The 288,358-nt window shown below is 34.8% G+C and overlaps 2 protein-coding genes and 2 pseudogenes across 9 annotated transcripts; all 4 read left to right on the top strand.

Moving 5' to 3' along the window:
* The first annotated feature begins 110,228 nt into the window (after positions 1 to 110,228).
* On the top strand, positions 110,229 to 212,393 carry Cnot2 (CCR4-NOT transcription complex subunit 2). Of its 8 annotated transcripts, XM_026386629.2 has the most exons (17): positions 110,827 to 110,874; positions 143,561 to 143,703; positions 157,117 to 157,174; positions 166,763 to 166,885; positions 178,373 to 178,439; positions 188,332 to 188,479; positions 189,208 to 189,390; positions 191,687 to 191,766; positions 194,315 to 194,440; positions 196,191 to 196,315; positions 197,183 to 197,303; positions 197,391 to 197,547; positions 200,588 to 200,649; positions 200,739 to 200,788; positions 202,558 to 202,658; positions 204,098 to 204,242; positions 209,604 to 212,393. In XM_026386629.2, the coding sequence occupies exons 3-17, from the start codon at positions 157,154 to 157,156 to the stop codon at positions 209,688 to 209,690; spliced, it is 1,596 nt and encodes a 531-aa protein (XP_026242414.2). In that variant the 5' UTR covers positions 110,827 to 110,874; positions 143,561 to 143,703; positions 157,117 to 157,153; the 3' UTR covers positions 209,691 to 212,393. The 8 variants fall into 8 exon arrangements, with proteins under 8 accessions (XP_026242412.2, XP_026242416.2, XP_077654733.1 ...); XM_026386627.2 differs by lacking the exon at positions 157,117 to 157,174 and having other exon boundaries at positions 110,229 to 110,874; positions 143,631 to 143,703; XM_026386626.2 differs by lacking the exon at positions 157,117 to 157,174.
* On the top strand, positions 138,645 to 139,579 carry LOC113181190 (large ribosomal subunit protein uL10 pseudogene; annotated as a pseudogene).
* A 10,230-nt stretch (positions 212,394 to 222,623) lies between the features above and the next one.
* Positions 222,624 to 284,710, top strand: Kcnmb4 (potassium calcium-activated channel subfamily M regulatory beta subunit 4). The gene is made up of 3 exons (XM_026386675.2): positions 222,624 to 223,032; positions 253,628 to 253,755; positions 283,768 to 284,710. Exons 1-3 carry the CDS (start codon positions 222,697 to 222,699, stop codon positions 283,934 to 283,936), a joined length of 633 nt encoding a protein of 210 aa, XP_026242460.1. The 5' UTR covers positions 222,624 to 222,696; the 3' UTR covers positions 283,937 to 284,710.
* Positions 253,087 to 253,370, top strand: LOC113181210 (reactive oxygen species modulator 1 pseudogene; annotated as a pseudogene).
* Positions 284,711 to 288,358: the final 3,648 nt, after the last annotated feature.

Below are 288,358 nucleotides of genomic sequence, written 5' to 3'. Positions count from 1 at the left end.
TGTCTGGGAGTTCTCAGGAGGCCTGATTGTATAGACTTCTTTCCTGTTCTCTTGAGGCCCGGCTGTACTTCTAGAATCCCCTGTGCCCTTCTAATCAGCTCGCAACTTGAGCTAATTGGAGTAGTATTTGTGTTTGTGGGGTTATTTTGCTGGGCGTTTTTTACTTTCAACTTAAAAAATCCCCGAGAAAGCCAGGAAGGTGTAATAAACCACTACTATGACAACCCAAAAGATTGGGTTGCAGTTTCTTAATCTTTCCTGCCGGTGGTAAAATACTTAACACGGCTGGGAACACAGGTAGCAATCAAGTGACCAAGACAGAGCAGACAAAAAGGTTCAGTAGAAGTCCCTTTGTTGTTGTAATGCAGACCAATAGCTGGTCAGTTAAGGGAAAGAGAGGATGAGGTAGAGAAGCATAAAAAATAAGACATGTTAAATAGTTTATAAATTTTAAATATTTACCTGGATATTTGCACACCAAATTTTGTAGAATAGGTCTGAGTCTTTTTTGTATTAGAACATTAAATAGAATTCAGAACAATTTTCTTCCATTTTCCACATATAATACAGCATCTATAATTTCCAGTTCTAATTTGTGTAAATTGTGCCAAGAACTTAAGGATTGTTACAAATTTAAATGAATACATTTTTTTTCAGATCTCATTTATCAATCTTTTATTATTGTTTCATTAACAATAAATTTTGACAGCAATTTTGAGTGACATTTTGAGTCTTTTCAACTATGTAACATTTTTAAAGAAATAATTTACATAAAGTTAATTTTTTCAGTTTTAAGAGGAAAACTCAATGAACCTTGATGAACTCATGTACCTATTTAACCACTACTACAGTCAAGGCATAGAGCATTTCCATTACCCCCAGTATTTCCCTTGTATTCATTATAGTCAACTTCCTCCTCCATCCTCCAGTCTTTGGAAACTACTGGTTTGTTTCTATCACTCAAGTTTTGTCTTACAGAATTACCTACTAGTGGAACCATATGGAATGGAGTCTTGTACTTGATTTTTTCACTTAGCATAATGTTTTTCAGAGTTATCTATGTTGTTGTATGTGTTAGTAACTCATACCTTTTTTATTATTATTGAGTAGTATTCCAGTGTGAAAATTTAGAATAATTCTTTTATGAAATTCACTTGTTGATGAACATTTGGATTGTTCTTAATTTTTGGCTACTATGAATACTTATGAGCAAATCCTTATATGAACATATACTTTCATATCTTTAAGAGTAAAGTGGGCAGGATGAGGTGGTAGATTTTTTTATCATTTAATAAACTGCCAAAATATTTTTCAGAGTTGATTGTGCTGTTTTTCATTCCTACCAGCAATGAATAACAGTTCCTGATGCTCCTATTCTCAACAATGCTTACCAATGGGTCTTAATTTTAGCCATTTCAGTGAAGGTAGGGTATCTTACATGATTTTAATCTGCACTTCTTTGATGTCTGGTGATATTATGTATTTTTTCATATGGCTCTTCTTTGACATCTGTATATATTCTTTGATGAAGTATCTGTTCAAATATTTTGAAATTGTTTATAATGGTGATGGATTTACTGTATTATTGGAGAAATGGGTTTAAATATAGCCTAGACCTCTGAGAGAGACCATCTTGGCTTACGAGAAAGGACCTGACTTGATTTAGTTCCACAATTCCTATTGTAGTTCTGCTACATATGGGCTTGTGTGTCTTTGGGCAAGTTATTCAGTCTCTTTGAGGATGCCATACTCCAGGATCTATAAGATGGGCTAAATAATTGTACTGTTCTAATTCAGATATTTCAAGGATTAAATTGGACAGCTGATACACAACATAGAGCACTGCTATTGAGATGGACTTTGGTAAATAATGGTATTTGTAATTATGATGACAATTCATGGGAAACCTACCTGTCCAAATCAGCAGGCTTTCTGTAGCAGGCAAGAAGCAGGCAGCTCTAGCTAGTGGTCTGCTCACTTTTCCTGAGTAGATGGGAGATGCAAACCATATCTTGTACAGGATCCTGTCTGGTACAGTAGAGATGAAATCTTTGTAATCCCAGTAGCTTGGGAGGCTGAGACAGGAGGATCAGGAGTTCAAGGCCAGCCTCAGCAACAGTGAGGCACTAAGCAACTCAGTGAGACCCTGTCTCTAATATAATACAAAAATGGGCTAGGGATGTGCCCCAATGGTTAAGTGCTACTGGGTTCATTTCCTATTATGTCTAATTACTAGAGATATTGAACATTTTTCTTCATATATTTGTTGATTGATTGTATATCAGCTTTTGAAAAGTGTCTGTTCAGTTCCCTGGCCCATTTACTGAATGGGTTATTTGTCTTTTTGGCGTTAAGTTTTTGGAGTTCTTTATATATATTGGAGATTAGTTCTCTATCTGATATGCTCAAAATGACCATAATACCAAAAGCACTATACATATTTAATGCAATACAAATCAAAATCCCAATGACATTCCTCATAGAAATAGAAAAAAGTAATTATGAAATTCATATGGAAAAATAAGAGACCCAGAATAGACAAAGCAAACCTTATCAAGAAGAGTGAAGAAGGTAGCATCACTATACAAGGTCTTAAACCATACTACAGAGCAATAGTAACAACAATAGCATGGTATTGGCACCAAAATAGACTTATAAACCAATGGTACAGAGTAGAGGACACAGAGACAAACCAACATAAATACAGTTATCTCATACTAGACAAAGGTGTTAAAAAAAACACATATTGGAGAAAAGATAGCCTCTTCAAAAAATGGTGCTGAGAAAACTGGAAATCCATATGCAGCAAAATGAAATTAAGCCCCTCTCACCATGCACAAAACTCAACTCAAAGTGGATCAAGGACCTAGGAATTAACCAGAGACCCTGCGCCTATAAGAAGAAAAAGTAGGCCCTAATTTTCATCATGTGGGATTAGGCCCTGACTTCCTTAATTAGACTCCTGTAGTGCAAGAAATAAAATCCAGAATCAATAAATGAGATAGATTCAAACTGAAAAGCTTCTTCTCAACAAAAGACACAATTAGTGAGGTGAATAGAGAGCCTACAGAATGGGAGCAAATCTTTACCACATGCAGTTCAACAGATCTTTAGAGACATGACAAGGAAAAGGATGTTGAGTATCTAGGTATAGCAATGTTTAGAAAAGCAAATACTTGGCATTGACAGGTTAGTAAAGTTAGCTAATGTAGATTCCTCTGGTACCACCTGCGGACTTACAAGATCTAAGTTGTCTTCAGTGTTAACCTTTGTTTCTGCTGGAAGTGGGGTGGAAAAGATAACCTTTGTCTTCATGAATTCTATGTTCTGCTTTTAGGAAGGCAGAGAGCTTCCATGTGTCTGCTTCTTAATTACCTTCAGCTGAATAACCCTTCATATTTTGGAGTGGCAAACTCTGGTTGTCCCTATACATCAATACTCAAATGAAAGAAGTTGTTGTTCCTTTGTTTTATTTTCCCCCATTTTTTTTTTTTCTTTCTTGAGGACTCTATAGCTTATAAGAAAGAAAGATCAAACATCATGGTTGAAAGGTCCTCACAGAGAAAACCAATCAAATGTGACTATACTGGATGTGTGGAAGACAGTGTTTGTTTCCAAACCAAAAACTATTTCCTCGTTTCTTGCTAACAGAACTCTTTTTCTGAGTAGCAGTGTAGCCAATATAGTAGACACTAACATAGTGGCAAGGGGTATCCAGCTGCATAGACCAGTTCTCAGTACCCATCCTGCTTGATTCCATTTCAAGACAATCTGGTCTCAAGGCATTTCTCTAAGTTTCCACTTCTTTCTTATTTGGCATTTGTAGCAGCCAAGGAAAGAAAGTTGAAAGGTAAATGAGTAAATGGTGACAAGATGTGTGAAACCCTAAGGAGGTCCTGATTCACTTTAGTTCTTTTAGGTTGATTTATGAATAGCCTTGCCAGATTGATTCACATTTACATTTCTCAGGAAAATCACTTTCTCTACTTTCCTTGGGAAAAAAAATCATCAGCCCCATCAGTTTTAATATCAGGATGTAATGCATTTAGCTCCCTTAAGCAGCATTTCTCTCTGTAAAAATGAATTTTGAATATTGCCTTATCTCAACTTTAAAATATTTTTAAGCTTGAGTGATGATGTCTTATTGTAAGAAAAATCTTATTTAGTCTAATTTAATTAAATCAGAAATTTTATTCTATGATTTAAATATACATAGTCTTATAGTGTAATTATTCTGGTTTATTGTTAATGTAGGTCATATTGAGAAAATAATTTTTGTCATTAAATAACCTGCCTCATGTATTCTCTAAGCTAATACATTTAATTACAAGTTTCTTTAAATTGCCTTGGGAAACATTATTTCAAGCATCAAATCATAAAAGCCAGGACTGATTTTTTCCTAACCTAAACTAGAATGATCAGTAGGTGTAAAATAAAGAACAGTTTAAAATGCTATTCCAGAAAAATTTGAGAAGACATAAAAATGTTATAAAAAGTAATGTAAAAAAGTGCATATTTCAGCTCCATCATTGGAAGCATGGCTGGAACAGGAATCAGCTATATCACAAATAGAAACATGAACACCATTTACTCTTAAACATTATCACAGAAGGGGAGATTAGAGCTCAGAGAGGCTGAAGGGTTAATGATTAAGATGTGAACTGCAAAATAATGTTTCTTTAGATTTCCAAAGCCCAGAACATCTGGTAACCCTTGGATAACATCAGAATATTTCTTTTAGTCCTGTGCATCAACTAACACAAGCATGTAAACTACCACGGGGGTTAACTTGCAGAAAAAAATTTGTCTAAATAATTATATGAACTAGGGATAAGGATAAGGATAAGTTGTAGAGCACTTGCCTAGCATAGATGAGGCCCTGGGTTCAAGCCTCAGTACTGAGAAAAATAGAAGGAGGAGAAGGGGAAGAAGGAGGTAGAAGAATTATAGGAAGTAGACCCAGTAAAGGTAATTTTAATGTAGCCAGAGGGAAATGGAAGGAGACATCTTGGATGATGAAAATCTCACACAGCAGGTAGCCTTCCTGCCCACTGTTGCACTCTCGTTCCTTTCCCACTCTATAAAAGCCCTTGCATGTACATGAGTTACCCAAGATGGTCTTTTGGGGGAGGATGGTAGCACCTCACCCATTCTTCTCAGGGTAAGAATCCTTGAATATACATGATTTCCTGCCCCCCAACCCTTGACTCCTGAGTATTGGCTTTAAATTGGTGAGCATATGGACTTGAGTCAGGAACAAACACTACAATTTCATTCACTTCAAAAAAAAATTTTTTTTTTTTATGTGTTCATTCACTTCTGATGAATGAACTTCAAACTTGTCACAATTGCCCCGACTTTAAACTTGGCTGTGAAGGAGAAGTACAACAACGTTTCCAGTTTTCCATTTCTATCCTGGGAGAAAAGAATGAATAGATCTTAATCTAATTGTATAAGTTAATCAAGGAATGAGCAAATCTCACATTTGTAAAGTACCTTACAGATGACAAAGCCCTTTGTATATATTTAGATATTATAAAATATCTTTCTTGTTCTTCAGATGGGAAAAATGAACCATTAAATTGTGTTTTGAAGTCAAATTAGAAACCAGTTCTGCGTCTAAATCCTGTGCTCTTTCAATGTTTTCCCTTCTGTAAAGGGTTAGAGTTAGGGTTAGGGTTAGGGTTAGGGTTCTGTAAATCACTTAAGAAATTATTGATCTTCTACTCTAATGGACATAATTAAAATGAAAGCCAAATATTTTTCTTATCTAGTATTGTTCCAATACTTTAAAAAAACTGAAGAAGGAAGGATAAACATGTATACTATTAATTCAAACGTACTGAGTACTTGCTATGCAGTACACATTGTTAGGTGTAAAGGGAAAATTCTATTGTAAGAGTAATTTATAAATCGTAAACACTAATATAGAGTGTTAGTATTTTAAGAGAAAACTCACAAATTAAAGCCTATAAATATCTGGATATCATTAGACTAAATTTCAGGCTCAAAAAATCTGGGTAGGGATATAACTCAGCAGTAGAGTGAGTGCATGCTGGGTTTGATCCACACCAGCACACAATAAATACATAAATAAGAACGAAAGAAGAGAAAGGAAAAAAAAAAGACTAAAGTACTTAGTTACAAGGAATCTTTCTTATCGCTTACTTCTATACCCACCTCTTCAAGATAAGGAAACCTAGAAGGGAGAGATTATCTGGCTTGTCAAATTTCACTCCATTAGCCAATGCCTGATAAAATTCCAAAAATTATTTTAGAAAAGATTAAAGTGTCAGAACACAATGAGAGACTTGAGACATTCTTTTTTAAGGGGAATGCTTTATTAAGAAAAACTTGTTTAAAAGGGGGTGGGTTGCTGCAGTAATGAAATAAAGACATTGCAATAAAAAGCAGGGGTGGGGGAAGGGCAGTAGGTTTAAGATGGGGAAAATAGAGAAGGTTGCCTTCCTAGCTGCCCAGTGGTGTGAAACCAAGAAATTAGGCAGCTTCTCAGCAAGGTGGGAAATTAAAAAAAAAAAAAAAAAATGGGGGGCCTTAACTGGAATTTAATACTGGACACTCAAAGCAGATCAGGGACTTGGGAGGTTGGGTATAATAAAATAAGGAAGAAATGTCCAGTGTCACAGCTGTTGCCACGGCAGGAGGCTCCAGCCAGAGAAGTCCCTCCATGAGCACAGGGGATTAAAGGAACCCACATTTTTAGGGCGCCTGAGGTGTCTGAGTACTCCAGTGTATAGAAAGAACTCAAAAAACTTAACACCAAAAAAACAAATAACCCAAACAATAAACAAGCACTACATAGAAGAAATATGATCAGTCAACAAATATATGAAAAATGTTCAACATCACTAGCAATTAGAGAAATGCAAATCAAAACTACACTGAGATTTCATCTCACTCCAGCGAGAATGACAATTACTAAGAATACAAGTAACAATAAATGTTGGTGAGGATGTAGGGGAAAAAGGTAAACTAATATATTACTGGTGGGACTGTAAATTTTGCAACCACTCTGGAAAGCAGTATGGAGATTCCTTAGAAAATCTGGAATGAAACAATTTGACCCAGTTATCCCATTCCTTGGCATATCCCAAAGGTCTTAAAATAAGAATATTTTTGTGACGTGACCATCTCAATGTTTATAGCAGCTCAATTCACAATAGCTAAATTATGGAACCAACCTAAGTGCCCTTCAACAGATGAATGAATAAAGAAAATGTGGGATGTATACACAATGGAAGAATGAAAATATGGCTTTTGCTGGTAAATGGATAGAACTGGAGCCTATCTTGCTAAGTGAAATAAACCAATCCAAAAAACCCCCTAATGTTCTCTCTGATATGTGGCTGCTGACTCCCAGGATGGCGGGGGAGTGCCAAAGGAGGTGTGGAGGTTCACTGGATTGGACAGCGGGTACTGGGAAAAAGTGGTGTAGGAATGGGAAAGACAGTAGACATAATTTTCCTATGTTCATATATAAATATATGACCAATGTAACTCTACATCATGTATACCCACAGAAATGGGAAGTTATATTCCATGGATATATGTCAAAATATATTCTGCTGTCACATAAATTTTTTTACAAAAAAAGTAAAAAAAAATATTTGTTAAAAAGTTAATGTTATCAGAGATTATTATATCCAATTTAGGGACATTCAATTGTACACATTCCTGCCTTACTCTTAACATATTTAACTTTTTTTTCTGGACAGGAAGATAGGTCTATATGGAAAAAGGTCTTATTTCATCTTTAAAACAATTGTGTGAAGCACATATGATTATTATTGTTTTTATTTACAAATAAAGGAATAAACCCAGAGGTCAAATGTATCAGACCTGCATTGTGTTATTGTTTATTTTTTGTTTGTGTTTGTTGTTTTGTTGGTACTTATTTATGTGATATTTCAATACATGTATACGCTGAATGATGATCAAATCATGGTAATTAGTTGAGACTTTTGGGGGACTAAAATATCCAAGGACCTAAGATGGTTTGATTTACCTATAGTCAAGTAAAGGTGAAAGCAAAGAAAACCACTAATTTCTTTTTCAGTATGGCAATCTCCTACTTCCTCCCCCACCATACACTTCTATTACTGATATCAAATATATCTGCTACAGAAAGACATCTAATGGATTTATATGTATTCAATATCAGTAATAATAGGTACATGATATTATACACTGATTAGGCAAAGTTGGAGCATATATTTCAATTACTTATTAATAAATATTCATAAATTAATTGCAACAAGTTTTAATTAATAAATATTCATTTATTACAAAGTGAAAGGTACTGATGGGTTGAAGGGTTGATATAACCCCCCGGTAAAGCTCAAGTTCTCATTTTCAACTGTTTGAGCTGGGAATTTCACAAAGTTTTGTTTCCACAGCACATGAGTATAATAAATAGAAAATAGCTATTAACAGTTAATTTTCCTTGTGCACCACCTTATGTAGAATTAATGAAATGTAAACCTGTGAGATGTGATCAATAAGTGAACACTTTGCTGTATTCACTTTACCAAAGAGTTTCCTCATAATTCAAAACAATCTCAGCAATCTCAACTATCATTAACTCCTTTTTTTTTTTTTTGTGAGATGGAAGTCTCCCCGTGTTGCTCAATCTGGCCTTGAGCTCTTGGGTTCAAGTAATTCTCCTGCCTCTATTTCCTGAGTAGCTGGGACTATAGGCATGCCACTGCACCCAGCTTTTGTTAATTTCTATTTTAAGAAATTTGAATAACTCATTAATGAACACTGCTTGTCACATGGGGATCAGTGGAACAACATTGTCAGGCATAGAACTCACACATACATGATGTTATTAGCAACTGGGTATCCATTCACCTTAGTGAATGACAAAGAACAAAGGCAAGCAGATAGATATAAAGTACTAGCCCACGCAACTGCTCTTTAAAAAACTTGTCTCAAAAAAAAAAAAAAAAAACCCTGTAAAGTTCATACAGAATTCTCTTTTGAGAATGAGGAAAAGACAGAAATCAGACATTGAAAGATCTATGATGATGTCAGCTCCATTCAGCTATGGCAATTGGCACCTGCCATAGTAAATTGGCCTTTGCTTACATTGTGCATTCTGGGCATTAGGGTCCTGACTGCAAATGTTAATTTGGCATACAAATTTGAGTATTTCACCTAATTAAAACTTTTGAGGATTTGTTTGCAAAAGCACCAATCTGAAAGAATAAAACCTCCTCTGTGAAGGTTAAACTCACTAACTATATATCATAAATTATAAACCAAATAATTGGAATAAATTACAAATAACATATAAATAACAATTTATTTTATATAAATAACATATAAATAACAAATTACAAATAACATATAAATAACAATTCTGGGCACCCATTAAAAAATAAAACTGAGTGGTAAAAAATAGGCTTTTTATTCTCCTTAAAGTATAATTTTCAAAAGTTAAAATCAGATTCCTAAGTAAATAAAAAATTAACACATACACAAAATTGTATTGAACAATGAGAAAAGCAGTTAAGATGTTATGACGAGTTCTAAGAGCAGTTAACAAGCTGGGGCACTTACAGGAAATTTAATAAAGAAATGTTAGGATAAGATTACTGGGTTAATATAAATGAGTGATGACCAATATGCCATAAGTCTCTGGAATTAAATGTTCTAGCAAGAGATACCACTATCTTTATCTGAGAGTCTCTGGAGTTACCAAGTGACTTACTATTTGGGCTTTTAACCATAGCATCTTTGAGAAGGACTAAGTACCTTCCCCCTACATCACTTGGATGGCCTTTATTACCATTTCATATTAAAAGTCATGCTGCTACCCATCATTTTATTTTGTTTTGGGTCTTATTTTCAAGTCTCAGGTAATTTTTCTGATATGTTCTTTCATTACTTAGCTTCTATAGGATAATATCAAAGTGAGTCCAAATCAGTCCATGGAACAAGATGAATATTCTAATTGGCCAAGGGTTTATGTTTTTTCTGCCTGTTTTATTTAATAGTTAGTCATTAAAAGAATGGTAACTTTCAAACCCAGCTACTTGATTTCATCAAATACACTTTTTACTGCTCTAGGTTTTTGGTTTCTATTTTGCACAAATCTATGGAAGCAAAGAAATGTCGGAAATGGGCTCATTATATACAAATACACTTTGTTAAAGCTTCCTGAAAAAAGTCTGAGAGTGCCTTCTTTAATTATATTTGTGATAACCCTATGCTTTCACTAGGTTTAGGTAGTGGAGAGAAAATATCTTTCAGACTAACATATAACTGAAAGATTTTCTTCCATTACTCAAAACCCATCTATTATAAGATTTTTTTTTTTTTTTTTTTGCTTTTTCTCTATATATGTTCCTTTCCCTGTCTATTTCTTGGCCTTTTTCTACATACAATCTGATAAAACCTAGTTGCTTTTCAAGAATCTTGATGGTTACCTGTTTTATAGCCTCTAATATATGTCATTAAAATAGAAAACAAGGAGTACTACTAAATGAAACTATAAACTCAATGTGGAGTCCTGCTCAACCTCCAAATAAGACTAGTGAAAAATTTAAAACAATGAATTAAGAGAAACGTCTGTTACACAAATTTGTGTTGGTATTTATGATTACTTCTTTATGATTTTTTTCTAGAAATGGAATTACTGCATCAAAATAAATGAACTCTGGAGTCACACCCAGGATTTTGTCTCTCAGCCCTCATTCTTTACTTACTTGGTGACATTGGCAACTACTCCCTTCCTTGGTTTTCTCATCTGTAAGGTGGGCATCATATTATAGAGTTGTTGAATACTATATGAAAATAATTTGGCTCAAGCTTATGGCTCAGTAAATGATAAACAACCAAGAACACCATTCCACCCCTTTCGTCCTTTATTGTGCATTACATTTAAATGTCATCTCTTGTTAGACTCCTTCCTTGACTATCTCCTTTGCCCCAGATATTCTCTATCAGAGTTCTCTGTTTCTTTTCCATAACTTTCACAACTCACAATTATTTATTTATCTTATCTGTCTTGCTCATGGGACTGGAAGCTCCAAGAAGCAAGGGTAATATATACCTTACTCTGTTATACATTATATATCCAGAACCTAGTCTAGTGCTTGGTAGACATTTAGTAAATATTTGACAATAAACAAATCGAAGCCCCATATAGGACAAAATAGTCTACATAAAAGAAGAGGACCTCTCATAGAAAATGTGGAAACCACCATTTTTTTCCTTCAGCTTTTACCACTCAAGGAATTGACAAGATTTATTTGCATAAGTGCTGTTAATTTTCCTTGTGCTATGTACAATAGGTATATTTTAATGATGTTTCTAAATACTGTGTACTTACTAAATATTATGTAGAACTGTTCTTATTGTATCACATAACTAAAATAAATGAAACTGATTTTATATAACTTGTGAGCATTCTTAAATAGAAGATATTTAATATATAAAATATTCTCTTTTTTTTTTATACTGGAGATTGAACTCAAGGGCACTTAACCACTGAGCCACATCCCTAGCCCTTTTTGTATTTTATTTAGAGACAAAGTCTCACTGAGCTGCTTAGGACCTTACTAAATTGCTGAGGCTGGCTTTGAACTCGCAATCCTCTTACCTCAGCCTCCCTAGTGGTTGGGATTACAGGTGTGCACCACAGGGCCTGGAAATATATAAGATATTCTTAAATATAATATAAATTCAAATATGGCCACTTATAAATTTTATAATATATGTTACAAATTTAAATATATCTTATAAATTTAAAATATCTTATCAATTTAAGAATTCTTTTTTTAGAGAGAGAGAGAGAGAGAGAATTTTTTAATATATATATATATTTTAGTTTTCGGTGGACACAACATCTTTATTTTATTTTTATGTGGTGCTGAGGATCGAACCCAGCGCCCCGCGCATGCCAGGCAAGTGCGCTACCACTTGAGCCACATCCCAAGCCCAAGAATTCTTAATGTAATATAAATATAAATATGACCACTTCTTAGTAATTTATTATGATTTTCTTCCAAAGGAATGACATATTAGATTCCTAGATATTTAAATTGTAAGTGTCCATAATCTCCATTTTTCACTCAGAATTTAGATGTCCTTCTCTGTATTTCATTTAACAAAACCCAAGCCTTCAGCAACTCAAAAAAAGCATATCAATATAGAAAGTCTGTATGTGCTCATTTGAAATACTCACTATGGTTAATGTACTGGGTGTGGTGCTGAAAGAGCTTAGTTTTGCAAGATATATACTTAGTCAAATGACATCCACAGAATTACTTCATGAATCCACAAATCTGATAACATCTGCCCTTTTCTCTATTCTTATTAAATCTTCTGGGAATTCCAGTTCATTTTATCAGAATTAAAACTAAATAGACAATCTCTTCTCATCATTTCTCTCCTAATGAGAATGTTCTTTTTTTGTTTCTGCATCTTAATTGTTTTAAGTAGCCAGACCCAGGGGCTCAAAATCAAATGTAAGGTCAAATCAAAGGAAAAGAAAAGCAGAGTCTCAAGGTAAACAGTCTTCTCTGCATTGCCCCAAGTTCTGTTTTCATGATGGAAAACTCAGAACGAACACTTCAAAGGTAAGCACATTTGAGAGCAAATCATAGGGATTCAAACAGATACAAACCTAAATGCATCTGGTTTGTCTGTTTATTTCCTAAAGTACTTGTACTACTAAAACTACATGAAGGAACGGTTTCACACTGTTGTTTCATTTGGTTACTTTTTGTGTTTGTCCTACTAGTTTTCCATTTTAAAAGTTAAAACAAGAAGATAAAAAGCACTCCAATGTGAAATCATTTCAGTGATAATTCCTGCCTTAAAAGTTACACATAAGTTACAAGAACACATAAGACAGATGATGCAGAAAAAGCTTTTTTATGTGAAGATCTTCAGGCTTAGGGATATGAATTGAATGAATCTCCAGTGATTCTGTTGATAAAGCATTAGAAATATGCAAAGCCTTAAAAATAAACATTAGTCACTATGTGATCCAGGCCTAAAAGAATTGAATCTTAAGAAAATCATCTAGCAGATATAAAATCAATACCCTTAAAGTCCATTCAAAATCATTTTGCTTCATCAGATTAATCTGCATTATGAAACAAAGAGGATCCAGTATAAATTGAAAGCTCTGGATAGAGAAAAATCAAAGAGATTTGAATTTTAGGCCATAGTCTATTATTGCCAAGAAACTGTAACCTTCTTACTCTGGGTTTCAAATTTTTTCTGTAATTTGAAGGAATTATATTAGCTCATACTAAGTATCCTACTAGCTGTAATGATCTGGACAGCAGTTTTCTCAGTGAACATCATAATGTTCAGAGGATGCTACTCACCTTAATTACAAAAAAGCCTTAATGGGTATTCTCCTTCTCATCAAATACTACTTTCAAAATGAGCTCCTATTTGTTAGGAATTGAGGGCACAATACACTGATTTTTGTCTTCTTCACAGTTTTGTTTAGGCATGCCAATAATTCTTCTTTCCCTTTATATGTTGCAATACATATTGGCTTTGGGATCAGGAAAACATAGCTGAAATGTTTGCTTTACCAGTATCTAGTTTATGACCACCTTGAGCAAGTCCACACTGCCCAGGCCTAATTTGACCCTTTTCCTACAGTGTCCCAATGGGCATGTTTGATGTATTAAAATAATCTTAGAGTTTTAGTTTATGAGGCAGCAACTTTGATGCTGCAGACTCAGAGGAGGGCTAATAATTCAATTATTTTCAGCAAAAAAGACAAAAATACAAAATAGCCATTAAATCTCTCTGAGATTCAGTTTCCTCATCAGTGAGGTAAACAGATTAATAGTATCTATTTCATATAGTTTTGTGACGATGACATATAAAAAGGCTTTGGTATGGTGCCTGCCACCTAGTAAGTGTTCAGGTATTATTATTGACTATCTCTTCCTGTCTTGATGTATGGTATGGATTTGTGTGGTTAGAAGAACTTTGGACCTCTATTTGAAGGTAAGCAGAGGCTGGGTAGTAAAGTGAATTGAAGGGAATAAGTGCCAAATTTGAGTTTCTAAAAGAAAATCTGCAGACCATAAGTTTGTCATGCTTCTGTTTGGCAAATTGATGACCAAATGTGCTTTTACAATTAGGAATTTCTGAGTGAAGTTAAAGAAATCCCAAATTTGGATTATTTCATTAAAAATCATCTTCTGAAAGTTAATATAAATACATCAAAATGTTTATAGTGACTATCTCTGGGTGGCAAGAGTATAAGTCAAATATATTTGCTCCTTTATATACAAGTCAGCTCTCCATATTCAGGAGTTCCTTATCCATGCGTTCAAGCATCTATAGTTCAAATATATTTTTAAAAATTGTATCTATATTGAACATGTAAACTTGGTTATTCTTGTCATTATTCCTTACACAATATAGTATAACAAGTATATGTACTGTGCATAGCATTTGTATTTATTAGGTATTATAAGTAATTTAGAAATGCTATAAAAATGAATGGGAGAATGTGTATAGGTTATATACAAATACTATGCAATTTTATATAAGGAACTTGAACATCTTCAGATTTGGGTATCCCTGAGGATTCTTGGAACCCTGCAGATATTGCAAGATGGCTGTATCATTCAGGTATTTCCAAAAAGTGTTAGCTTTATAATCAGAAAATGTCATAAATTATAACTGGAGGAAAGAAGACATATATATTTTTGGATCTATTTTGGAATTTCTTAAGTTCTTCAGTAGCTGGTTAGTATTTGCATTTTTATTATTATTTTTTGCTGTTAATAATATAATTATTTAATAATAATTAATAATATAATTATTTAGCCCTCCTCTAAGTTTGCAGAAGTTGCTGTCTCAAAGACTGAAATTCTATCATTTCAATATACCAAACATGCCCACTGGGACAGAGCAGAAAGATTCAAGTTAGGGGTGAGGAGTGAGAGGAGTCAAAGGAAACAAGATTATTTTTTAAAAAAATTATACATTTACTTTCTTATATAGACACATACATATATAAATAAACTCACATACACATACATATACACAGTGTCCCCATCTCATTTCCTGTTGCTTTTTATACTGCATAAGGTTTGATTATTGCTAATGATACGCAGCTGTGCCAATTCCTTGGGCTCTTTACCCATGTTTGCCTTTCTCAGATCTAATTTCTCTTGCCATTTAGTCTTTCAAAATGAGGCCATTCCAACAGACCTTGATCTAGCATATGGTTGGCAAATATCCAAAGAGTACAGACTGCATAGCCAGATTATTCAGATACCACAGATGTGGCCTCTGCTTAAATGACCTTAAATGGACCCCTGAGTCCAGAGGTTGAAGGCATGCTAAGAGACCAAATTATAAGTCAGAGTTAATGGGAAAGTACATTAGCCTCCAATTTATTCCTCTGGGAATAGTCATATGTTCAGAATTATTAGAGACTTCTAAGAAGGGCTAGCCTTATGAATGTCTTTTTAGAGACAGAAGAGAAATTCAAAACTGTATAGTTGAACCACATCCTTTTTCACATGTGAAAAAAATAGAGCCAGAGACACTAAGTATTTCACAGGAACCATTACATCTTTGGATATCTTGAATTTGAGGTGAGCCTGGTTGTAAGCAACAGGAGTTGTCCTGGCTAATCTAAGAAAAAAAAAAAGAATGTGCTGGAAAATTAGTGGGTGCTCACAGAGTTCAGTTATCAGAAGGGATGAAAACAAAGCAGGTTCTGTAGCCTCAGAAATAGGAACTGTTCAACATTTTGACAGCCATCCTGGAAAAAAAGGAGCCAACTTTCATTTTACCCTTATTCCCGTATTTTTACCTTTAAGAATCAAAGAACCAGGAAGAAAGAGAAAGGTTAACTGACTCTGGGTCATCTGTCCACTCCTAGACCAGTAGGGTGCATTTATTTAAATGTATCATATTTAATTCACTCTGTGTTTGGCTTCTTTTAGTGGGGGAAGGTAACATGCCTATTTTGTCTCCTTATATCACCGATGTCTAGTATGAAAATTGGTATATAGTAAGAGCTCAATAAATACTGGTTGAATGGCTGTGTTTGGTGTTATCATTCAAATATTCATTATCTCACGTATTTTTAAACTTTTATATTTCTTTCTAAAGTACAGTTTTCATTTTTAGTCTGTTTGCTAATTCATTTAGTTTTTTACACAAAGGAAGGTACACAATCAAATAATTTCAGGGTGCCATTTTAAAAGTCATTTTGTTGTAGTTGTATGCTACTATGCTGATGCTGCTAGGTGGGGGAACCTACTTTGAGAACCACTCTTATGGTGGATGCTGTTGGTGCCTCGCCCAGATCCTCTTTATGGGGACCAGAGGTTCACAGCTGCCTTTGTTACAGAGAATTGCCTCCTCCCCTTACAGTTTGCCTCTCACCACTCCTTCCAGGGCACCCAGAACAAATAACTGACTAGCATAGAGAATCAAGTCAGCCCCTTGGCTCAGTGTAAGATTAGTTCACTGTCAAGACTTGTGGGTAAGAATTTCCTTGTGGAATCAGGTACTGAGTCTGAAGCTAAGACCACATCATTGCTTAGCTTTTCCCTCTACCCTACATGTTCTCTATCCCACTGTCATTCTTTTTCCCCTGAAACAACTTTCTCAATAAAGGACTTGAACAAGAATCCCCTTCTCACAGCCAGGTGTGGTGGTGCATGCCTGCAATCCCAGCAGCTCAGAAGGCTGAGGCAGGAGAATAGTGAGTTCAAAGCCAGCCTCAGCAACTTAAAGAGGCCCTAACCAACTTAGTGAGACCCTATCTCAAAAAAATAAAAAGGACTGGGGATGTGGCTCAATAGTTAAGCACCTCTGGGTTCAATCTCTGGTACCAAAAAAGGGATTCCAGTATAAGGTATAAGAGTATAGGAAGACACAGAATAATGTGCATTAATATTTCTAATATCAATGTTTGATAAAAAGTGATCAGAGTCTGAGCCAGAAAATGACATTCTTTTTAAAAACTTTTATCCTTATTTTCAATACACTATCTACTTCTCCAGAATAACTTTTCAACATAAAGCATAATTATAGGAATAATTCTGAAGCATGCTTTTTAAGAGTCTTTGGGGACTGAGCTGAGTTTGAAACCCATGTTCAACATTTACTAGCTGTGTATTCATTGATGATGAGTTATGTCCTCATTGAAAAAATAGAATGATAAAACCTTCCTTGCTGGAATTTTTGAGCATTACATTTATTCTAGGCAAAATATGCAGACCCAAAGTATATTGATCATCAATGGTGTGCTGGAGCCAGCTCCTGGCAGTTCCCAAAAGCTCTTTCCAACTCCATGCCCAGTGATACTGAGCTGGTTTCTTGAAATTGGCTACAGACAAAGTATTTCCATTATAAAAATGTAGCAAATACTACAAATCAGGACTCCCTAAATAGCCCAGACCATTTACTACCACTGTCTCAGTCTATAATTCTAGACCAGATGTTTCTTTTTGCTTTATATTCACATTGCCTTGTAAAGTTCTTCTGAATCTCATAAAAATTTAAAAATCAGTGTGTCCCCAACTAAACTAATTGCCTCCACCTCTATGTTCTTCAATTCTGTTGGTGAAATAGCATCCTCTCCCATATGCAAATTAAAAGCCTAGGGTTGGGCTGGGGATGTGGCTCAATGGTAGCATATTCGCCTGGCATGCGATTGGCCCTGGTTCGATCCTCAGCACCACATACAAACAAAGATGTTGTGTCCGCCGAAGACTAAAAAATAAATATTAAAAATTCTCTCTTTCAAGAAAAAAAAAAAAAAACCTAGGGTTATTCCTTTACTATAACAAACCAATCTAAAACTCAAGCTAAAACCCTGGGAAGTTTATGTTGTGATAGTTTCTCCATCTGGATTCAAACTCAAATCCTTTTTTCAAGTATATTCTAGCATCCTTCTGATTATTCCCCTTGAAATTCATCCCCCACATCATCTCCAGGTTTAGCTTTATGAAATGTGAATCTGACTTTGCTATTCCTCTGCCTAAAAGTCTCTGAGATTCTACATTTGTCTACAGGATAAAATCCAAGCTCCATAACCTTGTCATCCCAGATCCATTGTCATCTTGCTTTAGACTGTCTTTTCGTCTTTATGACTTATCAGTCCCAGGTAACATTCTAGTCATTGACTACACACACTATTGTCTAATGCTTTGGGAATTATTTTTCTTCAGTATGTAGTAATAACCACATGTAGTAAGCAAATAAAGTAAACTATGAATACTCATTCTATTTTTTAAATAAAATATATTAAAATAATTAAATATATAATAAAATACATCAAAGCTATTAATTATACTCAATTCTGAAATGCATTTTAGTGTATATAGAAACTAAAATGCATTTCAGAATTGAGTATAATTCCAATAAGTGTCACTATTACAAATCTGAGTACATTACAAAAGTAGAAACAAATTCTTACTAGCCTTACATGCCATGCACATTTTTTTTTTTTTTTGCATTGTGATTTTAAAGCTTCTCCCAGTAAGTGGTGGTATTTGTTTCCCTACCCCTTGAAGTTAGGGTTGGTACACCTCACTTTGGCCAATGAGACAGTAAGTAGCAAGCAAGAATCAAGCAAAGGCTGGAAAATGCTGATGCATTTAGGACATGCTCTCAGGCTGATCTTAGGAACTCTGTAACCACCACTATGTGAACTAGCCTAGATTAATGCTGGATAATGAAAGTCATGTGGTCAAGTTCAGCCTTGCTGCCCCACCTGACATCTAGCCAACCACCAGACATGCTGTGGGGCTTTTCTACACCATTCAGCCGGATCCAAACCACCCACTGACCCTAGTGGTCAACTGAGCCAGCCTACATCAGAAGAAATCCTAGCCAACCCACAAAGTCATAAGAAATAATAAATATTATTTTAAATCACTAAATTCCAGAAGATTTGTTATGCAGCTAAATCTGATTTCTGAATACTGCTATCTTTTCCCTATAAAAGCCATCTTTATGTTTCATCAAAACATAAAGTGGCAGATGGGAATAGTACCAGAAATTTACTAATGTAATCCATTTTAAATAATAAAAATAAATTTACTCCATGTGTAAAATAATGTAAAATCCACTGATAAATGAAAAAGGAATTACATATACATGGATTTCTAATCAATAAACACCAACAGTCACAAATACTGTATTATCTGTCATTTATCAAATATTTAAGTGGTTTTTTCCATAACAAGCACAAAGTTAGGTCCTTTTACATACAAATATAAATATATTACTTAATATAAAGATCTATTTCCTAGATGAAATATGTATCTAAACAGATAAATGATTCTTAAAATAATTACTAATTATGTTTCATTATAAAATAAAAAACAATGATTTTAGAAAAATTTAAATAAAATAGGAAACTTATCATCCAGAGGTCAGTAAATTAATCATACATATATTAATTCTTTTAGTCCTTTTTCTATGCATTTATACATTTTAATGAGATTATTTATGTATACTATTTTATAATCTCCTACTATCAATATCTTCTCATGTCAGTAAGTATTAGTCTAAAAAATCATTTTCAAGAATACATAGTACTCCATTATATAAGTGTATACAATTTTATTTATATAATAAATTATTTATTATTGGATGCTAATTTTTTCCAGTTTTTCTTTCTTATTATGGTTGCTATAACAAGCCTATGCAACTAAACTCATGTGCCCATACATGGTTATTTGCCTGGGACAGATTTGTAAGGTGAATTTGGTGAGTGAAAGCAGTAAATTGATTTTTAAATGGGGTCTTGCTATGTTGCCCAGACTGGCCTTGAACTTTGGGACTTAAAAGATCCTCCTGCCTCAGCCTCCCAAGTGGCTGGTATTACAGACATGCATCACTGTACCCAGCTCTGTGTGTACTTTTAAAACTTTTGATAACTATTGCCAAATTGTGAGTATGTCCATTTCACCAAACCTTGGCCAATAATGACTGCAATTAAAGTATATATACATGAATATATATATATATATATATATATATATATACACACACACATGTATAAATATCATACATGTTATATGTATAAATATCATATGTTATATGTATATATTTTAAAACAATTTGATAAAAAATGGTGTCACAGCAAAGTTGCATTTCTATGCTTACCAGAACTTTCAACAGTTCATATACTGATTATGCATATTTTTTATATGAAATGTCTGCTCATGTATTTACCCATTTTTATGTGGAGTTTTTCTTTACTGTTGATTTTGCTACAGATCTTTGAAAATGAAGAATATGAATTCTATGTCATATACATTACAAATATTTTTGCAAATTTTTAAATTTTTAATAGATAATTTATAATATAATTTTATTTTTAAATAGAAATAATGATATTAGAGAACACAAAATATAAGACAAATTATTTCCATCAACAATATTTCCATAAAATAACTATGATACAGCAGATTGGCAAAGTCAACGTAACTGAGGCTCCACAATCAGTCATGAAAATAGCCAGAATAAACTATGCTCTATTAACCATGCTCTGGTTCCCTGACTGTTCCCATAGCACAGCCATGGCTTATAGGCAAGTTTATGTTTATATCATTTAATTGTCATGACATACAATAGTAAACAGAAAATAATGTAATGCTAAAATAACAACACTGGAACCTAAACAGGACACATTTCTGAAAATCATCCTAGTGCTGTACAAATTTTTTGCTATTTTAAAAATGGAATGAACACCCTCAAATCACAGTATTCCTCATTCTCAAATTGCTATTTGATAATTGTCATAACATCAAAGACCATAGCTAAGGATCAAAAAATAAGAACTGCAACCATCTTAGTGTTACTGCGAGTCCTTGCTTCCCCAATGTTGAAGTATAACACCAGAGAAGCACGCCGAGGCAAGGTCAGAGTGGAAAATAGAAGTTTATTAAAGGACAGCAGAAAAGACTTCTCCCGGAGGAAGAAGGGGACCCAAGATATGGAATCCTCCGTGGAAGTGCGGTTGTCTCTCCATTTTATAGTTTCTTTCAGTGATGGAATGTAGAAGGAAAGGCCGGAAGGGTTGGGACACAGGTGGGCCAAAGAAGTAATCTGGGCACTTCCAGGGTCAGCATCTTCAAGTTTGCTATGTTAATACATTTCTTTGGGATGGGCTATCTTTAAATCTGCTGGGGCTGTTCATTAACATTTCTTTGGGATGGACTTTGGCCTTGGGCTTTTTCCGGGAGAGTTGCTCAACTTTTCCGGGAATTCATTCTCAACATGGCCTCCATTTAGATTTCCCTGGATATTAGACCTGATGTACCTATCTACACTGACTACCTAACTTTAAATCTGGCTTCATTAGCTTACACATAAATTCAAGCTCATCCCAATTTTCATTAATCTTCCATCTCTCTTATATATCATATTAAAGTAGCCACAGTGATAAATGTCTTAGGCATCTAGTTATGAAACTCTGAGGAAAAGCCAAGGTTTCTTTGTGGACTTCATTTATTTTGTAAAAATGATTGTGTTAGTTGTAGACATTATTATTCTCCTTTATATAAAGTTCTGTAAGAAATAAAAGAACAATCCAAAAAAAAAATGGAAAAATTCAAGAATTAAAAGGGTCACTGTTTGCCCAAAGAGACCTTAAGTCTCACCCTTGGGCTTTTCTGGCAATAGTTCACTCTTGCTTCTGCCATCACAAAGAATTATACCATACATAATAGTCCAGCCAGTCTGATCAGCCCTTCTCTAAAGATTCCATGTTTGCTCATGCAGTTCCTCTCTTACCACAGTTTTTGCTCTTCGGTACAAATAACTACTTTGCAAAGTTCCTGTTGCTGCTCTTTCTATGATACCTTTGTAGAAGACCTCTACTTCTGCACTTACCATGTCATAATAATTTATTAATTTTTTTTTGTCTCAGGCTAAGGACATTTATCTTTATAATCTTAATATCTAGTAAAATGTCTGGTACAATGTAAGTGCTGAATAAATATTTTTCTGTTTATTTATGCCTTGTCTCCTTGCAAAAAGAATTGAATATGTCTTACAGCAATATACACAATGTGATGGGATTTAAAAAAAGAAAAAAGCAAAGGGAAAAATATTTAATTTAAAATTTAAATTGAACAAACACAGTGGCACGAATCTGTAATCCCAGTAATTTAAGAGGCTGAAGCAGGAGGATCAAAAGTTCAAGACCAGGTTGAGAAACTTAGTGAGATCCTGCCTCATATTCAAAAATAAAAATAGGTCTGAGGACATAGTTCAATAGTAAAGCACCCTGGATTCAATCCTCAAAACTGCAAAAGAAAAAAATAATAATAGTCTGAGTAACAACAGATCTGAAAAAAAAATAATTAGTGTTAAAAAATTGGGGGATTTCATACTATTCTAATTTGAGAAAAAATTAAGGAAAAAATTAAGAATTCCAAAAATATTTTAAGCCTGTATGACTTATGTGAAATATAAAAAGTTTGTTTAAACGTCAAATGAAGTAAATTCTTTGATTATTGTAAATGTTTGTTCTGTGTTTGAGCCACTGGTATCCATTTTTGCTATTTACACTTAAGCTTCAGCATTTTAATTAAGTGGTTATATTGTTGAATTACATGTCTATAATACCAAAAAAACGATTTTCTATACCCATGAACAAAGATCAGCATAGAGGGAAGTAGACACATTTTGTCTTGATATTCCCTCTTTCATACCATGGACTCTTCCAGGCCATCAGTAAATGAGCACAAATAATTTTCTAAGAGACAACTTAAAACAAAAGAAATTAAAAGCAAATACCAAAGAAAAAAGTAAGAAAAAAACAGATAACTATATGAGAAAAACTGATAGGTAGCAGACAGATATGAGTGGTGAGATAATTCTATGAATTGGACTACTGTGCTGACCTCCAACATGCTTTCTTTTAGAAATCAATTTACCTGAGGTCACTCTGGCCCTGTACTGGTTTAAATCAATAGGAAATGCTACATTCCTCAAGAAATTACCTATTATTTGCAGGAGAAATACAGGCCCAAATACTCCTCTTTGCATAGAAAAAGAACACAAGTTACCCTGGAGTGGGGACTTTTGTGACCTTTATACAGACCAGATTCCAAGACTTAAGAAGACAACAAATAAGTAGAAGCAAAACCCCCTAACCATAAAATCTGTCAGAAAAAGTTCCAATTAGAACTGGTCAGCATGGGCCAGAATGACCCAGAGTTGCCTTTAGATATTTGGCATGTCATTATAATAGTAAAATATCCCCTTCATGGGGTAATACCATGCATAGCAGAGACTTGAAAGTCAATGCAATCCTGCTGTCAGTCAAAAGTTGTAAGGTGGACTTGCGAAGGGTTCTCTTGAAACTTGCCTGGGCTCTCCAATGAAACTGGAGGGCAGGAGGGGCACACTGTCCTCTCCTCTCTGAGAGGACCCACTCTCTACTTTTCTACCCTGGGAATGTCCCTCTTTCCCTTTCTTTTGTCTTCTAATAAACTCTTGCTTACAACTATGTGCAGCTCACTTGAAATTCTTCAGGGAAGACTGAAGTGGTCTGAGAACCCCATGATTGCTTCAGCTCCATAGACAGATCTTGCTATGTAACAAACCAGCATCAGAGAGGCTACCACAATTGAATGTAAAACTAAGTACTGCCTGTCCTGGTTCATGACAAAAAAGAAAGGCAGATTGGGGCATATTAACCCTATAATATAATTAAAGAAAATATAAGGCCATAAAAATAAACACTTCCAGAGCTCTGAGAATTTACCTCTTCGTAAAATTGGTGATATTTTCCTTAGGGAAAAGAAAAACTTCAGAGATGCTTTCCTTTGCCTATTTCTTATGTCAGTTTAATTTCCCCTGTCAGATTCACACACTTTCCATATTTTTTTATAGCTGTTTGTACTTCATCTTTGCCTGGATTACTCCTTACTGACCCTAAGGTATTAATTGCTTGCAGTAAACCTTTCTTCACCTATTTTCCTCCCTGGTTGTTCACCAAAGTGCTAGGGTGTAACTCCATCCTGTAGTTTATGAACCAATAGGGGAAATTTAACTATTGTTTATGGCATTAGTCCTTGTCAGACTTTTCCTAATAGCCCTAAGTGTCTTTATTTTGACAATGAAGCTGATATCTTTCAATCATGATGTGATAATGGCTTATTGTTTTGCTTAGAAGATACAAGTTAATTGAAGTAGCTGTAAGGAAACTAAACAGAGAAAAGCCCGAAATAAGCATTCACCATGACCTATTTCATCTATAGCCACAGACAACTGGCCTCTTAACAAGATTTGGCAATGCTCTGAGATTGAGATTGTTAAAGTGGTTAGCACAGTGCTTGTTAGTTTTTTAAAGCTTTCTTAATCTCTGCATGGTAGAATCCACCCAGAGGTAAAGAATGAACATGGGATTAGAGGAAAGGTACAAAGAACTTCTAGGAAAGAGGAAAGACGTTAGGAGAAGTAAAAATTAAAAATACCGAAGTTATTATAATTGCTAGTAACATATTTGCACAGAGTACTTTAAAATAAATTATTGTTCTTTTGTTTTAATTGTGAATATGGCTATCTTGTAATCGTTAAATTCCTTGGTTATTTTTTTAAAGAACATTCCATTGACTTGTCAAAGAATAAATTGATAGATTACATATTTTATAAGGATATGTTCATTGTAGTGTCAAAGAATTAATGACTATGCTACACAACTTTCATAAGGATGATAATAATAAAAAGTCAAAGAAAACAACAAGATGTCATTATTTCTACTGTGCTGAAAACAAAAATATTTTTATTTTTTCTGAGCTTTAATTTAACCTTTTAGTTAGAGTAAATATAGAAAGCAATGATTCTCTATTGTAAGGGACCGGCGAAACGTCGGAGGAAGAGACCACAAGAGACCAGCTTCATGCAATATGCATAAGGGGATTTTTATTGAGAAGGATCCTAATTCAGCGCGCTGAGGCTCTAGGCTCACTCAGGAAGATAGAGTAGCCCAGAGCCCAGAGCAGTGGTTGAGCAATGCTTAAGTACACTTTTTTGGGGAGGGCGGAAGCTTTGCATACATCAAGACAAATCATCATGAGGCGCGGGAAAATCAAACAACAACTCTTAGACATGATTAGTACATTCATTGGCGGGAACAGGCTGGGCAGGGGTGATTGGTCACTTCTAAGCGGGGTACACATTCAAACTGATTGGTTTTGGGGCCTGGATGCCTGCGTGCCAGGCTACTCAGAGCCCTTAGTTATTAAACAGCCAGAGGATCAGGAGGAATATTTACTGGGCAGTTCGGGTATTGTCCTAACAAAGGAATTTAACAATACCTGGTCCTTCACTTTTTAACTCAGGCCCTGCAGCTTGGAAACTTTACAATGCCCGGTGGTTTACACTTTAACTTCAATTTCTTTTACTCTTACACTATGTCTTCTTTGTTAATTGATGCCTGTGTGTGTGTGTGTTTGGTACCTGGGATTGAAACCAGGGGTGCTGGAGGCTGAGGCAGGAGGATTACAAGTTCCATGTCTGTGTTTTTGTGGTAGCAAATTTTCTCATTTAGCTGCTATCTTTCATTCTTTATTTTTTTTCAAAAATAAAGTTTCAGATGGAAATTTTTATACTATCTTTTCAGTATTGGGTTTTTGGTCTTTTTTTATAATTATATATTTATAATAAATAGATAAATATTTACAACCGGCATTGATTTTAATTTACATGAAAATAGCACAGATTACTTAAATTCCATCATTAAGTCTATTTCAGTTGATAAAAGTAGATAGCATAAACAGGAGACATGCAAAATCTTGTTAAATGTAAGATCACAATTTTAAAAGACTAAGTTATTGCCAGTTGGCTTTAGATAACTTTTGGTAGTAAAACTAGAGAAATATTTGTTTAGGTTTAAATTTTTCTCTTTTCCATTGGGATATTTTAGTGATATTACAATGATTAATTAATTTGGCATATATAGTCTTGAAACATAATTTTAGAAATTTCATTAAAGTACATGCACATCCTAATGGAAGAAATAGAAAATTGATTATAGTTTTAAATGTGGTTTATTTATTCATGGAAAATACTCAATTATGAGAACATTTATCTAAGTCTAGCAAAGACAGGATAAACAGAACACAAATACGTTTATCTTTAATATTGAGCATTATAATCTTATTTAAAATATAAATACATAGTGAATAAGTTTTTAAAAAATTTATAGTCCAGAATTACACATTCGTTTTCAACTTAGCTGTTTGTACTTCATCTTTGCCTGGATTACTCCTTACTGACCCTAAGGTATTAATTGTTTGCAGTAAACCTTTCTTCACCTATTTTCCTCCCTGGTTGTTCACCAAAGTCCTGGGGTGTACCTCCATACTGTTCTAACATTTACAGATACTAAAAGGAGAAGTAGTTTATGAACCAACAGGGGAAATTTGACTATTCAAATCACAGCAATAATCTTATCTACAGATAAAATAATATTTTATAAAATGCAAACATAATACTTTGCCCAATCTTCTATTTTAACTCAGAAAAAGAAAGAAGATGGAATTCTATCTAGTGTAGGGACATGGCATTGTGGATCTTAAAGGAAACCACCTGAGTACATCTGGGCTCACACTGACCTTTGGGATGAGGAATTAGTCATCTGATCAGTGGGAAACTAACTTTCATGGACCATATTTTCTATAGATAGAGAAGTTTTGTTAAAGGCCAGTGTTCATGCATAGCATGCCATCATGGCCTTACTTCTACTTCCCATATCCATATTTTCTGATAAGAAAGGTAAAGCTTGGTCCTTTGCCCACATGTGGAAGGAGGTTTGTCCTTTGTTTTCTTTTCAACTGCAATAGTACAATGTATTAAAAGCTTTCTTGTATTCAAGATAAAATTTTGTTTCTTTATTTTCTAAATTAAGGTAGTTGTTTATGGATGAAGTAACATTTTAAAAACCATAAATATTAAATATGCTTATTTTGCTTTATCATTTAATTATGAGGTCATCTTTTATTATATTATGAGACAATGCATTGTTCACTATTGCTTTATTTTATTTTATTTTTTTAAATAACCAGATTTTCTTTCTTTTCTTTTTTTAGAGAGAGAGAGAGAGAGAGAATTTTTTAAATATTTATTTATTTATTTTTTAGTTTTCCGCAGACACAACATCTTTGTTTGTATGTGGTGCTGAGGATCGAACCCAGGCCACACGCATGCCAGGCGAATGAGCTACCACTTGAGCCACATCCCCAGCCCCTCACTATTGCTTTAAAAGTCTACGAGTTCTCATGGTAAAAGACTGAACTAAGGGGAAAAGGAGACTTACATACTTTTTCCAGAACCTTAGTGTTATCTCTTGTGCTGTAAAAATTGTTATATGATACTAAACTCCCACAAAAGTAAAATCTTCCTTCACTTGTAAACAAATATTTGTTGTATTTTTGAAAAATAAAGAATGCAGTTAACCAAAAATAATATTATTGTAGCTTCTTACTTTGATTAGTACAAAAAATACAAAAGTGTTTTATATTTTTTAGCTTATGTCACTTCCTCCCTAAGAGTCTTTTGAAACCAGAAATTGTATCTTTCTCATTTCTATCTCTAGTGCCAACCCCTGCATATTAAGTGTTTTCTGGATGAGTGGGTGGATAGATGGATGAATAGGATAGATAGAATAGATGGACAGGATAGATAGATGAAGAGAATAAATGGGATATTTGAATAGGTGTATGGTTTAAGGAAGAAATGGAAAATGAGTGGAGTAGACAGATGGATATCTAGAATGATTAGTTAGAATGGATAAATAAATTGATGGAATTAATGGGTAGCTGAAGAATTCAGAAGCTTGATTCAGGTGAGTCAAGGTATATAGATACTACAATGTGTTAGTGTGTTAGTTAACATATATTTACTACTCACCTCTAGATTCTGAAAATGTAATGGGTGGTGAAGTTCACAGTGGTACAGGGAACACAGATAAAAAAGATAAAAGTAATAATACAATGTAATAAGTACTAGGATGGAGGTTTCAAGTCTCATGGCATCACAGACGAATAGAAAGCACATTTTTTTTTTAAATGTAGTAATCAATCTGGGTCTTGGCAAAGGTAATTTTTAACAGTGTGACCTGAAATGTTACATGAGGAAATCATATGTAGAACTGTATGGGTTCATTAGAAAGAGCTTAGTTAGGTTGGCAAAAGTAGAAGAGAAAAGGTAATTCCAGGAAACTGTGCCAAAGTACAGATATAAAATTGCATATTATGGTCAAGAAATGGCAAATGATTTGGTTGGCTTGAACTTACAGCAAAAGAACCCACAGAGTTATTTATTTTGATGTTTCAGTTTTATTTAACTCTTAGAGTTTATCACAATGTATTTCCAATTCCTGCCACACAGCTTGCCTTTTTACTTATCCTATATTCCTTAGCTCTATATTGACTTCTTAATGTGTGGATGTTATCAATAGCCACTATAAGCAAGATATGGTTACCGATACCAATGTTCATATCTGGTTTATAGTTAAAGGTAAAAAGTCTTGATAAAAGACTTGGAACCATTTAAATTCTGAGTAGAATACTAGAAGTAGATAGTGCTATAGAATCAATCTTGAAGTATTTCCCTAAGATTTTATATATATATATTTTTTAACTTTATTTATTTATTTATTTATTTATTTATTTATTATGTGGTGCTGAGGATCAAACCCAAGGCCTTGCAGGTACAAGGCAAGCGTTCTACTGCTGAGCCATAACCCCAGCCCCAAGATTATATATTTTATCAAATCGACTCAAGTTAAAATATTTAGCATAGGGGCTGTAGCTTAGTGGTAGAGCTCTTGCCTCGCATGTGTGAGGCACTGGGTTCCATCCTCAGCATCACATAAAAATAAACAAATAAAATAAACATATTTTTAAAAATTAAAAAAAATATTTAGCATAAAAATAAGGTACTAGGAAAATAAGAAGAAACTATAAGAAATAAGGATTGATGGCCAAAATATATCTCATTTAATCTTTATAACTTTAAAAGATAGATACTCTTACCTTTATAATGAAAAAGTAAATTTTAGAGAGATTCAACAGTTTTCACACATTTGCTGATCTAATTATTGGTAGAAATGGGACTCAAATCCAGTCTGTCTGCTTTCAAACCTTTTAATGAAAATGCTCTAACACTATTTAAATTCAGAAGCTCAGATAATTATGTGAAAAGATTTACTTGAGAGGGATGGAGTAAAATAACTTGATTTAGACTAGCAAATCTAAAAAAAAAAAAGACCATCATATTAGGAACAATTTATATTTTAATTTTGCAAAGAAGTATATAAAATTGCACTATAGAATATATAGTTTAGTAATATAAAATGGTTAGGAATTTTATACAGCTATTCTGCTTCTTTTTTATGTCAATAGAGTTAATGATGAAAAGCAGGCCCAAGGAGAGTGGAAAGAAATATATTGATATTCAGGAAAAAATGTTCTGTGTTTTTAAAAACATTTATCTTTTTTTTAAAAAAAGTAAACAGTACTATAGCAAAAATCCTGTACTTATATGAATCTATGCTTTGTTCTTATTGTTGCTAATACAGGATGAATATCATCCCTTTACCCAAAATGCTTAGACCCAGAAGCTTTTAGGACTACAGTTTTTTTTTGTTTTTTTTTTTTGTTTTGTTTTTTTTTGCAGATTTTGGAATGTTTGATTATATAATAATAAGACATCAGGAGAACGGAACCCAAGCTTACATGTGAAATTCACTTACATTTCATATACACCTTACACACATACACTGAAGGTAATTTTATACAGTATTTTTAGTGTGTTTTAACTATGATCTGTGTCACATGAAGTCAGGTATGGAATGTTCTGTTGCAGCATCACATTGGTGTTCAAAAAGTTTCTGATTTTGGAACGTTTCATGTTTTGTATTTTTGGATTAGGGATGCTCAATTTATATTTTCTTTGGTATCCATTAGTATTTTTTCAACTATAGCTATTTTGAGACAAAATATTAAAGGTAGAAAAAAAGTGTATTCCAAAGGATCACTGTGTCGCAGGGTATAGTGGAAATTAGACTGAGAGATCCTAAAGGGAAAGTAAAATGTGGTTAAAAACAGAGTTAGGCTGGGAGCAGTGGCACATACCTGTAATCCCAGCAACTTGGGAAGGAGGCTGAGGTAGGAGGACTGCAAGTTTGTGGACAGCTTGGGCAATTTAGTGTGGCCTTGTGTCAAAATAAAAAATAAAAAGGGCTAGGGATATAGCTCAATGGTAGAGCACCCCTGAGTTTAATCCCCAGTACTTCAAATTTTAAATAATAATAATAAAACAAAGTCAGGGGGAAAAAAAACCCAAAAACTAAAACTTCATATTTAGTCTCTGGGGAAAAAGGAGAGCAAAGAGCAACCAAATTAGGTTTCCTGTTAATAAAAGGGGTTCAAAAGGAAGAGAATGTGGAGGGACAAAAATTTGCCTTGTCACTAACCAAGATGAATAGCTTTCTTACACATTACTGATAATGTTTTCTTACACATTACTGATAACATTTTGTTACAAATAATTTCTAATTTGGTCTTGAGGTCTCTTCCAGCCCTGCTCTGTGAGGACTCCAGGAGAGCTGATTGAGGGTGTTTACAGTGTACTTTTCAAGGGATTCTTCTTAATCCTGGTGAATGATCTAATGCCTAAGTATCTACATGTGAATAGGTGTCTCTCTCACAGGAAACTTATTCATACAAACATGATATATGTGTGGCTCTTGTCTGATCTAATCTATTTTATTCCTACCAAGATAGTCACTCTCTAGGACAACTCTTAGGAAAGAAGTCGGGTTCCAATGTGTTGGTCAGGTGAGACACACAGGAGGCAGTACAACATAACAAAACACAGGAAATAACAGAAAAGGTTTTATTACCTACAAATCTTAGAAGTCAGCATGCTTTGCAGGGCCTGTAGGGAGTCATCTAGGATCTGCACACTGAACCAGTGGGTGGAAAATGAGAGAGACAAAGGAACTTGTGGGACTAGAACTTTATTGGAGTCCAGAATGTCACTCAAGCATGTTCCATAGGGAATTCTAATGACAGATTAAAAGTAAGAGGACGTGAGTTCTGCGGGGTCACACTGACTGTGGAGCAGCCACTGTGACATATCTATACAGTCCACACAAGGTGTCGGGATCAGTGAGCTGAGTCAAGTAGCTTGTATCTAGCTGTCTTACAGGGAGTTGTCCATCAGGACACCATTGTTATGATTAATCTGGATTAACCTTAGCAAGAAACTGGGAGAGGGCCTGGGGTTATAGCTCAGCAGTAGAGCGCTTGCCTCGAACATGTGAGGCACTGGGTTCAATCCTCAGCACCACATAAAAATAAATTAAGTAAGGATATTGTGTCCATCTTTAAAAAAGAAAGAAAGAAATTGGGAGATTATACAATTTTGCAGTTGGAGTTGGTCTGTCAGAGCATGATCCCTGCTCTATGTATGCCTTGTCCAGTCACCTGCCAACTGCCACCTTGGATCTCTGGATGGCTCTGATGCTAAATACCCTTAACTGTCCATACCTCGCCTGATCAAGAACAAGAACTTTGGGTCACTTCCCCCTAGCTTCACCTACTCTTAGCAGGAAGTAGCTTGGAGATGTTATCGTCTATTTTTCCATAAAAATGGGATGTAGAAATTGACAGTGGGGAATGTAACAGTGGTCCACTTTAGGCTTTGAATACAGCCCTTGCTGCTCTGCTACTGTGACTTATTTTTAAAATGGACACATTTCTTTCTCTTCCTCCCTGCCTCCCCCTCCGTAATCTTTGCTTCCATAATCTTGGGAAACAGGATTACCTTTCTTCCCCATCCTAGGCAGAGTTACCTGTCCTTGAGCACACACCCACCAAAGGTGCAAAGTAATTGAGACACCAAAAGATCTCACTATCTCATGAATTAATAAGTGAATTACAGACAACAATGTAGCCTTCGAATCACCTCTTTAAAAAACTCCTAATGAGCAGAATCACAGTCTCTGGGACAAGAGTCCCCTGTGTTTCTCCTTTGCTAACAAATAGTCAAACTTCTTGTAACTTTTTCTTAAGAAAGAAAGAAAGTAAAAGAAGAAAGGAAGGAAGGAAAGAAGGAAGGAAGGAAGAAAAAAGAGAAAAGGAACTGGGAAAAAGTAGAGAACCAGAAATTGTGTCCAGCCTGGCTAAATTGTGCGTCTAGTATGAGAAAGTCCAGGTTATATTCAGAATGCATGCTGCGGAACACAAAAAATAAAGTAATTAAATTACATATGTCAAATTAAAGTAATTCATTACATATGTTTAAAATTAGTATAAATTAATATCACATTTACAGTAGCAATAAGAACCATAAAATTTTGAAGTTAAATAAATAAGAGCAAAACTTAACATAAAAAATTAGAGCTACGCATATATGAAAATTACCCAACAAATTGAGACATATCATATTCCTAGATACACAGACTCAATATTTTTTAATAGTTATTTTTTTAGTTGTAGCTGGACACAATATCTTTAATTAATTAATTAATTAATTTTTATGTTGTGCTGAGGATCAAACCCAGGGCCTCATCCGTGCTAGGTGAGCACTCTACTACTGAGCCACAACCCCAGCCCACCCCCCACAGACTCAATATCATAAAGCAAAGCAATTCTGATTCAAATCCCCTTTTTGTTTGGCAGGGGAGAGGTGTTTTGTTTTGCTTTTGTGTCCTCAGAATAGAACTTGTGGCCTTACATATGCTAGACAAGTGCTCTATTACTGAACTATATCCTAGCTCCAGAGCTTTTTAAAAATAGAACTTGATCAGCTTATTCTAAAAATTACATAGAATAAAAAAAATTATATTTATTCTACTAGAAATCAAAGCATATTATACAACTGGAATAAAACAGTATGATATTAATTAGCCTAGAACTAAACAAATAGATGAAGGAAAAGAATAAAGTATAGGGAAACAATTCTAAAGAACATTTCTACAATTCTACAGAATTCCTCAGAAGTTCCCCAGTATACTGAGCCTCAGTCATCTTCAGCAGCAACCCATTTATTAACATACCCTTTATTGGCTTTCCTCCCTTTTCCATTTCACTTTGTCTACTCTTCTTCTATTTCCTAGGATTATCTCCCAATTAGAATACCTATATGCAAGTTGTTTTCTCAGTCTGCTTTTGGGAGAACCCAAAATAAAACAATTAATTTAATGCTCTAAATGCTTCTGTATAATAGTAAAGATTCATAGTGATAATATATATATATATATATATATATATATATATATATATATATAGAACTTGTGTCATTCAAATAATATATTTAAAATTATTAGTTTGACCAAATCAAACCTGTGAATTTGGAATATCATTTTATGGTATGTTTATTTTACTAAGGGAAGTCTTTGTAAATAGTATTCAGTGTCTTCATACTTTTTCAAATTTCTCAAAATTTAGACTATAGAATTCTACAAACTCTAAGACTTATAACTCATTTTATGATTACACTTTTGCATTTGTGGATTTTTTTTCTTGCTAATAATTTAGTGGTTATTTTCTTTTTACAACACACAAACTTCAGATCACTGCTGATCATCTAGCACTCATATATTTTATCTCTTATTTTATTTAAATTAACATAATAATTGTATATACTTATGGGATAAAGTGATATATATACACACACACACACACACACACACACACACACATACACATACATATACATACATACATACACAATGCAGGCTGACCAAATCAGGATAATTAGCATTTCTATCTCTTTATCATTTCTTTATGTGTGGAGACTTTGAGCTCCTCTAGTTCTTCAGAAAATATATGATAGGTTCACAGTAACCTTTGCTAACAAATAGTCAAAGTTTGACTGGCTACCTACTGTTCTGCAGAATACTAGAACTTCCTCCTATCTAACTGTATATCAACCACCTTCTATCTCCCTCTCACTCCCCTTTCTAGCCTCTAGTAATCGCTATTCTATTCTTTTCTACTTAAACTATTTAGCTTTCACATAGGAAAGAAAATATGTTGTATTTGCCCTGCCTGGCTTATATTGCTTAACATAATGTCCTCCAGTTCCATCCATTTCACCACAAATGATAGGATTTCATTATTTTTTAATGTCTGAATAATATTCATTGTGTATATATGCCACATTTTCTTTATCCATTCATTTATCAATGTACATCTAGACTGATTCCATAGCTTGGCTACTGTGAATAGAGCTGCAATAAACATGGGGATTCAAAATTTTGAATTCATTTTCTTTAGATATATATACCTAGAAGTGGGAGCCCTTTAACATATAGAAATTAATACTATGGAATCATACAAAAAGATTCTTTTTTAAAAATTTTTTTTTTAATATTTATTTTTTAGTTTTCGGCGGGCACAACATCTTTGTTTGTATGTGGTGCTGAGGATCGAACCTGGGCCGCACGCATGCCAGGCGAGCGGGCTACCGCTTGAGCCACATCCCCAGCCCCAAAAAGATTCTTGAAATAAAATTTTAGATTTAAAAATCTACCATTTATAAATCTGCACTTAATGGAATTTATCTGTCCCACATATAAAAATACTTGAAGGTTTATGCCCTATGACACTCTAACTAAAGGATGTTTAGAAACATTATCTCTGAAGAACATGTGAGTGTGTTAGTCACCAAAAATAATATAGGGAAGTGTATAGATCTGGATATGTGATCTAGGGAATGACAGAAGAATGGCATCAACAATTGAACTCAGGAAATCCCATTTATTTTTACTCTAAACTGAAACCTGTTTGTCAAACAGGAAACAGGAAGTTTAGTGCCTAGGCTAAAAGGAAACACAACCTTAGAAGCAGAAAGAGGGTGGTCTAAAAGAGGTGTGACACTGTGTAGAAAAGCTGGAATTAAAAATCAAACAATAAAGATATTGACTAGACAATAGAGAAAATCATTTGAGAGACTACTGTAATTCACATATAAGTGCCATTACTCAGATAAACCACACAAATCTCCAGTGGGTCAGCAAATGGGTAGTTTTTACTACATATGATGATGGTGGGAGAATGGGAAAGGTATATCAATAAAATAATACACGGCATAACTGTAGAATGGTAGGATTATGAGTAAGATGAAGGGAGACTTGTCAGAAACTGATTTCTCATGAAACCCCATATATCCTTATAAAATTACGATAGTGGCCCTTCCAAAGAGAGAACTTACCTAAAATGAGCTATTATTGTAGGCATTCTCTGTAAATGAAGAGGAATTATGCAGCCTGAATCTGTTCAGTAGGAAAAAGAAATAGATCTTTCCAGGGCAATGGAAAATCATAAATAAATCATAATCAAATTATAAATATGTAAATGAAAAATCATAAACCAATGTCTTCATAGCCTTCTAAGTCTTTGTGGGAAGGAAAAAAATTAAGACCAGAGCTACATGGTACATTAGAATTATATATGATCCCTTCATTAATGTGTTCCATTGTTCTCAATTATATCTTCATAATGTTCCAAAACAACATTGTCATTTTGTTTACTATAAGCAGGTATTTAAACACCAGGAATTGATAGGTAAATAATAGTCAAGGTTCTGGTACTCAAGACACCAGATACCCATACTGGGTGAGTAGCACACAATTTAGATCATGTGCTAAAAAAAAAAAAAAAAAAAAAAGCAAATGCTTCAAAATAGTGAGAAAGGACTCTGAATCCATCTGCTCCCACTTAGCAATATCATATGCCTGTTAGGTCAGAACAATAAATGGAGAATTCTCTATCAGAGAGTAGAACCAGTCTTTTAATTCTGCTGATATATATTATCAGTGGCATAATTTGTAAATGAGTGTAAATGTAGTAAGTATATTATAGCACCTTTCAGGAGACCTCTTAAAGAATCATTTAGTTAGCAATTTCAAGAACAGAGCAAGAGTTCATAAAGCCCAAAAGGAAGACAAAAAGACTCAAAAGTCTGAAGGTTGGTGCTGGCTTTAGCTGGGCCTCTGTTTCCATGTAGTCAGTCATCCTCAAGGAGACTAACTGGGACTTATTCACATGGTGATGGCAGCATTCCAAGAGGACAAAAGCAAAAACTTCAAAGGCTTCCTAATGCCTGGGTTTAGAAGTCCGACAATGTTGTTTCCACTGAATTCTTTCGGTGAAAGAAGTAACAAGGTTAGCTCACATTTAAAGATGTGGAGAAAGAATTTCATCACTTGATGAGAGAAGTTGCAAAGAAACACTTGTACACGAATGGGAGAAATATCATAACTGTCACTGTAAACAGTCTACCATAGCTAGAGAAATGCCTTTCTCTAGGAGCTTGGACTGACACTGAAAGGCCATAGGAGGCCTCCACACAAGAAGCCACCCATTTTATTTACAGTGGGATCTTAGAATTGAGCTGCACCACTGAGTGCTTGAATACTAAAGGAGTTAAGGGAAACATTTACCAAGACAAATTGAAACTCTTTTCTTTCACCAAAATATGACCAATTCTGAACCAATCTAGGACTAGAAAACAGGACAACTGGAGGATATGGATAATAGCCCCAGGGAGGGAACTTCCCTTACTGTTCCCCCACTTGCCCTCTTGCCCTGCCCCAAATTAACCCCACTACCAAAACTCCCCTGGTAACCTGGCCTTGCCTGCCCAAAGGCCTGCCAAAAGTGGCTTTCTCCTCCCATGACCTGGCTCTGCTATAACCCTATAAAACCCAGACCCTCGTGGTGGCCCACCACCAATTTCCTGCAAAGGTGTGCCCCTCTGGTGCTGAATAAAGCATTGCTGGTCCATGAGGTCTGCCTCCATTTTCTTTTTCGTTTTGTATTCTCTTTCATGTGCTTTCAACAACCATTTTAACAATCAAATCATTTCCCAAATGTTCTCTTTGTCCAAAATGCTTCTCTGCCTGATCTTCAAAGAGCTGACTTTGTGTGTGTGTGTGTGTGTGTGTGTGTGTGTGTCACTAGTATTGAACCCAGGGTCTCACACATGCTAAGTAAGTAATCTACCACTAAGCTACATCTCCAGCCCTGTTTCAAATAGCTGTATTCTTCATAGTGTTTGAGGATAAGCTCAAATTTTGCTTCCTTGGGGGAAACCTCTGACCACCCAAATTAAAGTTAATCTCCCTCATTTCACATCACATTTTCTTTGTAGCACTATTATTACCTGAAATTACTTTTTGTCTACTTGTTTGTGACCTACTTCCATCACTAGCACACAAGCTTCATGAGATTTGAGATTCTATTCGTTTGTTTAGTATAATAATATCAGCTAATGATTAGTGCTTGAAAAAGTAGCAAGGCAAGGACAAGATTTTGTTAATTACTTTTCTACTAATATTCCAGGTTTGGCTTCAGTCTTACCTTCTATCATAAAGCCCCAAGCAGATGACAGCAACTCTTTTCTGGGCTTGGAGCTTACCATGCATTTCCTGTACAAACATGTCAGCTTGGAACTTCACGTTATGTTACAGATTAAAGTGTTTGGAATGCATCTAATTTACCTCAACCTCCTTCGTTTGCAAAACAGAAAGTATTCACCTCACTTACTATGTGAATTAAAGAAGATTCTGTGTGTAAAATTCCTACTAAAGTACCTAGTATAGGACAGGTACTCAATACATGGTAGATTCTGTGATTATTGTCCACAATTCAGTTGTAAATAATTGGGCTTACACATATCTCAAGCCCAATAAATATTCCATTAATTTTGCTTTAAGTTACCAACTCATTTCTTTTTCTCTAAATGATTTTCTAAATCCTTATATTATCCTAGAAAATATCGGATCATTGCTAATTACAATTTTCCAAACTTCAAACCAGAAGTTTCAAACAACCCTACTGGCATTCAGCATCAGAATATCACAGGGAACTTTAGATGTTTTATCTTTCACTGTTGGTGTTCTTATTTGCTGAGCAGCCTGTCAATTTTCTTAAACTTCTGACATTCTAGCTACTCCCTCTCCCTTCTTCACAAAATGATAGGCCCTCCTTTACTTATATTGCTCATCCAGGTGGTGATCTCCTGAATTTCTTTATTACAATTCCACATTACAGCAATGGGTAGAGCTGATCTTAGTAATGACACTTTTTAGACTATGGTGCTTCAGCTATTCTATCATATTCCTTTCATTAATGTTATTGTAATGATTTCTAGTCACATTTTATAGTCACAGCATGAAATCCTTTTCATTAAGCTAAATTTACATTAATGTAACAGCTGAAGCATTCTGAATCTGAAAAGCCTGCTGTGTTTGTCCTAGGAGGGTGTTTTCCCTAGATACCAGAACATTAGTTTGCTCAAATCTTAGGCTCCTTCTCAACCTCCTGTTCAAATACTTCCTGTTTATCCTTGTTGATATGTTAGATGCCATCTCACAGGTGAGGAAAGAATGTGACATGTACTTACCATCAGTTGGCCCCGTCCAGATCCCTAGAGCACCATCTTGGACTTATTGGTCACTTCACTGCATTTCTATCTTTTCTTTTTCTTTTTACACTTCTAAACTATTTTCCAATAATTTATTTTTTTACTTTGTCCCCATGAGGAGGCAAATAAACAATTAGGTTCAATGATGTCATAATTAGCATAACTCGCTGACATAAACTGCTAATGGCAGGTTTGATATAACAAGCCAAGATATCTTGATTCCCTCCATGGGGCTCAACAAATTCCCTCAGGGAAAGATATAAGACCTTATTGTCTATGTCACGGGAAAACACTATTAACCTAAGAAAAATGGGAAAATGGGATGTTACCAAAACAGTTTTTTTTTTTTTTCTCTTGGGAAAGAGGATTACTAAATCCAACATAGGGATTTTTAAGAATATGTGAGATAATATATTGTGACAGTTAATAAGAGATCCTTATCAATCATCACAATCTAAATTAACATCTTAACGAAAAATATGTTCTGCCTTGAAATTTTGGGGTATTTTTATAGATTATACAAAAGACATTTCAAATCTTTTGGATATTTTCATACATGGCAACACAAAAGGGTTTAAAAACTCAAGAGTATAAAAACCATATGATTGGTCCCCATGAGACAAAATTCATTTATTTTAGTAAAATACAGAGAAGTAGTGTCTAAATTTTTTTTCTTTTTAATATTTGTTTTATTTTTTGTAGTGCTGGGGATTGAACCCAGGTGCTGAAGACAAACCTAGCTCACACATGCTAGACAAGTACTCTACCACTGAGCTACTCCCCAGCCTTTTTAATTTTATTTTTAAATTTTGAGACAAGGTCTAACTAAGTTGCCAACACTGGCCTTGAATTTGCAACTCTCCTGCCTTAGCTCCCTTAGTAGCTGGAATTATAGGCATGTAACACAGCACTCAGGCTAAATTTTCTTCCAGCTTAGATAGTGAAAAACCAGCCTCTACCTCAGAGCAAAGCCTGTCCAAGGAAGGGACATCACCTTTGTCCTTGGAAAAACCCACAGAGCACTCCTAGGCACATTCCCACCCTGCTAAGTTGTTTATCTACAAATAACAGGAGAGATCTGCTGCACCAGGTGTCCCTGACTCAGTCGGGCTAGGTGGGGATCCACAGCAACCCCCTAGCAGCCACCAATCAGCATGAGACAGGGAAATACCTGGGATGCCAGATGACCCTCCCAGTAGTTTATGGTGGTTGATAACATGTTGATAAACCATGTAGTTCAGCAGGTACACCCCTCTTGGCTTAAACCAATCAGTTCAAATGAATCCCCCTTTTGTAGTAACCAATCACCCCTACCCAACTTGTTCCCGCCAGTGAATGTGCTAATCATGTTTTAGAGTTGTTATTCGATTTTCCCGCGGTGTGTGATGATTTGCTAAGAGATGCTATGATGTATGTGAAGTCTTTGCCTTCTCCAAAGAATGTATAAAACTGCTGCAAACCCTGGGCTTGGGGCCTCTCAGCGTCACCAGTTGTTATGTGCGAGCGCGCGGAGGACCGAGCTAGCTCGTAATAAACACCTCTTTGCGGCTTACATCGATCTTGGTCTCTGGTGGTCTTTTGGGGTCCCGAATTCGAGCATAACAATAGTAATATTTTGTCTAATGTCCATATTCTTTACAAGAAAAAATATTTTTTAATGATATCCCTGGGGGAAAAAATGAAGGCCAATTGTCCTGTTGAGCACTTTATTGGGTTTGGATAGGCCAAGATGTGAATTTGGCAGTTGGGGACATAGAATGCTAAATTACTCAGTCACTAAAGAGTGGGAAGAATTAAAGTTTTGCCCCTTAGAGGACAAAAAGTGAGAAGAATAAGAAAAGTAAAGGAATCCAGTTATTTTGTGTTACTGTGATATGATATGAATCCCTTTATAATACCAATCTTCAGCAAAGTTCTCTCTACAAAGATAGGGCTCTGTGAATATTTTTAATAGCCATTACGGGGAAAAAGTAAAATGCACAACTGGTTTAACATGATATAAAACACGGGCAATGTGAACAGGATGGTGCATGGTCTATAAATTAGACTACATAAATGGAAACAGGAATCCAGCATCAGAACTATGTGATCACAACCCTCAGGGAACTCACATAAATCTTAAGAAAGAGTTTGAACATCAGTATTACATAGGATCATTATGGGTTAAATCAACCTTATACACGTTTTAGGTGGGCTCAGAGAACAAAAATAATATCTCATTTACACAAGTTATGTTTGACCAGTTTTACTAAAGAAAAAAAATTCTGAATATTATAATCTAAAATTTTTAAATTGTTTGAAAATAATCAGATCAGACACATAAGAAATTGTCAATATAACTTTCACCCATCTTCTTTGTCTTTTGTTAATCACTGAAGAGAAATAACTTGGAAAAAATTTTAAAGTATGCCCAAGAAAATTAAAAAATACTAAGCAATTGGGCACATTAATGGATAATTTTATAAGTTGAATCTGAATCTTCAATGTTCCCTTCCCATCCTTTTAATTGTTCTTGGTAAATTTCTATTTCCAGTTCTTGCAACTGTTTTCAAATCTTTACTGTCTTCAAATTCCCTTCTTTGCTTCCCCACTACCCACTCTAACTTTTTGCAGATGACTTAGTTTCTTCTTGAAACTAGAAACTTAAATTCAATAGACATTATTTCCCTAAACTTCTTGCCCACCATTAAAAATATACCTTCATCTACCATCTACAAAAATCTAATTTAATCTCAGGATGAGATGTCTAACTCTTCTATCTGTGTCATTGACCCCAAACCTTCTCACCTCTTTAAGACCTTCTTATTGTCTCTCTTATACCGTGTGAAACTTTCCTTTTCTATTAGCAGCATGTTTTTAGACTATAATTTCTCTCATTTAAAAAATAAACTTTGGGGCTGGGGATGTGGCTCAAGCGGTAGGTAGCTCCTCGCCTGGCATGCGTGCGGCCGGGATTCCATCCTCAGCACCACATACAAACAAAGATGTTGTGTCCGCCGATAACTAAAAAATAATTATTAAAAATTTTCTCTCTCTCTCTTTAAAAAAATTTAAAAAAACCCCAACTTTAACCCACATTCCTCATAACACTACCCATTACTTTACTTCTTCTTACAGAGTTCTTTTAAGCATAGTTTACAATTTTTTTGTTTTTAGTTTCTCACATCACACTTATCCTCAATTCAATTAAACAAATATTTCTTTAGCAACTGCTGTGTATCACTGTGAAATGTGCAATCATTGCAAAATTCTCCCGCCCATACCTTCCATTGAAATTGTACTAGGAGATTACTGCAGATTTTATAATTTTCAAATATAAGAGATATATTGTCGGGGACTAGAAGGACATTCTCCTTCAAAGATTAGCCTGACAGCCCTCTGGGAGACATCCTGCCCGGAAGGCATCCTGCAGCTACCTATCTCCCTGGAACATTCTGCAGTTATCAGGATCATCAGACATCTTGCAGCTGGCAGTTTTACCACCCACATCCAGCAATTGCGGAGACCTTCCCCATCCCCAGCATATGAATACCCACCCAGCAATTGCTGATTAGAGAGCTTCCCCATCCCCAGCATATAAATACCCCTGTGTGAACAATAAAAGTTTGCAGCTTAATCAGAACTTTTGTCTTGCTGTCACCTTTCGAGTCTCTTGTCCCTTCATTCCTCCCCAACGTTGATGTGTCCTGCCAGAGGGGACAATATATTTTGATCCTTATGATTCTTGAACTCTCTGAAGCATCTGATGATTTTGTTCACTCTTGCCTTCTTGAAATTCTCTATTCTACTGTAATATTAAACAGTTCATTCCCTTCTTTTACTCTTTTGAAGTTCCTTCTTTATATTTTCTTATTGGAAAAGTCTTCAGAGAAGACAGTAGTGAAGATTACTATAATAGAAATTATTATGCCAAACTTTCCCTAGGAAAAAAGTGATAAGACCCTAATATTTATAGTCTATCAGGGACAGAAACTTAAATTCCAGCCAATATTTCTCTATTTTGAAAGTTTTTTGAGAGCAAATTCTTCAATGTCGTCACTACATTATTCCTAGAACTGAGAAGAATTTCGAGCACAGAATGGGTAGTCAATAAATATTTTTATAACAGCTTTATTGAGAAATAATTCACATTCATTTATTTTATTCTTTTAAAATATACAAATCATTCTTAGTATTCACAGAATTGTGCAACCATCACCATTATATAATTTTCTAACATTTTTATTATCTTAAAAAGAAACTCTTCACCCATTAGCAATCACATTCTGTTCTTTCCCTCTCCCAAGCCCCTGGTAACCACTAAATTATTTTCTATCTCTATGAGGTTACCTGTTCTGGATATTTTATATAAATAAAATCATATAATATGTGGCTCTTTGTTGTCTGGCTTCTTTTAACTAGCATAATGTTTTCAAGGTTCATCCATGTTGTAATATGTATCAGTTCTTCAGTCTTTATGGCTGAATAATATTTCATTAAATGAATATAGTGAATATTTGAGTTGTTTCTACTTTAGGGTTATTATGAAAATGCTAATGTGGACAATCATCTTTTTCATTGCTGTGACCAAATGCCTGATAAGAACAACTTAGAGGAGGAAAAGTTTATTTTGGCTCATGGTTTCAGAGGTTTAGTCCACAGTAAGCTGACTCTATGGCTCTGACCCTGAGGTGAGGTAGAACATCATGGCAGAAGGACATGGAAGAGGGAGGCAACTCAGGTCATGGCAACCGTGAAGCAGAGAGAGAGAGTTCTGCTCACCAGGGAAAAAATATAAACCCCAAAGGCACACTTCCAGTGACTTACTTTCTCTAGCCACACTTTACCTGCCTACAGAAAGCTCCCAATTAATTCATATTAGTGGATTAAGTCACTGATCAGGGGATACTTCACATAACCTAGTAATTTCATCTCTGAAAATCCTTTCATTGTCTCACACAAGATTTTGTGTGACACCTCCTGTCTAAAGCATAACTTCACTTCTAGCCCTGCAAAGCTCATTCCCATCTCACAATGCAAAATACATTTAACCTATTTATAAGAGTGTCTATATTCTTAACATTTCCAGCATTACCCAAAAGTTCAAGTCCAACATCTCATCTAAAATTCAAGACAAACTCTTAGCTGAGAGTAAGATCAAAAGCATATTATGAATATCCCATATATAATAGTACAGATCAAATATTTCCTTTCCAAAATATTAGGTATCTCCCAAAAGCTCATGTGTGAGACAGTGCAAGAAAGTTTAGAGGTGAAATTATTGGGTTACAAGAGCCTTGACCTAATCTGTGCATTAATCCCCTGATAGGGATTAACTGGGTGGTAACTATAGGTAGGTAGGGTGTGGCTGGAGGAAGTAGGTTCCTGGGGACATGCTTTTGGAGTATATATTTTTTCCTTGTTGAGTGGAGCACTCTCTCTGCTTCCTGGTGCAATATTCTGAGTTGCTTTCCTCTGCCACACTCTTCCACCATGATGTTCTACCTCACTTTGAGACATGAAGAATGGAGCTGTCTGTGAACTGAGACCTCTGAAATCATGAGCTTCAAAATAAATTCTTCTAATTGTTCTTGTCAGATCTTTTGGTCATCACAATGAAAAAACTGATAAAAACAGGGGCATAGAAAGAGACTGAAATCAGCTGGGCAAATAAGTCTACAGATCCATGTCCCACATCTGGGGCCTAGGGCATCATGAGTTCTTTAGGAAGGGCTGTGTATCCCTGCCCACATGGTATTGTTGATTGTTTTTCTTTTGGTTTGTTTCTGTTCGATTTCTGCATCTTCATCTTCTCATATCTTCATGTATTACCTTCCCAGAGGCTGCCTGCAGAAACTATGACTCTGCTACACTTTGCTTGGTTTCCCAAGCCTTCCGTTGACATCTCAGTGGAAGGCTCCAAGACTCCATAATCCCAGCATCCTGCATTTCTGCAGAACCAGCACCATGTGGTTGACACCAAGGTCTGCCACATCTTGAGCCAAGCCTCCTGGGACCAAAGCTGCAGCAGCCTCTGAGTAACTCAGTGACTAAGCACACTGAGTCAACTTCCTACGACACCCTGTGCAAGCAGAGTACCTTCATGTTTTTTTCTCACAGGAATTTTTACTTTTATACCCTTGAGCTTGTGATATATGTGGTCTTGCCAATTCCTGAGGTGCCCTCAAGCCATGTTTCCTATGTCTCTTTGTAAAGGCTTTGGAATCTCTTTAGGGATTGCTAGATAACAATGGTTTTGTCACCTAGCTGTTCACTCACTCCAATTTGATATACTTTAAGAACAATACTTCTTTAACAATCACAACTTCCTTAGTTCCAGTTTTATTCACAATTTCCTGGGCAAACTGCAAATTTTACAAATCTTTCTGCTTCTGATTATCATAATAAACTTGGTGAAAAGCCACTAACTATAGCCATTCCACTGCCTGAATGCTATGCTGCTTTAAAATTTCCTCCACCAGATTGATTAGCACTTCAGCTTTAAATTCAGCCTCACAAAAATTCTCAGGATATGAACAAAATGTAGACAAATTCTTTGCCAGAATGTGACAAGAATGGCCTATTGTCCAATTTCCAATAAAGTCCTCCTTCTCCGAAACCTCATGAGCCCAGTCATTACTGTCTATAGTCCTGCTCTTCTAAGCTCCCACCATAATTTCCCAATAAGCTCACTTATGACATTCTGAAGCTTTTTCAGCTTGTATCTCTAAACTTTTCATTTCCCCCCCTGCAAACAAGCTTCAAAGACATAGTCAGTAAACAAAACAAAACAAAAAAACAAACAAACATGTTTTATTGTAGCTGGAAGGTACCAGAAAATTTTAATCTTTTGAAAAGTCTTACATATTTGTTCATTATAAATGTTGTTTATATTGTTTTTTAATTAGCTATACATATTCTTGCTTATGAAACCATTTTGTTTTTGGAAGTTCTTAACCCCTACATAGCTAGTTTAGAAACTTTTTTTTTTTTTCTTGAGATCCAACCCAGGGTTCCACACAGGGAAGAAAAGAGTTTTATCACTGAGACACATGTCCAGCTCAGAACCTTTTTTTTTTTTTAATCATCTTGCTTTCCTAATTGGTCTGTTGCTTAAAAGAATGAATTGATATATAATACACCAGAGCTATTCCAAGTCTATAGAAAAATTATAATAGAAAAGTTTAGACTGCCTACTATCCACTGCCCCATCTGACAGTAATCTTATTTCCATTTTGAGAATAACTTCTAACTCTATCACAAAAATCCTGTGAGCCTGACATGCCTTTGATGACTATCCCTGTATCCCAAACTAGACATGTTGGAAACTCTTTGCCTGGAATACAATTTTTTAAAAGTGTTTCACCCTTTTTATTGTAAAATAAAACACAGACACAGAAAACCACATAAGACAAATATATGGTTTAGTGAATAATTATAAGGCAAACACCTCTATAACCCTTACCCACATTAAGAAAAAGAATTTTTTCAGCCCTTCAGTAGGCTTCAATTTGCTCATTTCCAAAGACTATTCCCTACTTACAAAAATAATAATCATACTAAGTTATTTTTTTCTAACAAAGACAATATTAACCATAGAGGGCTGGGGTTATAGCTCAGTGGTAGAGTGCTTGCCTTGCATGTGTGAGGCACTGGGTTTGATCCTCAGCACCACATAAAAATAAGTAAATAAACAGAATAAAGAATTTTTTTAAAGATTAATTCCTTCAAAATAATAATAACCATAGACCTATGTATATTGGTATTTTAGGATTTGGAGGGACAGCTTATATTCTAATTCTGTCATAAATGCTCTTCAGATAGTTTTATTACCTAGTACCCCTGGTACTTTCTTTCTAGAATTTGGGGTATTTGAATCTTGAGTAAACTAATAAAAGGTTTTGAAAACAGTTGAAATTTATTCACATCAGTGAAGATTTCCTAACTTAAATTTCACCAATAAAACTTTTTTTTATTAGGTGCTCAAAACATTACAATGATCTTGACATATCATACATTTGATTCAAATGGGGTACGAATTCTTATTTTTCCATGAGTACAAATTGCAGTATAAAACTTTATTATAGCTGGGCACGGTGGCACATACCTGTGATCCCAGCAGTTTGGGAGGCAGAGACAAAAGGATTGTGAGTTCAAAGCCAATCTCACCAACAGTGAGGTGCTATGCAACTCAGTGAAACCCTGTCTCTAAATAAAATACAAAATAAGGCTGGGGATGTGGCTTGGTAGTAAAATGCCCCTGAGATCAATCCCCATTACCAAAAAAAGAAAAACAAAAAACAAAAAAAAAACTTTATTATATATCTTATTTATTGATATCCAGAGCTGCCTTAGTTCTCAATGACGCTTTGACAAATATTGTTTTTACTTAAGTTAGCCAGAGTTAGTTTCTTTGGTTTTAAAACAAAGAAACAAACTGCAAGGAAAATTTAAAGTCAGTAGTGAAATTTATAGTTTCAGCTCCAACATTTAAAGAATTTGGAAGTTACTGCTAACATCCTTTTAACAAGAACAATTTGGACAAATTTAAAAATCAGTAACTTTTTTTGGACTCAGCAGAGAACTAAAACTTTGGAGTAAATCACTACCCTACAATCTGGAAAGATACATACTTTCAAAGAAATAGAGCAACGAATATCTACCTACTTGGAGTAGAAACCACTGGATACATAAAAGAGTAAGAATACTTAAACATGTAAATTTTGATAAATTGCTAGAGACTTGAGTATGGACTAATGTGAGAGTGAGAAACTCCAGGAGACGAAGTTTTAGGAGGCCCCCATACTTTCATGTGCTTTCTCTCTAGGAGTCCTACCAAGTTCTTATGGTGATCATCCTAAAAAAATTCCCTCTTGATTCTGGCAGTGAGAGGTAAAAAGTAATATTGCAAACCACATCTATACCTTGCTCCATAACAAATCTATTCTCCTGAAAAAGTCTTTGCCAGAGCATAATTCTGATAACATATTCCAGGTAGGAAAAGAAAATTCCTGCTCACTATAGTCTTCTGTCTCATATAAAGGCAGGGAGGGAGGAAAAGTCAATACAAAATAAGAGCTGGAAAATAGATTGAGAATACTGTAGTCAAAAAGAGTAGGGAAGATGGGATAAAGGCTTTATCAGTGAAGAAAAGACAGAAAAGCCATAGACCTAAGACATGATCTATGAAAGACTGAGACTCAGTCATAAGATTATAATACTTTTCCTCCTCTACACCCTACATCCATCTAAACCAGAAATGTTCTAGTATAATAGCAGTGGTTTATAGCTGAAGGAGTTACAAGACAGACTCTTTTGGACATTCTCTTGTCCTCAAAAGTGGAGGGAAAAGAAGAAAAGTAAAACAACAACAAAACAAAACAAGAACACTATAGAGAAATTTAAAGCCACTGATAGCTATTTAAAAAAAATCTTTACAAAGCATGCCTACTAGCAAGATTAACATTCATTCTCTCACTAAAGGCCCATTACTTAATACAATATGTCTAGTTTTCAACATGAAATTACCAGGCATGCTAAAAAAGCAAGAAAACACACAATCTTGAAGTATAAAGTAATCTTCAGAAATAGATTCAGATATGTCACAGATGTTGAAATTATAAGATAGGGGGTTTAAATATATGTTAAGAGTTCAAGTGTACCAAGTAACAAATGCAAGATTTTCTGGAATATAAGCAGAAAGATGGAAAAATCTCAGAAAGAATTGAAAGGAAATGCTAGAAATAAAATTAGAGAAATAGGAATAAAGAATGCCTTCAGTGGGTTCCACTGGCTTAGACTTAACATGGCTAAGGAAAGATTAGGCGAATTGGTAGACAACTCTATAGAAGCTTTTCAAATTGAAATGCAAAGAGGCAAAGAGTAAAAAGAAAGAAAAAAGAGCTTCCAAGAATTGAGGAACAAAAGCAAAAGGTTTGGCTATGTACAGATGTAATACAAAAGGAGGAAAAAGAAAACAGACCAGGAAAAATATATGAAGAAATAACAGCCAATAATTTTCCTCAGTTAATGACAGACACTAACCCAGAGATCCAGGAAACTCCAAGAATACCAACAGTATAAATAAAATAACAAAAGGTACCCACAACCAGGCACATATTCAAATTTTATAAAACTTAAGAAAAGCTTGAAAGAAGTCAGGGAAAAAACACGCCACCTCATTTATGCTGTAAAATGGATAAAAATTATAGCAAACTTCTCAATAGAAAGAACACAAGTAGTGAGCAGAGATGTAACTGAGTTACAGAGCACTTGCCTAGTAAGCCCTTGGGTTCGATATCTGAGAGAGAAAGAAAGGAGGGGAGAGGGAGGAAGAAAGAAGGAGGAGGAGAGAAGGAAGAAGAGGAAGAGGAGGAGGAGGAGGGAAGGAGGGAGTAAAGAAACCATGTAAGCGAGAAAAGAATCATGCAACATAAGTGTTGGAAGACAATAACCAAATTATGGAATTGACCCAGAAGGTTATCAACAGATAATTGGATCAATAAAATGTGGTTTATATACACAATGAAGCTCTACTTGGCCATGAAGAAGAATGAAATAATGGAATTTGCTGGTAAATGGATGGAAATGGAGAAAATCATACTAAGTGAAATAAGCCAGACTCAGAAAGTCAAGGGTTGAATATTTTCTCTCATATGTGGAAGCTAGATCAAAATGAGGAAAAGAGGGGATCAGATATCACAAAAATATAGGGAAAATCAATGGAAAATAAGAAAGAGAATAAGAAGGAGGAAGGAAGGTAAAGGGGAAGAAATATGGTATGAATTTAACAACATAATGTTATATAAAGGTATCAAAGGGAATTTCACTTTATGTATATGTAGAAAGTACCAATCAAAAATAAATAAATAAAGGAGAAAGGTAGATCAGCATAGTAAAGGAAGGAGAAGATGAAAGGGTGAGGAGAAGAAGTGGGCAAGAACAGGGATTGAAATCAAATTCTTTACATTTATGATTTTGTCAAAATAAACATAAATATTATGCACAATTATAATTCTCTAATTTTTTCATTTTTAAAAAATACTTTTTAGTTGTAGAAGGACACAATACCTTTATTTATTTATTTTATGTGGTGTTGAGGATCAAACCCAGTGCCTCAAACATGCTAGTAGGCAAGTTCTCTACCACTGAGCCATAACTCAGCCCTTAATGCTCTAATTTTTAAAAAATCAACTTAGAATTCTATATTCACTGAAATTATCCTCCAAAAGTTAAAAAGAAATGAACATATCAGTAGTATGGGAAATATGGTAGATAGATCCTAAAGCTTTCCCTCCAAAGCCTCCTATAATCTCAGGCAAAGGGTGAACTAGTAAAAAAGAAATTAGACTCTGTTGGTAACAAAATAGATGTTCTGCCTCAGTATTGGCTCTGGATAGATGTTAAAAAAAAATCTCCTAACAAAATTGTGACAACCATCTGACCTTTAGAAGAATTTGGAGCATAAATCTATATTAACAGAATGTTGAAATTTAAATGGAATTGCATGTGTTGTATATCTGGGCCCTTGGAAGAAGACAATACAAACTCTCTCCCTAAAAGAACAAACTCTTATGCTAGACACAAGGAATTCCTACAGTTAATTTCCAAGTATTTTTTAATAATAATTCTAAACTCACGAACACAAAAGAAAATAAATTATCAAATGCAAGAGTAAACCAATAGAACAGATGTTGACACACTTCAGATACTGGATATATAGATAAAAGTCTTTTTAAAACTATGTTTAATATGTTTCAGAAATATACATTGTGAACAATGAGAAAATATAATATTGTGAGCAATAAGAAAATGAAAACCAAAACTAATCAGGAAAATTTGAAAATTAACCATACTGAACTTTTATTTTTATTTTTTTTTATTGTTGGTTGTTCAAAACATTACATAGTTCTTGATATATCATATTTCACACTTTGATTCAAGTGGGTTATGAACTCCCATTTTTACCCCGTATACAGATTGCAGAATCACATCAGTTACACTTCCATTAATTTACATATTGACATACTCATGTCTGTTGTATTCTGCTGCCTTTCCTATCCTCTACTCCTCTCCCCTCCCCTCTTCCCTCTCTACCCCTCCTCTCCCCTCCCCTCTTCCCTCTCTACCCCCTCTACTGTAATTCATTCCTCCCCCTTGTATTATTTTTCCCTTTCCCCTCACTTCCTCTTGTATGTAATTTTGTATAACCCTGAGGTCTCCTTCCATGCAATTTCCCTTCTTTCTCCCTTTCCCTCCCACCTCTCATCCTTGTTTAATGTTGGTCTTCTTCTCGTGCTGTTCTTCCCTAGTCTGTTCTTAGTTACTCTCCTTATATCAAAGAAGACATTTGGCATTTGTTTTTTAGGGCTTGGCTAGCTTCACTTAGCATAATCTGCTCTAATGCCATCCATTTCCCTCCAAATTCTATGATTTTGTCATTTTTTAATGCAGAGTAATACTCCATTGTGTATAAATGCCACATTTTTTTTTTATCCATTCGTCTATTGAAGGGCATCTAGGTTGGTTCCACAGTCTTGCTATTGTGAATTGTGCTGAACTTTTAAAAGTGAAAATGTAATATAATTTAAAACTCAACCAAGTGTTAAAATTATATACAGCTGATTATAACTAATAAATGGATTATGAAACTGAAAAAGTATTCAGATTTCAGCTTAAAGAGATAAGTAAGTGTGAAACACTAAAGAAAAATTTAGACACATAAATAAGAAGGACTAATTAAGAGTTCCAAGAAGAGGTAATTTAAATAAGGACAGACAATATTTGGGGGGAAATATCATGGCTAAGAATGTTCTAAAGCTTATGAAAGACATCTTTTGTTACATTTAAGAAGCCAAATAAATCCCAATAGTAAAAATAAAACAAATCCTCACCTAGACATGTAAAGCAGAACAATAAAGACAAGAAGAAAATCTTAAAAGCAAATAGAAAGAAAAGTTATATTGCCCACAGGGGAGACACAAACATATAGCTAATTTCTTAGTAACAGAAATGGGAGTCAGATGGTAGTGCAATAATACACAATTGAGAGATCTTCTGAGAGGGAAAACATAATAAAGATATTAGAAGGAGAGGGAGAAGGAAGGAGAGTAAGGGGGGGGGGGGAAAGGGAAGGAAGGAAAATAAAATCCTAAATAGAGAGAATTTATCACCCAAGGCCTTCATAGAGGGAACACAAAAAGAATGTTTCAATAGTAAGTCAAGTGATTCTAGTTGGATGTGCTGAGATGCACTTCTCAAGAAGGAATATTGGAACTTTACTGAAACAGACACTAATGGTGACACACGCTTGGAACCCCAATGACTTGGAAGGCTAAGGCAGAAGGATCACAAGTTTGAGGTCAGCCTCAGCAACTCAAGAAGTTCTAGCTAAATTTAGCAAGATCCTGTCTCAAAATAAAAAATGGCTAGGCATATGAGAATGTAAGTAAAGCACCTTGGTACCCAGTACCATGCACCCCTCCCCACAAAACAAAACAAAACAGGAAACTAATGATTCTCTGGACTGTATATAATGAAAACTGTATTTCTTTCTTTCAAGCATAGCTTTAGATTTACATATATTTGATTTTCCCATCAGGTTCAAAAGCTTCTGTCAATAAGAATTTGATATACATGTACAAATTAAAATTTAAAGTTTTAAAAATATCACTAACTAGGTGAATATAGTAGAAGAATATTGTATATTTCTGTCATCCAAGAGACTTGCTTTTGGCTAACGAGTACATTTCTGGGACAGCTCTATGTGAATCAGAAAGCAGAGCAAAGAAGCAGTCAGATCAGCAGGAAGAACAAATGTTACAAATGAAAGAAAACATAGACAGATGGTTGAATCTGTGATAATCACACTGAACCATTGTGAAGGATGTTAGTTTGGAGCATATACGTAGTGAAATGAGGGAAAATTATTAAATATTTGCAATTGTATTTCCTGATAGTCTCTGCAAAAAGACTATTAATTTACCTACATGATGTTACCCTGGAAAAAATGAAGATTTGACATTTCTATCAAAACACATCTTAGTTTCATACTTCCAGAGAAAGGGTCTTCACAGAACTATTTATCCTCATTTCTTTTTTTATAAAAAGGACTTTACATTGGTTTAAAGGTGGTAAGTATTAAAAAAATTTGCTTACTATAAAGTCTGGTTGCACATCCTCATTATTTTAATTGTTACTAGATGTACTTCAACAATTGCTATAACAAATGTGACAACTTTTTGGTCAGTGACCATATTGTGAAGAACTCAATAGTTTTTCCCCATCATACCCTATATTTAAATATAACTTATCTTTTTTCAACATCTTCCCCAGGAATATTTGACCTCCAGAGCAAAATTATTGTTCTTAGCTACATTTATTTCATTTGTATATCAAGAAAACTCAATATAATCTAATTTACACTATAGTATTTTTCATTGGTATCCCTTCAAGGGTTGCATTTTAAAAAGAGTTTCTTCCTAACCAAAATGGAACATTAATTGGTAGAATATCCATCCAAGTTGGCTAATTTCTAAACATCTATTATATCAAGGTCGTATATCAACTCATTTAGGAAAAAGAAGTATTTTGGGGATAAATGGCTATTCATTTGGGGAGAGGAATGAAATGAAACCCCAACCTCAGATTATTGACATAATCATAAAAAACTTGAGATTAATTGTCATAAAGTTAAAAATAAAGGCATAAAAATTTCAAAAAATATAGTAGGAAATATTTTTATTATTCATCACCCTAAGCCTTTCTTAGTATGAAACAAAACTAAGTAAAATGAAGAAAAATGAAAGTTTCATTTTAAACCCCAAAGTTTCATCTGAATAAGAATCACAGTTAACTGTAACCCACCCTTAGAGATTCTGATTCAGTAAGTTGGGGCAGACTCCATGAATGTACATCTCTAAGAAGCTCACTGATGATGCCAATGCCACTGTTGTGGAGAGTAGAACTAAAGAGTTAGGAACAATTGAGTAGGAGATAACTGTTGTGGTTTAGATATGAGTTGTTCCCCAATAGCCCATGTGTGAGACAATGCAAGAGGTGAAATTATTAGATTATTAGAGAAACAAAATAATCAGTGGATTCATCCATTGATATGGATTAACTGGGTGGTAAATATAGGCAAGGAGGGTATGACTAGAAGAAATAAGTCACTGGACGCATCCCTTTGGGGGTTTATATTTTGTCCCTGGTGAATGAAACTATCTCTCTCTCTTTCTCTCTCTCTCTCTCTTTCTCCCCTTCCTAGGCATCATGTTCTGAGCTGCATCATGTTCTGACACACCCTTCAGTCATGATGTTTTGTGTCATCTCAGGACCAGAGCTATGGAGTCAGCTGACCTTAGGCTGAAACTCTGAAACCACAAGCCAAAATAAATTGTTCCCCCTCTAAGTTGTTCTTTTCAGGTATTTTGGTCACAGTAGCAAAAAAGTTAACTAAAATGACACCAACTTTTCATTATAATTATTTTAGCACAATGGTTCTCAAACTTGGCTATTTATTGGAATCACCTAAAAAGTTTGAAAAGTAGTGATTCCTGGACTCTATCCCCAGATGTTGTGATGTAATTGATGTGAGTTGCAGCCTGGTGTTGATAATTTTAATAGTTCTCCAGGTGATTTTAATGTATGTCTAAGATAGAAAATCACTTTTAAATTATGTGAATAAAATATGAATAAAAAATTTTTTAACATAACACTAACTATCTGTATAGATTGCATGGGAGTAAAAAGAACCCAAGAGTTGGAAAACTAGGATCATGTCTAATATGATCCTGTGCTATAAGCCAGCTCTGCAACCTTGGAAAAGTCATCAAATCTGGATTTCAGTTTCCTCATATGTAAAACTTGGATGTTGGGCCAAGTTATTCTCAAATGTTCTTTCTGACTTAACATTTTTATGGGTTAGAGATGTAATCCATACTATAGAAGTATACAGCAACAAAAATACTCCAAGTGATACTGAGATTATTATTATTATTTAGAAAACTATATTATAAAGACTTTTATTATTATTTATCATTATTATTATTATTATTATTTTGGTAGTGCTGGGGATTGAACCCAGGGCCTTGTGTGTGTGCAAGGCAAGCACTCTACCAACTGAGCTATATCCCCAACCCCAAGACTTTTATTATTTTTAACTAACTTTTTCACATATAATATGCCATTTTTTCCCCATTGCCTATTATTACACTTAGTAACAATTAATTCAACCTAGGAAGAAATAAAGATGAAAGAGTTAATTATACTCAATGGCAGAGATTATATCACTGCTATTTTGCCAAAACATCATTTGCTAAATCGTATCTAAGAAGATAATCAAAGAGCCCACCCTTGAGTTGTTGTCAATTATTTTCCTAATAGTGATGATGAGATGAGCAGTTTTTATCCTTCTACTAGATCCATACCTCTTTGTACAAGCAAAGTGCCTTTTTGCAAGATGTCTGCCCTTAGCTAATTTAAGAGGCAGTATGTCATAAGTTCAAGCAAACCAAAGTAATTTTTTAGAGTGGTGGTTAAGCTCCCTAGTGACTCCTCATTACTAAAAGTTTCTACTCTGATTATGCTGGAGGCCTATAATAATTGTGCTGTCAATTATCAATCATGAATACTAAACAAGGAAAGATTTGAGGAATGAGAATTGATATAAATCCAAGGGATTTTATATTAGATTTCAGAATGCACTGTTTATCTAGAACTTTCAATTTGCCTTCATAATGATATTTTTTTAGAATAATCAGTTTTTATTGAGTCAACAGAGATAATTGGCAACAAAAAACTCAGTTACCCATTATTATAGATGTATTATCAAGAATATGCTATTTTTTAAAAGTAAATATATTCATATACATGTGACTTTGACCTCCTGCCTTTTAAGGAACTTTTTTCCCAGATGGAAATCAGAAGCTATAGTAATCTCGTGTTGAAACAAAAGGTGAATAAGATGAATTCTAAAATGAAATGAGGTCAAAACCCTGTGCAATGACTTTATATATAGTTAAAAAGGACTGAGAATTCACCATCTGATTGGAAGCATCTTAGAGAAGCAGCCACCTTCTATTCAGGAATAAATAGAATGGAAGCTTTTTGAGTTATTTGCTATTTATTCCTAGGTGGTTGTATTCATGTTTTGTTCTTGTAGAATGAATGTTTTTAGTTAACATTGAGATTAATCTAATTATTTGTGCTAATTGAGAAGCTGTACAAAACAGTTTCTTCTCTTAAACCCTAAATATGCCTCACCTCTACAGGTAAAATATGAACATGTTATCAGGAGTTAGACTCTTTGTCTACACTGCCAGAAACACTGAGAAATTTAGGGAAGGTAAACAAGAAGATCAACATCAAGGAGAAAAATCACTGGTGGGCTAGTGGAATCTTGCAACTACCCTGAAATTACAGTATCTATGCATAAGGGCTGTAAAATACATTTTAAGAGAATTGTTTGTAAATGGGAGGTATCAGCTCTGTGTTCTTACAGAAAAACTCTATCATTCAAAATCATGTAAAAGATATTTGTAATAGAAGAGGTAACCTGTGCAATGAGGAAAAACAATACTAATTCATATTTGTACAGTGTTCACAATGCTTTAAAAATGATTTTATTCATCATATAATCCTATGAGGGAGATAAAGTAAGTAAAAGCCCAATTTTATACAAAGTAAAAAAGATTTAAATGGAGTACCAGAAATGGTATAGCTAGTACATGGTGGGAAGAAAGGGAGTTTCTTGCATTCAAGAAACTATAATAATAACTACCACTTAATGAATATTCACTATGTTGCAGTCATTATGTCATACATGTTTAAGGATATTACTGCATTTATTAAAATAATATTATTTCTTAAAGACCACAGATGAATGTGTACTAACATGAGGGAGATAAAGAATAGGATAATTTCTTACAAAAATAATTTAATTCAGCAAAATAATTTAAAAAAATTTTTTTTAGAGAGAATCTTAACATTTATTCATTTTTCGGCGGGCACAAGATTTTTTTCCGTTTGTATGTGGTGCTGAGGATTGAACCCTGGCCGCATGCATGCCAGGCAAGCGTGCTACTGCTTGAGCCACATCCCCAGCCCCAGCAAAATAATTTAAGTTAGACAATGATAATCGTTATTTGCTGAAAGCAACTATTTACTGGACACTGTGTTAAGCATTTAATCTAGATTTTATCTTATTCTCACAACCATCTTGTTATGGGAATTATTTACTTCATTTTACATATGAAAATATGAGGCAAGGAGGGGTTAAGTGACTTATCCAAGATCATACAGCTGGTAAGTGATCAGACATTCTGCTATATGTCATGTGATAACAAATATCTGGCTACATTTGAGTTTTTCTCATAATTATTCTTTATCTGGCATGTAAATTCACCTGTCATAGACTTAACTACATAAATCATATTTTAAATCATTTATTTGTATTCCCCATGATTTTTTCCATGATTTTTAATGTGGACAGCCCTTTCCCTACCCTTGGATTAAAACTCAGGCAGGCATGCCCCACATTTTTTCTGGCCACCCTTTCATAAAGTCCTATATTTACATTTGGCCACAAATACAGTCTGAACACAGTAATGGTAAGTGTCCAATAGTAGATAATAATAAAAATTCCAAAATTATTTTAATGTTAAAATCTTCCTCTCACAAAAAGGGCCTGCTGAAGTCTAGACATAATCAAGTTGAAAATGAGTACAGTCCTCCTTCCTTTCCTGCTCTTCTTCCCTTAGTATATCAACTGTGGTTCCTGATTTTCTGTTTCCACCAGAGTAAAAGTTCAGATTGAAGGAGAGAAGAGGTAAAAGGAATGAGAAAGTTCTTACATGACTCTTTTTGTTGAAAGATGGCTTACAACAACCTGCTGAAACAGATTGCTTCTAAAGCTAGCTATAATATTCTCCCCTCATCCCATTGCTCTTTTGCTCTTTTGTAATGTGACTTTTCTACTCCTTCCATCAAGATTTGGAGTCTATTTTCTTCCTTTTAAAACTGGGATGATCCCAATAAAAAGCAGCAAAAGTGATGTTGTGTGACTTTCAGGTCTATACCTTAAAAAGATCTTGTAGCTTCTTTTTAGTTGTTGTCTTTTTAAATTTTTGCTCCCCTACCCTGCCACTTTTGGAGTCCAGAGTCAATTTTGGAGCTGTCTTGGTCCATTTTCTATTGCTAAAACAGAATTATACAGACTGAGAATTTGGAAAGTTCAAGATCAAGGAGCCATGTCTGGTGAGGGCCTTCTAGCTTCTTGGGATTCTGGTCACACCTTTTGTTCTCCTTGCTCCTTCAGCTTTGGGAGTAGCAACAACTTCCCATTGTTGCTAATCTCTTGAGTGTCTCAGCATCTCTGTTGGTTTCTCCAACATTATCCATATCTCTGTAAGCAGTCCACATCCTCTTTATTTGAACCACTTGAGTTAAATTTTGTTTCTTTCTTGGATCATGGTTGGAAGAACAAGTTTTTTAAAGTCCTTTGAATCTCAATAGAGCTCTTGTGTGCACATGTGCGCTCTCTCTCTCTCTCTCTCTCTCTCTCTCTCTCTCATTATATACGGGGAGTCAAGAATCATTTGAATTGTTCCCCTGTATGCAGTGGGTCATTTTCCTAAATCTTCTTTCAATATTTTCTCTTCACCTTTATTTTCCAACAATCTGACTATTTGACTGGATAAGTTTTTTTTTTTTTTTCATTTTTATATTTTGCTTGGGGCTTTCTGAAATTCTTGATGCTGTAACATTTCTTACTTTCTTTCACCAAATTAAGGAAAACTGCAACCATTATTATCTTGTTCTTCCCCTGATTCTAGGATTCCAAGTACACAATAGATCTTTTGATATTCTTCCTCACACCCTTGCAGCTATGGTCATTTTTCTAACATTTTCTCCTATTCTTCAGATTATATAATTTCTATTAATCTATCTTTGAATTAATTTATTATTTATTCTATTTACTCATTCTGTGCTAATCACATTAAATGAATCTTTTTATCTCACATATTTCATTTTTTAGTCTTATAAATTTCATTTTTATAGTTCCCTATTCTTCTGTTGAGATTTCTTATCTTTTCATTCCTTTTGAGCATATTTTTCTTTATGTCTTTTTAACATTTGTAATAGCTGATTTAAAGTCCTTGTCTGCTATTTCTAACATTTGGGTTTTCTTGGAGGTCATGCTCCACTAACTGTATTTTCTCTTTAAAACTGTTTTCTTCCTCAAGTTATTATGGATCATACTTTGGACATTATAAATGGTTTTAAGCCATGTAGGAGTGACTCTCAGGCATAAACTATAGTTATAGAGAAATACTTTCACCAGTAAAAAGTTTCACTAGGCATGAAAGAGACAAAGAAGAAAATCTGGTCTCTCTCTCCTACTATCTCCCTCTCCACCATATGCTTCCCACTGGCAGAATTCAACAAGAAGCCCCTGGCAAGAAAGCATAGTGCCACAGTCTGGCTGGGCACAATTCAGGAGCCACTTGTCAAAAGAAACAAACTTTATTTTTAGAACCACACACTGCCAAACAAAACAGCTCCTCAGGAAAACCTTCAGAGCCCAACTGCCACCACCAGCTTCCCACAAGCCTCTCCACCTCCCCCACTCCTCCTGCTCTTGAGGCTGATTGGCTGGGTCGCATGGGTGGAGCCAAAAAAGTCCCCCAATGAGCAGCTCCAGTGATCTGAAAGGGCAGGGGAACAGCCCAATGTGCATCACCGCAGAGGAGCCAATCAGTTGGCAGCTAGAAGTTGCTGGGGCGCTGTGAGCCAATCATCAGCTGGCAGCTGGAAGTTTGCTGGGGCCCCTTCCGCTGTGGCTCTCAACAGCATAGGAAATAGAGGTTATAGGAGAAAACTCCTGAAAGGACACAGGTATAAAAAGGTGAATGGATTTGGCAAACTATAAATAAAGAACCAGTGTGCTTATATAAAATAAATTTGCCAGGGGCTGGAGATGTGGCTCAGCGGTAGTGCGCTCGCCTGGCATGCGTGCGGCCCGGGTTCAATCCTCAGCACCACATACCAACAAAGATGTTGTGTCTGCCGAGAACTAAAAAATAAATATTAAAAATTCTCTCTCTCTATCTCTCTCTCTCTCCTCTCTCACTCTCTCAAAAAAAAAAAAATAAATTTGCCAGATTTTGCCAACAAAAATATAGGATGCCCTGTTAAATGTGAATTTCAGGTTTAAGATTTTCTTTTAGTGTAAGTATGCCAATTATTCATTTTTTACATTAAATTCAATTTTATCTGGCAACTTGGTTTAGATCACTAAGAGAACACTACTTTTTTAAGTATTTATTTTTTAGTTTAAAAATATCTTTATTTTAATGTGGTGCTGAGGATCAAACCCAGTGCCTCATGCATGGTAGGCGGGCACTCTACCTCTGAGCCACAACCCCAGCCCAAGAACACTATTTTTAATCCATGTCTATAGCCAACTTTAAGTAGTCTTTGTTTTATTATCCCAGAACTTTTTGTTTCTATTTTCCATGTCTCTTTTTTTCACTTTATGTTGCTACAACTGAATGCCACAGACTGGGTAATTTATGGAGAAAGGTAATTTATTCTTACAGTTCTGGAGGCTGGGAAGTTCAAGATTGAGGAATAACATCTGGTGAGAGCCTTCTTTCTGGTGGGAGCTCTACAGAATCCCAAGACAGTGCAGGGCATCACATGGCAAGTCAGCATAAGCTTGCCAGACAAAACTTGCTCTTATAACAAAGCTACGCCTACTCTAGCCCATTGACTCATTAATCTGTTAATCCATTAATCCATAGATGGGTAATCTATTCACAAGGACTCTGCTTCCCAAAGGTCCCATCTCTCAAATACCATTATATTTTTGATTCGGGAATTTGGAGAACACATTCAAATCATAACACATGATTACCTTGAACAACCATTTCCCTAACCAAACTTAAGGTTTCTTAAAGAGAAAGAATATATCTTATTCATCTATGTATCTGATTATTTTCCATCTCTTCCAACCCTATATTTTTGCATGATCTTGTACATAGTAAGTGTTCAATACTTTTGTTGAGCATGAGGGAGCCCTTTATGAATATTTCATTGCATCTAATTTTTTGTTACCTGTTTCTATAAGATACAGCTAAAGTCACATAATGATTTAGAGGAAAGTCTGATGTCAGGTCAATTGTTATAAATATTCAGACTCCGTTTTATGCCTTTACTTTTCTTTTCATCCTTTCCTCTCAGACTTCCATAATGAGCATACAGCATAACTATTATCCGGACATCTTGCTTCGCAGATTTCATGAAGTTTCTGTGAATAAATGACTGAGCATTGGGTCAACACAGCCTACACTGGAAAAAATCCAAGCTTTTAAAATGTATTTTGATCTTCATTAAATATTTAGGGGGAAAAAAACCCCTGCTCCTTGCTCTAGTATAACAGACCGAAAAAGGCTTCCAAATCTCTGAGAGAGAGATAAGACCACAGTCCTGAGAAGAACAGCTGACTTTCTTATGATTCTTTTAAAATCCTGCTGTTTTCTCTTTAATTCTGGAGCAAGTTATCAATAGATCTGTTCTTTCTGGATGATTTGCAGGACTCCTGTATTTATTATTAATGAGTTTTCTGTGTGTGGGTATAAACACCAAAGTTAATGCACAATAATTTTCAAGTAGTTAAATCATTGTCACTTATTTTACCTCTTTATGAAACTTTGAAACTTTGTCTAATGAGTTTTGCAATAATGTTAAAAAGCCAAAATCCCTCAAATCTGAAAAATAAGAGATGAAACAACCTGCTGCTTTCACAGCTCCTAGAATTATGTACTTAAACACTTGATTTTTATCTGTATTGTGTAAATATTTTTTAAATGGGACTATTACTTTTTATTACTCAGGTCATCATATGCTAGTTCATCAGTCCCAGAAAAATTAATTTGTGGTCTATCTTCCTTAAAATGTGAAGAGATTTGCCTAAATAATATGTGATAATTGAAGCTTCTCAGACCATAATAATCTCTAATCAGTGTCTCTGAGTGAAAGAAAACCCTGGGTTTAGACTCTGATATTCCAAAGACTTCCACATGACTCTTGTACATGACCTTCTCAGTTATGAAAGTACCTAATATCTTTAAGAGTAAACTATGCTATAAGCACTTTGCATTTGGTATTCAATTCACTCTTTAAACAACCCTAGGAAAGAGGTATGATCATTACCATTTTACAGTTAAGAACACAGAGGTTTAGAGGAGATATGTAACTGGTTTAAGATCACAAGAGGCAAGAATCAAATCTAGGCCTACTAGAGAGGCCTACACCAAGCAAGTGTTCATAACTTTTACACCTCTAATTCTCTAACTTCTTTGACCTTAAGTTCCAGAAGTTAAAAAAAAAAAAGTTATGGAGCAAATTGTATTCCATGCATGTGTGATTATATCAAAATGACCCCCACTATTATATGCTCTTAGATTGTAAGTATGTACAAATAATAATTGAAAATTGAAAATTTTAAAATGTTGGTATACACGTTCTAGTAGACTAACATTATGTAGACTATACATGTAAAATTTGTAATTTTAAGAAGATAAGGAAAAATAAATAAAAAGAGAAGCACCAGTAGTGTCTTCATAAGTCCTATGGGTTTTTTGCATATGCCATTGGTGTTGAATGCTCACTCTAGATAATGTTGCTCTAAATTCGATTGTCCAAAAATTGTTCAACTTTTTAATGAAAATACTATTCACAGCTTTTGCCAAATCTAGATACACTATGTATTATTCAGTGGTCTCCAGAGGAACAGAAACAATAGAATATATATGACAATTCCCAGAACATCATAATGAACATTGCTTTGATCATGAAAACTGAGCAGCTGAAAGCCACCATGATTTCATTAAGATTCCACTTCATTGTAGCCATTCAAGGGTTCCAGGCAAACCTCCTTTCTACAAAGCTGTATTGGGAGTGGGCACATGCACCAGACGTACTGCCTGTGCTTTTTCCAAGGTTGCAATTATGAGCTATCTTTTTTATGTCTGTAACTCCTGGGAAATAAATTCTTTGCCAACAAAACCAATCACTTTAATTCTTCAAGTCGATGAGGTATAATCTACTAAAGTTTTGTTGGTATGTGTATATATATAATATTACATGATTTTATTTTTTATTTCTGGAAGTGTGTTCCTTCAAACTTTTTTTTTTTTTTTTTATACCAGAGATTGAATGCAGGGGTGCTTAAACACTAAGCCACATTCCCAGCTCTTTTTAATTTTTTGAATTTTAAGACAGGGTCTTGCTAAATTGCTTAGGGCCTCACTAAGTCACTGAGACTGACTTTGAACTAGCAATCCTCCTGCCTCAGCCTCCAGAGCTGCCGCAGTCCAGCTGCAGCAAAATAACGGGGGGGGGGGGGGGACGAGCAACTTGTGTAGATTGATAAGCAGGAGTGGAAGCCGTCCATTGCAGGACAACAGAGGTATTTATACATTTCACACAGCCCATCCCAATTAACACAAACTAGATATAGCAGTCAACCAACAAGAAATCTCCACACCTAATGGCTCGCTGGCACCACCTCACAAACCACTCCCCCTGGCAAAATGCCAGGTGCCATCCTGACTTGTTTACAGACTCTAACACAGAGCCACTAGGATTACAGGCATGTGCCACCGTACCTGGCTCCTTAGACTTTTTGACATTCTTCTAATGGCACTTGCAACACAAACACTGATGCATGTGATTTATAACATCAATTAATTATATAAATAATTTATTTTATTATTCAGAATAGATGTAATAGATATTTACTCATTTTCATTTACACTCTGACCCCTTCCTCAAAGAATTTAGATGGTAACATAAAAATTTTAGTATCTACAATGTGAAAACTGAGAGCCAACAGTTTTTACATTGTGCTAGGTTCTAAGTAATTTTTGTTAATCATGGTAAATACAAACAGTGGTAGATAATAAGTCAAGCTATGTTTAGCCATATGTGATTATATTTTGAAGTTCTATCACTCTGCTTTGAAAAAGAAACCTTAGTGTACTAAAGAATTAAATACTGACAGGCAATTTAATCAACAACATAAATTAAATTGATAAATATATGATGAAGATATGGCTTAGTATATTTCACTGTGGAAATAGATTTTTAAATTGAAACACTGTTAGCTACCATAGTAGTTATCTAATTATACAAGGATGGAATATAATTTGCTCTTACTCAGTTTGCAGTAATAAAAAAATATCTTACATTTGTTCTACATTTAAATTTTTTTTCCCTCTCCACACATCGGGGAAACCTTAAGGGCCCCTCCCAGCTCTCCCGTAAGGGCCCCTCCCAGCTCTCCCGTGAGCGAGGTAGCCAGACCGAGGGAATTAGAGGTGGCGAGGGACCCGCGGCGCGGAACTACCACTCCCACCAGAGCTGACAGCTGAGGTCTCGTGCACCAGCTACCGGGGGCGTGGCTACCGGAGGGCAAGTAAAATTTGCTGAGGATTCTCAGCCCTAAGCTCTACAAACTTAGGGTCTGAGGGACAGGCAATCTGGGAGTGTGTGCCCAATCGTCCATGAAAACAGGGCTCCCGGGAGCAGCAGACCTGGCGTGTACCCAGTATTGTGGTGAGCGGCACCCGTGAGAGGGGCCTGGCTAGAGGAAAAGTGGGGAAGTGACTAGACACAAGAGGAGGCCCTAGGCACTCAGGATTGGAGACTCGCCCAGTCTGGGAGGAGGAGCTGCTGCACAGTGATTGGTTCCCGCGTATTGACAGGAAAAACTTGGCCTGGTGGGCACAGCGCCACCTACTGGAAGAGAAGTTAATCAAACTCTAAGACTGCATTTATTAGTGTTTTTTTTTCCTTTTTTCTTTTCTCTCTTTTTTTTTTTTTGATTTTGATTTGGGGTTTTCTTTCATTTTCATTTTTCTTTCTTGTTTTTTAAATTTTTTTTTTTTTACAATTTAAAAAAAATTTTTTTCTTCGAATTTTAATTTTAATTTTTGTTTTATTCTTTTTTTTTATAAATTTTTTTTCTTTTTCTTTTTTTATTTCCTATTTTTTTCTTCTTTTGTCTTTTCATTTCTTTTCAATTATCTTATCCCCCCTTCCTTGAATTCTACCTGCTTACTCTCATTCTCTTTAGTGACTTCTTCCCTTCCCTTCTAATACCTTTCCTCCCAAGCATCAAATAAATTTATAGGAGTAAACAGTAACTCAGCAGTCAAACAGAACAAGAAGTAACATGAGCAGCTTCAAAAAGCAAGGAAGAAAAGGAGTACAAACAATGCAGGACAGCCTAAATATTCAGGAGGACCTAGAGTCATCAGAAAAATGTTCATATAAAGAACTCAAGGAGGACTGGAGATGTGGCTCAGCGGTAGCGCGCTCACCCAGTGTGCGTGCGGCCCGGGTTCGATCCTCAGCACCACATACCAACAAAGATGTTGTGTCCGCCAAGAACTAAAAAATAAATATTCAAAATTCTCTCTCTCCTCTCTCACTCTCTCTTAAAAAAAAAAAAAAAAAGAACTCAAGGAACACCTTAGACAGATGGAATGGAACCTTAAAGAGGATACGAGACAGCAAATTCAAGCAGCAAAAGAACACATTGAGAATGAGTTACATAAACAGATAAAAGAAGAAGTTAAGCATCTTTATCAGGAGATAGAGATTATAAAAAATAATCAAACAATAATTCTAGAAATGAAGGAAACGATAAACCAAATTAAAAACTCAATTGAGAGTATCACTAACAAAGTGGAGCAAGTAGAAGCCAGAACGTCAGATACTGAAGACAAAATATATCATCTTGAAAAGAGTCTAGCCAACTCAGAAAGGCTGGTAAAAAATCACGAGAAAAACATCCAAGAGTTATGGGATAACATAAAAAAAACCAAATTTACGAGTCATCGGGATAGAAGAAGGTACAGAGATTCAAACCAAGGGAATGAGTAACCTGCTGAATGAAATAATTACAGAAAACTTTCCAGAAATATAAAAGGAAACAGATATACAAATTGAAGATGCATTCAGGACACCGAGCACACAAAATCACAGTAGACCAACGCCAAGACACATTGTTATGAAGATATCCAATATACAGAACAAAGAGAAAATATTAAAAGCTACAAGAGAAAAGAGACAGATTACATTCAGGGGTAAACCAATAAGATTAACAACAGATTTTTCATCACAGACACTGAAAGCAAGAAGGTCATGGAACAATGTATTTCAAACACTGAAAGACAATGGATGCCAACCAAGAATTCTGTATCCAGCAAAATTAAGCTTCAGGTATGACAACGAAATAAAAATCTTTCATGATAAACAAAAGTTAAAAGAATTTGCAGCCAGAAAACCAGCATTGCAAAGCATTTTGAGCAAAACACTACAGGAGGAAGAAATGAAAAACAATAACCAAAACCATCAGAGGGAAGTGCCTCTGTAAAGACAGAGGGTGAGGGGAAAGATAATCATGGAGAAACAAACTAAATTTTTTAAAAAAAGGATAAATAATCAAACATGGATGGAAGTACAAACCATATATCAATAGTAACTCTGAATGTTAATGGCTTAAATTCTCCAATAAAGCAACATAGGCTGGTATCATGGATTAAAAAAACAAATCCAACAATATGCTGCCTCCAGGAGACACATCTGATTGGAAAAGACATACACAGGCTGAAGGTGAAAGGATGGGAAAAAATATACCACGCACACTGTCCTCGTAAGCAAGCAGGTGTGGCCGTCCTCATATCGAATAAAATCGACTTCAAGACTAAGTTAATCAAAAGGGATAAAGAAGGACACTATATACTGTTAAAAGGAACCATTCACCAACAAGACATAACAATTATCAATATTTATGCACCAAATAATGGCGCTGCGATATTCATAAAACAAATTCTCCTCAAGTTCAGGAATCAAATAGACGAAAACACAATAATTATGGGTGACTTCAACACACCTCTCTCACCATTGGACAGATCCTCCAAACAAAAGTTGAATAAAGAAACTATAGAACTCAATACCACAATCAATAACCTAGACTTAACTGACATATATAGAATATATCAACCATCATCCAATGGATATACTTTTTTCTCAGCAGCACATGGATCCTTCTCAAAAATAGACCATATATTATGCCATAGGGCAACCCTCAGTAAATATAAAGGGGTGGAGATAATACCATGCATTTTATCTGATCATAATGGAATGAAACTGGAAATCAATGATAAAAGAAGGAAGGAAAAATCCTGCATCACATGGAAAATGAACAATATGTTACTGAATGATCAATGGGTTACAGAAGACATAAAGGAGGAAATCAAAAAATTCTTAGAGATAAATGAAAATACAGACACAACATATCGGAATCTATGGGACACAATGAAAGCAGTTTTAAGAGGAAAATTCATCGCCTGGTGGTCATTCCTCAAAAAAAGAAAAAACCAACAAATAAATGAGCTCACACTTCATCTCAAAGCCCTAGAAAAGGAAGAGCAAAACAACAACAAATGTAGCAGAAGGCAAGAAATAATTAAACTCAGAGCAGAAATCAATGAAATTGAAACAAAAGAAACTATTGAAAAAATTAACAAAACTAAAAGTTGGTTCTTCGAAAAAATAAATAAGATCGACAGACCTTTAGCCATGCTAACGAAGAGAAGAAGAGAGAAAACTCAAATTACTAACATAAGGGATGAAAAAGGCAATATCACAACAGATGCTACAGAAATACAGAAGACAATTAGAAATTATTTTGAAAACCTATATTCCAATAAAATAGAAGATAGTGAAGACATCGATAAATTTCTTAAGTCATATGATTTGCCCAGACTGAGTCAGGAGGATACACACAATTTGAACAGACCAATATCAATGGATGAAATTGAAGAAGCCATCAAAAGACTACCAACCAAGAAAAGCCCAGGACCAGATGGGTATACAGCGGAGTTTTACAAAACCTTTAAAGAAGAATTAATACCAATACTTTTCAAGTTATTTCAGGAAATAGAAAAAGAGGGAGCTCTTCCAAATTCATTCTATGAGGCCAACATCACCCTGATTCCGAAACCAGACAAAGACACCTCAAAGAAAGAAAACTACAGACCAATATCTCTAATGAACCTAGATGCAAAAATCCTCAATAAAATTCTGGCAAATCGAATACAAAAACACATCAAAAAAATTGTGCACCATGATCAAGTAGGATTCATCCCTGGGATGCAAGGATGGTTCAATATACGTAAATCAATAAATATTATTCACCACATCAATAGACTTAAAGATAAGAACCATATGATCGTCTCGATAGACGCAGAGAAAGCATTCGACAAAGTACAGCACCCTTTTATGTTCAAAACATTAGAAAAACTAAGGATAACAGGAACTTACCTTGACATTGTAAAAGCTATCTATGCTAAGCCTCAGGCTAGCATCATTCTGAATGGACAAAAGTTAAAGGCATTCCCTCTAAAATCTGGAACAAGACAGGGATGCCCTCTATCACCACTTCTATTCAATATAGTTCTCGAAACACTGGCCAGAGCAATTAGACAGACAAAGGAAATTAAAGGCATAACAATAGGAAAAGAAGAACTTAAATTATCACTATTTGCAGATGACAAGATTCTATACCTAGAAGACCCAAAAGGATCTACAAAGAAACTACTAGAACTAATAAATGAATTCAGCAAAGTGGCAGGATATAAAATCAACACGCACAAATCAAAGGCATTTCTGTATATCAGCGACAAAACTTCTGAAACGGAAATGAGGAAAAACACTCCATTCACAATATCCTCAAAAAAAATAAAATACTTGGGAATCAACCTAACAAAAGAGGTGAAAGATTTATACAATGAAAACTACAGAACCCTAAAGAGAGAAGTAGAAGAAGACCTTAGAAGATGGAAAAATATACCCTGTTCATGGATAGGCCGAACTAACATTATCAAAATGGCGATATTACCAAAAGTTCTCTATAGGTTTAATGCAATGCCAATCAAAATCCCAAAGGCATTTCTTGAAGAAATAGATAAAGCAATCATGAAATTCATATGGAAAAATAAAAGACCCAGAATAGCAAAAGCAATTCTAAGCAGGAAGTGTGAATCAGGCGGTATAGCGATACCAGATTTCAAACTATATTATAGAGCAATAGTGACCAAAACAGCATGGTACTGGTACCAAAACAGGCGGGTGGACCAATGGTGTAGAATAGAGGACACAGAGACTAATCCACAAAGTTACAACTATCTTATATTTGATAAAGGGGCTAAAAGCATGCAATGGAGGAAGGATAGCATCTTCAACAAATGGTGTTGGGAAAACTGGAAATCCATATGCAACAAAATGAAACTGAATCCCTCTCTCTCGCCATGCACAAAAGTTAACTCAAAATGGATCAAGGAGCTTGATATCAAATCAGAGACTCTGCATCTGATAGAAGAAAAAGTTGGCTCCGATCTACATATTGTGGGGTCGGGCTCCAAATTCCTTAATAGGACACCCATAGCACAAGAGTTAATAACAAGAATCAACAAATGGGACTTACTTAAACTAAAAAGTTTTTTCTCAGCAAGAGAAACAATAAGAGAGGTAAATAGGGAGCCTACATCCTGGGAACAAATTTTTACTCCTCACACTTCAGATAGAGCCCTAATATCCAGAGTATACAAAGAACTCAAAAAATTAGACAATAAGATAGCAAATAACCCAATCAACAAATGGGCCAAGGACCTGAACAGACACTTCTCAGAGGAGGATATACAATCAATCAACATGTACATGAAAAAATGCTCACCATCTCTAGCAGTCAGAGAAATGCAAATCAAAACTACCCTAAGATACCATCTCACTCCAGTAAGACTGGCAGCCATTAGGAAGTCAAACAACAATAAGTGCTGGAGAGGATGTGGAGAAAAGGGTACTCTTGTACATTGCTGGTGGGACTGCAAATTGGTGCAGCCAATTTGGAAAGCAGTTTGGAGATTCCTGGGAAAGCTGGGAATGGAACCACCATTTGACTCTGCTATTGCCCTTCTCGGACTATTCCCTGAAGACCTTAAAAGAGCATGCTACAGGGATGCTGCCACATCGATGTTCATAGCAGCACAATTCACAATAGCTAGACTGTGGAACCAACCCAGATGCCCTTCAATAGATGAATGGATAAAAAAAATGTGGCATCTATACACAATGGAGTACTATGCAGCAATAAAAAATGACAAAATCATAGAATTTGCAGGGAAATGGATGGCACTAGAGCAGATTATGCTTAGTGAAGCTAGTCAATCCCTAAAAAACAAATACCAAATGTCTTCTTTGATATAATGAGAGCAACTATGAACAGAGCAGGGAGGAAGAGCAGGAAGAAAAGATTAACATTAAACAGAGACATGAGATGGGAGGGAAAGGGAGAGAAAAGGGAAATTGCATGGAAATGAAGGGAGACCCTCATTGCTATACAATATTACATATAAGAGGTTGTGAGGGGAATGGGAAAATTAACAAGGAGAGAAATGAATTACAATAGATGGGGTAGAGAGAGAAGATGGGAGGGGAGGGGAGGGGGGATAGTAGGGGATAGGAAAAGTAGCAGAATACAACAATTACTAATTGGGCATTATGTAAAATTGTGGATGTGTAACCCATGTGATTCTGCAATCTGCATTTGGGGTAAAAATTGGGAGTTCATAACCCACTTCAATCTAATGTATGAAATATGATATGTCATGAGCTTTGTAATGTTGTGAACAACCAATAAAAAAAATAAAAAAATAAAAAAAAATAGAATGGAGACTCTATGATGGTTTGACAGGCACATGATCTCTCGTGACTTGAGAGTATTTTCCTAATATTGGTATTTTCTGGGTATTGCAAAAGAAATCTCCTTGTTATGGATAAGTTAGAATCTCCTGTAGTCTACCTGGTGGAATTCCTAGTGTTGACCCAGTCCCCTAGTGTGCTGGGAACTGAAATATACCCCTAGCCCTTTTAATCGTTTGAGACAGAGTCTTGCTAAATTGCCCAAACTGTCCTTGAACTTGCAATCCTCCTGCCTCAGCTCCTGAGCCCCCTAGTTTTTATTACCCAAAGTGCCAAAATTAATCCCTTGAGGGTGAACAGATATAAATCAGGGCAAAGGATACATTTGTAGACACAGTTCCATTTTTCCTAAAAATGCCTCTTTGACTTGTTAAGGGAACTGAGTTGTTACTATGATGGAAAAGAACGGAACTGGGGGAAAAATCATGTAAGAGAAGAGGGAAGAAAAAAAAAATAAAAAAAAATAATTTTTTTTTCATGTCACAACATATATTGATGTACCTTTTCCATACTATGAAGGTATATTATTTAATTCCTGATTGTCATTCCTGTCCCCCGCCCCCCCCTCCCTCCCTACCCGCCCCCTTCTGTTGTTGTTGGCACTGGGAATTGAAACCACAGATGCTTTATCAATGAGCTACATACATCCCCAGTCCTTTTTATCTTATTTGTTCTTTTTAGTTATACATGACAGAGAATATATTTTGACATCATACATACATGGAATATAACTTCCCATTCTTGTGGTTGTACATGATGTGGAGTTATACTGGTCCTGTTTTCATATATGAACATAGGACAGTTATGTCCGATTCATTCTACTCTAATTCCCATTCCCCTCCTTCCTCCCTTCCCCCCATTTCCCCATGTCCAATCTGGATAATATCCACTCCCTGCCCCCTGCCATCTATTGTGAGTTGGTATCTCCATATTCAGAGAGAACATTTGACCTTTGTTTTTGGGATTGGTTTATTTCACTTAGCATGATAGTCTCCAGTTCCATCCATTTACTGGCAAATGCCATAATTTAATTCTTCTTTATGGCTGAGTAATATTCCATTCTGTATATGTACCACATTTTCTTTATCCATTTCTTTATCCATCTGTTGAAGGGCACCTAGGTTGGTTCCATATTTTAACTATTGTGAATTGAGCTGCTATAAACATTGATGTGGCTGTCACTGTAGACTTCTGATTTTAAGTCCTTTGGGTACATGCTGAGGAGTGTGATAACTGGGTCAAATTGTGGTGCCATTCCAAGTTTTCTGAGGAATCTCCATACTGCTTTTCAGAGTGGCTGCACCAATTTGCAGACCCACCATCAATGTATGAGTGTACCTTTTCCCCCACATCTTCACCAACACTTATTGCTACTTGTATTCTTGAGAATTGCCATTTTGACTGAAGTGAGATGAAATCTCAATATAATTTTAATTTGCAGTTCTCTAATTGCTAGTGATTGAACATTTTATTCACATATTTGTTGACCATTCCTATTTCTTCATTAGGGGGTTAATTTTAATAGCAGCTGGAAATACTAAATGTGTAAAAGAGCAGTCATGGGGCCAAATAGAGGCTACCTGAAAAATTTAGCTCTCTGTTTCATGCATAAATTTCATCAATTCCCAAATTTCCCAGAGTAACACACAATCTTAGTTTTCCACATTTTCAATGTAAACCTTGTCTTCTTTCAATCAAATTTCTTTCCCAGGCCCTTCATATGTAGAAATTTTGGAGTTACCACTAGCAATTTGCAAGTTGCAAAGAGATTCAAGTATGTCAACCTCAGTCCAAATCTCTATATGTTACTGAACTTCTTTTCAAAGAGTAACTAAAAGAATGAAAGCACTTTGGAGTTAAAGAAAAATGAAAATTCTACTAACTTAGTTGTATTAGGAGTGGAGAATATTTATTAAAATGTTTAATATAAACAAAAAAAGCCCAAGTGGGGAGAGATATGAACTTAACATAGATCCAAAAATTATCATTGAAATAGGACTAAAAGTAGTGTTTTCACTGCTTTTTAAGTAGGAATATATGTTCATGTTTGAGTTGTCTCAAGTTTTTTTTTTGGTTTTGGTATAGGGAGGGGATTGAACTCAGGAGCACTTGACCACTAAGCCACATCCCAAGCCCATTTTTGTATTTTATTAGAGACAGGTTCTCACTGAGTTGCTTAGCGCCTCACTGTTGCTGAGGCTGGCTTTGAACTCGCCATCCTCCTATCTCAGCCTCTGAGCCACTGGGGTTACAGGAGTGCACCACTGTGTAGGTTTGCCTCAAGGTTTTAATGTCCATGGCCTATATTTCTTTCCATTCTACTCACTTTTGATGGCAGGTGGGGGGTGGCAGTGTTAGTATTGTCATAATTGGAATTATACCTACATACTATTTGCAACCAAGATCTGAGCATTTGGAGCCAGACATGGTGGCTCAGTAGTTGAGTGCCAGAGTTCCATCTCTGTTACCCAGAAAAAGAAAAAGAAAGAAAAAAAATCTGATCATTTGGGTTTGGGGATTTAGCTTAGTGGCAGAGTACTTGCCTAGGGCACACAAGGCCAAGAATTTGGTCCTTGGTCCTGGAAAAAAAAAAAAAAAAGAAAGAAAGAGAGAGAAAAAAAAAAAAAAGCAAGGAAGACCTGATTATTTAACAAAAGTTTCACAATTATATCTAATTATATCCTAGAATCTCCACTAGATACTTTAACCATTTCCTCAATCTCGACTTGTCCAAAATTAAACTCATGGTATCTTCCTTAAGCCTACCACTCCTCTTCTAATTATTTAATCACTGGCACCACATTTATCTGATCACCCATGTTAGAAGCTTTGAATCTTTTCTCTCTTACTTTCTACATTCAATCAACTATCAAGTTCTGTCAATCTAACTTTAGGGGCTGGGGATGTGGCTCAGGCAGTAATGTGCTCGCCTGCTCCCCTGGAGTGCGAGCAGCCTGGGTTAGATCCTCAGCATCACATACAAACAAAGATGTTGTGCCTGCCGATAACTAAAAAATAAATATTAAAATTCTCTCTCCCTCTACCTCTCTCTCTTTAAAAAAAAAAAAAATCTAACTTTACTTTAAAAATCCTTAACCATGAAGGCCCTCATTTTTGCTCACTTGAAACAATCATCTACTAACTGGTCTCTCTACTCTCAATTTTGTCACCATACAGTTGTCTCCTACACTATTTCCAGAGACTTTTGAGATGCTACCAGTATATTCTGAAACTCAAATTGCCCTTGTTAATTATCTGTTTAAAATTGTTAATGGGTTCCCCAGATATTTCTGCACTATTTCCCAAAATGTGCTTCTCTGTTTGAAGATCATAATACACATTCACATATTTAAGTTTCCACAAAATTCCACTGTAAAGAAATCTTGTTAAGATCATGTTTTCTGAACATTGTTTTAAACATTTTCTTCCACTCCTCTGGCCCTCTCTATTCTCCAGTACCACTGAAGCTCTGCTTCTCACTTGTTGGACCCCCAAGCTACTTCTTCCTTCTGTCTTCTTCAAGACTTGTTTCAAAAGTAATTTCCTGTTCAAAACTTTCCTAACCCCTCCTATGTTCTTCCATAGCAGCCAGTACTTGCTTTGCCACATTGTCACTCAATGTAACTTATCTAATGAATTTCTTTTCCCACTAAACTTCTTGAAGGCAGTGGTTATATTTAATTACCTTTGTATTCCCTACATAAGCACATGCTATAATTTGAATCATTATATTTCCTCAGTATTCCTAAATTGAAATCTAATTTCCAATGCAACAGTTTTAAAACTTGGGCCATTGGGGAGATAATTAGGTCATGAGGGGTCTGCCTTCATGAATGGGATTTAGTGTCCTTATAAAAAGAGGTTTGAGGGCTGGGCTGGTGGTGCATGCCTGTAATCCAAGCAATTAGGGAGGCTGAAGTAGGAGAATTTCAAGTTTAAGTTCAGCCTGTGCAATTTAGAAAGACACTGTCTTTAAAAAAATTAAAAAATAAAAATAAAAAAATAAATGGCTGAGAATGTAGCATCCCTGGGTTCAATTCCCCAGTACAAAAAACAAACACAAAAAAAGGCTTGCAGGAACATGTTTGCCCCTCTGTCTTAATGAGAAGGCATAGTCTTTGGAAGAGAAAGTGAGCTCTTACCAGATACTAAATTTGCTGGTGACTTGATCTGGGACTTCCTAGCTTCTATAACTGCAAGTAATAAATTTGTGGTATTTATCAATTACCCAGTCTATGATTCTTTTGTTATAGTAGCCCAAATGTACTGGGACTGAAATATATTTAGCTTTCAGTAAGAGCTGAAAAGAAGCAAATAGTGCCTGGCCTATGTATCAGGTACCAATAAATAAACTCCATTAAATATTAGTTGAATCAGAAAAAGGTTTTCCTCAACCATACCTATGTATCTGAAGGTCTTTGAATACAGAAATCTACCCTTCTAATGGTGGCTTTGTATCCTTAACCACCTCTGTGCCCTTACAGACACTGGTGCTCTGGCAGTATATCTCACACATGATAATTTTGTTCTATAAATCTGAACAATGTGGCATTTCATTGAGTTTTCTTTTAAGCTAAATCTTTCAGATGTACAGAACTAAGTAAGCAAAGGGAAGAGGCTGTGGTTAAAGATTCTTGGCTTTGTTCGCCAAAGGATATAGTGAAGTAAATCAATGCTGACACAGTGCCCTCTGTCAAAACAGCCTGCTGGTCTAACAAAATGATCACAAGCAGCATATGTGCTGGTTAGGGAAGAGCAGAGCATTCCAGATGGCTGTATTTCATTTGATTTTTGAGCAGTCAGATTTTTAGAAGAAAGAAGGAAAAAAAAATCTGTATCCAGGTCATTCCTGACTCTTCTCCTGGGAGATATCTAAAGTTGTTTTTTTAACACCCAGGAATCCTGACTGATATTGACTACGTCATTGTAAGGCTAAGCATCCCCTTAAAACTAGAGGCTAGGTGGATATCTACTAAAAATTATGCTAAAGTACCTTTCCCCGCTTCTTTCAATTCTGTTTCCTTTTATTACATAAAAAGCAATTCTACCCTTACTTAGCTTTAACTTAATGTGAATCTATATATTTGTATCCTTTAATATTTCTGGGTAAGTCAGTCTTTAAATATCTCTTCCACTCTTTAATACAACAGAAATAGAGATTATCTGCTGAAAAGTATACTTCAATTACTTCATCCAGTTATGCAGGGAGGGGCCGTTTCTTTTTCTATAGTATGTGATTTCTTTTTTTTTTTTTTTTTGAATTTTTAATATTTATTTTTTTTAGTTCTCGGCAGACACAACATCTTTGTTGGTATGTGGTGCTGAGGATCGAACCCGGGTCGCACGCATGCCAGGCGAGCGCGCTACTGCTTGAGCCACATCCCCAGCCCCCTAGTATGTGATTTCTGAATTGTTTATTTCATAGCAATCACACATGATGAATTTCATCAGGTCATTATTTATACAGTGGAGAACAGACTTCTTTGAAAGAATTTTAACCCTACAAATTCCAAAATTATATTAAAAAAGTCAATTAAACAAACAAAAAGAATAGCCCTGGCCCCAGTCCCCTGGCATCAAGAGTACTCATAGTATTATAGATGGAATCTCTGACTCCCTAGCTACAGTTGGTAGCTACAGTAAGGCTGCTTTTTTCCAGACCAACAAATCAGTTAGGATTTATTAAGGCAAAAATTCTGTTCCTTTGTTTTTCCAATGAAGCAACAGAGAAAAGCATAATATACAACAGAGGAAAGAAATACCAATTTCCTTCTTTTCCTCTCTCTCTCTCTTTTTTTTTTTTTTTTTGAGAGAGAGAGAGAGAGAATTTTTTTTAATATTTATTTTTTAGTTTTTGGCGGACACAACATCTTTGTTTGTATGTGGTGCTGAGGAAGGAACCTGGGCCGCAAGCATTCCAGGTGAGCGCGCTACCGCTTGAGCCACATCCCCAGCCCCCTCCCATTTCTTTCTAATTCCTCCTTTTTTCCCTTTGATTTAAATGGTATTCTAAGGATACTACCTGCACATTCACAATTCTTTTAATACGTAGCCCATCCCTTTACTTGTTACTATGATATTGTCTCACATACCACACTCAAAATATTTATATTTCCAATATAATAAGAGAAATCTTTCTATTCGTGAACTTTGAGATGAAAAATTTTACGTAAATGTATATAAGTACATCTTGTTTTTTGGGGTAGTCTCCATCCAAAATTATAATCTTGTATCATTGTGCAAACTATACTAACCTCCTTTACGTTTTTCCTCATCATTTTCTATATCTAGAATTTCTGGAACCAATTTCTATTCAAAACTTGCTTTTGAAATGTACTCCTACTGCATTCTTCTTGGCATATATATCTAAACTTGTATTTATTTTCTTTTATTTCTCTGTTTTCAGTCACAATGACAATGCCCCCAATTTAGGGCACCAAAGGACTTCGTTATCTTGCTCCTTGCCTTCTCTGAGTCTAGATAAGGAACAAAATGTCCATTTAAGTAAACATGACCTTATTCTGACTCCTGTGGCACTCAATCAGGCATCTTAATACAACAGATTCATTCTTATTCTTTATCTATGACTAAAAAGTATTGTTCAAATCAGATGAAGCCAGATTTCAAATGATATATACCATCTTATGTTTTTAAAATCTCATGAGCCAAATACACACACACACACACACACACACATACATATGTGTGTGTATATGAGATATTTATATATCATATTTTTAAAAAAATATTATTTTAGTTTTTTAGCCCTATATCCTTTCTTTTGTCCAACAATTTTAAGGGAAAAATTATTTAGTATAGTTGATATACTAAATAATTTTTAGTATCACTCTTTAGAAAAGAAAACATAGCTTAGAATTCTATTACACCTAATGTTCACACATTTTTTTCCTTGGTATTTTATGTTAGACTCAAAGGATTCCTACCTCCCTCTCTCTCTTCTTCCCTCCTTCCTTCCCTTCTTTTTATTTTTGCCTTGGTTTGTTCCATGTTGTACTTATTACCTCAACTCGATGCCACTTGATTTTGAAGGTAATCCATTAGATTAGCAGTTAAGAAGCTTGGTTCTAATCCTAGTTCTGCTATAACTAGGTATATTTTTGTTAAGTCAAATTGTCAAGACTTGACCTCTTTTATCTATACAATAAAAAAGTTAGATTTATTACATTTCTATGTGTTCTATCTTTTTGAGTGTTTTAAAACTTCCTTGCTTTAGACTGGTTCTAAGGGAAGATTGAACATGGGCTACCAAAGCAAATCAATTGAAAAGCCTCTAAAGAGTCTATGTACCACAAAACACACATTTCTCTGCCTTCTCCCTTGTTTGGATACAGTTATCTCATACTAGACAAAGGTACCATAGTATACATTGGAGATAGCCTGTTCAACAAATGGTACTGGGAAAATTGAAAATCCATATGTAGCAGAATAAAATTTAATCGCTATCTCGCATTCTGGATCTTAAAGTGGATCAAGGCCCTAGGCATTAGACCAGAGACCCTGTGCCTACTAGAAGAACATGTAGGCCCAACACTCCATCATGTCCACCTAGGAACTTACTTCCTTCAACAAGACTTCTAAAGTGAAAGATTTAAAATAAAAAATCAATAAATGAGACTGTGTCCATTTAAATTCATCTCTTAATGTGTTGTTTGCGTGTGTAACAGCTAAGGAAGAAGAGGCATAATCTCTTCCTGAATATGATTTATTCCTTTACTGAGGATTAACTTAAGTGACTCTGAAATTTGAAGGTGTGAAGGACAAAATAATAAATATATCTTACATAAGTAAAGAACTCTCTAAACTTCATTATCTAAATGAAACTTTTCTACCTAAATGAAGGGGCATGCAGAAAAAAAAATTGGAGTAATTGGCCTCTGACAAGTGATGCTTAAAGAGTATAGTTTTAATAGCAACTAACATGGGTCCATTGATTCATTCATTCTCATTTGATGTGCTCTTTCTTTTTCTCTCATTTCCTTTTGCCTAACAACTCCACAAAGTTCCAAGTACCTTTGATCTACCGATAAACTTTCTGAGATACCCCAACACAAAATTCTGACTAGAATTGCCTTTCTCAAGTTAATTGTAACCCTACTTTTTACCCAAGCTGCAAAAATATTCATCAGAATTTCCTGACTCTAAATACAGGAACCTATACTTATGTGTCAATAAATGCTATCTTCCTAGATAAAATAAGGTAGGTTTCATAGAAAGAGAGAGGAAGATCTTTCATTTCTTATGTTGATTCCCAAGTATTTTATTTTTTATTTTTTTAGGCTGTTGAGAATGGGGTAGTATTCCTCATTTCCCTTTCTGAGGATTTGTCACTGATATACAGAAATGCCTTTGATTTATGGGTGTTGATTTTATATCCTGCTACTTTACTGAATTCATTTACTAGTTCTAGAAGTTTTCTGGTGGAACTTTTAGGGTCTTCCAGGTGTAGAATCATATCATCAGCAAATAGTGCCAATTTGAGTTCTTCTTTTCCTGTATGTATCTCTTTAATTTCTTTTGTCGAATTGCTCTGGCCAGTGTTTAAATTACAGAACCCTAAAGAAAGAAACCAAAGAAGACCTTAGAAAATAGAAAAATCTACCTTGCTCTTGGATAGGGAGAATTATATTATCAAAATGACCATACCTCCAAAAGCACTATACAGAATTTAATGCAATTCCAATCAAAATTCTAATGACATTTCTCACAGAAATAGGAAAAGCAATCATGAAATTCATCTGGAAAAATAAGAGACCCAGAATAGCTAAAGCAATCCTTAGCAGGAAGAATGAAGTCAGCGGCATCACTATCAGACCTTAAACTATATTACAGAGCAATAGTAACAAAAACAGCATGGTATTGGCACCAAAACAGACTGGTAGACCAATGGTACAGAATAGAGGACACACAGACTAACCCACAAAACTATAATTATCTTATATTAGACAAAGGTGCCAAGAACATGCATTGGAGAAAAGATAGCCTCTTCAACAAATGGTGCTGGGAAAACTGGAAATCCATATGCAACAAAATGAGATTAAACCCCTTTCTGTCACCATGCACAAAACTCAACTCAAAATGGATCAAGGATTTAGGAATAAAACTAGAGACCCTGCATCTAATAGAAGAGAAAGTAGGCCCTAATCTCCAACATGTGGGATTAGGCCCCAACTTCCTTAATAAGACTCCTGTGGCACAAGAATTAAAATCAACAATCAATAAATGGGATGGACTAAAAAGTTTCTTCTCAGCAAAAGGAACAATCTGTGAGGTGATTAGAGAGCCTACATGCCTACATCTTGGGAGCAAATGCTTACCCCTCACACATCAGATAGAGTACTAATCACTAGGGTATATAAAGAACTCAAAAAGCTAGACACATACAAAAAACAAATAACCTAATAAATAAATGGGCCAAGGACCTGAACAGACACTTCTCAGAAGATGATGTACAATCAATCAACAAACACATGAAAAAAATGTTCATCATCACTAGCAATTAGAGAAATGCAAATCAAAACCACTCTAAGATTTCATCTCACTCCAGTCAGAATGGCAGCTATTATGAAGACAAACATAATAAGTGTTGGTGAGGATGTGGGGGAAAGGGCACACTCATACACTGCTGGTGAGACTGCAAATTGGTGCACTCAATATGGAAAGCAGTATGGAGATTCCTTGGAAAATTGGGAATGGAACCACCATCTGACCCAGCTATCCCTTTCCTCGGTCTATACCCAAAGGACTTAAAAACAGCATGCTACAGGGACACAGCCACATCAATGTTTATAGCAGCACACTTCACAATAGTTAAATTGTGGAACCAACCTAGATGCCCTTCAATAGATGAATGGATTAAAAAATGTGGCATATATACACAATGGAATATTACTCAGCAATAAAAGAGAATAAAGTCATGGCATTTGCAGGTAAATGGATGGAGTTAGAGAAGATAATGCTAAATGAAGTTAGCCAATCCCAAAAACCCAAATGCCGAATATTTTCTTTGATATAAGGAAGCTGATTCATAGTGGAATAGGGAGAGGGAGCATGGGAGGAATAAACAAACTCTAGATAGGGCAGAGAGGTGGGAGAGGAAGGGAAGGGACATGGGATTAGAAATGATGGTGGAATGTGATGGACATTATTATCCAAAGTACGCATATGAACACATGAATTGGTGTGAGTATACTATGTATACAACCAGAGATATGAAAAATTGAGCTCTATATATGTAATAAGAATTATAATGCATTTTGCTGTTGTATATAGATTAAAAGAAAGAAAGAAAGAAAGAAAGAAAGAAAGAAAGAAAGAAAGAAAGAAAGAAAGAAAGAAAGAGGGAGGGAGGGAGGAAGAGCTTTAAACAAAATAAGTTGCTTTATAGGAATGTTGAGAACTAAGGCAGCCAATGAGAGATACTTTGAGGCACTTTAGGACCTGCAGCAATCTTTTTTTTTTAATGTACTTATTTATTCTAATTTGTTATACATGACAGCAGAATGCACTTCAATTCATAGTACACATATAGGGCACAATTTTTCATGTCTCTGATTGTACACAAAGTAGAGTCACCATTCGTGTCTTCATACATGTACTTAGGGTAATGATATCCATTTCAGTCCACCATCTTTCCTACCCTAATCCCCCCTCCCCTTTTGCCCTATTTAAAGTTCCTCCATTCCTCTCATGCTCCCCACCCCCACCCCCATTATGGATCAGCATCCACATCTCAGAGATAATATTTGGTCTTTGGTTTTTTGGGATTGGCTAACTTCATTTAGCATGATATTCTCTAACTCCATTCATTTACCTGCAAATGCCATTGATTTTATTCTCTTTTAATGCTATGTAATATTCTATTGTGAATATATACCACATTTTCTTTATCCATTCCTCTATTGAAGGACATGTAGGTTGATTCTACAATTTAGCTATTGTGACCTGTAGCTATCTTTAAACTACAACAGAAAAGAAAGGAAGAACTGCTAACAGTAAAGGCTAACTAATTTTACTAATATGTAAATTCATGGACCTCTTATCAAAATTTGCCTTCTTACATTTTGTTTTCTAAACTTGTCAAACTTGCCAGGCATGGAAGTAGTAGTTCAAGCTACTCAGGAGACTGAGATAGGATTGCTTGAGCCTAAGGGTTCAAGACCAGTCTATACAATATGGTGAGATTCCCATCTCAAAAAAAAAAAAAAAAAAAAAACAAAACTTGTAAGGCTGGGGTTGTAGGTTAGTGATAGGGCACTTGACTAGCACCTGTGGGGCACTAGGTTCAATCTTCAGCACCACATAAATATAAATAAATAAAATAAAGGTATTGTGTGCACCTAAAACTAAAAAAAAAAAGAAAAAAAATTAAGAAGAATAAAATTATGGCATTTATAGGTAAATGGATGGAATTAGAGAATATCATGCCAAGCGAAGTTAAGCCAATCCCCCCCAAACCAAAGGCCAAATGTTTTCTCTGATAAGTGGATGCTGATCTGTAATGGGCAGGGGGCAAGAGAAGAAGGGAGGAAATTTGGATTGAGCAGAGGGGAGGGAGGGGAGGAATGAGAAGGGAGGAGTGTAAGTGGGGGAAAATGGTAGAATGATATGGACATTATTGCCCCTATGTATGGGTATGAATTCATGAGTTGTGCTCCATTTGTGTAAAAAAAATAAAATTAGAATTATTGAAATAAAAAAAATTTAAAAATTGTCAAACCAAAGACATATATTGGGGTTGGGGATGTGGCTCAAGCAATAGTGTGCTTGCTTGGCATGCGCGCGCGCTGGGTTTGATCCTCAGCACCACATACAAATAAAGATGTTGTGTCTGCCGAAAACTAAAAAAAAATTTAAAAAAGACATATATTATCATTCATTAAAGTTGGTAAATATATTTATGACAATTATTTATTCTTATCATTATAACTATTTTTAAAGATATTGACCAGATTTTGACTCCTCTAACCTTAAATTCTTCCTCATTGCATTTTTTCTGACTAGAAAGAACATATGTTTGTATACAACTTTAAATATTTATTTATTTAGTTAGTTAGTTCTCGGCGGACACAACATCTTTGTTGGTATGTGGTGCTGAGGATCGAACCCGGGCCGCACGCATGCCAGGCGAGCGCGCTACCGCTTGAGCCACATCCCTAGCCTGTATACAACTTTAGAAAATACAAAAAAAAAAAAGTATAAATAAGCAAGAGATAGTAAATTAAGTGAATAATTTAACTAGCTGAAGAAAATCAAAATAATACCTAGAAGTGTTTCTTTTTAGTCCTTTTCCTTAAAATCTATAATAATTATATGTGTGTGCATATGGTTCAGCTAATCAATATCCTAAAAACAAACATGCTTATGCAACCTATGTGTGTAAATGTGGGAGGCCATCCTCTCACGTGATTTGAGTTACCTCCCTGGCTGGGTGAGAGGCCTTAGACACAGCTGTGTCAGAGCTATTCCCCACCCTTTTCCAGGTGCCTGGCCACTGCCCTGAAGACCCAATCGTTGCCCCTGACCTTGGGATATTGCCCCCCTTAACCTTCATTGGATGGGATTTTCCCTTGAATTTTTTGTTCCCCAATAAAAGCCCACTCCCTGGTGTGTTCTCTCTCTCTCACTAGTCTCTTCTGTAAACCTTGCCACCGCATTAGGTGGCTGAAGGCGGGAGCTAGGAGAAGCCATCCTGGAGCTGGTATTAAAGGTAATAAGAGTCATTCTTGTCTCTTTAATTTAAAACTCCCTAACAGTTACTCATGAATCGAACCTTCTTTCATGAAGCCAGTACTGGTCGCGTGGCAGATGTAACCTAGATTATGTAGTGATTTTCTTGTTCTTAAACAAACCATGACGCTAAAAAGAAGCCTATTCCCATCTCTACGCTGTGAAATCCCTATAAGTACAATGATTGGGTAAAAAATTCAAATATTTTATGAGCCTTGGTTGTATATGAACTTATACTTGAATAGTGCAAGTAGTAAATATGTTAGTGATTTATAAAAGATAATAAATATATATTTTTCTTTTCTTTCCTTATTGAAAATAATGACTGTTAAAAATATGATGCTATACTATAGGGACACAGCCACATCAATGTTTATTGCAGCACAATTCACAATAGCAAAACCATGGAATCAACCTAGATGCCCTTCAGCAGATGAATGGATAAACAAAATGTGGTACATATATACAATGGAATATTATTCAGCAATAAAAGAGAATAAAATCATTGCATTTGCAGATAAATGGTTGGAGTTGGAAGACATAATGCTAAGTGAAGTTAGCCAATCCCAAAAAACAAAATGCCAAATGTTTGCTCTGATAAAAGGAGACTGATTCATAGTGGGGTTGGGAGGGGGAGCAAAGGAGGATTAGATAAACTCTTGATAGGGCAAAGGGGTGGGAGGAGAAGGGAGGGGACATGGGGGTAGGAAAGACAGTGGAATGAGATGGACATCATTACCCTAAGGACTTCTATGAAGACACAAATGGTGTGAATATACTTTGTATAAAACCAGAGATATGAAAAATTGTGCTCTATAAGTATTATATGGACTGTAATACACTCTGCTGTCATATATAACAAATTAGAATAAAAACAAATAAAACAGGATGCTATTAGTGGATTTATAACAATATAGATGTAATTTATATGACAATAATAGTTCTAAGTACAAGGGGTAAATTAAATTATACTATTGCAAATTTTCTTTATCTGGAGTAATTAAAAATAATCTAAGTATATTGGGATAAACCAAAGAACATTTTGCAAATCCTAGAGAAAGTAAAAAATAATGAAATGTAGCTAGGAAGTAAATAGAGGCATTAAAATGGAATATTAAAAAATACTTGATAAACATAAGAGAAGGAAAGAAATAAGGAACATAAGCAAAAAAAAAAAAAAACCAATGAGACAATAGAAAATAAACAGCAAAATGGCATACCTAAGTACAACTATATCAATAATTATATTAAATGGAAATGCACCAAACACTCCAATCAGAAAAAAGAGACTATACAACCAAGTAAAAAAGCAGCACCCAACTACATGATGCCTATATGAGATATACTTTAAATACCAACACAAATAGAATGAAAATTTAAAAGATGGAAAAGACACCGAACACAAACAGTAAACACAAGAGATTGCTATATTGATATTAGACAAAATACACCTCAAGGAAAGAAGTATTACTAGAGACAAAGAGGGAGGCTTCACAATGATGAAGGATCAGTATGTATTATGAAGAGATGATTTTAATGAATACATATGTAATCCATGATGAATGGTGGCTTCCCAGTGAAAACTCCATCTTAGGGAAAGAGGAGCATGAATTTTGGGTAGACAGCCTTTTCTGCCTCAAACAGATTATTCACTCTCCCTCTAAAATAGGGTAATGCTTTATAGGATTGTGCTAAGGATTAAATAAATGCCTATGGTAGGCACTTAATCATGTAGGTTGATGTTGATGTTGTTACTATCATCTTGTTGAAAACTTATGAGCAAAAGCTTAGCTAAGATAAATTTGCCTCTCTTTACAGGAAGAATTCTTAAAGAAGGGGTAAAGCAAGCAAGTACAATGCCTACCCCAAAATTATTTAAGGATTAGAGACATGGGAGTGGAACTTGACTCCAAGAGAGGAAAAAAAATATTATAAATAGTTGTGGAGATGAAGTTTAAAGGGAATTCAGATGTGGGAAGAGATGAGAAAGCACTTGTATCATGAAAAGATTAAAGTTTCTGTGTGGTGTGAAATATTGCTTTCTCCCCCATCTGTATACATATATATATGACCAGACAATGAAGAAAATTTGATGATACTTCAGCACAGGTCAATGCCCCATTCAAGACCATCACCCAGGATAATTCATTCTTTCATTCAACAAATATTCACTGTTATTGACTGTGCTCAGCTGGCTGAAATTCTCTCTGTTCCTTTCACCATTGCATACTCAGTCTCTAGCTTAGAGTGATACATAAGCTTAATTGTTACAATGGACCCTTGATACATACATTTGGTATTTCTGATTGGAGTTCAGAATTTAGAATAAAGCTTTAAAAAACTTGAGAAAAATTTCTTGTTATTAATTGAATCTTTAAGTTAGTAAAATAAATCATTTTCCACAATGCTCCTAACAATCAGTATGTGTTTTATATGAAATAATTGTTCGTTTTCCAGCTTTATTGAAGTATAATTGAAAAATAAAAATTACATATATTTATGGTGTACAACATGACATTTTGATATACATATATGTAATAATTACTAAAATCAAGTTAATAACATATATAATACCTCACATAGCTACTTTTGTGTATTTGGTAACAACACTCATGATCTTGTTTTCTCAGAATATTATTAATGACAGTCACTGTGCTGTACATTAGATCTCTAGAATTTATTCATCCTGTATAACTGCCACTTTGTGCCCTTTGATCAACATATTCTCATTCACTCCATTCCCTAACTCCTGGCAACTATTATTCTACTCTCTACTCCTGTTGAGTTCAATTTTTTAGATTTTATAAGTGAGATCATACAGCATTTGTCTTTCTCTCTGGCTCATTTCACTTAGTATAATGTCCTTAGTTTCATCTATGTTGTTCCAAATAACAGGATTTACTTTTCTTAGAAGGAATATAATGAATATATATTCTATATACATTAGATATATATGGATATCCATTCTGTATCCATATATATATAAGTATATATATATATATGGATATCTCCATATATATATGTATGTATATGCACATACAATACATCACATTTCCAAATTCATCTATTGATGGACACTTTTACTGACTCCATAATTTGACTTAATATGATTAATGCTACAATGAACATATATAGAAGTGTAGATATATTTTGGATACATTGATTTCATTTTCTTTGGATTTTGCCCAGAAGTAGGATTGCTAGATCCTATGATAGTTCTGCTTTTAGTTTTCTGGAACCGCCAAAATGTTTTCCATAATGGCTATACCTTGTTACAGTCTCAGCAATAGTTTACATGGGTTTCCCATCCCTACATCTTGGCCAGAAGTTGTCATCTATTATCTATTTTTTGTTGGTGGTATTGTTCCTTTTAGATGTACATGACAATAGTGTATTTTGACATATTATACATACACGGAGCACAACTTATTCTAATTAGGATTCCATTCTTGTAGTTACACTGGTAGTGTATTCATATGTGATAGAAAAGTTATTGTACTGTTTATCACCTTTTTTATAATAGCCATTGTAACAGGTAGCAGAAGATACTTCCTTGTGGTTTTAACTTGAATTTCCCTGAAGATTAATGGTATTGAACATTTTTTTCACACACTTTTTGGCCATTTTTATTGTATGTCTTCTTTTGAGAAATAGTTCCTTTGTCTACTTTTTTTTTTTCTTCTAGCTCTAGGGGTTAAACTCAGAGGCACTTAACCACTGAGCCACATTTCCACCTTTTTTTATTTTTTACTTTGAGACAAGGTTTTACTAGTTGCTTCCGGCATCACTTAGTTGCTGAGGCTGGCCCCAAACTGTGATTCTCCTGCCTCAGCCTCCTGAGTTGCTGGGGTTACAGGTGTGGGACACCATATCTGGTCTTTCCCTATTTTTAGAGGGAAGGGGTACCAGGAATTGAACCCAGGGACACTCAAACACTGAGCCACATTCCCAGCTCTATTTTGTATTTTATTTAGAGATAGGGTCTCACTGAATTGCTTAGTGCCTTGCTGTTGCTGAGGCGGGCTTTGAACCTGTGATCCTCCTGACTCAGCCTCCCCAGCAGCTGGGATTACAGTCATGCACCACTGTGCCCAGCCATTTTGCCTATTTTTAAATTGGACCGTTTTCTTACTATTGAGATGTTTTGAGTTCCTGATATAGTTTAGATATAAATCCCTTTCCAGATTTATAGTATGCAGACAATACTTTCTTTTCATTTCTCTTAATCTCCCTCTACAGACTTGGGAAGTTTCCTGTGATTCTTTTTTAAACAAGTTTTTTTCCCTTTATTTTCCCACTTCCTCTGTGGGAACTCTCAAAATGCAAATGTTGAGTAACATGTTGGTGGTGTTCCATAAGTCCTGTAGGCTTTTTTCATTCCCTTCATTCTTTGTTATTTTCTTTTGCCTTTACCTGAGTAATTTAAAATGACCTGTCTTCAGTGTAACTGGATCTTTCTGCTGCTTGATCAAATCTGCTGTTGTACCCATATATGAAAATTTTCAGTTCAGGCATTGTCTTATTAAGCTCCAGGATTTTTTTTATGGCTTCTATCCCATTGTTGAACTTTTCATTTTGTTCATGTATTATTTTTCCTAATACTGTTTAGCTGTCTCTCTATGTTCTGTTGTATCTCACTTATGTTCTTGGAAATGATTATTTTGAACTTTTCATCAGGTAGTTTATAGATCTAACTTTTTGTAGGGTGGTTGCTGGAACTTATTTGTTCTTTTGGTGGGGTCATGTTTTTCAACTAGCCATGATCCATGTGACTTTGTATTGGTGTCTGCCCATCCGAAGAAGTAGGTCCTTCTTCCAGTCTTTAGATACTGGCTTTGGCAGGAAAACTCCTTCACCAGACAGTCTAGATATTCTGGGTGGGTCTTCTAGTAAGGTCTGTTGGCAATCATGGTACTAAAGTCCTCAAGCAGGTTGGACTGGTATCTGGGTTCACTTAGATTGGCCAAATGCATGGATCCATGGCCAGGCATGTAACTCTGGACTACAGGGTAGACTTAAATTTGGGTCTATGGAGGCCAACCTGATGCTAGTCCATTGGGGTGGGCCTGTTTATTGATGCTACATGGTGAGGCCTAGAGCCAAAGTCTATAGGGGCCAGTCTAAAAGACTAAGGTCCACCACAGCCAACCTGGCACCGAGAAAGGCTTGTTATCTGGGTGCTAGGTGGTAGGCCTGGAGCCCAAGTCTAAAGGAGAAGGTCTTGGCCTTGGGTACATGGGGTTAAGCCTGAAGCTTAGGTTGGTGGCACATGCCTGGAATGAGTCTGTTTGATCCTAGGGCTACAGGGACTGGCCTGGTGCTAAGATAGGTCTGTAACCTGTGTCCACAGGGGCTAGTCCAAAGGGGCTGGGCTGGCACTGGGATGGACTTGGAGCCTGTGTCCATGTGGATTAGCCTAGTCCCTGAGGCAGTGAAGGATAGGCTGGTCCTGGGCTGGGTCTGGAGCTTAGAGTTGCAGAGACCAACCTAGGGTCTAGAGTCACAGGGTCTTGCCTGGCACTGCGGTTCCTGGGGTGGGTCTGGTGCTTGAGTTCTTGGGAAATTCACATGCTTAATTCACGTTCTTTTTCCATGCAGAGTGTATGTCCCTGCAAGTTGTACTACCTAGGCTTATGGGAGGAGTGACACCATGTTTTATCCCATTTTTTTGCTATAACAAAATATCCGAGATTGAGTGATTTAATAGTACTGGAGACTGGAAACTCTAAAATCAAAGTATCAGCAGATTTAGTTGTCCGGTTAGTGCTGTTCTCTGCTTCCTAAATGGCACATTGTTGATGGGAAGAAACATTATGTACTCACCTGGAAGAAGACAGAAGGGCAAGCAAGCTGAACACTGCCTGAGGCCTCTTTTTTATCCCATTCATGAGGGTAGGAGCCCTTATAACCTAATCACTTTTTAAAGTCTTCATCTCTTAATGCCATCACTTAGATATTTTTAACACCTGAATTTTGGAGGAAACACATTCAAGTATTGTAAAACTGTACTTTCTTTTTCAATGCAACTTTTCTTATTTCTGTGCTACATCCAGTTCTGTAATCTCTGACCTAAATTCTTTTGCTCTTATGAAAGTATTTTGGAATTTGGATACTTGTTCAAATTGATGTTTCTGTGCGGAGACAAATGCTGTAAACTCCTCTTCTACCATCATGTTGATCACCCTTCAAAAATTTAATTGTTTTAATCTCCCAACATAATTTTGATTTTCATTTGTTATGTTTGACTTACTTTACCAGTAGGTGGCACTCCAAAGTAAAGCTGAGCATAATATTATTACCTCCTCCTACCCAACTCCCCTCAGAAAGTTTTTCATTGATTACAGCTTAATAAGAAAGTGGTAATCAGTAAGAAAAGTATTTCACATTTTTCCTTGTAATAAATTCTTCATACTCTTACTTGGCAATTAGATAGTTCTTGTTACAGAAGAATCCCTAAGTAAATTCATATATGCCACAGAAGAAATTCTAAGGAAGGAGATAAAAGTAAAAATATTATGTCTGGCTTTCCAACAAATTTAGAACTGAGGAGAGGTGAAATGTAAAAACAAGATCAAAGGAAATGGGAAATCAAATTGCTACTATATATTTTCAAATCTACTCATTTAGAGATCTGACAAATTTGAACTGAGTGATTGGCAGCCTAGGTTATTATATTAGAAGTTCTCAAAAACAATTTTCCTAAGGCTTCTTATTGCATCAGAGGTCAGAATATTCAACTTTACACATAGACATTATTGTACTAGCTGGATTTTTTTTTTTTTTTTAATTAGGGATTGAACCCAGGGTACTCTATCACTGTGCTACATTCCCCAACTCCTCCCACCTTTTTAAAAAAATTTGAGACAGGTCCCCCTACATTATAGAGGCTGGCCTCGAATTTATGATCCTCCTGCTTCAGCCTCCTGAGTCATTAGGATTACAGGCATGCACCACTGGGCCTACCTTGTACTAGCTGTTTTATGGAAGATATACACACATACACACACAGAGAGAGAGAGAGAGAGAGAGAGAGAGAGAGAGAGAGAGAGAGTGTTAGATTCCACAATTCCACAGATAAGATTATACTAATTAACAAGAAGATTTTTAAAAAGAAGAAAAAAGACTGTATTATGTGGGACATCAGCAAAGGGGCACATTGTAAGCCTATAGGAAGAATAAATGGTTTAGGAGTAGTGTTAGTAGATCTGTTATTTAAGAGTTTAGGGTCTTGAAGCCAGATTACCTGAATTTGAACCTAGGCTCTGCTACTTACCAGGTGTATAACCCTGTCCAATTTCGTAGTCTGTATATGACAAGAAAAAAATATTAATATTTACTTTGTGTATATTTTGCAAAGGAGGAGTTTGTAGTGAGGGAAAAACAACTTAATTTTAGAACTAGTCATTTTAAATATTTGTAGAATATTTACCACTGACATGAAATAACACCAGTGAAATTACTTTCTAGTGAAATTTTATTATAACTAGGTCATTTTCATTATTTAATTGTCTATGTAAAGGTCATATACTTAGAGAAAGCCTTCTTAACCTATAAAAAGTAGTGTATTTATTTCCTAGCACTGCTTTAACAAATTAACACAGACTGGGTGCTTTAAACAATGTAAATTTACTTTCTCATAGTTCTAGAGCCTAAAAACCCCAAACTAAGGTATTGGCAAGGCCATGGTTTCTCCAAAGTCTCTAGGGAAAAATCCTTTCCTTCCTCTTCTGGCTTCTGGTGGTTGTTGGCAATTCTTGGTGTTCCTTGGCTTGTGGATGCTTCACTCCAATCTCTGCCTCCATTTCACATGGTTTTCTCTTCTATGAATCTACACCTCTATTTCTCTTTTCATAAGGATACCAGTCAATTGATTAGGGGTTACTCTAATCCAATATTACTGTATCTTAATTTATTACATCTACAAAGACCCTGTTTCCAATATAGTTATATTCTGAGATTCTAGATGGACGTGAATCTGGGGGAGACATTTTCAACCCAATACAATAAAGTGTTGCTAATAAGTCTAACATGCCATAACCATTCTTTATCAAAAACAGATGTTTTCTTAATAGCACAAATTTACTTTTTCCCGCTTGTTATTTGTCTCTCCCAACTAGATTTTAGGTTTCATGAAGGGAGGAACCAGTACAGTGCCTGGTATTTAGTTGAAGGACTGGGAGAAATGTGGCAAGTTAATTCAGTATAAAATAAAACATGAAAGTTATTGCTTCAGAAACTTTTCTACCACTTTCAAATCTCATTTTTATAGTGACTAGTAAATAAGCAAAATAAATCAGTTGAATTATAAAAAATAAGTCAATCAACAGTGTTCAGGTTACAACACAGCCTTTTAAATAACATTCTGAATCATGGAATTTATAAGTATTCCTTCAGAGGTTAAACAGGGAATTGAAGAGGGAATTGGGTAAGAAATAAACAAAAGCTACATACACCTCCCTATCTCCTACCTATACCCCACTTCAAACATACTAATTTTTTAATGTAATTTTTCTTGGGAAAACATAGCTTTTTAAAGTTTGAAAATCCCTGCTCTACAGACAAGAAGAAAACAGGTCATTAGATTATTTTTTCTTTTAAGTATTTTGTCTAAGTGGTATTCACTTAAAGCTGAAACAAATAATTACTGTTTGGCATTGTCTTCATGGTAAGGAGAGCTAATTTGAATCTTAACACTCATTCGATGTTAGTTTTTTTTTTCTTAAGCAATCATTTCAGTTGGTTGACTTTTAAATTTTTAATTTCTAAAAACTACTTTCAGTCAATATTACAGTTCTGTCATTTTGTCTTAATGTTTAGACACCAACCACATAGCAGTATGGTATCATTTTTAAAAGCATGGGTTTGGAGGTCATATAAAATGGGTTTGAAATTATCTTGGTGATTTTCTTTGTAAGTCACTTCTCAGTATCCTTATGTGTAGCGTTAATAATATCTATTTCATAGTATTAATATAAAAATTATATGTACAAATTATGTAAAATCACTTCATACATAGTACCAAATAAATGTTGATTTCTTCCCCTCAAATAGTATATTCAATATTTTTCAAGGATATATTATGGCTCTTTTCCTAATCAACTTACTCATATTGAAAAATATAGTATTTTACTTATTACATAGTGAAGTTTAAAGTTTGCTGATATTTTGCTTTACATATATGCCTAATTAAAAGTTATTTAAAATCAATAAACGACTAAAGGCCTTTCTAAAAATCTAATTCAAAGAGATTAAATAATAGATGACTTATACGTCAATATATTGCCCATCTTGATTTATGCGTGACTTTTTGAAACTGGCATAAATCTGAAGAATGGGCATAATGCCCTATAAACAGATGGGTATGAGAGCTCAGGTGCCAGAAGTTCAACATGACCAAACTTCATGCAGAATGTTAAAATAGTAACAGTTCTTGCAATTGGTTTTCTGTTCCTACTAATAACTATGTTTATCAAAAATAGAAAACAAATTCTGAAATATATGAATGTTTATTCAATATCCAGCAGGAATTTATAAATATTTTTATATTAAAATATTTTTGGTATCCTTTAAAATCTACCGGTATGCATCAGATGTAGATAATCTGTTCTTTTTATGGTTATAGTGAAAAAATAAAAAAATTCTGAGTTGTCAATTTACAGTCATAGTTCCACTGCATGTTTCTTCTTTCTAGTTGAACTTCTGTCATTTCTAAACTTAAAAATGTTAATTACTTAGTTAATAACTAAGTAATATAGTAATTATATTGTAAAAATATAGCAATGCAAATAGTAATTTTAGTGGTACTTATATTAGAGAAAACTGGAAGACGTGTAGATAGTCAATAATAGAAAACCGCTTAAATAAATTGTTCTATATAGAATGGTTAAATTATGCTTCATCCAAACAATGCCATGTAGTCACTAATACTATATTTCAGGAGTATGAGAAATTGTCATGATATATAAATATAGTAGGTAGCAAAATGATAAGACATGATAATTACATATCTATATACACACATGAACAAACACACATGTACATACACATACATACATATACACACACAATAAGAAGGAATGAAAGCTGGGCATGGTGGTGCACACCCATAATCCTAGGTACTTGGGATACTGAGGCAGGAGGATCACAAGTTAGAGGCCAGCCTGGGCAACTTAGCAAGACACTATCTCAAAATAAAATAAAAAGAATAAGAAGGGCTGGGGATGTAGTTTAGTGCTTGCCTATCATGTTTGAGGCCTAGGCTCAATACCTAGTAGAAATAAAAAAAAAAAAAATTAAAGAATGAGAGTCGATTTTTTTCACTTACTTATATTTTTCAAAAAAAAAAGTACCATGAAAATATAGATCACAAATGATTATAAAAATAACATTTCAAACAATGATAAACTAAATAAATTTTGGAGCTCTTTATTCTTTATCCAGAAACTACTTGCTTCTCACCATCTTTGTTATACCTCTGGTCCAAGTCATTATCTCCTTTCACTTGGAATATTGTTGTAGCATCTTACCTGGTCTTCCTGCTTCTCTAGTTCTTATCTCATTTGGGTCAGATTGTCTTAGTAAAACAGGTCATGTCACTCCTCTACTCCAAATCTTCCAATGGCTTATCTTCACACCAATAAAACATCAAGCTTGTTACTCTTGTACTCAATTTATAATATGAAGCAAGTAATCTACCATTTTCTCCAATATTAAATTATTTATTTAGTTTTCTAAACATAACTTTAAAAACATCATTACTTTTTAACAAGAAAGAATGTAGTATAGTTGCTATGTGACCTACAAATGCCAGTATGTAAAAATACATGTATTTCTAACAATAAGGTTATTTTAAGTGCCTTTTAAAATATTTTTTCACAATATCAGATGATAAAAATTTAAAACCACATACAGCAGCTATTTTCCTAATAAATAAAAAATAATATTCACAACTTCCTGTAGATAATATACAATTATAATGTATTGTATTTATTTTTATTAGCTAGGAATAATTAGGAAAAAAGTAAAAGTGTATGCATATATATATCTGAACCCATGTATGTCAATAAGAGCTGTTCCCTCAGAGGAGCACTTGGTATACCTGTAAAGATGTTCAAGTGTTTGCTTGGGTCTCATTGAGGCCTACCCTACTTGCCTATTTACCAGCAAAACTTATCCTTTTCCTAGCCTCCTTTCTTTCTGTTGTATTTTTCAATTTTTACAGTATAAATTACCTTCTAACAGTATATAGTTTATTTATTATACTATTTAGTATCTGTAATTTCCTGTTGGAATTTGTTGTCTCCATACTGTCAGAGATCTTCATCTATTTAATTTACTGTTATATTGCAAGAACCTAGAATAAAGCCTGGAATATAGCACTCTAAGATCTGTTAGATTAAAACAGAAAAGATCAGAAGCATCAAATAGTTTTTAGAAGATGTATGTGTGCGCATGTGTGTATCAACATGCACTTGATATAACATCAGTTCCTATAGATGTTTTGCTCAACTGTAACCTCAGAAATGTCTTCACTGACCACTTCATTTAAAAGCCTCTCATCTCCTTGTCACTCTCTTTATCTTGCTTCATTTTCCTTCACACTTCTTTTCACTGCATAATATCATATTCATTCATTCATTCTTTCTTTCTTTATAGTTTATTATCTATCTCCTCCACAAAAGGGACCCCCATCTGCCTTTCTTATTGATCTATTTTCCTATGTGTGGATAAGTATCTGACAAATGGTAAATATTTGTTAGCATGAATACACTGGGAATTTGCATGCATTAATGTTGTTCTTCATATAAAATAATGACTCAATTGTTTGTCTTCAGACCTGAAGTTGGAAAGCAATCACATGTATTGTTCCCTCACCAATTAAACAACAACAAAAAACAGTTCTTCATGTTTCACACCGTATTAAGTATGATAGTTTAAAGGGTTAATTAGATATATGCAAGATATTATTGCATCAAATGTTAATAAAACTCAATATTCATCTCAGTGATTAAATATTGTTTTAGATTTACTCTTTGCTCTTTTATAATTGAAACTATATTACTTTTATTTTATTAGATGTATAAACACTAACTTAAAATGCTGAGATTTTTGTCTGACTAACTTTAGCAAGGCCAATGCTAAAAGTAAAGTGGCAATTCAGACTCTTTTGCTTTTTAATCCTACTCTCATGTTTAAAATCCCAGCTGGGTGACAATATCCAACTGATTGATATTGCTGCCTGTGGGTAACAATATCAGGATTCAATGATACAGCTTCCTATCTTGGTAATGGGTGGCAAATGCAAAAAGGAGCAGAATTTTTAAGAATATCATTCTGTAAAGAATGTTTCTTACCTGGTTGTTTCATCTGGGCTCCAGAATGTCAGTAAAAGGATCAGTTGTACATGGACTTTTAAAATATTTGCAAAGATGTTTAAATTGCAGAACTTCATAAAGTTTGAAAAATAAATTGATAATGATTGAAAACATACTTTGAAATGAACTATATAACTTAAATGAACTATATAGCATGCATGTTTTAAAGTATTTCTGCCTAGTTTATGAAAACATTTCAGCATGTTGGGAGTTTAAACAAAAAAAGCTTTTTTAATTTTTATTTTTTTCCCTTCCCCTATCCCTAACAATACCAGGTAGAATTTCCCTTTATTCCCTGAGTGGTGGCTCTCTTAATGTATCTTACATAGAATCTATAATCTTCAGCTAATTTTAAGTTCTTAGAACATTCACAATTTAAAATTAAAGCATCAGTCTTGTTAAACTTTAAAATTTCAGACTAGCTTAATTTGAAGCTCTTCTCATCATCCACGCCCCACTACTACCCACCATGCAGGGAGAGCTCTAGTGACTTTGAACCTGTGTGGGAGAAATCTGTTTTAGACATCTGCTTCTTCTTTCAGTGCTCTTGGTTTGTGGCAGAAGAAAGGGAGAGAGAAAGGGGCAAATGTTTATCCTTAAGTGGGGGAGGATACAATTAATTCTTATTAATCAGATATTGATAATTTTCATAAGACCTTGTCCAAAAACTATATCTCCAATGAGGTTTCTTTCAAGGAGCCTACAGAGTTTCTGATTACCAGTTTCCTGATGGTGCCCATCTGGATCAAGCTTACCCCTTTCATTCCTCCTGCTGTGATCAGCCCTTAACTGACAAATGGTTCGATCCTCCTATCTTCCCTGTTGTTCTTACCACCCATTGCAATCTTCATTATTCTTGCCACACTAAATATGTGTGTGGAGTCCACTTTCCTGCTGTCCTGTCTCTTAGTCTATCATCTCTTTTTTTTTTTTTTTAAAGAGAGTGAGAGAGGAGAGAGAGAGAGAGAGAATTTTTAATATTTATTTTTTAGTTCTCGGCGGACACAACATCTTTGTTGGTATGTGGTGCTGAGGATCGAACCCGGGCCGCACGCTCGTGCGAGCACGCTACCGCTTGGGCCACATCCCCAGCCCAGTCTATCATCTCTTTCCAATTATTTTTCCTCTACTCAGAGAACTTCAGAAGTTCTCCTGCCAAGTCAGCATCCTACAGAGAAAAGAAATGTCTTCCCTTCTTTCAGTAATCTCAATCTTTAAAATTGATTCTCCCAAATACCCCTATTCCAACTACATATTGGAAGAACCCTTGTCCACAACACCATTTCCGTAAAAGGCCTCCTTTGTATCTCTCAGGCCTTTTTTGTTTTTAACGAAGGGTGGGTGGATGTGAATGCTGTTGATTGTGACACTACTTTTTTTTTTTTTTTAATACTATGGGGTTATTCAAAGTTATTTTAACTTAGGACGGGGAACCCCACCTCCAGAGTACTTACCAGTAGCTCATGGCACTAACGCACTGAGAAACCGAGAAACCTAATTTGGGTCTCTTTCCTCTTTTGTAGTTTTTGTTTCTACGAGAGAACTCTGCAGATTTCATATAAAGTTCTTCAATTTAATTTAAAAGGTGTAGTAAATATGTATGCTATTTGCTTATTCAAAATAAAGATTTTCTCTTCCATTACTAAAGAGGGTATTTTTGTTTTTTAATTTGATTCCCCACACTTTTAGCAAGAATAAACTAGATTTCAGGATGAGGCTACCAAACAGGTCTGCCCTACAATTTAGAAGTTCTGCTTTATGATTTCTTCTTGTGATTTATTATCAAAGTTACTTCTCAGGGGCATCTGTGAGTTTGTCAGTGACCAATTAACTATCTCTTTGGGTTTTGCCATTCAGTGGTTCTACTTATGTATGTGGGTTGTTATGGTTTAAATATGGTTTGTGGGGCTGGGGATGTGGCTCAAGCGGTAGCGAGCTCGCCCGGCATGCATGCGGCCTGGGTTCGATCCTCAGCACCACATACAAACAAAGATGCTGTGTCCGCCGAAAATTAACTAAATAAATAAATATTAAAAAAAAATATGGTTTGTGTGGTTCCCCCAGGGGTTCATATGTCAGAAGCTTAATTCTCAGTGTTGTAATGCTGGGAGGTGTTACCTTTAAGAAGCAGAGCATAGTTGGAAGTTGTTAGGTCATTGGGGATGCTGCCTTTGGAAAGGATTAATTAAGTTGTGGGATACCAGTCAGTTTCTGCATGAGTAAGTTGTTACAAAAGAGCAAGACTGGCTCCTCTCTGTTCTTTGGCTCCGTAAACTCTTCTACATACATTACTGCCATTGAACCCTCACAAGAACTAGGCAGAGGCCTGTGCCATGCTCTTGTTGGACTTCCAGACTTGTGAGCTAAATAAACCTCTTTTCTTCACAAATCATCCAGTCTCCGGATTTTATTATAGCAATAGAAAACAGACTAATACATGGGTTATACTTATGAAGAACTCCTTCTTAATTGTAGGATATTTCATTAAAAGGAATAGAGAAGTTTGGGGTATAATATTCCTCCAGGACCATCTATCACTCATAGAAACTAACCTTACTGTTATTAATGAAATACAAATGTTTTATGAATACAGTGCTTACCTCTATTCTAGGCAGTTGTTTTTAAAACCCCTTGATTATGACTATAGGTTTTACTTCATATAGAGTGGGATATTACATTAAAAATGGAATGTTGAGAATTAGGTACAAAGATTTGGTAGCTATCTTCTTATAAACAATGTCTTTTTAAAAAATTGACGTCTTTTAAAACCCTGTAAATAATTATGAAAGAAATACCTTCATGTAAGCTAACATTTATTTTAAAAAATTTAAAGTGTTATTATTATGGCAGCAAAATAAATCAAGATCACTAGGACAACTATAAAAAGTAATAATTTTCTACCTTATTTATTTTTTATTTTTGGTATTGGAGATTGAACCCAGGGGTGCTTTGCCATAGAGCTAAATCCCTAGCCCTTTTTTATTTTCTGAAAAGGTATAGCCAAGTTCCTGAGGCTGGCCTTGAATTTGCCATCCTTCACTTCAGCCTTCTGATTTTAGAGATTATCGGTGTGCACCACTGTGCCTGGCACTTAATTTATTTTTTTTATTTCAACAGAAAATATATAACTCAGCCAGCACATTTATGTTTCTGTTACTATTTATTTAATGGCCAGTTATGTAGCCTATTTCTTGTATCTCATATTTTGGATGCCCTCATTAGAATTACTATACTTCTTTATTTAAAATCCTTAAATTACATGTAGTCTTATATAAAATCACTGTCATCATCATGATCGTCATAACAATTATTTATTGAATGTTTGGTTCAATCTACACATTTATATATGCTATCTGACAAAATTTTTACAATTCTAAAAGGTACATTAATATTTCTAATGCACAATTTTCAGATAGAAAAACTGAGATTGGAGAGGTTATTCAGTTTGCTCAAAGGTATGTTTTAGTTGGATAAAAGGGTATGTAGGTTTTAGTTGGATAAAATTCCAGGTCTTAGTTATTAAAAACCCTCAAATTCTTAAGCTTTGCTTCTCAAATCCCTAGTGATCCACTTTAATATTTGTGACTTCTCACAAAAACTTCAGTTTTATACTTTCATTTAAAAACCATCTAACAATGAACATAACTACATTTGGATCATAAAGAAAATGATTATATAAATAATCAATATCACTTGATTTGGATGTCCATATTTTTGTGTTTATGACAGTCAGAGCCAAGCTATACATTTTAAATTGTCCTGGGCCATATAATAAACAAAGAATAATCAAATGAATGATGTGTACATACTAGATAAGGACCAAATACAGTAATTGCTTGTTACTGGAATAAAGGTTTCAAAAAAATTACAATAGAAAACTGGTGGGGGGCTGGGGATGTGGCTCAAGCCGTAGCGTGCTCGCCTGGCATGCGTGCGGCCCGGGTTCGATCCTCAGCACCACATACCAACAAAGATGTTGTGTCCGCCGAGAACTAAAAAATAAATAATAAAAATTCTCTCTCTCTCTCTCCTCTCTCACTCTCTCTTTAAAAAAAAAAAAAAAAGAAAACTGGTGGGAAAAATGAGTAATTACATGATGATTTAAGTATCCTAAATTCAAATAAACCTATGCTGTCTTAACTTCTAATAATGATTTAGGCTCAGCAAAACAATATTATTTTTTATATCAAAACTAATTGTTATTAGTTTTAAATATTTTTATTTTATTCCTAATTTTTTGAAAAATATAGTTAAAAATAGCTACCTCTGTCTACCTCATTTTCTATTTGCACATATTAGAGTAACTTTATAATAAATTTAATGTAACACTTTAGGTATCCACAACAATTTTTTTTTAATATTTTTTTTTAGGTGTAGTTGGACACAATGCCTTCATTTTATTTATTTATTTTTATGTGGTGCTGAGGATGGAACCCAGGGCCTCACATGTGCTAGGCGAACACTCTATCCCTGAGCTACATCCCCAGCCCCTCCACAAAAATTCTTAAAAGGTGTTCTTATGTTGCTGAACATTGAGAAACAGCAATATATAGTATGGAAAGCTGGTATATAATGGGAACTCAATAGTAAAGTTAAATCAGAATTTTAATCATCTATCTGGGTTCCCCATAGTTATTCATTTGACCGACTTTTAACTCTTTTAAACATACTTTAAAACTTGTTGGACGTATTCTGTGACCAGGCTATTTCAGAATTACTTTCTTCACCATTGTAACTGTACTGAATTTACAGTGGAGAGTTTTAGTGGTTTCTTTGATATTTGTTTTTCCTTATTAGGGATCCTTTGGAGAATCCTATGAAATCTATGGAGACTCTCCCCAGAAGAATAAAGATACAAAAATATTTCATATATTTCAAAAGAAAATGGACTAGGTTTTGGAATTAGAAGATTCCAATCCTATCATTTTTAATCTATGTAATCTAAAACAAATTCTCTTATTTAAAGTCTCTGTTTCCTCATCTGTGAAATGAAAATACCACCTATCTGAAATAAATGTTCTACAGATTGTCATACAGTGACATCATGTAATTATGGCACTTGCAAATTAGTAGCTGCCAAACTAAGTGCTATAGCAAACTAGGTGCTAACAATATTAACCTCTTATTTTATCTCTAATTAGTATTGTTACAGTGTGTGTGTGTGTGTGTGTGTGTGCATGCGCACGCACTCTTAGTTTGCTGCACCATTTTTTAGTTTCCAAAGATCTTACATTCGTCTCGTTAATTTATTTATTTGGGTGTTTCTTTCAGGCTACCTATTTTTTACAGATGATAATACCCATAGAAGCACTGAGGGTAACAGCATCTTTAATGTTCAATTCAGAATATTAAATGAGTTTTAATATTGATATAATTCCAAAGGTGATAAGTAATAACAGAAATTCGGTATATGCACAAGTACTTGAAAGGGAAAATATGGCTCACAAGTTTAAGCTGGAGAAGATCTGCTTACATACACATGACTACAAGAAAATGGGGAATTATACTACTGTATCCACATCATATAGTTTTCTTGAGACCTAAATGACAATGTAGAAAGATATCTTATATAAACATGTTTGATTTTTGTTTCTGGTTCTTAGCACAGAACTCTCAAATCCCTTGGAACTTCCTGGGAGATAGGAGAATCTTTTGTTCTAATGAGGTTACTCTTGGTGGTCTTCTGAATATCTTCAGGATGGGGACTGGTTGCTACAGGAAACAGCTAAGTGAGTGGAGGATTGAAACTTTCATCGCCCTCGACTCCACAGCTCTTGGGGAACAGAAGGTACTGAAGGTTGAGTTGATCAATGGCTAATGATGTAATCAATCATGTTTATATTCTGAAGTTTCCATAAAACTTAAAAGGAGTTGTATGAGACACTAACAGATTAATCAAAATGGAGGAGGGGGTCATGGGAATACTGGTTTATAGTTCATCAGTCAGAAGGGTAGGTGACAACCTACTACTTGCAACTGATATCTGAAGTAGGGAGTAGTTTTGTGGGACTGAGTCCTCACTTGTGAGATCTGATACTATAGTGTCAGGATTGAATCAGAGGATATCCAACTGGTGTTGGCTGAATAACTGATTTCTTGGTGTGTGGGGAAATAAACCCCAAGTATCTGTTGTCAGAAATGTGTTGAGTAGTGTGAGAATAGGGAAAAGCACACTGTTTTTCCCTTCTCTCAGAGATAAAATCCAATGCCTGGCATATATCTGAGATGCAATCACATTTGAATAGTGAATGACAAATGAATACTGAGTAGGAACAGAACTTTATATTTAAGTGTGGAAACATTCTATTATTTTCAAAATTGGCTGTATTAAAAGGGCTGGGATTGTGGCTCAGCGGTAAAGTGCTCGCCTAGCACTTGTGAGGCCCTGGGTTCCATCCTCAGCACCACACAAAAATAAATAAATAAAATGAAGGAATTGTGTCCAACTACAACTTAAAAATAAATATCTTTTAAAAATTGGTTATATTAAAAACATATTCTTATATTTATATCCAGAATGCTATTCAGAAAGGATAGAGAAAATTTACAAAGAGTACAGAAAAAGAACTATGAAAATAATGCAAAGCTTTGAAAACTCATAAAGACAGATCTTTATACAACAAACTCTAAAGAGCCATAAAAATTCTTTTTATTTTTTTAAATAACCATTTTGGTATTTCAAGCATCAAACATTGCTTGAAATATGTAAGCAAGAATAATAATGTTTTGTATTTAACATAAGGTCACTATAGTCATCATAATGAAATTTCAAAAAAGGCTAAGTTTTCACAAAAATTTTCAGCAATATAAAATGCTTTTTATAAGTAAACAGTAACCTCAATCTGTACACAAGATTTGGACCCATAAAATGAATGTGTACAATGCAACGTGTCCCCTCTCTGAAATGATGGCATCATTAGAGATGCTGGCCATTTCTTGCCATAAAGTCTCTCATTTTAGAATGGTGAATATGTGTCAAAGTACATTATGACCTAGGTTTTAAAATACATTATTTTAGATCTTATGGTTTCATGATTCTATGCAATTTCTAAAAATGTGCATAGAAACTAAGCCTGTGTTCCAATATAGTTTTATTGAATTTGTCACATATTGGGAAGGCAAGCTAAAGGCTTTCTGTCCTTTATCTTTTGAATGATTTCAGAGTTGAACACTAGTCTCCTTAATCTGTCACTGACTTTTCTTAAACTTTAACAACTGGAGGCATTCTGGTAATTTAGTGAAACATTTGCCTTACTGCACAGACTTGTGATCATAACTGTTTAGTTTGTTTAAATGAAACTGGTATCATCTGTGTCCTCTAAAAGTTTCCAATGCGGGTTTTGAGAACACATTTAACTCCTCATGTCTTAACAGTGGTTTCCTTTTTGAAACAAACTGCTCTTCAATTATTATCCAAGCTTTTGATTTCAAAAGCTGTTTCTGATGTGAACTAAACAAATGTGTGTAATTTTCTGTGCCAGACTTTTAACTGTGTTTTCCAGTCCTGTAATATAAGATACATGGTTAGAGAAAATAATGTGTTAGGGGTTCTATTTAACCCTTTCAGAAGTTAACTTTATCCCTTTATATTAACCCCTCTTCATGATACATGTTTGCAAACACATCTGGACCAACAGATGTAGGTTATATGCTCATTTTTAGCTTATTTCTTATACTTTTCAGCATGCTCTATACATTCAGCCCTTAGGGATTTATTTCACTGTGTGCTGTGCTATAAGGTTGATTTGCAGTAGAAAATTGAGTAAGCTTATATAATAATTTTATAGAAGATATTTGCTCAATTCTATTTCATCCATAAAAAATCTTAAATGTGAACAGTTTCAAAGAATACATAAAAATAAAATGTAAAGCCAAAAAAGTAATGTGAAAGGTTAAAAAAAAAAGTTATGAAAGGCCAAGCGTGGTGGTGAACACCTATAATCAGAGGCTTGGGAGGTGGAGGCCAGAGGATCGAGGGTTCAAAGCCAGTGTCAGGAACTTAGCGAGGCCCTGAGCAACTTAGTGAGACCCTGTCTCTAAATAAAAAATTAAAAAGGGCCTGGTGATGTGGCTCAGTGGTTAAGCGTCCTTGGGTTCAATCCCTGGTATCAAAAAAAAAAAAAAAAAAAAAGTTACTCAAAGCAAAAATTATAGAATGAGATTATCTTGAAGTAGAGGATATTTAGGTTGTCTCTTCAAACCCAAGATTTTCTTTGGATTGCATTTACTTCAAAATCATCATTTCATTTGTAATGAATGTAATTTTGCTTTAAGTTCCTTATTTTAAAAAGTAGGTTAATATTCAGCATTTTAATGACCTTCAGTAAGGCCATTAGTATTCAAGAGGAGTAAATAATTCTTTCATTGATCTATGTATATGTAAGTTATCTCATTCCTGTAATTTCAGTATTTAATCCCTTTTAAACAGATTTCAGTTAATTTTTCATTGACAGCAAAAATGTATTAGCTGGTTATTTGTGAGTTTCAAATTTATTTAGTGTTACGTGCTCTTATTATAATAACTTTGGGGAGATAATTTTACTTCTTCTTAAAAAATGAAATATATCTTACATAGAATAAATGGTGTTTTGACTGAAAAAACATTTTAGCCAAGTATTTAAACATTCAGCAAAAATGAAATAGTTGAGAAAGGTAACAAGTATTTCATTGATTCTACTGCATGAGTGGGGGATATATTTTATTGTATGAAATAGGGTTAAAAGGATAAAACTTATGACATTAATTCTGAGATGATTTTTAGATAATTTAATTATCTTGGCAAGATAAGAAGTCGTGTTAGATGATAAAAGTGGATATAATATATAGTCAGGTAGTACAAACTATTCTAACTTGATCTCCCCCCACCCTTTTGGTGCTAATTAAACATCAGGAATGGTTTGAATAGCAGTAATTTGTTTAAAACCATCCATATTGACTCCTCTGCCTGGCATTTAAAACACTCTAAAATCTTGCCACCCTAGTCAACACAAATTCCACCAGCCCCAAGTTTAGTTTGTGCCTCATAGTCATTTCTGCCTCTCTGTTATAGGTTGAATTGTGCTCCCTGCCCCCCAAATTCATGTTAATGTCCTAATCCTCAGTACTTCAAAATGTGACTGTATTTGTGCTTGTAGAAATAATTAAGGTAAATGGAGTCATATTCAATAACTGGTATTCTTATGTTCCTTCCTTTTATTTACATCTATTCGAACTACTTGTTATTCAACATGAAACTCAATTTAGCCACTTGAAGCTATCCCTGTCTTCTCTCCACTTTCTTCTTCTGAACTGGCAGAAAATTTACAGTTTGTGACATAGATCTTAGCATTTACTATTACATAAGTAGACATAAAAATTTAATGAGTAATTATATAGTAATTATATAGGTAAAAAAGTATAAAAAACAGTGGTTAGCTTGCATTGAGCACAAGTGTTTTCTATTTCTGTTGCTACTACTGGTGTTTCCTATTTTTTTCTGACTAAATCATTTTACCTCATGGAAAGGAGTTTGTACTTTTATCCTTTAGGTGATAAAGCATCATTATAAGAATTTTATGCAGTAGATAACTCTTAAGACATGAACAGTAGAAATCTAAATCTGATGGTAGTCTGGCAGACTAGAAAGATAAAATTCAATTCATGAAGTCCAGTTTAAAAGAACCTCTTTTGAAAGTTCGGATGGAGCCCAGTATGGTGGTGCATGCCTATAATCCCAGCAGATCCAGGCTGAGGCAAGAGAATCGAAAGTCCAAAGCCAGCTTCATCAATTTATCGAGGGCCTAAGCAACTTAGAACCTGTCTCAACCCCTCCCCCCAAAAAAACCAAAACACTAAAAAAGGGGTAGGGATGTAGCTCAGGGGGTTAAGTCCTCCTAGAATCAATCCCCAGTACAAAAAAAAAAAAAAAAAAAAGGTTCAGATGGAGGTTTATGAGCATATAATAAAGAGAATGGTTGTAGGAATAAAGAAGGATGGATGGATTTTAGAAGATAAAATATACCCATATATTGGTTTAGTTGTGGGGCATATAGAAAAGGTTTTAGGCTTGACAACTGTGTATGTAGTACTAGTCCCAGAAACACATACGTGTTTCTTAAAACAGAAAAGCAGCCTTTTACTTAGTATTATACAAATTTTATTGTATGAAAATTTTAAAACTATGAGAATGGGGAAGATTTCTAAATTACTTGGGCAATGTTGATTTAATACCTTGTGTATATTGTTAGGCCTTCTTTATGAGACAAAGACTTAAAATTTAAAATATTTTACAAGTTTTTCTTTACACTTCACCATTTATTGTATCAGTAAAATTTTCTCCATATTATTTTTAATGGTTGAGAATCATTCATTGTAGGTATGTTTCCTAATCTAGTTAACTAATAAACAATGGAATAAAGCACACTCTTGCAATCAAATTACTACACACATCCTTATTTCCCTCATTTTTCCCCCTGGTGCTAGGTGTTGAACCTAGGGCTTCACACTTGCCAGGTAAACACTCTATACCAAGTCTCATCCCCAGCCCTGTCCTTATTTTCTATGATGCATTTCTAGAAAAGGAAATACTGGGTCAAATGTACACACTCAAGACTTTTGACATATCCTGCCAAAATGTATCCTGTCAGTTTATACTCTCCCAAATATTGCTTCTGTGAACTTTTGTCAGTACTATCAAGATAAAATTACTTCTTAAAATAACAGTTGAAGATTAAATTAGTAACACATTTTTGTCATTCTCAAGTTTGACTTACTATTATTTTTTTAGGTACTGGGGATTGAACCCAGGGGTACTTTACCATTGAGCTACATCCCCAAACCCTTTTATTTTCTATTTTGAGAGTCTCACTAAGTTGCTTAGGCTGTCTTTGAACTTGTAATTCTGTCTTAGCTTCCCAAGACACTGTGATTATAGGCATGTACCACTGCATTGGCACTATTAAACTTTTTTTTTCACTCAAAGCTGAAGATTCTTATATTTTAGACAAAGAAATTCAAGTTTGGTAAAATACAAAATATATCAGACTATTTAGAGAGAATTTCCACCCTAAATGTATTGCTAGTTTTTTGATTTGCTAGTGTGCTTCACCAATTAAGCTTTGTTTTTCCTTTCTTTCTGTAATAACCTTATAGGTTTCCCAGAAAAAGATAATACATCTTCGTTATCAAGGGCTGGAAACTAGGGATATCCCATTAGTTTAGAACTGTTTTTTTCTAGCTAGTATTTTACAAATTGTCTAATTATCCCTATAGAAGTTTGTATGATAGAGAATAAATGGGAAGACAGCTACCCTTAGATACAATGGCCAACCAAGGCCTGTCAGAGATGTTGTGTGAGTAAAGACCTGAAGGAAAAGAATGAGTCAGCCACAGAGAAGACTTAAAAATTACATATCAGGCAGAAAGACAGTAAATAGCAAGCGCAAAGACTCTAAAAATGGAGTTACAGTTTAGTACGAGGCCCCAATTAAGGGCTTTAATAAGATAAAAGGTTACTTTCTTTCCACATCAAAACTTGAAGGTAAGGAATTCAAGGCTAGAATAGTGTTTTTATCCATAAACTCAGAAGGACCCTGATTTCCACCAGTTTAAGGATTTGCCAATCCTTAGGGTAAGAGAACTTGCAAATGGTCTGAATTCAAATTAGAATTTCAGGCCATCTCATTCCAGGGTACAAAATACAGGAAAAGCAGCAAAGGATTGAAGGGTGTACCAGGTGCCATTTAAGTATAATTCTGCAAGGGTGTCACATGATATATCTGCTAATATTACATTGGCCATCACTATTACTACAAGGAAGGCTGGAAAATATAGTCTTTATTCCAGGCAGTCATATATTCATGTTTATCACTACAAAAAAAAATGGAGGAATGTTTAGAGACAACTAACATATCTCTGTTACAGACTAGAAAAAGCCTGGCACATGACAGAAAGAGAGAAGCAATTAGATGGGTGAGAACTAGATAAAGTTGGAGAATAGGCAGTGGCTAGAGTATACCATCTTGAAGGTCATGGTAAGGGATTTGGGTTTTATTATGTGTGCATAAAGAAGCTATTTTAAGTTTTAAGTATGGAAGGAACCTAACATAAAAATTTGAAATGATGGTTCTGGCTGGTATTATGTTTGAAGGGGTAAATTTTCATGAGAAAGCAGGGAAAAATAGGAGTAAATGATGAGTATGCGGCTATGATCCAATAAAAAATGATGATGTCTTAGTGGCAGCACTGAAGGTGATAAATGGCTGAATTCAGAATATAATTATAAGGCAAGTTGACGGTACTGGTTGATGAGTTGGATGTAGAATGTGAGAAATCACACAAATTCCTAATTTTAAGCACAAACAACCTGATGAATGGTTGTACTATTTATCGAAATCAGAAAGACTAAGAAAGGGGGCTGGGGATGTGGCTCAAGCAGTAGCGCGCTCGCCTGGCATGCGTGCGGCCCGGGTTCGATCCTCAGCACCACATACCAACAAAGATGTTGTGTCCGCCGAGAACTAAAAAATAAATATTAAAAAAAATTCTCTCTCTCTCTCTCTCCCCTCTGTCACTCTCTCTTTAAAAAAAAAAAAAAAAAAAAAAAGAAAGACTAAGAAAGAAGATTTAGGGGATGAGCAAGGGGATTCAGATGTTCTGTATGAGACCCATCAAATTTGGGAAGCCTGATATTTTTATCCATTGCCATGGCAAAATTGCTATTTATAGCCACATCTTTTTAAAAATGGGAGGCCTGCTGTTTTTATATACAAAGTCATTCTTCCCTTAACAAGCTATTTTTTTTCTCAATTCAAGTCAGTAATTTTTCTGTTAAATCTTTTCTGTAAAGATTTAACACACATGGGGGCTGGGGCTAGGGCTTAACAGTAGAGCATTTGCTAGCACGTGCGAGGTGCTGGGTTCGATCCTCAGCACCACATAAAAATAAATAAAAATGTTAAACAAACATACATACATATGCCCAATAGTACGGACTGTTTCTCAAGTAAGAAACTCTATCAACTACTCCACACCCCCCAAAAAAACCTCAAACTACCAAATGGGCAAATAAAGGTGAACTTTTTGATGCAATAATTTTAAAAATGCACCATTTATTTTTTACTAAAATATCAGTCATATAAGCCCTTAACAAAGCTAGCTCATTTAATGCTGAGAACATTCTCTGAGGCAGTTATTAAAACTGATTTGGCATATGGCATAGGAGTTAAAAAAATTTGTTCAACAAGGCTTTTAGTGGATTCATCCTAAACAAACAGTGCTCTCAAAAAAGCAATAGCGTCAGGGTATTTTTTTCCCTAACATTTCCATAAATTTATTATGAAAGTATCTGTTGTTCTATCTCTTCCAACAACAATCCACATAAATAAAACTTTCAAATCAGACTTGTCCCCTTTGGAAGTGATTTTTCTAATTTTACCAATGGTTATACTATATAAATCTGTGCTTTTAAGTAAATACAGAGATGGTAAGGATAAGGTCCATTTCTTGGACTTAATCAAGTGGGCCTATATATAAGTCAAATTAATAGATTAAAATGGTAAATAATGGGGCTTGGGTTGTGGCTCAGCAGCAGAGGACTCACCTAGCACAAGTGAGGTCCTGGGTTTGATCCTCAGCACCACATATAAATAAAAAAGGTATTGTGTCCACCTACAACTAAAAAAAATCATATACATATATATAAAAAACCAAAAAGGTAAATAATATTTAATGTTACTATATATATGTAAGGATCCCACTTTTAATCACTCCATTTCATGGCTTCAAATCACTAGTAATTACATTTTCAAATTACTAATAGCTAGACTAGGTGTTCAATAAAGCATATTCATATGTACGTGTATTCACATATATATTATGTGTATACAGAGGCAGTCTTTTAATACACAGCCTTAAGAAGAAGAGAAAGTAGAAGCAGCAGTAAGAAGAAAGGGTTGGGGGAGGATTTTTTCCTGAAGTAAAAACCACAATGAAGCAGAAAGTTTAATGAAAGGAATAATGAGAGAACATTTTCTACTGGTTACACCAACACCATTTGGAATTAAATTTATACATCTGCTGGTATATCAAAATACCTTGTATTCAAAACCATGATAAGGTTATCTTTGATTTCAGAATATGCTATTTTTCATGCTATTTCCTGATTTTGCCTTCAATGACAAACTTAAATTGGATTATAGTGATATTTTGGGGAGAAAATCATTTTATAAAAGAAACCAAGAAAGGCAGAAATTTTGTTTACTTCAAATTAACTGTGCTTTACATTAATAAACTCTATTAAATAGAGAACATTTTTTTACATTATGAAACTACACAATTTCAAAACACATACAGAGCCTTTCTTTTTTTTTTTTTAATATTTCATTTATTTATTTTTATGTGGTGCTGAGGATCGAACCCAGCGCCTTGCAAGTGCTAGGCGAGCGCTCTACCGCTGAGCCACAACCGCAACCCCTACAGAGGCTTTCTTTTAAACCCAAAATGCACAATAATTCTAAAAACTGAATTTATGGATACAAAAGAATAAAGGGAGACTACTGTATTGCAAAAAAAAAAAAAAAGGTTTAATTTCACTTTCAGAGATAACTACTTTTCTGGAAAGCAGATGTCACTCCTTAAAGTTTCCACTAAAGCCTTCATCATTTCAAAAGGTCTTGGTGATGACCCAGATGGTTACCCAGGGTTATAAGGAGAATGGGGAGTGGCAGCTAAATAAAGTGCCATAATCCTAATTCGGCTTGAGTAAATTCATACACCAGTGCTTTAAAAACCAGCTCTGCATTTTTACTTTATACCACCGGTTTAAAAAAAAAAAAAAAAAGACGGAGGAGTGATTAGACACCAATGGTTTCGGCAGAAGACAACTCACTTCTCAGGAACTGACGGTGACGTGCTGTCGGTATCTGGAGGTGAGCGCACGAGCACCGGAGGCTGAGGGGCCGGGGAAGGAAACAGGACCGCCATCAGATTTGCTCCAAGAGGTGCGAGGGCGCCGGTCTCGAAGCGGACGGGGGGGGGGCGGGGAACAGGACACAAACACAAACACAAACACGCTCAGCGTCCCCCAGGTGGGCGGACCGACGCCACCTCGCCACCTCACCATTCCCCGCCCGTGGACCCCGCGGCTCCCCTCGGACCCAAGGCCGGAGCCCAGTGCGAAGCAACCTGGCTTTAGGAGCAAGGCAGCTGCCGCAAAGGCCCCGCTCACTGTAACGGCCGCGGAGCGACAAGCCTTTCAGTCAGTAGGTAGGAGACGACGTAGTCTCGATGTGGGCGGTGAGGGAGTGAAGCATTTCTCCTCTTCCTCTCACAAGCGCGCGAGAAGCAGCTTACCCACCCCCAACCCTGTCGCAGCTCCCACCTTCCGCCGCCGCCGCCTTGAGGGAAGTCGGAGCGACGGGGGTCACGGCGGGGGTCAGAGGGTAAAGGTCTTGCTCCCAGCAGCCTCCGCGGTGGATACGTCGCCATCTTGGATCCGCGGGACAAGAAAATTCATGCGGTGAGTTTTTGGCAAATTTTCGGAAGTCTGGCAGCGGGGCGCGCGGCGGGGGCGGCGGATTCGGGGCCCCCGCAAGGCGGGGGAATGCCTTGGGGCCGGCCCTGTCGCACTCGGGGTCCGCGGGTAGCGTCCCGGCCCGCCGCTTCCCGTTGCTTTTGTCTCGGCTCCAATCGAGAGAGGGAGAGCGGAGCGGGCGGGGAGGGGGGGTGGCGGCGGTGGAGGGAGGGAGGGGGTGTGTATGGGGGGTGGTGGACGGGACGTAAAGCGTCGCTGTACTCGGGCCGCTGCAGCGCCGGCTCCAGATCCTAGGCCCAGTCCCGTCCGCGGGCGGCCGAGCTTTTCCCGGACTCCGTTCCCCGGGGCTCCCGCCAGCGCGGAGGAGCGGCTGCCGCCGCGCTGCTTCCTGGGGTGAAAAGGGAAGGTGGCAGCGCCGGCAACCGAGGAGCCCCGGCCCGCTTTGGTCGGCTTTGCCACCTTCCCAGCAGCTGCTGGTCCCTGGTTCTTCACATTCTTTCAATTCACGCACATCATCCGCCACTTGTGTGTGTTTTTGTTTATGTATGTAAGTGTAAGATGGGGGACACTGGACTGGTTAACGGGCCTCAGGAGCTTCCAGGCCCTGGGATACCGAAGGCCGTGCATGGTGGAGGCAGGAGGAGTGCAACTGTGATGCTGCTTCTGCCACCGCACACCGAGGTTGAAGCTTCCGTGGTGTAGTAGAGACCGAGTCCTGATGGTCCTGGGGAGGCGGAGGAACCCGAGACGCTGTTTTTGTTTGTGAAGTTGCAAGCCCTAATGTTTTTACTTCCGCCGGGGCCTCTCCACTTTTTGCTTTTAGGTCTTAAACTTTAAAGTTTCATGGAAGAAATGAATCGGATTAAGAGAAGCCCTTCCTAATTATTAGTTGAGGTACTGTTGTATGTCTAGAAAAAGCTTCTAACTCTTGGTAACTATGGCCCTTAGCGAAAACGAATAAGTTTTCTTTTGTAAAAGCATTTTTAAAATTTGCATTTATTCTGGGCGCTGTGAGTAGGCTATCATCCCCACAAAAGTCATACATACGGGTACCACTGACTTCGGAAGGCACCTTAACATCAACTTCCTGCTAGTCCTAGTCGGCAGCTTCACTTTTCAACATCCAAAGACCAAGTGCACCATATTTTCTTTCATTTTCGTAAAACTCTTGGTCAGAGGATCTTACTCCTTTATTTATTGTCTGGACAGTTCTTAATAATTAAGTACTCTGATAAAATTTTTGGCATAATAGTTGAAAGTACTGTACTGATCACATGGAAAGCCATACTTGAATTTAAATGTTAAAAGTGGAACACATTTCCTGTCATGCTTGATAGTAAGAATGTTTAGAGCTCAAGAATCATAGGTGCCATTGTCCATTTGCTTGAAATAACGTAAGTGGAGATTATTAATGAAGAATGGACTGGGGGGCATAGAAATTTAAAAGTATCTATTTACATACCCAGCTTTACATTGAGTTTGTGAATACTGGGTATATTTGACAGCAGTTCTTTGCCAAATGTCAATAAATTGATATTTTACAATTTGGGGAGGTAACTTTATCCCAGGTTTAAAGGGCTTATTAAGAATCTCAGTAGACTGAAATGATTAAATGTACATTCAAATCTTACATGTCCATCTACATTCAGGTCTTGTTTCATTGAAATGTTTCTTAAATGAACTAGTAGACCGAGATCCTTAGTAAACCCTGTATATTACACTACTCTTTAGTTTGTAGTTGTTTTGTAATATTAAATCTAAAGGAAAAGAAATACAAAATAAACTGAAAAAAGAAAAAATTCTTCTAAAATTCCTTCTACTCTATCCACTTCTTTCTTGACTTTGCAAGACCTCACTTAATTTAAAATAGTACTTCCCCCCTTTTATCTAAAGATTTGGATTGTAGGGCTTCCTGCTAATACCTTGAGTGGAAAAATGAGGGCAAAGTGCATGTTTGAATGATTTATACCATCTTCATTTGAGAAGTACCTGATCTTAAATATAAAATAAAGAATTCCAAATGATATACCTCCCTAAAAGAACTAATTCTTTTTTTTTCTTTATTATTTTGGATGTTTAATTTACTTTTTGATTTTTCAGAGACGCTTTATAGTTAAAACGTGAAAGTTCTCTTTATTCAAAAATTAGTAAGTACTTCAGATTTATGAGTAGATTTCATTTGGAATAGTTCCAACCCAGTACTTTTGGTTTTTGTCTCTTTAGTAGATACTGGTGTTAAAAATACTTAAACTTTGAAAAATACCATTAAAGAATTTTTAACATCCCACGAGAAGTTATAGTTTTACCTTTTTTAGAGACAAATTGGCTTTATAAAATTGTCTGATAATGTGGAAGAGTTTTAAAAAGTACTTCATATGTAAATATTTTGAGTAGACATTCATAAGCTAGTAAATGTAATTTTAGTTTACAATTTAATGTTTTGCCCTTTAAAAGAGATGTTCAGTGATAATAATATTTTTTTAACTAAAGTTTTTGTTATGATCACATATTTAAAAATAAATTCTGGATCTTATATGCTTCTTTAAATAAACATTTGAGGACAACTTAATGTGAATAGTGATACAGTCTGTGGAAAAGATACTTTTAAATATTTACAGTTTTATTTGTTAGCTGGACCCCTAGTGGACTTATTAAAACAAAGAAGCAGAAGAAGTTACCAGATAGAGCAATTTTGGGGGCAGAGTTAATCTGATTTCTACTGTAATGTTTGAATAGAATTACATATAATATTTATCAAGATATCTAGTGCTATGATAGGAGTCATTCTGATCCTTGAGACAGGTGGTTGTTCTTCCTTATCAAGGATGATTTCTACCTATAATATTTAAAGGAATTAAATTATGACATATACTAGATGTGTTGAAAAGAGCTTTGCTAAAATTGATGTTGTAGACAATTTGCCTTTGTAAAAAAAGTAGAAGAAAAATTAACTTTTACCTGAGCTTTTCAATTTAAGTAATATATAATTTTTCTTGGTTTTCTATTTGTCATGCTTTGATTTCTACTTTAACTCATCACAAATCATGCTGATAAGGCATATTCATTTATATACTATTAAGACTGACCTGGAAATGAAATTCTTACTATTTTCTGATAGCTTATGTTCTGTACTTTAGATGCAGATCTCTTGGCATGTCACTTAGGGGATATGCTGCATTATGAAATAAGAAAATGTTTTACCTTATTTTTGGCTAAGAGCTCATAGCTTATAAAAGAGGAAATGCACAACAGTGAGTTATGTAGGAAAAATTTTCTTTCCTGGACACTCTTTAATATTTTGTCTGTTCTTAGACTCAGGATCTAAGTTCATTTATATATAGTTAGGTATTTCATTTATATTTGCCATTTACTTTTTCTTTTCATTCGTGTGTGTGTGTGTGTGTGTGTGTGTGTGTGTGCGCGCGCGCGCGCATTTGTGTTGGGGGTTAACTGTCACTTCTGTTGCTTCATAAACTTATTTAAAATTCTTCTCTGATATCACTTTCTTCATGACATCTTTCTTGACTCCCAGAATTCTCTTGCTATGTTGCATTTTATTCTTCAGACTTCCATTATCATATGTGTCACATTGTTTTGTAATTGGCTGTCTCTCCTTACCTTCCAGTGAAAGGTCCACTGGACTGTGAGCATCTGAGGGGTAGGGCTCTGTTTTGTTTGTATTTGTATTTCTGGTGCTTTCTATACTTCATAATACTTGGTAGGTTCTCCATAAACATGTCTTAACTGGAACTGTTTTGCCAGATTGTCTTTTGACACTTAATACTGACAGAGTGTTCATTTTCCAAGCCACAAACCAGAAGCAACAAGTTTGAAAAGATGGGGAGAAAGATGTCCTGTATTCCTTTACTGTCTTGAATCCTTTCTTATATTTGCTTAATTATCTATGATAAAATAAGTGACTAGCTTCTTACAGAAATGTATAGTCTGTATGGAACTAAGAAAATAATGTTAGGAATAGAGTGATTAAGGTCCTGTTTTGCTTTTGACTGTATTTCTTGCAGTATTTTATATGGCTACAATCATTAGTTGAAAAAGATACTTTGTATTTGTATTTATAAAGTAATGCATATTTACCCCTAAAGGGGGAGTTCCTCTTAAATTTGGCTTTCTGAAGTTAAGATTCTGTGCCCCTCCCCCCTTTCCTGCTAATACCTGGTCCAATACTTAGTGCAGAGTAGAAGTTCTCAGTTTGAAAACCATTGTTCTTATGAAATTGGTTGAGAAGGTTTCATGTATACTTATCAGAGATGCAAGATACAAAAAGTTCTGAAAACTGATCTTTTTTTGTTTGTTTTTTAAACATGGTAAGTTTCAATTGGAATTATTTCTCTTAACCTAATTAGTATTATATTATCCCTCTTACTATAGTTTTCTAGCAGCTTAATATAGATATGTTAGTGTGTTTAATTACAGTTGCTGCCTAGACCACTTGGGGGATGTGATGCTATATGTGATATACTTTTTAACTTTTCTTTCTAAAATCTTAAAGATTATAATATTGAGAAATTTCTGGCCATAAGGATTTGGATAAGAGATTGTGAGCCACCTTTTGCTTGTTTTAGAGTTGTAGATATCAGAACAGGATAAATGACTTATTTAGTTGAGATGCTAATGTTTGGCTTATAATTTTAGAAATCTTTTCTTATATATTACTTGCCTATATATTTTCCAGGGACTTTTTGAATGACAATGTTTTTTTAAAAAGAGAATTCGATCTGGTACTCAGGCTACTAATCCTTTCTCTGCTTTTTCTGAATGGAAACTAAATGTCTTATGGGAAACTAAATCTTCATTTAGTAAATAAAATAAGCAAGAGAAAAGTACTGTGGCCTGGCAATTTAGGTAGCAATAAATTGACTTGATTTTTGTCCAAACATATTGATACACCATTTTCCCACTTATATATTCAGAAGTAAAAACAACTCCATTGTGAGTCAGCATCTGGACAAAATGTAGTGATTGATTATGTAAGATGGTGTATTTGGTAGAGGAACATTTATTGAGTTTTATGACATATCTGACAGGAATGTACTTTTGTGTTACTTTTACATTGTAAGGTATAGTGCTTATCCTGCTTATAAATTTCATAGTTTTCTGTTTGTAAGAGTCTTTCATATATCAGTACAATAATAATATTCATTAAGTTTACCATACCAATTCAAAAGATATGGATTCCTTTGGCCTTACTGTGGTTAGTATTTTAAAAATGCTTTACAGCTTGCAAAGTACTTCCAAATACATTATTTCAATTTTATATGGTTGTGGTTTTGATGTTAACTTTTAAAATAAATTTAACATTAGCAATTACATAGAATAGTCAGGATATTTAGATCAGTGTAAAAATTAGAAGTTGGGAATTATGAAGGCCATTTTCACCTAACTCAAGTCGACTTTATTTTAGTACCGTCTATAGAGAAAATGATAAGGTTAAGTTAGTGTAAGTGGAAGGTTTGCTTTTTAAACTTGATCATCTTGCAGATAATTGATAGAGAAATTTGAAAGAGAAGTAGCAGTAGGAAAGTTGTTTCAAACATGATTCTTAACAATTCCCAACAGCTGTTCATTTTTTAAAAAATTCTAAACATTCATTTAGAAACACTCAAAACTTAGAAGAATATTATGAGAATAGGTAATAATACATTATATGATGTTGATGCCACATTTTGCATATTTCCTTATTGCACAGTTATTCTGTGAGGCAATCATGTGCTTAAGTAGATATGCCTTGAGCTTTCCCTTGATTTAGTAGTACACAAAATAGTACTTTCGGGATGTAGTTTTTGTGGTTTCTGCATGAGTGAGCATGTCTGGACAGAAAAACTAAGAGTCATAAAACGTTCTAATCTGTGCAGTTTTATGAGAAATTCTAGGTGTATTCTTAGACATGTCAGCCTAAACTTTGAGATCTACAGCAAAACCAATTAACCAGGCAGTAGAGCTAGCAATCTCAAAGTATTTTAAAATTTAATCTATAATGCACTTTTGTGTATGTGTGTGAATCACATGTCCCAAAATATATGTATATGTTTAAAACAATTGTAATCATATGCTTCTGGGATTTTGTGAAGCACATATTTGTGAATTGCTGAATTCAGTGATCTCTAAAGTTACTGTCAACCCTAAAATTCTATGTTTTTATATTAATTTTTTAATTTATATATGATAGTGGAGTGCATTACAATTCTTATTACACATAGAGAGCACAAATTTTTCATATCTCTGGTTGTATACAATGTATATTCACACCAGTTCATGTCTTCATACGTGTACTTTGGATGATACTGTTCATCACATTCCATCATTATTTCTAACCCCATGTCCCTTCCCTTCCCCTCCCACCCCTCTGCCCTATCTAGAGTTAGTCTATTCCTCCCATGCTCCCACTCCCTATCCCCCTATGAATCAGCTTCCTTATATCAAAGAAAATATTCGGCATTTGGGTTTTTGGGATTGGCTAACTTCGCTTATCATTATCTTCTCTAACTCTATTCATTTACCTGCAAATGCCATGATTTTATTCTCTCATTGCTGAGTAATATTCCATTGTGTATATATGCCACATTTTTTTAATCCATTCATCTATTGAAGGGCATCTAGGTTGGTTCCACAATTTAACTATTGTGAATTGTGCTGCTATAAACATTGATGTGGCTGTGTCCCTGTAGTATGCTGTTTTTAAGTCCTTTGGGTATAGACGGAGGAGAGAGATAGCTGGGTCAAATGGTGGTTCCATTCCCAATTTTCCAAGGAATCTCCACACTGTTTTCCATATTGACTGCACCAATTTGCAGTCCCACCAGCAGAGTATGAGTGTACCTTTTTCCCCCACATCCTTGCCAACACTTATTGTTGTTTGTATTCATAATAGCTGCCTTTCTGACTGGAGTGAGATGAAATCTTAGAGTAGTTTTGAAATTCTGTGTTTTTAAAGTGTTCGTAAAACTTCTTTCTGCAGATGCAAGATTTGTAGAATTTACTTGACGTTGATTTGGATAGAAATTGTTTTAAACTTTAGGTTCTACTGGTTAGATGTTAGCACTCTAGATGTTTTCAGCTAAATCCTTTGGTGTTTGGGTGTTCTGTATTAGAAATTATTTTTAGATTCTGTAAATATGATGGTGGTCAATAGAAGTTTTCATCTTCATCAAACTAATGTTCTGTTGGGAAGTAAATACTTTTAGGTAGTCATAACCAATGAAGAAAATAAAGGTGGTTAAAGGTAACAGCAGTTGACTAGTTTTGAAGAACAGATTATTTTAAATAGAGTGTTGAGAGAAGACTGCTGTGAGCAGAAACCAAAAAAGGAGAAAGCCATGCAAAAATCTTTTGAGTGAATGGTTTACCAGGCAGAAGAAGTAGAAGGCTCTGAAGTAGGATCAAGTTTTGTGATTTTGAAGATACCAAGATATTTTATAAACATTTGCTTAGTGCTTTCTGCGTGAATGGGGTAAACACTGAAGTGAGGGAAGAGACAAATAAGATGTAATTCATTTAACTGCTGAAAATTTTGTGGTGGATCCTATAGTTACCCACGTCATTGTCTTTTTTTTTTTTTTTTGAATACTAGGGATCCAACCCAGAGCTTCAGTTGTTGGAGGCAAGAGCTCTACCATTAGCCTTTAATAAATTTTATCGGGAGCTCAAGGAAGAAGGAATTATTTTTCATTAAGTGAGCTTAAAAGTGTTTTCTAGCTCTGATGGAATTCAGGGTTTGTATACATTAGTGGAAAATGACATAAGAGAACAAGTTTAAAATTTTCATCAATTTGTGTTTCCCTAAACTAATGAATTGTTTTAGGAATTTTTAGTTTTACAGTTTTAAATACTTCTTAGAAATTAGTTCATATTGTTTTTTATGTTTAATCAGATTACCTTGTATAGTTCAATAAATGTTAACTACGAGCTGTGCACCATTATACGTGTCCTGCATATTTCTCAAGCTTTTAAGTTTTGGTGGTGCATGCTGTAGAAATGCACTAGACTAGAGCAATCTTATTTTAAGGAATTAATGAATTGGTTCCAGGAGATAGTGCTTGAACTAGATTTCAAGTTTAGTACATGGAAGCGGTAGGTCATCAGCATTGTATTTGTTGGGAGGATATACTGGATTTAGAAAATGGCAAGGTAATTCCTCATCAATCTTGATGGGGTTCTGGGATCTCATAGTTAAAGGAGTAAAATAGCTGCAGTATGAGAGTCTTTATTTTACGTTGGCTTTTTAGAATCACTAACAATTTTTTAAATGGCTTTTTTAAAAACAGTAGTGATCAGATTTGTGCTTCAGAGGAAATTTTTATAATTACAATCTTGATGGTGTATTACATGCCATAAAGTTTTAAAGAATTGTTTTGTCTCCATTAGACAAATAAATATTTTGTATTCATAGATTTTTTATTCTTGTTTAATTATAACTTCAAAACTTTGTAATGTGTACCATCTGGAAAACTTGTTTGTGATACATATATACTAATGCCAATAGTTGGAAGTTTTGACATTAATAGATGAAATTTGATATATAAGTTTTGAGGCAGGGTGCCGGGATTATGGCTCAGTTGTAGAGCGCTCTCTTCGCACATGCAAGGCCCTGGGTTCAATCCTCAGCACCACATATAAGTAAATACAATGAAGTTATTAAAAAAAAAGTTTTGAGGCAGGCAAAATTTGAATGTTGTTGTTTGACATAATTTGTAGGAATGATATTTAACATTACTTGGATAAATCAAAATAATACCAACAAAATCTATAGTGAAAAAAAATCACTCATAGAAGCTGATACTCTTATGTTCTTAGACATGCCTTTTTTCCCAATTCTGTGATACATATGTTTTTAGATAAAAATATTATACCCAACACTTATGCATTGATGTTAGATTGCCAGCATTGTTTAATTCTGACCTGCAGAAACACCCTAGATGAATGTTCTGGATAAAAAGAATTGATTCCCTATGAATGTAGTTTGAATTATTACTTTGATAGTATGCATTATATACCATTTTATAATGGCAAAAGTTAATGTTTTTACCATGCTGATTTGGAGCTACCCAAGTTGTCTACTTGTCTATTTAGTTCATTTTTGGCTGAATAAAATAGAACTGATTATAACTATCTCTATTAAAGACAGTTAAATTGTGCTGAAATTTTACATAATTTTGCCTAAAAGTCTGAACAGCTAGCCAACCTGAATTTAAATCACTGTTTTGCTTTTAATTAGCTGTGTGACTTATCCTCCCTAAACTTCAGCTTTCTTGTTTGAAAAATGTGGATAAATAACAATATTTACTTCAGAGTTGACATATAAGGACTAAAGGTTCTTTTTGTTTTGTTTTTGTTTTTTGGAGTGGGAAAAGTTACATTAAAGAAAAGCTTCTGAGGCATTTGAGAACTAGCTACTGTTTGATGCACTGTGCTCTATTATGTATCAAATTTGTAAATGTAAACAAGAATACAGTCTTGCTTTTCCAGTCTAGACATGCTTTTCCTACAAGAAATTTTGTTTAAATGGTGTCTGTGACGTATTATATGTAGTATTTGGATAATAAATCTTAGCATTGCCCTACCTGTAGCACTTGGCACAGAATAGGGGACATTATAGATTATAGGCATATAATAATTTGTTAAGTGGTATCTAATTGATCTGCCATTTACCGCCTGAATAATGTGGAGTTATTTGTAGTAATTTTCTTAGTTCCTGTTTTCATTTATTTTTCTTTTGTACTGGAGATTGAATGCAGGGGCACTTACCAGTGTGTCCTTAGTTCTTTTTATTTTGAAACAGGGTCTTGCTAAGTTGCTAAGGCTAGCCTAGAACTTGCAACTCTCTTGCCTCAGCCTACTGAGTCTCTGGGATTATAGGCATGTGCCACTGCACCTGACTCTATCTCTATTTTCTTTGCCTTAAAATGAATAAAATATTTTTTCTTGGATGTGTTTAATGTGTTAAATTTTGATTCTGTAAAACTCATAACAGTATGTTTTTAACAGTGTTGGTTCTTACCCTTTGATTTGAGCAAATATTTCCAAAATTCTGGAAATTTAGAGGAAATACTTGACATAGTACCTAAAAAATAAGTGTATTTTTAAATACTTTTAATTTTAATTTGTTATATATGACAACAGAATGCATTACAAACCATGTTACACACATAGTGCACAATTTTTCCTATCTCTGGTTGTACACAAAGTAGAGTACTTAGGTAATGATGACCATCAAGTTCTACCTTCTTTCCTACCCTTATGTCCCCTCCCTTCCCTTCCCTCCCCTTTTCCCCTTTGCCCTACCTAGAATTAATTTAATATTCCTCCTGCCCTTGCGCGCAGCATATTATGGATCAGCATCCTTAAATCAGAGAAATCATTTGGCATTTGTTTTTTGGGGATTGGCTAAATTTCACTTATTTTTTGAAGTTGAAAAAATCTGCCATCTATTACCTTTGAAAGTATGCTGATTTTTAATGGAGAAATAACATCATTTTGTGAACATTCCACATGGATCCAGAAGATGGAATCTAGTCTGGGCCTTAGAAACTTTTAGTTATGTGCTTAAACAAATCAATTAATATTGAAGAACTTTGTCTTTTAAAAAATAATTTATACCCCCCAGAGTAGCTGATGACAATTAAAGATAATTAAAAGCAAAGTATTTGGCTAACTGTAAAGCATGTTGAAAGGGTTTTAGTAGCTATTTCTGATTACTGGTTGTAACTAGTTAAGATGAATCTAGTTAAATATGTGATATTATCTTGTGATGATGTTACATTCATGAGATTTCTCCTTTATGCAGTTTAGTTTAATGAAATATCTGGCTTATTAGACTTTAGGACAGGGGAATTGAGAGATTATTGGAGTGGGCAAAAAACATTCTATGTTCATCATAGCAGGCCATTTAATATAGTACTTGATAATTTTGCATGCTGAAGTCCTGAGTCTTTCTGTTTGCAATTATATATAGTAGGAAGCCTGCTTCATACAGTTCATTCATAGATAAGGGTGAAGATCATGGATATTTTGGGGGTTATTTTTATTATTTCTTGTAACTATTTGCATTTGCATACTTTATCATGGTTAGTCAAGTATATTTTTTGTAAGTAGGCTTGTCTTTTAAAAATTTATTTGTAACTGAACATAGAGAACATCAGTGTAATAGTTTGAAACTACTATATATTCTTTGCATATATAATGTTTGAAAAACTTAAGTCTCCCCCTCCCCCCTTAAATCTGTACGCTCTCTTGAGGACTGAGCCTTTTTTGAGGGGTGTACTAGGGATTGAACTCAAGGGCATGCAACCACTGAGCCACATCCCCAGTCCTTTTTAGTATTTTATTTAGAGAGGGGGCTCACTGAGTTGCTTAGTGATTCACTGTTTTTGAGGCTGGCTTTGAACTCATGATCCTGAGGCAAGCCTCAGCCTCCTGAGCCACTGGGATTATAGTTGTGCACCACAGAGTCTGGCTAGTGCTGAGTCTTTTGAAGCATTAAAAGTAAATACCATATAAGGAAAGCAGAATAGCACTAAGTAGCTGCAGTAGCAAAGTGAGGAAAGTGAATCAGACTAATGAATGTAGAAAATGATGGCTGTGCATTGAAGGAAAAGCACAGCTTATACTGTCATTCTTGTAAAACCTAGTTATTTTAAGTGCTTATTGTGTTTGCTGATTATTTAACCTTGTAGTTATAAAAAGCTACTTTCAAGTAAAATATTTTTTTTGTTCTAATAACATTAAAACTCTATAGTAACTCACTCTGCCACCTCAGAGTAGAGCCTCATTTTTTTCATAGTAACCAAGGCAAATAATTAAAAATCAAATGATTCATCTAAAATTTATTTATATAAAAACCTACAGGGCTGGGGTTGTAGCTCAGTGGTAGAGCACTCTCCTAGCACATGGGAGGCACTGGGTTCTATCCTCAGCACCACGTAAAAATAAAGAAATAAAGGTATTGTCCCATCCATAACTAAAAAAAATTTAAAAACTACAGATTCTTGACAAAATATGCCTGTTCATAATCAATAATTTAATAATTAATTTAATAAACTTAATGATTTAAATTTAATAATAATTTTATAATTATTGTCACGCAAAACAGCGTGCTTAGGCATCTTATTCAGTTATGTCCATAATGTGTATTATTCTAAGAAAAAGATAAATTAGCACATTTTAGAAAAGTTTTCAAAATCAAAAGCTCTTTGTTATTTGTGGAAATTAGAGTAACTAGAGAGTTTATTCTTCAGAATAGTCTATATCCCAAGGTAAAATATTGATAAGGCCTTTCTTTGTAATTGTATATGCCAGCATTGGGCAAATAATATCTGTGCTAAAATATCAAGACATGACAAAGGTTTATTTGCTGTTCTGTTAGCTTTAACAGTATTTCATAAATGATTTATCTTTATTTCTGATTTATCAGTTGCCTCAAGAAAAAAAAATGATTTAAGTTTCTTGATTTCTAAAACCTGATTCAAATTGATAATTTGAAAAGTTTTTATACACTGGGGCATCTTCAACCCAGGGAATTTTGAAGTGAAGTTTTTTTTTTTTTTTTTAAGGGAAAACTCTTGTACAGAAATGACTAGTATTATAACGTAGCTATTTTAGTATTTTGGATTCCTCTGTGTGTGTGTAGGTGTATATATACACTTATATTTGCTTATGTAGCAGCATGCTAAAGAAGCACTACTGTTAATATATTGGTTTTAAAAATTTTAATATGATGTAAAAAATGTGAGGGAATTGCTATGGTAAAAAGTAATAGTAATGGCATGCGTTTAATATAAGAAGGGTAGTAAGTAAAAATTAGGAAAAAAAGAAAAATTACTTCCAAGCCTGCAACCTCGAAAACTGTTAGCTAGGACAAACATTATTTGTCACTTTGTGTGTGTGCGCGTGCGCATATCTTGTCTGTTCCTATTTGTAAGTACTACAGCCTCTTTGTTTTGCTTCTTGATTATTAAATAATACATGGTGTGGAAACTTAGAAAATTAAGGAAAGTGTAAAAAAGAGGAGGGAAAAGCCATCTAGAGACATCTATCGTTAACATTTTTTGTAATAGAGAAATTGAGATATACTCATTTGTAATATTTATCCAAAACAAGAATCTTAATGGCCAAAGCATAACTGATTTAATGATTTTTTATTGTTGAATATTTTATTTTATTTTTATTTTCAGTTTCATAAATAGCACTTTGATGAACATTTGGCTGAATTTTAGTTTGTATGTTTGAATTTTTTTAAAGAAAGCATTCCTGTAAGTTTAATGTAATTTTGATGTATATGAATTCTGAAGTTCAGTAGCTCGAATGCTTAACAAATTTTGTGTCCTTAGTCAAATTACTTTTCAAGCTTTAATGCCTTCTCTTATAAGAGTAAACATAATAATGGTACTTACTTCATGGGTTAGAAGGAGTATATGACAATATATAGTACAGCATTTAGCATAACCTATGTACTGTAGGACCCATCTCAGAGAAGGCTTTCCCTAACATTAAGTAAATCCTGTTCTCCATAGCATCTAAGGTTGAATATCCTTTATTCAGAATTCTGGGAAGTAGAAGTGTTTGAGATTTTTGGAGGTTTTTTGTTTTTTTCATTTTGGAATATTTATATAGACTTTACCAATTGAGTATCCCCAACCTGAGCAATATGGAGTCTAAAATGCTTAAATTTGAACTTTTTGAATGTTATATTGGCACTCAAAAAAGTTTTGTATATGATTATTTCAGATTGTGGATTTTTATATTAGAGATGGTTAACTTGTACTGCAATTAGTCATTTAAAAGTTTGTCTTGCATTCTACCACTGGGTCATGAGTGGGGACTAAAGTAATGTTGTTTACTGATGTGTATTTGAAACCTCACACAGCCTGACAAATGACTATTTATTAAATATGAAAAGCTGTTTTTCAAAGCTTTTAATAGTTTATTAGACCAAAGCTGTTCTGATTTATATCCTTATTCTGTGAATTGTCTGTTTTTCCCTCTGTTGTCAGTGATACTTAATATAGTTGTGTACAAACATTGTTCTATATTTTAAAGGTGTAAATGATATTTTTAAAAATGTGAGTTTTTAAAATTTTTCTAAACATTGAACTCTTTTTTTGTGTGATGACTTATATTTTATGTGTCTTCTGTTTATTTTTTTCATTCTCACTGATAAGAATAGAGTTAAAACTAATATGGGTTATATAATTCTGTCTGGTCCCTTGACAAGCATCATTCCATAATTCTTGGTGTGAGGAGTAAATATGAGATGAAATTAATACAAACACAGTACTTTCCCACAATTGATCACCAAGTGGTTTAAAAAGGATAAACTTAATGTAGGAATTTAAGAGAATTTTTGACTACTTTATTGTATCAACACAAAATGTAGTGAAGATAGGAAATGTTAAAATTAGATTGTACTTTCATTTAAGCTTATGCTGTTTGGAGGGCTTGAAAATCTGAAAATAGTAATTTGCTCTGTGGGGTAGGCAAAATGTGTACTAATTTATTTGTTCATTAGACAGATATTTGACTCTTATATGCCAGGCCCTGTTATAGAGAATACAACAATATATAAAAAAATAAAAATAAAAAAAATAATAACAAACATTTGTATGGCAGAAGGTAGTAAGGATGTGGAGAAAAAGACTAGGAATATGTATTACATATGGGATGCAGATTTACATAGACTGGTCAGAAGGTGAATGGGTGAGCAATTCTGTGCATAATAGAAGAAAAGGATTTCAGGAAATGACAACAAAGAGCAAATACCCTGGAGAGGTAGTCTTGGTGTTTTATGATTGAAAAATTGCAAGGAAGTTTGTGTGGCTGCAGTGTAGCAGGAAAGAGAGACAATGGTAGATGGTTACAGAAAAGGTGGGGGACCAGGGCAAATGAGGAAAAAATGTTGCTGAACCACCATAAAGATTAACTTTTACTTGGGATAAAATGATCTCATAGATCCTTTTTACATGTTATATAAAATTAGCTGAATTCTTTTCATTTTATAGTTGAATAGAGGTTTTGTTGGGTAACAAGTATAGAAACTTCTCTACTTAGAATGAGTTAAATATCTTAAGTTGAAAGTGCATTTAATACACAACCTACTTTAACAACATGGCTTACCAACACAATATTTTATACATTGCTGTGCTTCCCTGCTGCCACTCAGTACGTTGAAACAATATTGTACCACATGCAAAGTTTGAATCATATTTTCTACTGAATGTAGATAGCTCTGGTGCCATTATGATATAAAAAAAATCTTTCTGTGGAACTAGCTCTTTAAGTTGGGAAGCAAGATATAATGCAGTTAGATTATAACAGTGTATGTGTGTGACTTTTTAAAGTCCATATGTGATGTAAATTCTTTGCAGAGAAATTAATAAATAAACTTTAGATGGCTGAATTAAATATAAATACTAAGAGGATCAAGCAATTTGGACCAAGAAAGCTAGTGCTGCTACTGATTTCTGTCAAACATTATAATTTTTTTAAGCAAGTTAATATGCTACTTAAAAGTTTTAGGAAGACTTTTTTTTTTTAAGTTGTTGAGGGACCTTTGTTTTATTCTTTATTTATATTGGAGTCTGAGAATCGAACCTAGTGTCTCATATTTGTGAGGCAAGCACTCTTCTACTGAGCCATGACCCCAGCCTTAGAAAGACTTCTTTAAATTTAAATGTATCTCTTGTTATTTTCCATTTTAATGCCCATAGGAACTAGTGTCATTTTTATATTTATTATGTTTTAATAAATATAAAAATGTTTTTACAGTATTACAAGGCAACTATTTAAGTGTCCTTTTCTGTGAGTTTTGACAAATTTATACACTTGTATGACCATTACTGATTCAGATTCAGAATATTCCCATCACCTCTGAAGTTTTATTGATGATGGTGGTCATCGTGATTGTCCAAGCAACCATTGACTGACTGTCAGTATAGTATTTTTTTTTTAAGAGAGTCAACCAAATGGAAATGTAGAGAGTGTATTTTGTCTGATCTCTTTTGCTACATAATTTTAAAATTAGTATTGCATGTAACATTCATTCACTTCTTTTGGATAGTGTTTGTTTTTTTTTTTTGTCTAGTATTTTACTAACTGGTACCTGAAATGTTTATGGGATGAATGCATTGGTACTGTAATATTCTTAGTTTTTGTGAGGAAGATGCTACAACTTTTTCTAAGTTTTGTATGCTGCTAGGCTTAAATTTGTGTATAGATTATTTGACGGATATGTTAATAATGAAAAATGTGCAATGTTTAAGAGTAATATGTTTGTTCACACTGTCCCTTCCCCTATTATCTTGGAACTTTTTGTTTAACATGAATTGAATGTAAATGTGAAGATTTATTTCTGGATTCTCAATTCTATTTAACTGATGTGTTTATTCTTATGCCAGTATGATTATAGACTGAAAGTTTGAAAATAGAAAACGATAATCCTCCTACGACCTTTTTCTTTTTCAAGATTGTTTGGATTAGTCTGTGTCCCTCTAATTTCCATTTGAGTTTTAGGATTATCTTGTTGATTTCTGCAGAGGCCAGGTGAAATTCTGATAGGGATTGTGTTCAATCAGTAGATTAGTGTTGAGTATACTGCCATCTTAAAGTGTTCTGATCTTTGTATTTGGATAGCTTTGTATTTGTATAGCTCTTTAATTTCTTTCCAGAAATGCTTTGTAGTTTTCAGAGTAGAAATTATATACTTCTTTTGTTAAACTTATGCTTAAGTGTTTAAATCTCTTTGGTGGTTTGGAAATAGAATTGTTTTCTTAATTTAGTTTTTGGATTGTTCATTGTTGCTTGGAGATGCAGTTAATTCTAGCATATTGATTTTTGTACCCTGTAATCTTCCTGAACTTTTTCATTTACATATTGCAAAATTTGTTGCTATATTGTCATTATAGAATCTAAACTATTATTAAACTGCTGTAAAATCTAGACATTTTTAGTGTCTTAGGATTTTCTACGTATGTGATCACCTCATCTGTAGTTAGAGATAGTTTCACTTTTTGTTCAGTCTAGATGTTTTCTATTTCATTTTCTTGCCTAATTATTCTAGTTAGAATCTTCAATACAGTGTCGAATAGAAGTGATAAGAGTGAACAGTCTTATCTTTCCTGATCTTAGAAGGAAAGTATCCAGTTTTTCACCATTAATTATGATGTTACTTTAAAAAAAAAGCCTTTTTATAAAATATCTTTTATCAGTTTGAAAAAGTTTCCTTCTGTTTTGCTGTTTTTATCATAAAGGCATGCTGGAGTTTTTCAAATACTTTTTCTGTATAATTCAAGATGTGAATTTTGTCTTATGAATGTAGTATATTGCATTTTTTATTTTTGTATATTGAACAACTTTTATATTCCTGGGATAAATCCTATGTAGATAAGATGTGTAATCCCTTTTATGTGATGCTGAATATGATTAGCATTTTGTTGGGGATTTTTATGTCTAATTCCATAAGAGATATTGGTCTTTGTGATGTGATTAGTTTTGTGATGTCTTTGTTGTTATCTAGGTAAAAATGCTCTCAGCTCTCAGAGATTGAATTAGGAAGTATTCCAGGTATTTCTGTGTTTTGGAACAGTTTGCAAACTAGTGATAACTAATTTCTTTTTTTAACTGTTTAGTAGAATTCATCAAGGCCTGGCCTGGGCTTTTTTTTTTTTTTTTTTTGTCTTTTTCAACAGTAAACTTAAAATTTTTTTCTCTTTTGCTTTTCTGTTCCCATTTTACCTACTCTTGCTCTCATTTACCTACTCCTGTTCTCATCTTTATTATCTCCTTATTGCTTTTGGTTTAGTTTGTTCATCTTTTTCTAGTTACTTAAGGTAGAAGTTTAGATAATTAATACTTTTAATGTAGGCATTCACTACTGTAACTATACCTCCAAACTTTGCTTTCAGTGTATTACATAAGGTTTGGGTATATTTTATTTTCAAGTTCATTCCTAAACTAGAAATTTATTTATTTATTTATTTATTTATTTATTTATTTATTTTTGTGTGTGTGCGTGTGTGTGTGCGTGCGTGCATGTTTAACCCTGTGGCTATTTAGAAGGATGTTTCTTATTTATCTATGACAACGGAATGCTTGACAATTCATATTACACATACAGAGCACAAATTTTTCATATCTGGTTGTATAGGAAGTATATTCACACCAATTTTTATCTTCATACATGTACTTTGGATAATGATGTCCATCACATTTCATCATCATTTCTAACCCCATGCCCCCTCTCTTCCCCTCCCACCCACCCTCTACCCTATCTCCTATTTCTAATTTCATTCCCTTGTCTTTGGGGAACTTGCTGTTATTCTGGAAAATGTTCCATTAGCTCTTGAAGAATGTGTTTTGCTGTTTGTTGGCTAGTCTATAAACATCTGTCAGGTCTTGTTGTTTCATACTGCTTTCAATTTTCTTTTTGCTTGTTGATCTGTTTAGTTGTTGTACCTCCCCATCTTGTGGGGGGCGGGGGGAGCATTGAACCTGCCTGGCATGCCAGGCAAGCACTCTACCACAGAGCTGTGTACAACACCTTTTCATTTTATTTTGGTATAGGGTCTTGTCAAGGCTGGCCTTAAACTTGAGATTCTCCAGCCTCAGCTTCCAGAGTTACTGGGATCACAACTTGCAGTATCACCAGGCCACAACTGTTATTGAAATGGATTATTATTAAAATCTCACAACCACTTTTTTTTTTTTTTTTTTTTTTAAGTACAGGGAATTGAATCCAGGGCACTTTGCCCCTGAGCTACATGCCTAGTTCTTCTTTTTTAAAAAAATTTTTTTCTTTTTTTGAGACAGTGTCTTGTTAAATTACCCAGGCTGCGTGAGCCTCCCTAGAAGCTGGGATTATAGGTATGCTATACTGAGCCCAATCTCCCAACTACTACTATTGAATTGGCTCTTTTTCTTTTCAGTTCTGTGAACTGATTTGATGAATGTTTATTTAATCTGGTAATAATAGAATCCCTCCAGCTTTCTTATGGTTGTTTTTTCATGATGTACATTTTTCTTTGCTTTTATTTTTCTATTTTCATTTTAAAAGATATATACTTTGATCAGCATTTTTCTTTTTTCAGTCTGACATTCTCTACAATTCTGTAGAGAATTGTTTACATTTAGAGTTTAGATTTAGAGTTGTATAAATTGAATAGATGTCTGTCATTTTGTTGCATTTTTATGTATCTCTTTTTAGGTTCTGAACTTTATTTATTACTTTCTTTTATATCAAGTGGTTTTTATACTGTAACAGTTAAATTCTTTTAGTGATACTCCCATAGTATTATTTTGTATTACTTTCTTACTTGGTGCTCTAAGGTCCATCTTAACCTTATTAGAATCTACTTTGAAATTGTACTAACAACTCCAGTCAGATTAAAAAAAAAATCTTACTTTTATAAAACTATTTTTTTTTTATCCAGTTTGGTTCTACTGTTAGGCAGCTATATATTACAAACCCAACAATGAATTAGTATTGTTATTGCTTTACACAATTTCATGTTATTTAAAGGAATTCAGAAAATAAAGGAGAGCAAATATGTATTTATAGAATTTTTGATATTAACTTTCTTTTCTGGTTCAGATAAACAGTATGTAAGATCTGCTAGCTATTGATTCTCTATCAATAAACTGTGACTCTACTTGACAAAATTGATTCATTATTAAAATTTCAATGGAGAAAATCATAGAGAAAATTACTGAAGGAGGAAAAAAACAGTTCTTGAAAGATTGTTCTAAAGAAATACAGTAAATAAAATATTTAATAAACTGAGTTTAATTTGTCTTTTGAAAGATAGTTGCACAGGATATAAAATTCTTCCTGGATGATTTTTTTTTCCTTTGAACACTTTTTAAAAAAATCTTTTTGTTTTTTTAGTTATACATGACAGCAGAATGCAATTCACAGTACACAAATGGAGCACAATTTTTCATTTCTTTGATTGTACACAAACTAGAGTCACACCATTCATGTTGTCATACATATACTTAGGGTAATGCTGTCCATCTCATTCCATCATCTTTCCTATCCCCATGGTCCCTCCCTTGTACTCCCTCCCCTTTGCCCTGTCCAAAGTTCCTCCATTCTTCCCATGCCCCTTCTTTTGAATATTTATGATATATTACCCCACAGTTTTCTGGTCATCATTGACAAGAAATCAGTTGCTAATCTTACTGCCCCTTGTGTATGACATGTCATTTTTATTGTTTTCAAGAGTTTTCCTTTGTTATTAGCTTTCAACATATTTTCCTGTGATGTTTCTGGGTATGAATCCTTCTTGGAGTTAGTTTGAGTTATTTGGATATTAAGATCTTCTTAAAGATAATTTGTTTGATGAGATATAGTCATTGTATCTTCCTTTATTTTTTAAGCATGGTTTTCTTAAATTAGTGAACATACTTATAATGACTGCTTCAAAGTCTTCACTAAGTCTGACATCTAGGTCTTCATATAGGTAAGTTTCTATTGTCTGCTTCTTTTCTCCTTTGTATTACTCTCTTTTATTTCTTTGTATGTCATAATTTATGTGTGTCAGGGAACTGAGCATTTTGTAAATACATTGAAGCATCTCTGGACACTGATTCCCTCCTGAAGTTTTTTGTTTGCTTGTTTAGAACATTGCTTGTTTAAAATGTTTGAAACAGTTTAATGAAATTTTATATCCCCTGTAGTGTATGAAATACCTGATGTGCCACATCAGAGGGTGCAGCTTTGGACATGGACATATTTATCTTGGAATGATTTTAGTGATTTTAACAGGGCTCTCTATGTCCTTTCACTTGTATCTCTATTAAGCTCTCTGCTAGTGTTGGTATTATCCCTAGGTGTTCCTCTCCAGTAATATTTCTGTTGATTGGTCTATTGTTTTGGGTCATAAATTGTTTCACAATCTGATTGAAATAAATTTTGTGCCCTTTGAGAGTATGTGTGTGTGTGTGTGTGTGTGTGTGTGTGTATGTGTATATATATATATATATATATATATATATTATACAAGATATGTAATAAATATTATAATATATTGTGATTATATAATTGTATCACATTAATGTGTTACATATTGCATATATAACATATTAACATTATATCTATTTATATGCCAGTCTTTAATGTTTATTCTGAACCTAAGAGGGTTCTTCTTAGCTTCCTAGCTGTCTCTTAACCTAGTTCTCTTAGTAAACTAGCTGACCTGTGGTTTAGCTTTTTGTTTCCTTTTCCTTTTAGTCATTTATCACCATATTCACATTTTTGAGATTGCTTTTAGGTTTGAACTTTGCTATACTCTGTTCTGATAAAGTCATTTCTTTGAGGAGAGTTTCAGAATCTCTGCTTTTAATGTTCTTCTCTGTAGCAGAATCTCTGAGCCTGTGCCCTGGGTAAGGTAGTAACCTTTAGAGTGTGGGCCTTGCTTTCCCTTGTGTGGAACCTCCTTTATATTATGCATCATATGGAGATGGTTTGAAGGCAAATGGGGCATCAGTTATTCTAGGCCTTTCATGTTTAGAGTAGAGCCCATGTTTAAAGGCTGGTGAAGGAAGGTAGGGGAAGGATATAAGAAATTCTGTTGTTCTTCCTGTCTTGGTGGGTGGGAGAGTACCATAACCCTTAAAAGGGAAGTGAAAAGAAAGTGTCTGCTTTCTCCATCTATCCTGAGTAGAGCTTCCATTGTGTTAGCTCCTGGTAGTAGGGAGAAAGCAGTGTGGCTTATGTACCATAGGTTCTTATTATTCTTATTGAGATTCAGTAGATTGTCTTAAATAATTTTTTATTTACTGTATTTCTTCAGCACAACCTCTTAAGAACTGTGTTTTTTCCCCTCCTCCAGTAGTTTTCTCTGTTTTTTTTTCATTGAATTTTTAATAGTGAATCAACTTTGTCTTGCCTTGAACAAATCTTACTTGTTCATAGGACACTTTCGTGAATTTGATAAACAGATATTTTGTTGAGGATATTTGCTTATATGTTCAACAGAAATATCAGTCTTTTAGGGTTTTCATTGTTGTAATGTCTTTGGTTTGGGTGTCAGGCTAATGCTAGCCTTATAAAAATGAATTAAGAATATTCCCTCATTTTATTTTCTGGAAGACATTGTATCTTCTTTAAATATATTACTTATTAAATATTTGTTAGAATTCTCTGATGAAACTACTTGGGCCTAGACATTTTTCAACAGGTTCAGTTGTTCAGTAGATATGACAGGGCCCCCCCCCCCCACTTTTCTGAGTAAGTTTTGGTAGTATGAAGTTTTTAAGGAATAGGTCCATTTCATCTTATTTGTACAGAGTTTTTCTGGTAATACTTTATTATCCTTTTATTGCCTGTAGTTCTGTAGTCATATTTTCTCTGTTATTCTCAATATTGATAGTTTCTGACTTGTCAGTTTGCCTAAGAGATGCATTGATTTTTTTTTTTTAAGAACTAGATTTATTTTTTTTCTTCCCAGCCTCCCTTCCCCTTTCTGGTGATAATGATTTTTTGCCCTCTTCGTTATTTTCTTTGCTGTGGTCTGTTTTGCCCTTCTTTTTCAAAGTGTAAGCTTAGATGTTTGACTTAAGATCTTTTCAAATATGAACACTTAAAATTATAAATTTTTCCTTGGGCATTGCATTAGCATCATTCCACAATTTTTGTTTTATATTTATTTTTGATTAGTTTAAATATTTTATAATTTGCAGTGATTCAATGGTATATGGATTATTTTAGAGAACATTTTTTATATAAATTTGTTCTTTTATTTAGATTTATTGTTAAAAATGACCTAAGTTGTGATTCACTTTGGCAAATGTTTTATTTTCCCTTTTAAAGAATTTTGAAGCTATTATTATTGTTATGGTATTCTATGAATGTCAGATGTAGTTGTTCATGGTCATCTATTTTTCTGTTCCTTTGCTGACTTTTATTAATTTGGTCTATTGTTACTTTTAATTTCAAAAGAGTATTGAAATTTTCAAATGTATTCATGGATTTGTCGGTTTCTCCTTTCTGGTTTACCAGTTTTTGATACATTTATTTTGAAGCTCTGTTTTTAAGCCCATTTTGGAGTATCTTCTTGGTGAATTGTCCTTTTTATCATTATTTAATATTTTCTTCATCTGTGGTGATTTTTCTTTTATCGTCCTGAAGTGTACTTATTCACCTGTTAATATGACCACACTAGCTTTCCTTTATATTTGTTTTTCAAGGATATGTTTTTCGAAGTCTGTTTATTAGCCTATTATTATATTTAAAGTGTGTTGCATGTAATTAACATACTCTTTTTTAAAAGCCACTTTGACAGTGTCCTTTTTAATATAATTTAATATGATTATATATAATATAATTATGATATTTAATATAATTGTTAATTATATATAATACCATTATTGATAAATTTGGATTTAGGTAAAAAGTGTAATATATGAATTTTCTATTGCCTTTGCTTTTTTTGACTTTGATTCTTTCCTGCCATCATTAGTTGTCATTGGCGTTGGCGGCCTCCTCCTCCACCTCCTCCTCCTTTTATTACTGGACTATTTTTAGTTTTTCATTAAAATTTATCTATTTGGTTTTTAGTGTGTTTCTTTGGCTAGTTTTTTTTTTTTTTAAAGAGATTGTTTAAGGAATTACATGCTTAACTTTTCAGAATTGCATATTGCATTACTTGCTTAGGTCTGCTGTAATAAATTGCCCCAAACTGGATGACTTAAAATAACAAAAATTGATTCACAGTTTTGAAGCATAGAAACCTGGAATAAAGGTGTCTCCAGGACCATACTTCCTTTAAAGACTTTAGGGAAGAATTTTTCCTTGCCTCTTTCTTGCAGCTTCTAGTGGTTGCCGCTGTCTTTGGTCTTTGGCATTCCTTGGCTTAAATTCTGCATCTCTGGTTTTGGACTCCATCTTTACGTAGTCTCCTGTCCCTTTCTGGATTCAAATCTCTTTCTCCTTTCTTTTATAAAGGCACCGATGGATATAGGGCTCCAAAATCCAGTATGACCTTGTCTTTGATTGCAAAGTTACCCTGTTGCCAAATAAGGTTGCATTCAGAGGTCCTGGGAGTTAGGTCTTAGATTCTCTTTGGGTATACAGCTCATCCCGCTGTTCTTTTATTCAAGTGGAATGTGAAAACCTTGTCATCATGCAGTTCCTTTTACTTATCTTTATGTTCTAATTGTGATCTGCATATTTCATGTACTACTGCAAATATTTCAAATACTACTCCAAATACATGGTAGGGTAATTTTTGCTTTAACTATCATGCCTATTCGTAAAAAAGAGGAAAATAGTAGTCTACCACAGGGATTGGCAGGGAAACTCTCTGGAAGCCAAATCCAGCCTGCTTTTATAAATAAAGTTTTATTGGAATGCATCCCATTTATGGTACTTATGTAAGGTCTGTGGTTGCTTTTGCACTACAGCACAGAATTGATTAATTATAATAGAGCCTAGCCTAAAGCCTAAAATATTTACTGTCTGGCTGATCCATTACAACATAGTTTGCCAACTTTTATTCTATATATTTGCCATTTTTATTGTTTTTCTTTAATTCATGAAATTCTAAGTTTCCTACTAGGATTATTAACCTTTTGTCCAAACCTGTTTTGTTTAATACATCTGTTTATGATGAATTATGTTTGTTAATCTGAAAATGTCTTTATATCAGCTTAATTTTTGAAGGATATTTTTGTTCTGTATAGTGTTCTGGCAGCTACCCTCACTAGAATGGTTCACTAACTGTCCCTTTTGCTACAGTCCCCTCTACTTTCTGTTGATACTGATTGCCACTTGATATTTAGTATTGAGCCTATATGATTGTATGTCTTATTACAGCATCAAGAACAAAGTAAAAATTTCACTCCACTTTTGTCTCTATACTGAGAAAATAGACCAAGAAATGTGTGTTCAAGAAAAGTATTAGCATTCAGAATATTTCAGCATACTCACTATGCAAAAAGGTTCTTATCTCTGTTTTCTGACTAGTCTTTAAACATCAGAGTTGACATCTCATGGTGTATATAGCATTATTTTCAAAATGCTTTTTAACACATTAAGCCATTGTGTTTTTTTCAAATCAGCTTTTTCTTATATCTTTTATTTCTTTCCCAAATAACTTTTGAGATGAATTTTCAGCTTAATTTTTGCACTGACTTGCTGGGTTTTTTTTTTTTTTGTACTGGGGATTGAACTCAGGGGCTCAGGGGCACTCAACCCCTGAGCCACATCCCCAGCTCTATTTTGTATTTTATTTAGAGACAGGGTCTTACCGAGTTGCTTAGTGCCTCGCTTTTGCTGAGGCTGGTTTTGAACTCTCAGTCCTCCTGCATCAGCCTCCCAAGATGCTAGGATTACAGATGTGTGCCTGCTCTGACTTGCTTTTTTTTTTTTTTTTCAGCCAAGTCACATTAAAGTTGGTGTACCCCTAGATTTGGAGCTAGAGATCCTGTATTCTGTTTTCCCTGGCTCTGTCTCTGGTTGTTTATGCAAGAGTTTTTATAGGGCACTCCTACCAAATTATAATATCTTTAAAACAAGGTATTTCAACCAAACTCTGAGGCTTATTTCGGCTCTTAGAAGGCTGTGTGTCACATTGCTCTCTGCTAACAACATAATCTATGCATTGTTACTTTAATCCAGAGGTTCTTAACTTTTTTGTTCCAGGAACTTTTATGGCTCTTTAAAACATCTGCAACTTTTCTCTGGATGATATTTTATAGATGCAAAACTAAATATATATGCTTATGTAGACCCTGATTATATTGGAATAGAGTTTTTTAAATATTGATTGAATAAACAAACTCAGTGCCATGCATATTAACACAATATAGTGGAAGGTAGTAATTTTTAGACTATTAATGAGTATAAATGATAACTTGAGATTTGAAGTAACTAAAAGGATTATGAAAATATATATGGTTTCAAGTAGTAACAAGTATCACAGATGCTGCTACCTAATATCACTAGGGCTTATTGCCTGCATTTTTAATAAGGAAATATTAAATTTCAGAGGGTTCGTAAAATAAAGATGAAGTTTCTCCCCTCCCCCCTTTCATAAATTAGTTACTGGTACGGTGTAGGGCAACCATATTGGATTAGATTGATCATTTACTCTTGAATCGTGGGAAAAGTTGAATATATGAACAACCATGATAGTTACAAAGTAAAAGGGCTCTTCAAGGAATCAATCAGGAGTATCTGCTTTAGTGAGACAACTATTAAAATACTGGAAAACATTTGTGAAAGTTTATAATGATTGTGCTATTGAAGCATCTTTAAACAAAATTGAAACAGGAAATATTAAGTGGTATGGTTTACACAAAAAAAACCCGTGTAATTCGGTTATTTTGCCTAAACTCTAAAAGCCTGGCAATACATTAGAATATCAGGGAAGTAAATGTACATTTATGTCTTTAAAATATTTTAAATGATTTGCAGTAACTAAAATTAACCTTTGATTGCTAGTTGTCTTATCATCAGACAAGGTGCTTCTACTGTAGTCCTTTTAAAGAAAATGATTTTTTGTAAATTGATGGTTAATAAAGCATTTATATTCTTGTGGTTTATTTATTCAGTAAAATGTATCTGTTATGTCTCATGATTTTAGGTACTTGAGATAACAGTGGAAAATATAATAGACAAGTTTCCTTTGTTTAAGGGACTTAGCATTCTAAGGGGGAAGAGACAGGAAACAACAAATGAGACCAAAATTTGGAAAGTTGAGTGTTCAGTGAAGGCTTCTCTGAAGACAATTAGGCAGAAATGTTAATGTCAAGAAGCCCACTAGACATTAAAGATTTGGGGTTAGATCATTGGAATGTAGCAACAAAGGTAAAGGCTCTAAGTTGAGAACTGACTTGATGTGTGGAACAAAGCTAGTATGGCTAGGACTTAATAATACAAGGATAAGATAGCCTAACTTTTTTCTTCCTATCATTATAATTACTACTTTGCCTAAATCCCTGATCCTCTTACCTTTCATGCTGTTACATTATCTGTGCTTAAACCCACCTCTGCCTACACTGTTCCTGTACCCCTGTGGCTACATGTGGCTGGAAAGCACCAATGTTGAGTAGTGGGTCTTTGTACTACTTGGTGGTTCTACTTACTGTATTTCTCCTAATCTTTTTACTCTCCCACTTTTTTAGAAGACTATTCATACCTTTTCCTCTCTCCTTAAATTTCTTATATATATGAAAAAATTAATTGATCATACAGAGGTTAATAAGTTTAAGTTAATTTAAGTTTCATTCAACAGGAAGACTAATTTTTTTAAAAAAAATTTTTAAAGTTGTAGATAGACACAGTACCTTTATTTTATTTATTTATTTTTATGTGGTGCTGAGGATCCAACCCAGTGCCTCACACTTCAGAGGCAAATGCTCTACCACTGAGCTACAACCCCAGCCTCCCCATCTTAACACCATTTTCTTTAAAACCTAAAGGAATGGCCTTTTAATTTTCAAGTTTGTGATTCAGAAATTATTGAAATTTTGTCATTTAAGCTCAGTAGTACTTCCCTTACTATGCTTCATTTTATTTAGGACTTTAAGCCTTGGTGGTAGAAATCTGTCTTAAAATGCTAGACCATTTTAGATAGATCTATGTATCAGATGTCCAGAATTCCTGAAATATTTGTGAGAGAACTATACACATATACTAGAAGTAGTATTTCAAGAAGACTTCCATGACAGTCTCTTGCCAGGTGTCCTTGGGAGCTTGACATCATCTTTAAACACTATGTGACAATCCCTAATGAACTGCTGTGATGCCCAGTCAAGAAAGGGCAACCTGGAAGTTCAGCCACTTCCTTAAGATTATTTAGCTTTTGAATGACTATACAAATGCTTCATTGTGGGAGTAGTGTGTGCTCCATGCAGATGCAGCAGATCCACATGTCCCTCAGAGGGAAGACTATGGTGCTGATGGGCAGGAACACCATGATGTACAAGGACATCTGAAAAACAACCCAGCTCTGGAGAAACAATTGCCTCATATCCAGGGGAATGTGAGCTTTGTGTTCACCTAGGAGGACCTCACTGAGATCAGGGACATACTGTTGGCCAGGTTTCAGCTGCTGCCCATTGCTGGTGCCATTGCACCTTATGAAGTCACTGTGCCAGCTCAGAACAGTGGTCTGGAGCCCAAGAAGACTTTCTTCTTCCAGGCTTTAGGCATCACTCCTAAAATCTGCAGGGGCACCATTGAAATCTTGAGTAATGTGTAACTGATAAAGACTAGAGACAAAGTTGGAGCCAGTGAAGCTACCCTGCTGAATGTGCTGACAGTCTTTCCCTTCTCCTGTGGGTGAATCCAGTAGATGTTTGACAATGGCAGCATCTACAGTCCTGAAGTGCTTGACATCACAGAGGAGACTCTGCATTCTTGCTTCCTGGAGGGTGACTGCAGTGTTGCTATTGTTTGTCTGCAGATTCCAACTATTGGATAATGCCTCATTCTGGCATCAGTGGGTGTAAGTGGGTCCTGGCTTTGTGGAAACTGAATATACTTTCTCACTTGCTGAGAAGATCAAGGCCACCTTAGCTGATCCATCTGCATTCATGGCTGTTGCCCACATTGGCTGCCACCACCCCTGCTAATCCAGCTGCTGCTGTGGCCCCAGACATGGGTGAAGCAGAGGAAGAGTTGAATGAGGATATGGGATTTCATTTCTTTGACCAATTTAGTCAGCTTTATATGTAAAAAAAAGAGGAAATAAATAAATAAATATAAAGGCTTGTTTCTCTTAAAAGAAGAAGGCCGCTATCATTACAGAAAATTAACAGTTACAAAATTAAGTTTAAAACATTAAATTATGACTAAGTTGATTTTAGGGAATATTGATTATATTTTATTTTTCTTTGTAAATGTAGGCAGCTTCTCATTTTATGTGTTAATTGTAATCCTTTGAAAACAGTATTATTTAAAATATTCAGAATAAAGTTTAAGTTAATGTGACGATAATCTCAGACCAAATATGATATGAAACTGAAATTCTTAAGTTTATTTATTTTGTCTGCCCTTGGTATGCACCACTAGTCATCAGTAGAGTTCTGAAAACATTCATTCATTCCATCAAAGTAAAAATTCGTTTATAGGAACAAGAATACATCTTTGTGATTATAATTTATTTACAAGAAAAAGTTACTTGACATAATTTCAGAATTTGAGAAAATCTCAGCTTTTTAAAATAATGGCAAAGTGCATTTACTTCAAGTTTTATTGAGCTTCTGTGAAATTTGTCACATCTTGTAGTTCTAATTAATAGCCAATCTGGAACATAATATCCTATTTATAAAAAAAGAAAAGAAGAAAAACTGTTTTATCCTGACTAAATTCAAATTTAAGTTAAAGCTGAGTGTATAATGACTACCAAATTCCAGATGTTTTAGATGCCATTTCCAACCTCCAAAATATTTGGACATTGTTTTAAATACAATGTCCAAATGAAGTGGGAGAAAAAAGGAAACATGGAAAAAATTAATTGTAATTATCCACTTTTCTGAATCAAGACATAGAATGTTTAAAATAGAAAATTTTGGAGCTGTAGGCATTTAAAAAATTCCATCTAAAACTATTTTTTATCTTTGAAAACAGACCTGAGGAAAGAAATTGATCACTTGTTGCTTTTTTCTTTTTCTTTTCCTTTTTTTTTTTGCCTTTTCTGGACTCATTAGTGGTCTTTTTTCATTTCGATTCTTTCCAAATTAAGATTGGCATATGTGAATGAATTTGTAGTTGATTCTCTTTTATTGTTGAATTATATTCTGTTCTATACTCTATCCATTTACCTATTGAAGAACGTTGTTAGTATAAATGTTCTTCTATGGGTTTTGATGTGATCATGGTTTATTTTGTAAAGTTTATACTGCTGAACTGTATTCTAAAATGACTGTACTTGTTGTTTTCATTTTTGAAAGCTGAGTTTTAGAATTCTTTGTTGATAATTTTCTTTCTGTATTTTAAAAATTTTCATCCATAGTACCCTGATTTGAACTGTTTCTGATGTCATCCCTACACTTGTGGGCTTTAAGATTCTCTCTCTTTTTTTGGAGGGGGCTGTACTGGGCTGTGAACCTTGGGCCTCTCATATGCTAGGCTAGTGCTCTACTACTAAACTACTTCCCCCGGCCCTTTTTCATTTTGAGATAAGATCTTGCTCTTTTATCTGTGCTGGCCTTAAACTTGGAATCCTGCCTCATCTTCCTGAATAATTTGGATTATAGGCATATGCCACCATACCTGGCTGAGATTCTCCTCTTTATTGCTGTTTTTTTAGTAATTTTCCTCTATAGTGTTATGATTGTTCCCCTTGGAGGTTGTGAGTTTGTAGTATAGTTCTAAACAAATATGATTGTTGTTTTTTTATCTTTTTCATTCTTCCTTGGATAGTAGTTACACAAATGCTAGACCCTTGAAAAGATGCTATTTGAAAGCATTCCAAAGTTCATAGTTCACTTTTCCACAATTCTTTTTTCTTTCTAATTATTTTTCCCATCATTTAATTTTGGATTCAATAATACAAAAAAGCTTAATGAACTTATTGGTAAGCATATATGTTGGCTATGAATTAAAACCCTAGGCCATGAAATATTTGAAATTATCCCAAAAGGAGGAAGCAAACAGTGAACAAGGTTTTCCTTCATACTGAAGTCTGTGGTTGGGGCTGGGGTTGTGACTCAATGGTAGAGAGCTTACCTAGCATGCTTGAGGCACTGGGTTCAATCCCCAGGACCACATAAAAAACAAAAACAAACAAACAAAAACAAATAAAATAAAGGTATTGTGTCCATCTATAACTAAAAAAAATTTAAAAATTAAAAAAAATCTGTTCTCCCAATTGAAGCTTTTTCTTTTATCTGGTAAATTTACAGATTAAATATTAATTTTATTGTTAATATATATTTAGCATCAAAGGATTCAATTCTAATATTTTCTGTACAATTAGGAGGTTGTATTATTAAAGGTGTGTATGGCATTAAGATTATTAAAATTATTTTGCTTGAGTTTTGATTTTAGATTTTAGATTTTCAAATTTACTAATATTCTGAAATTATGATATTAAATTATTTAAAAAGAAATAATGTTTAGATGATAATGCTTTTCTCTTTTTGAAACAACTTAAGTTGGAGCCAAATGTCTGTGTCACTTAACAATTCTTGGACATACAGTTTGTTTGGTAGTTTTTTTCCTTGCTAAATGATAAAGGATTTGTGTTTTTATTGCAAATATACTTAGGGATGAGAAACCTTTCCACCTTACTATATATGAGAGATAGACTGAATTTTTAAGGCACATATGAATTTAGTAACAAATAATTAACAGTATTGCCACATAGTAAGGTATCCTCAAATATCTCATCCTAATGTATATAATGTAAGATGGTAAAAAAATGAGTAAAAATACAGCTTCCACTGACTTTATAATCAAACATATAAAATAGGAGCCAGAAGATAGGTAATCATCACCTGAGTTCTTTTAAATATTGAATCTAATAATGTTAGTTTTTTAATGATTTGTTTTCCTTAAAAACAGTTATTCCCTTCTTAGCAGATTGGTTTTTAGAGGTAATCGTGTGCGTGTGTGTGTGTGTGTGTTTATGTGTCTCTCTGTTGGTTTTACTAATACTGGTTCATTATCCTTTTGAATTATAAATTAAGATGATTTTATTATCCCCTTCTAAAGTATATTTTATATGATAATAAATAATTCTTCTAAATTTGAATATAAATATTAATCATTGGCAACATTATTGTTTCATTTGGTATAAATACTACTTAGGGTAATTGTTTTACTTAAATTTAGTTGTAAGACATTTGTTTTGATAATGTGTCTATATAAATTTTTTTGTAGACACCATCTTCGAATCTTTCAATGTTTGATTTTCAATATACATTTTTGTGGTAGCGGTTCTGATGACTACCATCTCTGCTTCACTGATTTTTGTACCTGACGTGCACAGTGCCTAGTTACTTTGGATTTATTTATCTCTGTCTAGGTTAAGAAATGAGTCCCATTATTGTTTTTGCCAATGTGAAAAAAGTGAATTCTGTTGGAGTATGCATGAAATAGGAATACTGAAGGACCAAGGCATCATAAAATTTGGGATTTGTTGTTTTTCAGTAGAGTAAAATTTAACAGAATATTGAATTATGTTTGCATCTGTCAATCATCCTAAAATATATAATGTATTCCCATTTTATGGCATAGGAATAAGCCTCATGAGTGGCGTGAATCAATAGCTATATAACTTATATTTCTGTATTACCTAAATTCCGTAAGCTTTGGGGGAGAATATATATTTATGTGGCTGAATCTAAATTGAATATTTCTAAGAGTAACCAGAGAATACTTAAAAGAAAAAATACATTAGGTGAGGAGTGAGCTTTTTTTACCCACTTAATTTTTTATTTACTTTTAAGTTTCTTTTTGATAATGATATTTGGGGACACTTATAATTAAAGAAAGTAGGAGTAGCAGGAGAGAGTTTTTCATATTTAATAATTTCTGTCTCAAAGTATGTATGCCAATTTTAACGCTAAATGGTTAAGAGGAAAGATAGAGTATAAGATAATGACTTTATTTTCTTTCTTATGTTTTTATGTATCATATTGGATAGTTTTGCTACTGTTCATATATTTTCATGTTAGTAATTTTGATGGCTTTTGGATAATTCCACTCTAGAGGGAGAACTGGTGGGCGGTCCTTCCTGTGACACGACCCTTGAGTGACAGTTCTATTTGATTGCCTCCAGTACTGTGAGGAAAGGACAAGACTCTATGGTGAGGACTGATGGACATACATTATCTGAGAAAAGAAACTACCAGGTAAGACCATTCTTTCTTTTCCATTTTTTAAAAAATATTTGTCATATAGCATTAAACTGTTTTGGTGTGTTATATTTAATTGGAACTAATAAATTCCAAGGAATACACCTTAATTTGGAAAATTTGAATTACGATTTTAAAGGTATGTATTGGTTTTGACAGTTGAAATAGTTGGGAACATTTTTCTAAATAAAGCATGTTCATGATGTACTTTTTTTTAGTGTCAAATTTTTCTGATATTTTAAAACAGATTATCTGATACATAATTTATGACTTTGTAGCTGGACTCAGGTAATAATTAATGAAACAAAGTGTTGATTGCCTTTACACATATCACTGAGAGACTAAAACCTAAGCCCTGGTTATATTTTGCAAAATAGACTCGTAAAAAATACAGACAGAATTTAATAGAATGTGAAAGAAACAGAAATGAGACACCTAGGGTATTTAAAGATCCAAATTTTATTAAATTTGTAGTAGTTGGCTGTTTTTACAATGCTAGAGTCTTGTTTCTCGTTTAATAGGTTGGTTAATAATATCCATCCCTTATATAGTATGTAGGGATGCCAAAAAGATAGTTGAAATGTAACATTCCTATTTCTTTTTGAACTTTTAAAAAAGGGTGAATATTAGTACTGGGATGTTGCTCAGTGGTAGAGCACTTGCCTAGCATGAGTCAAGCCCTGGGTTCAATCCCCAGCACTGTAAAGAATAAAGAAGGTGAATTTTAAAGATAATGCTATTAAACAGTGATTTTTGTAAACCAAACATTAGACTTTAGTTTTTTAAAGGAAAGTTGCTTTATTCATTTGATAGTGATTCTTTATTAAATCATGTAATAATCTAGAATAGAAAATAGTTTAAAGCTCAAATAGGAGAAATACATTTCTAAGGCTTTCTGCACAGACATGTGTCAGCCTTTTTCTCTCACCCCACTAGTTTCATTCCCTCTAGTTTGTCAAAGGTAACTAGTGTGATAACAGCAGCTTTGGTTCATTACTCAACTCCAGTCAGTTGTTTTAGTGCAGTTAATCCTTTTTTCCCTGAAATTGGGAGAGTGAACAGTGGAGAAAAATGAAACTTTTGAGTTTTTCACAGTGTGTATTAGCAAAGAGCCTTTGATTATGAGTTTTGGTTTGGGCACTATCCCTGATAAAAGATAAGTTCATATTTAATCTTTTTAGAGTTTGGTCTAACTTGATTTGTGAAGTTTCTTGCCAGATCTTTATGATTTTAATAAGCCAGAGTAAGCTGGAGCTATGCTGAATTATTTCTTCCTGTAACCATTTTTTCTGATTTGTTCTATAGACTTTACTGATTATTTGTACTTGGTGTATCTCTTTCTGCCTTATAACCACTTCCAATAAGCTTGGCTCATAGATTTTGATTGATCATATTTCTTGGGCCTTTACATCTTTTGGTAGGTTCTGCTAAATTATTTTAAGAATATTGAAATTGTAGGTTATGTGGCATTTCAGTACTCACTATTCAGTTTGTAAAGTGTGAGTAGAGAACATTTGTTGTGATTGTACAGTAATTGTACAGTTAATTTGCCTCATGGAACCATATTCACATAGAATTCCAAAATTTCTACTTAAGAAAGGAGTAAAATGGAATTGTGCTTTACATGTAAAGAGATTTGCTTATTCTTAGCTCATGCTGCACTAAAAATATCCTGTTATTCCAGTCACCTTATTCACGAATAATAATAGGTTTTTGAGCTTACCTGGAAAATACAATCTTAGGGTTTTGCTGGCTAAATTTTTTTTCCTTTTTTCTTTTGTTGTTATATATTGATGCTTAACACCTGTTGAAATATCCTTGGAAACAGTTGTTTACGTTGGCATTATAATATTGTTTTATTTTTAAAGCTTCCTCTGAAAAAAACGTGTATAGAAATATGGTTTCCTGTCTAGTTTAAGAGCATATGGGAGAGTCAAAGGAATATTAAGTAAATTACTAAAATAACACTTATATTCATGCTGGTAACTTATTTTGTATATTCTGAGATGAAACTCATTTAGGTTTTTAAAATTTTCTGTTAAAGAAATTTTATTATTTTTCATGGGTAAAATGGAATTTCTTTATCCATATTTATTACTATTTTAATTTCTCTTTGAGGGCTTTTGCTTTTGGAAGGTTCTTGATTTAAGCATCCTGATAATATACTAGTATTCCACAGTTTAATAAGCATAGTATTTCTCCAGTTTTCATTTCTTATGGACTTGATTAAAGCCTTAGGAATTTAGTTTAGAAAGGTGCATTTTTTTAGCTGTGTGCTAAAAGTGATTTTCAGGGGCTGGGATTGTGGCTCAGTGGTAGAGCACTTGCCTAGCACATGCAAGGCCCTGGGTTCGATCCTCAGCACCACATAAAAATAAGTAAACAAAATTAAAGTATTGTGTACAACTGTAACTAAAAAAAAATTTTTTTTTTAAAAAGTGATTTTCAGATCGGCCTTGGTTAAACCATTGATTTTTATGGTGGTATCTACTTTGTATAGCTTCTTTTTCATTATAAACATAAGCCCATTTTGGCATTCAGAGTTTAAATACAGTAAAGTTTATTTACTCATATAGATTTGTGTATTAGTCCAGGTCAGGCAATTTATTTAAATAGTTCACAGTTCATTCATTTTGGAAGAATTATCAAACTTTCTTCGTGGAAATGTAATGTCAGTTTTTTTATAAGAATTTTCTTACCTTCCTCTAATTTACACTTATTTTACCTGAGATAGGAGCGTACACAAATTTACATCATCTTAATTACCAATTTAATTTACCAATGACTTTTCCTTTTTTATTGAAGCTTCTAAGCATTACACATAGTCTTTCTACATTCTGATCTACCATATGGTTTTTACCTTTCCAGTGCCTCTTCTCTTATTCCTTATAGTAGACTTTCCTATTTAGTAACACAAAGATACTTTTAGTGTCCTGCTGTCACTTTATACTTTCAAGGCTTTACTTATATTGGTTCCTTTTATTTAAAATGCATCTGTTACCTTTCTTCACAAGTCAAGAAGTGTTTTGAATTTTTCTAGAAGCTGTGCTACCATTGGTGTAGTGCTTATGCGTTCTTTCATATAATTTCTGCATACTTGTAGTTTCCTGTTTACCATAATACATTGTACTCACCTATCTGTTTGTTTGTTCTTGTTTTCCTGTAGACCTGTATTTTCTAATACTGTGGGCATTAGTCACAAATGGCTACTTAAATTTAAGTTCATAAATTAAATATTAAAATCGTATTTTTGTCAGTCATATAAGCCTCATTTCAAATGTTCAAAAGCTATTTGCTGCTAATGGCTACCATATTTGAAGAGTGCAAATTAGAATGTTTCTATCACTGCAGAAAATTTCATTAGACAATGCTTCTGTTTCAAACTTCTTGAATACTAAAACCGTACCTATTTAGTATTGCCAGTACCTAGCATGGTACCTACTATAAAGATAAGGGTTCAGTGCCTATTAAATAAGAACAGTGAAACAATGGAAATGAAGAAGTAGGGAAATATGGTAGGTAGCCTACTACTGATATTTTCAAGATTTTTAGATGTTACTCTGAATGGAACTTTTCAATATGAGCTAATTTCCTCTTTTAATTTTTTAAATCACCTAAGAAATAGATACTCATTGCAAAAATGTTGACAAAAATATTAAAATATAGGGCTGGGGTTGTGGCTCATTGGTAGAGTGCTTGCCTGGCACACATGAGGCACTAGGTTTGATCCTCAGCACCACATAAAAATAAAGAAAGAAAATAAAAGTATTGTGTCCATCTACAACTAAAAAATATACTTAATTAAAAAGTATTAAAATATGTGGAAATAAATCTACTTAAAAAAGAATTGTGATAAAAAATACAATGTGGAAGTTAACCTTCACAACTTTACTCTTTACAGTTTGGAGTATGTATGATCTGATCCTTGCTAGTAAATATTTAAATGAGATGTGATTTGTTATCTTTGCTTTTAACAAATATGTATTTTGCAGCTTGTTCATTATACTTACAGATATATTTCCATGCCCCATTTCTTTCCTTGCCTTCTTGTCTGGAAGTAGTCATTAGTTTGAATTTTGTGTTCTATTATTCTTAATTTTATATTATTAGATATAGTGTGTTTCCATGTCTACAGGTGCATCCTCCTTTATGTGTGATTATTTTTTTGGGAAGTGGTGCCCTATATTCCATTGTTTTGAATAGGAAAAATAATAATGATTTTCCAGCCACACAAAATCCTGAACAGTTTCCCTGATATCATTTTAACACTCAACGTATATGACAGTTCACCAAGGATTTCTGCATAATATAAAGCATTTAAGACACAAGTTACCTAATTATTTAACACATACAAATGTGTAGTAGAATGTTTCTATTTAGTATGTGGGAGTGTTTTGTTATCTCATATACATTAACATTTGTTGTCTTATACCACAAAAAATGGAAGTGTAGCCAGGTGTGGTGAATACTCTCCTATGTATTCCTGGCCTGGAATCCCAGGGAATCAGAAGACCCAGGCAGAAGAATTACAAACTCAAGGCCAGTGTCAGGAATTTAGAGAGAAATTTTAGCTCAGTAATAGAGCACTCCTGGATTCAATCCCTAGTACCCTCATCCCCCAAAAAAGTAAGTAAGTGTAAATAAACAATGAAGTATTCCTTTTCATTTTTTGTAAGTTACTTATGGGAAGGTTTTGTCTCTCAGCAGTTCAGGATGCATGTTATAATTGATACTGTCTTAGAATCATAGTTTTGTGGCATAGTTAACATGAATTTTCTGTGGATACCTTCTAGTATGAGTAAAAACATCAAAGCTTTTTAGAATGTGTGCATGGTATATTAAAGATAAATAATTTTAATAAAATAAACAAGGGGAATATTTTATAAATGAATACTTAATGGTTGAGGGTTTGTTAGGGTAAATCTGGTACCCAGAGAAGAAAGATGGAGGTTTTAGTCATTGCTGCTATTTGGTATTGGAAAAGATGAACAATAGTGAGTTGATGAAGAAATAGTTTAGAAAATAAGTACCTGATTCAGTGAACTGGTTCACAGTTTTCTCTGCTCCTGAAATTCTTAAAAACAAATGACTTCACTTAATGTCTCTAACCAGAAATACTGTAAAGGATTAAAATGTGTGACTTCATGTTTTGCTCACTTAAAATAATACAGGTGCTATAAGGAGGTTGGTCTTATTACATTACATTTTTAAATGGGATGCTTCTGTTCATGTCATGATCATGTTAGTAGCAGCGTAAGTCATTTGACTTAATAACCTAAATATTTTTTTAAATAAAATTTTAGATTTTATTTGGCATTCCTGGCTCCTCTTTTTCCAGTTTTTCTGGCCAATCAAGAATTATCAAGTTAAATGAATCCCTGGTTCCCCATTATTTGGTTCATTGCTGCATGATGCCTTTCTTCAAATGTGTTATATGTTATGGCACTTTCTTCCTTATGTTCTGAAATCATCAAATGAATTGACTTTTTTTTCCCCTCTGAAAAGCAAATTTCAAGACACTTGGTTTATGACACCTTTAGTGTCTTGGTAATTTTTTATACTTTCTCTAGAAAATAATTTTGCTGAGTATTTAAAACCAAGTCACTTGTGGTAGTAGTTTGATAGCATCATTGTGTGCTCATTGTGGTGCTTTTTGGGGAGAATTTAGGCTGTAGACTTTCTATGTGAAGTATTGTTTTCTTTCAGAAAAATAATTTACATGCAATTAATTTGTTTCAGTTATGAACATAAAGAATATGTCATTAAATTGAAAGTTAACATATTAGTAGAGATATTTCTGTGAACCAGAGAAAATGTAGAAGCAAGAACTCTTTTTAAAACACAGTCATTGGCCTTGCTTGTATTCTGGGATGATAGCACTTAAGGTGACAATTTAGATGTTGTTGTTAATTTTTTAAATGCCCACATAAAAATAGAACAAGTTAAAAGCAAAACCAAAAGTCGTTGAACATGTTTGAAATAAAATCGATGACACAGAATCCCCAGGAACCTAAAAATATAAGCAGATGAGAACTAATAAAAAGACCCATATTTATCAGTTTTTCTGGATTAAAAAAAAAAAAAGTAAAGGGAAGCCTTGAGATGTCCAATAGACCTAAGACTGGGAGCACCCAAAGTAATCAGTAGGTATCTACCGATTAGCCACTTTGAAATTGGCATAGATTTTTCCACGTTCATTAGGTAAAGAGTGTAAAGGGCCCATGGAAAGGTTAGAATGACTGGAGCGGCCTAGCTGCCTGAACTCTTAAGAGTGATCTACCAGTGTACCCTCCGAAGACCCTCCTTAGGAGAATAATCATATAGAGAAGGACATGCACATCAGAGACATTGGAAGGAGAAGGGCCAGATAAAAATGGGAGAAGGGAACAGAGCCCAAAAAAAGTCTTAGAAATCAAGCCTTCGTGTTTTCAAAACTACATGAAAGCAACAGAAGAGGGAACTTTATGAAGTTAGAGAAATTATGTGAAACAAAACCATAATTTAAAATTTCAAGAGCATTAAATCCACAAGACGTCTTCTAGGAATGTGTTTGGGGATATTCATATTGATCTGATACTTGAAAATATCAGAATTTAATCTATCTGAAATTGATTTTTGCATATGGTGTAAGGTAAGAATCCATTTTTCCCCTCTGTACCTAGAAATCCAATTATGAGTATCATGTATTGATTGTTATACCTTCCTTGACTAATCAGCATCGGTGCTAGCTTCCTAACTCTTTTATAAACTCTGTTTCTTTATATTCATGGGTTTGTTCTTCTATCTCTGTTCTGTTACTTTGATGTATTAGTCTATGCCTATACCATCACAGCTCTTAAACTATAATCCTTTGTTAAATATTGATGTCTGTCTCTGTCAATCCTCATCTGCATGAATGCCTTGATTTTTCTTGACCTTTTGCTCTATGACACATTTAGAATAGTCTTGAAAAAAAACTACCCTCCAAGAAAAAATGGATTGTTTATATGTGAAATTGCATTGATAAGTTCATGATATTCTTTCTATTCATGAATTCATATACTGAGATCATCTATATTTTATCTCAAATTTTTATATTTTTAATGACAAATTTGTAAATTTTCATTCATTTTTGTTGCCCTTTTATTTTGGTTGTAAAAGGTATTTTTTAAGATTATATTTTACACGTGTTCCTGTTAAATTGTAACGCAAGTTACTTTCTAAATTGAATTTTGTAACCATCTGTGTTGCTTAACTTTTTTATTTTTATAATTTATGGGGTTTTGGGATGTTTTCATGGAAATAAACATATAATTTGAAAACGACAGTTTCGGAACTTCCTTTGTAATTTTTACGACTTGCATTCCTTTTCTGAATTCATTAGTACCTCTATAAAATTTTGAAAACTGGTCTGGGGTTGTGACTCAGTGGTAGAGCTCTTGCCTACTGTGTGCGAGGCCCTGGATTCTGTCCTCAGTACCATATAAAAATAATTAAAATAAAGGTATGTGTCTAATTACAGCTAAAAAATGAATATTTTTTAAAAAATGTTGAAAATGGTTAATAGTAATATTTCTCTTATTGTCTTACGAAGAAACTTTAAGTTGTCACTACTAAATATGTTTGATATAGAATTTTTCTGTAAATATATCTTATTAGGGTAAAGAAATTGTTCATAATGCTACATTTATATATATATTTATATATAAATGTACACACACATATATATGAGTGTGTGTGTGTGTATGTGTGTATGTGTATTTCCACACCCCACCCTCGCTGTAGAACTTTTTTTATTTTTAAAATTGTTTACTGTACGGCCTTTCCCCTTTTTTGATCAGTCTTGGTAGAGATTGATCAGCTTTGATAGTAATCAAATTTTAGCTTCATGTAGTTATTTTTAAATTTTATTTTTGTTTAGTATTTATCAGTGATCTTTAATGCTTTCCTTATGTATAGGGTTTGTTTTACTGCTCTTTAATCCTAAGCTTTTAATTTTCCAAACTTAAATCAAGTTTCCCTTGCCTTTCTGTTGCTGGTTTCTCATGTAATCTCATGATTAGAGAATGTGGTTAGTATAATACCAGTCATTTGTTCATATAATTAAAATGTCTAGGTGCTGAATTTTATTTCCTTCCTTCTAGGTTCAGCAATATATTTAAAAATAAAAATGTAATCTCTATAGTGATTTTTTTCATTACTGTATCCCTATCTGAGAATAATTAGCTGACATTCAGCAAATATTTGTTGGTTGGATAAATCAGTATTTTGTGGGGCATTTTAAATTGTTCTTGAACATTTTAATAATCTAATGTGTTACCAAAAGATGTGTGTGTGTGTGTGTGTGTGTGTGTGTGTGTGTGTATGTGTATATATATAAATTTTGGGGTCTCAGCTGAAATTTCATGTCTTAAGGGAAATATTTTCTGCTTAGTTCTCTGTTTACATATTCCTCATTGTAATTTTACAGGCTGTGATGTTGTTATTTCTGCTCTTTATTGTTATCTATAATTAAATAGATTTGATGGTTCTTTTTCTTCTCTTCCTTTTTCTCCTTTCCTTCCTTCCTTCCTGCCTTCCTTCCTTCCTTCCTTCCCTCCCTCCCTCCCTCCCTTACCCTACCTACTTTCTTTCCTCACTTCCCTTTCTTTTTCCTTCCTTCCCTTCTTTATCATTTCCTTTCTAGCTAACGTACTAAAAATTTTTTCTAATTCATTTCTAGTGATAAATTCTTTTAGGTTTTGTGTGTCTGAAAAAGTATTTCTTTATCTCCATTTATAAGAATATTTTTTCTGCATAAGTAATTCAAAATTGGTCATTATTCCTTTGGAACTTTAAAGATGTGCTCCAATGTCTCCTGACTTACTTCTAACACACACAAAAAAATCTGTTGTTATTTTTATCTTTAGTCTTCTGTACATAATGAGTCATTTTCTCTGACTACTATTAAGATTTGCTTTAAAATTTTTAAGTTTAAAAATTTTAAAAAGGTGATACTTTCTTTTGATGTGTGATTTTGATTGTGATGTGTCTTGGTATAACTTTTTTCATGACTCTAGTGTGGGGTTTTTGAAATTGTGACTTTATAATTTTTATCAAATTTGAAGACTTTTATAGTTCTTTATTTCTTTAAATATTTTTTCTGTACTGGCTGTCCTTTGGGGATTCCAATTACACATTAGACAGCCCTGAGGTTGTTCCCCGTCTTACTGTCACTATGTTCATTTTCCCTCTATTTTTTGGGGGGCGGGTGGATACTGGGTATTGAACTCAGGGGCACTCAACCACTGAGCCACATCCCCAGCTCTATTTTATTTTTTATTTAGAGATAGGATCTCACTGAATTGCTTAGCACCTTTGCCATTGCTGAGACTGGCTTTGAACTTGTGATCCTCCTGCCTCAGCCTTCTGAGCTGTTGGATTACCGGCGTGCACCACCACACCTGGCTTCTCTATATGTTTTATTTAGGGTAGTCTTTTTTTTTTTTCCTTTGGTGGTGTGAGATTGAACCTAGGGCCTTGTGCATGTAAGGCAGGCACTCAGACAACTGAGCTATATCCCCAGCCCTACGGTAGTCTTTTATTATTATGCTTTCAAGTTCACTAAGCTGTTTTCAGGATGCCAGTCTATTTTTGTATATGAAATGTAATTAAAACTTTTTGTTGTCATCTGTGTCATTTCTATCACTAAAGACTATGCCTGTTTCTCTTGATTTTGGGGTTTTTGTTATTTTTTCCCTATCTATTAGCTGTTATGTTTTATTACTTCTTTGTATGCTTAGTTATTTTTGCTTGGGTACCAGTCCTTGGTAATTTTATTCTGTTGGTTGTTTATGTTTTGTACTGTTGTTACAGTTCTTTAGATTTTATTGAGTTGTAGTTAAGAAACTTAGAAAGCATTTGATTCTTTTGGGACTTCCTTTTTAAAAAACTTTTATTAAACAGAACCACAGTAGTTTTTAGTTTAGGACTAATTTTCCTCCAGATATGGACCTAGTACTTTTCTAAGTACTTTATCCAGTACCCAGTGAATTATGTTTTTCTACTCTAGTTGGTAGTAACTTTTAACTAGTTTTCAGCCCTGTGTTAACCTGTATGATTGATTCCTCTGTTCTTTTGAGGCGGTTCTTTTGCCAGCTTGAGATAATTCCCTCATAATGCTTGTACTAAGCAGTACTGGCTCAAGACTGCAGAAACCCTCTCCAAATCTCTAGAGTGTTTTGTCTGTAATTCTATTCTTATTCTCTAGCCGGCTTACTCTAGCTGCCTTCAACCCTGACTCTCAGCTCCACTTCTTCAGTTTATAGAAGTTTTTGTGCTCCACCTACCCAGGCTTTTTCTCCCTTCATTGTAGCCTGAAAACTCTTTCAGTCTCTAAACAGGGACTCCCTGTGATTCTTCTCTGTCTGAAAACCAGGGTTTAGTAATCTTTGTTCCCTTTTGGGGGAAGGGTGTTCCACTCTTACTCTTAGTTAGAAGTGGAAGTCACTTTGTTTTATAAAATTTTAAGTTGAGAAAGTGGGTGAGAATCACATTCCAATATAGAGAAAAAGCTTTTGTTCAGTAGTCAGTCAAGGTTTGGATATTTTCTGTTGTTTATGTAATATACAAAAATATCAGACCTGATCTTAGTACCAAAGGTCATTTGGAAAGAAATAGAAAACAGTATAGATCATTAAATAAAGTTTGAATCATAATAGAGACATCACAGCCCTGATTTCATTTGGAATAAAGCAAAAAATTATACCATTTACTTTGAATTCCCTCCTTCTAAGATTTCCTCAGATCTACAGGCCTATAAATTCAGTGGTCAAAACATTGGACCATATCACTTGAATCCCCTCCTTCAAAATTCCCTCAGATTTGTAGGCCTGCCTGTAAATTCAGTGGTCATTCATCATCCCATCTAAGGTAATAATTTTATTAATTAATATTTCTTATTTAAAAAATCTGTTATACAGCATAGAATAGGATATTATCTCTATTATTTAATCTGGCTCAGTAAATTGAACACAGTATAGTAAAATGCTAATGAAAATAGGAAAGTATGTTTTCAGGGGTATAAAAAGGTAAGGAAATTGCTAGGAGAGAGCCTTGTGGCTTATGAAATTTTAAATCCTTTATGTTAAGATAAATGTACTATGATAAAGCTAGGAAAATGTGATTGTTAGAGTCAAGACCCCTGAGTTTGAGTCATTGTTCTCACCTTCTGACCTGCCACTTTGGGCCAGTTATAGACAATCTTTGAAAAGCTGTGTTTTTAAATAAGAGAATGAGATTGTTTAAAGATGATTTATTTACTTTCGGAAAATATTTCAGTTAAAAAATATAGAAGGAATAAGGAAAATAGAAAATCACCATTAGAATACCATAGTAATAGGTGTTGCAAGCAATATCCATGGATGAATGTTATAATTAGGGGGCAAAAATTTAACGACAGATAGACTGCATGCTCTCAGAGTATTTTTCAAAACATTATTTTAAAAGAAAAAAATAGCAATGTTGAGAAAATTAGCAAATGTATCACCTTAACCAACATCCAGGTAACATTACCTGTAACAAGAAATGTTAATATCATGTGCTCACATATTGGAGTCTATTGATTGTATATGATGTATGTAAGAAGGGCATGCCTGTGTGGTGACGTGCCATTAAAAATGGATAACTTCAGTCTTGTTATGGGAAAACATCAGACAAATCAAAATTGGGGGACATTCTACAGTGTATTTGACATGACCTCGATGTTGTGAATGACAAGGAAGTACTTGAGTAAAGTCTCAGGTTGGAGAGCACAAAGGAAATGACACTAAATATAAGTGGTCGGTGAAAGGGCTAATTTTAAATAGACGGGGAAATATAGACAGGGAAATTCTTACTGAGATGATTCCCTTGATACCTGAAGTGAGTGAGATAGAGTAGAAAGCCATATGGATATATGTCTAGGGAAAGAATACTTCTAGAGGATACAGCAAATACAAAGACCTGGAGACAGGAATAAATCCCCGTGTTTGATGATCAACAAGAAAACCAATGTGGTTGGAGCACTGTAAGAGAAGGGGAGAATTAGAGGTAACAAAGGGTAAGGTCAGTAAGGTCTTTGAGGCATTGGTAATGGTGCAGTAAGCCATTGTAAGCGTGTTTTTGCCTCTGTTTCCTTTTATTTGTGGTGTTTCACTATTCTGAACATCAAATGGATAAAGTACGTAAAAGTCTAAAGTGTAATATTTAGCATCTAGCACTTTTGGTAGTAGATGCTCAATAAATGTTTTTGAGATTTGATTTATATGGTAAGATGTTTAGACATGTTTTAAAAGAAAGTCCCATGTTTCCTTGCTGAAAATACTTTTCAATTTTGACTGCTTCATACATAACCAGAATTCTGGTACACCAGTGTATTTTTAAAATATAAACATTTAAAAATAATATGTCACTTTTGATAATATCTATTTATGCTATTGAGTTGATATTGTCTTGAAATAACTGAAATAAGCATGTATTAGTTTTAGTATTTATAATAGAATTTGTTTTTCTATGAATCAAAATATTTACTTTTTATATTATTAAACAAGGTTTATGTTTTCATAACTGATTAGGATTGGGGAATGTAGCTCAGTGGTAGAACACCTTTTTAGTGGGTATAAGGCCCTGGATTTGATCCCCATTACTGCCACAGAGAGTGATGGAGAATAACTTGGATATTTCATTCAAATCCTATATTCAGATTTTAAAAACCTTTCTTTGAATTTTTTTCTTTATCATTTAGTTTGATTCAAGTGCCCCTCTATCGAATGGTCTTTATTTCTTTTTATCAGTGTAGAGCACTTAAGAAATTAATTTCTTCCCAATAAATATACTTTTATAAAAAGTTATCTATTTTTTTTAAAAGTTCACTTGTCTATTTTTAGAAAACATATCCTATGTGGTCACTTTTTGCTGGATGATGGTGTTAAAATGTATGCAAATCTTAGATTTAATGTTGAGTACTTAGGAGAACAAGAGACTATATAAAGAGTAGATAGGCAGAATAATTGAACAGTTGTCTTAACACGTTTTCATGATGGCCAGGTAAGCCTATCCTTGCATTTTGAAAAAGTGTGCAAGTTTATAGAGAGAGCTACCTTTTAAAAAAAAATTTATTAGTACTTTGAATTGGTCTGCAAGGTGATATCGGGGTTGGGTAATAATGAGAAGTGAACAGGGAGTCATAATGTTGAAACTGGACATTCAGATCTTTATAGCATGATTTCCTTATTTTTCAAAGAGCAGAAGAATCCCATCGTTTATCATGTTCTGGTTGGACTCCTTTCTTATCGTTTGCTGGAGTTTGAACTTCAGAGCTATGGTGTCAACCCTGCTGTAATATCTCAGGGGAGCTCCTAGTGTGGGGCTGGTGCCATGGCTCACCCTCCAACCTTTCCTTCTTCACTTCAGCCTCCAGCTCTGAGCTTTCCAATCCCCAGAGTAGCAAATGTTGAAAGAAGTTGCACAGGTAAGTATGTGGCGGGAAAAGCTGGGGGAAACAATGCTACTGTTGTCAATATTTGAGGGTGGATATCGGGCCATTTTTACCAGTGAGCCAATCTTGTTAGTTTAGAAATAATAATGTATTTTAAAAAATTTTCTTCATAAAACTGTCTCATAAATTATTATATAAAAATCTAGTGCTGCAAGAAATAGTTTTAATTTTTGTTAATATGCAATAGGAAAAAAACTTACACTGAGTACACCATTAATACTATAATACAGAAAAAGGTTGTTAGATTTAAAAAACAAACAAAAAAACAAACAAACAAAAAGAGTATAACAGAACCAGAAAACTCATGTTCCAGAAAAGAAGCTAAGAAAATTAACTAGGAAAAGCATAAATCCATAGATTACAATTCTGTCTTATGAAATGAGGTCCTGGAAGGTGGCATTTTATTTTTCTTCTACTAGCTTTAAACATGCTGTGTTTTTTCCAGAGGTATTAGGTGTCTGTGTTTTAAAATCTCTACAGGAATAGATATTTCAGACATCTTTTTTTTTTTTTTTTTTAAAGTTTTGACAAGATAACTGGGGCATGTCTACCAATCTCTAGGCTTGAAGTTAACAAAACTTAGTATAGATGCAGTGAAGACACAGTATCTGGTACAGATAGTACAGTGAATACCCGTTGAATGAGAGAATACATTTACCAAATCCTCTGTGTATGTGAGAGAGACAGAGAGAAAAGCGGGGAGGGTGCCAACACTCTGGCATTTATTGATTTCTGCCTGTACAAAAAATACTAGCATTACAGATTTTTTCCCTGAAGTCATAATTTTTAAAAATAATTTTATAGTAATATAGACTGGGTCTTCACTACCTTACTTATTGTTACTATATTTGAGGCTCTTGCTTCTCAGAAAGCTTTTAAAATTGAGTTTTTTAGCTCTCCCAGATCTAGTCCATGTAATTTATATTCATAGTCCATGTAATTTATATTCATGCTTTGTAGATTTTGTTCATATAAGAAGACATTTGGAATTGAACACAAGTAAAACAGATTGTTAATATGGCCTGTGATTACTAAGATTTCTTCAGAGTGTATGAGATTGGAACACCAAGTATCTAGCATTTAGAGTTTAGAAACAGGACCTCAAAAGATAGAATTCTCAATAGTTCCATGTTTCTAACTCTTTAAATTATGGTATTTTAAATTTTACTGACAGCCTTGTAGAAATATATAACCCTCAGCAAAGTGGACTGTAGATCCATTTTTTAAATCTATATTCTAAATCTCTCTTCCCTCCTTTTTTTTTAAGACTAATCCTTCTTTTAAAGATTGATTTAAAAAATGTACATCATTAGAATATTTCCTTTATTCTTAGAGGATTTGTTTATATTTTAAACTTACAGATTTGTCTACTGTTACATGTCCTTCCACTTGGGTTTTATAATTTTGCATTCTAATATATATAAGAAGAAAATACTACGTTAATTTTAGTCTCTAGTATTAGTTTTCAACTCTTATTTCTGTTTTATTATAAATACTAGTTATAGTTGATTATTTAGTTGGTATATGATTGTGTATTTTTCCCCCCTGTGGATTAGCACTTTTTGGTGTTTATAACTTTGTTAAAATGGTGCACTTACCTTTTAAAGCTTATATGTTGGTGATTCAAATTTCATTCTGAATAAGGCTTACTGGTATGGAGAAACCACAAAATCTGTATTTTCAAGTTGAAGCATGTGTTAACAAACCTTCCAGATCAAAATCAGATTGATAGGGAGCACTTATGGAATTTTGGTAACACTGTTCAGAGGATTTGTGGATTTTAGGGGTGCATATTAAGGGATATGATGTACATAGTTTTAAGGAGTATCATTTGAGCAAACAGTTTCAGACATCAGATTGCAGTTTTTGTATTGGGAAGAGTGATGTCTCTTATCTTTCTGTCTCCCTCGCCCTCTCCTATCTCTTTGACACAGGCCACCGTGTTTTCTTGGATGAGCCTTCCAGAAATGTATAAAATATTTCTGTAACCCTTGGAGAGGACTCTACCAGGATACTTACCTACTCTCCAAAGTAATGATTGTGTTTTTCCAAAGTCATGTTTCCTGTATGTCTACCCGTTAACTGCTTTCTGTTATTATTCAAGATGTTTTTTTATTGCTTATTTATTGGGCATTCTGCATTTTCTCTAACTTTGGCATGCATTACTTTTATTTGTTTTTATGTTATTTGATTTGGTGAATTAAAAATTCTATATTTAAAATTTCTCTTAGCATCTTAATACTTTTCTTGGTCCATTCTAAGCAGTCATGAAATATTCATTATATATTTATCATATTAGAAATATCAGACTCCACAATATTCTGGAACCAGGAAGACTTTTGAGTACTATCCTTCTTATGTGAAAAGAGAGAAATCATTTGTTCTTTTTTTTTTTTTTTTTTTTAAATATTTATTTTTCTAGTTCTCGGCGGACACAACATCTTTGTTGGTATGTGGTGCTGAGGATCGAACCCGGGTCGCACGCATGCCAGGCGAGCGCGCTACCGCTTGAGCCACATCCCCAGCCCATCATTTGTTCTTTTTCTAAAAATTTCCATGTGTTTAAGATCTTTGTTCTCTAAGAAGCTAGTTTTTTTTTTCCAGTGCTATTTGTTGCCTTTTTCTCCTTTTCTTAAATCCATTTCCTTCCTTCTGTCCTTCCATCCTTCCTTTCTTTTTTAAAGTTTTTTTAAGAAAGAATTATTTAAATACCGTGAATCAGAATAGGCAGCTCAAAATTCTACTACAAAGTGTTAAAAATTCCTACAATTTTCAGGTTGAATATAAGATTTGATATAGGCATATTCTAGTTCAATACAATTTGGGCAATGATGAAAATACTAGTTAGATATTATGGCTCCTCATGAGTAGTTTGAAATGTTAATGTTATTACCTCTTGATAAAGTTAGGTAAATATTATTACATTGCTGTGATTTTTAATTAGTTTCTGCTTACTTTGTAGACAGAGAAAACTTGTGCAGGTATAATAAGAAAGTATTGATACTGAATATAGAATTGGGAGGGACAGTAAAAAGTTAAATTCCATAGTAGCAATCAAAATAAGTTACTAAAATATTTCTATTTGGAAAACAGAACATTTTCCCCTTCTTCTCAGGCCACGTATAACTTGCAGTTGGCACTCTATCCTTTATAATGCAAAGTGAGTGCAAACTCTTTTAGCTTGAAGGGAAAATTTGGTGCCTCTGAAGAAGTGGAAAGATATTTTCACTGTTGTAAGAAAATTGGTTTTATGATGCGACTCCTTTTAGCAATAAACCCCTTCCTACATTAGAGAGAGAATCCACAAGAAAAAGTTATTATTAGGGATATGTTCTCTTTTCCAGATGTATCTAGTTTCTAGATGTATCTAACATATTTAATGATAAAGTATTCATATTAATAGCTTTGTAACAAAAATTAGAATTTGCTTATAATCATCCTAATTCCAGTGGAGAATTAAATTATGCTCACTATATTTAGAAAGTACTTAAAAGTGTTTAGTTCTTTTAGAATGTGAAAACAGGATATATGTAATTTTTATTTCCACTTACCTGCAGCCTTCCTGACCTTTTTTTTTTTTTGGAGATGCCAGGACTCGAACCCAGGGCTTCACACATGCTAAGTATGTGCTCTACCACCAACCCAAGCTAAACCTCACTCAGTCCAATAATTACTTTTTAGTTGATGGAATAGTACTCTTTCTTTAAAACATAATTTTATTATAAAATTTCTCTAAAATAGATAGTCTTATAGAGACTGGCTTTTTGTCTTACATGCCTGTAGTGAATCAATCAGACCATTCTCTTTATTATTTGTCTTATTGACAAACATACAAATACTTGATTGTGGCATACCCTACTTACCACATTCACCACAAAACAAATGTTAATTAATTTATGTATATATTATCAGATACATAAAATCTTGGGCAAGTTACCTAACTTATCTGGTCCTTAGTTTTCTCTGCTACAAAACAGATATAATAGTTCTTCTTACCTCATAGCATTAGGATAATTACATGAATAAATTTAAAGCACTTGGAATATTGCCTGGCATATGGCCAATAAAGTAATTTTTATTATTGTGTAATTACAGTTGTGATAAAGTATTTTCAATGACTATGTAAAACAGGAGTTCTGACTTAGTGTACAAGTTTCAGAAAGAATGAGAGAACATTTGAAGTAGAAGCATCACTGGATGCAAAAGCTCTGAGGTGAAAAAGAACTTGTGTTCCAGTAACTAAGCGTGTCCCAAAAGATTAGTGGTTTCAGGGACCAGTGAAAAGAGATGATCAGAGTGAGTATAAGGTTTGTTGATTTGGGAAAGCTATTGGGCAATTTTGATCAGAAGATCCATGAAGATAAGAAAATTTTACTTAAAAACAAAACAACACTTTAGATGATGTGAGAGAGTAGATGTAAGAGGAATAAAGAATAGATTAATAAAGTCCTATTTACCCCTGTATCAAAATAAAAAATAGAAAGGGCTTGGGGTGTGACTCAGTGGTTGAACAGCCCTGGGTTTAATTCCTGGTACCAAAACACACACACACACACACACACACACACACACACACACAAGACCTATTTGTAGACTGTTGGCATGGCAAGTAAATGACAAATAGAGAAAGATACAGATAATTTAATTGAACATTTAGAATTTTATCAACTTGGGTTAATTGTTGAAGATTATAAAGGTTGTAATAAAGGGTTAATAGAAGTCTGTTTGTCATCTAGATATTTGTAACTGACTTCCTTGTCTGCTCTCTTAACTTAGCATTGAGATTCTGCCTACTTTTCCGTATTAATACTTTTCTTCTACATGCCTTTGTGTTGGCCTTATTCAAAGTTTTGTTGTTTCGTGGACTTTCTATCACTTCTGAGTCCTTGCATGTTTTCTCTTTTACCAAAGTTTGCTCCCTCCTCCCACTTCACACTTTTTTTTTTTTTAAATCAACCAAGGGTTTGTCCCAACCTTACTTCTTTTTATAATACAACCTTTCTGTTTTCCTCAGAGTTAAATGTTCCCTTAATTTGAGTTTTCAAAGCACTGATAGAAATTTTTTCATTATAATTGGTTGTTTATAGGTTTGTCTCCTGCCTAGCTTGTACTTGACTAGACCTGTTTTTTAGTCTTTGTCTTTATTAACACAAATTTTCACAAAATCTATGTAGTAAACTCACAATGTTTATTGAAATATGAAAGGACATTAGTCAAGAGTTTAAAAAATACTAGTCCAGAACTAAAACTAAAATGAAGATAGGAAGAATGACAAAAACAGACAAATGTGAAATCTATGAAAAAAGAATTCTACTTGGTGGATAAATAGAACAAAGTCACTCTACAAATTAGTCTTAAGTGTTTCTGACAGTTTACTAAATTAGACTTTCTAAGTAGGAAAGCTTAGCAGCACTTTAAAGTATGCTGCTAAAACCTTGAGTTTAGACTGGGGAGTTAGAAAACACCCTAAATTTGCCGTTAAGAAAGAACTCTTCTGCCACGGTATGGGTTTCCAGGGAATAGAATTTCATGCTTAACCCAACATTTGATAGTGTTTCAGATAACAAGTAAGGTTTCAGAGAAAGTTTCTCTCCAGAGGCCTTGCTGAAGAATATTTATTTTAAAATACTGCTCTTTTTGGATGTAGTCTGAGTCTGTCTTTATATATTCATGTATATATTTTCAAGTTGCATTTATAAAGTGTCCTAGTTTTATATCCCTAACAATTTAAAAAGCTCCAGGCTTTTCTTCTCATTTTTTCTTTTCTTATATCAGTGTCCACTCTTTACCTGTCTTTTCTGAAATTGTTGATTAGATTATCTAAAGTTTGGTGCTTGGCAGTTTTTTTTCCCTGTTAGTATTCTAGTTTACTGCATTTAGCTTTAAATACTATTTTTAAATGTTAAGAATACCATAATTTAGGAATTCATAACTAGTCCAAACTAAATAACGAGGGGGGAGCATACTGGGAAAATTCAGCCAATTTAGTGCTTTCATTTTGCTCTCCCGCATAATTCTCTCTCCGCCACTTTCAGAGGCCAGCTCTTTTTGTGGAGTCACGCTGGTAGAGAGGATTAGTATAAGCTATCTTTCTGTGTGCTTTAGAATATGCTGCTTAGTTCTTGTAGAATCAGGGTTTGGAAGATAAAATGTCTTGATTAAAGGTTTTAAATCTGTGTTCAAAAAAGGTTTAGGAGAGATTGCTTTTGGTATATACATTTACCATTCTTGGTACAATCTCGATTTGTGCTGCTTCTTGTCCTTATAATATGATGTGAGAGTTAAGAGAAGGTTGTCAGTTAACAAGGTAGGTATAAGCCCTTGATAAGTCATTTGTTTGAAATTGACAAATTGTGCATAGAAACAATTCTAAAATGTTTTATATCTAGTTGAAGAGAAACTATGAAGTATAAAGTATTTAATTATTAGAAAATATAATAAATTATTTAATTTTAACTAGTTTTTTTTTTTGTGTGTGGGGTGGGGGGCGTGTACTGGGGATTGAACTCAGGGGCACACGGCTACTGAGGCACATTCCCCAGCCCTGCTTTGTGTGTATGTGTGTGTGTGTGTGTGTGTGTATTTTTTTTTTAATTTAGAGATAGGATCTCACTGAACTCCTTAGCAGCCTCGATTTTGCTGAGACTGACTTTGAGCTCTCAATCCTCCTTCCTCGGCCTCCCAAGCCACAGGGATTGTGGGTGTAGTCACCTTTTACTCAAGAGTATTGGCTTAATTTTAACCAGTTCTAAAATCTCCATTTAACACATCAACTTTAATGTATAGCTAGTAATTCAATGTAGTATTGACATATTCCCTTTGAAATCAGTAGAATTTGAGTTCTAGGTACCAAACTTTATTCTTTTTTCGAGAGAAAAATGTGAATACCATACCTTTTTATTTGCCACATTTGATCATTTAAATTGACTCCTCTTCTAAAGTATATCCTTTACCTAGCCACTTCTTACCACTTCTACTGCTGCCTCTATAATATAAGTCATCTTCATCCTCCTAGCCCATTTTCCTGCTTATAGTCTTTTCCCTCCTTAGTCCATTCCTCATGGTGTAAATAGAGTCATTTTTTAAAAACATACTCCCAATTATGTCAGTTTTAAAAAACCAGCCTCCAGATATCTCTTCTTATTTCTCGTCTCACACAGTAAAATCCAAAGTTCCCCAGACCTGCAAGGAACTAAACGAACTGCTTCTTAACCTGTACCTCTGACTTAATTTCCTACCATTCACCATTACTAAATTCATGCTGTTTGAGTCATATACTAAGGGTCTTGCTGTTACCTTCTGAACTGAATATTCTTCAGGTATTTTCCTTGTAGTTCCTTTAGTTCTCTGCTTGTTTTCTTTCCAGCTCCACCATCCCTGGCTATTGTAAAATATCTTCCTACTCTTTTCCAAAAAAATCATTCTATGTAAAGGACAGCTCTTTAAAATTAAATTATAACTTTATCAAAACTTGTCACTTTTATTTTTTTCTTCTAATTTTGCTATAGATCAGAAATCTTTGTCTTATCCCAGAACCCATCTCTGGTCTGAACCTCACATTTGGGAAGCATTCTATTCTTATCTCTCATTTTGCTGAAGAAATATAAAAATAATCATCATTCTCACTGATACGTAAATTCTGTATTGAAGCACACAAAACAGAAATGAGTTTCTGCATTTTACCTCTCTTGTTCCCTCCTTTCTTCTTCTCCTGCTTTTTTTTCCTTTTCTCCTGCCTCCCCTCAGTGCTTAAAAAGTCCAATATTACTGAAAGAGGAACATTTCTGAATTTTCCTTTGAGACATTGCATCTTACACAATTTTAAGCATAAAGTTTTTCATTCTATATAGTTACTTTCAATTTTGGCATTCTAAGATTCTATAATTGTTTTTAATAATAAAGTTATGCAAATGTTGTCAAAAGAAGAATATACTTTGTATCCATTTGAACAAATTTATGTGTGTAAAATTTGATGAGATATGCTCTAGTATTCACCTACAATTTTATTGTATTATGTATATTTAGAGCTCAGTAGTAAAGGTCCTATAAAGAGAATCAAATGTATTCTTGGTGTTTGCAAAACAAACTCTTAAAATTTCATGTATGTTGAGTATTAATTTGTAAACTATAGCATTATTTTTTGTTTTTGCTACTGTTTCTTTTTTGAATTAAACTCACTAAAGAGCCCTTTTTGCGCCACCTCCCGACCCCCCAGTACTTAGGAGGTTTAATAGCCATGTGGGATTCTAGTTTGGAATGATCTTCAGAATTATATATCATGAGAGTCACGAGAGTCCTCTGCCAAATATTAAGTACCTATGTTCTAATGAGTTAATAGATTCTTAAAAATATCTGTATTTCACACCTAAAAAGATTAACAGTCCCCGTATAGCAAAGTAATGGTTAAATTGTCCTTAGACTGCTATTCATCTGTACCCCAGTAGCTTTTTCTGAGACACCTTTAGGAAGGGTTCCTACAAATTTAATAGAGGACTTGAAATATAAAGAAATTATTTGATAGCATGGATGCTTTCACCAAAGTTGCACATAAAATTTGGTCTTTAGTCTGTAGCATGTCAGTTCACCATGTCTACTGGTAAATAATAGTGACTAGAGTGTTTCATTTTGAAATAAGACAAAGGAATTTTTGTTTGTGTCTTTATTTGCAATTGAAGAAGGTACTCTTATCCATAATGAGTGTTTAAGTCATACCAAATTTGAGGTGAGATTCCCTTCAAATTTGTACTTTTGAAAAGATGTAGTCACCTTTTATTCAAGTCTTTACAATTTTTCTTCATCACTGACATTTCACCTTACTCTGAACTTCAAAGTACTATCAGGGAGAAGACATATTGACCTGAAAATAATTTACTTAAGTTGGTTGCTAGTTTTGGAAACTTTATAGAGGTCACCTTAAAAATAACCAAATAAATAAAAATTAGCACGGATTTTAGTAATTTTGGTGTGGACTCAAAGTTGCTAGTGTTGGATATGGTAATGATTTTAAAAAACAAGAATAAATAGTAAAAAAAGATAAAAATTTATACCAGTATGATGAAGGAAAAATTGCCTGCTTATAGGTGGGTACTTGTGACTCAAGATAAAATTCTAGTGTATCACTACATGCTGATTCAAAAAATGCTATCTCAAATTTTGATTGTAAGGAAAGATAATATGCTCTGGAAGACATAATTTTAGAAGTAGATAATAACAAGACACTAATGTTAAAAGATGCATGTGAAGATTGTGAGTGATGGAATTTAAACTTTTAAAAAGAATCTATGGGAAATTATATTTGGGGTTATTTTTCAAGAGTGATATTAAGTTCCTTAAAAGTAAGCAAAACTCTTGCATGTGACAGGCTTTAAGATTCATCTTTAACATTGGGGACCTAAAACTAATTGTCTAATAATGTGTTGGTATAGTCGGATTTTATCATGAGCCCATTTAGCCCTTAGTTGTTCTACTTCAGAATCTCAATAGTATTCTCTTAATTTGGAAGGTAAAGCTGTGGACACTTTTCAAAATACTATTCTTGATAAAAGTAATATTTTTGTTTAGGTGACAAACAGCATGTTTGGTGCTTCAAGAAAGAAGTTTGTAGAGGGGGTCGACAGTGACTACCATGACGAAAACATGTACTACGGCCAGTCTTCTATGTTCCCACATCGGTCAGAAAAAGATGTAAGTTCATTGTTTGCATGTATTTACTCACCATTGTCTGTTTCTGGGTTCCTGCAAAGCAACATGTAAACATGGGTTCTGTGTGGTTGAGTGTTAGGCACAGTGCTAGGCTTTGGAGATACAAAGACAAGTAACTTTGATTCTAACCCAGAAACATATTGCCCTATGATTCTTACCTTGGGACATGATAGTAGTGTGGTAGGAAGTATTCAAAGACTTAGTGTAAACATTGTATGTATGACTTTTAGATCATCTGTTTTTTTGTTTAACATGGGAAGTAACTTTTATATTAAAACTAATGGACACATGGAGAACAGATTTGCATAGATTTGAAGATAAAATGGCAAGCATAAAATGAACAATTTTCTGGCTTTAGGCTTATACCTTAAATAGAGAGTATTTTTTTCTCTCTTCATCCTTGGGGATAAAAATGTTTGACACACTGCATTCAGGATATAGTAGATGAGATAGAGACATAATCCCATTATGGGGTTTAGAATACAGTGAAATCATAATTAGCAAATAGGTAAAATTTTTAAAGATAAATTTTTGAATTATATTAGGTCATTTTAAGTTATAATTTAATCCTATGTCATACTAGTTGCAGTCGTCTTATATTTTTTACCTATCCAATCCTTTTCCTCTTTCAAAACTTTACATATTTGATGTTCCTAATTTTCTTTCCATATAACAGTCTCCTCTATTAACCTAATGAGATTTTTACTAGTTTAAAGCACTTATAATGTTCTAAGGTATGTAACAGTGATGCTCATTTTCTTTAAAATCTATTACTAGTAAATAACTATTTATCATTTTAGAATTTCACAAATTAGCTTGACCTAGGTTTCAGATAGGATTTTAGTTTTTTGTTTTTTTTTAAATTCCATTTTTTTAAATTGTCATTTTGGAAACTGATCAATTGATTTATTAGGACTCTTCAAATTATGTGTTTGGTGGCTTGGTTAATGATTAGTGTGCACTTTAATAGCTTATGGAAGAATGTCATCTAATATTCTGCTTGCTGTTTTCTAACTCTAGTTATTTATTATTTGATGTAAATTATATTTGAATTATTATTTACACATGTCTATGTTTAAATGTTGAGTTTGTAGATTAAAATTGGGGATGTATATTTGATAGGATTGCAGAAACTGTAAAGCTATGACTTGTGTATTATTGTGATGATTTAGTGAGATTTAAGTTTGATAGAAAAATGGTAGTAAAATTCTACAGATTAAAAAGCATTTATTTTAAATTAGGAAGATATGAAGCTTTCAAACAGAAATCTAAAATAGAGCATGTGTAGAAGGTAAATTTCAGAGAAATGCCTGTCTTCTAGAAAGCAGAAACACTGCATTTGTGTGAATTCTAAAATCAGAGTTAGTACATGCACTCACATTTATACTCAAATATTTTGGTTATCATTTCAATCTAGTTGATTTTCACAGAAGTTACTCATCCTGGTTTACTGTATGAAACTTGATTTTTAACCTTATTAATAAGGTACTATGACATACCAATTAACAACTTGGATTCTAAAGCAATACACACGTGTTTGATTCCTGATTGCCTGTTAACAAGAATTTCTTCGAGCATCAGTTTCTTCATCTATAAAGTGGTAATAACAACATAGTAGCTACTTCATAAATTGCTGCTGATACTGTTAACTTTTTTTCTTATTGTTAAAGACAGGGAAACTACAAATTTGTAAAAGTACAGATGAGGAGAAGAATAAAATTAAAATTACTCATTCTTACCAGGAATAATTTCTAGAATTTTGATTTTATACTTCAAATATATTCATTAAAAATTTTATAGTTTTTAAAATTTCTAGAACATACTGACATTTTCCACCAGAAATTTTGTACTTATTTTTACTCTCATTACCACTGTTCATTCCTTTAATACAACTATTACCTTTTTTTTGCTAATAGAGAAAATAAGTTTGTTTTAATGTAGATTAATGTCACTAATTTTACGCACAAACACACATAAACACATGGTTGTCTTTTTCTTATAGTTATTGGCCATTTATATTTCTTTGTGTGGGTTATCTATCATTTCCTATTTCGCTGTTGATAATGAGTCTTGTTATTACTTTCCACATATTAGGGTTAATAACCTCTTGTCATTTGATACAAAAATATTTTTCTGTATTTTTCACCTTTAATTTAGTTTATGGTATTTATAATATTCAGATATTTTTCATTTGATTTCAACGTGATCCCTCAATCTTTTTTGCTCATTTTCTTCTTTTAAATTAAATTTTTGTTTTAACAGATACATGGATAAAATCAGATTAAACGTGTCTCCTCAAATATTTCTGTTTCTTTATGGGATCATAGGATTTTCTAAAACTGTTTCTGTTTTCAAAATATTTAGAAAGACTTTTACTAATAGCTTTTTCTAGTAATTTAAAAACATTCTTCACCTACGGCTTATGTCCATTAGAAATATATTTTGGTTTAATAAAATATTTTGGTTTAAGGACTGTATTGTAAGGTTCCAAACATTTGTTCCTTAGTGAAGTTATCCAGTTGTCTCAGCACTATTTATGCTTTATATCATGGGACAGAAAACTTTTACTTACAGTACCACATAGAAAGAGCTTTGTGAATTAAGGGACAAAATCAAAGGTATTATATAATCATTTATAATGTAAAACCCATTCTTAGTTTATACATCCTACAAAAACTGTCCGTGTACTGATTTGGCTCACAGGTAGTAATCTGTCCACTCCTGAACCTTTCACTTATGACTAATTAAAATATTCCCTTTAATATATTAGTGTCTTATGTGTTCTTGGGTCTTTTTTAAACCCTTGGTCTATTTATCATACTGATTCCATGTCTGAGCTACTATTCCAATTGCTGTAGCTTCAGCTTTAAAGACTATTTTAACATTAGGTAAAGCCTTATACATCCCTTTTTTCCATAAAAATGTTTTGACTACTACACATAAATGCCAATGTTTACCTTCCTTAGAAGGATCTCTCCTTTTAATCCTATTCTTTTTGGCTTTTAAAAAGTAGGCTTTGGGGCTCAATTGGTAGAGTGCTTGCCTCTTGTGCACAAGGCTCTGGGTTCAATCCACAGAACCACCAAAGGGGGAAAAAAAAAATAGGCTGTTATAGTTGCCATTTTCATTGCATCTTTCAGATTGACTTTTACTAATCTGTAAAAAATATTTATTTCATAATCAACTACCTTACAAAACTCTTTTACTAGTTGTTTTTTTTTTTTTTTAAGCTATTGGGAATGTAGGACTTGGAAGTCCCTACTATATAAGTTTCTATCTCGGCTTCATGATTTACTGGCTGTGTTTAGTAGTGCAAGTTACTCGATTTCTGTTTTATCTGTCTTCTCATTTCTACAATCAGAACAATAGTAGGTGACTCATGGGTAGTTGTAAGGACTGAATGGATAATTATATGTAAAACTTTAAGATGAAGAAATAATTAATATTGCTCTTAATATGATTATTAATAACATTTCGTTTGATTTTCTAGGTAAAGTATCTGCAAATAATGATTATTTTCATTCTTTATAAAAGCTTATAAAGAAAAATATTTTAACATACCAAATAAATTGGACAATTTTATTTATTAGTTTTTCTTTTTGTAAGTAAAAAGTATTTTTAATTGTAATTTGTGATAAAGGAAAACTGCTTAGTGGTTGAGTGAATCTTGAAGCCAGTTTAATGAGATGTTAATAATAGACTTTATGTGTGAATTTTTTGAATGGGCTGAAGCAGTGATTTGAGTTAATATTTCTTTAAGTAGAACTCATTCAATAAATATCTTATTCTGATGTCTGCAGAAGTGATTAAAATCAGTATCTTAAATGTCACTGAACTATACACTTAAAAATGTTTAGTACTTAAAAATCAAAATTTCTGATTTACCCTGTTCATATAGCATAAAAGCTAACTATTGCTGCTTCATCTGAATGACTGTAGAGGAATTTAGGAAAGTATTCTCTCTGATATTGTGTGCTAGTTAAATTGGTAAGTAATATTTTTAGAGCTCCTCCTTATTATCAAAGACCTTTTATGAGGTGCCTGTACATTTATGTGACTTTATATAGAATGCTCTATTTGATATTTTGAAATATGAAAGTGATGTTATACATAATACAGATGTTGTTACAATAGTTTAACCAGATTAAGTTAATCATAGGCATATATGAGCATATTTTCCTTGTTATAGTTATTGTCTTTTTGGAATCTTTATAAAAATAAAATCCAACCAACTTGTAGAATTTTAAAAATATATATATTTGCAATTTTACTGCTTACACATTTTTTCTAGTTTATGAATCTTTGTATAACATTACACATTTCGATGATTCTTAAGCATAACCATTTGAGAAGCACAAACTTGTGGGAATCTCTTTTGTTTTAATGAATGGTGAAAAGACAAATGAGATGTGACACATATTCCTTACTTTTAAAAAACTCTTAAAACTAGAAGGAGTAGACTGTGTACTAATTCTGCCAAATGATTTTGAATTCATACCTAGCTTTCATTGTTAACCTATAACAGTTATAACAACAAAGGTTTCTCTCATGCCAATTATAATGAATAGTTTGTTAAAATCTAGTATAAAATCTAGTATAAGCATACCTTTTGTCACTCATTATCATCATCCTCATGATTAGTGTTTGTGTATAGGAGTTAGGCTGATTAAATCTTTACCTATAGGAGATCTTCTTGTCAACTTATTTTCCCCCAGAATTTCCTGAGGCTTTTTTTCTTATATTACATCCAACTCCTTTACTAGAATTATCATACCCAAGAAGCCTTCCCTTGACTTCCCTTTTCATAGATGGCATTGTATATACTATAATCACTATCCTCTAATTTCTTTTTGCATTAAAAATAAAAAATCAGAGCAGGGTCTAGGCGTGTAGCTCAGTAAGCACTTACCTAGCAGGCTCAAGGCCCAAGGCCCTGGGTTCAAACTCGTGTGTGTGTGTGTGTGTGTGTGTGTGTGTGTGTGTGTGTGTTTTATGTGTGTGTTTGTGTGTGTGTGTGTGTGAGAGAGAGAGAGAGAGAGAGAGAGAGAGAAAGATAGAGAGACACAGGGAGAGATAAGATACATCAAGTATCACTACCTGAAAGTACATGTTTATTGTCCTGTTTACTAAATTTTAAGCTTACCAGTGACAGAGACTTCAATTACTGCCATGTACTTAGAATCTATAATATTTAGGAAATAGAAGACTCTCAGTGTTAAAGAGAAGAAGGGAATGGATAATGAAAAGTAGCAGTTACCATTTGCAGATGGGATTATGAAAAAAATCTCAAAAATCATCTTGTAAACTTTTAAAAGAAAGTATGAATTATTTGTAAATGTCAGATTTTTATATGGCAATGATGATCTCATAAAAGTTAAGTGTAATTAATAGCCAGCATTTTTTTTAGAGTATGCTCGAAAAAAATTGGAATTAAATATTAAATCATTTGAGGGGAACTTCCAAAACCCATTAAACTCATTGACATTCACATACTCTTTAGACTCATTATTTTAAAGATAAAACCCTGATAAAATATATGCAATTAGTGCAGATACAATTTCAGTGTGTCTACAAAACAATCACAAAAAAAAAAAAAGCTCGGTTGTGTGTGTTATCATCCTCATCATTCTTACCATCTAAACAGTAAGCATTATCTATGATACAGTTGAGTGTGCTTTATCCAGAGTGCTTCAGATTAGAAAATTTTCAGATTTCAAATTAACTTGCCTAGACTTTGGTTAAATATCCCTAGTTCAAATGCATGAAATCTGTAATGATTCAAAATTAAAAATCTTTGAGGGTTTTTTGTTTGTTTGTTTGTTTTTGGAAATTTGACATAATAACACTAAGTCTATACTAGTGAGGATTTCTTTTCAAAAAAATTTTTTTGAAGTGAAAGACTAAGCCAGCATTTTTGAGAGAACATTGAGGCGACTACTTTGGAAGTGTAATTAATAGACTTTGTTAAAAACAATGTATTTTAAATGCCTTTAAAATGTAAATATTTAAACCAATTATTTGCCTTTCCATAAAACTGTATTTTGGTTCTAGCCTGGAATTCAGGCAATATAATAAAAAGATGTTCATAGCATATTTTTTTAGTAAAAAGTTTTATTATTAAATGTTTAATACTAAGGAATTTATTACATTGATGATTTAACTATTTTTACAAATATTCTTTATATGTAAACATAGAAGTATTTTAAGGAAAATTTCTTGAACTGTCTAGTAAACTCATTATATCTAATTCATAAGCTGTCAGGTTCTGTACCTAAGTATTTTTTTCCTGACTCTAACCCTCTCTTGCTCCTTTCTTCTTTTTGATGTGTTATCTTCTCAGTCTTTCTTTCTATGCCTGTTTGCTAGATTTAATTTTTAAAATGATCTATTTTTAAAATGTTTGAAATCTAGCCAGGTGTGTAGTAAGTGACTCATGCCTGTAATCCCAGCGGCTTGGGAGGCTGAGACAGGAGATTCATGAGTTCAAAGCCAGCCTCAGCAAAAAGCAAGGTACTAAATAACTCAGTGAGACTTTGTCTCTAAATAAAATGCAAAATTGAGCTGAGGATGTGGCTCAGTGGTTGAGTGTCCCTGAGTTCAGTCCCCAGTACCAAAAAAAAAAAACCAATTTGAATTCTTTCTAGATGTAGGATTCTGTATGCATATACCCTTGTTTTGTTTCTTTGTGTGAGTGTGTGTGTGTGTGTGTGTGTGTAAATAAGATGTAGTTAAAAAAAATCAAATCATTTTTTTTATGGAGTGACAACATAATTATAGGGATTTGTTATCACCATACATTTAACTGTATCATACAATGAATTTTTAAAAGATTATTTGAAAAATTATTTCATTTTTAAATTTTTTGTTGTCAGGGAATTTTTATTTAACAAAATTTTGTTGTGATTTGAAGCCCAAAGGATATAATTTCTTGACCAAATTTATTTAGTGTTTCTTAAAATAGGTTTTATGGTTGGAGGTAAATTTGTCAGAGAGAGGGAGTAATTTTTGAGAAGTGGTCACTGTTAGGAAGAATAAGGGAGGTAGAAGACTTAAAACTTTGTTGCTATGGAGATCTGGTAGGAACCAAATTTGCCTGTTACTAAGTTTTTACAATTAATTTTTAAACAAAAATTGAAACTATTTGGTCATGAATGTCAGAGTTCTATCTATTAATAATGCAAATAATTTTTAAATGTAATTCTGTTTTATTGATTTCATATGTTAAAAGATAAAGGAGTTCTTTGGATCAGGAAAATAAGTAATTAGAATCACATTATATTAGTTCTTTTTGTTTCTCGGTTTACATTATTTTCATTGCAGTGTATATTATAGATTACTTGAGATTTATGGAAGATGTATAATTATTATGATAGTTTTAGACTGAGAACACAATAACAACTTGTTGGTTTCATCATTCTAGTGATTATGTGACATTTACTCTTCTGTTTACCTTTAGCTTCTCTTAAAAAAACACAAGTTCTGCATCTTCTTTTATCTGAAATTTGTGAAGATAAACTGCTTAGTTTAGCTCCTTGGCCGAAAAGCTATATAAATTTAGGGTGTTATTTAATAAATTTCCCAGTCTGATGCTCCTCTGAGAAACAATGTCTTGCACTGAGAGGAAGATTAGATTATTAGCAGCTGCTGCTACAATTATTGAGCACTTACAGTGTGTGCTGTATTTTATCTCATTTAATCTACACTCAACTCTATGAGATCTTACAGGAAGGAAACTGAGCTTCAGCTGTTTCATAGGTTAAGTGTCAGAACCAGGATTCAAACCCCAACTCCAACTCTAACTCTGGGCTTTCTCTGTTTATGCTGCATTAGCTATTGTAATGTCTCTTGTCCTAAGGTTTTGTATTTTTGTCAGAAATTCACCTTTTATCATTAAATTTCAACATTTAAAAATAAATATAATTTTTCTGATGTCTGTTAACAGTAATCGTTGCTCTGTCAGAGTACATTTCTTGTGCATTTTTGTTGCTTTCATCAATAGCATTCCTATTCTGTTCACATTGTTTGATTCCTCCATTTTTAACACTGATTTATTTCATGAAATAAACTTTCAGCATCTAAAAATATATACTATTAGGAATAGATTTTATGATTTTGCATTTTTGACACATTATAAGGCACTAATTTTAACATCTGTACAGCTAATCATCACTTATTTTATGTGGAAGTGTTGAAGGTTATAAACTCTTTAAATTACTTTCATATTCCTGGAATGTACTGTTTATAAACCTTCATGTAGTAGAATAAAGAAAATGATATTTAATATTATGCACTACAGTAAATGGGTCACCCTACTACTCTTGATCTCAAGTAACTGAACCACAACTACTCTACCTTCATGTTGCGCCTTACTCCTTACCTCTGTCCTTCCATGCCGAGAGGGCTGATCTCTTGGCACACTTTTAACACATTTGTGCATCTGTAATCTTCATGAGAAAGAAGACTAAATGTTCTTTAAAGTTTAAGTATTCAGTAGGCATAAACTTTTGAAAGCAGTAATGTTTTAAGTTGTTCATTTGAAAATGTTCACTTTATGTATTATAAGTCATGCATTTTCTTTTTTTTTTGCATCTTCCAAGCTATCACTCCAACAGACATTTATTCAACTAAAACAAAACATCTTTAAAAATATTTTAACAATGTACAAATACATTCACAACATAATCTGCTGATTAAAAGATTCCAACAAAGTTTCCAGTACCGACAACAGAATTTACAAATCCCTACAATAATTTGTAGATTGGTTTAGTTTACAGTTAACTATATTTCCTTGTTTAAGAAATATTATTAATACAAATGTATGATTTACAATATCCCCCTTATAGCAAGAAAAAATAGATTCATAAAATAAAATGTCGCTAGGCATTTATTACGCCAAATATTTAAATGATTATTCTTACTATGACGTAAGAATAATATTAATTTAGTACTAAAAGATTTTATTAGTCCAAAGATCACCAAAGAATTTCCAGGAAGTTCCAAAATAAAAATCTGACTATCCTTTCCATGAAATAAATAGAATAGCAGCAATCCCTGGGTATCCCTTAAACATAAACTATAAAGACTCCATTTATTATTTAGGCCTTAAGTATAAAAATAAAAGAAAATCTTAGAAACTAGTTAACACTACCAGCCTGAATTTGGTTTTCACTTGTGCATGTCTAAGGTAAGCAATTTCAACATGAAGTATATATATATATATTTTTTTTATTGGTTGTTCAAAACCTTACAAGGCTCTTGACATATCATATTTCAGACATTAGTTTCAAGTGAGTTATGAACTCCCATTTTTACCCCAAATACAGATTGCAGAATCACATCAGTTACACATTCACCTTTTTACATAATGCCCTATTAGTAACTGTTGTATTCTGCTACCTTTCCTAGAGTCATGCATTTTCATCGTTGTATTTGGAACCTAATAGTTGATAATGATAACAAAGGCATAATTTTTAAGCATTTTATATATATCTTTTTCCTGTGTCACCAACTAAAGCTTTGCTATGTATTATGTGTCTCCTTTGAGTCTTGTTCTTGCATTTGGAAGTGAGTCTTTAACGTGCTTAATACTTCTAGTTAATATTATGATAATAATTATAACACCTAAGAATAATTTGATCTCACATTTTGATCTATTTGGTTATTAAAAATATATAGTTTGCATGATAGTGTAATTGTCTAGGTTGTACAGCCTCTGGATTTGAAAAGAAATATTTATAAGGTTTGATACTTTAATAGAAAATTGATTCCTGTATTATAAATAGTGCTGTTTTTGGAATGGTATGTAATTCAGCCCTGCCCCTGGAAAGTCTGATGTGCATTACCAGTTTACAACTACTATTGCATAAAAAGTTTTGTGAGCTAATCTAGAATAATTAAAACAGCTTAAGTATTTTGATATGAAAATAACATGAACTGTGTATTATAAACTTCATTGTTTAAATGTGTTTTCTTTGGGTTTTCTTAACTGTGGTCAATGTCATCATAATTTTCCTTCCCTGGAAACCACAGCACAGCAGTCCCTGTAGATAGTTCTCTCTTTTTTTTTGAGTCTCCTCTCACCACCTTTTTAGGATGTAAAAAGTACCATTAATTCTGCTGTCTGAATATTTTGTTTGTAGTCCTACTCTGCTGTTCTAGTTTGATATCTCACTGTTTCCATTTCTGTTTCTGTTCTAGGATTTATCTTCCCAAAGTTCACTTTGATCATGTAATTTCCTTGCTTAATATTATTTTTCTCTTTATTGTCATCCTTAGTAACCATCTTTGTATAACATTTATGAAGACTGTTTGCACTCTGATCCCAATTTTCTTGTATTTTTCCCATTCTTATATTCCCCATTTGGATGAGCCTTGTCTCCTTTTCTAATTATCCTGTTATCCAGCCATCACTATTTCTTATTGTTTTCTCACTGACCTTATTCTCACTGCATATCCTTGGCCTGGTAGGCCCCTCATCTGTACCCTCATCAAATGTTATCCCCTATAGAGTTTTACTGATATATCACTCTTGTGCAGAATTACCTTCTCCAGTGATTCTTTATACTTCTTGATAGCATTGCCACACATGCCTTAGAATATAATTGTGTAACTCATTCTTTTTCCCCACTGGATTATAAACCTTTTGATTGCATAGCCCATACCTTATTTAATGAAAGTGTTTTGATGGTTGTCTAATATGAAACAGGAAATACATAAACACACTTACATATGTACATTTTTATTTACTCAGCTTAAGTATCTATATATAGTATTACTACATTGCTGTGTCTGTGAAGAAATGTAAAGATGAATGTTTCATATGCTATACCTTCATTTATATTCTACTAGGAAAAAAAGATATTGGTGCAATAAATACATTGTATAAGTACCATGAAAGTCATATCATTTACCAATAAATTATATAAATCATATACCATGTCTTTGTTTTTGTATACTTTTTACTTGTTTTTTTGCTCTTGTATCTTCTCTCCACTTTTATGACTTCATGTGTAGTTGTTCAGTTTTTCTCCCAATTTGATACACATAATTTAATTGTATGTAAAAACCAGGGAGTATTCTTAAAACGTAGAAAACTTTTCTATTTAGAATTCATTTAATATTATCTAGGAATCAAGTCATCTCACTTATAAATTTATAAAACTGATTTTTTTTTTGAGATGTTATCCTTGTGTTTTTGTTAGATATGTTAGCTTTTTTTTAGGGAAGCAGTAATGCTCTTTTAGGTTAGTATAATTTTTAGAAAATTTGTATTAAAAATTATTTCCATTTGCTGTTTGATTTATCTAGTTATTATCTCTTAAGAAACATGATTACATATTTATGTTTTGTTGAAGAATGAGAAATGTGTGTTAGACTGATTTTTATGGTGTGATATACAAGGTTTGTAAAATATAAATGCAATGCTTTGTGCTCTTTCTTTATGCTCTAATGTAATTAATTTGTTTCTAGATGCTGGCATCACCATCTACATCAGGTCAGCTGTCTCAGTTTGGGGCAAGTTTATACGGGCAACAAAGTAAGAATTTTGTATTTATTCTGGGATACTTTATTTAAAGAGAAAAATAAATAACTACTACATAAAAAACAATGGATGCTGCCCTTTGGGGTTTATTGTAGGGCTTAGCAGGAAAAATTCTTAATTTTCAGAATTTTCTTTATTTTACTATATAGTAAAACCTCATTATTTCAGGCCTCATTCTAAATTGGTTATTACTTATGTATATCATAGATTGAAATTTATTTTGATATCTTTTGTATCTAGATGTTCCTTTGTAAAGTATTGTTGGAATTTTGGGTAAACAAAAGTAGATATTCTATTTTTCAATTAGAGGAAGTTAAAAGATTTTTCTTTTCTTTTCTTTTTTTTTTTTTTTTTTTTTGGTTTGGTTGGTTTGATAAGATTGTTTCATTTGTGTTTTTTGGCCTGTCATTGTAAACCTATTTCTTAGCAGCAGTGTATGATTTTTTTTGTTTGTTTGTTTTGGTTTAGCAGTATTTCTTCTTTTGCTTTAGATCCCTCTGGTTATAGAATCTAGATTTTTTGACTCACATTTTTTTCATTATATAAGATTCTTCTTTTTAGAAGTATTTAATACTTTAAAAGCGCTTAGCATAGTGCCTGGCGCATAGTAAGTGCTCAATAAATTCTAGCTATTACTATCACAAAATTTTTATAAAACTCCAAATTATAAAATATCTTCATATTTTTGCAAATCAATTTTTTAGAATGTTACATAGTAATAAGATTTTATCATCTCTAGTATCAAAGATCTGTTGATTTCTCATTTCTGTTAATAGCATCTCTGTTAATGAAAGGGGGAGGGAGTTAAAAGTGTTATAAATTCTCATCAAAGATCATAGAATAATTGAGTAACTGGAGTAGACATCTAGTGACTACTTTAACCCGCTTCAGATAAAAATTAATTGTTTAATTTGGAGCTCTTCTGGTATAACGGGAAGCAACATTTTGATTGGTATCAGAATAGCTCATTATATCACTTTGCCCTTCACATTGATTTTAGTTTAGTAGAAGGATAAAACTTATTTTGTATACAAGGTTATTTCCATCTATTTTTCTATCTTTTGTGTCTTTCCTCTTTTGCTCTGAAATACAATTTTGCTAGTACAGGAGTAATAAATAAAATTTATTCTTTATATGTATTTTAGCAGTTTTCCTGTAATTAAACAAAAACATTTACAAAACTTTTTATTACCTAAAAAACATGTGGCTTATTTATCCACAAATGTTTAGCCTAGGTGTTGAGGAAATATTATTAGCAAGTAATGTGTTGTCTTTAGCGTGTGCTTTTACCCTTCTTGTAAGGCTTACACTAGAAATATGTAGCTATTTTTAGACTATCTTTTATTTAGAGCAACTGCAAAGACCTAATTTTTCTTTTGAAAGTCCAGGGTAGATATAGAATGGAGAAACATTTATAAGTGAGAAGCTGAGGTGATTATAATGGCAGTGATTAACTGTCTGGATTTTTAAAAATCTTAAGTTTTTTTAATGTATAAATGTGTAATTATAATTGGGCTAAGGTACAGGATAAATTTGGTTTGAAATACAGTAATATCATTGGTATGATGGACATTGACATTCAAATTTAAGTTATCATTGTGTTTCTTGCTAATAATATACAGAGAATAATTAGTGGACAAATTTACTTTTCTTAGAAAATGTGTTTTAAAAGAAACCATATATGGTAGGTATTCTCTGTTGGACTGTAATTATATTGAATGGCTATATTCTTATAATATCTGTGAAGCAATTTGAATACGTAGTTTACTTTTTTAAACTGACATTTCAGGTATTAACCTACTGAAAAATTGAACCTTAGATTAATAGGAACTGAACTGTTTTGATTCAGGATACAGTTATTTTCCAGGCTACACCTTTAGAAGCTGTAACTAGTGAAAAAATGATAGCATGGGTTGCCAGTTTCTTTTAGGTTCAGAGACTCTAGAGAGCCAAATGGATCATATAACTGGCAGGTAATATGAACACCCACATCGTCAGACAGGAGAACACAAGCTACCATGTTGGACTTGGAGGTCAGAGTTTTAATAGTTTTAACTAAGTCAGAATGGTAAAATTTGAAGGATGGAGAGATTGGAATGTAAGTGGGATAGATTAGAAATGTAACTCTCAGGGCAACTTATTGTATTTGCACATTGAGATTGGTGTAACTCAAAGCTCTTTTTCTCAACTGCCATTGAATTCCATCATTAGCTCTATTCATATTGGCAAAGTTCAATAGGGATTTGTGCCATTCAAATATGAGGTTGGCTAGTAATCTGTTGTTCTTGATATTAGAATAATTAAGAGATGGGAGAAGTGGAAAAGAAAGAACACCTTCTCTAGAACTAAGACTTATAATAAATTTAAAATAAGAAAGTGAGTTCCTTTTGGAATGGGTATACAACTATTGAAGCCTACATTTTGCCAGATTTGAGTAGAAGGATTGTGTAACACATTAGGTACACTGAAAATACTGGTTTGTATAATCTTAGATCCTAGTGGGTATGATTGTATCCAAATGTGTAAGTGACTTAGCATTCAAGGGTTTGTGTACCAGGTGATAACTGTAGAAACCAGTAACATAGTGTTAAGTTGCATAATGTTCTCTACTTGTATTCTTTGAGTTTATACATAAGATTTGAGCTCTGCCTTATAGACCCCTGTGCTCTCCAAACTGTCTACTAGATTAGAATGAATAGGGACAAGGAATTCATTTCTCCTGAATGTTAATTAAGTACATTGAAATTGTAGTGGTTTAGTTGATGTTTTCTTATTTATGAATAGGATTTAGAACAGTGTAGGAATAGAGAAAAAGGAAACTACCATTTATTGAACGCTTCCTTATGTGTGTATTGTCTTATAGTCACCCGAGGTAACTAGCTATCTAGATGAATTCATTATCTGCATTTGTATCTGAATCCTGAAAAGGACCCAGACCTTTAATAATTGTGAGAAGAAATACATCTTTCCTTCTCGAATCTGGACTCTTGGGTTGGGAGTGGTGGCATAATTTCATGCTTCCAACAGACATCCTTTTGACCTTTCTTTTTTTTAAGAACTCCTTTGTGAAGGCTCCTTGCTTTATGGAGAACCAGAGCACAAGTGGAGTGGCTCAAAAGTGATGCTGCTAACAATGTAAAATAAATAAATGACAATTTTTGGTTGCTTTAGGACTTTGTAGGACACTTTAACAAACATTTAATACTTAGTAATTTGTATTGAATGCTCTGGGAAGCCTTGCTTTCAAGTACATGTTATAGTAAGGAGGTATGACATGTATATATAAAATATTTAATAACAGCCTATGAGGCTAGGTTGTAATGCAAGGTATGGACAATATTTTAGAGTTTGGGGTGAAAAGCACAGTAAGCTACAGTGTTAGAGGAAAACTCCAAAACAGGCAGGAATTGAGTTTGACAGATACTTACTGAGTCCTATTATACATATTATACTGTAGATGGGTATAGAAGAGACCACTATTTCACACCATCACTGTACAATGTACATACAACTGTGGTGTTACTGCATTTACTTTTGCATGTCTGTGTTGCCTTCCTGTCCTTTGTACTTTGTACATGACAGGCACTCAGTAAATATTTGTTGAATGCATGATGAGCGATACATGGTTTCCACATATAATCTTAAAAGTATAGGTACATAGATGGTTTCACTACAGAATGGAATAAGAAGTTAGGAGTTTTCTGGATATTTCAAAAGCAGGAGTAATCATCTGTCTTTGACAATGATCAAGAAAGGATTTACACACGAGGTCATGTTTGAAATTGACGTTGAGGAGACTCTAATTGTTTTAGCAGTGGGAACAATATCCGTAGCAGGGGATAGATTTTGGAATGGTCCACTTTATGAAGGCAAGGGAAACCTAGTAGGCTGTTAAATTGATTTCTACCAAGAAGTACAATCTTCACTTTTCTGTGAGATTCATTCAAGATCTTTGCTACTTTCCAAATTCAAGAGCATGGCTATAGTATAAAATGTTTTGCCACATAAAACATTTATTTTCTGTTGAAAACCGTCATTCCACTACATGATACCATTTTATCTTCACCATAGGAACACTTGTTGACTTTGTTTCCAGAGGTTTATTTACCAAAATAAAAGCACAGAAACAGAGCTAATATTTATTGGTTATTTAATGTGTATCAAATGCAAATTTAAGTGCTTTATAAAAATTTATATAGGTTAATTTATTAAATCTTCATAGTTCCTTGACAGGTTAAGGAACCGGCCCAAAGTTATATAGATAATAAGCAGTAGAGCTAGAATTGCATTACTTTTAAAGTAACTCTGTGAATATGAGTTGAGAACAGTAAATTCTTTGAAACCTGTAAGCTATATACTGCTTCCTATCATGATCCTAGAAGGCCATTTGTACATAGTAGAAATTACTAGTGTTAAATCCACAGATGCCAACAGCCTACTGAACCTTCTACTGAAGATAGTGTGATAGGATTTATTCATTAATCATGTATTATTATAACTACTCTGAGTATGATATTATTCTAAGAACTTACCAAGAATTTGGCAAATAACAAAGTTCCTGTTTTCATAGTGCTTACGTTTTAATGGAGACAGATGATAAACATGCAGGCAACTAAGTCAATTGTGTTACTCTGGTAGTAAATACCATAACAACTAAGTCAGGTTTATGGGGTAAGTGGATAGAAGTAATTTGTTGCATTCAAATACATCTCTGAGAAGGTACTATTTGAGTGGAAACCTGAAAGTTGGTGATAGGTAGTCCTTGGAACAATTTAAATGAGAACCTTTCAGATACAGGCAACAGCAAACATGATAATTCTAAGAATATAAAAATGGCCAGGCATGGTGTTGCACACCTGTAATCTCAGCAACTCAGGAGTCTGAGGTAGGAGGATTACAAATTCAAAGCCAGCCTCATCAACTTAGCAAGGCCCTAATCAACTTAGCAATATCCTATCTCAAAGTAAAAAATATAAAGAAAAAGTACTGGGAATGTGGCTCAATGATTAAGAACTCTTGGGTTCAGTTCCTGGTACCAAAACAAAAAGGAATGTAAGACTGAATTTAATGTATAAAGGAAGAGTGAGAGGGCCAGTGTAATGAATTAAGAGAGAAAAATCAATGAATTAACAGGTTTCAGATCATAGAAAGTCTTATAAAGAATTTGGAAGTTGGTAAAGAAGTTTAATGGCAAAGATTTTAATATGCAGTTTCATTCTTAATATCTCTTTTCTGTACAGAAAGTGTGCTTGATGGGGAAGAAACAGGCTGCTACTGTACTACAGTAATCTGGGCAAGAAGGGGTAACTTGGACTAGGGATAGAGGTGTTGAGAACTGGTCAGACTTGAGATATTTTGAGGATCAAGCATAATTTCTATAGTTTGAGACCTGAATTACTTTGTAAATGTGTTTAAATTTATAAGGGAAATTTAGATTGAGAAGAAGTGCAGAATATACTTGAAAGATTGCTGTTTCACGGGTAAAGATTCTGTAGAACGGTTAAACCTTTTTATTATTTAATTAAATGACCATCTCCTGTAGGAACCCTCTTCTGATCTGACCCACTCTATCCCTGAATCTGAGTTAGCAGTCCCTCCTACATGTACTCAAACACACTAAACAAACTAAAACACCTGAGTAATAGCACTTATATATTTATTTTTAAATAGGCCTTTGTATCTCTGCAGAACAAGAGAAGGGAAAGTAATCTTGGTGGGAAAATGATAATGAATGGTAAAGGTATAGGGACAGTATTGAAGAGGAGAATTAGGCAAAGGAGAAAGATTATAAATCAAATCTGTAGTATGTAAATAGCAGAATGTTAAGATTAAAGAAAAAATATTTTGGTTCTGAGAGAATTTTAACTGTGATTGGACTTAATTGTATGGAATAATTGTTTTCAACCATGGCTGCACTTAGAAACACTTGAGTTTTTTAAAATCTTACTGCCCATGAATTATCCAGACTCAAACCAAATCATAATTTTGTAGAGATGGGACCTAGACATGGAAATTCCTGGGTAATGGAAAAATTAGCAAGTGCTATAAAAAGTGGAAAGTGATATTGATTGTAAAAGGGCATTGAAATACAAGTCAAAAAACTGAGCATTCTTTTTATACCTTATTGCTTGGGCAAGTAACTTAATGCCTGGTTTGAGTTCATTATCTGTAATTTGGTTGTTTGTACTCTGAAGTCTATTTTATTACTAAATCCGTTGAATTTAATGAAGGAAATTACAAAATTGAAATACTTTTATGGAGAAGATTAATCAGCTAAGTGCAGGAGAGGTTGGAGTTAAGAAGACATTGAGAGAAAGCACTATTTTGGGGTTGGTGGCCTTTTTTAATGTCAAGCTTTAATGCCTTTTTTAATATCAAGCTTCCTACAGAAACACTGAGTTTCTGTAGGAAGCTTGATACTTTGAGAATGGAAAGGGGGACACTTTACACTTTCTTTTTTCAGGGATTCCGTCCCCCTCCCCCCCCCAAAAGATTCAGGAGCATTCATTTAAGTAAGAATCTTCAGGGATTTGGTGGCTATGATTGAACTGTTTTTATTGTAACTTCTATTATATATATTGTTTATCTCTAGCAAAAGATTGAATTCAGGATGGCACGTCTTGCCATAAGTATAAAAAGATACACTATTAATCAGTTGTTACAACAGAAATAATTCATTAGGTCATATTCTTTAGGGTTTCTGAAAAATGACCAATAAGAAATTCAATTAATTCTTTGCTTAGCACCTGGCCAAATAAGAGGTAGGAATATACTTGGATATGTTCCCATAGTCCTTTAAGAGAAAAAGATCAATGTAGTATTATAACCATTTAAATGATTTTTTTGTTTTTTCTTTTATTCCTTATCATAAATTAAAAATGGAGAGGATAAATACCTTCCCTGTAGGTTGTTAAAAAGAAGGACAAGAGGACTGAGGATATGGCTCAGTGGTTAAGTACCCCTGGGTTCAATCCCTGGTACCAAAAAAAAGAAGATGATGGAGGAAAAGAGATGAAGTAGTAGTATGTAGTATGTTTGGTTATGAAGTGCTCCATAAATTTTTATTTTACTGTCCTCCCACTTACTTATGTATGATCATGGGTGTGTGTGTGTGTGTTTCCTGTTGTAGTTGTGCTTTCCCCCCCCCCCCCCCCGGTATCAGTGTTTCTTTCTTTATTTTAGTTTTCGGCAGACACAACATCTTTGTATGTGGTGCGGGTCGCACACATGCCAGGCGAGCGCCCTACCGCTTGAGCCACATCCCCAGCCCTGTTGTAGTTGTTTTAACCTACAGTCCAATCTCTTGAATTCTTTTTTTTATCTTTTGTTAGCCTGTATTCTTGGGCTAATATTTTGGAAATGATTTTGTGTTAATTATTCTAGTAAAAGATGAAATTTTCCCCTACTTTCAGCCTACCCACTGCTGATAGTTTGACTCAGGTAACTCAAATTTAATGACTTAGTATATTTTATTGCCTAAATATAAATCATTGTATGTTCATTAGTCAGTGCTATTAATACTTTATTGTACAACACAATTTTAAGTTAAATTTAAAATAACCCCATTACTAAATATTCAGGAATTAATGATCCAGTTTGTAATGATCTTTTTATATCTAGTTCAATAAAACTAAACTAAGACCTTTGAATTTATCTATTAACTTTTTATGAAGAACATGAATTTCGAGGTCTGAAATGAAACAATAATATTTATTTTCTTTATTTCATAGTCTTCCTTCCTTCTAAGCACTGTGAATTCAAGCATGCCAATTAATTAAATTGTGTATTTTCCTTTTTCAGAAGTATCTTTGCTAATATTGATAATCTCTAAAATATTTCTGAATATGTGTAAACAGAGTTAAAGAGGATGAATTTCCATGAGTCATTTGTAGAGTTTCTTGTATGTTATAAAGGGTCCAAACATTTACTAGCTTTTTGGAAAGTGTTTTAATGATGAGTGGGTGGAAAAGAGTGAAAAGGGAAAGGAAAACTTGAAAAAACGGGCAGGTATTAAGATGAGAAAGCAAATGAAGGGAAGATATCAAGAGATGGAAATTTGGAACAAGTTTTGAGGTAGAAGAAGTAGATCAGTGTTAAATTAGAGTTGTCTTCAGCACTCAATAGTGTTGCCATTAACTATGGGAAACATCCTCCTATAGGAAATTTGCAGCTATGGCTGACTACAGGACAGCCTGTTTGGGGAATAGGATTTAAGGTCCCTTAGGTAGGAGCCTTTTCTTTCTATTTCACTGCTATATCACCTGAAGCTAATGCAGTAGTCACTCAGAAATGTTTGTTTGAATGAGTGATGGGAAAATGTGATTTTGGTTATCTGTTATGGGAGCACCTAGGGGGCCGGGAGGAAAACTGATATGCTTGAGGAGAGAGGGAAATGACCAATTTCTTTTGAAGAGATCTTAAGTTAGCTGATTTTTTAATCTCTTGTACTTCCTTATTTTGTCCCATATTCAGAGAAAGTGGCTATAGCTAATGGGATCCTCATGTTAACAAAATTTAAGAGTAAACAAAATAAATGCAGTGACCAAGTCAGTTCCCTTTATGTGTCTGGGAAAGTGACACATTGTCATGCCAATAAATTTTATAAAGATGTTTGAAAGAAAATATTCATGGTATATAGAGAACTGTATTTATTTGGAGGTCATAGTTTTTAAAATCGTCAGGTCTTTGAAAGTTTTAGATCCAAATTAGACCAGTAAGGTGTGTGTGTGGGGGGGGGGGGTGTCTAGCACTAACATCATCTACTTACTAATTGGCTCTTCCTCTGTCTTATTACTTTCACTTAACTTCCAACTTACAATACATTTAGTTGATCAATGTGCCATTCCTCAGCAGACTAGAAACAGAAAACATTAAAAATTATGGGTAAGGATGATGAAGGAAAGGAAACATTTTCAGGCAGAATGACAACACAAATGACAGCTGTACATCTTTACTTTGAGGAATAAAAGGGTAAAAAATAAACATATACATATAACATTAGCTATCCATGATAATTACTCTGTTCTTTAAGAAAATAACTTACAATTTCATGTTATCTGACTAAAAGTCAATAAATGTCAATACATTTTTAAAACAAATTTGTCCAAATTGGTTAATTTTTTTTAAAAAAATATATTTTATATCTCAATGGTAAAACTCTTACTAATCTTAAAAATAACACATATGGAACATAACCATCCCTACATCTGACCCGAGGAGGACTAGATGAACAAAATCATTATACTTTGAAATATTTTTAAACGTCTTAAATTTTTTGTTGCTATGTCTTTATCAGGTTTTTTTTTTTAAAACAGTTGGCATTTTATGTTGGGTTTGTAACAATTGTAATACTGAGAGAGAGAGATGTATAATAGTAAAGAAATTTCTCAAATACATTTTAAAAGTATCATATAAAAATTAAACCTACTTCTGCAAAGGGGGTGGTGGAGGTCTTTCTGTGTACATCAGTTGTGAATTTAAACAGAAACACAAAAGATTGCAAAATTTCTTAAAGGTATATTTGTACAAATTTTGCAAATTTGCCTTTAATAAATTTGAAAACTATTCATTCATAATATTGTAGCATTCTGTTGCTTCTAGGCTTTTTGGCTAAGATCAAGCATAGTATAATATTGTAACATAATCATTGACAGACATAGTTTATTGTAAGATAGAAATATGAAAATGATATTCATTCAAAATGAGATTTCAGACTAGAATTTTTTGTTAAAATCACAGTCCATTTGGAGTAAATTGAATATATCCATTTAAAATTTGCATATTACATTAGGTCATTTTAAATGTTTTAAATTGCCAGCTCCAGAAGATGGATAACAATTTCATTCCTGATGGCAATGAATTTCCTTCTTCTGAATTTTTTTATTAGGTGCACTAGGCCTTCCAATGAGGGGAATGAGCAACAATACCCCTCAGTTAAATCGCAGCTTATCACAAGGCACTCAGTTACCGAGCCACGTCACGCCAACAACAGGGGTACCAACAATGTCACTTCACACGCCTCCATCTCCAAGCAGGTATTTATTGGTGGACCAGAATATTTTTCAAAAAAAAAAAAATGTATCTTTGTAGAGTAAGCAAGCTTTTAATTTTTTAACAAGGTGATGATTGAATTTCTGGTTCAGTGCCTTTCACCAAGAAAACAAAAATACCTAGGCGCATTTTATTTCATTGCCGATTGATTAGTGCAAGATGTTTTTATTTTATAGCTAGCATACTAGTTGTCCAGTGGGTGAATATCAAGGGTTAATCTCCTCCTGGGGAGCTTTTTCAAAGCCATATCTCTCTTCCTCAAAGATGTACAATTTAAAATGACTCCCCCGATAATTCTGATCCTTGCTCTCACCACACATTCATTACTGTAGTGTGAGTAAAAGAAAAGGAGGATGTAGATTATGCAGATTATGCAGATTAGTATGAAGAGGATAGAATGACAGGAATTTGGAGTGAAATTATTCTAAATATATGTGAAATACATTTAATTTTTATCCTAGTCACACCAATAGTTCTCTCATTTTAAATGTCACCTATTTAGTTCCACTATAATTTGCCCGTTTTTAAATTGGTTTGTTTACTTTAATTTTTCTTTTTAAAAAACTAGAATGACTAAAAGAATTTAATAAAATTTAGGAATACAGTTTGAAAGTATATTTGAGATTCTAGGATTATACCAATTGATTATTTATAGATAATTTTAATGAGTGATTGTAGAGAGCTTATTTAGTATAATGGACTTCTTTTTCAGGGGTATTTTGCCTATGAATCCTAGGAATATGATGAACCACTCCCAGGTTGGTCAGGGCATTGGAATTCCTAGCAGGACAAATAGCATGAGCAGTTCAGGGTTAGGTAGCCCCAACAGAAGCTCGCCAAGCATAATATGTATGCCAAAGCAGCAGCCTTCTCGACAGCCTTTTACTGTGAACAGGTAAGATGTTTATTGATACTGTGTATAATTGTCTTTTTGGGTATCTTCAGATTTTCCTTTTCATATTCAATGCTTTGTTCTTGAGTCTTGGCTTCTGTCTCATAAGTGTGTTTCATCATATATTTATGAGCAAAGATTCTGTTACATATCACAATTGTAAAACTAAAGATACATTCTTTTGAATTAAGTTTGATTTTAGAAAGCTCATTAAATCTTTTTGTTGTTGTTGTTGTTGCTGCTAGAAAAGGATTGTTCTTGGGTTGCCACCAGGCAAATTTTTATTGATATGTCCTACCTTTATTAATTGAGGTTGGTCACCTGTGTGGTAAGAGTTCCAGATTGGTGAATAGGACTAGAGACATGTTTGATTATTACTGCTTTGCTTTGGTTACACTTTGGTTAAATATATTCTCAGTGAAATCCGTTTTGTACTTTGGAGGCTTATTGACCAAAGACTTGTAAGGTTATGTGAAGAGTATTTAAAAATAGTATTGTGTTTAGGAATTTGAAACAAAAACATAAAGTTGTTGTGTTTTTTCACTCCTTTTTGCATTGTCCATTTGCATATACTGTGCAAATGAGAACTATTTTGTTAGTATTTTCAAACTGTTTGGGTAATTTATATGAGTCATATCTAAAATATAAGACTTTCTTGAAAAACATCATTTAAGCTTGATTGCACACACACTTTTTTTTTAAATGGGGGGTTGTGGGAGTGCTGTAGGACCTTGAGCTAAGTATTATCAATATGCTTATTAATTTGCTTTCTTCTTTCTAGTACTTGTAGTATCTGGATTAAAATAGGTTATTAGAATATTTCCTGTTTGTTCTTCATCCCATAAGCTCCAGTTCTTTTATGTAGACTCATAAGTATTTCTTTTATAATTTTATTGCTCTTTAATTTGTTAAAAAATTATGTGTCAAGGGTCATCAAAATTCTCATCTGATAGCTTCCTTACCATATAATATTTCTTAGGCTTTATCACATCTTTCTGCATTCTTGTAATATTGTTCATTGAATGTATGAATTTTTGCCTTTCCATATATTTTCATTTTGTTTTTTTAAAAAAATACTGTTATAAGTTGTCAACGTAAAGTGAATCTCTAAGTCCCTGCTTATTTTTATTATTGATAAGTTGTATTTATTATAAAATGTTCTCATCTTTGAACACTTACTCCATGTTTGAGGGTACCTATATCATCAGCAATTCTAACATGTTAAACAAATATTTTCATTGATTTACCTGCTCTTCTTTAGAGTGCTGTTTCTCTAGCTGCATATTTTATCAATAGTTGTTTGGCCGTAGTTTTACAGATTTAGGAGGGAAAAAACTCAGCTTAAAACAAGTTAAGCCTGCTCAACATTGATATACTAACTGTCTTTTGTCAGATCATTATTTGATGTCAAAGATATATAATTTCATTATAGAATCTGCATTAATAATTCTTGTTGACATTCTTAATTTGCCTTGCCCTGAGTTCAGCTTTGTTCTTTTTTTTTCTTTCTTTCTTTCTTTCTTTTTTTTTTTTTTTTTTTTGCTTTTTCTTGTCATGCTTAGGCTTGTGCAAAACAAGTAGGTGGATAGAGGCATTTGTAATTATTTACAAAATACCAGTCGTACATTAATTTGGAATTGGTACTATGGAGAGATATTCTTTCCATTAAATAGATGAAAAGTAAACTATTAGATAAAAATGATGTGTTTTAGAACACTTAATTCAGTTTTTAAAAAGCATCATTTAATTCAGGTCAAGTAAACATTTGTTGAGTGCCTGTTATATCTTAATAAACACTAAAGGGCAGAGGATGCAAGGATGAATATGACATGGACTCTATCCATGAGTTTATATTTTGGTTGGGAGGATATGTTATGATAAGTATTAATAAGTTTCACCAGTAAAGGAAGTAAAGTAAAACAAGTTTTCAGGAAGAATAGTCTTAAACCTACCTGCATATTTTTGAGATTAGGAATACTTTTAGTGTCCAGTAAATTGGCTCACGAGGGACATAAGATGGTACCCTTTAGCCTCTGTTTTCTTGAAGTTTCATTCATAAATTGTTTGTTTTTTTTAATTAATCTGTTTAAGATGTTTTAGTTCTCTCTTGTTCATGAAAAGACTTTTAGAGAAGCTTTTAAATAAAAAATAAAGATTAAACTCAAAAAAATAAAATCAGTATTGATTTTGAAGCATATTGTTGTTTGTATGAGGAGACCAAAAGTATACACTTTTGTTTTTCTTCATCTCAAAGTTAGTATTCTTACTGTATATCTAAAATTATTTTCTATGTACCCAGTATGTCTGGATTTGGAATGAACAGGAATCAGGCATTTGGAATGAATAACTCCTTATCAAGTAACATTTTTAATGGAACAGGTAAGCTTATTCTGGAGCTAGTACCCTATAAAAAATACAGTAGATTTCTGAAATATAAAGCAATTCAACATACTGGTCTTTAAATATTGTAGAATTTCTTATTGTGTTAAGTGGTAGAATTTAATTTAGTAAGAAATTATTAGGAATAGGCTTTAATAAATGGTAGAGAGATATAGTTAAAGACTTTTTTTTTTTTTTTACTTGGCATGGTAATACCATAGTGATTTGTATTATAACATCAGGATTATTTCCTTGACACAGTGGAAGAGCCTAAACATTAATTTAGTCTATATTTATGCCTCAGAATTCTTTTTACTTCACAAAACTTTTTCTGTCCTCAGCCCTGTCACTAGGAAAACAATAATCTAGACTAGTTTGGGTGGTAATGATATTCTGATTATAGAGATACAGATTGAAGAAAACCTTTCCGATTATATGGAGCGCTTACCATTCTTTTCTTAATACTAATTTTGGTGTTTAACCCTTTTGAATTTTTCGCCCAGTTGTATGTACATAATTCAAAAATTTAGTTGCATGGAGAACCAATTCTGATTTTGACAAAAAGTTCCTGCAGTCTGTTGGTTTATTTCTTTTATCAACTGCTTCAGCCAGAAGCAAATAGGGAGCAGTGTTGCTATTTTGCTTTAGGTTTTACTCTCTTCACCCTTGCCTCCAGACCCTTTCCTGAGAAAGGAAATAAAGGATGTTGTTATGATTATAGGAGTAAAATTGGGCTGGATTTCTGGGAGAGAAATACTTGTAAAGGAGGAAGTAGGTGAAAGAAAAGGAGGAAGTAGGTGAAAGAACAATTAGTGAAATGGTGTATATATTGGAAGCATGAGAGAAAATTTAATAAGGAAATGTCATTGGTGGCTATGGGCTTTTAATTTTTAAATGTTAATGTATGCTCAGCAGCATAGGTTGACCATAATTAAATCATTTGAAAAAAATTCCAAATTCAGCATTTGTATGTGGTGGTTTTGTGTTCAAGGTGTTAAAATACTACAAAGTACTATATCTCATTGTTTCTAAAATGTACATATTTTTATATTATAATTATCTGTGAAATCAGGCTGCATGCCACAGTTCAGTCAGGTTTTTCCACAAATGGAACATAAAGTAACAGTGTATCTGACAGTGTCATCTTAGATTCTGAATTATGGTTCTGTACACTGCTATAAAATTTTAGAAATCTTTTTAAAATTCTCTTTTAACTGAGTGTTTTTAATGTGGGAAAATTATTTTCAAGTTTTTCCCTAAAAATACAAATTTGGGAGTTTATTAACTTTTTAGGTTAAAATATATTCTCAAATAATGGCAATTTTGAATTGCATCTTGTAAGTCCTAAAGTCATATTAAAAGTTAACATATATCCAAAGTTTGTAATTATTGTGTAATCAGATAATTTAAGATATTATTTTATAAGTGGAAACAATATGTAATTTTAAAATTTCTATTGTCTTGTTCACATAATAGTATATTTAATTGAAAATTTATAAACTAATTTTTAAACGATGGGGGTATGAATCATTTATCTTTACCCTTGTAGTTTTAAATTATCACCTGTATTAATGGAGTGGTTTTTTTTCTTTAAACAAAATAATCAAAGGTAATAGTTGAGATTCCTTTAATTACAAAATTCAGAGAAAAATGAGAATGAATTTGATAATAGCAAAAATTTGAAAATAGTTATAAAGCAAAAAAATGAAATAAAAATTAAAACGATAGCATAGGGTGAATTGGAGGTGTAGAAAATTAGGTTCTTCAAAAATTGAAATAAACGTTGTAAGAATACTAAAAGTTAAAAAATCAAGAGATGATTACTGTAGGCAAAGGAGAAAAGTTGGGTTAAATTTTAATTTTAAAGGAAGCAGACTGGCTTAAATGAGTAAAAATAAGTTTCATATATTTAGTATATATTTATTGAGCGCCTACTGTGTAATAGGTAATACAAACTTCTGAGGTTAATCTATTTCCCAGTCACTCCCCAGACATTGGAATCCTACTTATACCTCTGTCCCCAGAATAAACAGACAGATACACACACACACACACACACATATTTGTATATGAATCCAGTAGGTTACAGGGAAGAAGTCCTCAGGTGTTCTTCACTGTCCCCCAGTCTCTTTCTAGCCATTTGGAGGTAATTTTATTGTCACATATGTGTGTAACTGAAGCTTCCAAGCATTCCAGATAAAACCTCCACCAAATATAATGAAGATATCATTTACAACAATCTCCCTCTTGTTAGCTAATAAGCTATAAATTTAGGTTGCCATCTTCCAGAGGGGGATATAATATACATTCTCACTCCATATTCTTTTAATACTCTGGTTGCATATTGTTTTCCTCAGTTGTTCGTGAAATTCTTTAACATGAAATCATTCCACAAGTATCTTTTGAGCACCTCCATATAACCTAATACAGTGTTCTGCATTATTTAGGAACAGGGCACTGTTGTCTCAATTTATATTGTGATTGGGTTTTACAATCTTGGTTTAAATGTTTGTGGAACCAATAAATATTATTCTTTCTTATTATTTAGATGGAAGTGAAAATGTGACAGGATTGGACCTTTCAGATTTTCCAGCATTAGCAGACCGAAACAGAAGGGAAGGAAGTGGTAACCCAACTCCATTAATAAACCCCTTGGCTGGAAGAGCTCCATATGGTAATTAAGCTTTTTTATGATGGCCAATGCAAACTTTCTTTTGCATGTACACATATGTATGTATGCATGTGTGTGTGTTTATATATGTAAATACATATATTTGTGTTTTCCAATCAGGTTAGTATAATTTCATCAGAATTCACACAGAAGGATTTCTGTGTCTTTCAGAATATGTAAACTGTAAAACTGTACAGAAACCCAAAAGGAAGTTCTTATTGTTATTCAGAAGTTATTTTCTGCTGATATCTCTGCATTCACCTAAGTGGTTATGTGGTCTGCCTTTTCAAACTTGCCTTAATTGATCCCACATTTTTTCAAAAGCATATATTCCTAGTTATTAAAAATGAATGTCTATACATTGAAGACCTTTCTTTAAGCCAAGGTTTCTCGACATTCACACTACTGACATTGGACTCAATAATGCTTTGTAGACAGGGGATTTGGATGTGCTATCCTGTTTGTATAGAATGTTTAGCAGCATTCCTGCCTTAAGCCGACAAGCTGCCAGCACAATCATTGTTGTTTCCAGACATTGGCAAATGTCCCCTGGGAGGAAAAATAACCCCTACTGAGAACCACTGTTCAAGGAATATATAATAGTTTATGTAGACTCTTGATCATCATTAATACCCTTCATTATCCTTTTTCACTGTGCTAATAGATAAAGGATTTGGCTAATAAAAGTTAAATAAAAATAAAGGGAAGGAATCATGCAACAACAGTATAGCAGTTTTGACGTGAAAATTCTGTGATGGCTGTATACCCGTATTCTGCCACATAGTTGGTTCCTTTTGGGAAGACTCTTAATAGAGACAAAGAGCAAAACAATGCATTTAGAAAAGGGATCAGTTCATCATTTATTCTAAAGTAGAACTAATAATATTTTTCCCATTATCAACCAAGAACAATTTCTGTGTCTTTCAGAATATGTAAAAAAGGCAAAGTTTTATTGTTCATATTTTAAAGTTTCTAAATTAATCTTCCAAAATAACAAAAATTGATCTGTCCGGGAAGTTGAGTACCTAGCTGCTTAGTTCTCAGTTGAGACTCTAATGTTTTTAACCTTTCCTCATAGGTCCATTTTTTCATCCCTTTAATCATTCCCGTTGCTCTTCTTGGACCATCTCTAGTTTCTCCATATCGTTCTTGAATTGTGGAGCCCCAAACTGCATATTGTTCTCCAATAAGGCCCCGACTAATGCCAAGTATAGTGGGAGGATTATTTCCCAGATCTTGCATGTTTTACATCTATAACATGGAATCCAAGAAAATCTGAAATAATATGGAGTTGTTTTATAATTGATTGCAATTTGCTCACTCTGTAAGTTACTTTCAAGTAGAATACTTCCATGTTCTTTTAAAATTTATTTTGTTCCTTTTTTATTTGAAAGTTAACTAGTATTTATAATATTTAGTCAAATATTTAAAGCATGTTTTTAAACCAAAAATTTTAATAATCCTTACCAATATCATATCAAATCATATTTTTAAGAACCTATGTATGACATTAGATTAGAATTGCAGGATTACCACTAATTTCCCTTGTATTACTTTGTGTGTTGAATTGTTAATCAGTACACCAAAATTTAGTTCTTCATTGCTGTCCTGATTACTAGTTTTTTGAAGTATGCTTTCATAACATTAAAAAAATCTTGTGGTATATTATGATGAGGAAAGTTAACTTTTTATAGCATGTAGCAAAATATCATGAATATCAATTGCAATTCTCTGGATTATTTTTATTACATAGTTGGAATGGTAACAAAACCAGCAAATGAGCAATCCCAAGACTTCTCAATACACAATGAAGATTTTCCAGCATTACCTGGTTCCAGCTATAAAGATCCAACATCAAGTAATGATGACAGTAAATCTGTAAGTAACTGAGAATTGTATATGTGAGTGATATAATTTTCTTCCCTTCAGATTTGTATTAACAGTTACTTACTAAATACTATTACGAAACTGTTTATCTTGCATATCTGTAATAACCTAACTTCTGAAGAATGCAGAAAAGCTTTATAACTTAGAAGATAGCCTATTTTTTTCCTATTTCATATAGGTATGCAAATTTCTGTTGAACTTCTCAGAGTTAATTTAGACTTTTATTGTAGTCCCTGTCAGCTGGATCCCATGAAGTTTGATAATATAGCCTTCTAAGGAGCTGTGTTTTTCTTGAGTAAGTTTTCTCCTTGAAGAATCTTTATACACATTTTTATACCTGTGTTGATTCAGCCAACTCAGCTTCTTTCTGACTTAACAAATGTATTTATTTGTTCCACATTTCACTGAAAATAGCCTTTTGTATGTGTGATGGGAGTTTGTATATTATTAAAGTCAATAATAAAAAAGATGATTGGGTAAGAATTCTAATAAGTTTAACTTTTTTAAAGTCCGTGTTTCTAGCTAGTCTTAGAGGTTGCTTTCGTGAGTGTAACTAATAGTGTATCTCAAAGCAGAAGCCCCTGAGAGGGGTTTTTTCTCATTGATTTAAGATCCAACATAGTTAAGAATATTTTCCCTGGATTTCTTGTCCATTAAATCTTTAAATGTGGATGGTCTGGGATTTGTTTATATACCATGGGACAATTATGGAAACAAAATTGTCATGTAGAACTTGAAAATCAGGTAAAAATGTACTACCAATTTATGGTAAAGAATGAATAGTAAGGCATTAATATACTGACTTGAATTTATGTACTTAAAGCATTTTAATGTCACATTTAATTTTTTTCATGCTAGAATTTGAATACATCTGGCAAGCCAACTTCAAGTACAGATGGACCCAAATTCCCTGGAGATAAAAGTTCAACAACACAAAATAATAATCAGCAGAAAAAAGGGATCCAGGTGTTACCTGATGGTGGGACTCTATAAATATGTCAAAGATATTATAAAATGCATTTTCTTTACTTTTTCCACACAAATAAAAATGACTTTTCTTATCCAGGTCGGGTTACTAACATTCCTCAAGGAATGGTGACGGACCAATTTGGAATGATTGGCCTGTTAACATTTATCAGGGCAGCAGAGACAGACCCAGGAATGGTACATCTTGCTTTAGGAAGTGACTTAACAACATTAGGCCTCAATCTGAACTCTCCTGAGTAAGTTTGGTTTTTTCTTTTTTCACATTTGTGTATAATATTTCTACTATTTAATCTTAAACACCAAATTATATCATTTGCTGACATTCATTATTATTGTTACCTGCTTACTTTTTGGGTTATTCGTGTCATATTAGTACTTGATTCATCATCATCTGTATTATTATTGCTCTTATAATTGAGTCCACTATTATAGATGTATATGTGATCCTTTAAAAAAATCCTGAAATCTTGGTTCCTTGAATGTCTTTTTTCCAAAAAGTTTGTTTTCTCATACTTCAGCCACACCTTACGTTATCCTTTTGATCTGTCATTGCTAATAATTACAGTCTTTGCATCATTTTAAGTGATGCTGTTATGCTTTGGCCACTACTTCTGTTTTGTATCTGTCTCCCTCTAGTATTATAACTCTTATAATCATTTGGGACCTTTTGTTTTTTAAAATGTATTTTTTTGGTTGTTGATGGACCTTTATTTTGTTTATTTGTTTATATTCGATGTTGAGAATCAAACCCAGTGTGTCACACTTGCCAGGCAAGCACTCTACCACTAAGCGACAACCCCAGCCCACTCCTTGGGACCTTTAATCCATTGATTCTTATACATTTTCACCGTTCCTTGGTATACCTGTCCGTCTTTCCCTTTTGTGAACTCATTTCCTTCTCATTCATTAAATACTGTGGTCAGTCATAATTGCTCATTTACATATATCCTTGACTTCTTTGCCCCTCTTTCACTTTGTAACACTTGCATGTAACTACAGCCTGGTGGGTTTTCTGCCTGTTCTATTCCTGAGTGTGCTGCTGAACTCAGAGTAAAGTTATACGACTTTACTGCCTTTCATTATGGCCAAGAACCTCAAAAGGAGATCCTTAATATTGCCAAATCTACTTATACCTGGGATGCCTAGTCTATTCTTTTTTCTTTTCTAAACAACTATATTACATTTCTGCAAACCCCTAATACCTTCTCCCCCTGTCCTTTCTCTCAGATGATGACCTTGCTTTTTATGTGTACTTTTCCAAGAAGGAGGGTGGATCAATCAAAAAAGAACATGGGGCCAGGCGCCATGGCCCATGCCTGTAATCCGTGGCTCAGGAGGCGGGGGCGGAGGCAGGAGTTTTGCGAGTTCAAAGCCAGCCTCCCCAGCAAAAGCAAGGCACTAAGTAACTCAGTGAGATTCTATCTCTGAATAAAATACAAATAGGACTGGGGATGTGGCTCAGTAGTTGAGTGCCCCTGAGTTCAATCCCTGGTACCAAAAAAAAGAGAACATGGGCACTTTCTACTGCCATCTGCAACCACTTTATTCTTGTCTTTTACTGTTTTACTTTCTACTCTAACACTCTCTTGAAAATTCAAGGATATGACAGTTTTCACACTTAATTATTTCCATTAGCATTCAAATATACTACTACTTCTCCCGTTTTAAAAAAGAAATCTTGTCTTGGTCCAGCCTCCTTCTTTGATGAGTTTATGTTCTATTTCTTTATTCTCTTCAAAGCAAAACTGTTCAGAATAATCGCCTGTTTCTCCAAATTTTCCATCAGGATTTTGTCCCCACCATTTCACTAAAACTGTACTTATGAAGGTCACCAAATAGCCTCCAACATTAGTAAATTCAGTGGTTTCTTCTAGAATTTCTTTCTCCTTGAATTGGAAGACACAATTCTTATCTGATTTCACTGGTTGATTCTTTTATTTTTATTTTTTGCTGATATCTTCTTTTATCTATTTACTCCCTTAGAGACCAGTTTCATAGTTTTAAATACCATATATATTGAGGAACCCTTTCTAGCTTCTCTCCTGGACTTGAGATTTCCAGATTCAATTAAATATTATTGAGATGATCTTGCTCAAATTTAGTGCATCTGTAGCCTTCCTAATCTTGGTTTATACTTCCAGAAGCTTAATATCATCTTTAACTTCCCTTTTTCTTTTGTACCCTATATCTAGTCTTTTTCCAAAATATATACATAATTTGTGATCAGATTATGTATATATTTAAACTGCTACCAGTCTGATTTGAATCAACAGCCATCCTCTATTATCTGGCCGTTCTGTTAACCAATCATCAGGTATTCACAATTCTTTAGTTTCTAAATATTGTAGCAGCCAGGACAATCCTTTTTAAATAAGTTATTCCTTTACTCAGTACCCATTAAGGATTTATGGTTTCATTATAGTTACCCCCCCCCCAATTTTTATAGCCCTACAACATCTTGCCTAGTCATTTCGTCTCCCCAAACCCTACCTCAAAAGCTTTTTCGTTTGTTTACTGTGTGTTCCATCTTCACTGGCATTCTTGCTATACCTAAGATTTCAATCATGTTCCTGCCTTAGTTGATCTAAGAAGAGTCTAACTAAAACAGATTGTACCTGGTAGTTAATATGATTATCTCCTTCAGTCTTTGTCCAGATCTGACCTTCTCAATGGTACCTAAACTGACCACCCGATTTAATTATGCAATCATTTCTCTTTCCCTAACATGGGTTATTTATATATTATCCTAAATTTTCTGCATCTCTAATGTTTCACACTTAATCAGAAAGAAAATTTTATGTAGTCAGTAATCTTTGTTTTGTTTACTTATATATCCCAAGCACCTAAAGCAGTGCCAGACATATAATAGGTACTCAGTAAATATTTGGTGAATTTGAAATTTGCTCTTACTATTGGGGTAGGGGCACATAAATGGGAAATTAATTTAACTTCAAGGCATAATATTGATGAATTTAAAGCATTCTTAGTTGAAGTCACTTAAAAATAGGAAATTTGAATCATACTTTTTTAAAATATTGTGATAACTTGTTTATATTATTACAGGAATACTGAGAGAAGCAATCCCACTGTATTTTTCATATGTATAGATATATGTTTCAGTTTTCTGCTGTATAAGTCATAGTAAACCCAAGAAATTAGAAGTAAAGATGGTCATTTTATATTTGAGGTCTGTTTTTCCTAGTTTTTGTGAAATTAGATTAGAAATTTGTTTTTCTACTTTGGATTTCAAAGTGGTTTTTTTCCCCCCTTATTCAGAAATCTCTACCCCAAATTTGCATCACCCTGGGCATCTTCACCTTGTCGACCTCAAGACATAGGTAGGAGAAGCTGTTTATGTCGAGAACTTTTTGAAAAATATTTATAACTGAGAATCAGTTAATAAGGCTTTTTTCATTTTATTATCCAGACTTCCATGTTCCATCTGAGTACTTAACGAACATTCACATTAGGGATAAGGTGAGTGTAGTTTATTATTCTACTCAGTCAGCATGAATTTTATCTATTTTTCAGGTGCCGCTTTTCAGTTTAGACAGCATAATATTTTTAAAATAATTAACAGTGGTCTTGGGGATATGCTTTTGTATCTTCATTCAACTTATATGACAGTTTTATTTCTATTTTTGTTTATGATCTTAATATTTTGATAAAGTCCTAGATTGTAGTTTAAAAATGAAACAATGTTAGGACTGGTAAAATATTTCTCACGGTTAATAAAAGGATGTAATCATAACCACATTCAGTGGGAATAAACTTATGGAAAATTTGATAAATTTTCTTCTGATATTCTTATTTTATGCCTTACCCATGAGAAAGAGTTTTTCTTAAAAATAGTACATAGGTGCAGTTTTTTAATGGAACAACTGTACATCTTTTAAAATTATTTATGACCTTGGCTTTTTTTTCTTTTACTTTGTTTAAATTACCTACAGTTCTAATTATAAAGTAATTATTAACAGATTACAGCTTTTATCTGTTTATTTCACTGTAAGAAAGAAAATGGTAGAGTTCATTTCCATTAGAAAAAATTCAAATGAAAAAAATATGAAATCTAAATTTTTGAAATTGTGAAATGATGACTTAATGGAAGTGTGTGTGTGTGTGAGAGAGAGAGAGAAAGAGAGAGAGACAGACAGACACTGTATTTAAATGACAGCATTCTGATTATGTACCACACAGTTGTATGGTCAAATGGATATTGATGTTGTGGACAGGCAGATAAAGAGAGAAATATATCCCAAGACGTCTTTTAATTGTCTACATACGTGGAAAACAAGAATTATGATAACAGGGAGTGCTGGTATTTTTCATTTGTGGATTTTGTGATATTCTGTCATCTCTACTATAGAACTCTTTTGCTCCAGTTTACATATTTTTGCGGAACATTTCCTTAGACCAGTTTGAGAAATGCTGAAAATTGGTTGCATTTGGTAACCGCCACCTGAACAGGGGTGACATGAATGGGGAGAAAAATGACATTCAAGAATGTGTGACAGCCAAGTAAACACTTAGGTGTAAAACATCAGATAAACAGATACATTTTTTGTTATTGTTGTTTTGGGGTGCCTTTAAGGTTTATTTTAATTTGAAAATTTGAGACTGTTGAACTCACTTAATAGTTTGGTGACTGGTTATTTTCTATCTTGTGAAGAGAAATATAGTCATTCTTCAGTCACTTAAATCATAATTCTGTATTCCCATCTGAAAACAGAACCAAGTGATTTGTGAATCACTGTCAGGTATAGATTCAGTCTACACTTATTATAAGCCTTCTGTATACATGATTCTTTCATAAACCCTCACTCATTTAATTTCATTTACTTTTTAGTAACTTTCATAGGTGTCTTTTTCCACATTTTGCAACCGAAGCTCATAGATGTTAAATAACTTGAATGTGGTCATAGAATTAGGACTTAAATACGAGTTCTAGATCTTTGAGCACAATATTCTTGTGTTATTGCCACATTGGATATTAATAAATCCTTGTAGTGAGATGATAATATTTGGTTTCACTTGAAAATTTTTATTTAGCTTTTTCCCATTGATATTATCAAATAGAAGTAACAGACATAATTGTTGTCATTTGAGTTAACCAGTTACCTGCTATGAAATGATAAGTTTCTGTGTATCTTTCCTTTGTTCTTTTTTTTTTTTTAACGTCAGTGGTAGCAATTATATGTTAAGATTTTAGATTTGTTTAACATTTCAGAATAATTTTTCTTTTCTAGCTGGCTGCAATAAAACTTGGTCGATATGGAGAAGACCTTCTCTTCTATCTCTATTACATGAATGGAGGAGACGTATTACAACTTTTAGCTGCAGTAGAGCTGTATGTTGAAAGTTTTTTAATCACTTTTTTATTATAGTGAATCTTGACTATTACGAAAACTTTTTAAAATGATAATGCCATATTGAGTAAAAATCTTTATCAATAAATTTATTTTTACATTTAATAAAATACCTTTAGATTGAAATTATATAATTACTGTGGCTTCATAATCGTATATATAAAAAGAATTTCACAATTAAATAATGCTAAATTTATAAGAAAGCAATCAACTTGACTCAGATTTGGTGAATCATTTTGTTAAATGTATGAATTATAAGGTACGCCTGTGGTTCTTTTCAGTCCTTATGGAACCACATATATTAATTAGAAACCAAATTTCATCAACCAATAAATATTTGTTGAGTATTATATAGGCAAGGCACTGTGCCTATTTGTTGTGTGTTTTGAAGTGCTATAAAATAAGGTCCATATTATCCTAGTATTATCATAAGGACATATGATATAAAAACATTATTATAGTTTTTCTAATTATGTTTTTATAAATGGCCTTGAATCCAATACTTCAAAATGTATTTAAAATGACTGTGTTGATAATGAATTGTATAAATTTTTATTTCAATTGAAATTCCCCATTTTCCCTCTTTTTTATAAAATAGGAATTATCATTTGTTCCTTTTAATTTGTTCATAAGTAAATTGACTCATCCATCTATAACTAGCCATTGTTGTCTTTATGTCTAAAAACTACCTCATTGTGTTGGAAGGAAAGTGTTTATTTACATGAAGCCTTTAATGTCCCTTTTGGGGGACATTAACCAATTCTGAATATTCCACAATTTTTAAGTTGTATAAATCCTCACTAGTTTTTGCATGAACTCTAATAAGATTTTGAGAACTCTTATTAGATTTTGAGAATTTAGGATTGATAATATTTGAGTTAAAAAAATAAAGTAATACAGTCATTAAATTTTTCAAAATGGATATTGTTTTCAACATAGTTATAAAATTACATCAATTTAAAAGTTTAATTCAAAAATACTTTGTATTTAGTTTCTTACCAAATAATATAAATAGTTGGGGTTTTGTTTTAATAAACATCTCAATATCTGTTGAGTGTTCAGAAGAGCAAGTCAGGAATGAAGTTTCTAGAACATGTTGAATCTTTATTTGGTCTGCCCAAGGTTTTATTACTCATTGGACTTTCGACGTCTCATTTGTTTGCATAAAAAATTAACTTTCATTAAATAAAGGTATGGGGTTTAGTAATAAATTTGCTTTCTGGATAAATTTAAAAATTATTTTTCTATATTCCATTAGTGTTGTATTTAATAACAGTAAAGACTCAGAAGCCTTGTAAGAAGAATCCATATTTATGTATATTTTTGTGTGTAATTTTTTCTGAGAAAGGTTTTTCAAAATATAGGAAATGTTTGATGTGAGCCACAGGAAATAATTACCCTTTTCTTTTAAAATTTGAAGTTTTAATCGTGATTGGAGATATCACAAAGAAGAACGAGTATGGATTACCAGAGCACCAGGCATGGAACCAACAATGAAAACCAATACATATGAGAGGGGAACATATTACTTCTTTGACTGTCTTAACTGGAGGAAAGTAGCTAAGGTATATTTTTTTCCACGTGCAACTGTGTAAATCTAGACTTTAAAAAAGAAGTGTGCTTTTTATTCTGTTTATGTGTACCAATATGTCCGTTCCAATAATGTGCCAGATCTACCCACATCATTTTTTTCTCTACCTGCTTGACTTGATTTTACCTCTAGGACAATGTAAAAAGAGTTAATTTCACTATAATAGGTAAACTTGGGAAGAGATTTGTAAATTTGCACAAGACTTTATAACATTTGAAATTTTTTTTTTTTTTTTTGTCTAATGAATTGTAAAATAAAGATACCCTTTTACAGGACAAGTCATGTATTTTCATGTTATTGTTACTGTAAGCAAGGATGAGATTTCCCTAAAAGGAGTACATAAAAGGCTTTTTATACTTGCACTCATTATGGGAAAAATACATGAATGTTTATTTGCAAATCATTTAAAGGAAGAAAATTGCAAGGATTAACCATTACTACTTCGGTGACAACTATGCTAAATATGAGGAGGAAATGGGCTGTGCGGAAAAGTTGATTGTTTTATTTTGGTTTTGCAACTTTTGCCTCACGAAAATGCCCTTATAACTGTCCTATGTGCAAAATTTCCATCAGTGTAAACATATATTTCACATGTGTCCACTACCTTGCGTGTACTTAAGTCTACTCAGTTAAGAATATAGCCTGTATTATCCAATTTCACCAGTTATTTTCCTGAATTGATTTTCTATTATTGATTCTTAGGATTGTAAACTCAGTAGTTAAATTTACTTAAAACCAATAAAATTTAAACAAACAATGCTCACAATCAGTTCTTTGGATAATGTTTTAGTTATTAGTTTTGAGTTGGTTTGTGGTTTTGAATCAGCTTTAGTAACTGATAACTTACATTTTAAGAAAACAGTTTAAAATGCTTAACATATATATATATATATATATATATATATATATATATATATATATATATAAAAAACAAAAAAGTTTGATATCTCAAGATTTCATGTAGAACTTGGATCAAAAAAAGAAGTAACCCCAACACAAACACCAAAATAAAAAACAAATATCAGGCTAAATCTTATTTTTATTGTTCTTTTCAGATTTCTTTACTTCTCAAAAGTTAATATGAGTATCTTGGTTTCCAAAAGAATGTATGATTTTAACATTTTGGATAGAAATAATTGTGCAAATTAAAAAATAATACATGGGACATTGTGTATTTTACCTATTTAAGAAGTATGTTATCACAGAAAGCCATAGCCTACATGTCATGTATTTTGTTTGTTTTTGAGGGGGTGGGTACCAGGGATTGAACCCCAGGGTGCTTAACCACTGAGCCACATCACCAGCCCATATTATTTTTTACTTTTGAGACAGGGTCTCACTAGGTTGCTTATAGCCTCACTGAGTTGCTGAGGCTGATTTTTGAACCTGCAATCCTTCTGCCTCAATCTCCTGAGTCGCTGGGATTGTAGGCATGCACTACCACGCCTGGCCATGTCATGTTATTTTAATTTAACTTTTATTCATGCTTTATCCTTGTGTAAGTTTCCTTTCTATGCCTATTTCTTCTTTTGTAAAATGTAGATGTTGCTTTCCTCTAGGCTGTCATGAAGATTAAATGCAATTTAACACACAGACATGCATACATATATGTCATGAGTATAGTCATCGTATTTGATACATGGTAGTAGTTGTGGCAGTTTTGTTGCTATTTTTATCATCACTGTGATAGCTTACTACTTCATTCTTTCAAACATGGAAAAAATGTAACTGATTTGTTTTTAAGTCATTGGTTCTCAAACTTTAGCTGACTTTTCAGAATACAGATTACTAAGCCATACCTGAACTGTTTCTGATCTAGTAAGTCTAGGTGGTCTGAGAATTTGCATTTCTGACAAGCTCCCAAGTTATGTCAGATATGACACTGGTCCTGCTCCACACTTAATTCCGAATTAAGGGATACTATGGGGGAGAGGGTGTTTTTGGAGGGGAAAATATTCTACTTGTAAATAATTGAAGCTTTTTGTTCAGTATCATTGTAAATTTCAAGCCTATATATGCAAAAAGGAATAAATGTTTGCAATATACATCTGTGTAGTTGTAGTTAAATTTTTAGTTAGACATGTATCAGGAAAATAACTTTTGTGAGAAATTTAGTTTTCCATAATTAAGTTCTCCCTGTAAAGCTAAATATTCAGAAATAACTTAAACATTAATATAGAGCCCTTTTAACTTTCCAACAAAAGTAATTCGTCATTCAGATAAATGTTAAAGAAAATTATATCTATCTAAAATATATATGAAGTATATATAATAATACATACAGAAGTAATTCTTCATTCAGATAAATGTTAAAGAAAATTATATCTAAAATATATATTAAGTATATATAATAATACAGTATATATAGTTAAAACTTATTTTGACTTATCTGATATCCTTTTTAGTTGAGCTTTTGTCTTTACTTTTAAAAATTTTAGCTGTTAAGTGGGAAAGTAAGATTTGAGAAATATTCTTCTTCTCTAAGAAATCTCAAGTTAACAATTTGTTGGCCACTTGCATGATGATATCACCCTATATAATTTTGCTAGAATTACTCGTCTCACGAATATCAGATTGTGATAATTCAAATAGCGTATACATAATCTTAATGAACAGATTTTTAAAACAATTTCTTCCACAGTGAATTTTTAGGTGATACGGCCTCTCTTTCTCAATTAAAGACTTGAAAATTTGAGAAATTCATTTAGTCCAGTCATCTTTAGATCTAATAGGATTTGTTACACTAAGGGTTTTTTTTATCATTGCTTGATATACATGTGGGTTTTTTTCATTAATTTTGCTGATACATATTAGTACATTTTTATATTTTCATAATATATGCTTTTCTTCAAAATTATTACTCATAATTATATTTAAGATAGTTTGCTACTTCCTAAAATTTAAATTAATATGGATTCATTAGTAATAGGAAGCCAAAATTTTGTGAGAATTTGTGGAAACATTCATACAGTATAAGTTTCTATATAATTAGATCACTGGTAACATTGTCTTTGCAATAATTACTTATTTGGTTCCTTTGAATCCAGTGTGTAATTTCATTTCTGCCTGAATTAAATAACCTTTTGAGAGTATATAAATTTATTTTATTACTGGGAAAACCAAGTCATTAAAAAGTTACTTAAAAAGCAAATATTCTGTTCCTAAAGCAAAAGAATAAAAGTGGGTTTTTTTTGTTTGTTTTGTCTATCAGATGTTAATTACACTCTTGCTAGGAGTTTTGCACTATTGCAAGCATTAGGTAATAATGTACAGACACATTTTTTGTTCCTAAGAAATGTTCAAAGATGTGCATGTATGTAGTTATATGTATACATTTTACAAACATGTAAGAGATCTTACCAATAATCAACTTAAGATTTGTGAACCAAAGCAATGTGTTTAAGCTTTATATATTTTTAAAAGGAGAAAATACATGGAAGACTAAATATGACCTGTATAATCTCCATTGAAGTTTTTTTTAATTATTAAAATATTTATGCTCCCTAAGTTTAAACTAATCTTTTTCTAGAATGTGGGGGTAAAAATGTATGTAGACTAATAAAACTAGCTGGTTTAAATTCTAATAATAATTCATTGTAGTTCATCTGTGTGAATGAAATTTTAGTTTATGTAACTTAAAATTTATCATTTGTAAAAGTTACAACTAGGCTTTTTATGCTACATACATTTTGAAAACTAATATGCCAGTTTTAATTTCAAAAGAATGATTTTTAAAAAATGATTTTTTAAATTACTAATTTGGATAATCAACTTCAGTCAAACAATAAAAATCTTTTAGTTCCTAGGTAGGGGTAGGGAAGATTGAAAGGCAGCTACCATAGTTCATTAGGCAGATACTGTGGCTGTGGTAGTTTTGGTGTTTGTTAGTTTTTACTGTTAAGCAAATAACCTTCATACTATGAATCATCTGAAAAGAACCTTTTTAAAAAGCCAGAGTCACAACAGTGTTCTTACTTTATAAATTAATATCATGAAACAATTTTTTTCAAAATTACTTTTGGATTGGATATATTTGAAGTAAATCTGTTTTGGAACTTGGGATAAACGTATTTTAAAAAATGTGTTACACTAGAAAAACCAAAAGCTTTGGTGTCACATGGGTCTGGATCCTAATCCTAGGAGTTCCACTTATATGCCTTGGGTAAGTTACATGTGAACTTCGTTTCCTCAGGTGCAAAGTGAAAATAATATCTACTGTTGAGTTTAATATAAAAATTTGGGATAAAATTAGCCATATCTCTAGTTTTGGCACATACTAGGCTTTTAAGAATTATAGTTTTGGCACATACTAGGCTTTTAATAATTGTAAGTGGTTTGTCTATAGTTGTAATATACTTTAAATACGTGATTCTGTATCTGAAATTTTGATTACATGACTTCAGTTTTCATTTTAATTTAATAATGGAAACATTCATTATGAAATCAGTTTGAAACTAGACACTGGTAAAATATGTTAACGCATAGTTGCAAATGTCACTAGTTTAATCTTTAAATACATAATTCATATTGAGAGAATCTTTATATGGAAATATGTAGTGATAGTCTGTGCTAATTAAATTCAGGTTATAGTATTAGTAATTTTAGAGTGTCTGTTTTTTGCAGCTGCAGATGTGTTTGTTGTTTTTCCCCCCAGTATATATAGTTATATTTGCATTTCTGTTCTTTAAGCATGGAGGAAAGGAGTCTGAAAAAATTGCCATTCTTAAATTTTAAAACTCATGGAGTATTTTGAAAGTTTGCTTAAAATGAACAGTCTAATTATCAGATATGCCTACAGCAAAAGTACTGTCTTGCTTTGGCAGTTAAATTATCTCTAAGTTCAGGGGTTTTGAGTTTGTGAAATGGGAAGTTCTGGAGTGTGAGTTTTAAGGTCACTATCCTCCGATTTTTATGAAGTTAGAAGAATTTTACTTGTTTAAAATAAAGCATGATAAAGACATATAGGAAAAATCTTCATTTTGAACTTTTTCATGAGCAAAAAGTAAATTTTTAGATTTTTGTACTTTTGAGAGTATGAAACGGTCTTTTTAAAAAATACACTATAATCTTCAGTGCTTTGCATTAAATGTTTAGTGATTTTTCTCCTTTTAAGTAAAAAGTTATAACATTTTACTAAATGTTCATGAATAGTCTCAACTTAGATGCAGAAAGTCTACAATTTTGTACTTATAAAATAGAATTACATTTTTCTTTGTATTTCCATTCTTATGTAGTTATTTTAATTGGTTCATATGGTAAAATGTATTCTGATAAAAATTTGAGATCAAAAAGATGAAATCATCTATTTCATGAATTTTTTTTTTTTTTTTGGTAGGAGTTCCATCTGGAATATGATAAATTAGAAGAACGGCCTCATCTGCCATCCACCTTCAACTACAACCCTGCTCAACAAGCCTTCTAAAAAGACTTCCCTTTTCTTGGGGTATGGCTGTCTCAGCACAATACTCAACATAACTGCAGAACTGATGTGGCTCAGGCACCCTGGTTGTAATTCCTTGAGGATCTGGCAATTGGCTTACGCAAAGGGTCACCATTTGAGGTCCTGCCTTACTAATTATGTGCTGCCCAACAACTAAATTTGTAATTTGTTTTTCTCTAGTTTGAGCAGGGTCTGAATTTTTTCATTTATTTTCATTTTTGCCAGCAGACAGACTTGGGTCTGTAAAGACAAGCAAGTACACTGACAGAAGTTTACCATTTAGTTTCTTATATGTAAAAAAGAAAACCCACAAAAGACTCAACAAAATTAGACCACAAAATTTGCTTTGTTCATTGTAGCACTATTGGTAATAAAATAACAAATGTTTGTGCATTTTTATGTGAAGATCCTTCTCGTATTTCATTTGGAAAGATGAGCAAGGTCTGCTTCCTTCATTTTACTTCCCCTTCTGTTTTTGAAAGGCAGTTTCGCCAAGCTTAATGCAAGAATATCTGACTGTTTAAAAGAATGATATTGCCACAATCTCTGGATGGTCTCCAGGGTTGTGTTATTACTGAGCTTCATCTTTCCAGAATGAGCAAAACACTGTCCAGTCTTTGTTACGATTTTGTAATAAATGTGTACATTTTTTTTAAATTTTTGGACATCACATGAATAAAGGTATGTATGTACGAATGTGTATATATTATATATATGACATCTATTTTGGAAAATGTTTGCCCTGCTGTACCTCATTTTTAGGAGGTGTGCATGGATGCAATATATGAAAATGGGACATTCTGGAACTGCTGGTCAGGGGACTTTGTCGCCCTGTGCACTAAAGGGCCAGATTTTCAGCAGCCAAGGACATCCATACCCAAGTGAATGTGATGGGACTTAAAGAAGTGAACTGAGACAATTCACTCTGGCTGTTTGAACAGCAGCGTTTCATAGGAAGAGAAAAAAAGATCAATCTTGTATTTTCTGACCACATAAAGGCTTCTTCTCTTTGTAATAAAGTAGAAAAGCTCTCCTCACTGCAGTGTTGACTTTGATTTTAAATTGTGAAATTATTTCTTCAACATGAAAATTAGAGGGAAAACAAGTTTTGCAAATATCAAACTGAATGGTATGACTGAATTTAAAGTGTCTTTTGCAGCTTTCAACAAATAATTTAATAGAACCATAGTAAACCATTTTACTTGTAGATTAAAAATGTAGACAAAAAGATTAACTGGAGAAAACTTTTAAAAATGGATTATGGCAGCATCCGGAACACTCTCGGGGCCCAATGGGAACACTTTTTCTCTGAGGAATTTGATAGAGTTTTGAGATCTATCTTTATGAAGTAATGAACAAATTAAGGTAAGACAAAAAGCAAGATGGGGTAGATTTTTCCTTCAGTTTGCTGGCCTGGATATTTCATTTTTATGGGTTGATGAATTCTTTTCTCATATAAATAAAATACTGTATTTAAAAATGTCTAAAGACTGAAGCTACCAAAGCAGAACTAGAGTAGAAAAAAGCCAGTGAGTTTTAAATTTTTAAATTTTTCATTTTTAACCTATTTTTCTATAAGAGTGAACGTTTATTGACATTTACCAAATCATGTTTGAAAATTAAACATTTATGACATTGATGTGTTTGTGTATCAGGAATGAAAAATGACTTAAAATTTACCTTTTTCTATGTATTTTGAGATATTAGAAACTGACAAAAATATCAGGATTTTTTACTTTTCAGAATTAAACCAAAGCATCTCCTCAGTAGGAAAGATGGCAGTTAGGTTATCATAACTATTCTGCAAAAATAAAATAAAACCCTACCCTAGTTGACATAAACCAGAATCAAATGCTACAAAGCAGTTTCCTTAAAGATTACATCTTTTCATAATAATTTGTTTTGTAAAATGTACCTTTTACAACATAACCATAAAAAATAAATAGGAAGAAAAACACAGTTAATGGGAGGGGATCTTTATTCTGATGAATGAAAACATACATTAAAGTCTCAGCTGAAACATGATCATGATTGGGACTATATGACTCATAATGAAGACAGCTCATATCAAGTGATTTGTTGTGTTTTTCCTTTTTTAACTGCCGTAGACATTAAGTGTACACTTTCCAGTTTTCTAGGGTTTTTTTATATCCTGGATTATCAAAATTTTTATAACTTGTTGATATTAGAAGTTATCTATTGAGTTCAAATACACATTTAAAAATTATGCTTAAAATCTTTAAAATATTAAACTAATACAACACTCAATTCTTTGTACATGTACAGGATTTGACTTAAACTTATTAAATTTATGGTTTTTCTTAGGTTTAATTCTGTTCATATTCCCCTGTATAGCTAGTTGAATACATTTGTACACTGTTACATAAATTTTGAGATGAAACTATAATTGGCTTTCTGGAAACAAAAGCTCTATTTAGTTGTGAAAGGAAGTCCTTTAATCTATTTGGTATTTCTTGAAGTGGTACTATAATTTATATGGTTGAATTTCATTTGCTGGGGGTTTTCATTGCACAAATAGTTTTCCTCAGATAAAATGAGTTTTAATTAATAACAAAGTTTATTTAAGTTCTTACAGTATTTATAATAAAGCCAACCATTTAACTGGTCTTTTATTTTTTTGCACTGAAATCGGGACCCAGCAGGTGCTTGATTAATATTTGTTCACTGAGTGGTTTAATTTGATATTTCAATTTGAAAATAAAATGTACAAATTAAAACATTGGGCTTTGAAATAATTTACTTTTACTATAATTTCATTTTCGCAAGAATATTTTTAAGCATCAACTAATTTTCAAAATTTTTCAAATGTTCCTCTCCACACTAGAATCAATTCTTTCTCTGAATCCTCTTTCATTCACAAACCATATATCTTCCATTCTGTTTATATCCATTATCCATAATATATAAGGCATCTGAGCATGGCTCTGAATCACTTTATTTCATTTAACTTAGATTTGCATTAATAATAACATCAATTTTGCAAAACAGTTGCTGAAAACCTAAAAGTGTGTGTAGAAACAGATGTATTAAGTGTTTTTCTTAACCATGTTTTGTCTGTGTAGTTTATAAAGAAGAAGCAGAAATACATACTAACTAGGTTCTATTAGCAATCTCTGCAGGGTCAGGGTGTACTCAGTGGTAGAGCACTTGCCTACCATTCTTGAGTCCCTTGTGGTTCCATTCTTAGTGTTGGGGATTTAAAAAAAAAAAAAAAAAGTCTGTGGAGAATGAGATAAGCCAGATGTTTGTCAAAATGTCTTTACTTTCTAAAAGCTAGATCCCAATGACATGTCCCAACTTTTCTTGCCCACTGGCATTACCTGTGAATTAGATCATATCATGAAGAGAGGACACATCTGGGATATGAAGAGCATAAATGCATCAACAGTCAAAATTGGGATCTAAAGCTAACCCAAAAGCATGGTATATTACGTTTAATCAAATAGGGTACAGTGAATCAGAATAACGATATAGTTTTGCAGTTTGGATGTGAAAATAAGAATGGAGGGTGTTAGCTATAACATGGCTTAATGTAGATTAATATCAATTGTGATTCTATTACTAAAAATAATGAGTGTAATCTTCAGCTATATTAAGAAAAGTGCACTGCTGAAAACAACATGGGGATCCTGCTGTCTTAAAAATACACATCTGAAATGTCAGGTCAAGTATGAATGCTGTGTTTTAAGAGCTGTCACATCAGCCAAAGGGGAAGGAGTTGTGGCATGCTTTCTAGCTACCAAGCAATATACTGAATGTTTAATTATTGTGTCCTGTTCAAAGAATGGCTTGATAAGGTAGGTGGGTGTTAGTATCTCCATTTTACAAAATTTAAAGTGTTACCCACCAAAAAGGAATTAGGGATACTTGGCATTAGAGAATAAACTTTGGAGACCTAGTATTTGTCTTTTCAAGAACTGTCAGTGAAAGATATTAATTTGAGTGATGAAAGAGTAGAAAAAGGACCAATAAGAGATTTCGATGCAAATATTTAAAAGTAACATGTAATTTTATGGGGGGTAGGGGAGGTTGAACCCAGGGGGTCTCACACATGCTTGGTAAGCACTCTACTACTGAGCTGTATCCACAGCCCCATAATAAGATTTTGGAATTAGTTGCTGTGCAAGGCACCCGACTCAACTTTTATTATAAAACATAACCAAAGAGAGACTGGCTGAATAGTGTTCCTACCTAAGGTAAGAAGTTGAACTGAATGGTTTTGTTTCTGTAGTTAACTGAAAAAGTTAAGTGAGATAATTATTGTATTTCAGCAAACCTAATTGCCAACAATTTCAACAATTATCAATTTATGTTCCACTAAGGAGAAAAAGGTTGCTTAAACTATAATAAGCCACCAGTTTCAAAATATATTCCAGTTATTTTTTTTTAATGTTTCATGAGGAGAATGTGCATTTTAGTATTGATGAGATGTAGAGCATGAAGAAGAGACAAAGGGCAGCTAAGGGGGATACATGATAGCTGTCTGATAATATATGAAGAACTTATTAAGGAGAGAAGCATGTCTTAAAACCAAAAAGTGGAACTTCAGAGATTACTGTTCTATATTAAGGTGCTGTCCCACTGCACCACCTGCTTCATGAAGTAAGGATTCTGTCAGTAACACTGTTTCAGCAGAAACTGGGAAACTCAGAATTGTTACTGACATGACTGTTGTTTAGTAAAAGTTGGATTTGATAAATTCAGCTCTTTTCAGCTCTTGACAGGTTGATACTCTTGATCTGAAGCTGGGGACTAATGTCAGGGCAAAAAAGTTTACACTTAATTTTGGCAGTTCTGGGGATTGAATTTAGGAGCATTCTACCACTGAACTACATTCCCCATCCCTTTTTATTTTATTTTGAGGCAGGGTTTCACTAAGTTGCCCAGGCTGACCAACTGGTGATACTCCTCTGTCTCAGCCTCCCAAGTAGCTGGGATTCCAAATGTGCACCACTGCACCTGTTTAAAAGTGTATACCTAAAGCACATTTTTTTTTTCTGTGAGTCATGGGTATGATTTACTTAAAATCACTGCCTTATATTTGGAAAGAAATTTAAAAATTAAAAAGCAACTTTTAGTCAATTTTAATTTTTCCCCCATTTTTGATATTAGGAACAGGAATACGAAAAAATACTAAAATATGTGAATATGTTCACCAGTTTTGTTCAGTTGCATATTTTAGTTCTGTATTCAAAGGAAGCAACAGTTTTTGTTAAATTTTAAGGTAAATGTTTAGCCTGAAATGTTCAGTGTATTAGTGTGCAACTTGCTGTTTTCTGCTGTGACAGTGATCATATAAATTGGATTGAGCAATGTTTGTATTACTTTTAAAATTTGATCATAAAATGTGGCTTATAAAAGGCTCAATTTGGACTGCAATCACTATAGGAATTCAATCAAAAGTATCTTCTAATTAGAGAATTACCTAGGGAATTACATTTGTTTTGTTTTACTTGTTTCTTTTTTTTTTCTAGGGCTAAGGACTAAATTGAGTCTTTGCACATGCTAGGCCAGCATCTTGCCACTGAGCTAAATCCGTAACCCCACTGGGGAATATATAAATGTCCTTTTTAGTACCCAGCTTCAAACACTGATTTTCAAATGTCTAGAAAGAGGCCAAAGACATGTAGGCTAGCAAATATCACAGATCATTTCTGAAGTTACTGAGCTATCAATCACAATTAGAATTCACTCTGTCTACTATAAAAGTACTAACTAGAATAAAAGCTTAAAAGATTTTGGTGAAATCTCACCAAGTTAACGTGGGATAATTCCTGTGTTCATTTGCTTTTTTCCTAAAATATCTAGTGTTCTAACAGACCATGTTATTACAGTAGTATTTATTAGTAGAGCAAGAGGAAAGCTAGATCCATTCTAAAACAACAAGTGTTTTACCTCAGCTATATTTCTGGGAATATTGTTACCATATCTAAGATATCCACTTAGGTTTGTATGCATAGAAATTGCTAATGGCAACTGCATGCAGTATCAATATACTCGTTAATTGAATTTGTCCAGTTGTGAACATACTGTGACTTGACAATATTTTAATGCTTAAAAACTCTATTCATAGGGCTCAGAGCTCTGTAAAAAGCTTATCATTTCCATGTCTTATCAATTTTCTGTCCATTTAAATGGCTTTTTGAAAATGTCGTAAAACTCAAAATGGTCAGAATTGTCATAATTTCCTATACTGAAAACCTAAATTATTACATAAGTAATATATGGTCACAAGTTGACACACTAAAGTACTTTTAGCTAACTTATGTTTTATATAGTAAAACCAACTTTTCATTCCTCATAAGATTTATCTTATTAAATCCTAGAATGTTCAAACTGTGTTCTAATCTATTTCTAAGGCCTGATTTGCACCTGCATTACACAAATGTTTTGACATATTGCTAGGTGAAATGAGTCTGACTTTATCCCGGAAGTGTTAATCCCTTTAAACTACATTTGAGGGTACTAGCTGAGGAAAACAAATTGAATTCTTCAGGATGAATTACAGCAGATCTTAATTTGCATAAGCATTTCTTTAAATGTAATGCTTTGGTAATTTGCATTGGAGGCCTAAGTGACATTTTGACCTCATTATTTAATTACAGTAAAGTTCTGTTTTCTTTCAGGCTAATCTATTCTCTAGTGCATGCTTAAGATAATTTTTATAACAGCACTTAAGAGTTCTTCAAACATTTTTGGAAGAAGTGCCTCAAATTTCAAGGGTGATATACTGATCATAAATGACTGCATCTGCTTGATTCTTTTTTAGACTCAGGTCTCAGTACTCATAAACTTATAATAGAAACTTTTAAACATTTTTCAAAATTTATATATTTCAATAAGAAAACATTACATGAGGGAATGACATAAATAGTTCCAGCTTCTTGTGTATAAAAATAAAGATTTGGGGCAGCCAGAATGTTTCAAAGCTACCTTTAAATCTGTTACATACTGAACATTTATTTTAAGATGTAGTTTTAATTACCATATGTAACAGTGCATGAAAAATGGGCTGCCTTTGAGTCGTTAGATATTTCCCCTCTTAAGATTTATTTTGAATGTTTTAAGTAACTGTCTTCAAATCATTAGTATTCGTCAAGTATAAAGTAAGTTATCTATTACATAAAACTTACACCTCAATTTTTCAAAGTGAAAGTTATATTACTCTACTGAGAAAAACTATTTCTAGATTTCCCTTTTTTATCAAAAGTTTTCCATTTTTTTCCAGTGCATTCTAAATAATGTAGATCTAACATTTGAATATTAACATAGTTGACTTGCAAAACTATTTGGAATACAAATTCTTGATAACAGAGATAAGTCAAAATCATTTCTCTGGCTTCTCTCTACATTTGCAGTGACATTGATGGTGAATCTCAAAACCATTGTCCTAGAAGTGATGGTAAGTCAGGTAAGGAAAAAAAAAAGTGCAGACTTTCATTTCAGTGCTAAAAAGGGTGTCATTTACAACTCTGAATTGTCCATTTCCTTAGCATTTGGGGAGTAAGGATTAGTTTCCTAAACCCTCTGGAGAAAATACTGCAAAAACAAGATTAGCATAAGAAACAAGGCCTAAGAGGCACATAATCACTATCTGAAATGGAGTCATTTATAAAGCTTTATCCTATAAAACACCAGAGGGCAGAACTAGGTACCATACATGGACGTTATGGCAAGGCAGATCTAAAATATACAATAAGAAAGAACCTAATATTTTTTTAAAGTTCCCAAAAAAGGTAGCATTAAAAGTTCACGGTTTTGGAAGTATCCAAGCAAAGGCAAGAAACACTTTTATAACTATTAGGTGATTTCCTGCATTAAAAGGATAGGATATCCTTCTACCCTAAAATCATTTAATGACTTGTTTTATTAACATCTAGTTTTTCCTTGTGTATATCTTCAAATTTTAGCTTGAATTTCTTAAGCCACTAGAAACCTAAATACATCTCTGTCCCACATAAAACAGTACTACTTACTTGCTTTGCATCTGAAAAAGCTATTTTCAACATAAATGTGATTGAGTAAAATTAAATGGGGACTAATTAGGTCCATCATTCTCTATCTACTGTTCCCTTCAGAGGTTTCACAGTAGGACTTTTGATCAACCCTAACTATCCTTGAATGTAAGTGTATACATACACTTGAAATATATTTGGAAATGTTTCTTTCATTACCAAATACAGAAATTTCTTTTGGGTAGCACAGCATAGTAGGAAAAGAATGTGTCTCAATCTACTGCCCTGTCAATATGTGTGCAGCCTTAGCCTTGAAAGAGTTAATCTTTTGAGTTTTGTTCCTCATAAAACATTAAGGCATTTGTGAATAACTTAGTTTATGTCAGTTATTCAATAGATGTTGGCCAATTTCTCCAAGACACTGATATTTATTGTGGGGAAGATGATCTCCACTTATCTTGGGATATTTTAATTTGGCTAGGTGCTGTTTGTTACATAGCAATTCTTAAGTTTTTAAGACCATGGCAAGAACAAAATAAACCTAGAATTAAATCCTAGAATGTTCAAACTGTGTTTTAATCCAACCTTTTCACTTCAAGAAGAGGAAACATCAATTATTTACCTTGCCTCAAATGAATTACTATTCAAGTTGTGAGCCAAACCTTTCCGTGTCTAGCCAGTTCCAAAGCTGATTGCACATAAACATTCACTTCAATTATCACAAAAGACCAACAGTGAGAATTTAGCACTACCAGTGTGATACTACAAACTTAAGTATCTGTTTTTTGCTTTACTCAGTTGCAAACAAAGACTGAGTGCAAACAAATCTGAACTTGTAAAAATATACCAAATTCTATTTCAAACAAAATGCAAAGACTTAAGGAGCTTCCTGGCTTATTTTCAATAAGGTGATATTTAAGAACCTTTCCTGTTCTAATATGCTCTCATTGTAAATATCTAGAAATAGTAATGTTCTCAGTATAATCATATTCTCAATATAATAGGAAAAGTTTAGGGCCAGTAAAAGATACAGGTAGAAAAAAGCAGTGGCCACAGAAGAAATTTATTCCGAATCCTAAATTCTGTGGCTAATTACAAATATTTATGGAAAGAAAGTTAATTTCTTGATAATAGCAAGTTGGAAATCAGTACAATGGTGAACATTTTAAAGTTAAAATCAAACAAAAAATAATTTTCTATAATTACATCTACTGGATCAGAAAGAAAAATTTTCCTAGATGGTTTTCTTTTGGATCACTCTACTTTCATTATGTTTATTTTTACCTAATTATTCCAGGTGCAAAGGTCTAAAATCTATCTAGAATATGAATTTTAATGAAAAACAGGTGATGGTAAAATACTCATCTCCTTGCCAGTGTATTTTAGCAATTCAAGTGTTTAGTAGCAGTGTGTCATCCAAAAACTTCACAATTTGCCAGTTTTTGAAAGTGTATTTTCTTAACATGTTAAATTCCCTTCCATTCCTAGCATACAAAATCCTTCCTTATGCCGATTCTTTTTTAAAATATGTTTAGTTGTTGACAGACCTTTATTTATGTATTTATATGCAGTGCTGAGAATTGAACCCAGTGCCTCACACATGCTAGGCAAGTGCTTTGCCACTGAGCTACAACTCCCAGCCCCTTATGCTGATTCTTTTTAGAATTTAATAAAAGGTTATATATTAAGTACAAGATTGAATTCTTTAACTTAAGTCATGGAACTTTTAAAAGAATATTGATCATGAGAACAAACATAAAATAACAATGACTAATATCCTTGTTTAGATAAGTTTTATTTTCCTTTAAAGTTTAAGATTGTCCATGATTCCCCTGGGGGGGGGGGGGGCGCACTAGCTGCAGACAATGACACACATTAAATAAGTGGATCTGGTCCTGAGTATTACATTTCTTATCTTAGTTTCCATAGGCGGAACACTATGCAGAGAAGACTAGCTTTCCTGTGCTGCCTCTCCTCTGCAAGAACAGAAGATGCTAAAAGACCTCAGAACTTCTGAGGTTCTGACAATTCTTAACTACCATTCTGATGACCTGTTTTCTGAAACTGAACAGAAGATATATCCAATCTTCCCAGGGAATGCTAATGTAGTTTTACCTCAAGAAAAGGAAATAATAGCAAACATTTGAAGTATTTCCTTTAGGATAAAAATATAAATTGATCTGTGAAGTCTTCTGATATCTTTGGACTCTCAGAAAGACATGAAGATAAAGGAAGACAAGCAAGCTAATTCAATATGAAACAAAATTAAATATTTACATAACAGAAGACTGGATGGCAACAGTTTCTTCAATTATTTTGAGAATGTAAGCAAAGAAACTGACTAAATGGAAAACTAAATGGATTTAAAAAGATGTAAAGAATTTAAGTTAAGTTCTGGGGTTATGGCTCAGCAGAAGAATGCTCGCCTAGCATGTGTAAGGCCCTGAGTTCAATCCTCAGCACCACATAAAAATAAATAAAATAAAGGTATTGTGTCCAACTGCAAATAAAAAATAAAATATTTTTTAAAAACTAAAATAATTAAATGAAAGTAATGTGTTCAACTACTATATATATATATATATATATATATATATATATAAATAAAATTTAGGTTAAGACAAAAATTTATTATATTGTTCCATATACTTAGAAGACCATCTTCAGTTCTGAGGGAGAGGTTTCATTCATAGAACACTTTAAGCTCTGGATTCAGTGAAAATTGAATCATATTCATGATTATTATTGGCCCCTCCCATTCTGGTGGTTTTTTATAAACATTATTATGAATCAATTTTGCCTCAAGATTCAATCCCTCAGCATAATTGCTCTTTGCTGTCACAGGTCTATATAGGGGAGGCTGCAGCTTTCTTGAAAAGATTACAATAATCTGCAAAGGAAGAAGATTCAGAGTGAAGATTTGTGAGATCAGGTCAAGTTGTTTCAACCATTAGACTAACTTTTCCTTTCAGTTAATATAGTTCTCACAATCGTCTTTATGCCAACAGAAAAGGAATAGTATAATTCCCAGATAAAAGATGAAAAATAAAAAAATCTCTCCAAAAACTTGAATGATATATTAAAGAACATAGCCTTTTCTGGATACGTAAGGTTTCCAAACCCTGCATTTTCTTTATTTTGAAAAACACATAGCATACCCGCCTTCCTTGCCCATTGCTTAGAAATACTTGTTACCTATCACATAAAGGAATGTTGTACTTCAGAAAAACGTATCAGAACTGCAGTCAAAAGTAGAATTTTAAATCCAAGAAAGAGTTCTTTGATTCCGTGTTTGATATTCACCAGGAACACAATTCAGTTTGATTAAGACTTTATTCGTTTGGGACTTGCAAACTAAGAAAAAGATGTATATTATGAAAACTGAATATTTCAATTTTATTCTTCAAAAAGAAGCCGTTCGAAATAGTTCTCAAGTTTGATTTTATGATAGAAATGCGGTTTGGAAAGATAGTTTACAAAATAAAATAAAGGTCACGAAAAGAATAGAAGCTGAAGGATGGAGGGAGCGGGAAGAACTAAGAGAGCCGACAGCTCTAGAAACGGTACCTGTCCCAAAGTGGGTCTGCACGCCGCTCTCGCTTTACACAGCGCTCCTGGTAATCTCATCTACAAATCCCGGGGTGGGCCCCAGGTGCAAGACTCCTAAGGAGGGAAACCACATAAAGGATTCTGTTCTCCGGATGGGAAAAGTGGTCTCTATAGGCTGCAAGCCTCTCCACCTGTTTCCTTTGGTTCCTTCTTAGTCAACTCCAGCTATGGTCCACTCGGCTGCCCAAGACCTAAGTTTGCCGCGAGGTCCACTGCGGACCTAGGCAGCAAGTTTCCTGATGTTGCCAGTCGAGGAATCCTGCCCGCACGCGCTTTGCCTCTACAGCAGACTCCGCCCTACTCAGCCTATCTTGCTCGGATCCTGCCATCCTCTGGGCCCGGCTGGGGCCGCAGAACGCGGCCCTTGTTAAGGCGGTTAGGAGGGAGGGCGGGCGTCCGCGGCAGGACCGTTAGTGCGCTCGCCCCTGCGGCGTGGGAGCGGCTGGGTCACACCTCCCATAGCGGCGCGCGGCGTGGATACCTGCAGGGGCCTCCCGGGGCGTACCCCAACTCACGCCGGTCGCCGGTGGGCTTTCATCTCCGTCCACTCGGCTTGGCTGCGCGGCTGTCCTCCCTCCCACATCGCCTCCCATGGGCCTCCCCAGAGCACCGCTACTTGGCAGCTGGCTCACTCTCCCGGCAAACTGACCAATCCTTTTTGGAGTTCAAGATTCCCGCCGCTCCACTTGCACTACGTCAGTCCCCTCTTTTCTTTTCTTTTCTTTTTTTTTTTTTCCCCCTTTAACTTTCACCTGGGTTAGGCTACTGAACCTAAGCTTTCATCTAGGATGTCTCTCCCAGGGGATTTGGAGAGGATTTGGAAAGCAAGTAGCCGCTGTCCCGGGTGTACGCCTACAGGCGACGCCCCGGGCGGGGCGGGGCGGAGCAGGAGGGCCTGGGTCGGCGGCGGGCGGGGCGGAGCAGCTCCCTTACCGGGGAGCCCCCGGGCTCGTCCCAGCCCGGCTGCTCCTACCCTAGTACAGCTGCCAGCGAGTCCGCGGAAAAGCGGCCGGCGGGCGATGGAGACTGGGAGACACACGGCGAGAGGAGGCGGGGTTGGGGAGGCGCGGAGAGCGCGGGGGCGGAGGCTGGCAGGGGGCGCTGGAGGCTGGAGCGGTCCGTGCGCTCCCTGCGCCCGAGGGTACTGGAGGCTCTGAAGCCGCTGCCGCACCGGGGCCGGGCGGCGGCTGGGCCGGGGCGGGGGGCGCTGCCGCCGCCGGGGGCGTCGCCGGCCTCGGCCCCTTTGTTCTCGCGCGCTCCCCCTCGCCGCCCACTCCCCTGCTGTCGCGCGGCGGCGGCAGTGGTGGTGGCGGCGGCGGCTCCTCCCGCCCGAGGCAGTCGGGCTCGGCGCCGGGGGCGGGAGGGGGCGGGGGGAGCGCGCCAGCCGCCGAGAGTGGGGGGCGATGGCGAAGCTCCGGGTGGCTTACGAGTACACGGAAGCCGAGGACAAGAGCATCCGGCTCGGCTTGTTTCTCATTATCTCCGGCGTCGTGTCGCTCTTCATCTTTGGCTTCTGCTGGCTCAGTCCCGCGCTGCAGGATCTGCAAGCCACGGCCGCCAACTGCACGGTGCTGTCGGTGCAGCAGATCAGCGAGGTGTTCGAGTGCACCTTCACCTGTGGCGCCGACTGCAGGGGCACCTCGCAATACCCCTGCGTCCAGGTCTACGTGAACAACTCGGAATCCAACTCCAGGGCGCTACTGCACAGCGACGAGCATCAGCTCCTTACCAACCCCAAGGTAAGGACGTCCGCCCCTGGTGCCCAGGGGCTCCAGCGAAGAATGCCTTGCTCCTGCGGAGCCCTGGAGATTTGGAGACAGCATAGGGTTAGACCCGTGCGGAATAGTTCGGAATGGGTTCCGGTTGCTAGGAGGGGACAGGCATCGAAAGCTGTACTCAAACCCAGAGTGAGTTCATCAGGGAGCCCCAGGTATCCGGTCCTTAGGGTGGGTTTGTGCAAGTGAAAATCAGTCGTGCCCCCCAAAAATCTCTTTACACACCTATCTTGTCTGGCCTCAGATTTTGAGGCCCAGACTCAGCCGGGTCTGGCGCTTACAGGACGGGATTTGGAGAAATGCAAGCAGTAGAGAAAGTTAACTTTTCCTTCCGTGAAAGCCCGTGGGCAGCGAGGATCCACCTACTCCCGCACACGGTCAGCGACGGTCTGAGCTGCAGCAAAAACTTAGATGTAATGACTTTTGTTAGGAAGTCGAGGGGAGGGGTCTCTTAGCCCCTCCAAAGATGCTAAGAGAGATCCTTTCTTTTACCACTAAACAGACCTTTTAAACCTGGGGTCTAAAGATAAACGTGAAATTCTACCTAGGTCCATTTTGGAGGGTCCTGTGGGATGCTAGTGACTCTGTGTATCTAGAGACAATCAGGAGCGGTCTGTAGAACAGTACAACTTACTGAAAATAGAAAACCCTCAGTGAAATATACCAAACAGTCCTTTCCTGACAACTTTCGATGTCACAGGCATAAAAGAAAAAAAGAAAAGAAAATCTGGTTAGGACTATCTCGGGCTGGAGAGCTGAGGAGACTCAGAAAACTGTTCCCAGTGGAGAAAAATACTTATAAAAAGCAGTGAACTAATTGAGTTTCCTAGTGCATCTGCTTCTGCAGGAAGGGTTTTGTTTCTTCCTTTGGTCTTTCCTACTATCTTTGTTGCTTAACTATCAAAGTAAAGGTGTGTGTGTGTTTTTAAAAGTTACTGACACTTTTTCTCTTTGTGAGGGCCCTGCCTGAACACCAAGCAGGAAAGCAGTCCAAAAGAAAATGAACTATGTGTTCACAGGATAACTTTGTATTAAATGTGGCAAATTGCATTTATATTTGTCTCCCAAAAAATTCTGAATTAATATTTTAAAGTATTTAAAACAAACTTACTATTGCTGTGTAGTAAAATTCATGATCTTTTCTTCAAAACAGGAAATCCTTGAATATGAGAAAAGAAAAATAATTAAATTTTAGAAGTCAGACTCTTCTTAGAAAAATGCTCATGCTAACAAATTAATATTCATTTGCCTTAAAATGAAGATAATACAAAGAAATTAATAAATATAGGAGTAAGAACATAGAATGCAGAATTTAGAATATGATGTTCAAGCTCATGAAGAAGTGATAATTTCTCAAAGACATGTTATAAATTAGTCTGCTTAATGCTTAGTTATGTTTAAAAAGAAATATCAGGGTTTTAAAAACTATTTTTTCATTAGCAAACTAGTAATATAAAAAAAGGGTGCCAAGAAGTAGTAATGATTTAGAAATTATATGATAGTTTATCATTTAGTTTTTACAGTTCGTAAAACATTGCTAATTACTTGAAGACTGTGGTTTAGTCACTAATGAATTAATTATATGTATGTACATGTATGTGTATATACATGTATGCATATCTATATCTATCTATCTATCTATCTATCTATCTATATTAGTAAATGATTAGTATCTAACCACGACATTGACAAATTAGAATTTGCTACAGGAAGGCTGCTTCACAATTTCCAGGCAATTATTCAGGATCTGGCAGAAAAGGTAAATTGAAATCATTAGGACACTGATTTTTAAATCACTGGAAAACAATCACAATTGCCTTATGTAATACCAAGATATTTCTCTCTGTGTCTGTTTCTCTTTCCCTTCCCCACTCTCTCTCAAATAATCTGGTATTTTTCCAGTATCAGTTCAGAACTCAGCAATAGTTATTTTAAAGAAGTACCTGAACAAAATCACATCTTATGAAGGGAAGTATTCAGGAAATGAAAGAACAGAAAGATGATATATTTATGTTACAAAAAGTGAACAACATCTCTATCAACTTAGGCCAGGTTTCCTCAGTCAAACCAATATTTCTCTCTTTATCCAGATGACAGGGTGTTGTGGCACATATAGGACATAAATTTGCTTTTCAACATCACCTTTTTATTTTTGATCAATTAAATACTCAATTTGGAAATTTTTGTAAGCAATTTGTGTTGAGAAAATTCAGTGCAACTACAGTATTGTGGCAGAGTCAAGTACATGAGCGGATTGTTTACCCAGTGTCCTTGCAATTAGATAGTGTCCCCTGCCCATGCAGTTGCACCTTGGCCCCCTAGACCTTTTCTTGCCTTCCCTTACTTACCTCTTTAATGGAGGTTTAATTTTCCCACCCATTCCTTTCATTCCATGGATCCCAGCCACCTTCCACCTTCTCTTCACATCCCACCACCACAGGAAACCACTTAGGAAATCACTTAGAAAAATAGAACAAGCACTTTTTCTTCTCGCTTGAATTTGCTGCATTAATCACAATAAAAGACAGGACAGGGAAAAAATTTTACAAATGTATAACTTCGTAAGCCATAGTGAAATCTAAATTTGGGGTTCACTTTCTCTTACTACTCTTCCCCATCCCTCCCCTGTACCTGTCACACCACTGTCTCTTTGTAACTCAGCGGTTAAGTGTGCCAAGAGCTTTGGTTCTCAACTATGGTTGCACAGTGGAATTATCTGGGAACTTTAAAAAGAAATTCTTATGCTCGGGTCCAAGGCTCAGAGATTTCAACCTTCAAAGATGTCTTGGGTGTGGCCTGGGTATTGGTATTTTTATTCAGAGTTCTTCTCGTGATTCTAATAGGAAGATAAGAAATGAAAACCACTGTTTTGGACAGTGACCTCATCTATTGTTTAAGAAAAACAACATTAGAAGCAAAAGGACTCATGTAATTGATATTTGTGTTTTCGGGATAAAAGATCTTGTTGACACTACTGAAGACAGGAGGTTGGTATAAAAAGAGAAACCCAAGGAAATTCTTAAGGCAAGGAAGAGAATAATTTAAAATTAGGGAGAAATGATCATTTAAAATTAGTTTAAGTGAAATGAACTCATGCAATTCCAGACGTTTGGATTTGCATCAATATATACATTGGATGGCAAAGAAAAGATGAATTTTTTAACCTCATTCTTTTTTTTTCTTTTTTCTTTTTTTGTGGTGCTGGGTGCCATATTCTTATATGTGGTGCTATATTCTTATATGAGGGATAAGAGAGAGCTGGTGATTAGAAACCACATGTTTAATTTTGTTTTGATTTTTTTTTTCTTCCCACTGATGATAAAAACCTAGAAACAAAGGGTAAGTCTGTTTCTAAGAAACTGGTACTCTACAAGTGACAGAAATACACTGGAGAGGAAAACTTAGGTGGGAATGAAAAAGGCTTTGGCCTTTAAGTACCATCCCCTGGTGCTGTAGGTACCAGCTACATAAGCTGCAAGTACTGTGGCTTCTATGGCTTCTTGGAATTCTTCAGGTCCACATTGGTGCACCCATCCCCAGCTTACAATTAGACAGTGTGGCCTGCTGGAGTTCATTTGCGGACTCCTTTTTTTGTAACATGTTTAATTTGTTACATTTTGTGCTCTACAGAGTCCATCTCTCCTCTCAAAACTACTTTGTAAAAGGCTCTGCTGGGTTGTGACTTCTCTGTATTAATAATACAGTCTTTATTTCTGCATTAAGAAGTGGCTTTCCTGGTTTTTTTTCTTCTAGTGAGTATATTAAATAATATTTGGTGTACACTTAAAATTCAATTAGTCAAATAATTTTTCTTTATCTATTATGATCAAAGAACCAAAAAAGAAACCAGAGGACATACAAAAATGAGTATTTAACAAAATAGTGTCTACTCTGTGACATGTGTGCTTCCAGGATCTGAGTCTAGAACAGATTGAAGTGAAGTCAGTGGCCTCGTGGAACTTACATTTTGGTGCAGGGTAACAGACAAGAAGTTAATTTATAATGTTATGAAATGATAGATGGGTAAAGAAAATTCAGGCAGGGTAAGGGAATAGACAGTGATGGGAGAAGCAAAGGGCTGCTCTCTGGGGACAGGATGCTCCAAGACCACACCAGCCTGATGATATCTGCACAGACACCCAGAGAAGGTGAGGCATATGAAGAATCTGAAAGGAGATAAAGCATCAAATCTCATGGCTATCTGGGAAAAGAGCATTCCACAGGCTGAGCAAACAGTAAGTGCAAAGGCCTTGAGACAAGTGGCTGCCAGGTCTGGGTGAGAAACTGAGGACAGCGCTGAGGTTGGATCGAAGTGAGCAGGGCAAAGAACAGAGGCAGATGATTAAGGTCCCCAGAACAAGACAACTTTGGGTTTTATTCTAAATTTGACAGTGAGCACCTGACCTTGAGCAGGGCTGAGATCCGACTCAGACTTTGTAAAGATGTAAATGACTCCTTTGGTTGATGAGTTAAAAATGCAAAGTATGTGCACACAGGCTCACTGTGAAGAGCCGGAGGACAAAGGCAAGTTCAGAAACAGGGTTCAACAGAACAGACAAAAGATGGTGGTGGCTTAGATCCATGGATAACTTTGGTAAAATTCACCGATAGGTTGAATATGAGAATTGAGGGAAAGAGAAGTCAAGTATGACTCCAAAATTTGTGGCAAGCACAGCTGGGTGAATGTTAGTTGGCGGAAAACTAGAGGAGAAGTGGGTTTGGAGGAGTGTCGGTGAGAATCAAGGTTTCTGTTTCACATCTGCCCACCGGATGTACACATGAGGAAGCCCTTCAAGGAGATTATTACCTAGCAGAGAGATAAGAACATAGGTAACTATCAGGAGGCAGAGTATCCAGTTCCACAGGGAGGCCCCAGCAATATGGTATGATCATTGAGAAGGGAAAGGAGAAAACTTCAAAAAGAAACATTTTCATGAGTCTTGCTGAGGAAATTTTTATGTTGGTGCTGAGGAAAGGTAAGGAGGGATGATGAAAACATCAAGTAAGAGAAAATGCTGGAAGCAAGGCCAAGAGCTCTGTGATATGGGATGTGTTGGGGGGTCCCCAGGTAGACTGGCATGCCCCAAACACAGGCTCCGTAGAAGTCTTGGGGGAAAAGCAGGAGATTAAACTGGGCCCAGTAGTGTAAAGGTCCTTTACAGGCAGGACGAGTTTGATGGCCACTAGGGGGCCTTGGCAGGAAGAATAATGTACCCCCTTCTCAAAGATGTTCACATCCTAATCCTTAAAACCTGCAAATATCTTCTGTTTCATAGCAGAGGACAATTAAGGTTGCAGATGGAGTTAATGCTACAAATCAGGGAGATTGTCCTGATTTATGCACGTAGGCCCAGTGTAATCACAAGGGGTTCAATGTGGAAGACGCAGGCAGAAGGGGAGGTCAGAGGAATGCAATTAGAAAGACTCAACTAGCCATTGCTAGTAGCTTTCAGCCAAGGAGTATAGGCAACCTCTTTTTCAAGGAAGTGGGAAAAGGCAAAAAAAAAAAAAATAGATTCTCCCCTAGGCCTCCAGAAAAGAATGCAGCCTAGATGGAGTCTTGATTTTTAGCCTAGCGGGATCCACTCTGGACTTCTGACCTCTAAAATTTTAAGAGTAAATTTGTAGGTTGGTTTTATTTGTTTGTTTAAATCTGGGGGTGCTTGACCACTGAGCCACATCTCCAGCCCTTTTTATTTTTTTATTTTGAGACATGGTCCTGATAAGTTGTTTAGGGCCTCACAAAGTTGCTGAGACTGTCTTTGAACTTGCAATCCCTCCCACCTCAGCCTCCCAAGCCACTAGGATTCCAAGAGTGCACAACTGTGCATGCCCAGCTCTTCTGTTCTTTTAAAATAACCAGTGATATAATTGCAAATCATTAATTACATGGATTGTGAAAATTTTTGCAAGTAAATGAATTTGAATAAATTCACTTTATGTATTTTATTTGCTTTCTTAAATAGCAGAATCCAGCAAATTAGGTCTCTAGAAGCTCTGGATACTGAAGCACATGCAAAGAAATATCTCGACTTATATATCATCTAATTGACACATAAGATCAAATGGAGTTTGAAACCTTATCCCATGTCTGGTTTACTAATTCTAACTTAACCATATTACAGCAGCATGTGTTGATGTTCTGTTTCATTGGAGAAAGCTAAATTCTAGAAAGTAGAAGTTTAATCCTTTTTTCTTTGTAATAAAGTTATTATGTAGTTATTTTTGTCAGAACAACTTTATTTTAAAATAGATTTAAAGAACTGAAAACCAGACGATAATACTTGTGAGAGCTAAATTCTCAGTTCTATTATAATTACCTTTTATTTTCTCTATTTCAAGGATAAAAATGGCAATAAAATTTATCATTATTTTCCCAAGACTTGCTTCTATTCGAGTCTTTTATTTCTATCAATAGTACATCATTCCCTCCTATTCATACTTATTTTTTTAACTTTCCTTGACATTTAGTCAAGACAGTTATCTTTTGCTTTGATTATTACAATGCCTCTTCACTGTCCTTGTATTTAATATATTTCTTCTTCTATATTGGTGGTTCTCAAAGTACTATCAGTGCGCTAGCAGCACCAGCATCACCCCTAGAATTCCTGTTCCACCTGTGACCAACTGAAGAAATTCCACCCACATTCTGTGTTGAAGTTTGAGAATTTGCAGAGTTAAAAAAAATGAAAAAGTAAATAAACCAAGCAACTAAGGGGGGGGGTGAATTAATATAAACAAACAATCCTAAATAAGACAACAAAAGAGAGAAGAAAGAATTTAGGCAGATGGAACAAGTAAAAAAAAAATTATTATTAGATTTAGACCTAAAGATATAAGTAATTATATTACATATAAATGGACTAATTCCCTAATTAAAAGGCAGAGATTGGTAGACTGGAAAAATCAAACCCAAGTATATTTGGTTCAAGAGTACAAACCAAAAAATGGCAATGGATGTATGTGGCTATTCTTCCAAAGAAGGTGTATAAAATGACCAAAAAGCACATGAAAATATGTTCAACATAATTAGCTAAAACACAATGAGATATCATTTCAAACCCAACAGAATGGCTATTTTTAAAGACAATAAGAAGTATTGTTGAAAGTGTATAAATCACACATTACTTGCAAGAATAAATATAGCCACAGTGGAAAACAATTTGGCAGTTTCTCAAAAACCTAAACATAGAATTAACATATAACCCAGCAACTCCATTCCTAGGTGTACTCTGCAGAGAAATGAAAACAGATGTCCACACAAAAACTTGAATGTGACTCTTTGTAACATTACAACCCAAGCATCTGTCAACTGATGAATGGATAAATAAAATTTACTATATCAATACAACAGAAAATTATTTGGCTATAAAAAGGAATGAAGTTTAACACTTTCTACAATATGGATGCACCTTGAAAACACACCAAGTGTAAGAACTCAGACACAGAAGACTATACATTATATAATTCCATGGGCATAAAATGTTGAGAATATGGAAACTGATAGATTGAAAGTAGACTTGTGGTTGCTTAGAGCTGGGAAGTATAGGATAATTGTATTTGACAGCTAAAAGATAGAGTATCTTTGATGTGATGAAAATACTCCAATATCAATTTTGGTGATGGTTGCACACCTCTGTGAATCTCCTAAAAGCCTTTAAATTGTATACATTAAATGGTTGAGTTGATGGCATGTGAATTATATTTCAATAACTCAAAATTATATTTCAATAATTTAAAATAATTCCAAAAAATAATAACAGGAGATTTGCTCTACAAATTTTGGCATTTTAAATAATTTCTTAAGATATGTCTTTTTTAATATTTAATTTTTAAATTTGTTCTTTTTAGTTATAAATGACAGTAGAATGTGTTTTGACATATTATACATATATGGAATATACTTTCCCATTCTTGTGCTTGTACATGATGTTAAGTTACACCGGTCATGTATTCTACTATGAATATAGGAAAGTTAGGTCTAATTTATTCTAGTGTCTTTCCCATTCCCATCCTCCCTCCCTTCCCTTCATTTCTGTTTGTCTAATCCAATGAACTTCTGTTCTTTCCTTCCACCCCTTATTGTGTATTAGCTTCCACATGTCAGATAGAACATTTGGCCTTTGGTTTTTTGGGATTGGCTTATTTCACTTAATGCACTACTCTCCAATTCCATCTATTTACTGGAAAAATGCCATGATTTCATTCTTTTTTATGGCTGAGTAATATTCCTCTTTGTGTATATACTACATTTGTGTGTCTGTGTACATGTATATGTGTGTGTGTGTATGTGTATATATATATATATATATACACACTTCATTTGTGTGTATACACACACACACACACACACACACACACACACACATACACACTACATTTTCTTTGTCCATTCATCTGTTGAAGGGCACTAGGTTGGTTCCATAATTTAGTTATTATGAATTGAACTGCTATAAACATTGAGGTGATTGCTAATGATGGTGAGCATTTTTTCATGTACTTGTTGATTGATTGTATGTCCTCCTCTGAGAAATGTCTGTTCAGGTCCTTGGCCCATTTGTTGATTGGATTATTTGTTATCTTATTATTTAATTTTTTGAGTTCTTTGTACATTCTGGATATTAGGGCTCTGTCTGATGTGTGGGGGGTAAAAATTTGTTCCCAGGATGTAGGCTCTCTATTTACCTCTTTTATTGTTTCTCTTGCTGAGAAAAAACTTTTTAGTTTAAGTAAGTCCCATTTGTTTATTCTTGTTGTTAACTCTTGGGCTATGGGAGTCCTATTAAGGAATTTGGAGCCTGACCCCACAATATGTAGATCGCAGCCAACTTTTTCTTCTATCAGACGCAGTGTCTCTGGTTTGATATCTAGCTCCTTGATCCATTTTGAGTTAACTTTTGTGGCTGGTGAGAGAAAGGGATTCAATTTCATTTTGTTGCATATGGATTTCCAATTTTTCCAGCACCATTTGTTGAAGATGCTATCCTTCCTCCATTGCATGTTTTTAGCCCCTTTATCAAATATAAGATAGTTGTAACTTTGTGGATTAGTCTCTGTGTCCTCTATTCTGTACCATTGGTCCACCCGTCTGTTTTGGTACCAGTACCATGCTGTTTTTGTTACTATTGCTTTGTAGTACAGTTTGAACTCTGGTATCGCTATACTTCCAGATTCACACTTCCTGCTTAGAATTGCTTTTGCTATTCTGGGTCTTTTGTTTTTCCATATGAATTTCATGATTGCTTTATCTATTTCTTCAAGAAATGCCTTTGGGATTTTGATTGGCATCGCATTAAACCTGTAGAGAACTTTGGGTAATATCGCCATTTTGATGATGTTAGTTCTGCCTATCCATGAACCATCATTAGCAATCAGAGAAATGCAAATCAAAACCACTCTAAGATACCATCTCACTCCCGTAAGATTGGCAGCCATTATGAAGTCAAACAACAATAAGTGTTGGCGAGGATGTGGGGAAAAGGGTACACTTGTACACTGCTGGTGGGACTGCAAAATGGTGAGGCCAATTTGGAAAGCAGTATGGAGATTCCTGGGAAAGCTGGGAATGGAACCACCATTTGACCCAGCCATAGCCCTTCTCGGACTATTCCCTGAGGACCTTAAAAGAGCGCACTATAGGGATACGGCCACATCAATGATTATAGCGGCACAATTCACAATAGCTAGACTGTGGAACCAACCTAGATGCCCTTCAATAGATGAATGGATAAAAAAAATGTGGCATCTATATACAATGGAGTATTATGCAGCACTAAGAAATGACAAAGTCATAGAATTTGGAGGGAAATGGATGGCATTAGAGCAGATTATGCTAAGTGAAGCTAGCCAAGCCCTGAAAAACAAATGCCAAATGTCTCCTTTGATATAAAGAGAGCAACTAAGAACAAAACAGGAAGGAAGAGCATGAGGAAAAGACTAACTGTAAACAAAGACAAATGGGGGGAGAGAAAGGGAGAGAGAAGGGAAAGGATATGCAAATGGTAGGAGACCTTCAATGATACACAAAAGTTTAAGAGGTTATGATGGGCAAGGGGGAGGGGGGAAAAAAAGGGAGAGAATTGAACAACAGCTGAGGAGGCAGAGAGGGAAGGTGGGAGGGGAGGGGAGGGGGGATAGTAGGGGTTAGGAAAGGTAGCAGAATACAACAGTCACTAATATGCCATTAGGTAAAAATGTGAGTATGTAACAGATGTGATTCTGCTATCTGTATTTGGGGTAGAAATGGGAGTTCAAAACCCAATAGAGTCAAATGTATGAAAGATGATTTATCAAGAGCTCTGTAATGTTTGGAACAATCAATAATAAAAAAAAATTAATAATAAAAAAAAACATTGAGGTGACCATGTCACTGTAGTATGCTGATTTTAAGTCCTTTGGGTATATTCTGAGGAGTGGCATAACTGGGTCAACTGGTGGTTCCATTCCATGTTTTCTGAGAAATCTCCATACTGCTTTCCCTAGTGGTTGTACTACTTTGTAGTCCCACAAGCAATGTATGAGTACCTTTCTCCCCACAACCTCGACAACATTTATTAATTGTATTTTTGTTAATTGTCATTCTGACTGGAGTGAGATGAAATCTCAGCATGATCTAATTTGTATCTCTCTAATTGCTGGAGATGTTGAGCATTTCTTCATGTAGTTGTTGACTGATTTTACTTCTGTGAAGTGTCTGTTCAGTTTCTTTACCCATATATTGATGGGGTTGTTCATTTTTTTGGTGTTAAGTTTTTTGAGTTCTTTATATTTTCTAGAGTTTAATGCTCTATCTGAGGTGCAGATGGCAAAAAGTTCTCTCTGCTTACATTCTTGATTGTTTCCTTTGCTGTGAAGAAGCTTTCTACTTTGATATTGTCCCATTTATTGATTCTTGATTTTACTTCTTGTGCTTTAGGAGTTTTATTGAGGAATTTGGTTCCTAAGCCATTATGATGGAAATTTGGACCTACTTTTTCTTCTAGTAGGTGCAGGGTCTCTGGTGTAATACCTGGGTCCTTTGAGTTGAGTTTTGTGCAGGGTGAGAGATAGGGGTTTAATTTCATGTTGTTACATATGGATTTCCAGCTTCATTTGTTGAAGAGGCTTTCTTTTCTCCAGTATGTTTATGGCACCTTTGTGTAGTATGAGATAACTGTATTTATGTGGATTTGTCTCTGTGTCTTCTATTTTATTCCATTGGTCTTCATGTCTGTTTTTGTATCAATGCCATGCTGTTTTTGTTACTATCACTCTATAGTATAATTTAAGGTCTGATATTGTGATGCTTCCTGCTTCACTTTTCTTGCTGAGGATTGATTTGGCTATTCCAGGCCTCTTGTTTTTCCAAATGAATGTAATGACTTATTTTTCTATTTCTAGGAAGAGTGTCATTAGAATTTTAGTAGGGATTGCATTAAAACTGTGTAGTGTGTTTGGTTGACAAACACAATATTTAACAATATTTATTCTGCCTGCCCGAGAACATGAGAGATCTTTCCCCCATTTTATTTTGGAAACTATTATCAATGGGATAGTTTTCCTGATTTCTCTTTCAGTTGATTCATCACTGTTGTATAGGAACACAATTGATTTATGGTTGTTAATTTTATATCCTGCTACTTTGCTGAATTCATTTATGAGTTCTAAAAGTTTTCTGGTAGAGTTTTTGGGTCTTCTAAATATAGAATCATGTCATTATCAAATAGGGATAGTTTAAATTCTTCTTTTCCTATCCGTATCCCATTAATTTCTTTCTTCTAATTGCTCTGGCTATAGTTTCAAGGGCAATGTTGACTAGAAGTGGTGAAAGAAGGCATCCTTGGCTTGTACTAGTTTTTAGAGGGAATGCTTTCATTTTTTTCCCATTTAGAATGATGTTGGTTTAGGTTTTTAAATGTTGAGGTATGTTCCTATTATCCCTAGTTTTTCTAGTGTTTTGAACATGAATGGATGCTGAATTTTGTCAAGTGCTTTTACTGCATTTATTGAGATAATCAGGTGATTCTTGTCTTCAAGTCTGTTGATGTGATGAATTATATTATATTGTTTTCTGTATGTTGAACCAACCCTGCATCCCTGAGGTGAACCCCATTTGATCATGGTGAATTTTTTTTTATTTTTTAATTTTTTTCCCCTATATTCTTTTTTTTAATTGGTTGTATTGTTTTAATATGTTTTTGTATGTGATTTGTAAGAATTTTAAGGATTTTTGTATATATCTTCATCAGGGATATCGATCTGAAGTTTTCTTTCCTTGATGTGTCTCTGTCTGGTTTTGGTATCAGGGTGAGAGTAGCTTCATCAAATGAGTTTGGAAGGGTTCCCTCTACTTTTTCTATTTCATGTAATAATTTTCTATTTCATGTATTAATTTGAGGAGGGTTGTTGTTAGTTCTACTTTGAAGGCCTGGTAGAACTCTGCCAAAAATGTGTCTGGCCCTGGGCTTTTCTTTGTTGGTAGGCTTTTGAAGGCATCTTCAATTTCATTGCTTGGCCTGATTCAATTTGGGTAAGTCACATGTGTCTAAAAATTGACAATGTCTTTATGTTTAAATTTTCTATGTCCTGTTTCAATTCAGGTAATCATACATCTCTAGAAATTTGTCAATGCCTCCAAGATTTTCTGTTTTATTAAGAGTAAAAAAGTAATTTCTGATTTTCTTCTGTAGTTCAGTAGTGTCTGTTGTGATATTTTTTTTCATCACAAATCTTAGTGATTTGAATTTTTCTCTTCATTAGTTTAGCTAAGGGTTTATCAATTTTATTTATTTTTTTGAAGAACTGTCTTTTTGTTTAATTGATTTTTTTGAATTTTTTTGTTTCAATTGCATTGATTTTGGCTCTCATTTCAATTATTTCCTGTCTTCTACTGCTTTTTGGTATTGATTTGTTCTTCTTTTTCTAGGGCTTTATGATACAATGTTAGGTTATTTATTTATTTATTTCTGTTCTTTCAAGGAATGAGCTCAATGCAAGGAAATTTTCTCTTAGGACTCCTTTATAGTGTCCCAGAGACCTGGGGATTGAACGCAGGGCCTTATGCATGTGAAGCAAACAGTCTACCAACGGAGCTTTATCTCCAGCTCCAACCTCTAAGTATTTTTTTAAATTTCATCCCTGATTTCTTCTATTATCCATTTGTTATTCACTAGCATACTTTTTAGTCTCCAGTTGTTAGAGTACCTTCTATTTTTTATTTTATCATTCATTTCTAATTTTATTCCATTATGATCTGTAGAACGCAAGGTTCATTCTCTCTCTCTCTCTCTCTCTCTCTCTCTCTCTCTCTTATTGGCTAAGAGTTGCTTTGTCGACTAAGGTATGGTTTATTTTAAAGAAGGATCCATGTGCTGCTTAGAAGAAAGAGTATGCAGTCATTGATGGATGAAATATTCTGTGTATGTCTGTTCACTATGAATTGTCAATTATATTTTTTAGATCTATTGCTTCTTTATTTATTTTTTCTTTGGAGGATATATCCAGTGGTGAGAGAGGTGTGTTAGAGTCATCCAGTGTTATTGTGTTGTCATCATTTGATTCTTGAAATTGAGAAGGGTTTATTTGATGTATGTAGATACTCCAATGTTTGGGGCATAAATATTTATGATCGCTAGGCCTTGTTGATGTGTAATTCCCCGAAGCAGTATGAAATGTCCTTCTTTGTCCCTTCAGATTAACTTTGGCTTGATTTCCACTTTATCTGATATGAGGATAGAAATCCCTGCATGTTTACGAGATCCATGTGAGTGATATGTTTTTACCTATTCTTTACTTGAAATCTGTGGCTATCTTTGCCTATGAGGTGAGTCTCTTGGAGATAGCATATTGTTGGGTCTTGTTTTTCAATCCAATCTGCAAGTCTATGTCTTTTTTTTTTTTTCAGAGTAGAAATTAGAAGTTTATTAAAGGACAGCAGAAAAGACTTCTCCCAGAGGAAGAAGGGGACCCAAGAGGTAGAATCCCGCAAGTCTATGTCTTGATTGATGAGTTTAGACCATTTACATTCAATGTTATTATAGAGAAACAATTTTTATTCTCTGTCATTTCGATTTATTTCTGGTTTTTACTTTGAATTAGTTTCTCCCTTGATTGATTATTCTTCTAGTGTAGTTCCTCCCCTTGCTGATTTTCACTTTTATTTTTCATTTCTTCTTCATGAAATATTTTATTGAGAATGTTTTATGGTGCAGGCTTTCTAGTTGTGAATTCCTTTAGCTTTTATCATGGAAGGTTTATATTTCATCAACAATTCTGAACTTTTATTTGCTGGGTACAGTACTGGCTGGCAAACATTTTCTTTCAGAGCTTGGTATATGTTATTCCAAGACCTCTGAGCTTTGAGGGTCTTGGTTGAGAGATCAATTGAGATCCAGATTGGTTTCCTTATAAATGTTACCTGTCATTTTTCTCTGTCAGCCTTTAAAATTCTATCCTTATTTTGTATGTTAGGTATTTTCATAATAATATGCTTTTGGTGTGGATCTGTTGTAATTTTGAATATTTGGGATCCTCAAGTGTCCTGAAGTTGATTTTCCATTTCATTCTTTAGGTTTGGGAAATTTTCTGATATTATTTAATTGAAAAGATTGTACATTATTTTGGTTTGTATCTCAAAACCATCCTCTATCTTGATAAATCTTATATTTGGTCTTTTCATATTATCCCATATTTCTTGGAAGTTCTATTTACAGTTAACATCTTTTCTCCACTGTCAACTTTGTTTTCATTGCCTGAAACTCTGCCTTCTAAGTTGTTTAGTCTGTTGGTTATGCTTTCTTTCTTTCTTTTCTTTTTTTTTAAAGAATGATTTTTTTAAGTAGTTGATGGACCTTTATTTATTTATATGTGGTGCTGAAATTTGAACCCAGGGCCTCACACATGCCAGGCAAGCATTCTACCACTGACCCACAACCCCAGCCCCACTGTTGGTGATGCTTTCCATTGCAATTTTAATTTGGTTTATTGATTCCTTCACTTCTTTGATTTCTGTTTGATATTTTTTCAGAATCTCTCTTTGTTGAAATGATCTTTCACTTCCTGTATTTTCTCTCTGATTTCACTCCTTACATTGTCCTTTACCTCAAAGATCAGTTTAACTATGTACATTCTTAAATCTTTCTTTGACAATTCTTCCATTGTTGTGTCAGTGGATACTATAATTGATGCATCTTGGTTTATTTAAGGCCATTTTTCCCCTTGATTTCCCATGATGTTTGTGTGTCTACCAATCTAATGGTATGGATCTGAGGCAGTAGAGTTTCTGCCCTGTGGACTTGTAGTGTCCCTGAAGATTTCCAGTACCTCACCATTTAGGGGGGCATAAATAATAACAACAACCCATGCAAACAGTATATAGCAGTAAATCAAAGAGTTTCTGCCATGGCATCTACAATGATAAATTGTCACAATAAAAAGAAATGATGTGATCAGTTATTGCTCACAGTAAAAATAGTTAAGTTTGCAAAAGGGTTAACAATTTTGAAGGGTGGATTGGGTGAGAACAGATATGATGTAGGATCTGATCATTATGATGTAGGAGGAGAGAAGATAGAAGTAATTAAAGGAAGAGTGAAAGAAAGAACGATAGAGCTTGGCTTGCTGAGAAGCTCCTGTCTGCTTTCTTGATTTTTCACACCATGAAGAAGCCAGGAAAGCCACCTTCTCTATTGCACCATCTTGAAACTCCCAGAGATTTCTTATCCAGTAAATGATGTTACAACTCCCTATTATTTTGAAAAAAAAATTAAATATTAATTTTGAAAATAAAAGTTGTTTGGAAAGAATTATTATTTAAAAATTATTTTGAAAAATAGTTCAATAAAAGTATGCATTTAATTAAAATTAAAATTACAGTTTTGATGAAATGACATTTTAAAAGTATAAAGACAGATTTACAGAAGTATAAATAAAGTTTCGGTAAATACTTAGATAACTTTTTTTTTCCCATTCCAAGGATTGAACTCAGGGGCACTTAACCACTGAGCCACATCCCCGGCCCCATTTTGTATTTTATTTAGAGACAGGGACTCAATGAGTTGCTTAGAGTCTCGTTTTTGCTGAGGCTAGCTTTGAACTTGTGATCCTCCTGACTCAGCTTAGATGACTTTTTTGGGGTGGGCAAAGCCTTTCTAAACATGACACCCAAGGTGTCAGCAGGACTATGTGTCCCTGAATATTCTAGAAACACATCTTTGTTTCTTACTAGCTGAAGGTTGCCTGCATTCCTTGGCATTTCTTGGCTTGCAGCTGCATCAGTCCAGTTTCTGCCTCTGTCTTCCCATGGCTCTCTTCTCTACATGTCTCTGTTTCTTCTTCTACTCTTATAATAAAGACACCAGTCAGTAGACTTAGGACCCATCCCAATGCACTGTGGCCTCAACTACTTATATCTGAAAAGATCTTATTTTCAAATAAGATCACATTCCACGGTTCCAGGTGGACATGGATTTGAGGGTGGTCACTGTTCTCTGCATGCGTGTGCTGTGTGCCTCAGTAATACTACATCTGGCAGTATATCATAAGGAAAAAAAAATTACAGAAAGATATAATTGTTGAAAGATATAAATATATTAGTTGCAGCATCACATTTCATATGCAAAACATCTGAAAAAACCTAAATGTCTAATAAGGTACTATTATTATTATTATAATGTGTGTACTATAAATGTATATTATAGCTATATCTACTATTAAATAGATACACATTATATGAATGATGAAATATCATGCATAGAATTTATGGAAGAAATACATGTTTTACAATAAAAGGATTTTTGAATGTTAGTGATGAAAAAGTAGATTACAAAACAGTGTGATTCCATATTTGAAAAATAAAAATGTTTGTTTTTATGTATGTATACACCCTCACCCCCTTGCCCCCCCCCCCAGATTTTCTCTCTTTCTTTGTAACTTCTTCCATTATGTGTGATTTTTAGCTACATTATTCTTGGATAAATAATAGTAACAGGGCTTCAGTTGAAAAATGCAAGAGGATGTGAAATTTGGTTTGGGGGTTCATGTAAATTTAAAATTTGTATATGGAAGCAGACAAAATACAAAGGAAAGATAAATGACAAGATGAAAAACACACACCATTGATTTTATTTTTGATTACCTGTAGCTTCTAAATTTTCTCCAATAAAGATAGCTTATTTTTGTGGTGAGAGGAAAACCCAGAAGCATTACTTTAAAATAAGTGCTCTGTGAAAGACTAAATAATGCAACCAGGCTCTGGATGTCTCTGACTTTCTCCATTTCATACTCTTCATAACTGGTGGAAAATGCCTACTTGTACAAATCATTACAGGTCACATTACTCAAAAGGATCTGTAGTCATTAATTGGGCAGTTCTTTATTGAGCACCTGCCACAGGCAAGCTCTGCTCTGAGTTCTGAGAATGCAGTCAGCGTGAGCATAACTCCCTGCTGGGTTGGAGCTTGCTCCTGGTGACATCTTTGGAAGGCATCACACAGTGCTGTGGTGGGTGCATTTGCTGCTTAGTTTTGAGGTGATATCTGCCTCCCCAGCCCTGGAGCTTGCTTCCATTCAGCTTTATCTCCCATACTCTTCGGATGTACTGAAAGTTTTCTTGTGACTCATGTCAAACACCTTGCCCTTCAGTGTTTCTCAACTAATGTTTATTTGATTTTGCAGAGCAGCTATTACAGAAAAGTAACAACACAGATTTATGGTATTAACATTTTGCAGGACTTCAAAATTACCATTGGAGATGTGCTGAGCATCTTCAAGTACTGCAGAATTGTCTTTGTTTTCAGAAAGATGAATTCAGATGTGAATTCTCAGCAGGTTGTTACCAAGGAAGTCTTCTTTAAAAACACAGAATCAGAAACTAGAATGAGGAAATAACCTCAAATACAGGAAAAGTTAAAATAATTTCAAGTGAAAAATCAATTCTATGCTAATAAGTTTGAAAACCTAGGTGAGATGGTGATTCTCTAGAATAATTCAAACTTCCAAAATAAAACAATCCCATAGAGATTAAAAAAAAATAGACTACTCACCGTAGAGGAAATAGAGAAAGTTCTCAAGGAACCATAATTGTAAATGTTTCCAGGTCAATTGTGTGAAAATAGGGAACTTAACCCTACTTTAAACTATGCCAGATAACATAGAAATAGTAAAACTTCCCGATTCTTTTATAATTTTAGGATTACATTAAAACAAAAACTCATTATAATATATGAAAATTGCCAGATAGTGTCTCTTAATAATATTTTAATGTCCTACATGAAATAATAATAGTAATCTTGGTATTAGAACTACCAGAAGTTTTAAATTTTATTTTTATTTATCTATATTTTCTAAAACATTTTTCTGGAGTCACATACCTCATCCTATAAGCCTGAGCCCACACAATAGTAGTGGTGGTTTTGTTTCAGTGATTACAATGTCTGCAGATAATGGTTCTCCATCGAAGCAGGTCTAATGGTATTAATTCTCACAGATTGATTTCATAAAAATCACATATTGCTAGGTAGGAAATGTAGCTAACACACCAGAAATTAAATCAAGATAGACAAATGAGGGGGTGGGCATTGTGTGACCAAGATTTAATTTCCTCACCAAATTCTTTACCATCAGGGAGAAAATGACTAAAATGGTCAGAGATCATTGATGGTCCCTTCACAGGAAAGAAACGACTTAAAAACAAAAATGAAAGCAAGAAGCCTGTGGTTTACCCATCAGAAAGTTTCTTGGTAGCCAGTTTTGTTTGTTTTTGTTTTTTTAAGATGGGGAAAGATGGTCTGTAAACCCCTGGTGTACAGTCTCTTTGGAACACTACAATTGTAATTTATGAAGATGTACACTCTTTCATTCTTTCATTTCATTAAACATGTATGCCTAGATGCCTGTGAAAATGAGTTTGTTTCTTCTTTGTAATTGCTTACAAAAAAAAAAAACCTAGTAAAAGCTTTAATGTTTTTCATTTGAGGACCAATTAATAAATTTTGGCACAGCTATGCAGGGGTCTTCAAAGAAGCATGAGCTGGATCTCCCCTTGCAGATAAGAAAGCGAATGGTCTTTTGGCAAATGAGAGAACAAAGAGCAAGACCCAGGAGAGTGCTCACCTTCATGTTAAAACACAGTGTAGAAAGTGCCAGGAGGAATCACAAGTGGCTGCTAAGCACAGCTGCCTGGGGACTAGGGTCACTGAGGGGAGGCATTTTATCTCATATAATAGTTTCCACTGTTTGCATCTTCACCTGGTATATCCATTATGCTTTCTTGTATTTGGTTTCCTCATCTGTAATATGAAGATTATGATACCTGTCTTCCTGGGTTATGAAGATTGTGAGGTAATATGTGGAAAGCATTCAGAATAGTGCTTCACACTTTGATGAACGATGGCTATGTTATTTGAAACATAGTTTAAAAAACCAGATAGTACTGCAGCTTTATTTGGGGGCGAGTGTAGGATAACTCTGCCCCATGCCCTTTTGCTACCCAGAGACAACTGCTTTTGTCTGTTTTATTTTTTTTTGCTAATATTTAGCTCCATGTTTTTAAACAACAGTTTCCCTGATGTGGACATTTTAGATACTGTTGAAGTTGCCTATGACAGAATGTGAGGATTTAGTTTCCTTACACCATCCCATTCCACCCTATTTTTTTAAAGAAGTTTTTCTTTTTTTATTGATTTTTTAAAAATAAATGACAGCGAAATGTATTACAATTCTTGTTACACATAGAGAGCACAATTTTTCATATCTGGTTATATATAAAGTATGTTCACACCAATTCGTGTCTTTATACATGTACTTTGGATAATGATGTCTCCATTCCACCCTTTTTTAATTTCCTTCATCCTTTAAGTATAATTCTATTACAATGATTAGCTGAATTAATATTGAGTGTTTAACTTATTTTAACAACATAATGTCCCATTCATTTCTGTAACTTCTCTGGAGCTCATAATCATCCTTTAAAATTTTTCTTACTTTGCTATGTACCTTTCTCTTAATTTTCCAAAATTCCCCCACATTATAAAATTATAATTATAAAATTATATAAAATCCCTCTGTCTTATGGTTATTCACAACAGGTAATCTTTTTTTCCACATTTTTTTTTCCCTCTCAACTTCTTGAGACATCTTCTCTGGAACCTTTCAGCCTGCTGCCCAAATTGAACTGGATGCACCTGAGACCGATTGCATCTCTCCTGTGTCTAGTATCCTGCCTTCTTGATTCCAAACCTTCCTCTTTCTTGGTTTATTCCTTTGGGCTCTTTGTTTATTTTTGGAATCCTTCCTGAGAAAGGGTGTATATATATATATATATAATTTGTAAATCTTAGTGTCAACCAGTTCTGATTCCAAGACTTTAACACATGCTAAGTTATTTAATAAAAACAGTTCATTATTTGTTAGCCAGCCCTCATAAACGACATCATTGTTCTTAACAGAAATAAATAATCAGATGTTCTGTCCAAAATTATGCTCACTGAACGCAAAATTGTTTCACTCATCAAAACTGATCATAGGTTTTACTTATTCCCTAGCACACTGCAGAGTCATCTGGGAGTATACATATACATATAAAGAAAAACAGGCCTAGATTAAAATTGCAGCTGGGGAAGGTGGTAGTACAGAAAGAGAAGGTACACTTGAGTGTGAGCCATTTGCTTTAGAAACTTACTTGCCTGCAAGACCTGCTTTTGGTCTGTAAATCCCAACTTCATTGTCAGACATTCAGATCCCACTGGGACAAAACAGTGGTTTCTCAAAAGTAGAATAGTCATTTGCCAAAGAAAGGATAGGTCTGCTTTATACCATCACGGCTCTCTGTAGGCTCCATATTTCTCCTAATCTGTCGCAGACCTCTTGTAAACTGTTTGAGGCATTGGACTATAGAGCTGAATTTTGACCTCTTCCTTCTCTATAGCCTGGAGCAGGTTTTCCTGGCAAGGTTGTGGGTTACTCAGTAAATAGGTTGGAGTAGCAGTCCCAAATGTTGATATGTGTTTCCTCCAAAATATAAAGAGAGCCAGAAAACATTGTGTCTCTTTCTTAGTTTTCAGGAGTGAATGATAACAGCAATTTGCTCTTCATGGTGGAGGAATTTCCAGAAATTCCCTAAACCAGTAGACCCTCAAAAGAGTTACTGAGGGGTCAGGTCCCTGAATTTCCACTCTCTGGCACATCAGTGCTTTACCAAGGAATCTAGGACACTTTGTACTCCCTGCTTTCCAGGCCCAATCAGCATGATATCATCGTTTTACAGACAAAGTGATGTTCTGTGGGATTGTGCAGGGGTCAAGGTCCCTGCAGACTAGAGCATAACAAAGAGAACTGATGCAATCTCAAATAAGACAGTAAAGTTCACACCATTTCTGCTAGGTGAAAGCAAACTGCCTCTGGTACTTTTTGTCCACAAAGATGGAGAAAATAGTATTTGCCAGATCAATAGCCATAGAATAATACCACACATAGTTTATTTGGTCCAGTAGAGACTGAGTTTGAAACAGTAGATGAAATTGGAGTCACCACTGATTCATTTAACAATACAGTCATTCTCCAAGACTTGTCTGCCTTCTTCAAGAGTCAAATATGCTAGTTTAATAAGGGTGAGATAGACTCTAACCTCTGTGACTTCCCCTAGCGATACAGAATTGGCTTATTCATTTTCTATTTTTGGAAGAAGTGGGTACTTTCAGATTTACCCACCATAATATCCTTTACTCCATGAGTAAGAGGGTCAAAATGTGAGTGAGGGCAGTTGCATGTATAATCGTTCTCTTCATCTACATATGTACAGCATCTGTCCATTCAAGGTCTGTAGGAACAACCACAGGAAAGTCCATGGACTTACTGGGCCTATCATGAAATTGGAGTCTTAGTTTTCTTCGTTTTCAGGAGTGAATGATAACATGGCACCAACTTACGCCAAAATCCCATTTTCCTCTGTCTCCTGGAGCACAGCTCTGAGCACAGTCATACAGAGTCCCCAGGGACTGGAGTTAGTACAGAACCAGTGTCCAATAATACTTTAAATGTCTGCCCTTTCCCCGCTGCACAGTTACTCTGGTAAATGTCAGTATGTTCCACTGAAAAAAGTTAGACCATGTTCAGTGGGCCCTACTTAATGTTCTGCCACCAAAAGAAGAGTCTTTCTTCAGAGATAAGCAGCCACCCCCACCCCACCCCTGCCTTCATTCAAGGCTAGCTGGGCCTGGGATTCCAAGAGGTATAAAGTGTGAGCCCTGCCTTACATCTCTTATATCACATTGACTTGTAAGACTTCTGTTCAACAAAACTCAAGGTTTTTTGGTTTTGGTTTTGGTTTTGGTTTTTGTTTTTCAGATATATCAAAGAGAACCTCTGAAGGTCTCCCACCTATTTTAGTCCTCAGTGTCCCATAATCCATCAACCACTATGAAAAGTCCCTGTGGATCAAATTGTTTTTATTATGTTCATGAATTCTGTGGGTCAGGAATTTAGGCAGAGCACAAGAAGATAGTCTATCCCTGTTCCATGATCTGAGGTTCCAGTTGGAAGACGTGAAGGCTGGAGGCTGGAATCATTTGCAGGCTCTTTTATGCACATAATCAGTCAGTTAATGTTGGATATTGGCTGGGGACCTCAGTTCCTCTCCATATAGGTCTCCCTATGTGATCTCTCTGCATGGATTAGTTTGGGCTTCCTCACAGAAGAGCATTTGGTTCCAGGAACAAGCATTCCCTAGAGAAGAGATGAAAGCAGAAGCTTTGTCACTTTCTGTGATTGAGCCGTGGAAGTCACACTGCATGCATCATTTCTGCTATAATCACAACCTTATCTATGCTGTAGGGAAGAGAGAATAGACCCCCACCTCTCAGTAGAGGATTGCCAACATCAAGTTGTACGAGTGCATAGGATAGAATATTTATTGGCGCAGCAATCTTTAGAAAACACATCCTGCTACAAATAGGAGCCCCGTTTTTTTCTTTTTTTAAATCAATGCATCTTTCCGTCCTGATGCTAGGAAACTTATAATGGATAGGGTTTCTTGGTTCCCTTCATGCAGAACAAGTTTTTACTTCATTATTATGTTCTACATAGTCGTAAAGAGTACTGACCATCTCCGTAAGGATTTTTTAAATTTCATTTTGGTTCTGGGGATTGAGCCTAGTGGTTCACACATGATAAGTACACACTTTGCCACTGAGACACACCCTAAGCTCTTCCTCAAGGACTTAGAATTGGAAGCATAAGCTACTGAACAAATTTTTGCATGTCTTGTCATGCTTATTATAAATAATAACTACTGAGCTTCATCCAGATTAAAATTCTTGTTTTGGTCTGATTGCTTCTATTTAGATTCAGCCTCTATTTTTGGCAAAGACAGTGTGTTTTTATTTTCTAATTCTAAAGCTAAATGAACTCTTTTCCCTTGAAGGTGGAATGTCATTCTCAGTTTTAATAATATCGCCAATTTTAGCAGTCTGCCTGAATTAAAAAGTTATATGAATATTATTAAATTACCAAAAAAAAAAAGTAGCTGTGGCATCTATACACTTGGTGGGTGAGTGGACATACTCTCTGGAGGGGAGTGAACAACTCATCACAGAAGCATTTAAGGAGAGAGGAGAGGAACAGTTCTTTAGGGAGTAGCAGATCAGGTCATTTGGTCGTTTTCCAATACCATCTCCCATGCCCCTTCTTCAAGCACATTAGATGACTCAGTCTTTCTGGAACATCCACACACAGTCTTTGCACATTGTGTTTCTTCTTGGAATGTCACCTTCCCAACACATTCTCTGACGAGCAAATTCCTGTTCAACCTTAATGACAAAAATCAAAAGTCAGCCTTCTCTCATCCCCCCACAGCTAAAATATTCCCATCCTCTCTTTTAGTCACAAAGCCCTTTGTGGATATGCTACCATTACTATAGCGTAATGTTCTTGGGGAGGTACAGAGGGAGAAGGGAGTGAGTAATAGCTAATCTTTGTATCCTATCCAGTTCTCAGCAACCAAGAATGGTTTGTTGCGTAAATTATCAATTCTAAAAATCTGTCATTCTGAGGCAAGAGCTGTTAAAAATGCAGATTCCTCATCTTAATGAATCAGACTACCAGGAGGGTGGATCTTTTTGACAAGCAAGCCAAGTGTTCTGTGGAACATACTTTGACAAACATTGTCTTAGGCTGGGTACCACTGTAAGAGCTCATTTTAGCTTTGGTTCTTAGCCTTGCTTTTCACATTTTCTGAGCCATTTATTTGACCTTCAGAGTCTTCCATAACATCATCTTCATTTAGCTTTTTCAGATATGGATATGCATTCTAGAACCACCTGCCCTAGAATTTAATTTTTTAGCTGACGTATAATTTCGTATGTGTTTCTTCAATTAACCTACATTCATAAGGACTCTGTGTGGGTGCGTGCATGTGCATGACATTTGAAACATTGTGGAGTTTATAAATGGCTCAGTTATACTTTTTATTCCACAGAGCTTTTCTGATTATATGTTTATGTCATCAAAAATATCATTAGAATTACAAATCATAACTGAAAGTGTTATTACAGGATTTCAAAAAAAGGAGGGATTATGATATAAAATATGATTAAACCTGTGTTCCAGTAGATAATATGTTAAGAATTCATTTTCTAACTAAATTTATTTGGAAAGTATTAATCAGAAAAACCAACTTTAGTATTATGTCTTTCATTATGTCCTCCCTAAGTGAAATCAAGAAAAACACTGGAGAAAAAATTTCTCCATTTCTATTTCTTAGATAATACTTCACATAGAATCCAAGCCCCAATATTTAGTTAAATAGACCACATGTTTTAAAGCAATAATTTTTAAAATGACTCAGAAAAAGAAGAAAGTGAATTCTGCCTACTCTGCCCACATGATAAAAACACAGTCCTCAAGATACTCAAGACAAAGAACCCACTCAAGAAAGGTTCTCGTAAAAATGTAAATGCATTGTGGTGGGCCGAAAAAGAATGCTATAATAAACATTGATAAAAACTAAAATAAGATAATGGAAAAATAAGTAATAACACAATCAAACATTCCACATTGAGTTATTATAGTGTCTTAATAAAACTAGTGGAGGTTTTTATGTTAAATTTTGAATATGTTGCTCATTTCCATCAGTTTTGTTCATGAATGCAAAAAAATCAAAAAAGATTTTTTTCTCTAAAGCCAAACTCAGAAGGAAGGAGTTTTCTAAGGAAAAGAAAGGTGGAGGAGGCAGGGACTGATGAAAATTGAAGGGAGATTAGTAGAAGAAAGGGACAGGGGTGGGGAGGGAGAAGAGAAGGGAAAGGGGAAATTCTGGGGATGATATTGGCCAAATGATATTATTATATTGTGTGTATGTATGAATACGTAACATCAAATCCCACTATTATGTATAACTATAATTCACCAATAAAAATGTGGGAAAATTTTTTCTAGAAGATAGGCATTAAACAACTATATTTTATTGCATGCCGCTTTTTTGGTGTGTGTGCTTCTAGAGATCCAACTCAGGGGCTCTTTACCCCTGAACAACTTCCTAATCCTTTATTTAATTTTTTTAGACAAAGTCTGTCCAAGTTGCTAAGGCTGTCCTCAAACTTGCGATCTTCCTGCCTCAGCATCCTGAGTTGCTGGGATTATAAGCATGTGTCACTGTACCTAGCTTCTCCTGATTTTTTTTTTTTTTTTTAAAGTGATCTCATCCAAGTTCTGGCTGCAAACAACACAGGTTCTTCTGAAGGTTTTTTTTTTTTTTTGTGTGTGTGTGTGTGTGTGTGTTAATGGTATTAGAAGTGGGGAAATGCTTTGCAAATGAAAAAATAATACATATCAGAATTGTGTGAAGAAGTTTCTCTAAGGGAATATTGTTCTCTGTGAGCACAGGCACTTTAGATTGACCTAAATGAAGTTACATCCATAGCGCAAAAACCCAAACTTGAAGACAGAGGCAGGAGCAAACACAGTGCATTTTTCTTGGAACTGATCAGGAAAATGAAAGACTGCACAGAAACACTATGCTGGTTCTCCAGGAGAGGCATGCAGAGGGCAGGGCATCTCCCAGATCAGGGAACTCCAAAAGAGAGAAATGGGAAGCTCTACAGACAGAAATGTAGAAGGTAGTGTGGAACAGTGTCAAGAACACTCTGCAGTCTGAGCCCCAGATTGTTTGCCATGGTGATCTTGGGAATGTTTTCTTAAATCTCTCTGTCCTTCCATTTCCTCATCTATGCAAAGGGTGTGATTATAATATTTGTTTATTTGGATTAATGAGATGCTTGACATAAAGTCAGTAAATGTTAATCATGATGATGACAGTAATGATGATGATAATGATTTGATGTAGATTATTATTTGCCCCCCCACCAAAGGAGGGATATATTCATGGTGGAGCCCTTACAGAGAATGGAAAACCATCACACTTGAATGACCTAGAAAGAAAAGAAGTCTGTGGTTGATTTTCCCACTTTTGCTTCTCTAGAACACTGCTTTGAATTTTCATTTCTAATGTATTTGAAATTCTCACCATCTATGATGATCTATTGCATAGAACTGAGAAGGGATCTAGAGAGGATCTGCAATAGGCCTCTCAGAAAATTTAAAGACAAATCAATTGGAGAAACAGGATTTGAGAAAATATAACATTAAAGATTCTTAAGAACACAAAATTTAGTCTTGAATTTTTTCCTTTCAAGACAGTGTTTTACAAAGTTTTTAGAGTGTTACATGATATTTAACTTATGATATTCTTTGGAAAGAATGCAATCCAGAATACTTACTTAATTTTAAGTATAAGTTTTAAGGATACTTAATTTTATTGTCAAGTTATTTTCTGCAATGTAAAAAAAAAAAAAAAAAAGGTCTTTGCTCTCAGAATCTATCCACATTAGCTCTAAATTTCCTAAAGCCAAGAAATATATATATATATATATATATATATATATATATATATATATACATATATATATATATATATTTGTTTCACATGAAAAAATATATATACATATGTTTCACATGAAAGCTCAGCATACTTAATACAAAACTTTCCACACTCAGTGAAAGTTTTTGTCTGACTGTTTTCAGAAACATGTATGCGGTCAAATCTTAGAATTGGCATTTTGTAGACACGTTTCTTTTAAAACAATTTCTCCCCCCAAAACCTGAATAGTAAAGAATTCAAATTGAGTTATCTTTCAAAAATTTTAAATATACTTTAATTACTTTTGGTTGGTAATTATCATTTTTTGAAATGTTGAGTCTACCTCTTGTGTCAGGGATAACCATTGCTAAAAGGGCTTTGATGAATTTTTGGACATTTATACCCCACAGCTTCTACCTTCAAAACTGAAAATTTCTCCTTCCTAGAAATACCACAATAAATGGGCACTTATTCTTGCTTTATAAACCAATTGACTGTGTATAGAAAGAAAATATTTTAATAGAAGGAAAGGAAATATCCAACACATTGTAGAAAGTTAAGCAATTGGAAAATCACGATCCTCTTATGGATGTTTTCCCAATGCAAAGTCCAGGCCTCCAGGGAGGGACCTCCCACACTGATCTCCTTTGCTGGCTGGAGTCTGGGGGCTTCCTCAGGGTTCCCAGCCTCTCCCCAGTGGGCAGGATCTCTTCTGGGAAAATCATGCAATAGTGTTTGTAGTCCTGCCTTCTGTTGGGTTCTCTCTTGATGTGTCTCCAATAATGTAGTCATTGAAATGTAGTGCTAGAAATTATTTTGGAGATTTTACAGGTTAGAAAAAATGAAATTCAGAAAAGGGGAGACATTTGTCCAAAGCCCAACACCTAATGAATCACAGGACTAAAGCCTTTAGTCTCCTTTGCTTCTAAGCCTAACTGTAGCATTAGAAGAACTCAAAATCTGTATCTCACAGCTTTATATTACTGCTAGTAATAAAAGTGACACTATATGTGCACAGTAGTCCAGTCATTAAAATAGTATTTGTATAACATGTTGTAAATTTGTTTTATATAATAGAAAACAACCAAATATATTAAAATTTTAAGCACACTGTTTGTATATTTTTAAGATATTTACTGAAAATAGCTTTATCATCTTGAATAAAAATGTACAGAAGACCTTTATTAAATCAACAAACATTTTTGAAACTGCATCATTTCTGGAAGGTCCTCAGTGTGAAGACAGAAAAGAAAAACAGCAGTCCTTTGCTCTCAACCTGCCAGCTCCCTGGGGAGGCTGACAGGCAGTGTGAGACTGTGGTTCTGGCCGTGATATCATGAGATGTGCATCCTGGGGTAGCACAGGGGAAGAGCACCTAATAGGCAGCAAAAAGAAAAGGTCCCCCAAAGAGGTGACACTAGACCTGACTCCAAAGAAAGGGATGAAAGAAAAGGGACATTGAAAGGAGATAAAAGTTTGTGCCAGGCAGGTAAATGTCACAGCGTGTGGCAGATTTGTGGCTTCTGTCTAGCTGTATCCCAGGATTAAATGAAGATGGAACCAGACAGGGGCCAGATCATAGTTTTGTACATAGTGCTCAAAATTTTTGAATTTCACCAGAAATAATGGGAAGGCATTGCAAAATGATTTGCTGTAAGTAAAAGAATGTAACTCAAATTGTACTCTAAAGCTAATGCTTTGTCTTGTTTTGTGTTTCTGCTTCTTGATATCAGATACCTTGGTAAAACATCTGTGAGTAGAATGTGATAAAATCACTGGAATCTATTTCTAGTTGTAGACCTGACAGGAATCTCAATTTCCTCATCTATAGAATGGAGATCATTAGAGGGCTGTTGTAAGAAGTACATTGAGTGCTGGGCTTGGTGGTGCATGCCTGTAATCCTAGTGGCTCTGGAGACTGAGGCAGGAGGATTGAAAGTTCAAGGTCAGCCTTGGCAATTTAGCTAGGCTCTAAGCAACTTAATGAAACCCTGTCTCAAAAAAAAAAAAAAAAGCCAGGTGTAGTGGCCATGCCTGTCATTCCAGAGGTTCGGGAGGCTGAGGCAGGAAGATTGCAAGTTCAAAGCCAACCTCAGCAACAGTGAGTCACTAAGCAACTCAGTGAGACCCTGTCTGTATTTAAAAAAATACAAAATAGGGCTGGCGATGTGGCTCAGTGGTCAAGTGCCCTTGAATTCAATCTCCAGTGCCAAAATAAACAAATTAATTAATTAATTAAATGGCAGAATATTTACACAAATACTTTTTAAAAAATCAGTAAAGGGCTGGGGATGTGCTCAGTGATAAAGCATCCTCAGTGCCAAAAAAGAAAAAAAAGAAAAAAAATGTACACAAGTTCTGTCCCATTCAGTACTCATTACAGTCTCTGGCATATTGTAAATAATAAATATAAGCTGGAATCATCTTCATCTTTATAAAAGTCTGAGTTGGAGAAAATGGCTTAGGATGCTTAGGGCTCATTTTAACAACTGGAGTTAAAATCAGTTTTTCAGCGGTGCTGAATCTGTATTGTTTAGGGTAATTGAGCCCCCTGAAGAGATTTACTCTGTCAGCGTCATGGCTAGGAAAAAACATCAGTTAGCAAAATACATTGATTATATGCTTGAAGGAAGTTTTCTGCTGATTTCATTGCCTAAGAGAATGTAAGAAAAGAAAACTTAAGTTTCAGTGGTTGAGAAGTAGGATCTGGAGAAGATCTAGGCATGTGCTTGATTTAATAGTTAAAAGTGGAAGAGGAAAATGCCAAGGTCCACAGATAGGAATTGATGATAAAAATGAACTTTCCCCCGCTCCCTCTGTTGACTGGCAGGCTCCCCAAAAGAGAAGATATATTATGCTTTTAATTTGTCTTTGGATTGTAATTCCTTGTTTATGAAATGTCCTTATATCCTAATGGCTAAAGGTATTTTAGTTACTGGAGGGTTTTTTTGTTTCTTTTTTCTTTCTTTCTTTCTTTTTTTTTTTTTGTCATTGTACCAAATTGGAAATTTGAAATATAGTGAAGCAATTTCAATTTGGTTGTATTTTTAAATTAGGTTTAAATTAGATTTAACATCTGCACAGTGCCATCTCCCTGTAAAAATGGACCAGGAGCCAAGGCCACAAGCAAGATGCCAATTGCTGTGGGTCCTTGTGGATAGTCCCAATCCAACTACTTTGACCATATTAAGATGGTAAGAGTATGATGGCTGGGGCTCTCTTTGGCAATTTTTCCTGTCTCATGATTAGAACACCTGAGCAGGAGCTGATGGGTAGCATTGTGAAAACCCTAATGCCTAGTGGTGACACCACTGGCACATTCATGACCATCAAGATGGGCATTCGAGGGGCTAAGGCTGTAGCTCAATGGCAGAGTGCTTGCCTAGCAAGTGTGAGGCACTGGGTTCGATCCTGAACACCACATAAAAGTAGACAAATAAAATAAAGGCATTTGGTCCATCTACATCTACAAAAAAAAAAAAAAAAAAAAAAGATGGGCATTCAATGCTAACCAGGGCAGTAGCTGCCCTGGTTATGCTTTCCTATCAGTCTATGCTTTCCTATCAGTCTCAGGCCATGCACTGTAATCAAAGAACATCTTTGAAGAAAAATGGGGTATATTTTAATATTCTATAGAATAATAGCTGTACTTTCTGTGTTCTATTTTGTTAGTGCTCCTATATTCCTCCCTGTAAGAGAGAAAATCAGAAGAACTTGGAAAGTGTCATGAATTGGCAACAGTACTGGAAAGATGAGATTGGTTCCCAGCCATTTACTTGCTATTTTAACCAATATCAAAGGTAAGTCAGTATTTACTTGTGGATATTGATGTTGTCTGTAGCCTGTGTAATTTATTACACTGGCAAATCACATATTGTGCCCACTTGACAAAATATGCACCTTGGAAGTAGACTCTCTCTAGCTGTAGTCTTCATTCTTTCTAGCATATGGAGACCCCTTCATGCTCTATAGGATAGGAGAATCTGTAGGAAAGAAACAGAGAGAACTTGTATAATAGAACTTACCCTCTGGAGATACCGAAAAGTGCAGTAGTGCCTTCGTGTAGGACCACTGTATGCTACAAGTGTTCTCTGAGATTACAGATTAAAGCACATAAGCTAAACAGTGTGCAGATTTATCAGCATTTCAGATTGCACAGACTCTTAAACTTTCCTTTTCCTTTCTATTCTGATGAAATGTCAATAGAATGAGTTCACACCATTAAAACTTTACTTGACTTAAAAACTTCACCAAGATTTTATCTCACTCCAGTTAGAATGGCAGTCATTAACAATAAAAAAAAAATGCTGGTGAGAATACACTGTTGGTGGGATTGGAAATTATTACAGTTACTGTGGAGATCAGTTTGAAGGTTACTCAGATTAGGCATAGAACCACCTTATGACCCATTCCTCAGTATTTATCCTAAAGAATAAAGTCAGCATACTACAGCTGTGCATACATACCCATGTTTATAGCAGCACAATTTGCAATAGCCAAGTTATGGAACCAGCCTAGGTGTCCCTCAAAAAAATAGATAGAGAAAACGTGATATATATATATATACACACACACACACACACACACACACACACACACACACAATGGAGTTTTAGATAGCCATAAAGAATTACAAAAATTGTGACATTTGCAGGAAAGTGAATGGAACCAGAGACCATGCTAAGTGAAATAAGCAGGACTCTAAAAGTTCCTAGGTTTTCTTTTCAAATAAAGGGACCTCATGAAAATAGAAGAGATACCAGTAGGGTAGCAGAAAGTGACCAGAGGAAGGAAGAGGGGAGGGAAAGGGGAGGTATGAGGGAATGAAGAGATGAATTTGTGCTATGTGCATACGTAAATATATCACAGTTAACCCAACTATTAAGTATAATTATAACACACCAATAAAAGTTTTTGAAAACTTTACTTGCTTTAGAAGGCACTCAAATTTTGCCATATAGATCAAATCAAGATGATTCCTTGGACTGCAGTACTTCAGTATTCTCCCGGATTAACCATAGTAATTTATGTTTCAAACATTTATTTAATATTTAAAACTCCTTGCTGTACACCTCCACTTGGGCGTACCCCAGTTACCTCCAACCTTCTCTTCCTCCCAAGATCTCTCCTTTAGTGATTGGTGCCATCATTCCTTTGTTTACCTATCCCAGAAAACTTTGGTACCTAATTCATTTCCTCCTTTACACTCTTTAACCTGTATTCACCATCATGTGGATTTTACAAACTTCTGTGATGACTTTTCTGTGCCTTCTTGCCGCCACTGCCTTAGTTCAGTTCCCCATTATTTCTCACCCCTGCTAGTGCAGCAGTGATGTCATAGTTCTTACTATTCTAGATTCACTGGGCTCATACTCAGTCCTGTGATGGTGGAAATAGCCACATGGTTCAAGATGGCCTTTCCCTCAAGGCCCAGCAGGTGGCGCTGGGTGTCGAGGGGCCACCTCTGTTCTCCACCTGTCCTGTCATGCTTCAGTGGGCTAAACTGCCTTCCTCATGGTAGCATGGTAGCCTCTAGGCAGCATTCAGGAGAGGCAGGCCTCAGCTCTGGAATTAGAATAAACATAACTTCATTGTGTATTCTGTTGGTCAAACCAAGTCACAAAGCCAGCCAGATGCATGGCATGTTGACAGATGACTCCTCCTGTTAGGAAGAGCTGTAAAGGATTTGTGGCCATATTTAATCCACCACAGCATGCGAGGTTCCTCAAAATCTGACCCAGTCTACCACCCCTCCAGCCTTATCTCCCTGCTTAAACGCTTTGCAGTAGCTTTCTGAACTATACAGTTTCAAGAATATCTCATACTTTCATACCCGTGTCTTTTAATTTGCTGCTTTTGCCTCTCAACTGCCTTACTGAGGACTCCTGTCAGATATCACCTTCTCTGGACTACACTCCTTTCCTTGATCCCCAACTTTGGTTTAGTTACATATCAGTTGAGATGCCATCTGCTACAGGTAAAGAGTGTATTCTTATTTGAAGTAGTATAAACAATTAGAAAATTACCTTCATACATGAAGGAATGCACAGGGTTGTCTGATGCACTGACTGACAATTGCATCAACCAGAACCCATCTCCTTTCTGGATTTCAGTTCTGCCTTTGTGGTTACAGTATGACTTCTACAATTCCAGTTGTTACAGCCAGACACAGCATGTCCAGATGCAGAAACAGTATATCTTTCCTGGCATATTTTCCTTGGGAGTAGGAAACCTTTTTCCAACTTTGCACAGTCAGCCTCCCACTCTGTATCCTTGTTCAGAGTGAGTTTCCTTTGCCTACCTAAACTAATCACAAAAAGAACAATTAGAATCTACCCCTGAGTGGAGGGTGGGACATTGTCTCCTAAGTCACATGGAGAAAGGAAGGACAACCCCAAGTGCCAGCTACCAGATGAGTCTCTCATGTCCCATAGTCTCCTGTGTACAACTCTATCCCAGAGGTTTGCAACACTCACTTGACATAACTGCTCCAGGGCAGCTTTAAAACACACACACACACACACACACACACACACACACACCACTGGCCAATTAAATCAGCATCTTTGGTAGTTAACCCAGGTATTAGCATTTTTAAAAGAATTCAGCTAGGCACAATGGTGCACACCTGTAATCTCTGGTTTGGAAGGTTGAGGTAAGAGGATTGCAAATTTAATACCAGCCTGGGCAATTTAGCAAGACCCTGTCTCAAAAGAAAAATTAAAAAGAATTGGAGAAAGAGCTCAGTGGTAGAGGCCCTTGGGTTTAATTTGCAGTACTGAGAAAACAATTCAGTCCTGGGAATTCCGACATATGATCGGGATCTAGAGCCCTTTCACCTGTTACCCTTTAATGGAATCCTATGTGTATCTATCTCCCTAACCACACTGTACACTTGTTAAGGGTGTGGGTCAGTCATTCTTTGTGGTTGTTTCCTTAATGCTTACACAGTGCCTGGCTCTCAAAATAAATATTTGGTGAATAAAGGAATGCGATGTACCAAGTTAATAAGGGAGGGTTCTTTGCTTCCAAGGAATTTGTATTCATTGGTGAAAACAGGTGCTTATGCAAAAATAAATACGATTTCCCCTCCTAGAAATAAAAGAGGGCTGAGCACAGTGGTGCATGCCTGTAATCCCAGTGGCTCAGGAGCCTGAGGCAGGAGGATCGTGAGTTCAAAACCAGCTTCAGCAATTTAGTGACACTCAGTGTCTAAATAAAATATAAAAAGGGCTAGGATGTGACTTGGTGGTTAAGCACCCTGGGGTTCAATCCCTGGTGGTACCAAAAATATAGAAATAAGAGAAGATCTTGGGCTGGAGTTGTGGCTCAGTGGTGGAGCACTTGCCTGGCATGTGTGAGGTACTGGGTTCAATCCTCAGAATCACATAAAAATAAAAAACAAATAAAATAAAGGCATTCTGTCCATGTACAACTATAAAATTTAAAAAAAACAATAAGGGAAGATCTTGAGAATGGGGTGACTACAATAAAGAAAGCAAGGCTTAACTAGGTATCTTAGATATGTATGTTATATGCTAAGGAGTGGGGAGTTTTTATCAGGAAAGGTAGCTTGGGTTTAGATTTCTAAAAAGTCATTAATGCCTTTAAGAGACAGTCTTTTAAATATAGGCAATAAAAATGCATACAGAGTTTTTTACTTTTAATCAAAGACTGACATGATTTAGGAAGTAACTGGTATAACTGAATGAGCATTAGATGGGAAATATATGTTAAGGCAGGCAGGAAGGAGAATACTGATGTGAGAAAAATGACATTTTTGAGTGGCTGCCACGTGCCAGCCATTGTGAATGACATTTTATTGAGATCATGAAATTTCTTACACTAGTTCTAAGTGCTAGTCCCACTCAACAGATGAGGAAACCAAGCTTTAAAGAAGTTAAATAACGTACCCAAAGCACACAGCTATTAAGTTAAAACAAACAAACAAACAAACATACCTGGAATTCAATTAGTCTGATTTTCAGAGTTCCTTTAATTAACCATCTACTAGTCCTGATGAGGGCCTAACTGAGTAGTGGAGATGGAAGTAGTGAACAGGGATTGTTCTATAAAAAGACATTTTAAAGTTTAATGACAGTGTAAGTGATGAGGCAAAGGAAGGTGTCAAAGGAAGGTGAGAAAAGGATAGTCCAGCTCTGGAAATATGCTGAATTAGAGGGACTCGTAAGATATCCAGAAGATGCTTTGGTTCAGAAGCAAGAGATCAGGAGCAGTGCTGTGCAGATCTGGGAATCATTGGCACACAAGCTGCAGTTGAAGCAGAGAGAAAGAATGCATGTTGGGAACACGCAGAGAAGAGAAATGTTGACGGAATTATATGTAACTTAACAAGCAGAGGAGATGGAGGAAGAGTGGCCCACAGGTGAGAGGAAGCTAGAAGAAAATGCTGTCTTGAAAGGAGAGTGTATTAAGGAGAAGGAAGTAATCAAGAAGAATGCTGAGAAGTCATTGCTTTTGACAATTAGCAGTCTGTAGTGGTCTTGTAAAAACACTCAGTGGAATGAAAAGGCAATCTGCAGAGTGGAAAAAAATGTTTGCAAAGCATACGTCTGATAAGGGTTTAATATCCCCAAATGTGTAAAAACCCGTACAACTCTATAAAGTAAAACAAACAAACAACCTAATTTTAAAATGGGCTAAGTACTTAAATCATCTCTCCAAAATAGACATAGAAATGGCTGATGGATATATAATCCATTGCTCAGTATTGTTAATCATCAAGAGAAATGCAGATCAAAACCATAATGAGATATCACCTCACATGTCAGGATGGCTATTGTGAAAAGAAAAACAAGACGAGTGTTGGCAAGGATGTGGAGAAATTGTAACCCTTGCATACTGTTGGTGGGTGTACAAAATGGTGCAGCTATTATGGGAGAAAGTGTGAAGATTCCTCAAAAAATTAAAAGATCTGCCATATGATCCAGCAGTCCCACTTCTGAGTGTTGACTTCAGGATTAATACTTGAAATTGGGATTGTGAAGAGATATTAGTATTTCTAAGTTCATTGCAGCAATATTCACACTGGCCAAGACGTGAAAACAACTTAAATGTCCACGGACAGATGAATGGATAAAGAAAATATGGCATTTTCCAGGCATTGTGGCACACACCTGTAATTCCCAGCTACTCAGGAGGCTGAGGCAGGAAGATTGCTCCAGCTCAGGAGTTCAGTTTCAGCGTGAGTAACATAGCAAGACCTCATCTCAAAAACAAACGAAGAATATGGTATATCCATATGATGGCATACTATGCAACCTTTAAAAAGAAGGAAAGTCTGCATTTGTGACAGCATAGATGAACGTTGAAATAAGCCAGTCACAGAGAGAAAAATATTCTATGATTCCACATACATGAAGAATCTGAAACTGTCAAGGTCACGTACTGAAAGAGTGGTTACCAGTGACTGAGGAAATGGGGAGTCACTAATCAGAAGTCATGAAGTTTCCTTCAAGTAAGATGAATAAGCTCTGGAGATTGGCTGTACCACATTGTACCTATAGTCAACAGCAATGGATTGCACACTTAAAATTTTAAGAAGGTAGATCTCATGTTAAAAGAATTCTGACCACAATAAAGTGAAATTTCCCATTACTGGAAAAATGGTGGAGATGAGCGGAGGAAAGGGAAGCAGGAATGGACGCAGAGAAATGAACCTGTTACAAACTAAAACTGCTCAGTAAGAGAGAAAAATTGAATGTATATAGTAAACAAGGCAAAAGTGGAACGTGCCCTGAAGAAAATGAAATAGGATCGAATAAAAAGGTTAGGACGTAGGGAGGACTTTGTGTGAGGCGGAAGCCCAGCAACGTAGCCCATCACTGTCGGAGTCAGGTGCTTCACCAAAGCTTCCTGCCCAGATCAGGAGCTGGTTTCAGAATGCATGTGACTTGAACTTGCATCGGAGGCAAACTGGGCACCTTCTCCTGCCCCCTGTCCTGACTAGCAGGGGATGCCCACCCTCTGCACTTGGTACCAAGTTTTGTAAAAGCTGCATCCCCTGACAGAGCTATCTCCCATGAGCCTGGAATTCTGAATATCTTCAATACCAATCAGGAAGGACCATTCCTTTAGAACTTTCTAAAAAGAGCTAAACATAGATTATTTGCTGAAAGGAAACATTTTTGCTATTCTCACAACACTTCTGGCTCCAAGTATATGTGTTTTTCCCACTCCAAGCAGTTCTTGAATTCTCTTCGGACACCTCTGGTATCCTTCATTTCAATTCAGTTCTAACACTACCTAGAGTTACCATCAGAATCTAGAAATTAAAGAGCTCAGTCCCACAAGGACATCCCCCTTCAGACACCAGTCTCACATCCCGAGGTCCCATTTGACCAACCTGCACCAAGTCAGAGGTTCTCAATGACCTTTCTAGCTTTCGATAATTTGCTAGAGGGTCTCACAGAACTCGGGACATGCTTTACTTACTATGGCAGTTTGTTGTAAAGATCCAACCCAGGAAAAGCCAGCTGGAAGATCTACATCGGGCAAGACACCCTCTCCATGCCTCAGCTGCCCCAGAACCTTAATGGTTTGGATCTCTGAACCCTGTTGTTTGGAGTTTTTAATGGAGGTTCCATTTCACAAGTGTGCTTGAGTAACTCATGGCCCATTAGTGATTCAGTCAGTCTCTGGTCCCTTGCCCTCTCTGGAGCAGGTGGTATGGAAAGTGCCAACCTTTAATTACCTGGGGCCTCTGGTAACCTGCCCCAATCCTCCAACACACACCTCATTAGCACAGACTCAAGTGAAGCTGAAAGAGACTTACTATGAACAGCAAGAAGAGGCTCCACTCACCCCTAGTAACCAGGAAATTACAAGGGTTTTAGAAGATCCACCAGGAACCAGGGACTGAGACCAAATAAGATCCCTGATTATGTCACCGTACACCTCTTCTGTTAATTTTAGTGCTGCAGATTTAAGCCCGTCATACCTCCGTCACAACGGATATACATTTTCTCTCCATCATCTCCCTGTCCCATTCCCAAACCCTGGGGGTGTAGATAGAAGTGGGGGTGGTCTATCACAGCCTGGCAGCACTCGAGACATGATTTTTAAGTGTCTTGGGGAAGCAGGAGTTTGGAGTTTGGCTCTTTCACCGTGACATATGCGGGAGGAAACAACAGTGCTGTTAGGAGGTGTGAAGATGGCAGCTCCCTGGTGCCATCTACTCTAAGTACACTTTTTACTACTGCTAAATAGGAAACTAAAATAGACTTACTGTATTGACTCCCAGATGCTCCTGATCAGATGAACTTTATATTTAAAGTAACCTTTCGGTTTCACGCAAACTCAGGAAATTAGGGAGAATGGTTATCAAGATGCTTCCATTTTCAAGAAAAAAATATGTTATTTTAAAAATCTAAGGCAAAGATGATGGGTTCTTAGCTTTCCTCTGTGTCAGCCTTGTGGAGGCAAACTATATTCAGGAGTGGAATCTGCAGTGTCCCAAGCAACCACCAGCAGCCACGCCTGCTCAGTCACCATGTGGTCAGCTGGCACTGCTTCCCGCCAAGGGCCGTGTCCATTCATAGTGGTCTTCTTCTGTTATCTTTAGTCCTTTTCCTCCCTTAACTTCAGGGCTCACAATCTCCTTCCATTAGATTTTTTTTTTTTTTTTTACACTTCATAGAACTAAGTTCATACTTCTGCTCCCTTTATCTCTTTCTTTTTCTTTCTTTTTTTTTTTTTCTTAGCCTTTTCCTGGTGTTATGGTTTAGATATGAGGTGTCCTGCAAAAGCTCGTGTGTGAGACAATGCAAGAACTTTCAGGGCTGGAATGATTCGATGATGAGACCTGTAGCTTAAGTGATGGATTAATCCACTTGAATGGATTAACTAGGTGGCAACTGTAGGCAGGTAGGGTGTGGCTAGAGGAAGTAGACTACTGAGGGTGTGCCTTGGCATTTATGTTTGGTCCTTGGTGAGCAGAGCTCTCTCTCTCTCTTTGCTTCCTGGTGGCTATCTTCTGAGCTATTTCTGTCTGCCACGCCCTTCCGCCATGATGTTCTACCTCACCTCAAGTCTCAGAGCTGTGGAGGCGGCCAGCCATGGACCCAGCCTCTGAAATGGTGAGCCAAAATAAACTTCTTTTCTAAAATTGTTCTTGTCAGGTATTTTGGTCACAGCGATGAAAAGCTGACTAAAACACCTGTCTTGTCTTTTCTTAGTAAAACCCAGCAAAGCCCCTTAACAAGCATGCTTTGATATCCTCATTCCATTGTCAGAGAGCTTCTCTGTACAGGTAGTATCAATTTGGTTCCTTGAAAAGGGAACATTTTCCCTGGAAATGCTCATTCATTCCTCTTTAGATCTAAAGGCGAGGAGTTATCAGTCTTTAGTTTTTGAACTTTTCCTCTTATGGAGAGTGGGATATTTTTCTGTACAAGTCAACTTTTTGATGCTTTGTTTTGTACATCTGAGTTTATAATAGTTCATGAAGAATACAAAGCAGGCTTATATAAACACACACTCATGAAATGAACAAATCTGGCCACACCACCTGAGTAATCTCTTGAATTCACACCTCCACCACTGCCGTGGTTTAGGCCGCCATCTGGGTTGTTGAAATGTTCCTCAGTTGTTCTTTCAGCCTGGGTCTTTATCTCTTCCCTCATCCATGGTACACTAGGTTTTGTTTTCACTTTATATGAACCTCTGTTGGATCTTGTCATCAATCTTGGTTGATTTTTTTCTGCCTTCTTATTGTCCGTAGGATAAAGGCCAGACTCTTCCAATTCCAACTTCAACTTCGGCTGTTGGGTTATGTCCCAGTCATGGGGGAAAAAAAAAAAACCACAGACACTGGCCCTGCCTTGGTGGAACATGTAGTATATATATAGTCACAACACTGTAATGACAAAGCTGGCAGAACTGTCAAGGAGGAGCTGAGGGTACTGCTCTGAGCCATTGTAACATCATGGGAAATTTCAAAGACCTGAGTAAATCATAGTTAGGTCCAGATGAGAGGATGTTCCAGAGTCAGTTAGGTAAAAGTGAGGGGAAGAATATTTCAGAACAGACCGTCAGCTATACAAAGGTTCTGAGGCCAGAGAGAGCTTGGTGAGTTTTAGGAAGAAGAAGAGCTGTGAGAGGGAATATGGTGTTGACCCTGGAGGGAGAAGTAGCCAAGGTTTGTATGGATCTTAAATGCAGTGAGCAGCCATAGCTGGGTTTTATGAAGGGGAGCAGTAGCCTGATCCAATCTCAGTGTTTGAACTTTCTCACTGCCAGCTTCAGTCACCTCTGATTACCATTTCCCACGCACCTTGTTACCTTTATCATTCCCCGCCTCACTTGGGGACATCTTCACCTTTTTCACTTCTAGAAATCAGCAGAGCACAGTGGTTTTAGATAGAACCCTGGAGCCAGCCTTTTTCTCATGGTTTGGTCTTGGAAATGTTACATTAGCCTATCTGCCTCAGTGTCTCTTGTAGAGGGGGGCACATACTAAGGTTACTGTGAGGATATCGATAAGAAGGCACATATTTAATCCACAGTGGCTCCCCTGAAAGTGTTTTCTACCACTGTCGGTGTTTTTACTACTATTAAAATTCACCTCAAGCCAGGCGCAGTGGCGCACGCCTGTGATCCCAGCAGCTCGGGAGGCTGATGGCAGGAGGATGGTGAGTTTAAAGCCAGCCTCAGCAAAAGCAAGGTGCTAAGCAACTCAGTGAGACCCTATCCCTAAATAAAATACAAAAAAAAAAAAAAAAAAATAGGGCTGGGGATGTGGCTCAGTGGTCGAGTGCCCTTGAGTTATCCCTGGTACAAAAACCAAACAAAAATTCACCTCAAATATCACCATGGAAACTTCTCTCACATTTGCAGGTATTACTAAGTACTTCCTCTTCTGTGGGCCCACATTGCCATGGTTGCTTTTATCACAGTGCTATGGAATTAATAGAAAATGTACTTACGGATTATGAATTCCTTGAAGCACCGTGTGATATCAGGCACTGGGTTTACATTTTTCCTCTACTCCTGAGTAATTGTAAGTCTGGGATAAATTGTCCACTTTCTCTGTCTTGGTTTCTTCACTTAGAAAATGAGGGTAACATTACCTATCTTGAGGGTTTTATGTTTTCTTTTTGTTTTGATAAGGATCACCTCTGCACAATGGTGCATACCTAGTAAAAGTGTGTTTTTCTTCCTTTGCCTTATAAATTTCTAACAACTAAGAAACAGTGAACTAATCAGTGAACAACCTGGTTATTCTCTGATTGGAGACTTAGGTAGCACATGAATAAATAATTGGTATTTTATTAATGAATAAAGTGATAGATTGCATAAAAACTAGAAAGAGATTCTGTTGTAAAAATAAAATAAATATGTTTTACTGGTGACACTGAATAAGATGTATCTTAAGTTATTCATGCATGGTGTGTTTAGCCTGCAGTATATATTTTGAAATCAAATTTCCCCTTAGCATTTTAAAGAAAAATGAACCTAATGGCCTGAGCTCAAATTGAGTGGAGTGCTCTACACAGCACAGTTTGAAAGTCATTAAAATAGAAAATTAAAAGCAATCACTTGTAAAAGGACTGCTCACTTATAGGGCTTAGTTTTCTTATCTATAAAATTTGATAGACTGATAGTTTAAATGATCTCTAAAATTCCTTTGAACTCTCAAATCCTATGGTTTAATGATTCTCTAATTCTGAAGATTTGTACAATTACAATGATTAAGATGCTAAATAAAACCCTAATGGTGCAAGAGAGAGAAAAATCAGTAAAGAACTAAATGGTTAACAGTCTGGAGCAGACAGTCCTCCTACCTCAACAGTAATGGAGTTTCATAACGATGACACTGAGTCATCAAAAAAGATTAAATTTGGTTCAATAGACTCTCCTTAAAAGGCAAGGAAATGTGTAATGCATTTTAGAAAGATTTTTACCAATTGTATTTAAAATATTTTCATTAGTTTTTATTCAACTTAAAAAAAGTGAAACTTCAGTTATTTTGAAAATTCACATATGTGAATGCTTCTCCACGAAACAAATACCATTTTAGGAGATCTTCTTGTCACACAGTAGATTATCACTTTCTTTCATGGTGTTATCCTTTTCAGTTTCCTAGATTTCTCCCATAAAAATGCCACCACTTTAGTCATTCACTCTCTTGTTTATTCAGCAAGCTTTATTAGCCAACAGGCATCAGTGGTCAGTGACGGGAAGATGTTGCCTCTTCCTCAAAGAATTCACTGTGTCGATAAGTGACCGCAGCCACGATGTTAGAGGTACCTGTGTGCACACACAGTATAGTGCCTGGATCCGCTTGAAAGAGTAGGAAGTGGGCAGAGAAAAGCCTTCACAGAGGAAAAGGTTGAGTTGAATTTTAAAGAATGAGTAGGAATTTTCCAGATAAAGCTAGAGAAAGGGATCTTGGGGAAAATAGTAGCATGTACAAGCATTAAGATTGGAAATAGCTTAGGAAACTGGAGCCTTGTGTACGTGGAGGAAGAGAGATGATGCACTGGAAGAGATTGAGATAACACTGCACCTTCACGCCATGCTAAAGGGTTTAGACTTCTGTGTGCTGGAGTGACAGTCATGTGGATGTTTTAGAAAGACCAGTCAGGTGGCAATGTGGAAAACAGACTGGATTATAAACCCAAATTGGAGAAACAATGAGCCATTTGGAGATTATCGCACCCATCTCGACAGAGGATGAAAAGAGCTTGAGCAGAGGCAGAATTAGGGAAGGAAGCAAAGGAGGAAGTGACTCAAGACTTGAACTGGAATCTACAGATTTCACGATGGACATGATGCATGACGTGGCAGGGATGTTCAAGCATAAAAGAGGATAGAAGAGGGTGACTTCTGCCTTATCTCCTGAACAACTTGGTTGAAGGCCATGTCAATGGGAGAGGGAAGAGGTTCTGGGATAACCTTTGCTTTCCTAATATAAGTACTACACCTCCTGCTTCCACTGTCTTGGCAGGAAAGATGTTGGCTGATGCAGGAGGGCTAAAGCTACTCTGCAGCCGTGTTAGTTATCTTTTCATTGCTGTGACCAAAATACCTGATAAAAACAACTTACAAGAGAAAAAGTTTACTTTGGGCTCATAGTTTGAGGGATTCAGTCCATATTCCAGGCCCAAAATGAGGCAGAACATCCTGGTGGAATGACATGACAGAAGCTCTACTCAGCTCATGGTAGTCAAAAAGCAAAGAAAGAGGGGAAGGGGCCACAAGGAGGATGCACCCTTACAGGACACGCCCCCAGTGACCACCTCCTCCGGCCATGCCCAGTTAGTTGCTACCTGGTTAAGTCCATTCAAACTAGAATGATGATTAATTTACTTACATAGTAGCAACTATTATTAGCTCTCATAATCTAATAATTTCATCTCTGAGTATTCCTACATGAACCTTGGAGATTTGAGGAGACACTTCATATCCAAACCATAACACAACTCTTAAGGTGAGAAGCAGGAGGACAAATGTCCACATGTTGGTAGAGCATAGTAGAGCCAGGTGCAGTGGTGTACACCTGTAATTGCAGCTACTCAGCAGGCTGAGGCAGGAGAATTGCACAACTTCAAGCCTAGCCTCAACAACTTAGCAAGACCCCGTGTAAAACAAAATTAAATAAAACAGGCTGGAGATGCAGCAGCTCAGTGATGGGGTGCTGTCCTAGCATGTGTGAAGCCCTGGGTTCAATCCCCAGCACCACAAAAAACTGAGCAGAGTAGTAATAAGGAGTCACCTCCTGGCATTAGGAGTTGCTGTCCCTGCCCTGGCCTGCCTACCTCAAGATTTCTTCTACTTTGAGACAACAGTTATGCTTAGATATGTGCACCCAAGTGTGCACATGCGTATATTTATACTCAGGTGCACATTTATACAATGTAGTGAAAAGTAATTGGTCAACTGTAGTCTATTTTTACAATATTTTTGCATTCTAAAAACAGATTTAGCTCTGAAAACAGATGAAACTCTAAAAACATGTTTCTTTTAATATGTTTATGTGTTGGATTTAATTGTACCATTGGCTTCTAAGGTTGTTTTTGGTTTTGTTTTGAGGTTTTTGTGTGTGTGTGTGTGTGTGTGTGTCATGCTGAGGATTGAACTCAGGGGCACTCTTCAAATGTGCTGCATCCTCAGTCCTTTTTATTTTTTATTTTGAGAAAAGGCCTAAGTTGCTGAGGCTGGTTTCAAACTTGTAATCCTCCTTCCTCAGCCTTGCAAGTCGCTAGATTTATAGGTGTGTATCACCATACCTGGCTTTTTTTTTTTTTCCAGTTCTTTGTAGGGCAAATTACTGAAAAAAAAAAAAAAACAACAAAACTTCATCTTTACTTGTGGACTACTTAGCATACAAATTCTAAGAAATAATGTACATATAAAGAAGAACCTGAAATTTGAATTCCTTACATAGAAAAATTTTGATGACTTCTGAGTGAATTACTAAATAATATGTTTTATATTTGAAAAAGCCTTAATTATTTATTGTTTTCTGTTTACCCTGAAAAGTATTATAATCTGTCATTAGAGAAGAGATGATTCTGTAGTTATTTTTAAAAGAAACATATTGGCTTTCTCTTTAGACATTGAGTTCAATGACATATCCTGAGTCTTAAAAAACAAAACAGTGAATCTGCAATCTTATCCAAATTGAGTCTTTTCCATGTACATTTGTGTCTGGTTCCATATTAAGAGAGATTACATCAGATTTGAAGGCTGTGTTTGGTCTCCAAATCTGTACTTTTTAAAAAAGCAGCATTTGCTAGGCTTCTCATAGGATGCTATGGAATATGTTTGAAATTCATTCCAGCACCCTTTCTCAGTCTGACATCCAAACACCATACATTACTGAAAATGTGAAGTTAAGGGTCTGTTTTCTGATGGTTAATCAAAGTGGTTTAATGCTTGCAAATTCATCTTCTAACAGCTTTTATCCTCATCATAATAAAGTTAAGAATTTGGTGTTATCAAATCACTTTTCATTTAAGATATTTTACACAGCCTTCATACAAAGCCCCAAGGGATTTTGGGAGGAAAAATACACGAACTGTAGGACAAGTAGGTCACAGAGAGCAGCCCCATCAGATGGTGGAATGCAGGGCAGGGCTGCGCGTCAGGAGACTTTAGTTCTATGCATAGCTCTCCCTGTGACTCAGTGAATGACCTTGAGCTACTTTTTGAAGGGCTCTTGCCTCAGTTTCATCTGAGATAAAATGGGGCCAGGAGGAGCCTGTGACACACGTGGAAGGTACTGTGGAGTTTATACTCACATTGCCAAATCTGGGAGGCCCTTTTTAGTCCTTTACTCCAACTCCAAATGACTCCGCACCACATCATTTTCTGGAAAATGTTTTCTCCTTGACCTGAACAACTCTGGTGACAATGGACACTACCTCCTCTTGGAAAAGCCCATCCCATCTTCAAACACTTTTAGTTGTCGAGAAATTTGTGTTGGGAAATATCTAAAATAGGGAAATCCCTAGAAAAAAAAAAAAAGTAGGTCTGAGGTCATCTGAGACTGGGGGAGAGGGAAGCAGGGAGTCCCTGGTACAATGGTAGCAGAGTTTCTGTTTGGTGCTATGAAAAAGTTCTAGAAATAGTGATGGTGTTGGCACATCTATTGAACCTAATGCCTCTAAATGGTATACATACACATCAGTGAATTGTATGTATTCTATTCATTTTGACAATTATAAAAAGACCATTTTTTTAATTAATGTATTTAATGCTATGATCTCACAGTGAAGGCAGATCGTGTTGTTTGAGGTGGACAGCCAAAGCAACAAAGGCTCTAAGGTCACAGGCCAGGGAGGAGCAGGGCCAGGATCTGAACCCGAGTCCTGGACTGCAGACTGTGGGTGTCACTAGATCCACACTGCCATCACTGTGGAAGCAGATTCCCTCTCATGTGTGCCCTGAGCTGGCCTGTGCAAAGGAAGGCAGAAGCACATTTCTACCGCCATTGTTCTCTCTAGAGACTAAAACAGAATCAGTGAGACCTGTTGGTTTCTTTGGCAGCTGTAACCACTGCTAATTCATGCAGAGCTGATAATCCATTAAATTTACTCTCCCCATATCAGTTCGTTACATGCACTGCTCTTAAAGCAAGCTCCCCATTCCAAAACTTGTGAAATGTGTTTTCTGGATCTCAATGCAAGACTTTTGAACTTATCCCTCTGTAAATACAAGATGTTGTTTTTGACTGATTGTTTCAGTCTCATGATCATTTTGAGTCTTGATTCTGATACCCATCACAATAACTCCAAATAAGTTATTCCATCCTAATACTGTCCTAATAGGAACTCAGAATAGTTTAATTCCCTCATTCAAAGATGCTGGAAAAGACTGGTATATAGAGACCTCATTTATTCTGCCTTACCCAATACTAGTCAATGCCTGTACATCATGCCAGAAAATATATGAGTGCTGTATACCTATTAACTCACTGAATCTGCACAACAGTCCCACAAGGCATTGTTATCATAATCATCATCTTATACCTGGGGGAACTGAAGCACTGAGCAGTTAAGCAGCTTGGCCAAATTATATAGCTGGCAAGTGACGGAGCCAGAATTCAAACCTCTTTTTTTTTTTTTTTAAGTTGACGCTTATAATTGTACATATTTATGGGGTAGAGGATGATAATTCAGTGTATGCATATAATGTATAATGATTAAACCAAGGAAATTATCATTTCCATCTCCTTATACCTTTAACATTTCTTAGTATTTGGACCCTATAAATTGCTCTCTTTAAGTTCTTCGTGAAATATGTACTAGGTCATTGTGAATTGCAGTGACCCTACTCTAAGTTATTAGTCCTCCTGTGCCTCCTCTCTACTTGTATTTTGGTACCTATTATCCAGTGTCACTCTCTCCTCTTCCTAGCCTCTAGAATTTACTGTTCAGCTCTTTATCTATTTTGAGATCAACCCCAAACCTATTTATTCAGCTTCTAGAATCCATGCTCTTAACCCTTAGCAATAATGCAGCCAACATCAGCCAGTCCATATTGGACTAGGATAACAGAAGGAGCTCTATTAAATTTAATCAATGAGGTTGCTACTATAACTTGTTTTAATTTAAAATTTTATTTTACTAAACAAGTTTATTGGTGCATTATAATCATATATATTCGTGGAATTCATTGTTACCTATTCACAGGTACACACAACTGGTGGTGAAACCATCTGAATTGCCACACAAAACATTCGTGCCTTTCTTTGTGCTGTATCTTCTATCAAGAAATTCTTGGTCCATTTTTTCCCCCAAACTCTACATTCTTGTTGTTCCTTCTGTATGTTCACAGGATACTGCCTTTCTATTTTCCCAGATAAACTTAAATACTTCTTCTCTTTCATTACCCCTGCATTGTGTACCAATGTCCATTATGTTTTGAAGTAGATTTCAGAATAAGTGGATGGCAAGCATTCACAGAGCACCTCAAGTGGGTCAAGCAGATGGTGGGAGTATACACAGAAGAGTGTTCCTGCCCTTAGGCTTATAGCTTACTAGAGAGCGCCAACACTAAGGGTGTCCCTGGTGCCTACCTCTCTGTAGGTATTTTTCAAATGGTGAATGACTGAATAGAAGAGAACCAAGTACCAAGGAAGTCCTTGAAAGCACCCTATCTTTGTGCTTTGGATCAAGAGAGACCTAATTTCAACTACAATGGCTATTTGCTTGGTAAATTGCAAAATCACCAGCCTTCACCTATGAATGTCAGTCAGCTTAGGCTTCATTGTGCAGCCTGAAAATATCGGAAGCTTGTAACAAGGAAAGTTCATTTTCTGTACATGTCTGTCTTGGGTGATACACAACTTTGCTCCATGTAATTATCACTGCAGGATTCTGGATGAAGGGATATTATTGCCAGTCTCATGGTGAAAGAAAACATATTCCCTACAAATACCATTGCCTATAATGCTTACTGATTTTTAAAACTCTTACCACGTTTAGTCCACCAATTAGACAATTCATTATAATTTGATAGTTATTTGAATATTGAGTATCATGTGCTACCAGGATCAAGTTAAAGCTTCTGGAACATCTAAGAGAGACTTGGATGGATTGATGATGGTCTTTTTAATTACTCAAGTTTTAAAATGCTATTATTCAACAGTAAGTCTCTGTTTTAATTGTTATACATATTTCTCAGTAGTACTTTTGTTCTCCAAGCATACTTATAAACAATTTATCATTTAGAAAAAGATATTCAAAATTAATTGAGCTAATTTTACCATGGAGAAGTATTTCAATATCTGTTCCATGCATTTTAACAGACTACAACAAAACTGAACGTAAAGCTGTTATTTATGTATTCTTTACTATGTAATTTAGAGGTTAGGATGAATGATTCATTGCTAGCCTTAATAGAAATGCTAGCCTATTTCTGTCTTCCTACACGTAGTAGCAAAGTATCTATGCTCTGCTAATTATTTAATTAAATAACGGGTACACAATCCATTGTAACAAAATGGCTTTTTAACAATCGGGGAAACTTCTAGAATGACAGTATGATTACAGGGGCAGTCTTTCCTTCAAGTTTTCAGAATAAACAAAAGACACTCAATTGACTTGCCCCCACCCAGTATGTATTTTTCAGATCTTTTCTCCAGAGCTGCCAAAATTGTGACACAATACTGATGGAGGAGCAGATAAAAGAAATTGTGGCAGCTGATTTTTCTTCATGGAGAATCTAATTACAGGGAATTGGACATAACCTAATCAGACATTAGCAGTAATTTACTGAGAGCAACTTTTGGAATAAATTACTATGGAACTTCCAGTGACAGTTGTTGTGCACACAGTGGGGTTGTCTGAGTTCAAGATAGATTTTAAAAACTAAGCAGGGAGGAAAGCAGAAATGATAAAAAGAATAGCAAATATGATCATTTGCTCTTGGAAATTGTCTGAAAATAGTTGGCAACAGTCTATAAAAACACAAGCAAATATGCATGATTGTTTATGCAAATACATAAATAGGCATTTGCAATTTCAATCAAATATATGTGGCCTTTGGGGGAAAAAAAAATCTGCCTGAAGTCCAAGATCCTGTCTCCCGCCCACAAATTTGCTTCACTCTGCCACAGATTTCCATTTGCTGCTTTGAAGCCTTTTCCTATCCCACTAACATTTATTGGGCTTGCACTTTGAGCTTAGCAGGGTGTGATGCTCTTCTAGGTGTGGGAAGCCCTGGAAAACATACAGGCTCTGCAGAGACAGGCAGACCTGCCATGACTATGGTGCTTTGTGGGGACATTTGAGCCACAGGTGACACTGTGAGCCCACGTTGGTCTGCCCTTACTTCAGTCTCACTATTGAAGAAGCCCTTGCCATCTTGATTTTATATTAAAAAAAAATCACAGAGAAGAAAATGTTTCTTGACCTCCTTTTAAATGCCATATTTCAACTGCACGCAATATGCCCAATATTGTTCAGAGGGTAAGAAGATAACAGTGACATTTGAGGGGATTCCTTACCCACCTCATTTCCTTGAGAACCCAAATTCTGAAGCTCTTGCCAGGCCTTCCCAAGTCCCCAATGGAATCCCTGCTCATGTGCATATTTTGGGTGCATCAGTATGTTTTTCATTTTCTCCCTGGAAACGGTTTCTCACACCCACATTGCAAGAGTGCGATCTGTGATTCTGTCGCCTGCTCGTTTTCCGTGTCCTCCTTGCCTGGAGCGAGGGCTGAGAACATGATTCAGCTTAGGGAAGTGATACAAAACGTGGCTGTTAAAGATTTTTGTAAAAGCATCTTGCTATGTGTAACCTGTGACTTCACCTGACACCAGCTGGTTTGAACAGTACACTCTGAGATTGTGGTGTAGACCTAGAAGACACATGCTTTTAGGCCCTTGGATGTCACCTTATTTAATTTCAAAGAGGGGTTCTACATTGGACTTTGCTCAGTGATTGAGCCCATTTATTTGGGAACATAATGGCTCACCTTTAAAACTTCCCTACTTCTAGCTAAAATCTGATTTAATAATACAGTATTGAGAAAAGCCATTGTATGGGAGAACGTAGGCTGTTAAAGAATAGAATGGGTTGTACAGAGAAATTGCAAAACTGTGTTTTTATAAAATAAAAGTGTAAGGATCAGAAATTGACAGTACTAAAACAGCATGATGAACTCAAACTCCTCTTCTTACCTCCAAGCTTTCCTGTGTGGAAATTTTACCTGTTTTACACCAGATTTTTTAAGAAAGACTTGAAGGATATTGAATGGAAAACATAGAACATCAAAAACATAATGTAGCATAGGATTGTGGTTAAATTTAAAATGGGATTTAGAGTAACTAGTGATGTTATATCTTGTGAGATCTGAGGAAAGAATGAAGAACATGGATGTGTTTAACAAAGAACAGGGTTGAAAGGAAATAGCAAAGATGTATCACAGAGAAAAAGAAAATCCTATATTAAATAGGGAGGCATTTTCTTAGGGAGGATTGGAACAGAGGATTGTGTTGGGATGTTGAAGTTTCATTAATGGTGTGTTTAGCAACAGCTGATAGTGGTGTCAGTAGTGGTGTTGTAGTGAAGTAAAGGTTAAATGTAGGAAAATGGTGTGGATTAAGGAAAGAGAAGTATTTCACCCTGTGTGTGATCTTTGGACAGTCATCTTTTGAATATAAATGCCTGTGTCTGAAAAAGGCAAAGGATGAAAAAAGTTAATATTTTTGTTATAAGTTGGAGTGGGATACTAGAAAAGAAGTGTATTCCATAGGATTTAAAACAAATGTTTCTGTTGATGATTTCTTAATGACTAATTGCACAAAGGGGTAGAAAACCTGTGTTATTGAGGAACTGGTTCTGATCTAGAGAAGCAGCTGAGAGTAGTGTGGCTATCTGAATAATAGCCTCCAAACATGTATACATTGTCATACTTCAGACTTCAGTTATCTTACCTTGTTACCTTGAAGGTAAAAGGGACTTTGCAGATATAATTTAAAAATGGATCTTGAGAGGGGAAAATTATCTTGGATTATTTGGGTGCATCCTAAGTGATCATTGACTTGTGAAAGCTATTCTGTTGATTAATTTTGCTCCCTGTACAGGACTGGAATGCTAACTAATTGTAATCACAGTGCTCTTAAGAGGAAGGGGAGCTAGGCTTGGTGGTGCTCCCAGTGGCTTGGGAGGCTGAGGCATGAGGATCACAAGTTCAAAGCCAGCCTCAGCAACTTAGTGAAGCCCTAAGCAACTTAGCAAGACCCTGTCTTAAAATAAAAAATAAAAAGGGCTGGGGATGTAGCTTAGTGGTTAAGTGCCCCTGGGTTCAATTTCTGGTATAAATTTTAAAAAAGGAGGGGAGAATCTGAGACAGTAGCAGGGGCTGCACTGACAAAAGCTGGAGGGTGGAGTGATGCCAGGAATTCCGCCACCCTCTAGAAGCTGGAACAAGCAATGAAACATTCTCACAGAGAGCCTCCAGAGGGAATGAAGCCCTGCCAACATCTTTTTAGCCCAGTGAAACAGATTTCAGACTTCTGACCTCCAGAACTGTAGGAGAGTAAGCTTGTGTTGGTTTAAGCTGCTGAATTTGTTCCAGTAGCAATAGGAAGTAAATACAGGTAGTCATCTGCAGATAGTGCTGTCATTGACTTTTACAATGAACATCTGCCAACTCTTCTTCAACTCTGAGCTTTGCAAATGCCACAGATTGCAAAAGATTCTGTTTCTGAGCTGTTATGTTCTGTGGGTTGACAAAATCAGTTTTCCAAGGTCGTGAAACTTCAATGTGGACTAGATTTGAGGTCATCTATGCTGCAAAGGGTTTTGTAGAAAAACCCTTTCCACATAAATACCCTCATTCAATCTTCTTAATAAGGGTTTTATTTTCTTAAAAATGAGGAAACTCCAAGGTTTTTATTTATTTATTTTTTTAAATACAAATCTTCTAAAACATTCATGGTTTGTTTTATGCAACTAAGGTTCTGAACCATCCAGACTTTTGTGTGCATGTGTATGGTGGAGGGCAGGGGGTGAGGAAGAAAATAGGGAACCAGTGTTTTTTTTCCTTCAAATGACCAGTATTTCCCCCAAATTATTATATAATCCATTTTTCCACAGTGGTTTGAAATGGTATTGGATTTTGACTTTAAAGCTGGCACTACAAAGCAGGTACCTGAGGTGAGAACTATTACAAGAAAAATCTATGTCTCTGAGTTGAAATGCATTCTGCTGTCATGTATAACTAATTAGAACAAATTTTTTTTAAAAAAGAAAAACCTATGTTTCAAATAGGAGAATGTAGATATCTTCTTTTCTCCAGTTTATTTCTGCTTAAAATTTAAGTTTAAGCATTTTGGCCAGAAAACACTTACAGTTTTCTGTGAAATAAATAACTTTCTTGGTAACTCAGAGAAACCACAGGCCGAATTACTGTGAAGAACAGGAATACTCTTCTTAAGAAAAACCCACAGGAATTTCTGGAACGAAACTGTGATCTAGTTTACAAAATGGTGTGCCTCTGATGGAATCAGGGAGCTGAGAGTCCTGCCCCGCAGCAGGAGGTGCCTCTAAGTGACACAGGTCATTCTTCCAGAGCAGCTGGTAGACAGTGTGGAATGTGAATGTAATGCAGGGATTACCCTTAATAGGTCTCTGATCTCAGGGTTTTAAGAATCAGGTTGGGAAAGTGGACAGATGTACAAAAATAATTACCACACAGTGTGAATAAAACCTTAAAAGAAGAGTTTTACTCAGCTGTGACAGTTTCCTAGGCCTCTTTAGAAGACATGGTTGAGACAGTTACTTGTGTGTGCTGCATCTGTAGGGGACAGTCATCCAGTAGGGATCACTTACCGAGCCCAACACCTAATAATGCAATGTTGTTAAATGATGGTTATAGAGTAAATTTAGGTTATAACTAAGAGTCTAGGGTTATTGGATTATTTTATTTTTTTCTTGCTTATCTCTGAGATGCATACCTTAGAGTTGAAAGTGATCATTGGCTTGTGAAAACTATTCTGTTGATTAATTTTGCTCCCTGTACAGGACTGGAATGCTAACTGTTAGGGACACAGGAAGCTCAGGGGATATGAAGACATTTGGTATACCAAAATGAACTTTCATTTCTTTGGGGCCATGAAACTCTGCATGACTGCCTTATATGCCAGAAGTTGCTTCCATTAGTTGGATAAAGGAAACTCCTAGAAGGCATCTCTTAGCATCTGTTAAATCTCAGGTATCTTCAGTTAAAGGATTTATGACAACTGGGGTTCCAAGTGGATCCTCAACATAAAGAGTATTGTAAAGGATCTTGAGTTCTGGTCTCTGTATTCGCACTGCTTTTAGATTAGTTGTTCAACTGCCTTCCTGTAGTCACACAGGAGAAAGCATACATTTTCTTCTCTTAGAAAGGTCTTAGGATTATTTCCAACAGCAACTAGACATAGTGACTAATTACTGTTAATAAATTATGCCAAAACCAAACTCACCTTTGGGGAGTTGTGGGGGGTGCAGGAGATCAGACCCAATTCTTTGTGAGTGCCAGGCATGCACTTTACCACTCAACTATGCTCCTAGTCCCAATATATTTATCAGCCAATCTTTATTATTAGAAAAAAGTTTTTGAAATAATTTTTTTTACAATTAATTATACATGACAGTGGAATGCATTTATGCACTTTGATATACATAGATGGGATATAATTTCTCATTTTTCTGAGTATATATGTTGCAGAATTACATTGGTCATGTCGTCGCACATATACATACAATAATAATGTCTGTTTCATTCTACTATCTTTCCTATCCCCATATCCCCTCCCCTTCTCTCCCATCACTTCCTTCTACCTAATCTAAGGTAACACTATTCTTCCCTAGTGCCCCCCACCTTTGAAATATTTGAGAAGTCGACAATCAATAGAACACATCAGGTATTTTCAGGGGGTGTGTTTTAATTCAGGCTCCTTCTAGAAAGCCCATAGCATGTAATCTTGCTGAGAAACAACACAGATCGCAATACACTGCTATAGTTTGGGTTTGAATGTCCTTCAAAGGCCTTTGTGTTAAAGGCTTGGTCCCAAGGTTGGCACTCCCGGGAGGTTCATTTGAGAGGTAGGGCCTAATGGGAGATCCACAGACCACTGGGGGAGTGCCCTTGAAGGGAATGGTGGGATCACTACCTCTTCTCTTTTGCTTCCTGGTCATGAGGTGAGCAGTTTTTCTCTGTCACATGCTTCCGCCATTATGTGCTGCCTTGCCCAGGCCCAAAGTAAGGGGGACAACTGACTGTGAACTAAAACCACTAAAACTATTCAGAAAGCACCTTTTCTTTTTATAAGTTAATTGTCTCAGACAATTTGTTAATAGTGGCAAAAAGCTGATTAACACCCATCAAGGTTTTCTAGATTGAATATCAATTGTCAGTAATATCTTGCTGAAAATCTATGTCATGGTCACTTCTTTGCACAGGTGCATTTCATTTAAATATTTGTGTACTTGAGACTTTTCTGGAAAACTTTCTAAAGCGGTGTAAAACCCAGCTCCAAGCAAATAGTTATCTGGGAAAGAACACACATCAGGGTCTTTGGTTTTCATTATAAATTTCATTTTGTCACCTCAGTGTCAGGAATCTCATCTGACAGAGGACACAGAATACCTCTACTCCAGGATCCTAGTTGGTTTCAGCTTGGAACAGTTTTCTCTCCAACAATCATTAAAAACTAGACTGAACAAGGTGCAGTAGCGCATGTCTATAATCCCAGCAGCTCAAGAGGGTGAGGTAGGCGGATCGTGAGTTCAAAGTCAGCCTCAGCAACAGCAAGGCCCTAAGCAACTCAGTGAGACCCTGTCTTGAAATAAAATACAAAAAAGGGCTGTGGATGTGGCTTGCACCCACCCACCCACCCAAAAATACTAGGCTGATGCATTTGATGTAAAAGCACTTAAAAGCACTATTTAAGTCAGTTGTTCCCAGATATGAATTAGCATATCTGTTAGCATTGCCTGAAAAACTGTTTGAAACTTGAGTCTGATTTAGTAGATCTAGGGCCTTGGAATCCATATTATAAAAACTCAAATGATCTCATCCTTAGACAGCTTTGTAAAACTGCTATTCAAGGTCTTTTAAATGTAATGTACCAGTTACTTTACCTAAAAGTGCCCTCGAAAAGTTAAGCCCAAGCAAAAAGTTTGTTCTGACAAAGTGTCATGTTTCCTTTTCTTGTATAATGACAGTTGGGTAACTCATCATGCACCACCCCATCTTGAGTTCCAGAAGGTTCAGAAATAAGTTTCACTTATACTTAATGCAGTATCTGTTCTTAGCCTGGGTTTTTACTATTTTGCTCATCCTAATTACATTGTACTTGCTCTCTACTGTCAGATTAAGAATTTTATCATATTCAAATCCTTTGATTTGCGTGTTACAGTAGCACATGCATATACATATGCCTGCTTTAAGAAGGGTTTAGTGAATCCCCTAAAGATTGAGAGGATTGAGGCTGGGGGGTGCAGCTCAGTAGGAAAGCACATGCTTAGCATGTGCAAGGCCCTAGGTTCAATCCCAGGACTGACTAACTAACTAACTAAACAAATAAATGAGGATTTAGCAAGATAAATTAGAAGTGTGTGAGAATAAAAAAATAGGCAAGGCAATAGGAGTGTGGTTGGCATCCGAATGTCATTTTATCTGCAATCCCAGCTACTACAGCAACTGAGGCAGGAGGACTGCAAAGTCAAGGCCAGCTTGGGCAACACAGTGAAACCCTACCTCAAAACAAAAACAAAAACTTTTGGTTTTACTGTTACCTATTTCAGATTCTTTTTGAAAGTAGGTCATGTTATAAATAATAAGATTTAAAGCAGGCCTAGATAGCACCCGTTCAAAGGCTTAGAGAATGAAATCATCACAGTTTTCATGTCCTTTGGCTGTACTACCATGCCAGAGGCCTGGCATATGGAACTGAAGTTATGCCTGCAGAATCATTTTGATTGAAATAATGATGAAGCATTTTCATGACTTTAAAGTCAAAAGGCATAAGTGCAAATTCCTATAATGATGTAGTACATTATTATTATTATTTTTGTAGAAACATGAGAAAAACTTGACAACTAAAAAATTCCCATGGTTTATAATATACCTGATATGTAAATGTAGCTACATAAATGTAGATACTTACATAAATGCCTGTTTTAAGAAGGATTTAGGCTGGGTGTGGTGGTGCATGCCTGTAATCCAAACAGCTAGGGAGGCTGAGGCAGGAGAATCAAAAGTTCAAAGCCAGTCTCAGTTACTTAGTGAGTCCCTAAGCAACTTGGCAAGACTCTGTCTCAAAATGAAATGGGCTGGGGATGTGGCTCAATCATTAATCACCCTGGATTCAATCCCCAGTACGTATGTACATACATACATACATAAAATAAGGGTTTAGTGAGTTCCCTAAATATTGAGAGGATTGGGGCTGGAGTGCAGCTCAGTGACAAAGCACATGCTTAACGTGTGCAAGACCCTGGGTTCAATACCCAGCACCAAACAAATGAGAGAGAGAGAGAGAGAGAGAGAGAGAGAGGAGATTTATTATGAGAAATTAGAAATGTGTAAGGAAAAAAAAAAAGGCAAAGCAATAGGCATGTGGCTGGCATAAGAATGCCATGTCATCTTGCTAGATGGGCCAAAATCTTAACTTTCTAGCAGCCTACATGAAAAGAAAAATCCTCTGCTCAGAGAAGCGAGAAGTACTTGTGATAACAAATCTAGAAAGATTTCTATTTCCTGTACGCTCTCATGGAGAAAGCACTTTGAAGTGGGTCATCTTGTCTCTCGGTACAGTTTCTATTGTGCAAAACTAGTGAAGTGTAATGCAGGTCAGATTTTTGTATGAACTGGATAAGTTAAGAAATTTCCTATCCCATGTGCTGGAGGGTGAAGGCAGGGGAAGAAGAGGGATCACTTTCACTGTTAGCCAAAGGAACAAGCATCATGGAATGGAAGGACTACCATTTGGTGAGAAAGTTTAAAGGAATAGGTTTTCTATATTTAGGGTGACATACACCAGATTTTTGTCTTTTTATCTCAATTGACTACTGCTAGTTTATGGGATATCTTTCTATCACTTAGAACAAACAGTTTCTCCTGGGCAAATTCAGCATCATGGTTTGCCCTCTAACCCCTGTCTTGAACCTGCCCCTCCCTTTTATCTCTTGAACCCAAGGCCTTGCATATGCTAGACAAAAACTCTGCCAACTAAGCTATATCCTCAGCCCTTCAGCTCTCCTCTTTCTTATCCTGTGGTTCCTTTATGTAGTGCATATTCTACCTAAAAGAATGTAGAGGCCATGAAAATTACCTGGGCAGGAGTGTCAATTAGGCAGCTTGGGAAATAGCCAACTAAGTAGCTTCATGGTTCACATTACATTTTTTAGCTATTAAAACATTATACAGTGCTTCTTAAACTCAAGTACATATAGAATCACCCCAAAATTTCTCCGAAGTGTAGATTTCTGGACCCTACAACCTCAGGTTCTAATATTGTAAATCAAGTGTTGAAACCTAGGAAACAAATTCCATAGATGAATCTAATTTGAGAAGAGCTGGCTTAAAGGCTAATAGTACAGGTTTAAAAATTACGCAGAGTTTCAAATCATTGTCATTATGTTAAATTATATAATCTTGGGCAAAGTGATCTTCCTTTGCCTCAGTTTCTTCACTTGTAAAGCAAAAATTAAAAAAATTTTTCAAGCACAGGGTCATTTTAAGCATCAAATAAAATGAAACATCCTGCTACACAGTACTTGGCAGGTAGTAAGCATCAATAAATGCCAATTATAAGAAAAACAAACAAAAATGCTTAGTGGTATTATGATCACATTATAATTTGAAAGATGGACATAGGATAGTGCCAGCCCTTTGGAATGTTTTTCTAACGTTACCTACAGCATTTATTCTTCTTTTCTTATATCCGAGCCTCCCTCTACCCAGGGTTTAAAAGTGTTCTCCATTAGAGTTCCTGCACACTCTTGGTTGCATTTTTGAAGTCCTTATACACAGAATAGCCGTCCTTTTTTGCCTTGGGTCTACATCCTTGAAAGTTCCTCTTCATTCTTACCATATAATTGTGGAAACTGAATTCAAAGCCCAAATCTCTTTACAAATAATTTCCAGCTACACAGTCCGAAAGCTGCCAGCCTGAAAAAATTGGAGGATCCTGAGGCATGAAATAGAAAGAGACATGAATTATTTTTTAAAAATGTGTACATTTATATTTAATATGCCCATCTCAACAGAAAGCTTTTGAAGCAATTGCAAATTCAACCTGGTTCACTCAAAGTGAAAAAACATGGTTAAAACATTTAAGATGTTTTAAAAAGCATTGCCCAAAGGGTTCTTGAAGGAGGTAGAATTCCAAGAAGTTTCTAAATAAAACAAATATCTGGGTCTAGAATTTTCCAGTTTTTGTTTTGTCTCTTCCTCTCCCTCTTTACTCACTTTCTTTTCCAGTACATGATCTTCAGACTGTGTTTCAGAGAATATGATTCCAACTGCTCTCATCTGGCCTGTTTTTCTGGCTTAGTGTACAATATTGTGGTAAAGGCTTCAACATCAGTAATCATGACTGTAGAAGGAATGCCAAAAAGATCCACACTGACACAATTTAATAGAAAATTAGCCGTAAAAACACATTTACTTATAATAACGATACACACATTCACTAAAATAGTGTTAAAAATCAAAGCCCTCCATTCCTCCTCTCCCTTTTTTCTTTTTACTTTTTCTTCTTCTTTTTAATGCTGTTACAGTTTTTAAATGTACAGTTTAGTGGCATTAAATGCACTCACATCTTACTCTTTTGGATGAAGAATCTAGGTCTCATCTTTGTACCAGTAGATTCCGGAGGAGTAGAATAATTCTTCCTAGAAAGAAAGATGCTCTGGAGAAGGAGCTTTGGTCTTTCCTTGCACACTACTTAGGTAGAGTTACCTGGCAGCTGTGGGTACCTGTACCTGTGGAAAGAATCATGGCAGTGTTAGAGGTGCAGATTTCAAAGACTCTGAAAGGTGGCTCTGATTATCCTGTGCCCTGTTTTTGGACCCTGACCTCTACTGTATCAGAACCCAGCAAAAAGTTTCTTTAAATTTGCCTAGAAAATAAGAATGCAGGGCTGGGGTTGTGGCTCAGCAGTGGAGCACTCGTCTAACATGTGCAAGACCCTGGGTTCAATCCTCAGCACGACATAAAAATAAATAAATAAAATAAAGGTATTGTATCCAACTACAACTAAAAAATAAAAATATTTTTAAAAATTTTTAAAAAATAAGAAAATAAGAATGCAACATGGGCTGTTCATCATCAGTAGCAAGCAGTTGTTTAGCAACAGCTGTGTAGAATAACAGGCAACAGCAAAATCACAGTCCTTCTGACCTTACTGGGAAAAAAAGGACATGTGCATTGACATGTACACATAAATTAAAATTCTTGAAGACAATATATTGCTACAGGAGTTCAGAAGTTGGAGTAATTTCTACAAGTCACAATCATTTTTATCTAATTCTTGCACACAATGTAAATTTTAATTGAAATAAAATGTCTCATGTTATATGCAGAATTTGAAATTATGTACCCAAAGGGGAAAAAGGTGCAATAATTAGGTAATGTCAAAGCCAGTTTGTACAACTGTTTCTGTTATAGCCACATGACAGCTTCACTATAGGTAAAAGAGAAATACCCGATGGCCTTTATCAATCTGGTAGGAAAATAGGTTCTGAATTATGAGAGCTATGACTAATGAGTACTCCTTAGGAATGCACTTCTCTGTTAAATGCACTGCCCTTGTGGTCTGAAGCCTTTGATGTTCTTGAAGGCAATTGCACTAATTATTCTACATTATTTTCTTCTTTTTCTGGTGGAAGCATAATGACTCTAGTATAACAGAACAAATCTTCCTGTGGATGAAATGGAAATATCTTATAAAATATAAATATCATATATGAAATCTGAATTCCCAGGATCTCGACAAAAATGAGAGACTATGGTTTGTGGCGTATATTTTGTCTTCACTTCCTATCAATGAGATCAATGCAGAAATTGAAAATAGAGTCCCACATTGATAAGACAGAAATCTAAATATATTACTAAGACTTTGAAAGATGTTTCAAGAAAGTGGTCAGAGCTGGGGATGTAGGTCAATGGTAGAGCACTTGCCTAATGTGCACAAGTCCCTGGGTTTAATTCCCAGAATCACAAGCTGGAAGGGGCATCAGTAGTTCAGAATTATGGCTCATCCCACCCAGGAGCATGGAAAAATGCAATCAGCTCAACTGTTGTCTGCTTATTAATGAAATCCTGGTTCACATAGTGGAGCTAAGTTGACCTGAAGGCTAAATCCTATGTCATTCTAACTGATTCAAACAGTGATTTTAACTGGCTTTTTTTTTTTTTTTTTTTTCTGAATTAAGATCACTGGAGTCCCATCTGAGTGTTGAGGTTTGTCAGGGAATGCTCACCATCAGTAATTTTTAGATTGATTCAAACCCCTTGATCAGTGGAGGATGAATGAGAAAGTGGATTCCATTAGGCAACTTATAATGGAGGAAAATAGCAGAAGTGATTGCTGCACTTTTGACAGACTGCAGCATGTAAATTATATTATAAATGATGTGCAAATTTGCACCAATTACTTGATTCAAGAGCTCCCAGGTTTGAAGCACGAAGTACTGTATTTGTAGTCAGAGCAAAGTCTTCACCTTAAGGATGATTATTCCTATAGGAAGGAGATCCACTTGGGCTCCAGGGTGTATGAGTTTTCAATGCAATGCCAAGGCAGTTGACTGCTTTTTCTTTCCTCTTCTCCACTGTCTTGCAGACCAGATGACGTGCTCCTGCATCGTACGCATGATGAGATTGTCCTCCTGCACTGCTTCCTCTGGCCCCTAGTGACATTTGTGGTGGGCGTTCTCATTGTGGTTCTAACCATCTGTGCCAAGAGCCTGGCAGTCAAGGCAGAAGCCATGAAGAAGCGCAAGTTCTCTTAAATGGGATAGCCTTATGGGAAGCAAAGCACAGAAGCTGCACGCCTGGGCACATGTCCACCTGCAGAGCCCGTGTTTCCTGGAGCAGGAGATGGAAGGGGCCGAGACAGGTCTCCGAGAGCCTCCTCCCTCAGTGGCAGCAGAAACAGGCACAACTGGAAGACTTGGAACCTCATAGCTTATATTCCATGTGTCGTAGCAATGGCTAAAGGGTCAAGCTCTTAGCTATATGGAGTAACTGTTTCAGAAAACCCTATAAGAAGTTGATTTTCTTTGGAAAGTAACAGTATATTATTTGTATAGTGTAGTATACAAACCATTATGATTTATGCTACTTAAGAATATTAAAATAAGAGTGGTCTGTGTTCTTTTCTATTTCCTTTTTTTTATGCTTAGAATACCAGGGGTTTAAAAAAAAAAAAAAAAAGGTTTTCTGCTTTTCATTTGACTCTGCTAGATTTAACTTTTACTTGACAGCAAGGATTCCTGCAGAAGCCTTGATCATACTGTATAACCTTCAGTTTCCACAATTAAAGAGTATCTTTTGATTCCTCCTTGAAGAATGAATTATGCACTGGTAATTCCAGTTATTTCTGTGTCTCCATGTCCTCTACCACCTGCTTAGGCTTCACCCATTATTTTTTACTTCTTAAGAGAGTGAGACGATTCTGAAGAAGGCCTGTCCACACTCTAAGAGCACAGGGCTCCTTGATTCATCCATTCATGTTATTTCTAATGAATTTTTATTTTATCTCTGTGCACTACAATATACATGATATAAAGGACACTCTTCAGCTTATAATTAAAGGCTGTTTTCTGTTTTTATATTTTAGGTCAGAAAATAATGCAAAGTCAGTTCAGAGCATTTTTTCTTTTTCTTTGTCCTTGATTTGATGTTCTGGAGGTAATACAGGGAGATTGCCACAGTTTCATTTACTTAGACAAATCTGGAGATGTAACCCAGCTCCCACCACTGCTGCTGGGCTTTCTGTGCCTTGACCAAAAGGTCATCAGGGAGACCATACTTCTTTGCACCTGTTCATAAACTCAGATTCCAAATACCAATCACAGGTCTCAGTAAATATCAAAATTATATTCATTTACCATGTAGAACCAAACCTTTGTTTAAATGAAATGTAGATTTTTTAATGGAGAAACCACTGACAATAGTTCTTTCTGCTTCCTTTGCATATTCCACAGACATGTTTCTATTAGGAGAAAGGCAAATTGGAATGTAAGGACAAGTTCCCCTCAATTATTCCTATAGGATTAAAAAAAAAAAAAGATCTGAATTATTGGGAATGATGATTTCCTGACTTTTGGTCCCTAAACCAATGTTTATTTTACAATGTAAATTTTTGAGAGCATTATAATTCTCTATGAAAGAAAGTTGGGTGATTCTGATCACTTTTTTTTTCCTAATTCAAGCGTTACAGGTTTCACTGTGAAAAAGGCCTTGAACACACTATTTATGACATCCTTTGAAGTAGCTACAGTGCCTTGACTTCAATCCCAGTTTTCTGTTGCCGTGTCCCTGTTGTCTTAGCAACACAGTGACTATTCTGAAGCAAGTAACATGAAACTGGGAATCAGAGAAAATCATCATCTTTGCATTACATGGGTGGGGAGATGAAGTCTACTCTCTTCATATTATCTTTATCCAAGAGTCCATGATTACTTGATGACAGAGAGTAGATAAAATTTAACAGTGCACGGACATATGTTCATCTTGAGAAAAGGAAAGTTGATATATATCAATCTGAGTTTTCATTTGTCAGTTTGATACTCATGGTTCATATTAACTAAATGCTTCCACTTAGGCTCAAAGAGCATGTACAACTGTATTGTATGGGTTGATTTTTGGGGGCAAGAGAAGAACACTGAATCCAGGAGGTCTTACGTAGTTTTAGGGTCTGACTTGCTTATAGCCAGTTAAATTTGAGGCTCCTTATTTATACTTAACAAAGGTAAAGCCCAAAGAAGCAAGGAAAGGACCTTTAAGGTTATAAAAGGCAAAGAAGCTTAACTTCTTAATATTTTCATTCTCTTTTTGTATATATCAGAAAATGGACCAAGCTGCTATAACAAAGAGGCCACAAAATGGGATGGCTCATGTAAGATAGAAGTTTATTTCTTCCTCAAAATGCAATCCAGAAGTAGTGGATGAGTTGAGAGTCGGTAGGCCAAGTCTCTTTCACATGGTAATCAAGGGATCCAGGATTCACCTACCTGTTCTTCTCTCATTACCAAGGGAGTTGTTCATTCCATGGTCAACAGGTCTCAGAGAAATGCATCTACTTTATAATTTGGAAAAAAAAAAAAAAAGGAAGTTGGGAGAAGGTATTTCTTTTTAAGGAAGTTTCATGCATCACTTGTGCCCAAATATGTTCTTCTTTACTTATTACCTAGCTCACCCTAGCTTCAAGGAAGGCCAGGGTATGTTTCCAGCTAGACATGTACCCTAATATACTTCAGGGGGAGTATTTCTAAAAGGTAAAAAAGGAGAGAATGAATATAAAATAAAAGACAAGAAAGATGGACAGCACTCAGTGGCCCACATCACAATAAAAATCTGCTGAGCAGGCATGGCAAAGATTCCTCGCCCTGCCAGAAGGTCAAGTCCTTCTTGGCTGAACTGCAGATCTGCTCTCTGGGAGAAACTCCCTTGTCCTTTGGCCTCTGTGGCCCCTTAATTTGAACTCTAGAAATGTTTTGCTAATCAACTCCCATGGTCACATCTGAAACTTTTGAGGGGTCTTACGGCTTTAGCAGCTCCCTTTCTGCTGGTGCAGACTTATAGACCTAGATTACCTTAGGGAATTAAACAACAGGCCCTTACAGGCCAGGATTATAGCTCACCAGTCTGTCAAAAGACTTCAACTCCTTTTTTGATGTTGCTAACTGCTTTAAGCTTCACCATTTTGTCTTTCCCTCTGTGCTTCGCATCTGGGCAAGCCCATGGAAGCCTGGGTGCCGCCTCCTTTGGGCCCAGCAGGAAGTTCAAATCACCCAAACCCTGGCCTGCTTGCAGGAACCTTCACCCCAGCCTCAGACTCCAAGAACAATAATAAAAGCCAAGCCAGTTCTGGACCCACTTGGGGAGTCTGCTGTGTCTCCCTGGAAAGTCTCTGTATATGAATAATAAACCTTTCATACCCTTTTGGAGTGTGTGTGTGTGATATTAATGGTTCTGAACATCTGAACTGAATTCATAACCCCTGCCTCTGAATTTTGGGAAGTGGCGGCAACGAGGTTTCATCTGGTATTTTCAGGCTGATTATAACATTGATATAATTTCATCAGAAATGGTTTTCTGATCTGTTCACTTTCAGTTATTTCATGTGAAAGTAACTATAGCCAGAGCTATTCTGATTATAGTTAACAAGCCAACACTCGCTGTACCCGGCCTATACCTCTGTACCTCAATTGGATAGCAGCCACCTTGAAGCCTCTTGGACAACGAGTTTAGGTGGAACATAATACTTTTCATCTCATTTTTTTTTTTTTCCTGCTAAGTTGACTCCCATTATCTGGCCAGTAATAGTTGATGGAAGATTTCAAGAAAAACTCTGAATGATAACCACATTTTCTGCTGTTTGGAGTACCAGAGATGTTGAACCTCGGGGCAGAGACACAGCTTCTGTAAGAAGCTGTGTTACCTACTTGTAAACTATTTTTATTTTTATTTTTTTTCTCATTCAACTATTTTGCATAGTATTACTATGGTTTGTCCACCAGAGATTCATACACTGGAGGCTTGATCTCCAATGTGAGATACTGTTGAGTTAGTAGAACCTTTAGCAGGAGAGCTCATGGGATCACAGTCCTCAGAAGGACTTCATGCAAGGGCTGGAGTAATTCCCACAAGAGTGTTTGCCCCTTTTGCACGTTCCCCCGCCACTGTGATGCCATCAGCCATGAGACCCTCACCAGAGCTGAGGAGCCATGCTTTGGAGCTAAATAAACTGTGAGCTAAAGAAGAAAAAAAAAAAAACTTCTTTATACCTTACCCAATCTTGAGTATTTTGTTATAGCTATACAAAATAGTCTAAATCTTACTAAAACAGCAGATACTAATCACCACTCTGTTTTTTTCTAACCACTTTTCTCACAGTGAGTGTGCCTTCCCAGCTGTTACTGGTAACACTTTTACCTAATAGTTTGTTAAAACATCACAAAGGGTCTCTAGTTTTCCATCCTGCACTGTCTCTTTCCTCATTGCCTGGTGCCCTTCCGTAGCCACACAGTTTCAATTTTTGTTGTTGTTATGATGGCACTTTTCCATTTCTAGGTGTAAAACAGGAGAATCACATAACAAAATAGCAAAAGACTGGGTGATCTGAAGAACAGAATTTTATTTTCTCACAGTTCTGGAGGCTAGAAGTCCAAGATCAGATATCAGCAGTTGGAGTTTCTCCTGAGGCC

This window comes from Urocitellus parryii, chromosome 5, assembly GCF_045843805.1.
Source record: "Urocitellus parryii isolate mUroPar1 chromosome 5, mUroPar1.hap1, whole genome shotgun sequence".
Classification (NCBI taxonomy): Eukaryota; Metazoa; Chordata; class Mammalia; order Rodentia; family Sciuridae; genus Urocitellus; species Urocitellus parryii.
This window is presented reverse-complemented; position numbering and strand designations above follow the sequence as displayed.

Coding starts and splice junctions, on each gene's coding strand:
- Kcnmb4 (XM_026386675.2), top strand. CDS start 222,697: ATGGCGAAGCTCCGGGTGGCTTACGAGTACACGGAAGCCGAGGACAAG. Junction 223,033..253,627: donor AGCTCCTTACCAACCCCAAG/GTAAGGACGTCC, acceptor CTATTTTGTTAG/TGCTCCTATATTCCTCCCTG. Junction 253,756..283,767: donor TATTTTAACCAATATCAAAG/GTAAGTCAGTAT, acceptor ACTGTCTTGCAG/ACCAGATGACGTGCTCCTGC.
- Cnot2 (XM_026386627.2), top strand. Junction 143,704..166,762: donor CTGAGAAAAGAAACTACCAG/GTAAGACCATTC, acceptor ATTTTTGTTTAG/GTGACAAACAGCATGTTTGG. Junction 197,548..200,587: donor CTCAATCTGAACTCTCCTGA/GTAAGTTTGGTT, acceptor CCCCTTATTCAG/AAATCTCTACCCCAAATTTG.